The following is a 277,250-nucleotide window of genomic DNA, read 5'->3' as shown; positions in this document are numbered from 1 at the left end:
AAGAAAGCAATTTAGTGATCTTCACTACCAAATTTTTTCAAAAATTTTTTTTCTAGCTGCATGACCTGAGCCAAGTTATTTAGCCTCTTCCTGAGCTTCATTTGTTTATTTTTTAAAATCTGTAATTAGGATTAATTATAACTACCTTTAGAGTTGTTAAAAGATGAGATAATGCACACAAACTACCTGGCCTAGCACCTTGTATGTTAATAAGCATTCCATGAATGTCAGTTTTTGTTACTCTCCCACCTTTTCTGGCCTTCATTGGTCCTCACAGCATTCACGGTTCTGTGATGGCCCAGTCTCGGCTCTTTCCCCTCCACTTGAGTGATTTATTCAGTTAACTGAATTCCCACTAACTGATGGTTTAGGGCAGGGACTGAAGAAATCAGAAGTGGCAGGGATGTGAACACCTTTGACAGTGCCCCAGGATGTGTCACAGCATCAAATAAATAGGACAGAGATGGCTCACCTGTGACCTAACAGCCTGTCAGAGCCACAGACCGGAATGGGACAGACACAACAGGGCAGCCTTCCTCCTCTTCCAAACTGCCCCTCCTAGGCTGGTGCTTTATTCAGTTGCATTCTAGCTAGGGCAGCCAGCCTGTCCTGGTTTGCCCCCCCACTTTTCCGTGTGTAGCACTGAAAGTCCAGCAACCCGAAAACGCTCTCAGTCCCAAGCAAATCAGGATGGCTGGTCATGACACTTTCATGAGTCCCAGCTGTGCCCAAGGCCTCCAGCCACTGCTAGCAGGCTGTGTCAGAAGAATCACTGGCTTGGAAGCCAGGCATACTTGGGTGCAAGTCCTGGCTCGTTCCATTTCTAGCTACATATCCTGTAAATGTCATCTTTCTTGAACCGCAATTTATCTGTACACTTCATCCCAGTCTTTCCTGAATTTGTGATAAACTTCATATTATCGTTAAATTAAATGACAACACAGTGCTTTCAACGATATAGGCCCTCAATGCATGCCAGTTTTTTTCCCCTTCCTGACCTCCTTATACTTGGGAGAGTTTCATTATTTCCTGGGGTTCCAGATGTCTTAAAATATCCCCGCAACAAGTTTAGGGGAAGGGAGGTGGCCGTCAGGCAGTAGGGGGCGCTGTTGCCGCTATTCCTCTCTTCGCTCCCCCGACCAAAGCAATAAAGCTTTAGTAAACCACTGATCAAAGGTGGCTAAACTCTAAACCCACACTTGGTTTGAACTTATCTAAATGTGTCCCACATGCCTGCAATAACGTTTCGGGTGTATCGGGATGATTTTGAATCTTGTACATTCAGTTTGTAATCCTTCTCACTCCAGGAGGTTTACGCTGTGCCAGGAGGTCAGATGTTTGTTCATAGAATTATTTAACCCCAATCAGCTAATTATTCTGATGAGTTACATGTCTTTTTTCTTTTTGCTTGACCAGTCTGGAAACAATGACAGGCATTCAACTGAGATTTACTGTAAAACTTGAACAGACTGGGAATTACGGAGTTCCTTAAACTGCCTCTGAAAATAAATATTTCTGATTTATCTGGCAAGTTGCAGGGGGAAAAAGCAACAACCTCCAAACTCATTAAACTAAGTAAGTCTAACCATGTTTAAAGAAAATGTTGTGGGAGGTAATATTCCCTAGATGTTTAGATGAAAACTGTTCATAGCAAATCTTCATGCCTTTTTGTTTGTTTGTTTAAGGAATTATTTGTGCAAAGCAACATTAGTGCTCCCAGGGTTGCAATTGTTTATCCAGGGTGGGTTCTGGGGCAGAAGGGTGTAAATCAAACAACTTTTTATTAAATTTCCAAAGTTCTTAACAATATTAAATGTCCAAAGGACTTCATTTATCAAGCAGCATGTGTATGATTTATCCAAGCTCTCTGGTTGGGATCTTAGGAGACTCTAAAGGGCTACACAGGAATGGTGTAACCTTAGTATATAATGACATCCTTCTTTCTTTTCTAGTTCACAGAGTTTTTCCCTAGTAATTTATACCTAACAAGATAAATATGAAAATATGGAAAATAAATATGAAAAAAATAAATGTGAAAACATTCCTATAAAAATGACTTCAATGCATCTGAAGATTCAAAATGCAAACCAGAATTTTATTAGACTCTTCTAGCTGATATCTTCTAATAGGTTAATGTTTCTAATTCTAAAGCACGAGACAGAGTTTTGATTCCATTAGAAAGGCCCTCAGTGACAAAAAGTATATTCACGTTAGTGAACATAATCTAACCAGTGTGAGGAAGGGACTTGTTGAAGTGGCCTACTACACACAGCAGTGGTGTAACAGCTTGAATCAGAGCTATCGTTGAAAACCTGCTCTTTGGAAGTGGAAGAAGGCCTGCACAGACAAATCTCTCCTTCAGTGCTGTCCAGTAGAAATACCATGTGGGACATATATGTATTTTGAAATTTTCTGGTAGCCACATTGAAAAAAGTGAAAAACCATGTTAAAATACAGTATGTCATTTAACTCAAAATATCATGATTCCAATATATCATCCATACAAAATTATCAGATATTTTCCACTCTTTTTTATACTATGTCTCTGAATTCTGGCATGTATTTTATATTTTTAGCACATCTTAATTTGGACTGGCCACACTTCAAAGTGCTCAACAGCCACATGGTAGTAAAGCTATGGTGTCAGTCAGCTGGGGTTTAATCTATGCCTGGAGAGCCTGGAGCCACCCGGAAAGGTGGAGCAGCTGAATCTACTCTCCTGGCTGGAGGCGGGGACACCATTTCTTTCTCTTCTTTCCGCATTCCCTTGCTCTTCCTCCTCTTTGGTACCATGTAATGTATGCTAACCATGCGCCAGATACCAGACACTGTGCTGGGCATTGTAAATGCATTATAATCCTGCAAGAGTCAGAGATCTTACTTTATAAAAAAGTATAAAGTAAATGAAATAACTAAACAATGGCAATGAGAGCATAATGGTTGAGAGAACAGACTTGAGAGCTATTCAGACATGTTTCTGCCACTTTCTTAACTTCTCTAAGCCTTGGTTTTAATAGCTGTCAAATGGACATAACAAAAGCACCTCCCTTATAGACGGTTCTCTGATTTAAATGAAACCATGCCTGTGTTGGGGACCATGCCTGTATTTCAAAGTTTCTTCTGGCTGGTCTGAGAATTAAATTGACATGAGACAGATGAACAGAAGAGAAACAAATTTAATTTTGTATTATGGGAACCCTCACGTGTATGAGGAGTTTAAAAATGGAAAAGTTAAATGAGGTATATATACCTTCTTGAGCTAAGGAATGGGATAGTGGGCTGGGGCTTCAAAGGGGAGGAGGGCAATAAGAGCAGCTTAGTAATTAGGTGCCTGCCCTGCCATACAAACGAATCATTCAGATAAAAGTTATCTCTGATAATAATTCTTATTCTGGCAAAACCCCTCCGTTTAGATTCTTCTAGGTATTTAAGGCAGGGTAGAAAGTTTCTCTTAAACTGGCAGGGTTTTGATTACCTTCCGCTCAAAATAGTTCAGATGCCAAAGTAGCACATTTTGGGGAGACTCGTTCTGAACCCCTCGACCTGCAAAGCTGTATGCACTCATATATTAATATCATTAAATGGGGGTAAATGTGGGGTACTGTAGAATTTGTGGCACATTATACAAATATTACTAATGCTTGTACTAATGATGAGCAAAAAATTTAAGTGACCTAGCCAAGCAAGGTAACACAGCTAATGAGCGGTAAACACGTTCTCGTCCAGTTTGCCTATCTCTAAAGCAATTATTTCCTGCCGTTTGTTTATAGTTACAATACAGACTAAATTTGTCCTGAAGCTGTGACATAAAATGAAAAGGTTTCTTGAAAGAGAAATTCTTGATATCTGCGTGCTGTTCTCTTAGAAGCAGAAGTCGGGGAAATTCTGGGTGTTTTATTCTTTTTTTTTGCGTAAATAAGAATTTACTATTTTAAAAAACTAGACAAGTTACACATAGAAAATTAAATTTAATTTTCTTTGCTCCTTTCTTCTTTTTGACTCTCATTTTAATAGGGAATGGTACCTTGCATATATTGGCATTAAATTCATGCAGGTTGTATTAAACCAAATTTGCATTTTACTAAAGGAGAGAGATACTAAGGCTATTATTTCCTATTAACAATGTATTTATAGGGACATGTATTTCTCATCTTTTAAGACAAAAAATTTCTTGAAATTTGACAGTACTTGTAATAGTTTCTGTGTGTAAAAAAATTTCTTCCCATCAAGTTAGCAAGAAAGCAAAACAAAGATCAGTGCTATATTCAGTTAACTGTACCATTTTGAGTATGCCCTCTCTGCCCAGATTGTATACTTTCCATTTGTTCCAGAGGATTGTTTATTCTAGTCTTTACCTACAAAAGCTTTCATCTCGTTCTATTTTTCTGTCACTCTTTTGTCTTCCCTCGCTGCTGCTTTAGGACTCCTAGGAGATTCCCAGGAGAGGTCACTTGAACCAGTGAGCAGGGCTGCAGGCTTCGGAGAATCAAGTGGCTAAGCTAGCACAGTGTTAGTCCAGGTCCATGGCTAGCCTCGAGCGTATGCCCCACCCACAACAACCACCCCACTCCATTTTCAACTTGCAACACCTATGTGAGTCCTAGTTACTTATTGTTTTACTTTCTGAAAGAAAAGCCAAGGTCGGGACATGTCTGGATATGTGGGTTTCAGTTTGGTCTGCCTCTGCCATGTCATTTCTTCTCCTTAATCTTAGATAGTGGCCCCTGTAATTTCTCCCCAATGACCCCACCATCTGGCTACTGTTTAACTTCTATACCTTCTCTTGCTCCAATCCTGACTTCACTGAACTAGAACCACACTGCAGGCCTTCAGACGTGCTCTTCCCTCTGTCTGAGACACCTCTCTCCTGCTCCTGTCCCTGCCTATTTCCTGTTCAGCCTTAGCAGGGAAACCAACCCCTCAACAAGCTGGGTTTTCTCTTCTCTTCTCCCCTCCTCTTTCTTCCTTCCCTCCCACCTCTCCCTCCCTCCCTTTTCTTTTCTTTTTAAAGTAAGCTCCATACCCACCATAAAGCTCAACGTGGGGCTTGAAATCATGACCCTGAGGTCAAGACCTGAGCTGAGATCAAGAGTTGAACACTTAACCAACTGAATCATCAAGGCACCCTGGATCTCTTGATCCAGGCTAGGCCCTCATATGGCTTCCCACAGCATCCTGGTTTTCCCCATCACCCCGACTCCCCAGCTTTCATTTGGAATTACTTGTTTACTGTCTGGTTTGCAAACTAGAATGTTTGCCTAAAGGTAAGGATACTGATTTTTTTTTTTTAATTTACTTCTGTGTCTTATACTTGGCACATAGTTGGCACTCAGTAAATATTCCCTGTTGGGGGTGGAAAGCAACTGAGCAGGGCATCTTAGGAAGCCTCCCCAGGGTGCTACCACCTTCATAGCCTTTGCCCCAACTGTAATGGGGTATGTAATAAGACAAACATTTCTATTCATCATCCAAAGCGTTCTTGGGAAGAGCACTATATTTGTTTAGAAGAAATATTGAAATAGCTGATATATGGTTCAGAATATGGACTTTGAGGATAGATTTCCTGGTTTTGAGTCATGGTTCTGCCACTCAATGGCTGGAAAACCTTGGGCAAACTACTTCTCTAGGCCTCAGTTTCTTCATGTGTAAAATGGTGATGAAAATAACACACCCACTTCAAAAGGGCTGTTGTGAGGATTATATGAATGAATACACAAGGACTAAAGAACTACTGCATACAGAAACAGTAAGTGCTCGCTCTTATTATTACTATTAGTAAACCATTAGGGGCTGGGTGTGAACCAAGGTTGATCACCAAATTCTGCTTGTCGGGAGAGTGGTTCTTTTCACTGTGGGCTTTCTGTTTTGTATGTTTGGGGAGAGTTGCTGAAGCCAAGCTGATTTACTATGCCAATTAGAGATGAGATAATTTTGACATTGGCAGGAGAGGGAGGCAAGAGCCATTTCGTACATTCAACAAATATTTACCGAATGCCTATTTTGTGCTTAACATTCCAAAAAAATCAAGAAGGGAGAGAGAAGCTAAAGAGTCTGGGGGGACTCAGGGGGTGTGGGGGGCAGACGAGTTCCTCTCCAGTGGGTGCAACACAGCAAAGAAGAATGTTGAGAGAACAGAAGTGCTAAGGCAGGAAAATAAAGCGTCTGCTATAGGATGTATCATGTAAATCCTCCTTTCCATCCTCTACAAAATCTTCAATAAAGTTTTCATTGCTCACTGGAGAGAGCCTGAGGAAGGGGAAGATAGCAGATATCTGGGTTATAACTGTTAGGGGAAAGAAACTATAGACAAAAATCCCTTCCTTACTCTTGTGTACTCCCAGTAAGGAGGGATTACAGTGCATGCAATATTTAATGATTATAAACGACACCTCCGTGCATTGTATAATACAAGACTCTTTACAATGAATATAAATTAAACAGTACCAATAGCAACCATATAACTGAAAAGAAGAGGCATTATTCAAGACAGGAAACCTTGGACTTTGAGGGAAAAGGAGCCTCATATTTGGGAGTCACATTTGACCACCAACCAGCCCCTTTGTGGTTCATTAGTCGTTGCTGTGATTCCTCAGCAGCTATGACTTGTTATTTTATAAACCACTGGTTAAGAGGATGCAGGCTTTCTTAAACATAAATATCCTAAGGTTTAGGTATGGCAGAAAAAAAGGGGTCCACCATATACTTATGACTCCCATCCTTTTATGACTTCTAGTTTTTCACTTTTTCCATTTTTTTAAAGAATTTGAAAATTTGTATATAACAACATGAAGAAATAACAATTTAAAGAAACATATCTATTTCTTTAAAATAACAATTTAAAGAAATGTACATATTTCTTTAAAAAAAAAAAACAGCAGCCTAAGAAGTAATCAGTCAGCAAAGCAAATAAAACAAAACTATCAATTTGCCTGAATTTCCAAGAGTGAAGTAAATAAAGCTCTGTTGGAATTTACCTACACAAATTGAGACTTTCCAGGGAAGAAAGAAACAAACCAGTGTTTCTATCTTTTTTCTTAGATTTGTTTACTGTGTAAACCCTGGGGTTTTTTGCATCTTATAATGTGACTACTGATTAAAAAGATATACGGTTGTTTATTAATGTTCTCAAGGCATGATGCAAATTCACACCACCTTGGGTATATTTTGCCCCTAAAGCTATGAAGTAAATATGGACGCATTTTGTAGTTAACAAGGCCAAAATATGTTAATTCAAATAGTTGGCTTTGAATAGGATTTTCCTTTAAATCATTAATAGGAAAATGAAGAGAGCTTGGGTGGTCAAGCATGAAATGTAAATGAGAGTAGTTTTCTTTTTTGTCTCATCTGCCCATGTTATTTGATGTTAAAATTTAAATTTGATAATGTGGAATATGACCTTATCATGAAACAATGCAGCTTATGCCCCAGATTTTTTGACAGCAGTATTGTAACTATGATTTTTAAGTACCATTTTCAAATGAGAAGTTCAGTGAAAAAATTAGACATTTTGAATTGGTGGAGTCAGAAAATGATTTTCTCTCTCTTTTATCTACAGGACCTTATTTTTTAAATCAAAAACTAAGATAGAGGGTGTTAGAGCAAAGCAGAGACAAACCTAGATCTCTTTAAATGGATGTAAAATCACCAGTGAAATCCCTGAAGGGCCAAATAATACAGGAAGCGTATACTTTTGCCCTCTTATTAAAATGAGGAATACTTTTCTTTAAAGCAGAAAAGGGCTTTACAAACCTCTTTTCAGCTGTGGGTTTCTAATCAGCCTCAGAACAGCAACCGTTCCCCTATCGTCAGGCTGCTGGTGAGAAGTGCAAAGGAGCCACCCGTAACTAAGAGTTCCAGAAAATCAAGGTGGACACCAGGCCTCGCTTTTGCCATTCTGCTACCAGGAAGAAAATTTTAGAAAGAGGTCAGTTTAAAACACACACATTTTAGCCAGGTTTTAAGTATAACTACCTCCTTAAATATAACTGATCCTATGATTATAATCTTTTCAATGTAGGTGTCAGTGACCTATTTTCCCCCGTTTTTTGGACTGGAGAAAAATAAAAAAGACCTGAGTGTCACACATTTCTATCAAAAAAATGAATTAACTTGTAGCCTTGGAAAACTATGAACTTTGTGCCAGTTTCCAGATGACCCAAGATTTGGGCTGCTTTACGGAGGTAACTAAATATATGGCAAAGTTAAGAATGATAAAAGCTCATGCTAAAATATGCTGTGTAAAGTATGCTTTACTTTGGAAGGCATCGACAACAGCAATGCACCATTTGCCAGAAATGCATGACTATACCAACAAAATCCTTGCTATTAGGGCACACCCTTGAGCAACTATCACACTGCACTGAGCTCTTGAGAATATTCTGGAAGCATCACTGCAAGCTGCTTCTCAGCAGGGGAGGCAAATGAAATTCAGCAGAAGCAGCAACTTTTGGAAGGAGAAGCACAGTTTGCCTCTTAAGATGCTTCTCTCCTGGAATGGGTTTACTGAGAGCTCCGTGCCTCCGGAGCTTTAAATCTGTGGACCGTTGACTATCACTCCGCCTCTTTTGAAGTTACAAAAATACCTTCTGTGTGGCGGGAACAGCAAGTTTGGAAAATTAAATGGGTAAAACTTCAGATAATTCAGATGACATACATGCAATAGCATTCCATGAAGAATTTATTCAACCCAATCCCTTGCATGTAATTAACCAAGACACACAAAGTCTCCAAATTTTGCACTCCAAAAAAGGAGGGAAAATGCAAGGTCCTATGCAGCTACCAGGACCTACTGAGAGCCACTTTGTTACAAATGTATCCAAAGTCCCCAGCACCAGAGACTTGTGGGGCGCCGCTCGTCCTGGCTGCACTCGCTCGGCAGCTTCCAGAGGTGGCGGTTGTGCTATGAAGGCAGATCCTGCCAAGCTGGCCGACAAGATGCTGCGTACCCCCAAGTGCTCGCGGTGCCGGAACCACGGTTTCCTGGTGCCGGTCAAGGGCCACGCGGGCAAGTGTCGCTGGAAGCAGTGCACCTGCGAGAAGTGCTACCTGATCACTGAGCGCCAGAAGATTATGGCCGCGCAGAAGGTGCTCAAGAAGCAGGCCTCCGAGGAGGAGCAGGAGATGGCCCTTGGCGCACACGGGCCGGAGCTGTTGTCTGGGGCTGCGGCTGCCGTCCCGGGCCCAAGCCTCCGCCAGCTGCTTCCACTGGCCGTTTCGGGAGACCGGGAGCTTGGCCCAGAGTGCCGCGTGGCTGCGGGCTTCCCCGAGAGGCCTCCGCGGGGCCCGAGCCCGGGCCCGAGCGCCTTCCAGCCAGTTCTGGGCAGCCGCGGCCACGTGGGGCTGAGCGAACGAGCCACCGTCGCCATGCCCAGTTCCGTGGGGCCCCAGCTTGGGGCAGAGGCCGCAGGCAAGGGCTATCCCGGCCGCTTGGAGCTGCGCAGGCCGCTGCGGCCCATGCCCAGCCCGCCGTTCGCTGACTTCGGTAAGATTCCCTGGCCCCGCGTGGCCTCGCCCCACCCCCAGGGATGCCCTTCTGGGTTGCAGCCTCCCGGTGCCCCACGCCAGCGGCCCGGGCCACCCTGGATCGTGCCGGGTTGAGCCCTTGGGGTGTGGGTGGGGTAAATGCTTTCAGAGGTACTCTTGCTGTGGAAAGCCGTTCTCTATGTACAGAATTGGGTTGGGGCCATTTTGCAAAAAGATAAAAAAAAAAGCTAGAAAGTAATGGGTGGTTCTGGCAGCTTTTAACATATAGCTTCTTGCGTTTCCATCTTGGGAAAAAGAAAATGGCCCCCAATCCCTTAACTGTGGCTTCTCCTCCAGGAAGACGCCTTAGCTAGATGGGCCCTACTGCACTTGCGCACTTCTTCCCGCGCTTTTCTTGGGCTGGTGGCGCCTTTTTCAAGGCGCCCCCGGTGGGTGGGCCCGCGCAATGATGACTGCGCATGTGCAATTATGACTGCGCATGCGCACTCTTCCTGTTCCATTTGCTGGAGGCTCCGCCCAGCCAACTTCCTTTGAAAAGGCCTGGCCCAATGCGCCTGCGCACCCGTTCGCGCCCTTTTCCAGAAAGTGGAAAGGAGACGGTTCTCTGCACCCCACTGGAGAATAGTTGGTCTGTTAATATTGCCTCTTTTTCCTCCCTTCCCACCATATGCCTAAATTACATGGTTCCTTATGTCTTGGCGGTTTTCAATATTAAAGCACAGCTTCAAGTTACATTTAGATTTGAGGCTCTTTTGGGGGTGCAGACACGTGATTTCTTTTGGTTTTCTCTATGGCAGTGTGGTAGAAAGAGCATAGGAGACTGGGAGACTGCTCAGGCACCTTAGGCAAACTCCTTCCTCCTGTGGCAGTCTCTCCCCTCTATGTGAAGGGGATTGGCCTGGATGCTCTCTGAAGGCCAGTTCCTTGTGGGACATTCTAAGAATATTTAGGCCCCCAAGAAACTAGAGGGGGAAGACAGACCTGAAACAGCAATTCTAGAAGATAACTTTCCACAGACATAGTGTCTTTCTCTGTTCCATCTCAACAGGGGTTGAGCACTTAACCGTTCCACAGCACTAGTGATGAAGACGCAAAGAGGGAAAAGTCACATTTGTTGCCTTCAAGGATCTTGCCCTCATGGGAGGGACAGTGCCGATCAAGGAATCATGCAAATCAATGTATAGAGCTCGAATAATCGATGGTTTTGTTGCGGTCTGAGGGAAGAGTCAGCTGAGTACTGAGGACTTTCTGAGGCACAGTGAGGTTGGGGAGAAAGCCTTCTAAACTGAGGGAGCAGCATCTGCAAAGGCAGTGAGGTTGATGAGAAAGGAGAAGCTGCTGGGTTATAGTGCATGAGGAGGCCAGAGTGGAGGCAGGAACCAGCCCTCATGGAGCTTTATGACTGTGCCAAGGACTTTTTTTAAGAGCAGTGGGACATAGCTGAAGGGCTTAAAAAGCAGAGAGGATCAAAAGCATAATGGATGGGGGAGTTCTTTGTAAGTGGCTTTGAGTGTTGTGCTGCTACCTTTGTACAGTGATGTGATGCTCTTTTCTCTAGCTCTGTGTGTTTTTAACATTTCCTTCATTGCTTACCTTTCCAGGGTTCCCTCTGAGCATCGGCTCAGACTGTGTGGTGGGGTCTGAGTACCTGGAGAGAGACCCTTCTAAGCTGTACCCCAGCTGCTCCAACATGCATTCTTATTGCCCATTCCCACTGGGCTACCAAGAAGGCTCCCCAACCCCAGGGATCCCCCTGCAGCGGGGCTTCCGGCATGTGTCCTGCAGCCACTTCCATGGAGGAGCCTTGGTAAGTCCCGTCCCCATTCCTTTCCCAGTTCCTCCTTATCCCAGATGCCCCATTGCTCTTATGCCTGCTCAGTCCCAGAAAGCAAGCTGATGGGGCAGTCTGTGCCAGGCCCTGAGCACTGGCAGGACGGGTACAACACTGACCTTGTGCAGTGTACACCTCTCAGAGGGGACACATGTGGGCAAGTCCATTCATACATAAATAAGTTGGCCTGGCTGGGCTGTGGCATGTGCTTTTCAGAGCTGGGAGATCAGGCAAGAAGGAACACAGAGAAACCTCAGATAAACCTGGGGGGCAGCTGCACGGTACCCCCCACTGAGTGAGACTGCCAGTCTAGACTGACGGCATGTTGGGGCCAGAAGGGCTTTATTTCGCTGAGGTATCAGGAAGGAAGTCTCACTGTCCCGGCACCACACAGTTGAGGGCAGAGCTAGGAGCAGATATAGGTCTTTTGCCCAAAGATAGGGGCCCCTTGAGACTTTGGGCTGCTTTCGGGAAGAATTGAATGTTAGTCATGAAAAATAGGGAAACCTTCCACCAAACACCTGTCACCTCAGGAAATATTTGTTGAAAGAACGATGAGATTTAATCTTTTTGTAAGATTACTGGTCCTAAACTAACTGTGGTGCTCTTTAAGCCTCGAGTTTTGAATACGGAGTATGGAGGAGTCAGGCCATCCCTGCTGTGTGAGGTACAAGTTGGGGAGACCAGGTTTTGTGGCCTTGGTTACCAGCTCCTTCCAGACCAGAGTGGCTAAAAGCCCTTTCCCTTTTGGCAGCCCTGAAGTCAGTCAGGACTGTAGGATAGTCAGAGGCCTGGGTAACCAGTCCTGACTTGGCCGCATCGGGCTGGACCTGTGGGGCAGGTTGTCTCGAATGCAGCTCAAGTTCATGAAAACGTAGACCACCATTACCTTTCCCCCCTCCCTCAGAGCTAAATGCCTAATCTTGGGTGTTAGATGTTTCTCTTGGGTGGAGGGTAGAGAAGAGTGAAGACTGAGCAGCCTTCTTTGTTTAATGTGGAAAGTGATTGAGAAGAAAGAAGAGCACTTGATATTTTCTTAGCTGCAGAACAGAGCCAGTGGAATTCTGCCACTCCCTCCCAGATGTGTCCACACAGGTCAGGCAAGCAGGGCGCTGTGTCCCCACTCTGGCTGCCACCCCAACAGCATCTCTTCTATTTTAGACATTGTAAAGTTTTACATAAGTCATTTTCCATTGATTCATGGCAAAAGAGTTTGAAGACCCCTGGTCTTGATAATTTCCAAGATGCTACTGACCCTTGTGTGAGCCATCAGGGTACGCTGTATTACCCCACTGTAGAGTAGAAGACGATGACTTGGGGAAGCAAAGTATTTGTTTGTGGGCACAGAACTGGGGAGGGAGGGCCTGGGGTTCAGATTACATAGCTGGTCAGTAACAGAGCAGTCCCCAACCTGGAGCCCTGGCACTCACTGGGGACACCCTTCCCGAGGTATGTTTGTCATACAGAGACAGAGCAAACATGGACCTTGACTGTCACCACCACCCCTGCCACACCTGAACTCTCATGCTGGCCACCCCCATTACAGCCCCAAGGAGAGCACAGAGCCTCCAGCCTTCACACAAAGAGGGGGCTCTGGCCAAGTGAAGCACGCACCCACCGTCTGCTCACACAGAAGCTTGGATGGAGCCTGGCGTCCAGGGTAGAGCTCTGATTGACAGGCTTGCCAGACGGCCTTTGTTAAGAGTGTGATCTCAGTTGGTTTTTCTGGGCCTGAGCTGCCACCACGGGCCCCAGGCAGGAGCTGTGATCCAGGGAGAGACTTGGCTGAGCAGCTTGGAATTAAAGCACTAATAATCCCCCTTCCCACCCCCTTCACGTCTGGATAGAGGATCAGGCATTTATTTTTGATGCTGTTTCAAGACCCAAGAGCCTATGAACTGCTTTCATCCTTGTCCTGCTGCCCCCTGCCTGGGCTCGGAGATACTCCCCAGAGATGTCTTCAGCCTCCTATTCCTGTCCCTGCCCCATTTGCTGCTGCTTCACTTCCTCTGTTCTCTTCCCACAAAACTGCACAAGCTTGGAGTTGGACAGACCTGGGATCCAGTCCTGTCTCCGATGTTTACTAGCCATATGGCCTGGGGAAGCCATCTAACCTCCGAGGGTCTGACTCAGGTTCTCAGTCTGGCTGGTAGGGGAAAGAGGACCTATCTCATAGGGCCGTTGACAGATTGAAGAAGATGTAATGCATGGAAAGTGCTTGGCACGGGGTCTGGCACGTAGTAGATACTTGAAGGTGGGCTTTCTTCCTTTCCTTGTTAGGAAAGGCTGGAAGAATCTAAGATTTTTAACTGCCTCAAGGCTTTATTTAATGTGCTCATGTGTGACTCACCGATGTGGTGGCAGTGCGTGGGGTTTCTCAAACTCCTTTGTCAAAGGACACTTTTAAGAGCACATAAAATATCTTATAGGACACCAGCGTTCTCCAGAACACAGCTTGTAAAGTGCTCTGAAGTTTCTGAATGCAGAAGTAAATAAGAGGAACTACATCTGAAATTTATTATGACTTTTTATTGCATTCACATCTTTCTCTGTTCAGAGCTAAGCTGTGTAGTCCTCCCTCCAGACGCCCCCATTCCAGCCTTAGGGTCCTGCGGCACAAGCACGGCTTCCATGTCCGGAAGGAGGAGTAGCTGCACAGAGGGCGGCCCGCCTAAACCGCTTTGCTGAGGTCCCCCAGCTGCCCTTGCCTCAGGAACGGCTGCACCGCACTCAGCTCTTCTGTGGTGTTAGAATAGGGCCTCCAAGGCCCCCTGACTCTCAAGTCTAAGTTCTCAGCTGTACCAGGAAAAGGGACCACAAGGGGTTGGGATGCATTCAGACCCTTCCGCAGCACGAAGCAGTAGAGCCCGACAGATGGATCTGGTTCCGCCTCTACCGCTTACCAGTTCTGTGGCCCGGGGCCCAGAGCTTGCCCTCATGGACAGTCTGTCATCGTTATAGTGAGAAACGTCATGGGGTCCTGAGGGTGGAAGGAGGTTCTGCATCTATGCCTATACGAGAGGGCTCAGTGTGACTTTGTGCCTGAATTCCTTCTTCCCTTCAATCATTTGGTGGGTATTTGCCAAACACCATGTCTCAAGTGCCCTGTGCCCAGGTGTGGGGGGCACATGGTGAATCTGCCCCTTGGGGAGACCCCCCGCCCCCACCATTGAGGAGCGTGAGACCCATTTGAGAAGCCTGTCTGACTAACCCTCTCCCTCTCTGGCTTGCCTGCTGCAGGTGCCTGAGCCGGTGGGAGACTACCAGCCCAGCTACTACCCGCCGCCACCCCCGCCGCAGCCGCTGCAGCCGCCGCAGCCGCCGCAGCCTCCGCAGCCTCCGCAGCCTCAGTTTCTCCCGCCGGGCTTCCTGTCTGCGCTGCACTTCCTGCCGCCGCTGCCGCCACCGCCGCCCCCGGCATCCTTCTCTCTCACTGTCCTGTCTGATACGGACAAGGAAACCACTGGTAAGTGGGCTCCAGTCTGCCAATTTCTGGGGAGCCAGGAAGGTTTTCCAGAGGAAGGGGGCCTACTCTGAAGTGGATGAGGAAAGAAGGGAAATGGAGAGCAGAAATTAGAATGCACTGGGCCCAGGCTTGAGCTTTTTCCTTATACACCTCCCTTTATTCCATATGCAAGCATCCACAAGAGGGAGTCCCCAGTCCCAGGTGAGAAAACCAGTGGAACCCAGAGAGGCTCCAGGTGCAATGCTGATTCTCTCCCCATCCGCGCCTGAGGGCTAGGTGTGCAGGTTGCCATGCGTGCTGTGTGTTGAGAAGACCAGAGGCGCCTGGCCTCTCTGGCTTGGCTGGGGCCTCTCCAGCTAGGGAGAGATTAGATGCTGAGCCTGGAGCAGCGGCTGGGGCTGGGCTGGGGCTGCTAGGGGTAACCCTCTGCCCCCAGCTGCTTGGTGGAGAGAAACAGGCCAGGAGCTAGGCCTGTCTTTGCCTCTGTAAAATGGGTCCTGTCATGGGGTGACTGTGACAGTCAACTGACAATCTGGATGTAAAAATGCTTTAGGTTTTCTGTTGAGGGCTCTTGCAGCTTTGAAGGTTCTAGGATTTTTTTTCCCCTTTTAATCCTTCCCTGAGGCTCCTTAGGAAAGAAAAGGAAGTAAGAGACCTGTTGCACACTTGCTGTGTGTGAGACGCCCAGATCTGCGGGCTGAAGAGATGTCGTGTAGCTTGAAGCACGCCCAGCCGCGGAGCCAGACAGCGGGGGTGTGGGTCCTGACTTGGGCCCTTAGCAGCTGTGGGGCACGCAGCAAGTCCCTTCAGTCCTTGTGCCTCAGCTTCACCTTCTGCCAAGGCAGATGGGTGGTCCCCACCTCAGGAGGGGATTCTGAGGACTAAACAGAACATGAGCCCGAGGACGGCCTTAGTGTGCGTTCTTGTTACTGTTTCCCCTCATCCCCTAGCTGACGTGATCTATTGTGAGGCAGAAAGACGCTGAGGTTCAGAGCCGCGGGGTAGCTGGCTTCTCACTGCCTGGCTGGAGGGTCAGTTGGACTCTGTGTCGCGGGGCCCAGGCTCAGTTGCCAGTGTCCGAATACCCAGCAGAGGAAAGGCAAAGGCATCCTCCGCTGGGGCTGGGAGTGGGGAGAATGCCTTACAGAAAGTCTGCCTCTGAAAGTAGGTCATTCCCTCTTTGTAAATCCAGCCCTTCTTCTTTGTCCTTCCCAGACGACCAGGAGCAGGACGCCGAAGTGCCCGCAGCGCCGCCCTGTGAGCCCAGCCAGCCGCCCTCTCAGGAGCCGTCTGATTAGGCCCAGGCCCTCGGGCCAGCAGGGTGGGGGTGTGGGGTGTTCCAGCAACGATGTTCTCATCTGCTTTTGGCCGTGTGTAGGGAGGAAGGATAGTGGTGGGTGTAAGATGGCAGTTTATTTCCATTTCAAGACAGGAGGGAGGAGGGTGATTTCTAAAGTTCTCTCGATTCTGAGATGTGGGATTGACCAGGAGCGTGGAGGATGGTTGGTTAGCAGGGGAGGGCCAGGGCTCTGAGGATCACGGGGCTGGTGGAAGCTCACATTTAGGAATGAATTTAGCCGAGTCTGGGTTGTGTGGCTGTTAAACTCACTCCCAGTTGCGGTCTTTGATTTCCTCAGGCCCCGCTCCAGGACAGGAGGCAGGAGTCCAGCCTTCTGCTTCTGCCTCTATTTGGTCCCAACTGGGGGTAGCACAGACACCAAGCCCCCAGCACATCCAGGTGGCCGGTGTGGTCAGCAGGACCCTCAGCACTGACAGCCAGTTCCACAGCGTTCTTCTCTGCTGCTCTGGCCCGCGAGGGCTACTTGGCCACTGCCCCTCGCCCCATCTCCAAGGGGCTTCTCTAAGTATTCTGACCGCTGGGGCTGCTTCGTCTCCCCTCCATAAAGTTTAAGCCATTATAGGCATTATTTCTGGTTTGAAAAAAATCTATTACAGTTTGACTATTTGATATTTTTATAGTGATTGCCAACTTTAAAAAGTAGGCTGTTCCTAAGCACTGATGCAATTCTCAGAGAGTAGAATGTGCTTCTAAACCATCTCTGTATCCACTTCCTCTCTGGGATCAGTTGACTGTTGAAATAAAATAAGCAGTAGAAATTGTTGTGGAAGGTTTATTCTCTCTTTAAATCCTTGTGGGAGGTGGTGTTGGGTAGAGGGTTGGGTCAGGGCCTGGCCTGCCTCCCTTCTCCCTTTGCCTCTGTTAGCAAGCAAGAGGCTTGGGCCAGGCTATGAGACTTTTGACTATCATTGTTGGTATTATCACCATTTTGGTTTATTCTTTTTAAAGCAGCGGAGAGCTTTCGAGGAAATCTGACGCAGATCCCAAAATATAAAGATGTCTTTTCATTTCCCTTACCCAACTGTGGGGGGTGGTGAGAGAAAGCCTTCTGGAGAAGTTGGGGTCTCAACTCCATCTTGAAAGTGAAAGTAGGCACTCCCAGTAGGGGGATGTGGAGAGTAGGGGACCTGGAGTGAACGATTCTGGGTAAGAGACTGTGTCCTGTTCTCTGTCCAGGGAAGGACTGACATTCAAGAGAACAGGCTGACCTTCCTGCAACTTGCCTGCAGGCAGGGGTGTCCCAGCATGGTCACAGGACAAGTGGTAGGACGATCACTGAAAAGTGATACTCGGCTGTTCTCCCAACATAAGGGCAGTGGCTGGGCCTGGGGCTGCTCTGTTGGAAGGCCCTGGAACAGGATATAGTTTTAGAAATGTTTCATTTACTGCATTATAGAAAGTTCTTCCAGCGGGGCTGATCTAAGCGTGCCGACTCCCATAGGTCAGCATTGGCTTCAGTCTGGAACTGATGATGTGACTTCAGACTAGCTTGGCTTTGATGCTGAAGGTCCCCCCATGCCAGCCCTCCCCTCAACAGTGCTGGTTGTGCCCTGGGTTCACAGCACTGCAGGAGCCCTGCCTTCCCGTTGACCTCACTCTCCCTGCACTCACTGGGCCCTGGCATGTCAGTGTGGCCAAGTAAGCCTGGATCCGTGCCCCTATTTTTTCATTACACTTTGTTTTATCTTAGACTCCATGTTTTGAAAGCTTTTTCAGCCAAACTGCATTAAAGTATTTCTGATCAACACACACACAAGTTATAAAAGTTTGACTACATGGACTCCATAGCAATCCAGACCAGTGTAAGAAAGTGAGTATTTATTTAAGCCTGTGGGGTTTGAGATGGGAAGTGCTGGCCTGCTGAGAAGGGCAGTATCTGTTGCTGGAGTTTGTGTCCACAGGACTCCACAAAGGGAGGATTTCTCAGTTCTAGAGGCCTGTGATCTGTTGAACCTCTGGAGACCAGTTTGCATCTTTCCTGGAAACGTGAGGGTGCCGGCTGGTGTGAAAAGAACTGTGGGGCAGGATTGGAGACCTACCATCTTCCCTTGCCCCTGGTGTGAAGCTCAAGTTTTGATAGCCCCACCTTGCCCTTGTGTGTGTGTTCTCACCATGTTTACTTACCTCGTAGGGGTCAGTGGACACCTGCTCCTTTTCCCAGTAGCCTTCCCAGTCAATCCAGTCTGAGCCCCCTTTAATGCCCTGTTCCTCCAGGCTGTCTCTTCAGCAGCAACAGCATGAGCACTGAAACACCAGATCTTCTCATATTGCTGCTTTGCTCACACACCTTCTATGGCTCCCTGCTGCTCTGAGGCCAACATTTTCAACAGAGTCGGCCTGCCCACCTCTCCAGCCTCCATTCTTCAGAAGCTAACCCAGCCCAGGTCTTGCAGTAGAGTGCAGGAAAGGATGAGAAGAGAGAAACGCAGCCAGGAGCAGCACTGCTCTTCCCGAAAGACAGACTTGGCTATAAGCTTGGAGAATGTTCTGGAAGGCAGCTGGCTGGCATTGTGGGATGCCAGGTGTACTGTAAGGGCGCTGCCAGGAGGGGGCGCGCAGGCAACAACCGTGCTGTTGCCTAGCGACGGACCACAAAGAATAGCGCAGCTCCCACGCCAGAGGAGGGGAAGGAATAGTTTTTCTGCAGCGCGGGCTTGAAGCGCCCCCCAGAGACCTGGGGTCTCCCGGGAAATCAAAGCGATGAGCGTCCAGTCTGCGCCAGGTGATTGCTAGCCTCTGCGCAGTCCTCTTTGCGCTGCCCTGCCTAGGAAATAGGTGCCCTTTTATCTTCGTCTTCAGACACCAGCCCCAACCCTGTGCCCCCATAGAAGGTGAAGGGAAGAGGGGTTTTACCATTTGTATTTTATGAAGGAAAGTGAGGCAAAGAGAGGGATAGTGATTTGCCCAAAGTCACATAGCTTCTACGTGACCAGGAGGGTGCAGAGGAACACATACATCCCTGAGCACCAGTCACAGAGTTTTTAATATCCATTTCTCCCTGAGTTACTTCTTCAGATTTTTTCTTAAACCAGGTGAATGCACCCTAGTTTCTGAGCGGATTCTAACATAGCATAGGGAGAGCAGCCTAAGGACACTGGCCTCTTGAAACCACCACCCACTCTACTGACCACAGCACACATAGCCTCCTGAGAAAACACTGAAGTAGGCATTCTGGAGACTGGTGTGAGAAGGGTGCTCAGGATATCTGGGCCAGAAGGCAGGCAGCATTTGCTGGTGCCTGAGCTCTGACTGTGGCCTGGGGTTCGCCATAAACACCACTGTGTGAGCTGGGACTGACAGAACGTTTGGTCTTTTCTTTCCTTCTTTCTTCCTTTTTTCTTTTCTTTTCTTTCTTTCTCTCTCTTTTTTAAAAGATTTTATTTATTTATTTGACAGAGATCACAAGTAGGCAGAGAGGCAGGCAGAGAGAGAGAGGAGGAAGCAGGCTCCCCGCCGAGCAGAGAGCCTGATGGCGGGGCTCGATTCCAAGACCCTGGGATCATGACCTGAGCCAAAAGCCGAGGCTTTAACCCACTGAGGCACCCAGGCGCCCCAGAGTGCTTGTTCTTGAGGTTTGTGTGGAGCAAGGAGGTGTGTCTTCTAAGGCAGCACTAATAGGTTTGATCCCCAAAACCCTCTGGAGAGAATCTCTCCCACCCTGACACCACCCCCCCTGGCTTTTCTGGAGAGTGGGGGTGCTCTGCAACCTCTTGTAGACAAAACACATCCCTTGGACCCTGAGGTAGGGGAGGAGATCCTCTCTCTGCAGCTCTGGGGATCCTAGCAGCTCCTTCCACTCCTGGGTGTTATAGCCTTGGTGGACCTGGGCCTAGGTTCCTCTTACTTGGGGGCTGCTCAGAGACCTTGGTTGAGGCATGGCCTCTTCTCATTGGTCAAGGCTCAGGGTCTTCAGGCCCCACTCTTCCTCCTCGCCTTTCTATGGCTGTGTGTTTGGGGGCACATCACATACCCTCTCTGAGCCTCCCTTTGGTTCAGGGGCATGCTAAGAATGTAGGGAGCTCTTGCCTGAAATGTCACCTCTGATGCCGCCTCTCAGAGTACATAATATGTGGTACCTGCATTATCAGATGATCGACAGCAGCCTCTTCTTTAAGACTGTGTTGGGGGTGAAGACTTACAAAGCATATTAGCTGTGGCTCTTTACTTGCCAGCCCTCCCCATGTACCAGGCACTGTACTGCGCACTTTCCACAAATTGTCTCTGTGAATTCTCACAGTGACTCCCCCAGGCAGACACCACAATACCCCCATCTTACAGACCGCAAGACGGACACCTACAGAGGTTAAGTTCTCATGCTTGGCCATACCATCTCTAAGTGGCAGAGTTGGGGTTAAATCCGAGTTCCACTTGAGTCTAGAGCTAAGTTCCTAGCCACACTGTACTCTCCTCCTCCTCCACAAGGGAGAGGTATGAGTCCTGGAAAGGTTGTGTTGCCTCCTGGGACTCTGCCCAGCCCGCTGCCCTTCAAGACGCGGACAGGCTGCCTGCACACTGTAATTCAGCTCAGTTCTCACACAAGGAATGAAATCATTTTAAACATTTTTTCCCCCAAACCCTGTAATTTCATTTTGAAAATGAACAAAGAAGCATGAAGTCATTTTTCAAAGAAATGAGTATTAATAGCATATTCACATTTTGATCAAAATCCTTTCACAAGGTTGCTGGAAAATTTATCAATAATAATGCTTGTAATTCAAGTGTAACCCAGGAAGGAGTTTTGACTCTGACTGGAATAATTTCTTCTCACGCTCGTTTCTTCATCTCTCTCCAGGAGACGTTTGTTTGTTTCTCTTTAAAAATAATTGTGAATATGAAGAATGCATGGAAATCATACACAGTTTGTAAGGATAAGCCAGAAACAGATTTTTTCCCCCACCTCCATTTCCCCTTCTCGTTTTTCTCCTCACCGATGTCCCCCTTTTTGTGTGTGTCTCCCCACCCAGAGATAATTTGTACAAGCCTTATTTTGTTGACTAATTTTTAATTTTGAGATAATTATATATTCACATGCACTTGTCAGAAATAACACAGAGAAATCTCATGGACGCTTGACCTACTTTCCCCCAATGGTTACATGATGCAAAACTATAGTATAAGATCACAAGCAGAATACTGACATTGGTACAGCCCACCCAATTTATTTGGATTCACTTTCACCTGTTTCATTTGAGTTAAATTTTGTATAAGGTGTGATTTTTTTTTGCCCATGGATGTCCCAGTGCTCTAGCACCTTGTATTGAAAAGACCGTCCTTCCTCCATTGAATTGTTTTTACACTTTTGTCAAACATCAATTGAGTCTACTCGTGTGAGTCTATTTCTGAGGTTTTTAATCTGTTCCATTGATCTGCTTGAAAAAAAAAAAAAGCCATACAAATGGTAGCACATGATCCACGCTGTTCTCCACATTTCTCTTTTCATTAACACCGGATCAGGGCTTCTGAGCCTTTTTTTTAACCATGGACCCCTTTGTCAGTCTGGGAAAGCCTTTGACCCCTTCACAGAACAGTGCTTTAAATGGATAAAATAAAACACATAAGGTTACAGAGGAAACCAATTATGTTTAATATACTTGTCAAAATAGAGAAATACATTTGTGGTTTAGTAATACATGTATTTCTTTACTAATGCATTAAATAATAAGATTGAGCAGCGGGTGTAATCATTATTAATAGTTTCATAGTCGTGATGTAATTGATTTTTCTGAGATACCTGCAGCAACTCGAAGGCCCTATGAGAAAATCTGTGACTTCTCTCTCTGGTGACCAAGTCACCACTAATTCTTCCGGGGTTTGTGGCCTATATTCATAATTGAAGGAAACACTAAATTATAGTTAGAGGTTAGCAAACATCAAGATGTAATTCTTCCCCAGCCAAGTTCACAGAGCCCTTAATTCACTTCCGACCCCAGTCGTGAACTGCATTCAAGTTTGGAGAGCCTCCCAGCTGTCTCGTTCTTCTTAGCAGCTGTGTAGTATTTCGTCGAAGGGATGCGTTTTCCTTTATTTAAGCAGTGCACCGTTACCAGATGTTGAGGTGGTTTCCGGTTGTTTGCTCTGACTGTTGACTTAATTTTATATGTGTTTTTCTCTTGCTGGAATTTTCTTCTCAAGCGGGGGCCGTCCAGCTGACCCCTCAGGGCTCAGAGACCCTCGGCCGGTGACACAGACACTGCCATTCTGCTGAGGGCATCCTGGCCAGCAGGCCTCAGCCCGTGTCACCCTCCGGGGGGCTGTCCACTCCCCACAGCACGACATCCTTCGCCCCGGCCCCGCGAGCCCAGGCCAGGGATCCCATTGCAGCCGTGGTGAGCCAGCGGGCCAGCAGGCCGGGAAGTTTCCCCAAGCTGAGCAGCATCCTGTGAGCAGATGTACGGCTCCTCTGGGCCTTTGTGCTACATTTTATTAACAGCAGAGAGTAAGATGCTAACATTCTATCCTGTCAGCTCTTCCATTTGAGCTGGTACAGGCTTCGGCCTGTCAGTAATTAGCTGCTGGGTGGTGTCTTTGCTTCATCTTTTTTCTTTTTTTAATTGGAATCAGAACATCTTTTTTCTTTCTTTCTTTCTTTCTTCTTGGTAGTAGACGCAGGCCATGGAACATTCTGTGGGGACTTGGCTGTTTTTCCACATTCATGGGCAATTAATTCCCAGCTCTATGCCAGTTCCCCAGCAAACACCGAGTTGCCTTCTGACGTCGTCAGCCATTTGCCAAAACCATAGCTCTCCACACTCCCTCGCCCCACTTGGGAAAAACAAGCGATAACACCTCGGTCTGAAATGTGTGAAACATACCTGGTTTTGAAACCCTGGCCATTTCACGGTCAGTCTATAATTAAGCCAGTGCTTTTGAACATCTGGCTTTTAGATTTTTTCCCCCCCAATTTGGAGTAGATTTTTTACTACCGCGGCATATTAACATCAGTCATGGGTGATGTCAGCCACCATCTCCAACATTCAAAACAGCCTGTGCTCTGTTTTCGGAGTCAGCATTTATCAGGCACCTACAGTGGGCCCAGCCTGGTGTTGCCCCAAGACGAGGAGGGATTTTCCTTCCCATGAGCTAACCCGGGCATCCTAACACCCTGATCTGATGACTCCCTCACCTAAACCCTTCTCTGGCTCCTCACTGCTCTGGGACCAAGGCCCAGCTCCCCAGGCTGGCCTATAAGGCCTTTGAAACCCGCAACCCATTTGATTGCTCCAGAGTCTTCTACGTCTTTAGTCCTCTTTTGCACTGCAATTTCCCCAAATGCCTATAGGCCTTGCTGGTGCGGTGCCTTCTGCCTCGGCCAGCCCTCCCTTGGGCCTCATCAGCACCTCCGAGGAGCCTGCACAGAGTCTCATGAGGAAGTCTGGACTTGCCTGAGTTTGGGGCCAGCTGTGCCCTGCAAGTTTCCCTGCAAGACTTCATGGCACTCACTTGCCTCTTCTTTGGGTTCATCACAGGAAAGGATGACCTCTAACTCTCCCATTGAGGTCACTAGTGATGACCTTGGGGCCAAACCCAGAGGTCAGTTCTCTGTCTTTTGCTCTCTCAACCTCCTAACCCATTTTCATGCATTTCTCTAGACTTCTGGGACACTCCTCTCTCCTTCCTATCTCCTGGCAGCTCCTCCTCCATTTATTGCTGCTTCCTGTCCCCTTCTGGGCCTGCTTTCTGCGTGTCTGCACTCTCCTGGGGGCCTGGGCACTCCTTTCTGCATCTCAGGGCTGTTTCTCTCCAGTAGCTTATGCAGGTCCATCCCTTACCCTCCATCTAATACACAGTAAGGACTAGCCTGGGCTCTGGACATGTGTCACCTTTGTCCATGCGACCTCTCCAACTGCCTGTCCTGTAGGTTCAGGTTCAGGTTCAGGTTCAATACCGTATGGTTCTGGTAGGAAACAGAAGTCAACTTGGAAAGTTCTAGAGATTCACAAAAGGTGTTCCTCAAGCGGGCTGGATGCTGGGGGGAAGGTGGGTTAGAGGTGGGTCTGTACAGGGGCTGTGTCACTCCCTGTCTTTGCTCTTCTCTCAGAGCAAGAAACCTTCATCTTAAAAATGAAGGGAGGGCCACGAAGCCCACCAGCTGCTACATTCCCATGAGTGCCCTCAGGTAGTCACATTCCCACCTAATGCCTAAGCTAGAACGTGAGCTGGATGGCAGAAAAGGGGAAGGAAATTCATTAGTCAAGCTATAGTGTAGATGGCGGCTGTGGTCACCATGTCTGCAGCCCATTGAAAGGTGGAGGCCAATCATTCCTGCTGTTTCCTAGCACACATTCTATGTTCCGCTCATGCTCTGGAAGTGCCATGGCTGGGGGTTCCCTACCTGGTAGGGTGACCCAGTTCTTTACCCTCCTAGGGCCCGAGTCCTTGTCATCCTGGCTTGGGGTTTGCTGCAGCTTCCTGCCAACCGGAAGTGTCTGTCCCCAACCTCAGTGGGTCCCTGGGGGGTGTCCTCTTCCCCATGTGCTGCAGAGCTCCCTTGCCTATCGGTAATCAGTACCACCCACCCAGGCCAGCACAACCACTCTGCCTATCGGACCAGTAGCTCGAAGAGCTCAGAGTGGCTCAGTGGAAGCCCTAATCGGGGGGAATCATGGCTGTGTTTCCCGGTGGAAGCCCCTTGAGAAGGGCTAAGTGGAAAGAGCACCCCCCACAACTGCTGAGCCAAAGACTGCTGTCCTAGTGTGGATTTCTCAGAAGCAGACCCCCAACATAAGGTTTGGTGAAGAAGTGATTTATGAAAGAAGTTGTCTTGGGGGAGGCCAGGAAGGGGGAATGGGGATTAGGCCAGCTCTCAGCCTCAGTGTGACAGCTCTGGAGTGGACGTCATGACTCCAAGTTATCAGCACACAAGGCTGGAGAGTCAGGCTTCCGCTCCTCTCCACTCTCAGTCCCTGATTAAGGGCTGCTTGGTGGGAGACGTACGTGCCTGGGCACTACCAGCTGTCTGAGCCCGTGGGCCAAGCCGGTTCTGGGAATGCAAGGGATGTTCTTCGAGAAAGAGCCTCGATGCCCCCCATTGGATGCAAAAACACTCTGAACCCAGGAGGGGCCCAAATATAGAAAAAAGGAATCTGAGGGGATCTGGGCAGAGCTGAACATGATCTGCTGTGTTGCAGAGACGGGAACCGAAAGTTCTGTAAGAGAGTTATGGAGGGGGAAGCGTGAGCGGGCTCTGGTGACGCTTGCACATCTGTGAAGATGCTAAAACCCATTGAATTGTACACTTGGAATGGGTGAGCAGTATGACATGTGAATCCCATGCAAGCAAGCGGTTATTGAAATAAAAAAGTGGGTGGGGATACCCCTGGTGGGAGACAGCCCCACCCACTGGTCACTAATTAAGGCACACAGCCCACCCTACGTGACAGCTCTGCTGCTTCCCACGATGCTAGCCTCCCGCCAGCACAATCACTGAAACTTCCAAAGCCATCCGCCACCTCTGCAGGCTAGCTCCTAGGTGCGAGCCCATGACCACACTTCTCTCCCTGTTAATTGCATTCCTGGGTTGGAGGCAATACAGGGCGGCATCCCTGGTGATGGAGAAAGGATTCTGCATGGCCACAGATGGTGCTCCTGGCGGAAGCATCCATCAGAGAAGCCAGATCTATACCCAGATTCCAAGAGGATTAATTGATGGCGCTCCTCATAGTGGACGACACCCAGTGTGATTAACTTGCCATCATCATGGTTCCTGAGGAGTGGTGTCCAAACTGGGCAGCACTAGCCCATGTTGCACACAGACCGGGCCCTCACCAATGGCAGTAGCCAAACCAACTTTGGTAGGCAGAGACCCATGCTGTCGAGCCTGAGAGGACCCTCTACCCCAGCTGGTATGGATGGAATGTTCGTGTCCCCCAGTAATTCATATATGGAAGGTCCAACCCTCCCATGTGGCTGTAGAGGCCCCATCTACGGGGACTCTACAGAGGTAATGAGGGTTAAATGATATTCTAAAGGAAAGGCCCTGATCCCATAGGATTAGTGTCTTTCTAACAAGTGACACCCGAGAGTTCCCTCTCTTCCTTTCCATGCACACCAAGAAGAGGTCACAGAAGCCCAAAGTAAGACGGCACCACCTCTAAGCCAAGAAAAGAAGCTGCAGAATGAAACCCACCTTGCGGGCACCTTGACCTTGAACTTCCCAGCCTCCAAAACCACGAGCAGTAAAATTCTGTTGTTTAAGCCACCCGCTCTGTTATGGCGGCCCACGCAGACTAATACAATGCCTGCCATGGTCATTTTGTTCATGAGGACTGGCTGGAGAGAATCGGACTGATGTCCAACTCGTCCCCCCAGTTCGCGAAAGCCTCTTCTGCAGTGACTACTCTCTGGCGCTCATCTACTCAGGAGAGGAAGGTCTTCGCTCCTCGCCTATCTGGAGAGGCTGGGCTGCATACCTACTGACCTGCCCCCCAGCTTTCCCGTCTTGTTCAAGTTGCTGAGTAGCCAGCTGACCCTGGAACCTCTGCCCGTGAATCAGTGTAAGTGCACACCTCAGGCTGTCTCTCCTCCCACAGGGAGCGGGCACGCACCCCTGGAAGCATCTCCCTTTACAACTCTCTTTGGGGAGCCCCGAGTAGGCTGTAATGTGCCTCCATCCACTCCAGTGCACACTTATGTGTAAATCTGGGGCTTCTAGTGGTTTTTCTTTTGCTCACTGGTCACAGGGATTTCCCCAAAGGGATAGCAGAACACCAGCAGCAGGTCCAATGGCATCTAAGCCATATGTCCATTTGATGTACTTGTGCCTGCTGGACCTGTTCCCCCCAGTTTTGTGCACACGTCTACAGGGAATGAGGGAGAGTTGCTGCTCACACCCAGCTTTATGATTTGGAGGAATGGGTCCAATCCAGGGTGTTTGTTTTCTTTTGCTGCGTGACAAATCACTACAGACTTAGCGGCTTCAAACAACACTCACTTGTCATCTCACAGGGACTGGAGATCAGAAACTGGGTAACCGCACGCCTGCGTTCTGTGCTTAGCATCTCACCAGGCAGAAATCAGAGGGATGGCCCGGGCTGCAATGTTATCTGAGGCTTAAGGTCCTTGTTCAGACTCATTCTGCTTGTTGGCAGAATTTGGTTCCCGGCAGTTGCAGGACTGGCGTCCGCCTCTTCCACCTGGCTGTTGATTGGAAATCACTCAGTTCCTACCGGCCATCCTCTGGTCCTAATCACACGGGTCTCTCTCAGCATGCTAGTTTCTTCTTCAAGGCCAGCAGAAGAGTCTCCCTCCAGTGGGCCAGGATAGGGTCTTACGTTACATAACCCCAGGAGTGACTGTTACAGCAGAGGGAGACTCAAGCGAAGGGGATTATACAGGACACATACCCCAGGGGGCAGGACCCTTGCCATCATTTCAGAATTTTGCCTGCATGGGGTGCCATGGTGGCTCAATTGGTTAAGTGTCTGACTCTTGATTTTGGCTCAGGTCATGATCTCAGGGTCTTAGAGTCAAGCCCTCTGTCGGGGTTCAGCTCGAAGCTCGAAAGGGAGTTTGCTTGTGATTCTCTCTCTCCCTCTCCCTCGCTACTTAAAAAAAAAAAAATTAAGTAAAATTCTGCCTACACACCTATCATCTTATAGGGTCCCAGCAGGAAACAGCAGGCTGAAATTGGGATAAGTTAAGGAGGCGTGTGTCAGTAAGGGAACTCATAAGAAGATTTGGTAGGTAGTAGGAAATTACACTGGGTTAGTGCAGTGACTGGAGAGTTTGTTAGCATCCCTAGGGCTGAAGAAGTGAGGGGACAGAGCAGCTAGCCCACTAGCTAGCTGTGGAGAATCTGCTATGACAGAGCAATGATGTCCCTCCCAGGGATACCCTGGAAAAGGGAGCCAGGAGAATAATGACTGTGACCCCCCCTCGCCCGCCATCCAGTCTCCTGCCAGGGCTCCCTGATGCTGAGCTCAGCCAAAAGCCAGAGGGCAAAGGAGCCCCTTAATATAGTCCCACATGTTAGCCCCCTGGGGCCCAGAGCAGGGGAGAGGACAGGGGCCAGGGGAACAGAGGCACCAGGAGGATATCCAGCCAGCAGCTCAGGTCACACCGCCCTTGGGTGTCCCGTGACTGTGGGGTCCGGCCCCTCCCAGAGCCAGTGGCCAGACTGGGCTGCTTTCTAAGGAGGAGAGCTGCCAGCAGGGGAGAGCAAGCTGGGCTCCGGAAGCTCAGCAGCATGCACCGATTCTGTGGGGCACAACGGCGATTGCACCCCGCCTGCACCCCCATCTGCCCCAGAGCTTGCTCACCCCACTGGGGCTGCTGGGTCACATGGCCATGCAGCAGACCAGCAGCCTGGACAGAATGCAGAGCCCTCTCTTACTTCAGGTCCATCCCCGGCTAGCAGGCCTGCCAGGCCCCCAGGAGATGATGGTCCCCATGAGTGTTTGTAGACAACTTCCAAAATCCAAAGAGACCCTTCCAGTATGAGCTGCTTGTGCAGGCGTCATTGCTATAAGGTGTAACAGCACATCTTTCATGGTGGCAGCAGTATTCCAGATCCAGATCTGCCCTCTGATCTCCTCCGGGAAACCAGACACTCCGGGAGCCCAGGGCATTCTGTCTACGGGGGTCACGGCTCCTCTGGACACAACATGGGGTGGAGAAGAGAAGGGAGACACGAAGGGAGAGTAACTACTACACATCTCCAGCCTGAGGGGCAAACCAGAGCCCTCACTTTAACAGCCCCTGCTGGCCCCCTGCACTCCCATATTCCCTCCTGTACTCCCACACCGCTCCCTGCCTGGGCAATGGCAGTGGTCTTCTGACTGGCAGGCTTGCCTCCCTCTCCTCCCCACCCCTTGCTCTGATTTCCATAAATAGAGGGATCCTTATAAAATGGGAACCAAATGAAGTCACTCCCCGGCCCAAACCCTGCAGTGGCTCCCACTGCTCTTTGAGTAAAACCCCAATCTCCGGGCCCAGTCTCGGAGGTTCTGGATCAAATGGCTCCTACCCAGGCTGGTCCATGAGACAAATTCACCATGGGTGCGTGCATGAGCCGCTCGGGTTTGCTTGTTTGTTTTTAATAATGTGATAAGCACCCACGAATCCATCGCTCCAGACAAAAGTCCTCTGCCCAGCCATCTGGTCCCCAATCCTGCTCTCACCTCCCCCATCCACAGTCACCAGCATCCTGAATCCCAGTGCCTCATTTGCTTGCTTTCCTTTTTTTTTTTTTTTTTAATTTCATCACATCCATATGTATTCCTAAATGGCTGGTTTTTAAAAGTTATTTTAGGGTATTGTCTTTGGAGCAAACTTTTTTCACTGAATATTACATTGCTTACACTCACCCATGTTGCCTTGGGCTGCTGTAGCCCATTTGTTTTACCTGCATTCTCACACTCTCCCTCCAGTTGGTACTCAGGTGTGCAGATTCCACTGTGGGCCAGTGCTACTGAGGACATCACTGCCCAAGCCTCTACTGGCCCATCTCTCCCTTCGTCTTCTGCCACTCTTCCCCTCACCCGCCATATGCCAGCAGGCTGGCCTCTTTGGACACACTCTGAGTTCATCCCTGCCTCAGGGCCTTTGCACCTGCTGTTTGCTCTCCCTAGAATGCTTTTGCTGGTCTGGCTCTTGTCTCTGTCTTTCTAGTTTCAGGGCAATGTTACCTTTCAGATGCCTGCCCTGGCCCACCTGAGTCTACAACTCTCCCCTCCCAGGAACTCTCCCCATGGGCCTGAAGTCTTGGGCAGCTCAGGGAAGGATGGCTGGAGCACAGGGGGCCAAGGTTGGGGTAAGAGATGGGCCAGAGAAGCTGTTCAAGAGCAGATACAGGAAGCCTTTAATGCCATGGTAAAGAGGCCATGCACACTTTTGTCCTCTGTAGTATGTTAGGATCAGTGCCCCCAAAAGAAGTCTAGTGCAGTCAGGGTTCTCCTCTGGACCTTTCAGGACAAAGGGCCCACAGGTTCCACTGTGGGCCAGTGCTACTGAGGACATCACTGCCCAAGCCTCTACTGGCCCATCTCTCCTCACGAGGCAAATGGGTTTTCCCCCCAATTTATCCCTCAGAAGAGAAGGGGTTGCCTCATAGTGGAGTCTACGTAGTTTTACACTTATGGAGCTCTTGTTCAATTACTTTATTTTGAAAAACAAAGTGTTAGTTGGGAAATACCTGTTGGATTAAACAAACTCTGGTGTTCTGGACAGTTCTAAGGGTTATCGGAAACTTGGTAGAAAAGAGAACGGAGAACCTCCTCACTGGCAGGGTCACCATTCAGAGGGGTGTGACCTGACAATCATCAGAAGGGGAAACTGAGGCCCGGGGAGGTGCATAACTTCCCAGCATGCAGACCCAGGCCAAGAATACAAGGCCCCTGCTTATTAGGCCTTTGGGCTTTTCCAGGACAGTATGACTAGAGAACAGCAGGCCAGCCACAAGGTACACAAAAGCTCTCGGCTTTCTGGGCCTTGAAGGCAGGAGTGAAGTTGTGTGTTTTGTAACCAGGAGACCTGGGTTTGAATTCCCAGCTTCCTCTCCAACCAGCCTTGGGACTCTGGGCACCTTGCCTCTCCTCTGGGGACATCAGTTTCCTCCTTTGCTGAGCGGACATAATGGTAGTGCCCTGTCCTGGGATGTTGTGAGGGTTAAGCTGCTGCAGAGTGGGGAGGCCCTCATTCCTTGGAGGCCAAAGGGCGGGGTGAAAGCCTGCTGGAGGCTGCCGGTGGTGCACGGTGGAGCCCCACCAGGAGCGGGGCTGGGGGTGCAGCAGGTCCGAGAGCTCTCACCGTGGGAGCATGTGTTTGCCACCACAGGCCCTGAATGTCTTGTAAAACTCACAATTTGTTCCAAAGAATAAACAGCATGAAAGGGGGTGCAGAGGCTTCATCCAGGGCTGGTGGTGGGGCGGGGAGTGGCTTGGAGGCTGGTTTCCATTTAAACCAGATTTGGAGGCATCTGTTCCTACAGGGCCCTGGGTCTGGGAAGCCCTGCCCGATACAGACTGTGTGCTTGGCTCTGGCCCTGAATGAAGGACACAAGGCCTCACTTTCTCCATCTGTGCAGCAGAGGGAACAATGGGATTATTCTATACACTATAGGATTAATCTATGCAAAGTACTTAGAAAGTACCCAGGAAGGATGAGTTCTTACTCTTATAGGAGACACACTTGTCCGTGTTCTGTGATATCCAGAGGGATCAGCACTGGACAGAGGAAGCCTGGGACCTGTGGGACCTGTGGGACCTGGGAAGGCGCTTGGCCAGCTTGAAGAGACCGAGGTTTCCTGGAGGAGGGGACACTGGTTTTCCCCACATAAATTGGGGATAAGGTGGACAGAGATGTGTCCTGGAAGATAAACAGCATGTGTAAAATCTCTGAGGTTGGAGAGAGGTTTTCATGTTTGACAAACTGAAAGGAATTCTCTGGGGCTCAGAGATCCAGGGGCTGGGTCACATGGATCATGACCTGCCCTTAGAGGATGCCCAAACTAGCCCGGAGCATCCCAGAAGCCTTCCTAAAGGAAGTGACACTCAGGCTTCGTGTTGAAGAATGAGAAGGCATTAGTCTGTAAGGAAGGGAAGGAAGGGTGTTCTAGGCAGAAGGAACAGCAGGTGCAAAAGCCCAGAGAGCCAAGGGAGCAGGGCATGATGTGGGATGAGCCTGGCGAGCTCATTGGGTGAATGCGCTGAGAGTGGGATGACAAAGTGTCTGTTGGGTTCGGAAACAAGGTGATGGGGTGAATGTGGGGCAGGACGTGTTAGTGAGAGAACACTGGCGTTCTGAAGGGAGGACAGAAATAGGAAGTGGCTAGTGCGGGCAGGGGGCCCGGGCATGTGTGAAAATGAGCTGAGAGTGTCTCTAAGTGCTGCTGTGGAAAGGGCAGAAGAAAGGCTGCAGAAGGAGGGGGCAGGGGATGGGCTGTAGGAAGGCTGTAGGTACAAGAGGGCCCTCAGATAGTGGGTCTGGGGGAGTAGGAGAGGAAGCCTGTGGTGGAGGCCTGGGGGACAGGAGAGAAGGGAGATGGGAGAAGGGCTGCTGGGAGCTCCAGGGGGGTCTGTCGCCAACACCTGGACATGGCCAGCCTGTGGCGGTTTCCAGTGCGTGAGCACTGAATGAGTGGAGGGGTGTGGAGCGGGGAGAGGGGTTCCAGGCCCCGAGGCTGCGGCTGCCCTGAGGTTGGGATGGGAACTCCAACTTGCCCTCAGCTTCAGTGACCATCCTGGTAGTGCTGGGGGTTTGGGGCAGGAGGAGCTGGGAGTCAGCCTGTGGGGAGGGTAGGGGGAGAGGGGCGTGCCAGACCAGAGGATTCTGGGGCCTGGGCAGGGGTAAGGGGTTCGTGGGAGTGGCTCTGGCTTCTCATCTGGTTCCCCGGCTCTGGGAGCCCTCTCTCCAGGACCAGCCAGAGCAGGATGGTGTGTCCCCCTCCCCTCAGCACTCCTGCGCCTGCTCCCTGAGCACATGTCACCCCTGCCTGGCATCTCTAGGCTGTTCTCAGAGTCCTGAGTTGCAGGGAGATTAGTAATTTCCAAAGTCCCTTCTGATGAATTCGTTTGGTTGTGTTCAAGAGCTTGTCCAAGGTTTCACAGTGAGTGCAAGGTGGATCCAGGTCTCTGGCCCCTTCTCCCACTGGGAAGAGCTCCCTGCAGCCTCTGGGCCCGCCAGTCTCCTGCCACCAGCCCTTTAAGTAGAAGTGTCTGTGGGGAAAGTTGAAGGAATAGCCACTAGAGGGCGCCATGACCCAAGCCAAGCATCTACTCTAGCAGGCATGCTTGGGGTCTTTATTATATATTTCCAAGGGGCTGTTAGCTGCAGTGGGAATTCTTAAGTTTATCAGGGTGTAGGGTTTCTGCTGTCCTTGAGAGGAGGCAGGAGGCCCAGTTCAGTTCAGTTCAGTTCAGTTCTCAGATCTGCCAGAAGCTTCAAGCCAGTCCTGCTCTGGGCCTATTTCCCCTTGGTCTATGGTGGTGTCTTATTCTCTTGGGTGGGTGAGGGCAGGGGAGGGTGCAGAATGGCCTGCATGCCCTGCACACCTGCACTGTCTGTGGGGACCTCCGGTAGTCCTCCTGGTCCCCAGGCTGCCCCCAAGGCCCCAGAGGGCTCTGGAGTTTGCAGAAGATGTTTCCACACTGGCCCACAGCTCTCTGGGAAATCAGGGCAGGAGCCCTTGTCCCGCTGTCATGGAGACTGAGGCCCAGGGAAGCGAAGGCCTGAACATGCCCACAGCCCCGCACTCTGGGCCTGGAGGCCAGGGTGGGCTCTGTTTCTTCCATCCTTGCTCAGAGTGCCCAGGAGGCGGAAATCCCTAGAGACCAAGGTTAGCGGTCACGGAGATACTCATCAGCCCAGTAGAAGACTGCCTGGAGGAAGGGCACTGAGCCTATACACAGCCCCGGAGCATGGCTGCCAACTCTGCCTCTAGCACTTGCCCCACGTGGCTCTGAACCAGGGAACCAAGGACCATCAGCCAAGAAGGTGCTTGTCCTTCTGTGGAGGCCACCCCAGGCTGGGTGTGCCTCCAAGCTCGGCAGTCACATTTTGGCTACTTTCTTCTTTCATTCCAGAGTAGTAATTGACACCCCCACTTCCTGCTGGTGAGACCCTTCCCCCTCCTCGTCCCTCTCCCCGAACCAGCACAGAGAGTAACCGCTGCCCATCCAGCCTAGGGGGGAGCTGCCTGCCTACTGCAGACCATGCAGCCAATGTAACCTGGGAAGTTCAGGGAAGAGTGTTCCAGACAGAGGGAACAGCATGAACAAATGCCTGGAAGCCAGAGGCAGAACTGAAAGATTTGGAGGGGAGGGTATGATGGGAAGAGGGCCTAGGCTCTGATATGGGGGACCTGAGGCCTCACTGAGGCCTTTGAGCTTTCAGTTGTGGGTAGGGGAGCTCGGATGTCTCTCACACTGGTCTGCAAGTGTCCTTTCACTTGAAAGTCTCCCACCTGGGGGCTCCCATTGCTAACTGTGTGCACCTACCCCTGGTACGCCCCTGAATACTGCCCCCTAGCGTTGAACTGCCCCCATTGGAATGCAGGCTGGGAGGGGGCAGTGGAATGGGATGCAGAAGTGGGCCATGAGATGGGGTGGAGGGGGCAGTGAGGAGGTTGGGTGGGAAGCAGCTGATTTGTTTTAGAGCAAGAGGCTCTGGGCTGCTTTTCTAAACTGCAGCATCAAAGGCTGCTTGGAAACGTGTACAGAATAAGGTGGAATATTATGGAAATTGTCTCCTCTGCTTTGTGGCCTGGGAATTCACGGTCATTGAGAAGAATTTCCCCTGGTCCCATATTTTCCCGTTTTTGAAAGTAAAGCTTGTGGATCAAATAAATGCAAATACGTTTCTTCTGAACTCAACTGGCTTCACCAGCCATGACATAAATGGACTGAGCTTTGTTCCAGCCCTCCTTCCACCACTGGAGGGTCAACCAGACTCTTTTCCACGTATTCAACGTGGTGACGTTCCCGTTCTCATCTTCCCCGTGACCATCACTTGCAGTCATGGACCTCCGAGCGCTGCCTGGCAGCGGGGGACCCGGGCCCTGCCCTCACTCGGCCATGCGAATACTTACCCAAACCTCAGTGTCTTCTCAGCTTGTCTTCTCTTACCAAGAGGGATTAATTACACCAATTGCTCATTCGGTTTTATTTTTCTGAAAGTCATGCAAACACATTGTTTCAAAGAACCAAATAGTGTACCATGGGCTTTGAACAACAATCGCCAGTCCCCACATTATCCTTCTCACCCAGCTCCCTCCCAGCTACACTTTCCAGAGCGGCTCCATTCAAACCCTGAAGCCGTTTCTTCTTGTCCACTTTCCCAACTAGTACGACATGTTAACTGCTGTCCCTGACTCCTCCCTTGAAGATACTGCTATTGGCTTCCTGGGGAGGGCAGTGACGATCTTTCCTCCAGTGCGCCCACCTCTTGTCTCTTCCCCAGGCTCCCAGGAGTGGTGGCACACAATTTCAATGAGCAGAGGCCCTGCATTTCTGCTATCATGACTGCGTAACTGCTCTCAGTTCCTCCAAGCACTGGAATCTGATTACTTTCTTCTTGTATTTTTACGGTTTTCCAGAATTAAGAACGGCCTCATTTTCTCATGTGTCTGGTTTTCTATGTTCCTCATATTAATCCTTCCCAAACACCTTTTAAAAAAATTTTATTTATTTATTTATTTATTTATTTATTTATTTATTTAAGGAATCTCTGTACCCAACGTGCGGCTTGAACTCACAACCCTGAGATCAAGGGTCGCATGCAGTGACCACGCCAGGCAGGCACCCCTTTTCCTGCATCTGCTGATAACCACGCACACCTCCTCTCCGCATCACCGTCCATGCTGCCAAACGTGTCAGAGCCTGCGGCTGCCTCAACCCCTGCTGCACTGCCTCCGCTAGACCTTGACCTTGACGGTGTCTTGCTCTGATCTCCTCTTCGTAAGGTCCCATGTCTTCTTGTCCTTGCTTTATTCTTTCTGCGGAGTTTATTCCCCAGTAACTTTCTGAAAAAACTGGCATGTCTGAAAATACCTTTTTTCTACACTCACCCTCAGTCAGTCATTTAGTTGGGCATAGAGTTCTAGGTTGAGAACTGTCTTCATTCAGAATGTTTCCGATCTTCGCTCCACACGTTTCTCTCTATGTGCTCTGGGTATCCCTCTGAGAAATTTGATGGCATTCTGGTTCCCTCTCTTTGTATGGGCTTTCTGTTTCTTCTCTCCATCTCCTCTTTTAAGGATGCCCTCCTTTATCCCTGGTTTTCTGAAATTTTCAAATGATGTGCCTCGGTGAGGGGCTTGTTTTCATCCATTGTACTGGGCACCCAGAGAGCCCCTTGGAGCTGGAGGCTCACATCCTTCCATTCTGGAGATTTTTCTTATCATGCTCCTTTGATAACTTTCCTTCCTTCACTTTGTCTTTTCTTTCTGGAACATTTATTAGTCAGATACTGACTCTTTTGGTGGATCCTTAATCCTCCTTACTTATTTTTTTTTCCTATTCCTGATTTCTACACCTTTTTGCCCACTGTCTGAGCAATTTCCTTCATGTTACCCTTCACAATTTCTACCAAAGATTTCATCCCCATTATCTTGTTTGTTTTGGCTTTGCTCTGCTGCCTGTGTTGGCTCTGTTTCCTCCAGGATTTATCCCCAGTATGTTCCTGGTGGCCCTTGCTGGCATTAAAAACCCACAGGAAACTGGGCACCTGATTTCAGTTGGGGAGGAACAGGAATTGTTGACTGTGAGCTTCACTGGGGTCAATTGGTGGCAAGTCAGCTTTTTCGGGAGGGCTCCAAGTGCCCATTTCCAGAGGCTGACTACTACAGAGAAGACCCCCCCTTCTCCCATCCTGGGTGTGCATGGTGGGGGTGGGGCCGGGGGCAGCTTCTCGGGTATTTCAGGACCAGGATCCCCTCTCCTTCTGTCTCTGGAGCATGACCCCCATCTCCTAGTCTCCTGGGAGTGGCTGTGCAAGCTGGGAAAGGGGGTGCCAGGGAGTCAAACTGCTCCTACATTGGCTTGCCACCAGCCCCCTTCTTTTTAACCCGCTCCCTTCCCTCTTCCTTAAGGCGCCTTCTCTGGTGCCTCCAAGTCCCGAGTCTTTCTGAGGCTCTGTGTGGGCAATGCTGCTGGTGTCCGGCAGTGCTCCCTGTGCAGCCATGGAGCAGCTTCCGCCCCCGGTTCAGGCTCCCCTCCCCATCAGCCCATCTCCCACCTGCGGATCTCCTGCTCTCACGGTCTTTTTATTTCTACACTGTCGCCTTCACGGACTTGTAGAAGCAGATGAGATCTACACTTACGTCTCATTTCTCTCCTCTATTTCAGTTAGACTTTGCTCATGTCAGGCCATCAGAGGGGAAGCCTCACTGTCATTATAACCGCCAATATCTGTCCCGTGCTTGCTCCATTCCCAGAGCACTGCGAAGTGCGTTGCAACAGACCGTCTGGTGGGATTCCTTGTACAGCCTTGTAGCGAGGGAAATCATAGATACGGAACTGGGCCCAGGCAGGTGGGTCTCGCCCAAGGTCACCCAGTGAGGCCAATTCCTCAGCCAGAGTAAGGGCCCTGGGTGGTCCTGGTTGACCGACCCCTCCCGCCTCCCCCCTCCCTCTCCCCACTACTGCATTGGACTGAACTGTGCTCAGTGCTCTGCTCACCCCACGTTCTCTCTCACTGCCACACCTTGGCACAGGTTGTTCCCCTGAAGAAGGAATCAAAGACATCAGGCGAAAGCTTGCTTGTAAGAATAAAGATTACCCAGACTCCCAGGGTGGAGGTGAAAGCCCTCAACTCACCTCCCATGAGCTTTTGTGTCTGCAAGAGCCCCACCCCACCCCCAGTCTTTCCTTATGGTCTCTCTAGAAATAAAACTCTTTCCTTTATCAACTTTGGTTTGTATAAAATGTTTGCTGCCGTCTGTGCCTGGGATATATGCCCTTCCCAGCGATTCTTTTTTTACTTGGGGAGAGGTATTTTTGTTTTTGTTTTTTTTTTAATATTTGGTGCCTAACCTGTTAGTTTCCTGTCTCTGAGGTAAGACAGCTGACCAAGCAAGGGACAGGGTTTCATACTGATGAGAAACACAGTGCCAGTGGGAAAAATAATAATTAGTCATTTGTTGCTGTTGCCAAGATGGTCACTTAATAGAATGCATGGGTTTTGTCATCATTAAGAGATTTATAAGAAATTCAGCACACAGACTCTCTTTTTAAAAAAAAATAATTGCCTGGGGTGCCTGGGTGGCTCAATCCTTTAGCATCTGCCTTCAGCTCAGGTCCTGATCCCAGGGTCCTGGGATCGAGCCCTACATTGGGCTCCCTACTTGGCGGGCAGCCTGCTTCTCCCTCTCCCCCTGCTTGTGTTCCCTCTCTCACTGTGTCTCTCTGTCAAATAAATAAATAAAATCTTTTAAAAAAATAAATGCTTTATTGAGATACAATTTATATACCATAAAATTCGTGCATTTAAAGCGTACAACTCAGTGAGTTTTAGCATATTCACAGAGTTGGGCAACCATCATTACAATCAATTTTGCCTTTTCCTCACCCCTAGAAGAAACCCCATACTTATTAGCAGTTATTTCCCATTCCCTCTCAAGCCCCCAACCTGGACAAACAGGAGTCTATTTTCTATAGCTCTACGTTTGCCTACTCAGGACATTGTGTATAAATGGAATCATATAATATGTGATCTTTTGTTACTGGCTTTATGTCCCTTAGCTTAATGTCTTCAAGGTTTGCCCATCTTGCCACAGAATTAATACATCATTTTTCACTGCTCAATAACATTTCATTGTATGGACACACCACATTTTGTTTATGATGTACGTTTAAGTTGTTTCCCCTTTTTGGCTATCACGCATCATGCTGCTCTAAACCTGGTCTTTGCCTGACTTTTTTATGACAGCCATCCTAGTGGATGGAAGATGGTCTCCCGTTGTGGTTTGGATTTCCATTTCCCTGGTGATGTTGAGTATCTTTTCACGTGATTGTTGACCATTTGTAAATCTTCTCTGGAGCAATGTTAATTCAGATCTTTTGCCCATTTTTTAATCAGCTTGTCTCTTTATTATTGAGTTGTAAAATTTCTCTCTCTATTCTAGATACAAGTCCCTTACCAGATATGCGATGTGTAAGTACTTTCTCCCAACCCACAGGTTGACTTTTTACTTTCTTGTGTCCTCTGAAGCACAATTTTTTTTAACTTTAGTGTCTAATTTATCTTTGTTGTGTTAGTGCTGCTGTGCTTTTACTATTGTATTTAAGAAAATATTGCGTAATCCAAGGTCATGAAAATTTACTTCTATATTTTTTTCTTACACTTCTATAGTTTGAGCTGTACCATGGAGGTCTTTGGTTCCTTTTAAGTTAATTTTTGTATGTGACATGAGATAGGGGTCCAACTTCATTCTTTTGCATGTGGATAGCCAGTTGTCCCAGCACCATTGGTGGAAAAGACTGTTCCTTCCATCATTTAACTGTCTTGGCATCCTCGCCAAAACTCAACCAAAATGTGAAGCTCTATCTCTGAAACCTCAGTTTCATTCTATTGATCTATATATCTGTCATTACGCTGGTATCACACTGCTTCAATTACTGTATAGTTTTGGAGTGGATTGTGAAACTGGGAAGTGTGGGTCCTCTAACTTGTTCTTATTTTTCAAGAGTATTTTGACTGTTCTGGGTTCTTTGAATATAATACGAGTGTTATAAATATATTATCAATTTCTGCAAAGAATCCAGGTGGGATTTTGATAAGGACTGTGTTGAATCTGTAGATCAACTTGCAGAGTATTGCTATCTTAATATTAAGTCTTCTGATCCATGAAGATGGGATATCTTTTCATTTATTTAGGTCTTTTTTCATTTATTTCTAAAATGTTTTATAGTTTTCAGAATATGTGTTTTGGACTTCTGTTAAATCTGTTACTAAGTAGTTTACTCTTTTCAATGCTATCGTTAATGAACTTTTTCTTAATTTCATTTTTGGGTCACTTATTGCAAATGCATAGAAATTCAATTAACTTTTGAGTATTGATCTCAGATCCTGCATGCTTGTTGTAATCATTTATTAGGTCTAACAGTTTTATTGTGGATTCCTTAGGATTTTCTACATACAGAATCACATCACCTACAAACAAAGATGGTTTTACTTCTTTTCAAAACTTGATGCCTTTTATTTCTTTACCTAATAACCCTCGTTAGAACTTCTAGAATCCTATAGACATCAGTTAGGTTTACTGGTTTATAGTATTGTTCAGCTCTTCTATTTCCTTGCTGATCTTCTGCCTAGTTCTTTTTTTTTTTTTTTAAGATTTTATTTATTTGAGAGAGAGAGCGTGAGAGTGAGATCACAAGCAGGGGGGAGGGGCAGAGGAAGAAGCAGACTCCCTGTTGAGCAAGGGGCCTGACACAGAACTTGATCCCAGGACTCCAGGATCATGACCCAAGCTGAAGCCAGACACGTAACCTACCGAGCCACCCAGGTGTCCCTCTTCTGCCTGGTTCTATCTATAATTGAAAGTGAGGTATTAAAGCCTCCAACTATTACTAATTGTCTGTGTCTCTTTTCAATTCTGTCAGTTTTTGCTTCATGTATTTTGGGCTCTGCTCTTCAGTGCATTTATGTTCATAATTGTTATATTTTCTTGAGGGACTGACTCTTTTGACACATATACCCCTTTATCTCTAGTAACTTTTGGGGGCGGGGGTTATTTTAAAATTGGTTTTGGACAGACTTTAAAAAAAAATATTAGAATTGCAACCTCTCCCACAGGCTCCTGCTGGGTTCTAGGCGAGGAAAATCAGAGGCCTGTTTCAGGCTCTGTCAAATGGTCACTGCCCCCTTTTCCTTCTCCCCTAGGCAACAGTTCCATGCCTCAGTGTCCCTACCCAATGAGAGGATTGGGACTTATAGCTGCTAAGATTTTCTTTAGCCTTCTTTGGGTTCAGACATTCTGCAACTAATACTAATACCATGTTATTTATTAAATGCTTACTGCGTATCTAGCACTTTCAGATGGCTCATCCTATTTACATACCACCCAGTAAAGTAGAAATCATTTTTGTCCTTATTTTATAGCTTAGAAAACCAAGGCTGAAAAAAGCTGAAGTATATTTGGAAAGTAGAAATAGGCATGATGAAGTAACAAGTGTCAGCATCAACCCCATCTTCCCAAGACAAACCACTCTCAACCTTTGGAAGTACATTTGTCTAAACTTTCTTCTAGACGTGTATGTATTTTTAGAAAATTGTTTTCACACCACATATACTACCTTCTTTCACAATATCATGTACCAAAAATATTGAGGGAAGGATTTCTTCACAGTCAGAGCTAAAAAAAAGATAAAAGAGCCTGCCTTGTTGGCGGTAAGCACCTCATCAGCGAGAGTGCATGAGCAAAGCCCTTGGTTCGCACAGTGCGACAAGGGCTCTAATGGGGGCTGTTTACGAGCCTGTCTTCTCCTCCGGACTGCCCAGGGCTAGGACAAGACTGAGCAATCTCACTTTCCTGTGCCCAGCTCAGAGAAGACGTGGAGACAGTTTGATGAATTGATCAGCATGAGCCAAGGGACTCAAGAGAAAATGAGAAACAGCTGAGTCTAAAGACTTTCTGGGCTGGATCTCTTCAGGAAATGGATTTGTGACAGAAGTGTCCTGACCTGGGTTCTGCACTCAGGGGGAACTTCCTACCCTTCCCTATCTGTAAAATGGGGATTGGCCTTTCTGGGATGGCTTGGGTGAAACTCCAAGTCTTGTTGACAGATGGACCTTGGAGCCATGAGACTCGGGCGTTGAGGCCATCTCCTAGGGCGGGGGGTCCGGGGGCAACAGCTGTGTGGGAGTCGCCAGCCAACCTGTTGGCATCCACGCTGGGTGACGTACTGAGTGCTTTGTTGTATGGGAGCAAGTCTTGCGTAACTTGACCTGGAGCGACTCCTCAGTACACCTTACATGTGACTGTGGTTTTCCATTTCTCAGGTGAGGGCATGGAGGCCCAGAGAAAGCTTATCTAAGGACACATAGCCGGAATTTGAATCAAGGTTACAGGCCCTGAGTAGACAGGCTGGGGTTTTCTGACCAGTGAGCCTCTGCCCAAGACAGCCTGGGGTGATGTGAGCACTGCCCTGGGAATCCTGAGATCAGATCCACTGCCAAACTGCAACATGTCCCCAGTCAATCAGACCATCTTCCTGGGTCTCAGTTTCCCTACTTGCAATGTGAAGTTTGGTTTAGAGTTATGGGGAGACTACTTGGGGGCAATATGGTTGGAACAATATGGTTGTATTTCTTGAGCACCTACTATATGACAGTATTGTCCCATTTAATCTGAGGGCCGAGAGAGGGTCATTGTCCCATCTGACACAGTAGAACCCTGGACTCTGTGAGGTGACCTGCCTACAGCCCCAGTCAGAGCAATTCTGGAGACACAGTAACCACTTCTGTCAACACTCTGGGCCTCCCCATCTTTTCGAGAGCCGCAAGCTCCGAGCCTCAGTTTCTCCGTTAAGAAGAAGAGAATAGCGTGTGCCCATCACATTCCAGGTCTCTTGGGCATGGCGCCACCTAATAAAGCCAGGCTCCCAGGGTGCCTGGGTGGCTCAGAGGGTTAAAGCCTCTGACTTCTGCTCAGGTCATGATCCCAGGGTCCTGGGATCGAGCCCCGCATCGGGCTCTCTGCTCAGCAGGGAGGCTGCTTCCCCCTCTCTCTCTGCCTGCCTCTCTGCCTGCTTGTGTTCTCTCTCTCAAATCCAAAAATAAAATCTTAAAAATAAATAAATAAATAAATAAACAAACAAAGCGAGCCTCCCTGGAGACGCAGCCCAACGTGCAGCGCCTTGCTTGTCCTGGCAGACAGCCTCACGCAGGGCTCAGTGACCTCACCCTGGGGCCGTCCTCCACCTCCCCCTTTGCTTCCTGGCAGGAGAAGTCCCTGAGCTTCCTTTCTGAGGGATCAGGCTCTAGTCCCCTGCCAGGAGCCCCTCAGGTTGCTCCGTGTCTGATGGTGGAGGTGAGACCGATGTGGAGGAATCTTGGGTGAGGGCCAAGTGCCAAACATGGGTGAAAATACCAGCTCAATGGGGCGCCTGGATGGCTCAGTGGGTGAAGCCTCTGCCTTCGGCTCAGGTCATGGTCTCAGGATCCCGGGATCGAGCCCCATATCAGGCTCTCCGCTCAGCGGGGAGCCTGCTTCTCTCTCTCTCTGCCTGCCTCTCTGCCTACTTGTGATCTCTGTCAAATAAATATATAAAATCTTTAAAAAAACCCCAAAAACCAGCTCACCCACGCACAGCCCCCAATGCAGATCTCCTGTTCCAATAGAGCTCCCGATCCCCCACATGGTAACTGGGGTTGACTCCCAATCCCAGGAACGTGTCGCAACCTGACATCCCAACACCTTGTGGGAGTTGGGGAACACCAAAGTGCTGGGGTGCAGAGGCTGTCAGGGGGCAAGGGCTTTGCTCAGGAAGACGGGAGCCCGAAGCCTGGCTGGCCCGTGTGTGAGCCTGTGTGTGAGTCATTTCACCTTTCAGGTTGTCAGTCTTCTCATCTGTAAAATGGGGATGATAATAGGCCCTGCCCTGCAGGGTTGAGTGAAGGTTAAGTGACCCCCTGTGTAGAGCACTCACAATTCCTGGCCCAGGGGGAGTGGGAGTCATTCGTAGAACCCCTGGACCAAGAGTTCCTAGCCCTCCCTGCGTGCACCAGAGCCTCTAGGGAGCCTTTCCCACACAGAAGCCCTGCCCTCCCTCAGAGAGCTGATTCCATTGCTCAGAGGTGGGGTCCGGGTGGGGAGGTGTGGAAACTCCTGGATGATTCCAGTATGTTGTCAATGGGGGAGCAGATGGTTCTGCTTCAAGCCACGCATCCTGCACGTGGGTAAACTTTCCTTCCCTGGGACTTAATCTCTCATACATCCCAACCTTCCCTCACTGCCCTCACCCTCGGGGCCAGTCTGAACTCTTGAGCCTTGGTTTCCCCATCTGTGAGGCAAAATGTTGGCGAGATGCTGTCCCACCTGTGGCCTGGCCGCCTTCCAGACTCCAAAGGCCGACAGAAGCTCGTGTGCTCCAGCCTGCAGCTCTGGGGCGCACGACTCTCCCTGCAGCCTCCAGACAAGGTTTGGTTTCTCAACACAGAGGCTCCTAGTCAGGGAAACATGAGAACAGAGGCCCCCATCATGGCTGCCCCTTCCCGCTGTCCTGGGCTGCCCGGGTGTGAGGTCTGCCAGTCCCGAACCTCTGAGAAAATATTTAGGCAGTAACCCAAGCCTTGGCCACCTGCTTTCCCTGCGAATGTGCAATTAATCACCTGGACACACACTGCCCTGAGTCCAGCCTCAGGAATGATGCTGGGGTGGCAGGCCCCTCATTGCCTGGGTAGGCAGGAGACAGCTGTGTCTCAGGTTGGGCCTGAGAAGTGTGTGGAGGGTGTGCAGTCCAACTCTTCACCCAGGAACAGGACTGCTTCATAGCTTCCTGTCCGCTCTTGCTTGCACACCCCCAAGGATGGGGAGCTCAGTTCATCCTAAAATAGTCCATTCTGCTTTAAAGGGCTTTGCCTTTTAGGAATCTGAGATTTGCCCCCATCCCACCCTCTGGGGTCCCAGCCTGCTCAGGGGTCTCCCAGGATAGTCAGCTCCGTCTTTCTGGGCACTCTGCAGAGCTGTGGGGGTGTCTTCAGAGTCCCCCGCGTCTCTTGTATTCTGAGCCACACTTCCAGCACCCGTGGCCAGCTTCAGGTGTGAGGTGAGGGGACTTCTCCCTGTCCTGGCCCATGTTCTGCAGACACTCTAATTGGTCAGTGGCAAGTTAATCTAAAGAACCAACTGTGTGCCAGGCACTGTACTGGGCTCTGGGGACACAAAGCCTCCCAAATGGCCGCTGTTGTGACAAGACAGGCCTACAGTAGAGGTGAATTTGGGCTCCAGACCCTCCTCTAGGGCCCTAGTCTGAATTTGCCTTCTGTACCCATCTAGGCTGCCAGACAAGCAAGGAAATCCCAGCCTGGCTACACTGGGATTGGGTCTATTTTTTTTCTTCTGGAAAATGTCAAACATCCACAAAAGTGTAAAGATTATTATAACCAGCCCTGGAGAAGAGTATAATGGGCCCATTCTCCAGCTTCAACCTCTTCCACTTGAGGCAACGCCTGTTTCCATCCCCTTCATGCCCCCACCTCCTCCAAATGATCCTGAAGCCGGGCTGGCCCCGTTCCTTGCTCTGACCCAGCCCCACATCCCATGCTCCCCCAGTCCTGTGGGAGCTCAGGCAGTCCCCACCCTCCTGCAGACATCCGGCACGTCTTCTGGTGGAAAGGCCTGGCACGCGGCTTACTGGAGGCCCGCTGCCTCCCCGGCCCCTTGAGGAACCTTCTGCAGAGCCCGCTGCGCCATGGGCCTGGGGCCCCTGGGAGTAAACTGAAGAGTTTTGGCTCCGAGGCTGCAGTCTTGCCTTCCTGGTTCACGCCTCGTTTGCATTTCCCTCGAGAGACACGATCACTTAGAAACCTATAAATCCCTGGCAGGGCTGATGGCCCAGGCGAGTATATAAATCAGGACTTGGAAAAGCCGAATGGTTCCCGCGGGCTGGCGGAGAAGGGAGTGCGCCAAATCTCCACGGGCCGCTCCCCACGACCCAAGTCGGTAGGGCCCTGGGGCCCAGTGCTGGGGCCACAGACCAGTTCTGGAATGCCAGCTTTGCCCTCACTCTCTGGGACTCAGTTCTTAACTCTGCAAAATGGGCTAATGACCATCACCATGCGGAGACAACGTCGGTTCTGGCTGAGCAGTAAGGCAAAGGGATGTGGTGGGCATCCAGGTGGGCTGGCAGGATGGGCTGGGCAGAGGCCGTCTGGGGACCTGGAGGCCTGGGTTCTCCACTGCTGGCCACTCTCCTGCTCTGTAAACTGTGGACACGTCATACTCAGTCTTTTCATTCGGAAAATGAGGGGCTGGACGGGGCGGTGAGCTCACAAATATGTGTTGTGGTCCTGATCTGCATGAGGCTCTGCACAGACAGGGCCCAGGTCCCTCACTCCTGGCTCTCATGCCCCACGGATGTATTCGACAAACAAGTACTGAGCACCTGCTGTGTACTGCAGGGGCCGAGCAGCCCACCGTGAGGAGGGCAGAGCAGGACCTACCTCCTGGGCTTCCAGGGGGAGCCTTGCCCGCTCCCTTCACAGCAGGGGGCAGAGGCGCGTCCCAATGGCACATGCCACTCCTCCCCTTGCCCGGTGCCCTGTTCTGCATGTGTCCTGGGTTTCTCCATCCGTGGGGAAGGGGTGGAGCCGGTGGCCTCAGGGGACCTCTTAGTTCTAACGGTCTGGATCATGGGGACCCCAAAAGCCAGCAGCAACAGAGACTCTGGAGTCAGAGAGAGTCGAGGCAGATCCTGGGATGGGGAATCCCTGTGCCCACCACCAAGGGACCCTGGGCCTGACCATAAAGGGCAGAAGGGCAGTTCCTGAGTGCAGTGACCTGAGTCCCTTGCACCAAGGGCCTTTCCCACCAGCACTCTTCCTGGGACGCCCTTTTTGGGTCCTCTCCCCCGGGCACTAGGGCTCTATGTTGCCATAAGCCACAGACAGCGAGGCAAGAGTCATCGAGGAGGGGGCAAGGCAGGGAGAATGGGGCACAGAAGAAAGACCTGCAGTTTAAAGAAGGCAGGAGAAAGACAGAAGAAAAAGAGACACGCGGGGGGGAACTGGGAGGGGCAGAGGAAGCGGAAAGGAGAGAAGTGGGGACAAAAGGGCTCAGCAGAGATGGGGAGATGGAGGGTACAGGGGCAAGGAGCTGCCGGGGACGAGGGGGAGCAGTGAGGGAAAGCAGGGACGGGGGAAGGAAGACAGAGGGACAGGAAGAGACAGAAGACAGGGACAGGGGGACAGAGGACAGGGAGAGGAGGACAGAAAGCAGAGGGACAGGAAGAGACAGAAGACAGGGACAGGGGGACAGAGGACAGGGAGAGGAGGACAGAAAGCAGAGGGACAGGAGGAGATGGAAGACAGAGGGCCCCTGATGCAGACAGTGATGAGGCAGAGTGGGGGACAGATCAGTCTCAGCCTGGACTGGACAAAGAGCAAGGCAGCAGGGGCTGCCCCGAGTGGCTGGGCTGAAGGGCAGTGCGGTCATCACCTGGTTGACTAGGGCAGCTTGTACCCTGGGTCCCGCTTTGGGGGCCCTTGGGCAGACTCAGCTCCATTGCCCTACAGACCGCAGAGGGCCCCAGGGGTTGGTCCATCCCCCAGGGCCGCTCCACGGACGAGATACTCACCACTTCCACCTGACCCGAAACCCCTGTGTGTTGGGGGCGTGGGCACTAAGTACCCTGCCCTGTGACGGCAGCACAGTCCCGGCCGCAGGCCCTGGCACTTGGTCAGAGCTCAGGAGGGGCCGCGGTTCTCAGTGTTTCCTAAATAAGGGGCGAAGAAAGCGTGGCCGGGAAGGGAGATCAGGTCCAGTCTCTTGGCGGATCCTGCCCCAGGGGCCCAGCCGCTGCTGTGCTCCCTAGACTAGGATGGAGACCTGCCGGCGTCTGGGAGGCGGGAGGCCTCCGGGTGCCAAGAGGAGGAGCGGAGGCTCAGCGGAGACCCCAGCAGGGGAAGGGGGCAGTTACATCTAAATTCAGGGTCAGGATGAAAGCTGCTATGACCGAGTCCCTACTGTGTGCCGGGCCTTTGTCTCCAGCTCGCTCATCTGTCTTTTCTCTTTTCTCTTTTGTTTCTTTTTGCCTTTGTCCCCCTCTCTCCCTCTCTCTCAGAAACTAAATGGGATCCAACTGCCAGCTCCTTGTGTGTTCTCCTGCTCACGGCGCAGCCCTTTCATTATTAATAGAAATATGTCCTCATTGTACAGCTTAATTCTGCTTATCTGGAGTGGATTAAGTGCTTACAATGACATGCAGTATTGATTCTGGAGCATCTCTGTTAAAGGAATTTTGCCACGACCTAATTAGTTCCATAAAACCAGTGGAGGATGGGACCACGGGACCGGGGACGCCTGGGAGTCAGGAGCCCTGGGTCCTCATCCCAGATGCCCACGTGCTATGTGGCATTAGGTCAGAATCTCCCCACTGGAGGCCAGGACTGGGGCCTGTTCTGGGAGCAGGAGGTGGGAGCCAGGTTGCCCAGAGTCCTTAGGGCTGGAAGTGCCGTGGGTGAGAGTGTGTGTTCTGGAGCATCATCCCTGGGTATTGAATCCCTTGCTCTACCGCCCTCTGGCTGTTTCAGGTCCCTCAGTGTCTGCATCTTTAAAATGGGGTCATTGTCGGGCTCTGGAAGGAAACAGATGGGCCTCTGACTGGGGCAGGCGACGAGGGTTTAAGGAAAGGTCCAAGGTCCATGTACAACAGTGTGGATGGCAGACTGACGAGGGACAGTGCGGTGCCCTGACTTTCCTAAGAGTGGGAGCAGTTTCAAGCCTCCAGCCCAGGCCTGACGAGGGAGGACAGGGGGTCACTGCTGTGACCAGCACATTGGGGGGGGGGCGGTCACTTGGTTGGAGCTGGGGTCTTGAATGAGGACGGAGCCTGCCCAGGGACCCTTGCTCTCCCTCCTCCTTCCCAAGCTGGGCTCCTCACTTGCTAGAAACAGCTGGGAGGCAGAGGAAAGGGAGCCCCAGACACAGTCCCCACAGGTTGGCCTGGACACAGAGCAGGACGCATGGCCTCCGTAGGTTGCAGGGGGAGACCGGGCACGTATACAGGTGGCAGCCTTAGTCCTGTCACCACTTGTCTGGGTGGCTTCTCTGAACCTCAGCTTCCTTCTCTATAAAGAAGGGATTGGGGCGCTTGGGTGGTGTCGTTCGTTAAGCATCTGACTATTGGTTTCAGCTCAGGTTGTGATCTTGGGGTTGTGGAATCGAGTCCTACGTCGGGCTCCGTCCTCTGTGTGGAGTCTGCTTAAGACGCTCTTTGCCCCTCCCCTCCCCAGCACTCTATAAAATACATAAACCATTGAAAAAAAAAAAGAAGAAGAAGGGATTGACTAGATCTTTCCACCTTGCTTTGCCTCCCTGCCTCAGTCTTGGAACAGGGTTTGACTCCTGACTGCCCTGCCTCAGGATAGGCCGCTCCTCCGCAGAGCTGTCCGAGGAGAGCCCGGCACACAGTAGGTCTGCAACACCCGCGCCTTCCCTTATCTCATTTCACTTCGGCAATGCCGAGGTAGGAATTTTCCTGAAGGACTTCTTCTCTTTTTTTTTTTTTTTTTAACCAGGTGACCTTCAGGGTGACGTGGTGAGATGCAGGACGCTGTCCAGGCCATCTGTCCAGGTCTGGATGAAGGGGAGGGAGCCAGGCAGGGGAGGACAACAACCCCGAGTGAGCCTCGGTACCCTCAGAACTGGTTTCCTTCCCCCATCCCAGACAGCGTGGAGTAGGGTGGGGATCTGTGTCCAGGCGGGGATGCTGTCTGTAGCCTGACCCCCATCTTCGGGAGGCTGTTTGGACTCTGTCCTGCCGCCCCAGGCCTTCCCTGCTGACCTGAAGCCAGAGCCAGCATGAAAGCACGTTCCAGTGACTGAGAAGTCAGCTCAGAGAGCAAAGGTCTAGGCCAGCTGATCTGGGTCCCAGTTTGAGCCTTAGCCTTGGTCTTCTCACCTGCCTTGCAGCATGGTCCTGGGACCAGCAGGCCGTGCGGGCTGTGTGAGGCGGCCCCCCTTCCCCGGGCCTCCGAGCCCCTCACCCTGGCTCCCTTACACACCCCTCCACCCTGCTGCCCGCCTCAGCCTCGACGCCCCCTTGCGGGCACAACCAGGCCCCCACGTCTTGTTTCCAGTTTTTAATGTTTTTCTTGTAAAAACCCAAAATATAAAACTGGAAGGGGAATGGAAAACAAGTTCTGTACATTTTATATACACGAGGTCTGTGATTTCAAAACTGTGGGGGAAAGAAAAGGAAGACACAGGCAAGGGAATGTTGCAGCTCACGGATCCTGAAGGGCACCCCCGCGCCGCCAGCTCGGGCTCAGGCCGGCGCTCCTGGCCAGTGCTGGCAGCTGCCGCAGCCTGGCACCCTGAGTCTGTGGGGAGCTGCGGCCTGCTGGCTCAGGCTGGGTGCCCAGAGGGTGGGGACAGACGGCCAGTGGGCAAAGCAGTGTCTGCCATAGAGGGGGCAAGGGCAGGCAGGGCCTTCCTTCAGGTGTCCGTGTAGATGGACGGGATGTGACTCAGGCAGTGGTCAAAGGCCCCGTTGGGGAAGAAGCTGCAGTCCTCGGGGCCGCTGGATGCCATGTCTTCGGATGGCTGTGGTGGCAGGGCCTCGTAGCCTGTGGGTACAGTGGGGAACAGGGTCCTGGCTGGAGAATGCAGGGGCTCTCCCTCATCGTCTTTTCCCAGCCCCCCTCACCCCATCTTATTGCCCAGGGTCTCTCTCATAGTGTCTTCCGCAGGGCCTGCTCTGAGGCTTTACTCTCCCAGAAAAGAGAGCCGGTGGGTGGGAGGAGACGCTCTAGGCCTAGCACTCCCCCAAGGGGCCGGGGCAGCTGGACAGACAGAAGGCTGACTCGGGGGCAGTCTGTCACCCAGTGCTGGACTATAGGGCAGAATGCAGGGAAGAGAGGGAGGGCTATCACAGTTCTTGCCCTTGGGGGCTTGTCCCCTCCTGGCAGAGGGAACCCAGCCCATCCCCACTCTTTCAGGTTCCTTCACCTAACCAGACACGAGAAACCCAAAGAAGGAGATGAGCACTTACTGGGTTCTTACTGAGGGCTCTTGAAATCTTAACTCAAGTCTCTCAACAATCCTGTGAGGTAAGGAGTCACTATCCCATTTTACAGCTGAGAAGACAGGCTCAGAGAGGCCAAGACACTGGCCTAAGGCCAACTGCTGGTCAGTCGGGGAACTGGGATTTGAACCCAGAGCCATCTGGCCCCAAGACACCTGGTTCTTCCATTGGACGTGCTGTCTGAGTGGGGTCACTGCTCAAAGGCCCTCAACCTGGAGGGTCTTACCCAGTCCCTGCCCAAAGAGCCAGGTCCCTGAGCTGCTGTCACAGATTTCTATAGCCTAACATAGGCAGGCCTCAGTCTTTCCATCTGTGCAGTGGGATTAATCTGAGCTACTCCTGGGGCCCCACAGTGCCACCCTGTGAGTCTGGATCAATCCATGTCTATTCTCAGCTTGGTGGGAGGTGTAGGCAGCTTTGTGGGTCCTGGGATGGGCCCCGAATGCTGGGCTGCCACCCAGATAGCAGAGGAGAAAGGAGGCCACAAGAATCCACTACGTTGGTGTGGGGCATGAAAGCTGCCTCTTGCCTGTGCTCATTCTTTGTTCTGTTGCTAAGCCCAGAAACCCTGCCGCGGGCTGCATGGTGCAGGGAAGGATGAAGGGTGAGAGCCGGCAGTGCTGGGATTGGGGCCAGTGCCTATCACACCAACCCACACATGTGCAAAGAGGAGACATACATCCCCCACGCCCCGTGCACACCCTCGGAGAGGGTACACGTCTGCCTATGACGCACAGAGGTGACACGCCCCCATCCCCAGACACACTTACAGCATGCTTGAACGCAGTCTGTGTGCACAGATTGGAGTCCTGGGATGGGAACCGGGCAACGCCGTGTGTGTACAGATGGGAATAAAGGGTAGGGAGAGCGCGTGTACACAGTGCATGAACATCAGCATGAGTGTGACATCTGCACATGCAGGTAGACCTGAGCACCTGTGCCCTGGGAGCTCCTTAAACATGCAGGGGGGCTTGTAATGCTTGGAACCTGCTTGTACGGGCCCTATGATATCCATAGGCACCACGGACACTCACCACAAATGTGCGAAGAAAGAAGACACACACAGGAGAGCACGTGTGTGAATGGGAACATAGGGCCCCACGTGCAGATGGACCCACAGGCTTCTGGGCGCTTGTTTACGGCCTTCTTGTTGTCCCTCTGTCCTTAATCCTCTATCCCCAGCTGCACACACCCAGAGCTGTCCAAGGGGTCTCTGGCATGGGGCCTCAGGCTCCCCTCTGTCTGAGACCCCCATCCTGCCCACGCCTTGTAGCTTCCAGCTGACTGCGGGCCTGGAGGCTGACTTGGGGAGGCTGACTTGAGGAACTCCGGGAGGGTCGGCCCCAGCCCTCAGATGCCCCTGCTCGGATCGGCTCGGCCTTGCTGGTCTGAGCCCATCCACCCTGGCCCGTCACTGGCTTTCTCCACTGCAGTGGGACCCTTCCTTGCAGAAGGCCCAGGGCTCCATAGCGGGGGACATAGATGCCACACAAGGTACAAGCACAACCTCTAGGCTCTGTCCTTTCCTAGTAGTGTGGCCACTCCAGTCTCGTTTCATCTGTTCGACAGAGATCCGTCTTTGTCTCTTTCCCTGTTGTACCCCCACGGTCTACAACCGTGCCTGGCATGCAGTAGGTGCTCAGTAAATAGTTAAAGGGCAACATCAGCTGGACTGTAAGCTCCCTGATTCTTCTCTGTCTTCAGAAACCTGCCAGTGCGCAGACACGTAGCAGCTGTGACAACGTGGGAGGAACACTGATCTGGAGACAGGCAGGATGCCAATCCCAATTCTGTGGGGTTCTGGGACCTCTGGGAGCCTCGATGTCTCCTTCCACCAAGTGGGGATGCCTCTGCCTCTTCAGGCCGTCCCAGGGCTTCAGGACAATGTACATAAGCACCCAGCCCAGGGTTGGGCCATGGTAGGCAGTCAGGGAAGGGAGGCAGGCAGCTGGGGCTTACCGGTGGCAGATAAAGGTGCGTTGAGGCCGTGGTAGCTATTGGGCCGCAGGGGGTTGAAACCGTGGGCTTCCCCGGCCAGACCGTCCCCGCTGGCTGCTGGCTCAGCTGTCCGGTAGCAGTCGCCGTAGGGGAAGCAATTCTGGATGGAGTGGAAGGTGCCCTGGTACCCTGCAAAGAGAGGCAGCAGGGGCTGCGTCAGCGAAGGATGAGTGCCCGGGGGCGAGAGGGGCCGTCCCTGCTGCGCTGTGCCATCTCCCATATAGTCCTGTCCCTCCACACTGGGTGTGAAGGAGAGAACAGAGCTCCAGCGGGAGAAGGTGCCAGCGGTCCTGGGCCCCTTTCCCAGCTCTGCCGGCCGCTGGAAGGGGAGGGTAAGGTGGCCTCATGTAGCGGCCCCTGACTGGAGTCATTTGTAGGCTGACGCAGCACTCTGAGGGAAGGGACTGTCGGCCCCCCACCCCCACCTCCTGAGATGCCTGCTCCCTGCCCTTCCTCCAAGCAGCAGGCTGTTCCCAGCTGGTCAATGCTGTTCCCTTCAATGCCTTGTCAATGGAATAACTCTTCCCCACCCCTCCAATGGAATTTCCTCAAGAAGTGCCCCTGACTAGGTGTGTTGGGTCACTTGACTCCTGGCTTCTCCCACAGTGACCCTCAGCGCCCTCCCTCATTCTGATGCCCACTGTTTCCCCCATCAGTGCCCCATTCCCCTCAGGCACCCTGAGCAGAAGTCAGTGGGTATCTATGGAGAGGGGCCCCCAGCCAGAGCTTACCTTGTGGACTGGGCAGAGGTGGGGGTGGAGGGCTCTGGAAAGGTGGGTAGGGTGGCTTGCTGGAGAGTGTGGGGAAGGGCTGGACTCCTGGAGAATGGCTCTGAGAGGATGGTGGCAGCGGTGGTGGCCCGAGTCCCTTCAGTGGGCTGACCATTGGGGAGAGGAGGCCGGGTCCCAACCTGGAGAGAACAGAGGCAGTCATCAGTAGGATAGGCTTTGGGGGCCAGCGGGCCAAAGGCATGGCTGCTGCTGCTTGCTTCCCTCCAGCCATGGGGAGCTCGCTACCTGATCTGCTCTTACTTAAGACACCGCAGTTAGAAGAGGAAGCTTTTACTCTAGATTATGTTCAAACTGGAATTAAATTTGAAAGTCATCTAAGCTTGAAAGTCCAAAGGGATCAGTAAAGAAGAACTTCTATCTGGTATTTAGGACTGGCAATCAGCAAGAACACTGGTTATCAGAACGACCTTTGGAGTTGACAGAACTGTTTTAAAACCCCATCTGCTCTCACTGGCTGTGACTTCAGCAAGATGCTTAATGTCTCTGAGCCGCTCCCAGGGTTGCTGTGTGTCCAGCTGGGACACTGGGATTCTCATGAGCTGCAGGAAGTACCAGCCACCCCCACGGGACCACGCTGCTCTCATTCTGCACTTGCACTCTGGCCACCCGGAGGACAAGCCCCAGAAGAGCTGCCCTGACAGCCCCATGGCACTAAGAGTCACCACCCACTGAGTCCCCGCCTCACCTCAGGCCCTGGGAGAGAAGTTCTTGTGTCTGCCTCACACATCAAAACAGCAAGGTTCAGAGACGCAGCTCACCAGGTTAGTCCTGGCCACACTGACCTCACGGGTTAGGATGAGGGTAAAATTAAGTAAGTTAAAGTGGACATAGCACCCAATATGATGTTACATGTATTCTGAGCCACTCCATGAACCAGCATCATTATTATAAAGACATAGGGAAAGAAAACAGATAGTTCTGATGTCTAAGTTGGGCTTTCTTCCCCCACACAGTGAGCTTTCAGGGACCTTCTGTCTCCATCCTTGCACTCACATACCTACTGTGATGGGGGGCTCACCACCTCTATTCATACAGAGCCTGAGGTAAGGCAGGCCTGAGCCTGTGCTCTCTGGAAGTTCACTCTCTGGAATAAGGTCATGGTAGCTGAGAGCTGTTCTGTCACCCTGACCGCAGCAGAGCCCAGGCAGGTTATCTAACTGGATGGCATGTCCATACAGCGTGGGGTCTTTCCTCATGCTGCTCCCGCTGCCTCTGCTCACAGGAACCGACCTGGCCCTGGGGCCAGATGGACTTGGGGGCTCTGGGGACCAGCCTGTAAAGCCCTTACGTGCATTGCGGAAGAGGCAAGGGGAGCTCAGAGTGTCCACTCTCTGATTTGCCTTGTGGATCTGTTGGACCATCCACCTTAAAATATACTACAAATCCAATGTCTCAGCTAAGGTGACCGTTATAGGCCAGAAACACTACCTCTGCTTACCCTCTAAACATGACGTGTTAGGGGGACAGATCAGCACCGTTCTCTGAGGGAAGCAAGGCTATCCTGAAATGGAGAAAGATTTAAGGAGAGGCCAGTGGGCCCCAGGTCTGTAGCCCTGCTGGGTCCCCCCCACCTGCTCCCTTCAGCCTGGGCACCCTCTGCTCACTGCCGTCATTCGATGTCTGGAACCCCACCACTGTGAGTGTGCTGAAGGTGACACGGGGGGCCTCTGTGCTGGCCCCTGGTTCCCGGTCCCCCATCTCACACACTGCAGGTACCTCCTCAGCATCAAGTTGACAAACTAAATCCTCATCAAGGCCCCATGACCTTCTTATCATCCTCATGACTGTTTTTAGGCTCTTCTCACAGAGCCGTCAAGTGGGAGAGAGTCTACCCTGCGGTCTATATGCCGTGGCGGGCTGTGCATAAGCCGTGTGTCCTCACAGCAGGTTCTCAGGCTGAGACTGGGCTGAGGTGTGGCGCGGGGAGGCTGCGAGGTGGCCTGTAGGGCACCTACCCCCCTTCAGGCCTGCTGCGTGGTGACCACCTGCCTCACGCCCGGCCCAAGCTTACACAACTACGGCAGCCTTTCCCTGACTTCCCGTGGTCCCCTGCCCTGGGAGCTCCTGTGGGAGGGCTGGGCCTTGCCTCTCAGGGGCACTGTGCTCAGCCCTGGGCCGGGAACACCACAAACAGCTGATAAACACTAACCAACGGGTTTTTTAATCGTTCAACTACAAAACCCAGAGATTAACAGCGCTGCAGAATTAAGGAGAACCAGATCTGAAGGAGAAAAAAAAAAATGCATTCTCAAAGTTTGTTTTCCCTGTCTCAAACCTGCCATAAATTCACATTTGCCACCTTCACAGCCAGTGAAATTAAACAGAACACGACTCTCTCTGCTGAGGTTACGCTGCTCTACCTGAACTCTTTAAAAGGAAAAAAGATCATCTGGAGCTCCTCTTCTGAGTCATGCAAATGATTCCTAAATCAAATATTTTTGCTTCAATTGGAACCTATAAAAATTAATATAAAACCTCACTGGCTTGGCAGACTGAGGGCTTCATACCTCGTATGGGGCTGAAGGGGAAAAACCGCCCTTTCGGCGTCTTCCCTGAGCCAAGGTAAATAAATTTGGTCATGAAGTCAGGCCCTCTTAGCATATTTTTGAGTGAATCAGATAATTCTGTCAAACTCTTTAAATGTCCCAGCAAACCACCAGGGAGCCGCGAGTGGCCTTCCCTGTTGACTTTGGCAGGAAGGGGAGGCTGAAGGCCTTTTCCCTCTGCCTTGCCGCTCTTCTCAGGGGCTGAAAAAAGAAACCCATTCAAGCTGGGCCTGGGCCTGCTGTCAGGCTCGAGGGCCCTCCTCTCCCACAGCCCAGCGAGGGAGCCTGGGTGCCTGGCCCGTTGGGATGACTCAAGCAGGCACCGGCACTTGGATGGTGGGCTGGGCTGTCCTGGTCTTGTCATCACTCTGCCACTTGCCGCAGGAATCCCTGACGGGCACTTACACGCAGGCGGCAGGCAGGTGATGAATGAGGCAGAGCAGAGGGCCTGAGCAGGGAGAGGCCTGTGTGGTTTACTTTAGTTTGGTTGGAGACATTTTTGGGGCTGGCGTGTGGATGAGCAGGTCGCCTGAGCTGGTGGGTGGGTGGGTGGGTGGGGTAAAGGTGTCCGTGTCCGTGATGCCACGTACAAAACCAGCAGGTGTTGTGTCTGCTGTGGCTGCTCCTCACCATCTTCCTAAAGGAGATTTTAATACCCATTTTATAGAGGAGGAAACTGAGGCTCAGGGAGGCCTGGTTCTCTGGGTCCCCTTTGGCTCCCCCCTCAGGCTGCCTCTTTGTAGCTCTCCACGCATGCATCCCCCTCCCCCAAGTCTTCCCTGGTCCATGAATGGCACTTCTGCCTCCCCCAGGGCCCATCCCGGGTGCCTCCTCCTCTCCCCACCCAGCTGCATTTCCTCGAGGCCCGCTGATTCTCTGATGCCTCCTGGTGTTCCTCCTCTCCACCCAGCAGCCCTGGCTCAGGCCTCCACCCTCCCACATTCAGTGCTGCCTCTGGAAACCAGTCCTACACTGCGGGTCACGCTGTCCTCCCCAAACTGACCACATCCCTGCCCAGCTCCCTTTGGATATAGCCCCACCACAGGCCGTGTGATCTGGCCCTGGCGACCTCCCTCCTGAGCTTGTCACCCTACACAAAGGTGCATGTTTTCCAGAACACAGCAAGGCTTCAAGGCTTCACCGTGTCTGCACTCCCACTGCCCCTTCCTCCCAATCTCTCCTCTCGGTCAACTGCTACTTAACTGTGGAGGCCTGGTCTAGCACCACCTCCAGGAAGCCTTCCCTGCATTGTCCTCCACCGCACTGGGCTCTCCTCCAGGCTTCCACAGCCCCTTCTGCTTCTTCCCTCAGAGCCCTTGTCTTACGTGGTCAATCCCTGCGGGTCTATGTCCCTTCCTGATGGTGAGCTTCTCCAGGGCTGGGGTCATCAGTCGCTCGAACATGGGGTCCAGGGCCGGCCCCCCTCAGGGGCTCAGTAACTGGACGCTGACTGACTGGATAAGTGAGTGGCGAGGAGCCTAGTTCGGAGCTCTGGACAGCAAATTTGGTGATGAAGCCAGGCTGGCCCCAGGCACAGGCAGGCCAATGTCAAGGCCAAGGCTGTGGCCTTGGGGAGCAAGGGCAGAGAAGGAAGGTACCGAGGCCAGGCCTTGGGGGTCAAGTTTGATCAATTCCTGCTAGTGATAAGTGAAAGTGGCAGGGAGGGCAGGCTGTAGGGCTGTGTGAACTCCCTCCGCACATTTGCAAGGAAAACAGATTTGGCAGCACCAGGGGCCAGCAATTAGCACATTTACCATTTCCAGCCAATTAAGTGGCCACAATGGGAAACACATTGAATACAGAAAGAGACCGCTCGCTCTTCCTTGCAGTGATCCTGCATGACGGGCCCCTGGACAAACCCTGCGGGCAGGGCGGGGCAGTGACCACAGCTGCTGTGGCCAGAATGGTGGTGAGAGCCAGACGAGCACCTCTGGAGTGGGCAGCAGGCAGCCTGTTCGCCAAACGTGGCGTGAGCCAAAGAGAAGCAGGAGTGAGGCTCCCGAGGCGGCCCAGTCAGGCAGTCCAGGGTGCAGGGCAGGGCACGGTGTCTTCAGCAGTCGCCCTTACGGGGGTGGGGGGAGAGGAGGAGCACACGCGGTGAGGCGTCAGGAAGTCCATGTGCCAACACCCTCTGCCTGGTGTGTGGCCTCAAGGCGCCATTGAGACTGTGCACAGGTGTCTGTCCAGGATATGGTACACAGTAAGCGCCACATAAATGCTGACAGTTTGCATTATCAGTGATAACCACAGAGTGCGCAGGACGCCTCCCCTCACCTGCCCCTGTGCAGGTGTCTGCTTGTGGTCCCGGAGGACCGGCTTGCTGTACGTACCCGTCCCTGGTGCTCTCAGCCGTGGGGAGAGGGGACAGATGGTGGTGGGAACTGGTGCTGGCATCCAGTGGGTGGTGCCTGGAAGGGACCTCGTGCATGGGGGGCAGGATGCCCGATGAGAGCCCATTATGAGGGGTGACAGAGCCAGGATACATGCCTGCAGGGAAGCAAACAATTATCACTGGGCTTCGGCCGCTCCCTAGAGATGGTTGTGAACCACCCAGGAGCTGTGTGTCTGCTGTCAGAAAGAGACAGACACGAAGCGAAACCAGCACGGGCGTATTAACAGGAGGTCGGGGGTCCAAACAAGGAGGGGATGGCCCTGCTCCACTGTTCGTGCCCCGGCTACAGGGCTGTATATGGGGCTGAGGCTGTCCTGAAAGCAGCGGAGGACTGAGAAGGGGCTGTCAGAGGCATCAGCAGGCCGGGGGGGGGGGGGGGGGGGGGGGGGGTGTGTGTGTGTGTGTGTGTGTGTGTGTGCATGCTTGCATTTTTTTAGGGTGGTGGGTTGTATGGAATGTGCTGCCTCAAGTCTCTGGAGCTGTTCTGTGTAGCCCTGGAAGCAGACAGGGATCCTGGAATGGAGAGAAGTCTGAGAGAGACTCAGGGCTTGGCCATACTTCTCATAGGCAGACCTGATGTAGAGGTCTGCCTTTGGAGGAAATGAATTCCCTGTCTCCAGAGACATGCAAGCACAGACTGGATGTCCACCATGAGGGGTCCTAAAGACAGGGTAAGATTGTGCTCGCTGGATGTCAGGCTGACCTAGGAGACCTATGAGAAGGGACGCCACAGACGGTCGTACAGGCTGTACACAACACAAGGGTTCTGACAGAGGAGAGGTGGCAGCCATGCTCTCATCTACGATTCTAAACCTCTAAAAGATGCCTGCAAGGTGGTACCACCTTCTACCACCTGTTACTCCCAAGGGTCTTACTCTTGTTAAGACAGGTAGGGAATGAATCAATGGAGGACATTAGGTTATAGTTGTTGCTACAGGGGTCTAATGGAGGGTCTGGGAGTAGTTACTGAGGCTAGTGCTTCCCAAATGCCTTCACCAAGGAACCCCAATTAGAAGGGAGAAGGACCCCAACTCTGGGACTTGAGCCTGAGAGGGACCCAGCAGAGGTGGCAAATTTTCCCTCTATTTTATCTGAAGAAAATAGGACCAATTTTGTTCCCCTTTTAAAATCTGGCCACATTTATTTGACTTTTATGACACTGACATCATTTTCCTAGAAATTAAGTCATTATATTGATGGCCCGGGATAACTCCGCAGGCTCGCGGCCACACCCAGAGCTCTGATGCAGGGTTCACACTGATTAGTCCGAGCTCGCCTGGGTCAGCTGCTGCAGTTTGAACAGCACCCCGGTCATTGTGGGTCCAGACCCAATGCTCTTTACCATGAAGACCATCCGAGCACACAGCACACTCTTTTCGTGGATGGAGTCAAGAAGGAACTTTTACATTCTCCAGTGGCTGGGGGGTTCCAAGGCTAGCCCATCCCAGGTTGGCCCCTTTCTCCCAGACCTGCAGCTCAGGAAGCTACCACCAGGAACTGAACAGACCAGGGGAGGCTCCCTCCCTGAACTGCAGCGAATCAGGCCTCCAACTGATACCAAAGAAAGCCCGCTTAAAGCCAGGCCAAAGAACTGGCCTGGGGTTCTAGCTCAGGCTATGTCCAAGATGTCCACGTAGGGGCCTGTGGGCCAGGCTTCACTGTGGGCTGGCTGTGAGACCCCAGGGCTCTGAATGGGCTCTTGGGGGGCCCTCTGCCTCTCAGCTCCAGGCCTTATCCCTTCCCATCGTGGGGACCTCTGGTCCCAAGGGCAGCCCCACCATCCATCCACCACACGTCCCTCCCCAGCTGTCAGGAAGGCACTGGAGGGGATTTCTGGGGATAGAGCCTGGCTCGGCACTGCTCCTGGCTTGCTCCGCTCACCACTCTCCTGAGCATCTCACCTGCCATCTTGAACCAATTTGGAAGCCTGACAGCTAGGAAGGTCTAGAATCCCGATAAATCCTGCTCTCTCTCCCTCAGCCGTGCTGAACTCGTGCTTTTCATATCCTCGCTGCCCATCACATTATGCTGGGTCTGCTAAAGGAGCCTGCCAGATAAGCTCCGGAGGGTTTTCTCTGAAGAGAGCTGGGCCTTCCAGATGAGAGACAAGCTCTTGGGAGTTTACTATCATCAGACAACGAATATTTAATGTCCCCCTTGCAAGCTCCTCCCCTTCCCTCCCCACTCCGTTCTGGACTCCTCTCTGTCCTAATACTCCTTGAATCTGCCCTGTTTCCCCTTGCCTTTGCCCACCTTCCCCTGTCCAGCCCTGTGCAGAGAGTGGGGTAGGCATGCTGAGCATGTAGGCAGACAGCAATGGCAATGATGGTGGCACAGCATCACAAGGGCTGGCAGAAAGGGGATGCCATGGAGCCTGCTGGCCTCTCCCCAAAATGCACCATTTGAGCCTATAAATCACCATCCTCCATCATCAGCTATGAGTGCTTGACCTCTGGCCCTACCATCTTCCCAACTGCACCCCAAGCCTTTGCTGTGTGGCCTGCAGAAGCTAGTGGCTGACGTGCAGAGGGATCCAGAAGTTCTGCGCCTGCCTGGCTGGTCCTCGTCTCCCCATGGGGCTGGAAGCAGCCTGCAGACAGGGACCAGCTCAGGGCCTGGTACCCAGCAGGTGCCAGTACGGTGAGGAGAGCATCGGCGGCCGGGAGGCCTCAGACTATCTGATAATGGACAAGGCCTGTGGCTGGACAGACAGCCCAGGTTCAAGTCTGGTCTCTGCCATTGACTGGCTAAGGATCCTCAGCGTAACCTCTGGAGGACTTAACCTTAACTTCTGGAGGACTAAACCCTAACCTCTGCAGGACCCTGTTCCCTCATCTGGAAAAAAAAGAGCAGAGTAGCATGCACTTTTTGAGGCGCACGTGAGGGTTTTGCTAATATGGGCACGTACAGTCCCCAGAGTGGCTCCTGGCATGGATTCGGTAAACGGTGGGCCAAGCGTTATCATGAGATGGGGGAGAACACAGTTCCTCTTCTCACTCACCATGGGCGACAACAGCAATACTTGTGATAAAATTATCTGCCACTCTGCGTTTATAGATGTGATCATGTTGCAATCACATTTGTTGTCACAGCAGGTCTGGGGGAGAAAGTGAGGCTCGAGGCAGGGAAGATGCCACTTGCTCGCTGTCAGAGCAGGCGTGGGGTTACCCGGACGGTTCTCCCATGCTGCTGCTTCAGTGACACTGCTTCTCTGCAGCATGGGCTCATGGGGACCGAAGGAGAGTGTGTCCGTTTAGTGACCAGCCCGAGCAGGTCCTCAAGACATGGCTATTCCAAGTCTGTCCCTTTTCCCTGGGAGAGGCCCTGGCCCGGTATCCTGGAGAAAAGACTTCCAGCCTGGACCAGCTGCTGACTTTTCCACGTGACCTTGGGTCAGTCCCCCTCCTGCCCAATCCTGAGTCTCCCCAGAGTAAAAATGAAGGGGCTGCAGGGACCTCTGCCCCAGGCCAGCCACTGCTGATCAGTCACGGCCCTCCTTCCTGCTGGGGCCTCAGAATCCTTAACACATCCCTTATCCCTGTGTCTCTTCTCGTCTGCTATTTTACCAATTCTGACCTTGTGAGAAGAAGCCCGTGGAAGAGGGTACGATCCCTGCTCCATTCTCCTGGGGTGTCCTTAGAGACCTTTGTGAGCACAGATCCCTGTGAAGGGCAGCCCAGAGGAAGTGTAAAGACCTTCTCTTCCTGAGGCTGTCTGGTAAGGGCTCTGACAGAGTTTTAAATCTGCTGCTACTTCCACACTGAGGGGAAAGCATTAAAAATGAGAAAATAAAAAATGTTTAAGATGGTTAGAGTAATTCAAGAAATCCCAGAGGGTGGGAAGAGCTTTCCTCTCTGATCCTGCGGTTTCTGTGGGGGGCGCTGGGGGCACAGCACCAATCTTGTCAGTGGGAATCTCCCATCAGGCCACGCCGCCAGCCACGCCACCAGCCACGCAGCAGGGATTTCCTGCTGGGGCCTAGGGAGGACAGGCAGGCCACCTCGGCTGGACCAGAGGCTCTGAGTATCCGGCTGGATGAACCTGCAGGGTCCCAGGGGTCAAGGGGCTCCATGTCTGGGCTGCAGCGTTTAAGAAGCTGGAAGGGATGATGGCCACGTGGTCCATCTTCTCTGAGGCTCAGTTTTCTCTTCCGAAGCCTGCTGTGGTGATGTGGAGCTCTGGTGGGACACATGGGACTTTGGCTTGAGGCCTGGGCCTGAACCCTGATGTGGGGCCTGAAGGAAGTGCAGGAGCGGCCTCAGTGAAGGGCTGGGGGAGGAGGCCGGCCGCGTGAACACAGCGGCTTGGAGACAAGAGGGAGCATGAGGTGCTCAGGAACCGTGTTTGACATGCCAAGGTTGGGGTGGGCCTGGCCTTGTGAGGTCTCGAAGGCCAGGCTGAAAGGAGCCTGGACTTCCTCCTGTGGGCAAGAGAGCCACAGGAGAGGGTGAAGGAATGTATGTCAGGGGAGTGGGTGCCTGCGTGGCCCCTGGGAGCCCACAGAGCCTCACCATCTTCCTGCAGGGCTGTGCTGCCGGCCCTGCCTCCCTGCACACCTACCTGGGAGCAGCTCCTGGCCCAGGGGGCGGCCCCCCTTCCTGTCGTTGGCAGCCAGCTGTGTGGACCCATGGAGCTGCTGCAGGGCCAAACACTCAGTCAGGACGTCGGCCTCGATGTCAGGGCCCGTGTGCAGCTGAGGAGCAAGCAAAGGGAGAGAGGGTGTCAGTGTGAGACCACCCACCACCAGCAACACTGGGCTTAGGGGACCGGACAGGAAGGGCTCCAGAGGAAGACCCTTCACCTCACTGCTCCTCGGCTTCCCCGTCTGTGAAATGGAGCTAATTATACATGTTGGGTTAGTTCAGGGCTGAGAAGCAGATGCTAAGACAAGAGTGAACAGGCCAAGATTTTTGCCTGAGAGAAAACCAGAGAGCTGGGCAGGCTGGGAGAGCTGTGGGCTGAGCTACAAGTCTGACCCAGAATAAAGGAGGGAGTGAAGGAGACTGGTGGAAGCATTCTAGACGGAGTCCTCAGGGAGCAGCCGTGTGTTGGAAGTCAGGGGTCCTGTGTCTCCCAGGCAGAGGTTTTGCCTCAGTATCCCTGCAGGGCCTGCCACACTCAGTTCCTAGCTGGGAGTAGCCTGCCAGAGGCACAGCCTCACTCATGGGCCCAGACGTGTGTCCAAGGATGCAACTGGGCCCTCCCCCAAGCAGTCACTGTGTGGCCCATTCTCGTGGCTGCCACAGTGAGCTCGTGTGTGACACACAGCGGGCACAGCGGAAGTGCCTTTCCTTCCTTCCCCCCATCCCCTCATCTTTCTTTCTTCCTAACACGAGGCACAGTGGAAAGTCTAGGGCTAGAGACAGAAGACCCGGGTTCAAATCCCAACCCATCTCTTCTGACTCTCTGTGTGACACTGGACAAGTAACTTAACCTCTTTGGCTGTCCCCTGCCTGTAACAAGCAATGACAACTGCCCCCCCCCCCACCGGACCCCGGCTGCTGTGTGGAGTAAGGAGATGACACCTATGAACGAGCTTGTTGAAGGTACTGTGTGAAGGGCTGGCTGAGCCCCACATGGTCACGTGACAGTTGGCACACTGGATCCACATACGGACTGAAGTCGCTGGCTGAGAGCAGCCTGGGCCGACAAATATTTTGGCCAGCTCTCAATTGTCCTAAAGGCAGGCTTGAGCTCTGTACCCCAAAATCTTTACCTCCTCAGAGAGGCCAGATGGGGTCAGGGTGTGGCTGGTTGAGGCCCTTGGGACCTGGGGCAATGAGGCAGGTCTGCACCCTCCCAGGGAAATCCCAAAGCCTCACTATCAGAGCCCTGAAAATTGACTTGTCCAGACTCTTCATTTCACCTGGGACAAAACTGGCCCAGAGAGGGCAAGAGCCTGGTCCCACTTTGCACAGCAGCTGAGAGTCAGCCCGCAGGCTTTTCCCACCCTCCCAGGCCAGAGAGCTGGCACCCAGGCTGGGGGATGGCACGCCCAGCCTCCCGACAGGCTCTCAGCTCCTTGCCCCAGCAGCTGCTTTCCATGTAAATTCAGTTTCTGGCAAAAGAGGGCCAAGGCGTGTTCCTGCAGACCGCAATGTCGATTGGATTAGGAGCAGCAGGAGAGGAGCATTAAGGAAGAAAAGCATTTCTAATTCTCCCTGAAACGCAGCAGGGCTGCCAAGGAGCTGTCATAATACAAGGGTCGCTTTACCCAATAAGATACATCATTCCTGATGGCTCCTAATGGATGCCTATGGTTGGGAAGCTTGCAGATCTGCGGCCTCAGGTCCCTGGGGCTCAGTGCGAGCCAAGCGCAGGGCCTGGGAAAACCGGGGCAGGATTCTGGTCCTCGGGCACCAGTGGGCTCAGGCTAGAAGCTTCCTTGGCATAGAGCCCAGGCCATTCCGCATCCCTGCTCGGGCCCTTCAGCCTGAGAGCAGTGGACAGAGCTCAGGCCCTGGAGACGGGCGTGTCTGGGGTGAGACCCTGGTGGTCTCTCCTGCGGTTCACGACTCCATGCGGGGTTCAGTTTGGCTCTGCCTCGTCGCAGTGAGGACAGATGGGGTGTTCTCACCAGACGGCTCAGGTATAGGATAAAGACCGAAGCCTCAAGCTTGGCTGTTGCCTCCACCCTGCCATGTCTTTCCAGCAGAGCCCTGTGTGTCCCAGACCCATCTCTGTACACCCCCACCCCAAAGGACTGAAGCAGGCCTCTTTCTCCAGCCTCTCTGTCTCTCTCTGCTGGACTTACAGCCCTGTCCACAGTTCTTAAAACAGTGCTTAGAAAACGGTAGGTACTACATAAATGTTGCAGGTTGAATGAACAGGCTCTCCCTGCTCTGTCCTCCGCTGTCACGTGGATACCCCTGGACTGGCCCTGGTGTTTCTCTTCACCACCCCCTTCCCTTGCACTCAAGTACCTGCCTCCCATGGCCCTGGTGCTCTTCTGGAGACGTGGGTTGAGCCCAGAGGTGGGCTGAGCCCCAAGTGGCAGCTCCATCCCCCCACTGCCCTGGGTCCCTCCTGCTCCCACCCCAACAGGCTAAGGCCCCCTCTTATGCACACCTGACTATTCTCTGTGGACTTCTACTGTCATCTTTATTATATTCTACCAAATGAGCTCTTTATGTCTCCCTGCCAGGTCCTCATCAGAGGAGGGCACCATGGTTTCCCATTTTTATATCTTCGATGCCTATACAGGGCCTGCCATCAAATGTTAACTAAGCGAGCCAGGGCGAGGGGGCAGATGGATGATAGAGAAGCTGTATGTGGACGGTCTGTGGGTGGACAGATGTCTGGCCGGCTGGAGGTGAGCAAGTGAACTCAGGGGCCGGGGGAGGCTGGTCTCGGACGATGGAGAGCAGCATCCCCAGGTGTGTGGAAGGGTGAATGCAGGCAAGGAGTGCGGGTACCTGGCTTGTTGCCCAATAGGTGTCTGCGAGTCTGGGAGTCGGGGGGAGACCCTGGCAGAGGTGGGCCTGGAATGGAGACTCTTACCTTCTTACGCACCTGCTGCTCTTTGGCCGAATGGGCCTTCACGTGCTTGCGGAGGGAGCTGGGGTCCGTGTAGCGCTTGGAGCAGCCGGGGATCTGGCAGGCATAGGGCTTCTGTAACATCAGAGGGGCAGAGGTGGGGTGAGGGAGCAGCTGTCTGGCAGCCCAGCGTTGCACTCTGTGACCCGCAGCAGGAGGGGAGCCAGCTGCAGGCTCACACCCAGTCCCTCCCCGTGTCCCCAGCCAGGAGGGGTCTCACTCAGCCAGCCCTGCCCACACGCCTCAGAGTGAAGGAGGGGTTGGATCTCCCTGATACCCTCATGTTGGGACCTCAGAGAAGTCAACTCCCATCGTTGAGTCTCTCTGGCAAAATGGAGCCACCTGAATTCTAAGCATTCTCCCAGCTCGGACACTGGCTCTGAGGAAAGGGCACCCTGTGAGCCCACGGCTGCAGAGAACGCACAAGTGGGCAAGGAGTACAGTGAGGTGGCTGTCTTAGAGGAGGAGGAAGGGGAAGAAAAGGGGGGCCAAGCTGGAGTACTGCAGGGCCTCAGGGCTGGGAGTGACTAACCACACCTTGCAGTGGCTCCAGACACCCCAGATTGCTCTGGTCGGTGAGAAACCCAAATCCTCAGTCCAGGGATCATGGGAGCCAGGGAGGGAGCTGGATCTCAGACGAAGGCCTGGGGAAGCTGGGGGTCTGGGCCCTTTGTGCACTTTCCCCTGAGCCCCTATCTCATTGCTCATCTAGAGCCAATCCGTACTTTTTACTGCCTCCCCTGTTCCTGCCTCCCCTGTTCCTGCCTGGGGCTCATACTGTTCTCTGTGCCCCAGTCTCACCTCCCACCACTGCCAGAGGACCCTTGGCCATGCTCTCACCTTTGAAAACTCCTCCATGGCTCCCTTGTGCGCTCTGACACAGCCCCTCTCCCAGCACTGAAGGCCCTTTGGGACGTGGGCCTGCTGAAGTTCTCACCCCTCCTCCTGCCCCCATCCTTGTACACCCATCTGCCCAGCCCTTCTGGAACCTTCTTTCCACTTCTGCTCCCTGACCCTCCCCCAGGCAGCACTGAGCACCCAGCACTGCTGGCTTCGTTCATTGTCCTTCTCCTACTAGATCTTTCCTCGGGGGATGGTCCCTTCTGATTCATCTTAGGTCCCAGGGACTGACTCAAGGAGCAGCTCTAAACTGAATTCTGAGCTTTCCCCGTAGGGGGTTCCACAGGACCCTGCTTGGGGTTCCAGCTGCTACTGGGGCTTGAAACCTTCCATCCCAATATACTTCGTGGTTCTGATTTCTCCAGGCCCTCCAGCCTCCAGCAACTGCAGGGAACTGGAGGAGGTGTGGAGGAGGGGTACGTCTCAGATTAAGTACCGGGATGGCCGTGTCCCTGTGAGACACACCCAGCCGAACTGCCCCCGCCCAACCCCTCCCTAACCTCTAGGCAACTCTGTTCCCACTGGTGTGAGGAGAGACCAGTACAACCACAGACCCAGGGACCTCATGGGGAGGGGGAAGCAGAAAGAGATGACCATACCTTGGTGCTGCCACGGACAGTTGCCAGGTTAAAGAAATGGAGGAGAGCAAAAAGAAAGAGACAGAGAAGTGAGAGGCTTGCCTCCCTGAAAGGAAGGTGCTGGGCAGGAGGGCGGAGGGCACGCCTCAGACCTGCCCCTCTCTAGCTACGTGAGACACAGACGTGTACACACACACACACACACACTCACTCTCTCTCTCTCTCTCTCTCTCTCTCTCTCCTAGGGCCCTGCTCCCACCCCAACACACGGACATATGTACACATACATGTTCTCCCTCGTGGGCTCCAGCTTGTCAGGCCCCTGGCCCTGTCCCTCAGGGACACTGATACAAATCCACACGCTCTTGCCAGAAAGCAAACAAACAGAGCTCCGAGTGTGCAGGCGCACTCGCCTGGAAAGGGCACAAGGCCCATCTCCGTGTTTGTTTTTCCAGGGCCTGACGTGTGCAGAACATTCCTCCGGTTCTGCTCCCCCGTGAGCCCTCAGGAAACCCTGTGGCTATCCCAGGCAGCAGCCAAGCCCAGGCCTGGGGAGTCACCATCCCGGACCCAAAGCCTCATTAGTAACAAGGACACTGGTGCTGGTGCAGGAAGGATGGAGGGCCATGGCCCATATGGCCCTCCAGGTCTGTGTGCGGCTACTCTCCATTGGGCACCCGTTCAGCCTCATACCCACTGTGGGAGAAGCACAGAGGAGGAAACAGAAGCTGACGCATTGCCCAAGATCTCAAAGCAAGAGTGTGTCAGTGACATTCTGGGGTGGGGGGGGCTCTCCTTGCCTGGGTACAGGAGACCTGATCACCCCCTGCACAGTGGCAGTCAGGACTCTGAGCGCCAGGGGACATGGCCGGGTTTGGTCAGCTTCCAGTCAGCAAGTCGGAGCAGGGAAAGTTTGCCTGTTTGCCATGTAGACCGTGTGTCAGGCCTACACCTGTATTGTTCCAGTTAATTTCCCCACGTCTCCCCGGTGATGTAGGTGTTTGAGGAAAATGAGGCCCAGAGACGCTCGGTGGCATTCCTTAGAGCTCTGGGCCCAGGTGGAGGGCCAGACTTCAAACCTGGCTGGCTCTCTCTAGTCTGTTCTGCCACTTTCCTGCCCATGGCGAGAATCCCATGTTTCTCTGGCGCCAGAGGGGAGCTGGGAACATGACTGGGTCCCTTCTGGAAAACAAGGCCCAGCCCACATGGGCTGACCCACTGGCCTCTGTGTGCTGGGAAGGCAACCTCTCTGGGCAGGATAGCCAGAGCTGTTTTTGTGGGGAAGGGCACAAGTGGGGGCTGGGCTTGGCGGCTGTACCTCTAGGGCTTCACCAGGACCTGTGGGGAGATGAAGGTCTGCCATAACCCTCTGGGCTCACTGTGGGCCTGACCTGACCTAGTCCTCACAGCTCTGTTCACATACCAAGTGGGGGCCAGAGGCCTGTTGCTTTGGGGCTGGGTCCAGGAAATGCAGCAGGAAGGGAGGGAGGAAGGGGGCAAGTCAGAGTAGGTGACCCTGAGAGGCCCAGAGGGACACTGTTCAGGCTGGGGGTTGCGTGTGCAGAGGGCCTGGTGCTGTTGGTGCTGTCCTACGGTCTCTGGGAGACATAACCAGGGGGCTTGGGCACGGGCTATACCCCTCAGGGCCTGGGTGGGGACCAAGGACCCCAAGGCTGGGCTAGTGAGAATGTAATAAAAGCAGGGGTTGGTGAGAAGGCCTCACTTCATGTCCCCAGCACAGCCTGTGACAGCAAAGCCTGAGGGGGGTGGGGTGGAGAGAAGGGTTGGGTTCAGTTGGGGACAGGGCTCCTTCTTCCTACCCTGTCTCCTGTACTCCAATCCCTACTTTCCAGGGGGACTGCTACCCCGGCTTTTCCAGCCAAGGGTCACTGGACTCTGTCATGTACCAGCTGTGTGACAGTCAGTGACTTCACCAGAGTCTCAGTTTCTTTACAAAATGGGAATCGTGGCCTTTACCTTGTAGACTATTACCAACATTAAACTGGAAAGAGTGTATGGGACACTGGCTGTGAAGGAAACGTATAGAACATCCTGGCCAGGACCTAACCTGCACCCACCCCGTGATTTCTCTGTGTTTCTAACATTTTGGCTCTCGGCTTTCCCAGCTCACTCCCAGCTCTGACTGCTGTTGTTACTCACTCTTGTGGGCCTGTGTTTCCTCATCCGTGTATCTGTCTGTTAGACAGCCTGGGCCCATTGGCCACTTGGGTCTTCCAGTCCCCCACCAGCAGACGTCCGCCACCCAACGTTTGCCCAGAGAGCAGAGAGATACAGACATACACTCTGGATGCAGACCTGTCTCCTGCTGTACTTGGGGACGGGGTCCCCCCAGGCCATATGCACCCCTGGGACACGGGTGCAAGGCCCAGCTCCGAGTCAGCTCCGCCACCTCCCAGCTGGGCAGACACTGAGCCTCCTGAAGCCCCGCTTCCCTCAGCTGTCAAAAGGGTCAGCGGACCCCTGACAGGCAGGGTCAGTATGAGATTGTGGGAGACGACGTTTTTGAAAGTGTGCTGCTAACCGCTGAGGTCTGGATGACCAACAGAGGAGCTGTGACAAAGCTGAGGGTTAAGACCGTTTGACCCAAATGAGGGAAAGGGGATGGACTTACAGGGATCTGGGGCCCAGATCTAGAGTCCGAGGCCCTGTTCACCTCAACCCCACACCCACCATGCTTAGGAGCTAACGGACAGCCCTGGAGAGGCTCTGACCCGTCTCCATGGAGGGTGTGGGATGGGAAGAGCAGGGAAGGCCTGCTCTGTGGCTGGCTGATGGGTTGGGGGAAGGGCTGCACGGTGGTGAGCCAGCTCTCTCCATGGGGCATGTCTGGACACTGGTGCCCAGGCCAGGAGCCGCAGGCTGAAGCACTGGTTCTCAACTTGGAAGACTTTACTTCCTCTTCCCCGGGCTATTTGGCAATGTTGAGAGACACTGGCCACAACTGGGAGATGGAAAATTGCCCCTACCTATCGGACAAACGTCCCATAATAACAGGCCTCCCCTCTCCTGGCATAGTTATGCTGCCCAGAATGTCCAGGACTCAGGACAAAGGCAGGTTTCCTCACGGGCCCTGGCTACTGGCCTGCACCACACAAGGGAGGGAGCGTGCATTCCGCCCACCCCTTCCCCTCGGCCTCTGCCCTTGGCCTACCGTGTCCAGATGGGTGCGCTGGTGCTTGGCGCGGTCGCTGGAGTTGCTGAAGGCCTTCTGGCAGCCTGGGTGCTGGCACAGGTACGGCTTCTCACCTGTGTGGCTCCGCAGGTGGATCTTGAGGTTCTCCAGCCGCGAGAAGGCCTTGCTGCAGCCTTCAAACTGCAGGAAAGGCTGGTGAGGGGTGCTCTGCAGCCCCGGGGGGAGGGCCGCTACTCAGCCTGGGAGCGGCCCCAGCATCCCCTGTCCCCCAGTCCTGCCCAAGGCCTCCAGGTGCCCCACTTCAGCTCCCCATGTAGTGATCGGGACCCAGGCTCTATCCGGAAAACCTTGGTGGGTTCCTGTGCCTTAGAAATGGCCGTGAGGGTTAGAGAAGAAAGGGGTCTTTCCCTCTGTGGATCTGGAAGGATCCCCAGTGGCAGGTGGAAATGACATGCTGTTGTTGGCAGCACAGCCTTGAAGGGACAGGAGAGTGGGAAAGACGGCCCTGGATTTGGGATCTGAGGCCTGCATGTGAGTGAGACTTAGGGCAGTGCCCTTGACTGCCCTTATTTCTTTGTCTACAGACTTAAGACTATGTGACTACCACTCAGGGCTGACAGGGAGCTCCATGTGGAGGGGGACGCTGACTGTCAAAGGGCTCTGTCCATCTGGAGCGTGCATCAGTGCCGATCACTGTCAGAATAACAACCCATTTGTAAACTCAGGGTCTTCAACGCGTTGTTTGGGCATCCATCCAGTGCCCACATGGGCCAGGTCCCATGCTGGGCAGTGGGCAAGCAGCAGGTGTGGCCCAAACAAGGCGACGCCTCTGGTCGGGGTGGGTTGGACGGAGCAGAAGACGTGGGGCCTCCTCCTGCAGTCCAGGGTGCCCCATCCCCCCAGACTCTGCTGAGCTCCCCCCGCCCCAGAACCCTTGAACTTCTCACTCCTCCCACGCTCTCCCCTACACGACCCCCTGAGGAGGTCTCTGACGTAAAACAGGATGCCATGACTCTGCCTGAGGCCGGACGCCCTGTATACCTTCCTGCCCCTAACTCCTGCACGCCCCCAGCAACAGCAGGAGCCCACCAGGCCACTGCAAGCCCCAGTTCGCCAGTCGCTCAGCCAGGGACACCGTCTCTCTTATAATCATCCATCCAATCCCCCGTCAGCCTTCAAAGTCCAGCTCTAATGCTGCCCCCTGGCACATTCCTGGACCCCCCGTGTGGCTAGCCACTCCTCCCTGCTTGTCCTCACTGTCCAGGGTGTCCGGCCAGGCCAGCACTCCTGTGGGGCACACCGGGGGCTGGGAAGACGACCCCACTCAGACCCGGCCCCGCTCTATCCATGCAGACACGGAGCACGCTGTTGTACCACACCATAACTCTGAGGTGTGTGGCCTCCACATTCCTGCCTCAGAGACAGAGGCTTTGTGTGGTGACCGCAGGGCTGTGTCACGGCAAAGACAGGACGCAGGCCCCTTCTGACACCGAAGCGCAGATGGTTGTGCTCTGGCTGCTGCCTTCCCAGGGCAGGTGGGCAGGGCGAGGCAACCCTTGAGGAGGAAAAGACAGAGGAACCAGCTCCCGGACAGACATAAGGACGGGGACTCCGGGACAATGACTGGTCTGGGGTGAGCTGTCTCCACCCTCCGTCTCCTCCTTGAAGGCCCGGCCACAACCGCAGGCTATGCTCCGCCGGGGCTGAGCCAAGGCAGGCAGCCTGCTGCTGGGTTTTCGAGACTGTCCTCCCTCCTGCTCCCAGTCGATGGGCCTTTTCCACTCATGAAAACCGGGAGGAAATCCTGTTTGGGGAGTAAGTTGGCCACAAGCTACTCCTCTGCTCTCCTACAATGGCTCCGTGCCAAATTCACCCCAAAATGAGGTGGAGGAGCCACGGCTGGAAAGCGGGCTGCCTCTTGGCACCCAGCTGGTCCCTTTGTTCCTCCGTTGGCTGCTGCCTGAAGGATAGATATCTAAGGCTTAGAAGCAATAAGTCCTTAGGCCCCGCCTGCTTTTCTGGACTGTGCGAGAGCCCAGCAGACTCTGGAGGCCCATGCATCATCTTCTTCTCAGAGGGGCCTGTGTGCCTGTCTGGCCAGCCTCCGTCTCAGCAGTGTGGCTTTGTTCAGGCTGCACGCCCTACCCCCCCATGGGACACCTTCCCTTCCATCTCAACGACAATTTAATTCAAACATTTTTCAAAAGCCCAGGACCTGTGGCTTGGTGTTCGCGCTCTTCTGCAGCAACCCTGCAGCCTCTCTCATCTGCACACACCCATCATGTCGTCCTGCTGGAGCTGCTTGGGAGTGACGACTCAGAGTATCCTCGGGACTCTCATGCCCCCAGGCCTTTGCTTGAGCTGCTCCCTGGGCCTGGAATGCCTTTCCCTCCTTCACTAATTTTGCAGATGTCTTACTGGACTAGGTCTACTCAGTGGTGTTCAAGCACGGCCTCCTCCGAAAAGCCTTCCCAGCCTCCGCAGCCCCTCTCTGGACACACTCTGAGCCTGCAGATCAGAAGATTTTTGCTGCACACCCATTGCCTTCTCGCCAGACCTCCAAGCTGAGGGTGCCTTGAGGGGAGGGCTAGCATCTCCTTCATAGGACAAAGGCTGGATTAAAAACCTGATGGGGGGGGGGGTGAGAACAGAAATCCCCAGGCCTGGAGTGCCTGTGCCCTTGGGAGTGCACCCTCTTCCCTGCAGGGTTCATCCAAACACCCGATATCTATACCCGAGGTCTGTGCCACACCCATGTCCTACCCCGCCGTGGAGCAGAGTCACAGGCTAGGGTACAACAAACAGCGGTCAAGGGTGCCCTGATGGGATGCCCATCCCCCGAGGTGGAACTGGAGGTAGCAGCAGGTGGAGAAGGGGTGCCGCCTGATCCAAGACTGCTCTGGGGTGAAGACGCTGTGGGGCCCACTGCCGAGCCACACCCCCAGCAGGCCAGCCCCCGGACACGCCAGGGCACCTTGAGGGTATGGGCTCTGCTCACATCTGCTGCCATGGCTCACCCGGCTCTCTCTATCCAACCACTGCGCAGATGGCCAACAGGGGCAGAGTGAGGAGGATGGCATGCTCCCTGGTTCACAGCCATGTGCGCTCGCTCTGCTGGGCCTGTGCTATGCCTGGGGTTACCCCACTCAGGACTCTCCAGAGTTCCTCATGCCTTCCGACATCCAGCCAACCCCCTTAGCATTCAAGGCCTTTCCAAGGTCTGGTGTGGCACGACCTGAGGCCGGGGGTCCAGACTTAGGAAGCAGACTGCCCTGTGATCTTGGCAAGTCAGTGCCCCTCTCTGTGCCTCTCTTTCTTTCTCCATAAAATGAAGACAAACCAGCTCAGGCAGTTGGTGTAAGGGCAAGGCAAGGTGCATATCCACACGCGACACAGCACATATTCTGTGAATGTTCTGTTATCACGGTAGTGATGGTTCCTATCCTGCCCTCAGGAAAGATACCTGTGTAGGTCAGGTTTTACCGACCCCAGAAGTAAAGAACAGGGGGCCCTGGCTGACAGGCTTGCCATTGGTCTGGCCCTAAAACCCTTTCAAGGTCAGTGCCATGGGGGCACTGCTTGGGTGCCCAAACAGCCCCTGATTAGGGTGAGGCAACCTTTTGGGGTGGGAATGGCCTGACGGGGCCCAATCCATTGGCTATGTGGGGGCTGGGAGGGCAGCACGGAGAGGTACCCCCCACTATTGTGTTGGGGGGGTAGAGATGCTTCCAGAATGGAGACATAGGTCTCGTGGCAGAAAAAGAGCCAACAGGGGGCCTTGGTTTCCCTGAGGGGGGCTGGAGAATGGGCCCTATGGCAATGCCACTGTGACCCAAAGATGTAATGATCCTTCTATGGGGTTTGCAGCCCAGGGGGCGACACACAGGCCTTCCTATACTCCTCCCCCAACACAGTAGTTCCTTGAGGCTCTCGGGCAGATTTTGCCCTGGACAGACCCCTTCTTTCCTGCTGTGAATGTTCAGGTATATAACCCCGCTGAGCAGATCTCTTAGGATGTCCCCCACCCTGGTGCAAGGGGGGCAAAGCAGGAGTGGCTGCTACTGGCCCAGAAGGGCTAAGCCACAGTCAGAACTGCCACCTCTAGTGGGAAGAAGGGACCCCCTCAATCTTCAACACAAGCCAGCAGTGCCAGGTAAAGCCCATGACTCCATGCAACAGTCGCACGCCCCCAGCCTTACCGCACACCCTCGTCCCTGCTCGCAGGTGCCCTGTCACCTGACCTTCATCTGCCACCCTTCTACCTCCTCACTGTTGGGATTCAGGCTCATCCTCTCATCTCTGTGCACATGGATTCACATCTTGACTCACTCGGGTACCCCTGTGTGCCTGGCAGCGTGCTGGGAGCTGGAACTTTGGGGCAAAAAAGGCCACAAAACACCCGTAAGTCCAAACAAAAAAGAATGCATTCAGCCCCATGAAGGGGCTGATGTCAGGGAGCTTCCAGCTGGGGAAGGCAGGGGGCTCACCAAAGCCTTCTCGGAGGAGCCAGGACTTGATGCCTCAGCAGCGTTTGGACAAACAGCGTGGGAAGCACAGACAGACTGGGAGGGGTAGAGAATGTTCTGGAGACAGCCAAGGATTTGCTAAGCCAGAATGAAGGGACGCAGAGGAGAGGTGGAAGTAGAAATTGGAATGTGGGGGGTTCTCTTCTTTCTTTCTAATCCATGGAGTGCTGATTCATCCTGGAACAGGTGAGTTTGGGGGTATTTTTTCCCAGAAAACACCACAGAAACCGCCCCATGCACTCACTGATGGGGCCCAGCCAATGAGTTGGCTCTTCACCTGGAGGACCTTGGTGCTGCTTCTTCTGGCTGGACTCCCCAGCCCCTGATCTTTCACTTCCACCCAGATGCTTGTGCCAAAAACCCATTCCTTCCTCCCTGGGCCCTGTTTCCAATCAGCCACCAAGCCACGGAAATGCCACCTCTTAAACAACTTCCCTGGTGCACCCTCTTCTCTTCTTTGCCGCCCTGATTCCTGGCCCACACTCCCAGCTCCGCTCGCCCCAGTGACCGCACTAGCTGCCGTCCTGACTCCTGCCTCTCCTCTCCCACGAAATCTGGGATCTAGAAGGAAGACTTAAGCCTACAGGTCTGAGTCCTTCCCTGCCTAAATCCCACAGAGTATTCTAGTGCCTGGCAAGTATCAGTCTTCATCACGGCATCCTGGAGCCTGTGCCCTGGCCCCTGGTGATGGCTTGGTGGTGCCTGCTCCCTCCAGCTCCCACCTCCACACTTTTATGTTTCAGGATCAGAGCAGCCTGGGTGCATATCCATACTTCCCAGCTGGAGTCAGACCTCGGGCAAGTGCGTTGGTTGGAGTTCCACCAAAAATGGGGGCATCACTTGGGCACACCTGGGCACACAGCAGGGGGGTGCTGTCTGTAAGCCCAGGGTGCATGCAGCATTCGGTCTTATTTGGGGTGAATGTGAAACACACTCTGATAACCAACCACACAGCACATTTATGTGGCCAGGAACAAACGCTCACATGCCATGGGCAACAGGGCGTAGCTACTGTGAGTGGGTGGGTGGGGACACAGAGAGAGAGAAGAGACAGAAGGGACACCTGTCTAGAAAAAAATGTAAGAAGGGATGTCAGATACTTTTTACTTTAAAATGCATGAACATTAAAATATATCCTAAGACAACCCTGGGGTGATTCAGGATATACGTGGCCAGGTGACACCCTCTTGGATACCGACCAAGGGCTGGTGGCTGCTGTGTGTGTCTCACGTGGTTTGTCACCAATCATGACAACGTGTTCTGCCGCTAAGGCTCCCTTTTCGCTCCACTCTGCAGACGAGGAGTGTGAGGCTCATCAAGGGGACACGCCTGGCTCCAGCTCACACGGCTAGTGACTGGCAGAGCTGGGATCTGGTCTTGAGTCTGGCTGATAGGCCTGTCTGTCTCTCTGTACCCCTAACCACTCTGGTCACTGCTGCAGGTCCCCGATGGAAAGCACCAGAAACAGGGTCACTCTCAGCAGCTGTTACAATGACTTCCAACCAGGCCCACAGCCTGGTTTCCATTTCCAGCCAAAGGCCAGGCCTGGCCCAAGATGCAGAGCTGAGGCTGGGAGAGGAGGGTGCCCTTCCTCCTGGCCCCCCAAGAGAGGAGATGTCACTGCACAAAGAGGAAAAGCACGGCGTTGCCGCAGAAAGGAGTGAGCCGCGGCCGACGCTCAGAGCGCAGGGTCCTGAAAGGCCCAGTTTCCACATGTGGGGCGTGTTACAAAGGAAGATTAAAATAATGGGGTAAAATACCCCGGGAACCGTGAAGCCCCAGACCATCTGGAGTTTTATAGTAACAGGCAGGGGAAAATCAGAACCTAATTGAAAAAAGTCCACTGCAATCCATTACGGCTGCGTGCCGCTCACAGAACCAAGGGCAGGAGATGAAAGACCGAGGGGAGCCATCCCAGGAGCTGGGAAGGGCCCAGCATTTCCCTCTGCAGGCCAAGCCCAAGGACCCTTCAAGTTCTGGCTGGGGGAGGGGGAGGGTCCAGGGTCAGCTGTCAGAATCCGGCTGGGGCTGGGCTCACCCCACTCAGCATCCTGCCCTCTCTGAGCCCCGCTCTCGTCTGCAGAGTGGCTAAGCAAGACTGCCGAGGGAAGCATGCTGTCAGACACACCGTGTGCTGAGCAAGACTGTTCTCTCCCCGGGCCCCTGGGAAAGAGCAAGATTGCTGCTTCACAGGTGAGGCGTGGGGGGCAGTGTGATATGAGCCACAGAGCACGAGACCGTGCAGAGAGAGGTCTGCACCGGCCTCCACCAAGGGACAGTCACAAACTTGGGCAAATCATGTGCCCTTTCTGCCCTCACTTTTCCTCCTCTCTGAAATGGGGCCACTGCTACCGACAGTGAGAAGTAAATGCAAGATGTGCCCAGTGGAGGAACCGGCACGCAGCGGGTTCCAGGTGAATGTCAAGTCTCCTCCCCATGGCGGTCGTGGCCCACAGAGCAGAGAGGGCCCGGTTTCTCACGCTCTGGCTAAGAATCTGGACACAAAGGGCAAGGCGGGGGGGCGTGTTGGGGAAACAGGGCATGGGTGGGGGCAGGGGAGGAAATGCCTCCAGTTTTGGCATTTGCCAGTGACTTGCTTCTAAACAAACACATTTCTGGTTTAAGGGTAAAATATATTGGGTTACAACAGTCTGGCAAGCCATTCGGGGATCAACTTCTCATTTTTGTGCAAACTTTTAACTTACTTTATAACAATGATTGGGATGTGCGGTGCCAGAGACTTCTCCAAGATGTCAGATAATTCAGTGTTTGGCCAGCTCGAAAGGCCAGCCAGCCGGGAGCTGAGGTCCCCTCCCCACCCCCTTACCCCAGCAGGGGGACTCTGGCCTGGAGATCACTGTCCTCAGAGCCCCATGGGGTTTCCACCGGAGTCTCCGCAGAGCCTATGCTTTGCCAGTCCTCAGGGGGTCCAAGCAAGAAGGGGAGGGACAGATATGGAGAGAGTCCTGGGAGGCGAGGCCGGACGGCAGCAGCATGGACTCTGCTCTGGGAGCCCATGAGGGTCTGGTCTTACTTCAGGCCCACGGTACTACCTGAGTCAACGAAGGAGCCGGCAGACGTATGCAGGAGGGAGACTGTGACGTTAACAGCAGCTCTTACATTTACCCTGTACCCGGGACTGGGCCAGACTCTTCCTACACATGACCTCCTTTGTCCCATTAGGACAGGATAACAACCCCTCCCTCACGACACAGGCAGAAAGCAAGGCCCAGGGAGTCTAGGTGCCAGATTTCCAGAGCTCCCGCAGGATAGACCCTAGGTTTGCCTCCAGTGCCTGGATTCCCATGCCTTGGGCCACCCTAGTGTCTTGGGCAGCCAGGACCAAGGTCCCAGGCCAGTGTGGGGGTCCCTTCACACCTGCTCAGCTCTTTGTGCCTTCCTAACCATCCAGAGAGGATGGCGGGCTGGAGGGGGTTGGGGAGGTGCTGTGAAGCACAGAAGGCAAAGGGAGAATGCGCTAGAGGGACCACAGCCCCCCTTCCCCCCATCTCCCAGAGCCAGTCAGGTTGTACCTGCCCTTGGGTGGATTTCCAAGGCTGGATGAGGGCTGCAGACCCCCTGTCCCTTCTCACCTGGACTGCACAGAAGGCTCTTGGCTGGGATCTCTCCAGCACAAAGTCTCTGGGCAAGAAGTACGTTCTTATTCCTAGCGAGCAAGGGCCAAGAGGGCTAGGCCACCCCTCCAGAGGTTTGTGGAGCCCCCAAATGAGGAGGAGCAGAGGGGCACAGAGTCTGCTCCTCAAGCACACAGGTGGGCCCCGGGGGAGCTCCTGGTGCTGAGCAGAGGCTGAACATCATGGGGAGGCAAAGAGCGGCTCTGCCAGGGGCCAGGGCCTGGCAGCAGGTAGATGGCATGGGATGGCTGTCGCACACGTGCACCGAGCCCCAGGTGCAAATGCGGAGACTCAGACACATACATGCACTGACACCTCCTATCCCAACCATGCCCGGCGTCAAGGACCGAGAAACCCAGGACACCACCGCACAGCACCAATTCCAACACATGCTTACACCAACAGGGCTCAAGTCACAGACACAAGGCCAGCCCGTACACGCTCACACCTCTACACAAGGACCCCCAAGCCCTAGACTCCAGCACGGGCTCAAACACACAGACTCCCCGGGCCCCAGATGCACTGACTGACAGCACCCCAGCACCACAGCACCGCACGGGCAGACTGCCCCACGTGTGGCCTTGGAGCAGTCCGTGTGTGGTGGGGAGAAGACACTCACCCAGAGTGAAACAGCTTCTAGGAGGTGAGTGGATAAAAGACATGTCCTCACACTGTCACAACACCTGACCCAGCCAGACCTGGAGACAGTCACACTCCCACACACCTCTTTCCACGGCTCTAGGCAGCCCTCAGGGGCCCACAGTACCTCCCAACTTTCCCATGGCTGCTGGACGGGCTCGGCTTTGGCGAGGGCACATGTGGCCTTAGAGAACCCCAAGGCAAGGCCAAAAACAGCCTCTGGCCATGCCTACTTCTAGCTCAGTGCTCTTTCCTCCTCTCCTGCTCAGCCATAAGCCACAACTGCCAGCCTTCAGGCCTGTATCTGTGTCCTCTGCACACGAGGGCCCTCGATTTGCCTGTCTAGTCCTCCCTGTCTTCTAAGCCCCGGCTCAAGCCTCACATCCGCTCCTCTCCACAGTCCTCCCACCATCCTTCCTGATTCTGCCCCCTTCTGAGGGCCAGGGACCGAGTTCGGCCTGGCTGCCATCGTGGGGCTGACTCCAGGACTGCCCATCTCTGACTGCTCACACTTGGCATGGACACCGCACTCATCCTGGGACCGTGCCAGCTGCCCGGCTTGGCCTCTAGGAACTTGGGCCTGGGAGGCGGAGGCCAGTAGGCAGAGGCTGGAGAGCCACATGGCAGCCCACCCCACCTCCACAACCAACCACCAAGCATAAGCACCTGGTCCCCTTTGTTGGGGGCTGTGTCTGACTACAAGTTGCAGTGAGGTTGGCCAGTGCTATTTTGGGAGGAGGAGGGATAGGGACCACCATGAACAAAAGGGCCCTATCCAGCCCCCGACTTCAACATCCCCTCCCCTCAGGCTTGCCCCCTAGCCTGGGCACAATGTCTCCCCACCACCAGTAGAGTTGGGGCTTAGGTCTGGTTCCTCTTGGTCCTGGCCCCTATGGGGCTCTGTGTTCCCACTGTAAAATGTGGTGACACTCCTGGCCTCAGATGCCCGCTAGGGACATCAGGGCAGCATGCCCCTGCTACTGGGTACAGGACAGCGCTCAGTGAATGGCAGTCCCCCTTTTGGCTCCCCTCCCAAATTCCAAACAGAAACAGTGGGGTTGCGTCCATATGTGAAAACATTGAGGTTAAAGATCTGAGGCCAGATCTGGCTCTATCACTGGCTGCTATGCAACCTTAGACCAGTCACTTGCTTCCCCTGCGCTTAGTCACCCAAGGCTTGTCTGCCCAGGACAGTGGGACAATGGGGGTGAACGCATACCAGGTGCAGTTCATCCTGGTGGCAGCTGTGTGATGCTTAGTGTCCTAGGACTGCCTGGGGAAGAAAGAGCCCCCAGACATCACCCCCGTCTCTTGAAAGAAAACCTCACATCGGGTCACTCGGAATCCTTACAAATGTATAACGTGTGAAGATCCCGTCTAAGATCGTGGGTGGCTGTGAGCCCCCTGCCTGCCCAGTGTGCTCTGGGGTTTGGATCTCATAGGATGTCCTGTGAGGCCCTGGGCTCCCACCTTAAGGGGGCGGTGTTCAGAAACAGGCTTGTGAGTGGCTGGGGTAGGGCTGGGCCAGACCACTGGTATGGGCAGTAAGAACCAGGGATGTCGGTGGGAAATTCACAAAGGCTGAGCTTGGAGTTCGGAGGAGACCCACCAGGGAGGAGGGGAGTGACCTGTCCCCCATGTTCAGGAACCAAGCCAGGCAATTTTGTGTTCATCAAGGCTGCTTGGGGCCTGCAAGATGTCTCCCAAAGCTACCAGCTCTAAACTGGGGTGCACTTGCCACCCAATGCCCAGTGCTATCAACAGGATGACCAGCCTCAGCACCATCACCCCTCCCACCTGCCCCAGCTAGCCACCCGTTACTGACCGACAGAGGGGTGCCAAGGTGGGCTGACCCTGTGCAGGCAACTTAGGACCACACCCTGAATGGGGCCCGGGGGGGCCCTCTCACACCCTCCTACAGCTGTTCCAACCCAGCACCCGGATTCATGGCAGATGGAAGGAAAGGGGACAGTCTTGCACTCACATAGAAGCTGGTGAAGGAAAGTCAGTTACCATTAAGAACATAGACACAAACAAAAACCCAAATGAAATTCAAGTCCTGGAGGGGATAAGAAGTTAAGAAGAGACACAGCAAACCTTTCTGATGGCGAAGTGCCCCATTGTTTAGAACACTCTTTGCCCTGGTCCCACCAGCATCACGGCAACCCTGTGAGAGGCAGGCCTGGGACCCAGAGGCCTACGCTGGGGTCTCTCTGAAGGGGGGACTGCTGCCAGTGACCCTCCTTCCTGGCCCCAACTGCCCTACCATGCATGGTGACATCCAGCAATAAGCCGGGCACCCCGCTGGTCAGCCATGGGGCAGCTCCCTGGGCCAGGTATCCAGGGAAAGTCCTTTTCCCTGCCGGGCCTCTGTTCTCATCTGTCAAATGGGTATGTGTGGAAGAGCGTTACGGCCCTACTCAGGTGCCTCGGGGAGGAGATGACTTAACAGAAAGCAGAGCAGACAGGAATGAACTTCTGGCTTTTGGGTTTCGACATCCCAGGCCCCAGGGCCAAATGGAAAGATCTCTGAGGCAGAGCTGAGTCATGCACAGTTAAGATTTCAAACGATCTTTCTGCCACAAACCCATCTAAAAATGCCCAACACAGGGCCTGACACGGAGTGGGCTTTTGGAAATATCTGTTAATGAATGAAAAAAACCCCAAATAACAAACAACTGAGCCTTGAGGGAAGTGCGGGGTAGGGTGGGGAGACCCCAAATTACTAGGGGGCAGGACAGGTTCTGTCAGGAGAAAGAGCCAAGCTTCCCATGTCCCCACTCCTGAGACAGTACTCCCACTGGGATAGGGTCACTGGAGGGGAAGCAAGATATGCATGATGGCTGCGATCCCTAAAAGTGGGGAGGCTCTGAGCTTGGGGGCCATGCCCTGGGTGTGCCACAGCGTCCCCAGCTCAGCTTGTGGGACCTGAAGCAGGGCTCTTCGTAGGTGGGGCCCAGGTCCCCTACAGGCAGGGCTCGGGATGTCTCCGGAGGTACCAAGTGTAGCACCATGGCGGAGACTGAGTCCGAGCTGGGCCTGAGGCAATCTTTCAGAGGGATGGGACACATGCAGACTCTGGCCAAAGAGAAAGGACGCCAGTACTCTTGAACTGCCAGCATGCAAACGCTCGGCCTGGGAAGGGAGTTCATGGAAAACGTCCACGTTGCATTTCTTTTTCCCTCACTTGAGTCTGAAGACTGCATGTTGGAACCGGACATAAAGAAGTCAGCCGGTGCACTCTTTCTGTGCTCTGCGTTTTTTGACCTGCAGGCCGCCCTGGACACAAGGTGCCTCATGACTATCTCTCATAGAGAAGGAGACAGACGGTCCCAGAGAGCCTGAGCTCATGGTGCCCACAGAGTAAAGGGGTGGCATCGGGACTGAACCCAGGGATGGCTGATGCCAACTTGGCCCTGTTCTGACACTGCATTCAACCAAAAGCAGATTGGTTAAGAAACACTAGGCCGTGGGAAAGAAAAGACAAAAAGCAAAGAATTCAAAGTTTCACATCACTAGGACATAACAATTCTAGCAGTAACAGCTGCCACACTGTCTCTCAGCTTCCCCAAGAGTGTTTGTTTCCCCTAAGGCCCCAGTTCCCCCACTCTTTAGCCCCGCACAGGCTGGAAATCTCTGGAAGAGTCTGGGAGAGGTGTCCCACCCCTCACCTGTGGCTGGGATGCCCCAGGGGTCTGAAGGGGATGGGCAGCTTCTGCCAGACCAGGCAAGCTGTCCAGCAATCTGGAGAGCCTTCTTCTTCTTCTTCTTCTTCTTCTTCTTCTTCTTTTTTTTAAGATTTATTTATTTATTTATTTAACAGGGAGAGAGAGAGCGCAAGAGAAACAACACAAGCAGGGGGAGTGGGAGAGGGAGAAGCAGGCTTCCTGCCGAGCAGGGAGCCTGATCTGGGGCTCAATCCCAGGACCCCAAGATCAAGACCTGAGCAGAAGGCAGATGCCTAATGACTGAGCCACCCAGGTGCCTTCTGTCCCTTGGACAAGGGGAAGCCCTCTGCGGCCACCACATGAAAGAAGACCCAGGAAGCTGAAAAAAAAAAACAAACCAAAAACAAAAACAGAAAAAACCCAAACAACAACAACAACAAACAAACAAACAAACAAAAAAACTGTATGATAAAACAGGAAGGGATCCTGAAGGAGAAACTCGCCACAGGGCACTTGGCTGAGAACCAAGGGGGTGGCAGGAGGGGCGTTCCGGGGAGCAGGGCCCCTCCCGGAAGCCTGGCTCTGCAGAGTTGAGCCTGACTGGGGGCGGGGAGGGGGGAGGGATGCCTGGAACTCATTAGCATTATGTCAGGAATAATGTAAAATTAAAACATTTAGCTTTGGCTTCTAAAATGAAGGAGCACAAAAAGAGAAGGATGCCATTGTGCTGAGTTGCGTCGCTCTGACTGGGGCACCAATAATTTACTGAACATAAATCTCGGCCTTGCGCTTGGACCCAGCCCAACCACTGAGGGCTGATGAGTCTGCAGCTCTGTCTTGGGGCAAGCGAGCTGGGAGCCTGGGAGGGGCAGGGGGCCCAGGGCTCAGGTGAGGTCTTCCAACTGCTCGCTCCCCACAGAAGAGCCAGGTATGCAGCCTCTCTCCTCACCAGCCCTTCCCTGCCTCCACCATGGCCACTGCCTCCAAATCCATCAACCATCCTGTAGTCAGACAGATTGCAAGATGGCAAGCCTGTCCTTGCCGCTGCACAAAATCCAGTGGTGGCTCCCTGCTGCCTTCAACGTACTACCCACAGCCTTGAGGCCTGGTGTTTCTGACTCCCAGCATTTGAATCTGCAGGCCTTCCAGCTGCGACTGCCTCCCAGGCTCCCGTTTCCTTCCCAGGCTCCAGTTATACTGACTGCTTGGGTTTTCAGAACTTCCTGTACTTCCAGAGCTTTTGCATATGCTGTTCCCTTAGCCTGGAACTCTCTCAGGCATCAGGGCTAACTAAGCTCCAATAGTGGCTCCTCGGCAGAAGCTCTGGGCTTTCCTCTCTGGGTCCACTCTGGCCCTTGGGGAAAGGGAGGGGGGCTGGGCCAGGCTGTGTAGGAACTCAGGACTCAATGTTAGGACCGGCTGGCCTTTGGAGGTCCTTGTGTTACAGATCCAGACCTCGAGGCAGACCAGAAAGTGCAGGGCTGACAAGGCTTCCCTGGGCTCCTGCCCCAGCTCTGGTCCCCTTGGATTCTTAGGGCAGACTCTTTCTGCTCCTACATGCTCATTGGTCCCCCAGGCCTGAGTTCAAGTTGTAACTCTCCTCCAGCTCCATGATCGGCACAAACCACCCAAGCTCTCCGGGATTCAGTGTGTGTTGGCATTCCAAGTATGGAACGAGAGTACAGGGCTCCCCCCACCCCCGCTCCCAGGGCTGTGCAGAGTCAGCGTCAGAGGCTGCCGAACACCAACCATCGCCACCTGCAACCCCCCGTGCAGATGGAGAAACTGAGGTCCGAGGTGACGGAAAATAGGGAGACAGTGGCAGAACGGAGTCCGAGGCTTCCCACTCCGGAAGAGTCTGAGCACAGTTCACAAAGCCTGACCTGTCCGGTGACACAAGACAGATGCCCATTCAGTCACTGGCCATCCGCTCGTCCTCATTCACTCACTCGCTCAGCTAAGAGCCCATAACCAGATGTCCCAGACACAATGTAGTGACAAGAGCAAGTCACCAGATAGTAAATACAGGGGGATTCTATTCTAGCACAGAGGACAATTATCGTATGTACTGAGAAAAGTCTGGAAAAATACTCTAAAATGTTAAACAGTGGGTATTACTGAGTAGTCTCGTTAGAAATAACTTTTCTTTTTTCTCTGTACTGTTTTCCACTTCTTGATATGTCACACTTTTTACTATATATTTTATACCCCTGTGTTTTGTTGAAGTTTAAAAAGAAATCACAGTGGGCAGTGATCCTTTCTGGACAGACTGAGATTGCAGAACTAGATTCTGCTGAGTTCTACATGTGGCTTCAGGTGAGCTGTCCTGGGGAACAGGACTGGAGGACGCTCCCATCCTCGATGTGGAGCCAAAGATCTGAGTCAGGTCTGGATGTGACATTTGTTCCTGTCCTCTGTGAACTCAGTTTCCTTCCACATGATGATCTCTAGAGGGGATCTGAGGATCAGGGAAGGCATGGATGTGGCGATGAAGCCCATGACAATGACAGCTGTGTCCCTGCATCAGGAAAGCCAAGGCTCACCCTGTCGGATGCCCCGCCCTGGACAGGTACAGATGCCTCCTCATGGGGTGATATCACTGAGCTGTCACACACGTGGTAGTCAGTGATGACCGAAGAGACTCTGGAGATGCAGTGGCCAGTTTAGTCAAATAGTGGTGACAGACAGCCTCACTCCTAGATCAGAGGACACATTGGCAAATCCGAGCCACAAGCCTGGATGGGGGAGGGCAAGGCTGCTGCTCATCTCCCGGCAGCCGCCAAGAGCACCAGGAAGAGTGACCTTTCCCATACCCATCTCTGCAGTCTCAGCTGAACATCTGAGGACACACTTCTGGGCCAGCTGGATGGGGTGTAGAAGTTTTGGGTCAGCCCGACCAAGGTTCAAGTCCCAGCTCTGCTGTGTACTGCCTTGGGTCCTTAGGCATGTTACTTAGCCTCACTGGTCCAGAATTGTTTTCTGAAAAGAGTTAACACGCCTTCCTGGTGGGTTTATTGTAAGGGCCAAATGAGGTAAGAGATGGCAGGGCCCACCATCTCTGGGGTCAGGACAGGCTCCACCCAGCAATACAACATGTCAATGATGGGCGTCATGCTCCAGGAAGCCTGTGCCTCTGCTCCCTTAACTCTCTACCCAGAGTGCCCTCCTCCCGCCCCTTTACCTGGCAAAATCCTGCTCATCCTTCAAGCTTCAGCTCATAAGCCACCTCTTCCAGGGAGCCTTCCTTGATTCCCCCACTATTAAGGCCAGGCTCCTCTGGGGTCCCACCAAGCCCTGTCCTTCCCTCATCATAGCCCCTAGGACTCGGTATTTTAACTCTTGGCTTCCATGTCCTTTCCTCCTGCCAGCTGGGGGTGTGAGTCAGAGAGGGGATGAGGCTGGTCCCACTGATCGGCCTCTCACTACACAGCCCAGCAATGACCTGGACACACAGCATGGACTCAGGGCACGTTTGCTGAGTGGAACAATGTGCTTGGTTGGGGTTAGTCACCCTTGTCTCTTCCCATCCTTGGGTAAGAAGGAAGATTTTGGGTTTTTTATTTTTTTAAGATTTTATTTATTTATTTGACAAAGAGAGACACAGTGAGAGAGGGAACACAAGCAGGGGGAGTGGGAGAAGGGGAAGCAGGCTTCCCGCAGAGTAGGGAGCCCGATGCAGGGCTCGATCCCAGAACTCTGGGATCACAACCTGAACCAAAGGCATACACTTAGTGACTGAGCTAGCCAAGCACCCCAGGAAGGTTCTTTTAAGATCACAGGAAGTTTGAGTTAGAAAGGGTGTTAGGGGAAGTCTGTGGCTGGGGAAGGAGAGACTGGTTCAAGGCTCCCCGTTCAGTCAGTGGTGATACCAAGAGAGGGCGCCAGGTCCTCAGACTCCTAGCCCAGTGCTCCCTGACCTTTGGCCTCAAGGGGACTCTCCTCCCACCCACAGAAAGGCCAGCAGAGCCATCTCCTCCTGCACCCTCACAGAGCTAGCTCTTGATGGCTGGGGTCCCAAATTCTATTCCACTTTTCACCACCTGCTCCTGTCTCTGATGGATGGACGGTGTTATTTATCTCTGTAACGTTCCATGTCTCAGGCCCTGACCCAGGCCAAATCCGCCTGACATACCTAGCTCCCCAGTATGTCACCAAGAGCCCACTCAAGCCTGGACCCATCAAGGGCCCTGCTTTAAAATGTATTTGCTAAGTGCTTGCACCACAGTGGGTTTTCATCATCTCTGGAATGACTGTACGTTCTGGAACACAGACTTGGTGAACTTGGCTCAGACCAGGTCTGACAAAGTCTATTTCCCTGCCTCTCCCTTTGCGCTGAGCCAAGCCTGGTCTGCCAGGGATTACCAGAGCAGAATGGGGGTAATTTCTCATTAGAAATATGGTTCATAAAGTCCATTTCTATTTTACTCAAGGAGCCAGGAGCAGCCTAAAGAGATCCAACTTGAGAGTCTTTCTGTGTGAGGGGGCAGCAGTGAGGACTTTTATTTTCTTACAAATCTATGCTATTGTGTTTTCCACGTTTTCTGCAATAAGCATATAAAACATATACATTTATTTTTTTAAAACTCAAGGACAGAATCCTCTTGCTTCTCCAACTCCCCCCCTCCCACCCCACCCCACTCCCCTGGCCTGCCTCCCTTGTTGCTTCTTTGCACAGGAGAAGTTTCTGCTAAACTTGGGATGAACCTTTCCCCCATCGCCAGTCGCCAAGCTCTACCTAGACCCTGGGTCTGCTCGCTTTACCTTCTCAACAACTCTGCATTTTATTTTAAGTAGGCTCCATGCCCAGGATGGGACTTGAACTCACAACTCTGAGATCCAGAGTCCTACTGACTGAGCCAACCAGGTGTTCCAATGACTTCGTGTTTTAAAGAGGACTCTTGGCCAAAGCCCCCCCGGGAGTCCAGGCTTAAGACCTGAATGCAAGTCTGTCTGACTCGAAAGTACTTCCTCTTTCCTACAGTAACACCTCCCCTCTCTGGGCCTCAGTTTCCCCAGTTGTAAAAATAAAGAGGAGAGGGCTGAAGATGGTCCCCTCTGATGCTGGCATGTCCCATCTAGTGTGACTGGCTTCTTTCTCTTAGTGTAATGATTCTGAATTTTGTCTGTGCTGTGGCATGGATCAACACTTCATTCCTGTTTATGGCCAAATTAATGTTTCATCACATGGAGAGATCACGTTTTGTTTGTCCCTTCATCAGCCGGTGAACATTTCCTTTGTTTCCACCTTTTGTCTCTTATGAATCCTGCTGCTATGAACATTCCTGTACATTTTCTATAGACACATGTTTTCTTCTGCTTGGGGTGTATGCCTAGGAGCGGCATTGCCAGATCACATGGTAGCTCTATACTGAATTGTTTGGGGGAACTGCCAAATGACGCTCCAAAGCAGTTATACCATTTTACGTTCCTATCATCAGTGTGAAGGTTCCTATTTCTCCACATCCTTGCCAACACTTATTGTTCCCCATCTTTTTTATTGTAGCCCTCTTAGCAGGTGTGAAGTAGTAGCTCACTGTGGTTCTGATTTGCATTCCCCTGATGGCTAATGATGTTGAGCAATCTTTCCTGTGCTTTTGGCTATGTGTATGTTTTCTTTGGAGAAATGTCTACTCAAATACTTTGCCCACATTTATTGCTAATTGATTTTATTTTTTAATTTTTTTTAAAGATTTTATGTATTTGAGAGAGTGCATGAGCCAGGAGAAGGGGGAAAGAAGGGAGTGGCAGAAGCAGAGGGAGAACCAGGCTCCCTCCTGAGAGTAGAGCCTGATGCTTGGCTCGATCCCAGGACCCTGGGATCATGACCTGAGCCGAAGGCAGAGGCTTAGCCAACTGAGCCACACAGGTGCCCCCTTTGCCCACTTTATATTGGGTTATTTATCTTTTTTTATTATTGAAATGTCAGAGTTCTTATTATATTCTGGGGACAAGTCCCTTATCAGAGCTGTGATTGCAAAAGTCAAGTCATTTTCAAGCTAAAAGGATGCCAGCTAACAGGTACCGAGCGCTTACTCTGTGCTGGCCTTGGTGCAGGCACTCTCCATGTCAGCAGTGTTTTCAACCCCGCAACAACCCCATGAAGCAGGTATGATTATTGTTGTTCGCTCTGTCATCACCCCCACATTACAGATGGGTCAACAGAGTCACAGAGCCGTACCCTCCTCCGGCCACAGGCAGTGCACAGTGCACAGTGGAAGCTCTGGGGCATGAAGGTCGTGGTGCTTCCTGGGGCTGCCATGGGGCAGAGGTGACAAGGGACCCATCAGAGCCAACTCCTGACAGGAGCCCAGGCCACCAGGTGGAGTCCCACTCGTGAGATTTTCCATCTCCTTGGCCAACCTCAGGAGACTTGGGTTCCATTTTATTGAGGAAGGATTCTGTTTCCTGATAGCCGTGCAGGCTCAAATTAGGTGGAAAGGGGTTTTCTCCCTGGAGACTTCAGACTACTGCTCGGGAACCAACTCCCTGCAAATGAGGGATGATGAGGTTTTGGGCCGTCGATGCCAGAGGGAAGCTAGCCCATTTGCACATTAGCAAGTGAGCATCCGTGGCCTGGGCCCGAAGGAGGCGGGTGGTGGTTCCTGGAAAGCAGTGAGCCCAGATGGGACAAGGCCTTGCCCCCAGGGTTGGAGGCTTCAGGGACCCTGTGTAGGGTGAACCCAGACTGACACTTTTCCAGGTTCCAGCTGCCCCCCGACATCGGGGTTCTGGGCGCCCACCCAAGCTGGAGACCAGACAGGCTTTCTGCAAGAAGACAGTTAACAATATACTCTTGTTATAAAATCAGAGCAGTGGAAGGTCAGGGACAATGTAGATCCCACAGGGCCAGCAGACTGAGGTAGACCGCACCACCATCCACACGATGGACTGTCCTAGTGCTGTGAAACCCACAGGTGACCAGGCCACGTGACCAGGAAGCTCCTGAGCCGTAATGCTATTTCCAGGCTGATTCTCAAATCATCCTCACATAGGCACAGAGAGGTGACTACCTTACATGATGTGAGGGCTGCACTGGGAGTCAGACACTTCTCTAAGATCCCAGCAATGACTCTGAAGTTGCCCCTTGGTGAGTGCTTGCTGTGCGCCTGATGCTGTGCTAAGGGCTCTGCCAGGTACAGATGGGACCCGGCCCAGGGGAAACACAGCACTGAGGTGGTCTAGAGTCGCCCGCGCTCTCTTTTTGGTGTTGTAAAATCTCTAGCATCAGATGATGGTACATTTGTACAAAGAAACCCTACACACCCACCTCTTGGGGTCACGGTGAAGCCCGAGGATGTCATGAGATGGCACTCTGGACACTGGGGTGGCCCCTCTGCCCTCAGCACCCCAGGCTTAGGACGCAGGCCTCTCACAGGTGATGGGACACATACCAGCCTCAGGCCACATCCTCCCTCCTATCCTGGGTCCTCATCTGTCCAGAGGGGTGACTATTTCCACCCTCCTGCCTCCCCAGGTGCCGGGAGCGCCTCAGGTCAGTCACTCCAAGGCAGGCAGGGCAGAACCTGGGAGACCGACGGAAGCCTCGTGAAGGGGCTGCCTCTCTCAGGGGCCTCTGAGCCCTTCATGAAGAAAGCACTGTCGCGCGGGCAGTCCTGGCCCTCGAGGGCCTTGCCCATCTGGGACCTCTCTTCCTCCCTCTGCCCACAGAATCCTGTCTCGCTACGGGCCTGCCATTCAGAGTCCCCATGTTGTGGCCCAAGAGCCACCTCCTTCAGCTCTCCCTCACTGACACTCAGCTATCCACGCCCACGGCCTTCCCTGGGTGCGTGGCATGAGCTCCTTCCTCCTGGCCCCTCGGCCCAGAATGTCCGTGGGCACCAGTGCACTCTTCACCACTCTAGCCTCTGCCCGTCTCCACGAAACTTCCCCAGACGCCCCCTCCAATACCTCACACAGTCCTCGACTGAGGAGGAAGGAGTGAGGGCTCCAAGCTCCTGGGTTCAAATGCCAGCAAGGCCGGGCCAGCAGACTCACGTCTCCCAGCTCTCCTCCAGCACCCCTACACTGAAGCACGTGCACACACCAACCCCACGTCAAATACACTCCCACACCCCATACACATGTCCGTGCCCGAAACAGATTCTCAAACATGCTCCTCCAAATACACATGCGCCTTAACCACACAGGCACACCCAGCATAGAATCGACACCCAATCAACACACACAACACACATTTGAACCCTCAACCACACCCTCAAACTCCTCTCCCCCAATATAAGCACATGCCATGGCCGCACTATACTTCCCAAACTCAAGTTCAAACTCGTACTCATCCACCCCAACCACAGGCACATAGAGGCACAGTTACTGTAGGAATGCGCTTGAGAGCGTGTCCTGGGAGCATGTGCCGGCGTGCGGGTGTCCCCAGGTGCTGGATGTTTGTTTGGCCGTGCTACTGGGGGTGTCTGGGTATGCTCTGGGTGTTGACACGTAGGGGTCTGGGGGTTTGCAATGCACCTATGTCTATTTCCACTACATCCTCCTCCAGCCACATCCCCAATATATACATCCTTAATTGCATAAACACCCGTAGCCCACACCGAACTCCACAGCCCCCATCACCATCCCAAACATATACTCTGAAACCATCCACATTCCAATCCTACTGCAAACAGCCCCCGTCCACACACACAGCCCCCTCAGATCTAATCACACAAACACGCAGCCCCACTCTCTCCTAATTCCTACAACACTCAACACGCATCCAGGTATAGTTAGTCACACACACACTTTCCCAGACCACCGGCCCCCCCCACCTGTCCATCCAAAGAAGGACCCCAGGACTCTTCCCTTCTGGTTCCCCAAGCCTTACCGCACACCCCAATCTTAAACTCCCATGGGTAGAGACTGTGCCCACATGGGAATGGGACGGGCAGGTCCCTGCATGCATGGGCCAGATCTGTGTGGCAGAGCCCAGATGGCAGGGGATGGGGCAGCCCCCACCGGGCCTCCATCCTCAGATCCCCTGGCCACATTCCTGCCGACACCGGGGGCAGGCCCTTATTCTGCCCTTGTTCATTGATTAAAATACTTTCAACCCAACCACAAAGATTGTTGTCTTTTGTCTTTCGTTCTTTCTTTCTTTTTTTAATATAAAAACCAACAGATGCGTTTGGGGACCCTCTGATTTTCCTCCAGGGTGATTCACATGACCACAACCAGTTCTTGGAGACGAAAAGCAAACATTCCCGTGGCCTAATAGAAACATCCCCCCGCCCCCCCCCGCCATCCCTCCTCTCCTCTTCAGGCTCGGCTCCTTCCCAGGGATGGCTTCCCACTTGGAGGCTGAGGGCCCAGAGGAGGACGTGAGACCAAGTCTACAAGACTTTTTCTGTTTTTAGTTTTATCATCCACCCTGGAGGAGGGAGTTGGGCAGGCAGAGACGAACTACCTCAGTGACAGAAAAGAAGGAAGCTCCCATTTATTTAATCAGGCCTTTTGAACCAACAAAGCAGTACCCCCTGGAGGGTGGGTTACGAGTGTGATTCCCATTTCACATATGACAAAACTGACTCAGAGGTAATAAGTCACTCGTTCAGGGACTCAACTAGTGGCAGGACTCAGCCAATGCAATACAGAGCTGGTATGTGAGCTGACCCCACAGCCGTGAGCAAAGGGGACCGGCACCCTTCTCGGCCTTTGCGACACTCTGCCCTGCCGAGCTGGTCCACGGTGGCTGGTCAAGCACATGTGGTAGACCCCAGCCCTGGAAGCCTCGCAGCACATAGGTCATGCTTCAGAGCTAGAGGGCACGAGGAAAGCACAGCCAGGATAGGAATCCACTCCACGGCCTCCTTGCCAGGGACCATTCCCTTGGCTTACACACCTGTTGAGACGTTCCCCCCACCACCCAAGGCAGCCTTTTTCTATCTAGCTACCACCTCTTCATCCAACCATGACTCCTCCATCTACACCCTCACCCGTCCATCATCCTTCCAATGTTTAATGCCTACAAGATGCTGGGTACCCTTTCAGCTGCTGGTGACACAGTGGTGAACAAGACACTATATGGCGTCTGCCCTAGCGCCAATCAAAGCAGGATGGAGCCACTAATTAGATGGGGAGCTGGGCTCTGGATGCTGAGGGATGTGGGCAGTGCTTGTCAGCTCACATGCTAGTGGGTGGTACAGAGACCAGCCAAATAAGCAAATACGTAACACAATGTCAGACCCTGTAAGTGCTATGGGCAAAAGCACTTGGCCTTGTGGTATGATGGGAGTATTGTGATAGGGAAGAGATGATCAGCGAAACCCTCTCTGTAGAGGTGGCATCTGAGCTAGAACCTCAAGGATGAGAAGATGCCAGGCACACATGCAGCTCTAGGAATGAAGAATCCTAGCAGGGGGTGGGGATAGCCAATGCAAAGGCCCTGAGGCAGGAAAGGAGGTTGAGCAAGGAGGCCAATATGGTTAAAGCAGAGTAGGCAAGCAGGAAGACGGCCAGAGGAGTCCAGAGAGGTGAGGGACCTGTTTCGCTGGCCAGAGCAAGGGTCTGGCCAATGTTCTGGGAGATAGGACCCACAAGATAGTGAGTGTCCATCTCGACAGCTTCCCTGGGTGTCCCTAACCAGAAGAGAGGACACTGGACCTCTCCAAAGTCTGCCTCCAGGATCCCCTGCCAGGGCTACCTCTCAGTGCAGGAAATGCCCTCCCCTTTCTCCACAAGACCACAAGACTCCACCATGCGTTCCCAAACCCACACCTCACCTTATCACAGCCCTGTGGGACTTTTATAACTGGAATCCCGTCTGAGCACCCCCAAAACAAGGAAAGGAGGCAGTCATACAATGTCCTTTTGACAAATGGGTAAACTGAGGCAGTAAGCACTTGAACAATCACCCAGGGACTGGGACTTGCACCCAAGTCCTTTCTTTGGGGGTGTCCAGAGGAACCCATCAGTCCCACCACAACCCTGTGAAGTAATGTTTGGACAACTGAGGTAGTGGCGGGCAATGCCAGGTCATTTACATATGTTAGCTTGTAAAATCAGAGAACCAAAGCTCTGAGAGGTGAGAGGTGTGCCCAAGGTCACAGGGCAAATCTTGAGGACATGCCTCAAGGCTGGCACCAAAGGACTCATCAAGCAGCTTGTTAGTTCAGGCAGATATCCACTTCTGGTGCTGATTTGCACTCAGGTTTGAGCCCATGGGCAACAGGGCCGCTGGGGGAAGAGTTTGGGTATAGATGGGGAGGGGTCACACCAGGGAGGCAATAAGACAGGCCCCACCAATTCTGCCTGTCACCAGGCCCCAACAGCTACCTCTGAGAAGCTAAGGGACACTCCCCCAAGAGCCATTGCCTCAGGGGCTCAGGAGGGCTCCCCACCCTTAACATCCCTTCTGGTCCTTCTGAAGCCTCCAATGAAGAACACTCTGTCGTCTGCTCAGACTCCATCAGGGCCTGTGAGGCTTGAAAGAGATCTTCTGGAGTGCAGAATGGATAAGACCTCCCAAGAAGGGCAGAGGACCTGGGGATCTGAGCAGGATGGGCAGCTCCCAGGCCCCTGAAGCTGTCTCTCTGGGCAGACGGAAGTGCTGCCCACTGGGTGGGTTCTCTAGGCTCAGCAACCAGCAGAGCTGGCATGTCCCAGAAAGTTCCATGGGGACCCTCAGCTCCAAAGCCTGGCCGCCCCTCCTCTCCCTTCATGTAGCTAAGTCTGTCTCTTCCTACAGAGCAGTGTGTTGGGACAAGACCTCACTGTTAGGAAGCAAGGAAGCGTTCAGAAAGCCTCGTGGGGAGTTGTGAAGGAAAGAGGTGGGGGCGGCAGCGGGTGCCCTGATTCAGAGGAGCCACATACCCTGTGGCTGAGGCCATGCCTGGGGAAGAATGGAGCCTCCGAGCTCATCAGGTGTGCCTTGAAATGGAGCCAGCACGGATGGCACTGGTGCCTCGTAGGACAGGCAGCTACCATGAAATACCTCATCACTCCAACTGTGCTTCTGAGTGCCTCTCCTAATTCACTTTCTGTAAAATCAGACCGACTAAGCAAATATGTATCTTTTTCAAAGGAAGCACATTATAGTCCCTAAATGGTCTTTATCCAGTTCTTCCCAGTCTCTTGCAAATTTCTGATTTCTAAATAATCTCTTATCCGTTCCATATGCCCCTCTGGAGTCACTGTTAAACAGAACGGCAGAGAACATGTAAACGATCTGCCCTTCTGCACGGGCTTACGCCTGACTGCAGCCACTGCCAATCAGATGTCTTTCAGGGAGCGCCGATCAGAGCGGGATGGAACCACTAATCAGATGGGGAGCCAGGTTCCGGATGCTGAGGGACGGTGGGCAGTGCTTGTCAGACACGAGGGTGCGCTGTTGGAAGCACGTAATATGTAGGCAACACGCAGGGAGCCCCAGGCTCAGGACGTGCCACAGCACGTGGATGGGGCAGTGGGGCACGGGGCCACATGCAAAGGGTCCAGTGTAGCGAGGGCAGCCTAATGACCCATGCTGAGCGCATCGCCCGCGCTTAAGTCACTGCTGTCCCTATCAAAATGATCTTTTGGAAGCTGATGGTATCACCCCTCTGTGGAGCTCTAAGGTGATGTCACACCTGCTCTGTGTGTCTGAGGCACCATGTGACCCAGTCCTAGGGGACCTTTCTCATCTCCATCCTGGACCCTCTGCTTTGGCCCCTGCAGACTCCTAGTCAGTCTCAGAACAGGACAGTCCATGGCTTACACTGAAACCCCTTCTCAACTCCCAACCCTTGGGCCACTCCAAATGTCCTATCCCCTGGCTCCAGGGTCTGACCTTCCCACCAGACTCCAGGCAAGGTTGAGAAGGGTGTCCCATTCGTGCCATAGTCCCCAGCACCAGCCCAGAGCATGGCCCAGCACAGCTCTCAGCAAAGGCTGAGGGAGTTTGTGAACGAACACCCACCCTCCCCTGCGGTGAGCCAAGTACCTTGCTCCATTCAGGACCCCGTACATCTGGGGCATCATCAGTGTGTACTTCTTTGCGCTTCTGTGCCAGGTCACCCAGAACCTCACACAGTGCCATAAGGCCTGTAGGTAAACAGAGCACAAACCTGCACTTCTCTGTACAGTCCCAGAAACCAAAAGGTAGGAGAGACCCAAAGCCCAAATTGGTGAGTGCGTGCTGTAGCTGACAAAATAGTCAAACGCACAGCTAGAAGAGCCTAGAAAATATGTTCTAGAGCCTAGAATTTTGGACCCACTTAGAAATAGGAACTCATATAACACAGTGGGCTTCTCTGGCCATTGCCATTTTGTGTAAACCCCATCTTTTCAGACTCTGGTTTCTCTAGGAGCAGAGGCCTTTTTGGTTGTGCCAACCCCCTTAGAGCCCAACATAGTACAGACTGGACAGGACTGGGGCTGCTCACTGGAGAGACGACCTCTGGGCCTCAAAGACACAATCCTGCCTTGTCATGCATTCAGTACCAGAACTGGCCCAGAACTTGGGACTCTCTGTGATAGAAAGGCTCTGGGTCCTGCCCTCCCCAGCGTCTTCTCCTTTGACTGCTTGTCTCATCCCTCAGTCCTGGTGATTTTCTTTACTTCCTACCATCCACTTGGCCCTTGCCCTAATCCTGCCAAGCCACTTCTGGTTGGGATGATGACTGGCAGGCTCTAACTTGTATATCCAGCAGCCGGGCCTGCCCCTCCTGTCCATTCTCTCATGGTGTGGCTTCCCTTGTCTTCAGGATCAAGCCCGACTGCCTTAATGAGGCACGAGGCCCTAGTCCCGAGGCCCCAGTGACTCTCTCCACTGGCACAACCAGCTCTAGCCCGTCTCAGCCCCTGCAATGGCCACCCTGACAGGCTCATGGCTTCAGGCTCGTGAGGTCATGCTGCCTGAAGGACCACAGGAAGTACACGGTATTCTGTGTCCCTCTTGCCCCTGCTCCTGCCCCACCAGGCATCAGGTGGCTAGACAGAACACCAGAACCCCAATGTGCACCCCATCACTGAGTCCCTACTCTGCACTGGGACAATGATGGGTGCTCTACTGTCCTACCTCATTTGTTTGATCCCCACAAGGCAGAGGGACCTGCTCAACTTCTCCCAAGTCCCAGTCTGCCCCACTACTCAAGTTATAGATGAAGAAAGGCTCAGAGAGGCTAAACCACTTGCCCACGGTCACACAGCAAGCAGCAGAGAGCCAGGATTGAAACCAGGTCACTCTTTCTAATAATCTCCTCGGTCACTTTAACAAGCATCTAGGCCAAAGGGGCCTTGCAGGTAAGCAGAGCAGCAAGAACAGTTAAGAATATACTGCATTTATAGATGGTGTGCAGCTTTACAAGCCTCCAGCTATAATTTCATCATAGCACAGACCCTGGAAAGTCTGCATAATCCTGGAAGGCGCTGGATTTCAGCTGAAAGACGACTGTGACTGCTAATTGGATCCCCGGCCTATGCTGTAAATCAGACCAAAGTGTGGGCACCTACATGCAATCTTTTCTCAAACAAGGACTGTATGTCTTTACATTATTGTTGGCCAACCAGGACCTTAAATAGTTTCTGTGTGACCGAGTTCATAAATCTGCCCTCGCTCCACGGCTGGCCAATGCTGCCGGAGAAGCGATCGCGCTCCCAAGGTAAACAGTTGGCTGGCAGCTGCCTCCCAGCCAGTAAGAACTAGAGCGATGGGCCTGGAGTGGGGGATGGGCTCAGACCTGGGAAGCCTCAGAACACGCGGAGCTTGGTGGGGGCCGATGGACCAGTCATCCTAAGGAGTGGAACCAAAGGAACTTGGGCCCCTTGGGAGCCAGCAGAGTGTTCTAGTTAGGTGGAATATGAGGGCAAATAGCATGTCCAGAGGCAGGGAAGCTGGAGGGAACCCACCCTCATCATGAACCTACAGCATGCAAATCTCTTCACAGTCCTAGGAGACACTTCACTGTCCCCATTTTAGAGGTGGAGAGACAGGGGTTCACAGAGGTTATTCTAGCTGTCCGCAGAGCCAGCAAGTGGAGAAGCCACAGTTTGGATGCAAGACTGCCTAGTTCCAGAGCCTTTTTCCATGTCCCCCATGAAGAGAGGACCTGGGGGCAAATGGGTTACGGATACCTGCTAAACTGAAAACCTACCCGTGAAGAATGACAACTGTGAGGATGATGACGAGGGTGACATGACAGAGTGTTTGAACATACGGTGAAGTTAGAACACAATGCTGGGGGAAGGAGAGAGCTTCCCAGAGACAGACGAGCAGGGGCTCATGAAGATGCCGTCCATGTAGACGCAGCTCCTGTGCAATACGGTAGAGAAGACCCATTGTTTCCCCTGGAGTCAGCATCTGCCGAACACCAGCAGGGCACCAGGCCCTTGCCGGGTGACAAGGAACCAAGAGCAATTAGGGATTCCGAGGAACTCCACCATTCACAGAGCTAAGGAGTTAATAGAAAACAGGGCACCAAGACTTCCACTGCCCACAGAGATGAGACCCAGAAGGAACGTGGGGACATCTGAGAAGCGCGCCTCCACCAGGGAGGCCATTGGAGCTGCACCTCTCAGGGGTCTCACCACATCCAGAGACTCACTCCTGCACCCACAGCTTACGCCTCTGTTCCTCCTAAGGGAGGAGCCGGCACCCCAGGCCACGAGCTGAGCTGGCTCAAGATTAGGCAGCAGAAACCTGTTAGAGCCACAACCCTACCCTTTCTCTGGAGTCCTGCCCCGTCCTCCCCACTGCACCACACTGCCCCTCAACCAGCAGGCAGGCAGCTCACCCCACCCCCTGTCTCCCTAGGACAGCCACAGCTAGTCTCATTTTCTTCTCCAACAACAACACAATGATAGTAATAACGGCGATGCAAATGAACCTTAACCACTTAAAACATCAATTTCCTCCTTTGTAAAATGGAGGTGGTGACAGAACCTGATCTGCTGGAGGACTAAATGAAATAGTGCATGTAAAGCACTCAGCACCGTAAAAGATCAACAACATATGGTAGTTATACTTCAAATAACATTTTTATGGTGCTTTGCCGTGTATGATTTTCTATGATTCCTACAACAACTGTGGGGTAGCTGTTACTCTTACTATTGGTCAATGTCCTACAGATGAGGAAACTGAGGTTTTGCTTCTAGGTCCTTCTGCTGCAAAAGAACCAGATTACGCATAAAACAGTTTTTGTTGAGTTGCTTGTATCCTAGAAGGTGAGGAAACTCTCAAAAGCTTGGGGAGAAAGAAAAGGAACATGCTATGAGCTCAGACCAGACAAGTGAGGGGGTGGAGTTGCCCCATTAACACCAGGGTTGAAGCAAGGTTGGGGGACTGGACCTTTGACTCCTAGACTGAGCTTGGTTTGGGGTGACCTGATTCCGAGTGCTCCCTGGTTTCTGGCAAAAGCAAATGCTAATCCTCTATGGAGGAAATCACATCAACTCAGGCATCCAGTGTGCCCAGAGACAAAGACCAACACATGAGCTCAAGCTCCAACTCACACAGTAGCAGAGGGGACAAGCAGAAGGAGAACCTAAAGACCTAAAGAAGCACAAAATCTTATGCTTGCTCCAAGGGTTTCACAGTTTAAAACTATCAGACTTTGAAAACAAACTGTAATGGGTGAAATGTTTTAAAGAAATAAAGGATGGAACCACAAAATATGCACAAGTAATAAGAGACAGTCAAAAACAACCAGTGAGATTTGAAAAGGCTCAAATAGAACTTTGAGAAATTAAAAATATAATTGTTGAAATTAATGTTTAAAAACTGAAATGGGTAAAACAGCAGATCAGACAAGGCTGACCTGGAAGAGCTGAAGAAATTTTAGGAATTCAGGCCAGACAGATGCACAGTTTGGGAAATAAGAGGTGTGGGGGCCAGAATAAGAAGGCATAAGACACCTTTAATCAAAACCTCAAAAGCAAAGGAGAAAGAACATAAAAGAAGCAATATTTGAAGAGATAATGGCTGAGGATTTTCCAGAGCTAAGGAAAAAAATAAAACAAGTTCATACCTACTCACAGGGTAGTGAAAATCCAGAACACTGAAGCAGAAGAACTTAAAAGCAAGAAAAATACAGAAGTATTTTATTTTATATATTTTTATTTTTATTAAAAGTATTTTATTAAAAATATTTATTTATAAAATATATTTATAAAATTTATTTATAAAATTATATATTTATAAAATTTATTTATAAAATATAAAAATATTTATTAAAAATAAAAAGTATTTTATTAAAGTAAAAAAATACAGATAAACCCATAAAAGAAGGGCGATTCTATCAACAGGCATTTCTATGACAGAATGGGAGACAGAGGCAATTGAATCATATACTTCAGAAAATAACTGTCAACCCAGAATTGGGTACTGCAAAAACTATCTTTCAAAATGAAGGTGAAAGAAAAGACATTTTCAGATAAACAAATGAGAGGGAAAGGGAGACTTAGTCAAGGAACTTCTAAAGGATGAACTTTTGGAAGAAGGAAAATGATCACAGAAGGAGGGTCTAAAATGTGCAAGAATGGATCATAGGCAAATAAATGTGTAAAGATGTAGGTAGAGCTAAACAAACATCAATTTACACAATAATAATGCTCTCTAATTTGTGGCATGGAAACAAGAACAGAAATAGAATCCTGGATGACAGCAGGATATAAATTTGGTTGGAGTAATTCGAGGGAACGTTCTAAGGTCCTTGTGTTGCTGGGGAAGGAATTAAGGTATTAACTTTAGGCTCCCTTAGATGAAGAATGCATTAAGAAAAAAAGCCAACAAACCCTCTCTTAATCGATCAAAAAAGCAAAACAAAACAAACCAAAAAATTAAGCTAAAGTAAACAAAAAAGTTAGCATAGAAAAAGCAGAGGTAGAAGCAAAATGTAAGATACCAGCAACATATCTAAATACATTAATAATCACAATAATTGAGAGTGGACTAAACTCTAATTAAAAGAGAGCATGTTGGGGTGCCTGGGTGGCTCAGTGGGTTAAAGCCTATGCCTTCAGCTCAGGTCATGATCCTAGGCTCCTGGGATGGAGCCCGGCATCAGGCTCTCTGCTCAGCGGGGAGCCTGCTTCCCTTCCTCTCTCTCTGCCTGCCTCTTTGACTACTTATGATCTCTGTCTGCCAAATAAATAAATAAAATCTTAAAAAAATTTTTTTTAAAAGAGAGCATGTCAGAATGAACTGAAGAAACAGACCGTAGCTTCTACTATTTGCTAATTACAATAAACGTACCTAAAGCATAAACACATGAAAAAGTTAAAGGACAGAGAAAGATAGATCATGCAAATGTTATCGAACAAAGCTGGTATATCCATATAATATTAGATGAAGTAGAATTTAAACAAAAAATGACTAGGAATAGAATTATCTAAATGATAAAAGCTTTTAACTTCTAGGAACTTAATGATCTTGCAAATATTGATAGACATGCAGAGCTTACCGTTTTGGTGGGAGAGTTCAACTTCTTTCTCTCAATTATTAATAAGTCCAACAAAGAAAAAATGAGTAAGACTATAGAAATTTTGATTAATACAAGACTGTCGATCTACTGAGTGAAAAAAAAATGTACACATTCTTCTGAAGTCCCTATAAAACATTACAAAAAACTGCCTTATAAGTCACAATGGTTGACAGCATATAAAGAAATGTCCTTCAGCTACACTGAAATTAAACTGGAAGTCAATAACAAAAAGGGACAAATATTTCCCTATGTTTGGAAAATTAAAGACTCATTGAGTAAATCAAAGCATCATAATGGATATTAAAAATACTCACTCAGAGCTAAAGAATAATGCCAATGCTCCATAGAAAAAGTTCGAAGTTGCAGTAAAAGTAGCATTAAAAAGAAATTTATTTTGCAAATCATTATACTAGAAAAAGAGAAAGTCTGAAAAATTAGTGTGCTAGGCAATCCATTTCAAAAATTAGAGCAGGGACAGCAAAACAAACTAAAGAATATAAAAGGAAGAAGATAAATACAAAAGCAGTAATTAATAAAGTAGAAAACAAAGATACAATAGAAGGAATCAACAAAGCCAAGAATTAGTTCTTGGAAAGACTAATAACAGAGACAAACCTCTGGTGAAATGAATTAAGAAAAAAAGAGAGAAGGCACCAAAAAAGAATAGTGTTAGGGATAAAAAGGGAGACATAACCACTGATCCAGGAAAGATTTGAAAAATAAGAGAGAACTCTATGACCAATTTGGTGCCAATAAATTTGAAAACATACACAAAATGGGCAAATTCTGGGGGAGGGGGGCTGACTTCAAAAGAAATAGAAAGCTTTAATTGTTCTATGCCCACTAAGGTGAGAGGAGTAGTTCAAAACCTTCCCACGAACATAACTCTAGACTGAGAGAGTTTTATACTCAAGTTTTGTCAAATATTCAGAGAACATATCATTACAATCTTATACAAACTTTTCAAGGAATAGAAAAAAAGAGGAATACTCCCTAAGTCATTCTTTGAAGCCCCCCTCCCCACCAAAAAACAGAAAACAAACCCTATCCCTATTCCAAAATCAAATGAGGAAAGCACGTGGAAAGAGAACTATAGGCAAGTGTCACTCATGAATAAAGATCCTGATTTAGTAATATATTTAAAAAAACTACACCATAATCACATTGGTTGGAGAATATAAGAATGATTTGACATTAAAAAATGTATAAATTTTATTCACCATATTTATAAATTAATGTAGTTCAACTATATATATATATATATATATATATATATATATATATATATATATACACATATGTACGACAACCTTAATGGGTTCAGAAAGACCATCTGATACAATTCAATGCTCCTATTTTCTAAAATTCTTTGCAAATTAGAAATACAAAGAAAAGCCTTGAACGAGACAAGATGTCCTCTTTGACCACTCCTTTTCAACTTCACACTGAAAGTCCTAGCTAATGAGATAAGACAAGAAAAGAAAATGAACAGAGATTAGGAAGGAAGAAATAAGACTTGTCTTTTTTTTGCAGGTGACATGAATATCCATGTAGAAAATCCAAAATAATCAACCAAAAAACTATCGGAACTAATGAGCAGTTATAATAAGGTTGCAGGATACAGGGTTAATATACAAACGTCAATCACTTTCTTATGCACTGGCAATGAATGAACACAGGGAACTTAATGTTAAAAGCACAACAGTATTTATATTAGCACACACACATGCCCTGAGAATGAAATACTTAAATATAAATCTGACAAAATCTGTACAAGATCTATAGGAAGAAGACGACACAGTTTTTGTTTTGCGTGTGTGTGTGTGTGTGTGTAATGAAAGAAATCAAAGGACAAAATAAATGGAGAGATAGTCCATGTTCATGTACGGGAAGTTCGTTCAACATTGTCAGGAAGCCAATTCTTTCCAATAACCTACAGATTCAACAAAATCCCAATCCAAATTCCAGCAAGCTATTTCTTGGATATTGACAAGCTGATCTGAAAGCTTATACAGAGGCAAAACACCCAGAACAGCGAACGCAATGCAATAGAAGTACAAAGATGGAAGACTGACACCACCCGACTTCAAGAGTACTATAAACTACAGTAACCAAGACTGTGTAATATTGGTGAAAGAACAGACAAGTTGATTAATGAAACAGATCACAGAGTCCAGAAATAGACTCCTATAAATATAATGAACTGAACTTTGACAAAGGAAAAAGGGAAATGCAGTGGTAGAAAGGTAGTCGTCTAAAAAATAGTGTTGCAGCAACTAGACATCTACAAAAATAAACAAAGAATATAGACACACACTTTATGTCCTTCACACAAATTAACGATAAACGGATAACAGACATAAGTATAAAATGCAGAACTACACAATTCCTAGAATATATCATAAAAGAAAATCTGGACAAAAGACATGATCCATGAAAGAAATGATGGATAAACTGGACTTCATTAAAATTAAAAACTCCTGTTCTGCAAGACATTGTCAAGGAAGCAAGAAGACAAGCCAAGACTGAGAGAAATATTTGCAAAAGACAGATCTGATAAAGGACAATTACCCAAAATATACAAAGAACTCTTAAAACTAAACAAGAAGAAAACAAACAACCTGAATAAAAAATGGGGGGAAATCTGAACAGACACCTCACCAAGGAAGATATACAGGTGGGAAATAAGCATATGAAAAGGTGTTCCACATTATATGTCTTCAGGGAATTGCAAACTAAGACAATGGAATACCCCTACACTATTCCTCTTCCTCCTCCTACTACTGCAACACTACCATTCTATTAGAATGGCCAAAATCCCATACACTGACACCACCAAATGCTAGAGAGAATGTGGAGCAACAGGGACACTCATTCCTTTCTGATAGGAATGCAAAATGGTACAGTCACTCTGGAAGCCTTCTTGGCAGTTTCTTACAAAATTAAACATACTTTCGCCATATGATCCAGAAATTATACTCCTTAGTACTTACCCAAAGGAGTTGAAAACTTATGTCCACACAAAATGTTTATAGAAACTTTATTTGTAACTGACAAAATTTGGAAGTAACCAAGATGTCCTTTGGTAGGTAAATAAACTGGTATAACCAGACAGTGGAATATTATTGCGTTCTAAAAACAAACGAGCTATCAAGCCATGAAAAGACAGAAAGGAATCTTAAATGCATATTATTATGTGAAAGAAGCCAATCTTTAGTTCTAGTTGTGATTTCAACTATATGACATTCTGTCAAAGGGAAAGCTATGGAGATAGTGGTCTCCTGGGGATAAGGGATAGGGAGAAATAAATATGCAAAACACAGAAAATTTTTAGGGCAGTGAAACTATTCTGTATGATAGTATAATGGTGGATACATGTCCTTTTCCATTTGTCAAACTCATGGAAGTACCACATCACGAGTAAACCCCTAATATAAACTCTGAACTTTGAACTATATCTAATGTGTCAATGTAGGTTCAATGATTGTTAACAAATGTACATTGGAATCCAGGATGTTGATAGTTGGGGAGGCTGGGGAGGGCAAAGAATGTATGAGAACTCTCGACACCATCCATTCAATTTTTCTGTGAACCTAAAACTACCCCCCCAAAAAAAATCTATTTATTTATTTATTTATTTATTTATTTGACAGAGAGAGAGAAATCACAAGTAGGCAGAGAAGCAGACAAAGAGATGGGGAAGCAGGCCCCCTACTGAGCAGAAAGCACGATGATGCAGGGCTCAATCCCAGGACCCTGGGATCATAACCTGAGCTGAAGGCAGAGGCTTAACCCACTGAGCCACCCAGGTGGCCCCCAAAAATAAAATCTACTTTAAAAAAAGAAATGCCTTTCATCTGTTAGAAAGTATCTACAAAAATCCTAATTAATTATAAAATGTTAGAAGCATTTAAAATCAGCAGTAAAACAACGATGTCCACCATTATCTTTGTTTCTTTTTAAAGAAGTAGAAAGAAATATAAATACTGAGAAGGAAGAAATAAAATCATCAGTACCTACATATATGAAAGCCTATATAGAAATACCAAAAGAATCTACATTTAAAATTAATAGAAATAATAAAAGAATTTGTTAAGATGGCTGGCTATAAGGTAAATATACAAAAAGCAATTGTATTTCTATTCACCAGAAACAAAAGAGGTAATTTAAAAAGAGATCTAGGGACACCTGGGTGGCTCAGTTGGTTAAGCGGCTGCCTCGGCTCAGGTCATGATCCCAGCGTCCTGGGATCGAGTCCCACATTGGGCTCCTTGCTCGGCAGGGAGCCTGCTTCTCCCTCTGCCTCTGCCTGCCACTCTGTCTGCTTGTGCTCACTCTTGCTCCTCTCTCTCTCTGACAAATAAATAAATAAAATCTTTAAGAAAATAAAAATAAAAAAATTAAATAAAATTAAATAAAAAGAGATCTAACTAACATTAGCAACAAAAAACAAAAGAAACCTATGAATATATATTTAAAAGAAACATATGCAAAACATGTATGGAGAAACATATAAAACCTTGCAGAAAATCATTAACAAAGACCATGTTTATAAACAGAAAGAATTAATACTATAAGGAGGTTCATTTCCCCAAAGAGATCTATAGAATAAATGGAATTCCAATCAAAATCATGAAAGTTTCTTTCATGGAAATTTTAAAATTGGGGCGCCTGGGTGCTCAGTCAGTTGAGTATCTGCCTTCAGCTCAGGTCATGATCTTAGGGTCCTGGGATCAAGCCCCGCATTGGGCTCCCTGCTCAGCCAGAAGCCTGCTTCTCCCTCTCCTACTCCTCCTGGTTGTGTTTCCTCTCTCACTGTCTCTCTTTCGGTCAAATAAATAAAATCTTAAAAATTTTTTTTTAAATTGATTCTAAAATAGATATGGAAGTGTAAAGTCCCAAGAAGAGTAGAGGAACATTGAAGGAGACTGGAGGGGGAGTGGGGGATGGACTTTCCCATTAGATTAGCCAAGACTTCTTATAAAACTATTTTTAGGTAATTAAGATAGTTTGATACTGGGGCACCTGGGAGACTCAGTGGGTTAGGCGTCCAACTCTTGGTTTCGGCTCTGGTCACGATCTCAGGGTCACTGAGATTAAATAGTGCATCAGACTCCCCGATTAGTGGGGAGACTGCTTGAGGTTCTCTTTCTCCCTCTCTCCCTGCCCCTCCTCCCCACACTCTCTTTCTCTCACAAATCTTTATCTTTTCTTTTTTTCTTTTTATGATTTTATTTATTTATTTGACAGTGCGAGATCATAAGTAGGCAGAGAGGCAGGCAGAGAGAGAGAGGAGGAAGCAGGCTCCCTGCCAAGCAGAGAGCCCGACGCAGGACTCGATCCCAGGACCCTGAGATCATGACCTGAGCCGAAGGCAGAGGCTTAACCCACTGAGCCACCCAGGCACCCTCTCACAAATCTTTAAAACGAAAAGATAGTATGTTACTGGTATAAGACAGAAAAATTGACTAGCAGAACAAAAGCACCTAGAAACAGACTCAAATGTACAGAAACTGATGTATGACAGATGGCACTATGTATCAATGGAGAATAGATGGGCAATTTAATAAACAATTTTTCACATGGAAGAAAAACTAAACTGGGTCCCTACCTCACACCATACCCCCTAATTCCACTGGATTAAAACCTTAAATGAGAGTAAAATGTTAACACTTTAAAAACTTTAAAATAAATCCTCCCATTATGAGACAAGATCACTTATCTGTAACATCAAGGTAGAGAAGGATTTCTTATAAAAACACAAAAGATAAAAATAATTCAAAGAAAGATTAATAAATTCAAATCATTAAAATTAAGACTTGCTCAAGAAAAACACAAAGAAATTTTAAGTCACAAACTGGCAGAAAATACCAAGAATTTCTGCAAACCAATAAGAAAAGAGCAAACAGCCAGTAGAAAAATGGGCAAAGGACAAGGAAGCCATTTCACAGAGGAAGAAACATGAATGGTCCCAGAAATATGAAAAGGTACTGATAATCATTAGTAATCTGCTAAATAAAAATTGAGAACAACCCCAGATACCATTTCACAGCCACCAGACTGACAAAGTTCCATAACGTTTTTGAGGGTGTGGAACAACAGAGCTTCTATGCACAGCTTTCCTCCACTATTCAAAACCAGAGCATTTCTAAGAAAACTTTTGTAAACTGAAACACCTTAAAGCGAAGAAGCCATTGCCGTGAATTTACATAGATAAACTTTTGAGGGTTTCCAGACTCAGAAAATAACCTCTCTTAGGTTTTTCTGACACCTTAGGACACCATATGCTACGATGCACAGAATGCATGAACAGAAAGCACAGATGCGCACGGGCATCAAGTTCAAGACCCCACAGCTTGATGCTGATCTGAGATGGTTCCCAGGGTGGAGCCCAGCGGCGTCCCTCTTGGTGCTCCGGGTGCATGCTGCCTCTGTACTAGCTTGCTACAAAACAAACCGCTGTTGCAGCTTTTTTTCTTTTAAGATTTAATTAATTAATTAATTAGAGATAGAGGGAACCCAAGCAGGGGGTGGGGCAGAGGGAGAAGCAGCCTCCCCATAGAGCAGACAGCCTGATATGGGGCTTGATCCCAGGACCTTGAGATCATGACCTGAGCCGAACGCAGATGCTCAACTGACTGAGCCACTCAGGGGTCCCTCAGCTTTTCTTTCTTTTTTTTTTTTTTGGTTAGTGCTTTTGGAAAGAGCGTGGCACCACTTTCCGTCCCCTGACCAGCCGCTGCATTTCCAGGCTCATGTTCTCATGGAGCCCTTCCACCGGCCTAGGCAGACACGGGAGAATGGATGACTGTTCGCAGCAGCACGGTGAACTAGCAGAAAACTGGAACAACCTAAACGTCCATCAACAAGAAAACGACCCAAGTTTGGATTACTCACACGATGTAGGATTACACAGTAGTGAAAACGAACGAATGGCAGCTACATACAATAAAAAGGATAAAATCTTAAAAACATAATATTATGTGAAACAATTGCAAAGACCACATACAGCCCGATACTATTTTTATAAAGTTTTAAACCAAGCGAAACTAAACAATGCCTTGTTTATGCATAGATGTGTATGATGAAATGATGTCAAGAAAAGCAGAGAATGCTAAGCAGAAAAACAGTGGTTCCAGAAATTCATGGATGTTCATTTTGCTATGCCTTATTATGTGCATATATTTGCATGTATACTTTTGACTGTATCGAATATGATGTAATTTTTAAAAAATGTAAACATGAGTAAGGACTCTGGGGCTAATCAGTGTGGGTTTAAAGCCTGGGGCTTCTACCTCCTAGCGTGTGCCCTTGGCAATTCTCTTCTCTTTCCCAAGCTTCCGTTTCTTCATCTGTGAAACAGGGATAGGGACACCTCTCTCCTGGGGTGCTGGGAGCCAGTCCCAACTTAGCATCATCCCTGACCTGTACTAAGCAGTAAGGAAACGTTTGCTGTTTTTATTACTAGGTAACCCCTGCTTTCCGAAAGTTCACATTATGCCACTTGGCATTTCTGAAAGATCTACATTTTGGTTTATGAAACTTTTCATAGGAACAGTTTATTTTCCAAGAACAGGGGAAACCTGTATTGGTATTGTTAAATGATAAAGAGAGTGTCAGGTCAGAGACCCAGGCCCTCTGCACCTCCCAATCCAACGCTCCTTCTATGCTGCGCTTTCTGTCCCATGCTCCTGGGCTCCTGGAGGCTGCGGCAGGGTGCTGTTTTCAGGCCTTGTCAGAGCAGTAACTGCATCAGGCAGCACCCTGGCCAACAGCCCCCGTGCGGTCAGTGGCCCTTTACATTCCTGGTGGATTAAAATCCCCAGCCTGCACTGCAGAGGCCTCCCTGGGCCTTGGTGATTAATAAGCTGGCCCTCGCACTAAGAGCTCTCCGAGGATGGCTGGCGGGGGGCAGGGGGCGGGGGCGGTGCGGTCGGGGCACCTCTTGGATGCACATGAGCTCTGGGGACAGAAACGAGCCTCTTCCAAGCCCTGGGGGGCACCATCGCCTGGCACTGGGGCAAGGGAGACGGGCTGGCAGTTCAAGTCTCTCCACTCAGGGATGTGGGTTCCACTCCTAGCTATGCCTCTGCTTGCTGTGTGGACCCCAGGCAACCCACTTCATGAGCTGGGCTTCTGTCTCTCATTGTAAATTAGCACTTGGTTCAGTGCATTAGCGAGCTTAGAGCAATGCCTAGCACACTAAGGGCTCGATCTCATAGTATTATTGTTATCATTTATGTTACTATTACTATTCTCGGGGCCCAAAAGCAGGGCTGGTATAGAATAAGAAGTTGCGGGGGATGTGTGCTGAATGAAACCGCCAAATGGCACGCCAGCCTCTGCTCCCACACTTCGGGATGAGAACCCCACCTTTGCCCTCCACTGGGCAAGGTCCTGCCCATTAGAAAGTCATTCCTGGTACCAGGCTGCACTTGCTCCCTGACAGTTTCCTCCTGTGAGTTTTGAGAATGGAGGAAGGACAATGGGGAGGAGATGCTTCCTCATTCCCCATTCGTACCCACTTCCCAGGACCTGACTCCAACTGGCCCTTCTCAGTGGTATGCCCATGGCCACTCTGGCTGGGGAAAATATAGACACACACCCCTTAGAGCCACAGAGTCACAGACGAACTCATAGGAACATCCACGATGCCCCGGCCCCTGGAGACACACTCAGCCGTGCACACACACAACAAGCACATACATTAGAGACATGGGGATAAGCACCCAGAGACAGACGAACACATATAGTTGCGGGCCCTCAGAGGCACGTGAAAACTCCAGAAACCAGACAACCAGGGGTAGAGCTCCTTAGGGGAGGACGGCTCCATGCTTTCCTAGAGATGGACTTGACTGACCCTGAACACATTCCCTGGGGGCAGCTCAGGCTGATGCCAGAGACCACAGGTTTCCCTCTGGCCACTCGGGAAGCCTGGCATGGGAAGGGCTTTTTTAGAAATGGCAGAAACGGGCCCTCCACGCTATGCAAGCCGCTGAACAAATTACAAGACAATGACAATGAGAGCAGTTACTGTTACAGTCAGCCTGTGCAAACAGACCTCACGGCCCCCACCCCCCCGCACCCGGCGCTCCAACAGCACTGCGGCCTGGGATGGGGCCACCTGCACTTCTGACCTCCACTTCTGTGGTCCTGCTCCAAGTTCCTTCAAGGTCGCGCTCTATGAGGCCATGGTCAAGCACAGCTCTGAGCCTCACTTTCCCCAGATGTCTCAGGGCCATCGGTCAGCTTCCCCAGCAAGTTCTGCGCCTCCCCTGTCTTTCTCCCAGGTCCCATTCTGCGATTTGTCCCCAGCACCTCCCACATTGCTGGGTGCATTTCAAGGGCTCAGCAAACGTCTGCTTAAGAACAAGGCCCTCTCTAGCCTGAAAGGCCGGTATCACCACTACCACTTCCATGCACAGCATCCGTTGGGGTCTGCTTCTGGGAAACTCCCTTAAGCCCCACTTCACAGAAGAGGAAACAGAAGCTTCAGAAAGGCAAAGGAATCTTCCCAACGTCACACAGCACAGCCAACCCCTGGAGATTAGTTTTGGGGAGGCACCTCCCCACTCCTTATCTGGCTGGGGAGGCTGAGGAGGTCCTGATGTCCGGGGTCTCTAATAAAGAAAACGCCCCATGCTGCCCTCATGTCCAAGCCGTATTCACGGGTCCAGTCATACCATTAATGAGGGCCACGGCTATCCTCGCCTAGCCATGGGGGCTAGACATGAATGTGATTTAAAGGAGGGGGACTGAGGTCAGCCAGGATTTGACCACAGACCCACAGGAGGGGGCATGCCTACCTGACCCAAAGCTTGGTCTCCCTCAGAGGGTCCCTGTCAACCAACAATACAATCCCTCCAGGTCCAGAGCAGGCGGCCCCGTCTGGCCCTGACGTCTCACAAGGGGTCCTCAGTGGACACCCTGGCCCAGCACCGAGGGTTCTTGAGCCAAGTTGGAAAACCTCCGGCAAGCGCAGTGTTCTCCAGCAGCCTCTATAAATCTGGAGAAAGAGGTTATTAAACCCTGAGAAACTGCAAACCAAAGACACTACGTTCTTGGAAAAGCCTCTAGAATCAAGTCATTACCTGTTAATTACCAAGAGTGGGGCAGAGATTTCAGTCGGGGCCTGGCATGACTGCTTGTTTGCTGGCTCTTGCGAGGCACAGGAAACATAAGCACGGGTATGTTCACACATGCGCATGGCCCTCCGAATTTCAACAAGTCCAAGGTTCTCTCCCTCGAAACCAAACTCCTCACTCAACTCTTCAGCCCACTCCATCCATCCCTCTGCTCTAGCCGGCTGCCCAGACCCCTTACGTCTCTCCCCCTGGCCTTTGCCTCCCCTACCCCATAAAGTCTCTCTTCCCTATCACTGACCACCTCCAGGCTGATGACGCCCCCTCTTCTTGCATATCCCTAAATCCCCAACCCAGGGGTCCTCCGGCTGCCACCTCCCTACTCAGCAAGCCCCAAACCAGCTCACGCTTTCTTCCCCTGTGCTGCCAAGGCCGTACCGGGGTCCCCTCAATGCACCCAGGCCACAGTAGAGCACCAACCCCTCATTTAGCGGCCTCCCCATCCCCTTCTGTCCACCAGGTTCGACTGGTGGCCCAGTTTCCCCCCAGACTGAAGAATCCCTTGGTGTGGGAAGTGACCGTGTGAACAAGGAGGACCTTTATGCCCTCCACAAAGGAGGGAACCACACCCTGTCAGCCTGAGGGAGACCAGAGATGGGCCTGGCCCGTGGGCGCCCTGCCACAGCTTTGGCCCTGGAGCGAAAGCACGGAGGTGTCTGGACTTTGTGTCACCTCTTAGAGAAGCAGTTGTGAGCTCCCTGCTTCCAGGCCTCTGGGAAAATGGAGATCCCACCCGCCCTCAAAATCTGCTCCTCTGTCCTTAGACAGATGTGTCTGTGGGCACAAGGGCTGGCCAATAAATCCTAGGAGTAGGAGAGAGAGGCAGACACGGGGCCTATTATGGCCAGAGCTGGTTTCTTCTTCTTGTAGGTCAGAAACCCGGCAGGGAGCTCCTCTCTCCCTTCTGCCGTGGGTCTGACCAAGGTGTCAGCCTCTCATGTTCAGGCTTACGCTAGTGCTGCCTCCTGGGATGCCCTCTCTCACCTCTTCCATGATGCTATCCGGACTCCCCTTCCCTGAGGCCCAGGATGAGAGCTGCTCCTTCTCCTAGACCCCCCAAAGCCCCTGGAGCTCCCTCTGCTTTTTAAGAGCCTTTCCCTCTTCTTTTTAAGATCCATAGAGTCCCCTAGGCTATGAGCTCCTGGAAGATGGGACTGAATCTGCCCCAAGTAGTAAGTCTGAAGTCGGCAGAGAAAGGCCACTTGCCATAGAGGTCAGGCCCCACTGGATGATCAGGGTCAAGTTGCTCAGCTTCTCTCAGCCTTGGTGTCTTCATCTGTGAAAGGGGGATGGACAAACTAAGAGCACGACATAGCCTGGAGGACACAGGTAAGGTACATTCACTGGCTAGTATTTACTTGCCCTCTGACTCTTCTCAAAGAACATTTGCAAAATTATCACTGAAAATAAGGTCTACTGTTTCGTTCAGTGATTCAGTATTACCATCGATCCATTCAACTGCCCTCCTCCAGCCATCACCACGGGGGACCCTTACCACAGCCTCATAAGGGTTTGAGATCCAGACAAAACTGGCCCCAATGCACAAGAGAGCTGCTCTGCTTCCTTTTCCAGACAGCCAAAGTCTGCAGTTCAACAAGTTGCCTTCTTTGCCTTGGCTTCCAGGAAGCTCCAAGAAAATCTAAGCTTTAGTCATAATAACTAAATGAGCTTAGGGTTTTTGTGTATTTATGTCATTTTCTCCCACCTACATCAGTTCAACTACACACAGGTCTTTTTTTTTTTTTTTTTTTTTAATGCCCATGAATCCTTAATGGAAGCCAGGAATTCAGTAATAAGGGGGGACAGAGTGGACCAGTATAGGAAGGAACAGAACATCACAACAGGATTTTCTGGTGTTTCCTGTGCCCAATCCTCTTCACAGAGGATGAAACGGAAGCTCAGAGAAAGGAAGGGATGAGGTAAGGCATGGACTGTATTTCAAGCCCTTGCAGCCCCTGCAGGCTCGGCTTCTGGGCTGACTTACCCACCAGCCATGTAGGCACAATGGCTGGAGTCCACAGTATTTTCAGGGACTCATGAAAATGCTTTAATTTAAAATCGGAAGAAAAAAAAGGGGCTTCTAGGTCAAAGAAAATATTTTAATACATAATATGAATGTGTCCTCATGCCAGTGCTGTCATAAAATGTAATTTTTAGTATTTTTATGGAGGAAGAAGCTGAAGCCAAAAGTGCTAGCACTTTTGGTCAGCAAACGCCATGACAAGGCCCCTGTTCACTTCACCACCTCACCAGTGAGTACCGGAAGCTCCTACTTCTCACTTGTCCAGCTTCCTGGGGGCCCAGGCCTCATCCGTGCTTCTCTGACAGAATCCAGTGGGAGCGTTTTCAGGAATATTCCATGGGGAAGTGGGGCCTTGCCAGGTGAATCTAATTTATACCCTTCAGAACCACCTCAGACAGCTCTTGAAAGGCTGTGGGAGGGGGATCTCCTGGCTGATTTCACCAACCAGTTGTCAGGACAAACCTTCCTGGGTTCACAATGTGGAGACAATTAAAGACTGACGCTTTGAAGGCACGAGCCGAGAACTTCCTGACAGAGGTGTTGACTGCAGGCGGCAGACCCTCTGTTCCTCAGTCCTCAGGACCACACCTTGTCTTCCCCCAGCCCCTGGGCTGTGCTCACTGCGGGGGCAGCCGCAGCAGTGCTGGCCTGAGAAACACCAACATCACCCTGCACAACAGCTGACAGACTCAAAGGAGAGGGGTGGCGCAGAAACAGCATGCCCTGGGCACGGCTGCTGACTCACTGTGCGACCCTGGGCACAGCTGCTGACCCATTGTGCAACCCTGAGTACAGCTGCTGACCCACTGTGTGACCCTGGGCATGGCTGCTGACCTGTTGTATGACTCTGGGTAGAGCTGCCGACCCACTGTGTGACCCTGGGTATAACTGCCAAACCAATGTATGACTCTGGGTAGGGTTGCTGACCTACAGTGTGACTCTGGCAGGGCTGCTGACCTACTGTGTGATGCTGGGCAGGGCTGCTGACCCACTGTATGACTCTGGGTAGGACTGCTGACCTGCTATATGACCCTGGCCATGGCTGCTGACCCACTGCGTGACTCTGGGTATGGCTGTTGACCCACTATGTGACCCTAGGCAGGCCTGCTGTCCCACTGTGTGACTCTCTATGTGACCCTGGGTATGACGGTGGGCCTGCTGTGGGACACTCTGCTGGCCCCCCTGTCTGTCAAGGCCCGAGGGTCCTCACTGTGAAGATGGGACAATGCTCCCAAGACATCAAGTTGTGAGGATGATGTGGGGTGAAGAGCCATAAGCAATTCCACCCAGACAAGGCAGGATTATCATTCCCACCAAATGGATAAGGAAACTGAGACAAGAACAAGGAAATAACTTGCCCAGCCTAGGTCATGGCAAATAAGGGATTAGGCAAGATCATGGATATGAAACCTGGATTCCAGGAGCCTTGAGGGCAGGGTCTAGATCTTCCTAAGGAGCAGTTACACCTGCAGGCTTACTTGGACTCAAGTCTCAACTCCAACTCTTACTGGTTACAGGACTTCCCCATATTTTCTCTTCTGCCCCAGAGTATGCCATCATGAGCCACAGAGCGCTTCCGTCCTGACCCTTTCTCAGGGCTGGAGCTCCATTTGGACAGCTGCTCCCAAACCACTCCCTTCCTCTGACACCTGCATGTCTCACCTAAACTATGAGGTCAGCTATCTTCCTGCACACAGAAGACAGAAAAGTGGGACATGAGGACCTGGCTTATGGTGCTAATTCCTGATACACCAACCCTTTCCCACCACCCAGTACAGAGACCTGGAAGGATCAGCTCCAAATCCATGAAAAGCCCGGATTCCATTTTATTACTTTCAAGGAGGCACAGTAACCAATTAAGTTTCCTCTTCAGGGGTCTTCTGGGGCTAGCTCAATGAAAACAAGGAGTAATCAGCTCACCCTCAATTTCAGAAAATCATGTGGACACAGGGAGTATCCTGGAACAGTGGAAGGAGGCCAGGGTTTGGTATCCCAACACTTGTCTGAGCCTCGGTCTGCTCATCCCTAAAAGGGTCAATAATGCCAACATCAAAAATTCACCGAGAAAACATGAACAAAGGGCTTAATCCAGTATGTGGAGGAGAGCACACTCCTAACAAATACTACTTTGCTTCCTTCCTCACACTTTAAGGTAGCTGTTTTTGGGTAATTTAATGTTTACCCTTGTTGCCTTCATGGCTGTCATGCATCTTGGTCACCAATTAATTCAGAATTGTTCTCTTGCTCCAGTTCCGGGCCCATGGTCATAAAAACAGAACCCATGGAGACTGAATCCATGACCAGCCGCAGCAGCACATGGGAGCAGAGGCCCACGTGGACGGAAGTTGGCCTGGGACAAGAGCATGCGGGGCAGAGGGGAAGAGTCAAGCAACGAGCCAGAGGTGGGAATGAACTTGGCATGTTGGTGGGACCAGCCAAGAGCCAGGGGGCTGGAGTGGAGCAACAGAGAAGGAAGTGGAAGAAGTTGAGACCAAAGGGCTCATCAGAGGCCCCACACCTGCCCCCTCCTTGTCCTCCATCTCCTTCCTCCTCCCTGGGGCCCTGCCAGGAATGCAGAAAGATAAAGATGGCGGTCTCAAAGTCTTGCGTTCAAAGATTGTAGGATTCCTGGAGTCCAAACCTTCCATTTTTCAGGTCAGGAAACTGAGGGCCCAACAGGGTCTGGCGATTTCCCCAGAACCACAAGGCAGTTTGAATGCAGAGCTGGGGAGGGACCCGAGCTCTGAACCCCTGAGGCCACTCTGTCTCTCCGTTTACTGCCTCAATCAGGGTCCTGAGTCCTGAGAGCTTTGAACTGAGTCAAATCCTCATCATACAGATGAAAAAATTGAGATCCTGAGGCCAGGTGGCTCTGTGTGCATGAAGAAAACGAGGGCAGAGGCAGGCAGGGGAAGTGAATGCCTGTGGGCTTCTGCACAAGCCAGGCTTCTCAGGGCCTCAAGCCTACAGTGATCAATCATTGTGCTTTTCCAATGCACGCAGAGGTGTGAGGCTTGAAACACACTGCTGGTTACAGTCTCCCTGGAGCCAGCTGTGCAGCGCTTCCTGAACCAGACCCTGTCAGGAGGGACAGCCATGCGGAAACATGTGGGCTGCACAGGCCGCAATCCATCCCCTACCAGGTGACCTCTAGTGGGTCCTCAGGTCCCCATCTATCGAAGGGTGTTGCAAGGCTTGGGAGCTGCAGCAGAGGAGATTTTCTGGAAGATTCTTCCTCGGCGCAAACACCACACAGGCCTGTGTCCAAGCCCCCAGCATGGGGCCTAGCACCAAGTAGGTCCTCAACAGGTGGTGCCTCTGGATAGTGGGAAGGGCCTGGGCTGGGAGGCCGGGAAGTTGGGCTTCCCTTCCTTTGCTCTGTGATCTTCAGGGAGCTAAATCCTCTCTAGGGGCCTGCTTCCCCATAGGAAAACAGCAAAAGCACAAATAAGCATTCAGATTTATGGCCTCAAGGAACCCCTCTTCTTGTCCTGCATGTCTGGGGAGAAGGAATGGGGGCAGGAAGTAGGGGGTGGGAGGGGAGGAGGATCTGGAGGAACTATCCGAGGCCCGGCAGACTCTGTTTTCTTCCCGGAGCCAACTCTCTGGTCTCCTAATTGCTACCGTAGTCACTGGCGGCTAAACCTGGTCAGAAATGACCCCGTAGGTCAAAATGATTCCTAAAACTTGGGTTCAGTAGATTCTGGGAAGCAGAGACTCACGGTTAAACGGGGGTACAAAGGCAACCGCGTGCAGTGGGAAGATCAAGAAGCAGGGAGCCAAGGACATGAGGTGGAGTCCCAGAAGGGACACCTGCCCAGCCAGTACAAGCTCTGGATTTCAGGGACCTCACTGTAAAACAGGGGTCCTGCCACTGCCCTGTGCCCTCCCCCAGCACAGGCACCACCCATCAAAACTCTGCCTCCCAGGGCCCTGCCCAGGCTTCGGGGAGGTACAAATGTTACTTTCAGCTCCCAAACCCTACACGTTTCTGCTCCAGTAAAACAGAGAGGCCATGGATGGTTCATCAGTTGAATGGACGCTCCCTGGGTGCTGACCCTGCTCCAGGCCCAGCAAAGACTTCCGGGTATTGTCCCCTGAAAGGCAGTCCTGTGGAGACCCCAGTCCCACTGTCCCATCTGCAAGACACACACCGCCCAGTACTACCATGCTCACCTGCCCTCTCAGGCTTGTGCCCCTGGTGTGGCAGACTCATCCGGGGGGCCGGGGGGCGTGTGGAGGGCAGGTGCAGGCCTCGCTCTTCTGGGCGCCCACCTCCTGGCTATTTGGAAATGGCCACCTGCAAAGCCACAGAGTCCCCGTGATGGGCTCCCATTTTATCACTCCCCACGTCAGAAGAATGCATCGGGAGGAGGCAGCCAGGCACCAGTCCGTGCCCTAATCACTTGCAGACCACGGAGGCCCTGTCCTGGCAGTGGAGAAGATTTATTGTAGGGACGGACAGAAAACAAAGAACAGTTGTGCAAACTTTACAGAGCCACATTATGGGAAATGCCTTTCCCGTTTCCCACTGGTAAATGTGCTGGACGCCGTTTCCAAAGGGGGTTGAGCTTGGTTACCCAACCTTGCAGACACGGTAACCCAGTACGGCTTCCTGGGCTGGGCTGGGCTGGCCCGGCCCAGCCTGTGGTACCCAGGCCCTGGCTGGGGGGTGGTTCTGGTGGACCTGGGGATGAAGGCTCCTTCCTGGGCCTCTGTGTCCTCATCTGCCCGCTGTCACTCCCCCCAACCCCCACCCGCCCCTGACGACTACATATGCCACATACCCAGTGTTCTCCACGTTAACAGTCACTGCGTCCCTCTCCTGCTCAGAACCCTTCCACCACTCAGGGTAGAGTCCAAGCTCCTTATACTGAACTTGGAGGCCCTTTATGATCTAATTCCAAGCACCATTTCTGCTCCCGGCCACATGGAGGTAACACACTCATTCCAAATATAGAAAACAGCTCTGCTTCCCACAAGGGTCAAAACTGTCACATCTCGAAACTTTCCCAAGATTTATTCTTCTTCTGCAAAGAGCCTTTCCTCATGATCTCCACCTGGAAAGCTCTTCCTCACCCTTCAAAGCTCAGCTCTCCTGACACCCTGGGGGAAGCCTTCTCCCTCTTCTCTGTTAATTCCCTTGCTGCCAGACCATTCCTCACTTGGCACGGCATCTTGTGCTTCTAGCATCAAACCTGGCACAGCGTAGGTGCCAATAAAGCTGTTGAAAAGTTGGCAGGGGTGAGGGGAGAGGCAATTTGGATGAGCACCAGGCTCTCTCCCAAGGGAGTGGACTCAGGGCATCCTGGGTCTTCGAGTATCCAAGGTGACTGAGACCACAGGAGTCATGTGACCATCACCCACTGAACAGAGGGGGACAGGATGCTGAGCTCTGTTGCTGCAGCCATCCCAGGGAGGTACGCAAAGTCCGCTCAGCTAACCCTGCTGCCATCCAGTGGAGACAGGACCCTATTAATGCTCAGTCATGAAGGTTACCTCTTCCAGGATGCTCCTCTCAGAAAATATGGTCTGGACAATTTCTTAGAGTCACTTTTGATTTTATCTCACGTTCTCATTCTAAGAAGAGAATCATTTCAATTCCATTTACATTAAATTAAAAAGCTTTCCCCCCTTTTATTATTTTAAATTCAATTCAGACGGCTGTGCTTTTTTTATCCTTAATTTTTTTCATATTCCGTAAAGCAGGGCTGAGTTCACAGAATTCAGCCAGCGTGCCTCCCATACCCTCAAGTTTGGTGCTGCTAGGATGCTAGACCTTGGATTTGATGACTCACCAAAAAAAAAAAAAAAAAAAAAAAGAAGAAGAAGAAGAAGAAGAAGAAGAACAGGGACTCCTGTTTTCAAGTGCCAAGTATTTGCCAGGCATGAGGTAAGCGTTCCACATTCGTGATCTCATTTAATCTCACAACTGTCTCCCCTTTATACACATAGAAAACTGAGGCTTCCAGAGGCCGTGTGACTTGTTTGAGGTCTGAGGGCTGGTCAGGTGTCCCTCTTGGCTCCTGGATTCCTGACTCAGAATTTAAATAAGACAGAAGGGGGTACGCAGTGATGAAGATGAAATAGGGGTGGGGGTGGGGAAGGGGATGGGATGGTGGGGGGGGGGTAGGTGCCAATGGGGAGGGTGGGCTACGAAGGGGCAAGGGGGCCCGGGAGCACTGCAGGCTAGGGATTATGTTTGGGGAGCATGCGGCTTCTCCACTACATGCCTGATGGCAGGAGAATGGCTGTGAGGGTGTCCGTGTCCTCCAAGGCCCAGTTGTGAGCAGGCGCACTGGACTGAGAACCAGGAACAGAGCTGGCTTCCCCCCGCAGGCACTGTGAGGTTTGCAGAGCATGGCCCTTCCACCCAGCACAGAGACTCTTTTGGGGTGAGCATCACAGCCGTCATTTTACAGACTGAACCATGGAGCCTGGGAAGGGAAGTGACTGCCTGAGGTTGCAGAGCTAGTGGGCCTCCCCTCCTACTGCACCCAGGTCCTCTCCTTTTCCTCTAGGCCGGTTATTTCCATCTGGGGCCTCACTTCCTCCGAGTACAGGGAGTACAGGGCTCCGATCTCATTGTGAGGCCAGAGCTTCCAGGAAGTCTCTCCTTATGAAGTCCCTGAATCTGATTTTTTAAAAACCAAAGGAAAGAGAAAGGCATCCCAGTTTAAGCCAAGCTCTGTGAAGCCAAGCTCCATGGAGCTGGAACCTGGAGTTCAAGAGGGGAAAAGACAGTTGTATCTCTTGGGCCCCCACTGAACACAGAGTACTAGACATTCTCCCATTTCCCAACTCAGGAAACAGGCTCAGAACTGTGAGGTGACCTGTCCAAGGTCACAGAGCCAGTCCATAACCAAGCTGGGACTTACATCAGCCTTCTCTGTTCTTTTTGGGGATGTTCATGACTGCACAACTATCTATTTCAGATTCTCCTTTTTCTTTTTCCCTAATGCAAACTGCCCCAAACAGAACCATTTGCTGTGCATTTACTGTAAGCCAGCCACTGTGTAATCTCCTCTTACACGGCATGTCACGGAAGCTTCTCGACTGTCCTGTTGCCTCCACTACACAAGGTAAGAACCCGGGCCTTACAGAAGTCAAGTTACTCACACACGATCACAGGCTGACAGAGAGGTTTCAAGTTCAGGCTTTCCTGCAGAAAAACTTGAAGCACCAGATGAGAGGGTGGACACGCCCATCTTTAGGGCCCTGCCAATCTTGTGACTTCACAGGGAACTTACGCAGCCTTGGAGTGGGAAGGTCAGATCACCACTAGGCCAGAGCTTCTGCACCAGAGAACGGGCTTAGCTCCTCAGCCTCCAAGACTGGGCCAGACATCAAAGGGCATGCGGTCCCCAAGACACTTGGCCACACCAGGAAACACTATTACATATGGGGCAACATGTGTGGGGAGAGCAGGAGGCATGGAAACAGGGCGAGTGAGGGAGAGGACATTGGGTTGGGTTGTGAATGATGGGCGGGGAAAGGCATTCCAGACAGAGGGACCAGCAAAAGCCAAAGCCTAAATGAGTGAAAGGAACTGAAATATGCAGACTCTGTAGGAGTTTGGGAGCAGAGGAAGCCTCAGCGGGGGGAGAAATAACGCAGGCATCCCACGGCTTCCTTTAACTTGCTGGGTGACACTGGGCCACGGATGCACCCTCTCTGGGCTTCGGTTTCCTCATCTGATAGCAAGCAGACACAAGAACTGACTGATCCTAGGAGGGACCCCAGTTGGGATTGTTAGAAAGGACATATCTGCATGCCAACTTAAAAGCTGCCTTTGCCCAGGAGACTTCTCCTACGCAGACCCTTCCCATCTTAGAACCAGGAGGTGAGGCTCAGCTGAGCCCCATTTCCAAAGTGGGTGGACTCGGCACCCAAGCTGGTTGGACCGGTTTGACCTCTCTGGGCTCCTTCATAGCAGGAGCTTCAAGGGCAGTGGTTTGAAAACACGCTCCATTTTGTAACATTTTATCCCCCTGGAAACCCATCCTCCAGAAAGGAATCTCATTTTCAGGTGACTCATTTATTGTAAAGAAGGTGAAATATCTTGCCCCTCATCCCACAAGTGCCCTCTCCTCCTCCTCCTCCTCCAAGACAGCACAAGACATCCTATCTGCAGGGCAGGGGACTTGCCACAGGCTCTCAAGGTCATGGGCGGCTAGTATGGGAAAACCGTTAAATGCAAACGTCTATCAGTTTCTCTGCTTAATGAGGGCTCCTCCAGGCCAAAAGCTGGCTTTAATTCCCTTCTGTGACCCCATGGTCCACCAGGGCGGGCCTGGCACCTCGGAGGTGCTCAGTAACAGCTTACTGAAATGAGTTTCAAATCGGAATACTTTCTTGATATTATAAGCAGACTGATGGTTTTCTGCCTGGGAGGTGGCTTAGGGTCATGGTTAACATAGCATCTCTGGAGTCGGGCTGAGACCTGGTTTCAAATTTGACCCTATGATGCACTTAAGGACTGAACTTGGGCCTGAACTGGAGCACCCTTCCCCCATTGTAAAGTGAGGATAACGATTATGGTCTCCAGGAATTATTCTTCCACTCTGAGGAGCGCATGCGCAGAGCTCTGTGCAAGCTGAAAAAGACCCCAAAATGTTCTAATCTCCTTGCCTGACTTGGACAAGGTAATGCAGCCAGACCCCAAATCCTCAGCTCTTGGCTCCCCTCCCTCCCTCATCCAGCAATAACAACGTAAGACTCAAGGGTAGCTAGTGTCCTTCCTACGGAGCTCGAAGTCTCACATCACCTCATCTTTGTCTCAGGACCCCCAGCACAGTGTGAGGCCCAGTACACAGGGGCACCAGTCCTTCACATGAGGCAAGTGTTTCTGGGGAGGACTCTCCCTCGTCTGAGGTAAATTCCCCACAGTCTAACCTTTCCCAGCCTTGGGTTATCAGCCCCTTCTGGTGTCTCCCTGTCCACTGAAGCTGCCCCATTTGCTGTGGGATCCTGCACCCTTCCCCGTCCTCTCGGGGTCTGTCTTCCCTGTCTCTGCTCTGTACATGACGAAGACGGACAGGAAGCCCCACATGCACACACATTTGGGGCTCTAGAAAAATTCACAAGAATGAGTTGGAGATGCTGACATGAGTCAGGGGTGTCTGCTGCCCCAGAAACATGACCAACCTGCAAGGCTAGCCTCAGGACACGGAGTGGGGAAGGAGAAGATGTCCAGGGATGCCCCCCACCACCAACGTGGTTTGAGAAGCACCAAGGACTCGACTCTACTAAGGAAGATGCTGAGCAAAGGCAGGTGGGAGAAGGCCGTGTGGCTGAGGAATGGTCCAGGCAGCTGAGCCAGGAGACCCAGAGTAAAACATTTCATCTGTCAACATCAGTCTCTGCTAAAAAATGGGAATGGTGATTCATGGTGTACATCACATGCCTCAGACTAGATCTGGGCTCTTCTCCCTGAGGACTTTCCGTAAGATAGGATCTCAGAACCCCAATCAAGTATCTCTCTGACAGCCTGGCAGAACAGGTATGCAAATCTGATGGGTAGCTGTGCCCTGCTACTTGGCAGACTGCGTGACCTTGGGATCTGATCTGGCCTCTCTGGGCCTCAGAGTTTTGACCAGAGTGTTTTTGAAGATGGACTGGGACATGGCTGGCACTGGGCCAGGTATCAGACTCCTGAGTCTCAACAAAGAGGAGCACCTTCTGCCTCCCCCACCCTTCCCAGCACCCAGGCTATTTATTTCTCAAGAGTTGGGGGACCAAGATAAAGCATAAAGAGAGAGCCAGAAGCCCCAGGATTATAGGAGATGAGAGTAGATTTGGCCTGGGCTGGCCCTCTGGGAGCTGGGGAGGCCCAGCCAGGTGGCTGGTGTTCTGAGTTCCTTGGCTGATTATGGCCAATCAGTTATGGCACTGGGGACAGACTGGCAAACAGGGGAGAGGAACATAAAGGATGGGGTGGTCATTGCAAGTGAAGCTACCAGAGGAAGGCAGGCACGATGTAAGCCCTGCCTCGAGGTTCCCAGGCCTGTGAAGGCAAGGACCAGAGCCTCCCCCCTAGGCCTCTGCCCTAGTTCCCCCTTCTAGCGCCAGTCACCCTGAGCAGACACGGTTTGGCACAGAGCAGGGGGTCTGCATTGCTGACAGACAACTGACAAGGTCACTGGCAAGGTGAGTGACAACTGTGCCCCCCTCAACCACCAGCTGATGTGACAGAGCTGATGGGGGATGCACCACCCTAAGTTCTCTCTTTAAACCCTAATGTTGGGGACGCCTGGGTGGCTCAGTCATTAAGTGTTTGCCTTTGGCTCAGGTCATGATCCCAGGGTCCTGGGACGCAGCCCCACATCAGGCTCCCTGCTCAGCGGGAAGCCTGCTTCTCCCTCTCCCTCTGCCCCTGTTTGTGTTCTCTCTCTCGCCATCTCTCTCTCTGTCCAATAAATAAAATCTTAAAAAATAAAATAAAATAGAATACATAAGCCCTCATGACTGCAACCCTTAGAAGGTGGGTACTATCATCGTCCCACTTTACAACCGAGTGTGCTATGGTTCAGAAAGGCTAAGTCACCTGTCTGAGGTCATGCAGCTGCTAGATGGCAGGCCCAGGTGGAGACCAGGGTTGGTGTGACTCCAGGCCTGGGCTTTTCATCACCTGTCTACACACACACTTCCCACCCTGCGCTCCCAGTTTCAGGAAAGCTCTTCACAAAGGCAGGGACTGTTGCTGTTATTACTGTTGTTTTCCAAAACCCAAGGTTATGAAATGTTTTCCTTTTTCACCCTGCCTCTCTTTTTCTTGATGTACAGAAAAGCAAACTACCGAGCCTGCTAATTTCTGCAGTCTCAGACAATCAGAATTCCAACCGTCTGGGAGAGCCAACCTAAGAAAGCAAGAAATTAATCTTTTCAAAGTTAACGTCTTGGAGGCGTCGCGGCGGTATTTGGCTTGGACGTATCCTCGCTACCCTAATGCAGATGAAACCCCACATTTAATAAGGCTAAGACAACTCGGACAACATAAGAAACATAACAGGATATTGCAAAGAGATTAGGGAGCTTCCTCTGGATGGCGTGGACGGGCCGCGGCGAGGGCAGAGCGGGGGGACGGACCGCGCGGTCTAGCCCGGGGGCCCCCGCGAGCCGAGGCCGATCCTGGGCCGCCCCAAGCATGGAGAACCTGGGCAGGGGGCGGCCGGCTCCTCGCCATGCCTCCCCAGGCCGCCTGGTGCGTGAGCGGAGGCTCGGTGGGCTAAATGGAAACCAGCTGCCGGGCTGGAGTGTTACAGTTGGACGGGGCGGGGAAGGCTTACCTCATGAAAGAACCGTGCACACGGCTGCTGGAAAGATAATAAAAGGATTAACTGCTATTTTAGTGGGCCATTTACTCTTCAATCAAAGTGTCTCATCTATTTCCTGTTCTCCAGAGGATCCGGGTCCAAAATTCCTTTGTCTATTACAGCACATGGTAGCAGAGGCCTGTCATGAGAAATTAATAATTTTACAGGGAAAGGAGATTCTATTTATTTGGGTGCGGGCTGGGGCCTGCCCCTTCCCCGGGGTTACCCACTGAGCCAGCAGGGCAGGAAGGGGGTGCGCCCCCATGGGGGACGGGGAGGAGCTCAGAGGAGGTCTCTGCCCCTACTCCAGATGACGGCACCCTCGGGGCTGGGCCGAGGACCCAGAGAACGGTGTTAACGGGACCATCTATGCAAACAAAAGCATCACAGTTTAGGAAGACTCATATTTCACTCTAATGGTTCCTAGCTAGGCGACCTCGGGCAAGTTACTTCCATTGCTGTTCCTATTATTACTATGACGATAATTAGCCTCTATTACTGTTGTTATTATTATTTGCCCCTCGCTAGCTATGTGACCTGGGGAAAATTATGCAATCTGAGCCTCAGTTTCCTCATCTGTAAAATGGGGTTGATAGTATCGACCCCATAGAGTTGTTACAAGGACAACACGGAGTTACCGCTTAGAATGAATGGTTCCCGGAGCACCTGGGTTGGGTGGGGGGGCTCAGCCGGTTAAGCATCCAACTCTTGCTTTTGGTTCAGGTCATGATCTCCGGATGGTGAGATCAAGCCCCTCATCGGACTCCAGGCTGGGCACAGAACCTGCTTAATATTCTCTCTCCCCCACATCCCCATGAAAGAATGGCTCCTACACATAGTCAACACTGAGAAGCTGCTTGCTACTGTTATCACCATAAGCCTGAACCCCTTGGGAGGCAAGATAAAGTGTTCTCATAGTAGCACATAGAAGGTTGGCTGGACTCCACTGAACCCTTGTTTCTTCATCTGTAAAACCTTGGTTTTACAGGACTTCTATAAAGATTAAATGCAACTGTGGGTAAATACAGACATGGCTTGAACATCACCTCCTCTGTGAAGCCCTTCTGGGTCTCCTGTTCCTGGGCCTATACATACTCCACGCAGAACCTGCCCACACCCACCTCTCACCCCTCGCTGACCATGGGTGCCTGCCAGCGAAGACCTTGGAAAGTCCAGGTCTGTGTCCCCAGAGCCAGGCACAAACCAGGTGTAAGCCAATGTTCTGTGGAGTCCGCTGAATCAGGTGAGATCCTGGCAGGCCCAGAAGAAGGAACCATAGAGAGATATCCCCCAGACTTCACTGGTTAGACTGGGCCTCTCTGTTCTGCTCACCAGGCCTCTGTTTCCCAGAAAACAGGCAGAGAAGGCTAGCTTATCACCAAAGTCCCTGTGGTCCACATGGGCACTACTGCAAGCTGTAATTCCACACACAGGAGGCCCTGGAGATCGAAGACCACTGACCACACGGTACCAGAGCTTGGACCTCCACACCAGTCCCCTGCAGACACCAGTAGGATCCCCCATGGGAAAGGAGACATGAAGTACTACGGCTTGGCGGCTGTCTGCTCTGGAGTCTCAGGGGGAGAGGGGGCCCTCTGTCTTCTGGAAGTCTGTTGGGCATCTTCCAGGCAAGGGCATGTCTTTCAGCAAGCCACATGTCACAACACCCCAGACAAACGGGGCATCCCCAGGACCGGCCCGCTCACCACCTCTTTCCAGCACCCCCTCAACCCCAAGACACATGATAAAGTCAAATTCTCAGCCTTCCCAGTTCAGCCTCTCCCCACAAAATCAACACACAAACCACAGGCTCCCTCCTATTCCTGTCCTTTGGCAGAGGCTGTTGACAACCCCCCACTTGTCTAGAAGGTGACCTTCTCCTCCTCAAGATCCAGCCCGGTTGCCTGCCCAGACCACAGCTCCACAAGCAGATGGGACCACAAGGGTGACCACCTCGTTCTGGGAGGGTGGAGTTTATGCTGCCAGCCGCCGAAGCTTCCTGCCTCCCCCCTCGCTGCTACAGATACTGCCCTGGGCCTGGAGGAGGGACAGAAGTGCACCAGTTCCCAGAAGGAACACTTCAGGAAGCAGGGTCCAGCATCAGGGACAAGGTGTGAGTGTGTGAGAACTCAGCGTTGGCTGGACCCCAGCCTTGTAGACTAGACCAGACACACCAATTCCTCCTTTGCCTCCCCAGTGCCCCAGTGGCTGAGAAGCTGGAGCTGGGCCGTGGGAGCCTGGGCAGCTCCTCCGGCCCTTCCATTCATGGGCAGGTGCCTCTCTGAGGGGGAGAGCTGGGCCTTGGGGATGGGCGCAGCAGCTCGCCTGAGGATATCAGGGACAAAGACTCCGATATGGATTTCCACCACCCCAAAAGCACAATACAGAAATGACCAGTCAGAGGAGCTGGAGCCTAGGTGTCCACAGCATGTGTGTGTGTATGTCTGTGTGTGTGTCAGAGGGGCTGGAGCCTAGGTGTCCACTGTGTGTGTGTGTGTGTGTGTGTGTGTGTCTGTGTGTCTGTGTGTCAGAGGGGCTGGAGTCTAGGTGTCCACAGCATGTGTGTGTGTCTGTGTGTGTGTTCCTGGAAACCTCAGGCTCAAACCCAGCCTGGGCACTGCTGGATCCTTACAGGTTAACCTGGCCTTACCCCAAACCTGTCCAAGGGACCCACGGCTCCCAAGCTGAGTACCTGTGAGGATGGGGCACTCCTTGGAGTAAGCCATGCCTGGGGGCTGCTCCAAGATCCAGAGAGCACCCCAGGGAATGCTGCCTAACAAGGCCCCAGTGCTAAAGGAAAGCACGTGTCCCATGACTCACCTGACCACTGGTGGGTGAGACAGTGAGCACCTGCATGCAATAGGCAAGGGTGCCCGGGCCTGCTCTGACCTCAGAGCGCATGTTGTCGCCCCATGAACAAGTGTGTTTGATCACGTGGTATGCCACAGGGGCGGGGGAGGGGGTAGGACACATGGTGAGCAGAGGAACTGAAACAACCGGGAGGGCTATCTTGACCAGTGGTCCCATCACCAGCATCAGTCTTCCCCTTGACCACCACAGGGCATCGCAGCCAGACCCCACCCCGGCCTGAAGCCCCCCCCCCCCATAGGCCATCCCTAGGGCCAAGTGGAGGCTAATCTGCACAGCGGGGTCGGGGCTGGCCGGCAGCCATGGGAACTCACCATGCACTTGTTGGGCTTCTCCCCCGAGTGCACCCTCATGTGGATAAGTAGTTTGTAGCGGGCGTTGAAGGGCTTGTAGCGGCGCACACAGCCCGCCCAGAAGCAGGTGAAGTCCTCGCCCTTGCGCTGGTCAATGTGGCTCTTCTCGATGTGCCGCACCAGCTCCTCCTGCTGCTCGTAGGCTGCACAGCAGTCCACCCACCGGCACGCCTGCCGGCCGGCCACCCCCCTGCCCACCAGCCCCAGCCCCAGACCTCCGAGGCCCGAACCTGGCGGCAACTGAGATGCAGGGTACGGGGGAGGCAGGCCCTGCTGGGGAGGCAGCCCAAAGAGATCTGAGAACTCGTCCGCAGGCTCCTGCTTCAGGAAGGCCGCCTTCCGGCAGGCTTCAAGCTGCACACTGCCCTCCTGGCTCTCCACCGTCACCGGGCCAGGTCGGGCCCGTTTGGGAGGCCCCCCCAGGTCTCCCGGCAGTGGGGGGCTCCTGAGTCCATTGACGCAGGTGACCAGAGATGTCTGGGAAGAGCGGATGATGGAGGAGACCTCGGATGAGGCGCAGGGTGAGGAAGAGGCTGGGGAGGCGGGGGGCAGGCCCAGGAGGCAGCACCGCTTTACGCTACCCTCAGGGAGATGAGCCTCAGGTGGAGGGCCCAGGCCGGAGCAGGGTTCGCTGCCCAGAAGGTAGCTGGAAGGCACGGGGTTAGTGAGGCCCCGGCCCGGCAGGTCCAGGTCTGTGGCTGGTGGGGCCCGGCAGTGAGCGGACAGCGGTGCGCGAGCTTCTGTCATGGCCTGGTAGTCGGGCAAGGACTCCTGCTTGATGTGCTGTGGAAGACCACCATTCACATACGTGGCCTGAGGTCTGGGCGACCTGGAAAACAGGGAGCAGAGAGGCCATGGGGGGAGCCACTCCACAGTGGGGAGGCCCTAGGGTAGGGGGAATGACAGGGGACCAAGGGATGGGAAGCCCAGAGCAGGGGTGGAGACAGAGGGCTAGAAACAGAGGGAGGGAGAAGCCAGGGTGATCTGGTGAGATCTGGTGAGCAGGGAAGAATATGGGGGACAATGGGGACGGGGGGGAGAGAGAGAGAGAAAGAGAGAGAGAGAGGGGTAGGATAGGGCTGGGGAGAGGTTCAAGAAAGGCAGGGGGTCTGAAGAGGATGCCAGGAAAGAGGCCCGTGTCATCCTTTTACCAAATCCAGCCTTCCCTCTCCAGTCCCGGATGCCATCCTGCCCTGTTGCTGAGGCCTCCTTAGGGTCTGCCCTGACTTCTCCATGACCTTCTAGTGAGTTCTGGCATTTGGAGGGACATCCAGGGCCAGTTTGTTTTAAATTCTACCTACTTGTCCCTTTGATCTTAACTTTTATAGTCTTTCTTAATTTCTAGAAATGTGAATTCTATGACATTTTGCCCCAAGCAATGTGTCTTTTCCACAGTGAACGTCAGTGGACTGGGGTCTGAAACCCAAGTCATGGTGACGAGGGGCATCCCAAGAATGACTGAGGAAAAGCCTGGTGGGGGTGATTTCAAGCCCAGACACTGACTGCACGAAACACAACTCTGAGGGAGCCTGGGAGCTGGGAGGGCCACACCAGCGAGGCCAGGGACTGGGGTCTGAGGCCAGGTTCAGCCACTCCCTACTGCACCAAGCTGGGCAAGGCACTGTGGGTCTCACTTCTCATCCCGACACTGAATGATTCATTATCACTGGACAGTGACGATGGTGTGATACTGTCTTCATCACCCATGTGCTACATGTGTTCCGAGAGAAGGCCCTCCCCACATAAGGACATGTAAATGCGGGAAGACACATCAGGGCCTCCGGCCACAAGGCAGGTGACGCCAACAGAAGGACAAAGTAGTCCCTTGGTTGGCTGGGAAGAACAGGAAGACTGCTTACGTGTTCAAAGCCTGAAGAGGACACCCCTTGTGTCCTTGGGCCTGTCTGCACCTCAGTGTCCTCCCCTGTGAAACGAGGACTAGCCTTCACTGCCTCAGAGGGTGGCTGCCAGGATCAAGAGGGATGGCAGATGCTGTGACAACCCTCTGGAGAGATGATAGCATGGTGGATGCTGCTTTCATTACTGCCAGATCATTGCCAGTGTTTTGGAACTCTCTGCGAGGTGCTGTGGGATCATCACCTGTCCCTGCTTTCCATGCGGCCCTGCAGCCCAGCCTCCCTCTCTGGCCCCCTGGAGCTAGAGGGGGCAGAAGGGATGGAGAGAGGAAGGAAGGGTTAGGCAGAACCCAGTGGCCCTCAGAGAGCATGGGCTCCAACCCCATGACTGCAGAGACAGGAAAGGAGACAAGAGGGCACAAGGTTTGCCCACAGTTCCAAGCAGCAAGCTGGTGACGGGGCTTAGGCCGGAAGCCACACTCCCCTTCTCCTGGGGCTGTGTATTTCTCCAGGGGAGACAGGAAGTGCTCCCCAGATAAAGGCTTGTGAAAAGGGCCCTCCTGTTTCTCAGCTGCACTTGACCAGTTCTCGGTCTCAGCCAGCAAAGGCCTCTCTTCCCTTCCCAGAGCGCGGCCCCTGGGAGGAAGCAGAAGGAGCGTGGACTCCAGGGTGGACAGCTAAAGCACAGCCCCCTTCCCTGGGCCTGGGGATGCTGGACCATTGCTGCCACCAGAAAACTCTGAGAAGCTTAAGGACCTGATAAGAAGATCTGATAGGAAGGATCTGATAGGAAGCTTGACTTCGTGAAGCTTAAAAGATAAATAAATAAAAGCACAGCTGTTCCTGGCGTGGTCATCATCCTGGGCCTGGCAGAGGTAGCATTAGGCTGAACCACAGCAGCAGAGAACAGCCATTGCACTTGTGACTGAATTACCCGAATACAACAATGAAACCTCCTATGGCAGCAGGGGTTGGGGGGCGAAGGCAACTCAGGCTTCGGTATGCTGAGGGGGCCCCCTGCCTGCCCTCTCCATTCCTCTGTCCCTGGCAGGCCAGCAGCGGTTCCTGCCCTGCCCTGCGGCTGAGCCCTGGGCTCCCCAGGTGACTCCTGTCACATGTCTGGACACTGTGGGCGAGAGTCCCTGGACAGAGCAGTCTGGCACTGAGCAGCCCTGCACACTGGGCGCTTTCCCGAGGGCCATCCCATGCAGCACCACCGCAGCTCAGCGATGCATGCTATCTGCTGAATGCATAACCAAATTCTTCAGGGGAGAGCCCACCATCTGGTTTATACTTAGGAAAACTGAAGCCACTTGGCCAACTCCTCAGAGGCAGGGAGCGTTAGAGCAGGAATGTGAACCTCGATGGGCCTGAATCAGCAGTGTGCGATTTTCCCACAGCACTGTCCTGCCAGGGGCCCCAGCTTCCTCCCCTGCAAAATGATGGAACTTGATGACCGTTGGGTTTCCTGGCAGCCTCAACGTTCTGAGAATCAAGGACTCCGATGTTCTTCTGTCTGTCATCCCAGACCCTGAAGGGAGCTGCTGAACTTGGGAAAACTAGTGTTCCTCCAACAGAGGCTCAAGGGGATGGGAGGGTGATTTCAGATCTCACGGGGTCTGTGCACCCACTGGTTCAGGGGCTGTGGCCTGGGCCGAGGGCCAGAGAGGTCCCTCTGCAGGCTTTGCCCTCTGTGCTGGGTGATGCTGGGGACACGAGACGGTTCACAAGCCAGGTCCCTGCCCTTGAGAAACTTCCCTTCTCATGGGGAAAATGGAGAACAAGCTCTCATGGGAACACTTCAACTCTGCTGAGGGGTGGACAGAGTTCTGACAAACGTAAGAGACCAAAATTGGTGGGGGCGTTCTGTAGGCTAAGGCCCGAAGATGTGAATGTGTAAAGCCCACTGGGCCCAAAGTCAAGGAGGCCAGCCAGATCACAGACTGCCTTCCCATACTACTGGGGGCCTGTGCACTCTGTGTTTCTATCCTCATCTTACAGGTAAGGAGATAAGGCCTAGAAAGGGTCAGCATTTTGCCCAAGGTCACTCAGAAAGTCAGTAATGGAAGTAGGCCTCACACCGCATGTAATAATACATTCTACTGACCACAGTGGTGGTGGGTAGTCATTTTTAGCACAGAAATGACAAAATCAGGGTATTGCTGAAGTTCCTTGAAACTCTTGCCATTTGCTGGGTGATGTCGGGCTAGTTTTGTGGCCTCTCTGCCTCAGTCTCCCCACCCTCTGGCAGATGGGAGTTGAGTAAGGTAATTACATGAAGAGTGCTTGGCCTCCTGTGTGGCACAGAGCAAGCCCTCCAGGATTGTCACTTATTAGGGGTGATGATTAAATGAGAGATGGGCACAAGCAGCAAGTCCTTGCAAAGTGGGAGCAATTGTTATTTGTATTACAAAGCTGGGAAGGAAGCACAGAGGCCTCTAGGAACCCAGGCTGTGGATCAGGGGTCTAGACATCAGGAGGGGGGAGGCAGCAAGGAGATGAGAAGGGACAGGGTCTGACGGGTATGGGACAGGTGTGGAGCCTTGTTTTGCTTCAGGAAAATGACGGTGTGTGACAGTGCCTGATCAGCAGGAGAAATGGCCACAGATCAGAATGATCCTGGTGTGGGGTTCTAGATATGGGTTCTAGGTACAGGCTCTCTTAGGCTCTAAATTGTCAAAATGACACTCAAAATGACAAACATTTCTGATCATCTGTACAAAAAAAGAAAAACAGAGCTACCCTATGACCCAGCGACTGCACGATTTAGGTATTTATCCGAAGGATACAAATATAATGATCCGAAGGGCAAGTGCACCCCAATGTTTACAGCAGCAATGTCCACAATAGCCCAAGTGCGGAAAGCGCCCAGATATCCATCAATAGACAAATGCATAAAGAAGATGTGGTCTATATATACAATGGAATATTACTCAGCCATCCAAAAAATGAAATCTTGCCATTAGCAATGATGTGGATAGAACCAGAGGGTATTATGCTAAGTGAAATAAGTTAACCAGAGAAAGATAAATACCATATGATTTAACTCATACGTGGCATTTAAGAAACAAAAGAAATGGATGTAGGGGAAGAGAAGGGAAAATAAAATAAAAGATAAAAACAGAGAGGGAAGCAAACCATAAGAGACTCTTAACTCTAGGAAAAAAAAACTGAGGGTTGCTGGAGGGGAGGGGGGGATAGAGTACCTGGGTGATGGGGATTAAGGAGGGCACTTAAAATATGAGCACTGCATGTTGCTTGCAACTGATGAATCATTAAATTCTACCTCTGAAACTAACAATACAGAATATATTAACTAAACTGAATTTATATTAAAAAATTAAAATTAAGAAAAAATAAAATAAAAAATAAAAAAATAAAAGCAAGCCACCCACTTGCTTTAGCTTTCCCTAGGCTAACATAGCTTTTGCCCTGAGATAGAAAGAATGTCCCTTGGGGAACCAGAGGCTGCTCGGGGAGCCTCCGGGAATAATCAAGCAGACAAATGCATTGGACTGTCACTGAACAACGGACAGCTCGAAGTCTAAAAGACGTTTGCTCTTTGTTATGTACTGAATTGTCTCCCTCCAAAATTTGTATGTTGAAGTCCTAACCCAGAGTGTGATGGTCTTTTGGAGACGGGGACTTGTGGGAAGAAAGGAAGGTTAATCAAGGCTGTGAGGGGGAGGTCCTCATCCAGTACGACGGGTGTCTTTCTAAGGTGAAGAGTGTGCAAATAGCAGAAAGGCCACGCACACCACAGGAAGGCGGCCTCGTGTAGGCCAAGGAGGGAGGCCTAAGGAGAGACCAAACCTGGGGACACCATGCTCTCGGACTCCCAGCCTCTAGAACTGGGAGAAAAGACATTTCTGCTATTTGAGCCCCCTGGGCTGTGGTATTTTGTCAAGCCAGTGTGTGCAGACTAACACACTCCTGTATGTCAGAAGTCTCCCTGATATTCCTGAAGGCCACAGGGCGTCCACATTCTCAAAGGAAAATGGCTCTGTGTGGGAAGAATCAGCATCCTGCTCTGGAGTTGTCTCCCCTGAGACTCTCAGTGCAAAGTGAGCGCCACTGGGGAGCTCTCTGCTTGCTTTGCCAAGACATCTCCAGCACCCCGCAGTGCCTGGCACACAGCAGACACTTAATAAATGATCGATAAAGGAATGAACTGCGAACAGGCCACTAGGCCAGTTTTTAGAGTCTCTGATGTGTGAAGCAGGCCTCAGCCAGCATGTCTGGGCCCTGGGGTGGGGGCCTGGGCCAAGCTGGGGGCACAGAGGCCTACCCGTGGCTGACCTCTGCCTATCAGCAGACCAGAGGGCACAGAGGCACAGCGAGGACCCCGGGAGAGCCACAGGAGGCAGATGCTAGCCCGATACACGATGTGATCAAACATCCGCCCACAAGTGGACATGACCAGAAATGCACAGGCACTGGATGGTGGTCCCCTGGCAGGGCTCTGAGAGGCACAGCTTCCTAGGGCAGGAGATGGCCCCAGGTGGAGGAACCCCTCCCTCGCCATGCTCCAAGTTGTCCAGGGCTTGACACTACAATGTGCATGAACCCTGAGCTGGGTGCTCCTTCCCCATCCCACCCCTGAGTCTTCCAATTTCTGATTCTCTGTGAAATGCCACCTCAGCTTCTGCAAGGGGGAAATACACCTCAGTGAAACCATCTCTGTCTCTCATGAGGCACTGCAACGTGGGGGGTTCAAGGCTTAGACCAGGCCTCCTTCATTGTGCTACTGGCCTCTGGCTGGTCCCTGGCCCTCGTGTGCCTCAGTTTCCCCATGTGTCCCATAACCAGGCAGACTAGATCCCACAAGGGCAGACAAGGCCCTTGGTCCTTGGCCTTCAGGAAGTGTCCACAGAAGGCAGCTGATGGGTAAGGATGGAGCACTTACCTGCTGGGGTGGGGGAAATGCAGGAGCCTCTCGCAGGCTGGGGGCTGGCCCCGAGGTGGTGGGGTGCCTGCAGGGAGAAAAAGGCCCTGGCGGCAGGTGGGGCCGGGGCCTTCCACAAGGTCCAGGTCCAGCAGGCTCTTCTCCGAGCCTGGGGTGCAGTGGCCGTAGCTCCCGTTCACTATGCAAAGAAAGACAGGAAGAGGAAAGAAGGTGAGTGGGGACAGCCTGAAGAGGGGTACAGGGAGAGGGCAGTCCTAGGGCACAGCGTGGGACACAGCAGCCTTGAGCCCACGTTCACTGAACCCCTGCTGCATTCAGGGCACCAAGATCCCTTATTTAATTTCCACAATCACCAGTAGGATTGGGAGCAAAATCCCCAATACTCAGATGTGGATGCTGAGCTCCTGTGGCTGAATGACCGTTACACAAATACCAAGTCTTTACGATGTACCATCACACCGCTAGGGGCAGGAAACCCTGGCGAGCCAGGCGGACAAGCTCCTGCCTCTAGGATCCTATAGTCTATGACCATCACACTGGTCACCGAACACTCACTGGACAAGGGTCACAGATGCGTGCTGGGGCTGTGCTGCTCAGCAAGTCGGGTGAGCGGCACAGACGTCGTGGGTCATGGAGCAGGTGCTCACCAAACCCCATCTGCTCTTGTTATTACCAAAACTCAATCTGCTTTTTTTCCCCAAATTGCGTTACACCATGGAAATGTGGTACACAGCTATTCACGCCTCCATATTCTCCATGGTTCTTTGACAGCCTATCAGTTGCCCTGCCTTGCCCAGTGACAGGGTTTTTAGGAAGACTAGAGGTCATCCTCACTGTAGAGAGCAGGCAGAGGTTCAGGGACCTTGGGGTCTGAGATCACACCGCTAAGAATCTAGGCAGGAACTCAGGCTCAGGTCTGTCCAAACCCAAACCCCAATTCTGAATGGCTATGTAACAAGAAGTGGCCTCTTAAGACAAAAACCTGGCCCCATCCTCAAGGAATCCACTGCCCCCCAACCTTAATTCCAGCCCAGCCCAGAGGCAGGCCCTTCTTCCCAGGAAGCTGGACACTCAGTGCTAACTCGCTGTGTGCCCACAGCTCTGCCAGTCACCAGGCATCCACCTGCCAAGCACAGTCCAGTTTGCAGAGCAGAATGCAACCCTCCCAAGGTCTGGGGCAGGGAAGGGGCTCAGAGGAGCCTCTGTGTTCCCAGGCACGGGCCAGCCTCCTCCAGAGGGCACGGAGGAAGATTCGCTCAGAAGCCCCCTCACCTTCCCAGGCTGAGTCCTGGGCTCATTCCCGTTGCAAGGAATGCTCACTCCTGCTGGCTCAGGCTGCTGCTGGGCCAGCCCCTCACAAGCTTATTTTTAATAACTTGGTTGTTTTTTAATTAAAAAGAAATCCCTGGTAACAAATGTGAACAGCCTGAGTTAATGAGAGCAGGCTGCCGCTCGTTTAGCTCCGTCCCTGCTTGGCGGTCTTTCCCTGTTCCAAATCGTTTCTGCATGCGCTTTTATTGTCCCATTGAGGCAAACCCTGGGCCTGGGCCTCAGAAAACTGTGGATAATTTTATGAGCATTAATAGCATTTGGAGCAAAGAAAGCTTAATCATCACGTGGGGTTGTTCCGCCAGGGTCTTTCTCCCAGAATCTTTGGGTCGGGGAGCGAGTTCTGAGCATCCTTCAAAAACCCACCAGATGAACTGGGGGCCGCTGGGCTACTCAACGAGGATGTGTAGAGAGGCATGGGGGAGCCCAGCATTTATCAACCCTTCCTGGACAGCAGGCACATCGATCCATTTAAGTGTCCATCCCTGTGTGGTGGGCTCATTCTAGCCATTTTTCAGATGAGAAAAATTGAGTTTTGGAGAGATTGGGTGCCTCTGATCAGGCTCAGAGCTCTATAAGAGATGGGCCACAGTCCAAACCCAGATCTCTGAGGCTTCAAAGCCTAGGTCCTTCCTGCTGCCTCTCAGGCAACTGAGGAACAACTGGGGATTCCCTAGCAAACATCCCCACCTATGACTCCAATGAAGATCATGCTGGGGAGGCTTTGGGGAGGTCAAAAACCATTCCAGTGACTCCTAAACCTCAGTCTCCATGACATCTCTGCCAGATGGGTAAGACTACTCCGCCTACAGACAAGCACATGAAGACTCAGAGAGGTCTAGTGGTTTACCTAAGGTAACACAATAGTAAGGAACACACCTGAAAGGCAAACCCATCACCTCCATGGGGAGAACAAAACAAAACAAAACAAAAAACAGTTATTACCCAGCAAATAACTGAGGCCTGCTGGCTTCTTTTCCACTAGATATAGTAAAAAGTCTTCCTACAGCAAATAAACAAGCCAGCTCTTGGAGGGAGGAAAGAGGGAGCAGGTCACAGTTTGATGCTGCTTTGGGGCTCCCAGCCCATTCAGGCCCTTGTCTTCTGTGACCTTCACAGTGCCCTGGATAAATCCATGAGCTTCCCTAACTTGCAGAGGGATGTGCGCATCAGAGTTGGCCAGTGACCATACCAGGTTGCCCGGCAATTGCTCCCAAAGCCCGTGCCAGAGGCTTCCCTAGGCCATCTGCTTTCTCAAAGGCTGGATATAAAACCAGAGGCTATAATGTGTGCCCCAGAGATGCTGCCACCACTCCCCACCACAGGCCCAAGTCAGCCAGAAGACCTGCCACTGCCCTCGTGCCTATTGGCATCTTGCTTCTGTGACCCCAAAAGCATCACAGGACTCACCCCTGCTCACTCTCTGTCTCTGGGGAGTGAGGATGGAGTATTTCTCTACAGAGGCAGAGGAATGAGAGGGGCACACTGGCCCTGGGGCAGGCTGGGGGTGCCCCAGGAAGGGGCTACACCCAGCAGCCATATCTCCCCCACTGTACCACTGGATCCAAGAGCAGATCCTGAACCTGGCTTTCATGTAAGTGATGCTTCTTTGCAGAACTGGAGGGTGCGGGAGGCCTGTGTTCATTTTTATGAGTTAGTGAGCAGTTCAGGGCTGGGACTGACTGCCCATCCATTTAATTACTAGACGAAGAAACTGAGGCTCAAAGAAGGAAAGGACCTGCCTTGGTCGCACAGCAAACCCCTGGTGGAACGTGACTGGCCTCCCCGGGACTAGGTAAGAGTTTGGTTTACGTTCCTCTTGAAGTCTCTGTTTTCTCATCTATCAAATGGTGCTAATAACTACTCACAGGCTGTGAGGACAATCCCATGAGATTATGGACACAACACCTTTGGCATGGTGCCCAGCTCACAGTAAGCACTTGAAAAGGCAGGAGGATGGTAACCAGAATGATTTCTTCTATTTATTCTTGTGCAAAGCAAGACCCTGCCTTCTATTGCTGGAAGGTCAGGTCTGGATAACCCTGAGTCCAGACTCAGAAGACCAAGTCCCCAAGGCTCAGGGGTCACCAAATCCAAGACCAGGCAGCTTCAATGAGGTCACAGCCAGCAAATGTGAAGCAAATGACTCCAGTTACACACCAGAGAGTTTTGCAAATTACCGTAATGACTTGGCTATAAAGTGGTACCATATATAAGGTGACTCCCCACAAGAATTTTAATTTATGCTCAAACCTGCCAAGTCTGCACAAGAAGAACAATGATGCATTCAGCATCTCGGGTCCAGATGCCATCCCCTTGCCGTCCCTGGAGCGGCCAGCAGCCAGGTCTAGGAAGGCCTGCATGGTGACTATTCCTCATTTGCCCACAAGCAGACCTTTAGTGCCCTCCCGGTGCCAGGCTGGTGACACTTTGCAGTCCACAAAACGTCTTGCAGCCATCACCTATGAGCTTCATTACAACCCCCGAGAGTTGGCTAGGCAGACTCAGAGGGGGCAAGCAATTCTCCTAAGCTCACGCAGCAAGTGTAGGGCTCAGACTCACACTGAATCCTCTGACTCCGCTCTCTAGTCTAGCAGACATTTTTAATCTAGCCAACTTCTTTCTGTAAAGGGCAACCTACAGTAAATACTGTAGGTTTTGCAGCCACAGAGTCCCCTGGGTGTTACCTTGCACTCCCACAATGCTTTGCTGCTATGCTCCACACATCCTTGCCTGTCCAATGAGGGTAGCCTGACACCTCCCAAACTCCTCTGGGCCCCCAGAGCATGGTAGAAATGCATCTCCTTCCAGAACCTTTCTGCCCTTCCTGAGTTCCCCCACCTCAGCTCCCAGAAGTCCCTACGACCAGCTGCCCTTTCGGGTATACTTTATGCTCACTGGGCACAGCCAAATACTTGACATATTTTATTTCTAAATTTCCACAACATCCCCACAAAATCAAGACTGTCATACTCTGTACTACCACACCAGTGCTGTTAAGGGCATGTAAAACCCTGCCTCCCCCACAAGTCTATAAACTCCTTAAGGACAGGGGTTGTGGAGCCCAGAGCTGCTAAATGTCAGTGTATCCTGAGACATAATTTTGTTCAACCTACTTCACACACAGAAAACAGGGACCCAGATGAGGGACAGGCCTGTCCTGGTTGCCTAGGAAGCAGGCTCTGTAGACACCTGGGCCCACTCGGGGATTTCCCTATCCTGGCACACGGCTAGGCCCACAGTAGGTGCCTGGAAACCCTGGGGAAGAGGATGGCTGGAAGGACTGTCCCAAGTTAACCACCACATACCCCCATGCCAGACACTGTGACTTGCTTTTGTGACCCACACAGCTAGGTTGAAGGCCCGATTCTACTATTAACTTTCTGGCCATCTGACCCTAGATGGGCTACCTCACCCTTCTGATCCTCGGTTTCTTCATATATAAAATAGGACTAAGACTCCCGGCTCCCAAACATGGCTGTGAGGATTAAATGAGTTCCCGTACTTAGACGCACAGGGTCTGGTGCAGAGTCAGCATCTCCATAAAGGCCCCTCCGTTTTGCTCTCTTAACAGGCAGAGGAGACACAGGCATAGGCTCTCTGGTTGGTCTGTGCCTCCAGAAACAGAAGCATGTGCTCCTAGATAGGGAGTACTAATGGCCAAAGAAGGGCAACTTCAGACTCCCAGGGTCTCGAGTCTGAGCCTGGGCGCTGCAGGCTCTGCCAGTGCAGAGCAGGGCCTTGGCCCCCTCTCTGGGCCTCAGCTTCTCCCTCTGAGTCGTGGTAGAGTCGGGCCAGGAGGAGGAACGCCATGGGTCCCACAGGACAGGAGACAAGGGGCTCCCCGTCTCAGGCCCAGAAAGAGTGAATGGCTCCCTCAGGACACACAGCAGAGGCACAGACAGTGTGGCCACCCCCCTACAAGACCCTTTTTGCCTCCCGAAGCTGCACTGTCCCCTCTCCCTTCCTCACCAGGCCCAAAGGCCTGGTGAACAGCAGGAGGTGGGGGCTTATGAAGAGAAGCAGGAAGGCAGATAGCCAGGTTCTTTCTCATCTCCATAGCCTGGCTGGGATGGGCGGGCCAGGGTCCACTCCCCCATCTTAGAGCCGCCCGGGGGCACTCACAGCCATCAGGGGGCCTGTAACCCAGGCAGGCTTCTGGAGCTCCAGAGCCCAGCCCTCAAGGCCTCACACCAGGCTTCTGACAGCCCCTCGTCTCTTAGCCCACATCACAAAAACTCTATAAACTCCCCCTTTAAAGCTGAGCTGGATTTACGGGGACTCAGGCTAGTGAAACCTGAGCGAAACTAGGCTCTTTCCATGCCAGAATTATGAACGCCATTTTCTAGAGCAAGAGTAACTGACTTGTCCAAGGTCATGCAGCTGGGAAAGGGTGGAATCAAGATGCAAGCCCAAGTCTCTTGGACTTGGAAGGCAGTGTTGGCCTGATGCTGTTCCACATCATGAAGGGATTTAGACTGGATACAGTGAATACTTTCCCCAGTGTATTAGTCGGCTTGGGCTGCCATAACAAAATACCACAGGCTGGCGGGCTTAAACAACAGACATGTCCTTTCCTCACAGTTCTGGAGACAGGAAGTCCAAGATCAAGATTCCTGCTGATTTGGTTTCTGGTGAGAGCTCTCTCCCTGGCTTGTAGATGGTGGTCTTCTCACTATATCTCCCATATAGCTTTCCCTCAGTGCATGCAGAGACAGAGAGAGAGAGATTGAGAGAAGAAGAGAGGAAGGGAGAGAGGGAATGCATACAACCTCTTCTTATAAGGACTATAATTGTATTGGACCAAGGCACTACCCTTATGACCTCATTTAACCTTAATTACTTCCTTAGAGGCCCCATCTCCAATTACAGTCATGTGCAGGTTAGGACTTCAACATATGGATTGAGGAAGCACAAACATCCTGTCCATAACACCTAGTATTTGGTCCCTAAGAAGGTCCATATTTCCTATATCTTTCTACGGGGCTTGAGGAGACACAGCATAGACAGAAAGCAGGATTCTGGGGCCTGACTGGCTAGATTGGAATCCTGGTTTTGCCATTGACTAGCTGTGACCTGTCTAAGTTAAATGGTTTAACATCTCTGTGCCAGTTCATGAAAGTGAAATGGGTTCATATACCACATGTAAAGTGCTTACAACAGAACACCTGGAACCCAGGAGAGACTATGTGAGTGTGTGCTCTCACTGTTGTTCTGATTAACCCCATTCCACAGGGGGCTGTGGAAGCCTGAACCCACTAGTACGATCTCTTGTTACCAGCCATGGTGCCACAGTGACCGGCTCAGAGCTGGGCACACAACACAAGCTGGTTTAATAGGAGTCCTGGGACTTCAGTTTGAAACCTGGGGAAAGACCAACCTCTCCTCTACAGGCAACTGAAGAGGCATGAGGCCTCCCCAGCTAGTAGAGAGCATCTCATCATCCCAAGGGAAGCTAGTTGGAAGACAATGGCAAGAAACCAAGAGACACTGGAGCACTGGTGGCACCAAGAACCTTTTATGTGAAGAGCAGAGTTCCCCTAGTGTTTCAAGCCTATCTTGGATGGGCCTTCTGTTACATACAACCCAAAGCATCCTTATTAATGCAATATTCTTCTAGAAAATAATTTCTATCTACTCTGACAATCTTTGTTTTTGAGTATTTAGTCCATTTATACCATTTTCATTTAATATAACTAACTTACTTTATTAACTTACTAATTAACTTTAAATCTATAATCTTACTATCTGTGTTTTATTTGTCCCACCTACTCTATATTCTTTTCCTTTCCTTCCTTGCATTCTTTGAGATTAATCAAGTCTTTTTTTATCATACTATTTTCTATCTCTATTAGCTTGTTAAACACACATTCTTTTATTATTAGTGGTTATTCAGCAATTATAGCATCCTTCATTGACTTACTACCATCTAATACAGATTAGTATATTTACCACCTCCTGAAAAGTACAAGAACCTCAGGATTCTTTACACACATGCATTTTCTGTCTCTCTCTGGGTTATTTTTATTGTGTATTTTAATTATACATATATTTTTAAACCTCACCAGATATCATTGTTGTTTTATATAGTCTCTATCTATTCAAATGTTTTCTCTTCCCCCTGCTTCCATATGGGAGTTATTTTACTTCTGCATGAAGATATTTTAAAAATTGTAAGTCTGCTGGCAAGGAATGTTCTCAACTTTTGTTTGTCTGAAATCTTGTGCTTTCGCTTTGACTTCTGAGGGTATAGAATTCTAGGCTGGCAGTCACCTTATTTTAGTACATTACAGAATCATTCCATGGTCTTCTGAATTACAGCATTTCTATTAGAAAGTCATCTCTATGTCTTTCAAGATACTACCTTACCCCCGTAAGTCCTATTTTTAAGGTTTTCTCTTTATGTTTAGTTCTCAGCAGTCTGTGACTAAGATGTGCCTAGCTGGGAATTTCTTTGTATTTATTGTGCTTGAGGTTCGTAGGGCTATTTAAATATGTGACTTAACATTTTTCTGTCAGTTTTGGAAAATTGCTGGCCATTATCACTTCAGACATGACTTCTACCCATTATCTTCCCTGTATATTTCTGGGGAAACAATGTACTTTAGGCCTTTTCACCATGTTTTATGAATCTCTTATGCTCTTTTCTGTAATATCCATCCTTTTTGAATTCATACTTCAGTCTATTGTCCCCTAACTTATTTCCAATTCATTAATCTTCTCTTTAACTATATCTAATCTATTAAATCCATATTTTGAGTTCTTAAATTTAGTCTTTCAGTTTTAAATTTTCCATTTCTTTGATTTCTTATAGTTTTCAGATATCTGTTGAAATTTTCCCTTTGGTAATCTATTTTCTTGAATATATTCATCATAGGTATTTTAAATCTTGTGTCTGATAACTCCAAAATGTGGATCACCTACGAGTCTGTTTTTACCATGATTTCCCCCCCCACCCATGGTCCTGCCTCCTTTATCCCTCATAATTTTTTACTGAATTCCCAATGTTGTGTATGAAAAGAGGGATTTTCTTTTGCTTCTTAAAGGAAGTTAAAGGAGGGGAAGTTTAGTCTTTAGCTGTTTCAAAGTTGGGTTTAAGGCTTTGTAAAAGTTGCTCTATTTCTTGTTCATCCTTTCTCCAAGGATGCTGCCCTTCAGGGACCCCAGCTAGAAGCCTGGGATGCCAGGGCTCTTCCTCCTTGGTTAACAATAAGCTTCAGTTTTATCTTCCTAGAACTTGAGGCTGTTGAAATAAAGCTCTGCCTAGCTTCTCAACCTCTTAACTGCCATCCTTGGTCGCTCTCTCAGCCACTTAGCCTGTGCCACTTAAGAAGCAACAAATGTTTTGAAAGGCAAAGCAACATACTAAATGTTAGGCTTGCATTTTGCCACTGCCTGTCTCCATGGGATCTTGGCTCTTCCAGAACTGCCTATCTTGGTAATCTTAAACTCCAGATTTTGTCTAATAAAGTAAGGCTGTAGAGACACAGCTCTCTGACTCTGGGTCCTATACCATTTGAAAACTGGCTAATACTTGGAAGGAAGAAGTGCCACAGAGTGTCAGATTCACATCAGTGTACTTCTTTTCTCCTTACAATGTTGGTTTTTCAAGCCCTGGATGTCTTCATGGCCCTTTAATGTCTTCAAAGAGTTGGTTTCTATATTTATCTAGAAGAAAGGACTGATACAAGCTTATCTGGTATAGCCAACTGTAAAAAGCCCCTTCCAGCAAATAATTTTAATGACTGTACAGTATTCCATTATATGTTTATACATGCTTTATTTAACCTTTCCTCAAGAGTTGGGATTAAGATTGCTCAGAAAGTTTTAAAAGTAGAAACCATCATGTAATGAATGTCCTTACAGACCTGTCTTTATGTCCATCCATATTTATGGCCTTAAGATAAATTCCTAGACGTGGGGCTGCTGAGTCAAAGGACATGCAAAATTTTAAGAATTTTATTACCTGCAGTTCAAGCTGCTCTCCAAAACGAATATATCAATTTATACCATCAGCAGTATAGGAAAGCAACTCTTCTCTGAACTCTCACCACTCTGAACATTCTTGTTAAAATGAACAAACATCTCTTAATTTACCACTTCAGGGTCATTTATAACAGAAAAGAAGTGAAGACAACCTATATATATCCAGTAATAAAAGAATGATTAGGGGGCACCTGGTAGCTCAGCAGTTAAGCATCTACCTTTGGCTCCGGTCGTGATCCCAGGGTCCTAGGATCAAATGCTGCATCAGGTTCCTTCCTTGGTGGGAAGCCTGATTCTCCCTCTCCCACTCCCCCTGCTTGTGTTCCCTTTCTCGCTGTCTCTCTCTGTTGGAACTAGCCCATTATCGCAAAACACACAGCACACAGGAACTGAGAACCTCTCATATGGTTATGGGGCAATCAGTTCCTAAGGCCAGCATGCCCTGTAAGTCACAAACATGGGCTCTAAATGCCCCATTTGTGAAGGGACTGGACAGAGAGCAGAGGCCAGGGCCAGTGATGTTTTATATGAACTTGCCTCATCAGAAGGCATCTTATGAGGGGTTTTGCTGCATTTATTAAAGGTTCTGATTAGAAGAAAAAATATTTGTAAGAGTTATATAGAACAAAAAGAGCAAGATTCAAACTTCATAAACATTAAAATAACCCGAGTCACAAAAAATTGAAAAATTTTAAAATGTCAAATGTAAAATGTACATCAAATGTTATTTATTCATTTGTCTCCTTAGCATATGTATACTGAATGCCTACTATGTGTCAGGACCAGACACTCATCAGCAGAAATGCTGTGGTCTCGGTACCAGTCAGGTTAGGAAGGCAGGTAAGGGAGAAAACAATCTCAAAAGTAAACAGATAAATATACACTGTACTATCACTAGAGATGCGTGTTGTGAATTTACAATAAGGGTAAGAAGCTAGAAAATGCAGAGAGATGGGGACGGTCAGGACAGTCAGGGGGTCTATATAGTGACTTGAGGGAAGGGAAGGAGGAGCCAGGTGAAAGCAGGGGAAAGAGCACTCACACAGACAGAGCAGCAAGAACAAAAGCCCTGAGGTAGGAGCGTTCTCCAGGGTAGGATCACAGAAAGTCCAGGTGTCTCTGTTGTCCACTGAGCAGAGGTGAAAGAGGCAGGTCATGAAGAAGTTGGACCTGAGAGGCAGGGTTATGAGGTCCCGGTGAAGATCTGGGTTTAGAGCAGGAAGCCATCAGAGGGGGAGAGCAGGAGCAACCAGACCTGACTTACGGTGCGGGACCATGTCTGAGCATTGTGTTTAAAAAAAAAAAAAAAAAAAAAAGACCACAGAAGGAACAGAGTAGATGCAAGGAGAGCAGTGGCTTCATTAAAGGAATGTTTTCCAAACTCATCATTCTTTTGGAGGGGTGAGGGAACAGTCCTAATTGCTGATTATAACGGTGGCTGCACTTCTGACGTAATGGCTGTGCATTTGTCGAAATTCACCAAATTGTTCACGCTCACACGTAATGTGAATTTCACCTTATGTAAATTTTTCAATAGCTTAAAAAAAAATCTTTGTGTTGGGACGCCTGGGTGGCTCAGTCAGTTTAGGTGGCTGTCTTTGCTCAAGTCATGGTCCCAAGGTCCTGGGATTAAGTCCCACACCTGACTCCCTGCTCAGCAGGGAGCCTTCTTCTCCCTCTGTCTGCTGCTCCTCCTGCTTATACTTTCTCTCATTCTCTTTCTCTAGCAAATAAAGAAAATATTTTTTAAAATAATGAAAAAACACTCTGTATTACATATTTTGAAATATTCCCTACTATTTTAATAATTTAAAAACTGTGCTTAAAATCCATCCTTGAGCATAGACCAAAGACAGAGTAGGCTATTCTTCCATCCCTACCGTGGCCAGGATCCTCATCTAGTGCCCTGGTCCGTAAATAGGACCCCTTCCCTCCCAGCGCATCACCAGTACTTGCAGGACAAGGGGTGTGTGAGCATACCCACGGAACCTCTGGGTACCCTTCCTGTTAATAGCTTCCAGAAGGGACAGACCTACAGGGTACAGGCACATCCACATGAGATAAGGCAGCTGACAGAAGAGCTGTGATGCCCAGCACATCCTCTGGGGCTTCCTCTGGCCATGGTGAGTCCGTAGGAACCCCTGCCCTGCCCCTGTTGTTTCATGCAGCCTTCTGCCTGCCCTGCTGTTCCTCCTCCTCCCAGCTCCTTCCCTGGGCAAGGCTGAAAGGCTGTACCCACACCCAGTGTAAATGACTACTAATGCCCCTCTGGGAGTGAGAGAAGATTCCAGGTTGAATGAGGAGGGAGCGGCACAAAGCAGGGATCCAAGGGCTGGCAGAAGAAAACACTGTGGTTATTTAGCATATGTAAGTATGAGGGGGTCTAATAAACTCTGATATCTCTTAAAATTCTCAGTTTCTACATTTCCTCATGCTGAGCCACGAAGATTCCAAAATGATAAATTTCCATGCATCTGGGATTCTAAAATTTCCCAATTCTCTCCTTCCGTGATGATGCATTTTTCCACAGCTAGGGATTTCAATGACTACAGTTCCAAGATTTTGTGACATCACCGATGAGCCACAAGGAGAGTCGGTGGTTCTAAGACTATAAGGTTTCCCACATTTCCCGTCAGAAGTTTTGCCACTACCTGGAGTGCCCTGAGCCCACACAGGCCCCTGGCTGCCCCTAAATCATTAGGAAGGGAGCCACAGTGATGATCACTGAAACCCATTTGTTTTTATCCAAGCCCCAAACAGTCCGAGAGTGATGGGATGACAATCCAGAGGAAATGGCTGTTGAATCTATAAAAACTTCTCAAAGACAAACATATTCCATCTGTCTTTTTTTTTTTTCAGTAAATAGAGGACCATAAATGTTTATGTGAGGCATGTATTTATTATTTCATGTTCAGCTTTTTTTTTTAAACTCCTTCCCTTTATATCAAGCTAATTAACTACTATGCTCATGTGGGTTTTTCTTCCCTCACTCCTCAGAAGTATATGAAACAAGAAGGAAGACATAAGAATGGGGAGAAATGCTCAGCTCCAGGCAGCTGGGTGGGGGGTTGGGGTGGGATGAGAGAGGCCACGTCTTAAAATCCCCTTCCTCCAACACAGGACATCTCGGGTCTCTCTGGGAGGAATCAGTTGTTCTGACTGAGAAAATCTGTAGGAAGACACTTCCGCCTCCTGGAGAGGGTACATCCTGGGATACAGAATGGAGTGGTAGAGGGGACCTTTCCTCATCCCTCAGAGAAGCTCAGTTTTAGAGTCCATGGAAAAGATAATTTGCTCCACAGTAAGGCCAGAAAAGCTGGCAAAGCCTACTGAGGAAGTCACAGAAGTGCTCTGGCTTCTGAAAAATCCCCTGCTCTGGGACTCCAGATCTAAAACCACATGGCTCCCAGGGCCTCTCCTCCAGGAAGCCCTCCCTGACTAGCCTTATCCCACAGGGTTTCAGCTGTCCTCCTCTGCCCTCCCCAAGGAACTACAGCCAGCATTCCAGTCTGCCCCCTCACCCACCAGGCACAAGGGGCATCACTGCCCTAGAGATTCTCTAGGGCAATCCCTAGGGTGGGGGGTTCTACCCCAGAGGGCACAGTGAATGTCAGTGGGGGACTTTCTGCTGGTCACAGGGACTGGGAGCCACTGCCATTTAGTGGGGAGGAGTCAGGGATGGCCCACAGGGAGGGTCAGCCCTCCAGTAACTTTTGGGTATCTTTCCAGATATCCAAAATAACTGTACATGAGCATTCTGGTCGTCTATGCCTAGAAACTACCCCATTTTACATATACACAACTTCTTTCATGGTTTTAACATCCACTGTATTTTCCAGGAATGGAACGACCATGTCAATTGAGGGAAGATTGTACTGTGTTATGTTTGGAACATGACCAAGACTTGTTCACCATTTCAGAAAATCACGTCACCTCGGTCACTCTGCCTGTGGTGTTTGTACGTCTGTGGCTGGCAGGTTCGGGGAGGCCGCACACAGGTGCGGGTGACTGACGACCTCATCCCGCCTCTGGAGAGTCGTGCCTCGGCTCATACAGGGAATTACACATCACTCAGGAGTTACTTCCCTTTTGTTTCTTTTTTCTTTTTTTTTTTTTTTTTAAGATTTTGTTATTTATTAGACGGAAAGAGAGCATGAGCAGGGGGAGGGGTAGAGGAAGAGGCAGACTCCCTGCCGAGCAGGGAGCCCTGAGTGGGGCTCGATCCCAGGACTCTGGGATCATGACCTGAGCTGAAGGCAGACGCTCAACCGACTGAGCCACCCAGACGTCCCTTATTTCTTTTTTATAACACAACTAAAACATTATGTGGAATTTTTAAAAAATTGGGTACAGGCAGGTTACATTATCTATGAATTTCATTTGAGAAGAATAAAGGAGGCAGGACAAAATGGACCTTGTTAGAAAAAGGAAGCACTGATGTGAACCCCAGACCCCAGACAACTCAGATTTCGGACGGGGAAAGCGAGGTCTCCTCGACAGTCACACAGTGAGGCGAGTCCTGAAGAGCCATGCAGCCAAGTGTGTCCGACTCTATGGTGCTGAGACACACCTAGGGCCGGCCCCTGTCTTGATGTCTTTGAGACCCAGGGTCTGTTTCTGGATTCAGAGACACATAGCCCTGAGCCCAGAAGAAAGCCCACGAGAAGGCAGGCACATGGTTCCAGGCGGGTCCCCAGGGAAGGGGGCTGGGGGCACAAGGTGGAGTGTGCCAGGTTGACTCTGGGAAGCCCCAGGAGAGACAGGCCAGAGAGAGCAGGTACAGGCCCTGGTGATCAGCAGAGGTCGGGGGGGGGGGGGGGGAGACCTTGCGACCACGCTCACATCCCCACACCCTTCCCCATCCCAAACTTTCCTCTTCACCTGCAATGTTCCCCAACTCAGCTTTTTCCTCTCCCTCAGCCCCTAGTCCTCTACTTAACCACTCTTGGTCCTCCCATGCCTCCCCACCTTTGCCTCATTTCAAACTACCACCACCTTTCTCCTGAAGGACAGCTTCCCCTCCTTCCTGAATGCGATCCCTCCACTCCGGGTACTCTTTCCAAAGCACAGAAGTCCAACCAGCCTCCCCGTGTTCCTAACCCTGCTCAGCCCCTACTACCCACAAGATAGCCTCTGACTCTCCAAGCCAGGAAAACAAGACTGTGCACCTCCTGTTTGCTCCAGCCCCTCTCCTGCCGGCTCCCAACTCACTCCCTGCTGCGGTGGTGCCCAGCTGTTCAAGGACCTGCCCAATTCTTTATGCCCTTTCCTCTTGCTGTCCACCCCCCACACAGGCCCTCACTACTTCCCCTCTGCACCCCCCCCCCACACACACACAGCCTGTTCTCCTGGCAGAGTTCCCCTGTGCACTCTGTCGTGTGGCTCAGGTGGAAGTTTGAAGAACAAACCTAGACAAGAATACATCCATGAATGAGGCCAAGATAGATCTAGAAAGCCAAGGGAGACAAGAAGCTTTTTTTCTAAGATGTAACCCTTGGGGCAGACCTCACTCCAGCCATTCCAGCTTTACTGGCTGAACCCCATGGATTCCCCCGAGACGTGGTTGGAGACATCACGGACATTTCCACAAGCGTGTCTGGGGGACTGGGAAGCAGCACCTCATAGTGTTTTCATTCCAAATACGAGCCAGCCTGTGCGAGGGGGTAGAGGTGTGTGTGGACGGAGGGCTGGCCTAGCAGGGGCTCTGCTCTAGGCTGTGCGGAAGGTTCTCTAGGGAGTGCAGCTGATGAGGACAGCCCACTCAAGGATGCCCTTGGGTGCTGGGCCTGCAGAAGAGAAAGTCTGCCCACAAGGCTACATTTCACGAACTCCATGGGGAGGGACAGACAGGTTCACATTCAAAGTAAACGATCGATGCTGTGTATCTTGGTCCAGTGACCCCTGCATTCAGTGCTGACCCCCTTTCTCACACTTGAGGTCAAGAGTCCGAGGAAAGGCCCCCTGGGCAGGGAAGCAGAACCTGGCGTTCTAGGCTTTCCTGAAGATTCCCTGCATGTCTTGGGGCAGCTTCCAGCCCCTGGGCCTCAGTTTCCTTTCCTAAAAGATAAGGGAAGTACACTGGGGTACCTTTAAATGTTCGTGTTCTAGGCCCAGAGAGCCATACAGAATCTGCAATCAAAAGGCCTCATGACCCAGAGGAGGAGCTGGTGTTGGACAGGACCCAAGCCTCCCCCGCTCTCCCAGGTCCTAATACTTGGGGCTCCTCACTACCTGACAGGCCTGCCACTTCCCAAAGGAACCCAAATCTTTCTCTGGAATGCAATGAAAACAACACCTATCCGTCTCTTCCTTCCCACACCCTCTCCCCACATTCCTACTGTGTACCAGGCCTGGGCACTGGACACGGAGATGAGACAGACACTGGTACTCCCTCAGGAGCCCATAGTCTGGTGACCAACATGGACCTTTAAATAGAAAAAGACATCAGATGGATCAGTGCTGGGACCGAAGTGCTCCCCTACCCTCAAGAATGAAGGAGCATACCTTCCTTCCCTTATCCTCTCTCCAGCAGGGCCACTGCCTCCATGAAGCCTTCCCTGACTCTGCCACCCTCTCCTATGTGATCAGCTGCTCCCAGGAAGACCGGCAGTCCCCCTCCTGCAGCCTTTACTGTGTGACGTAAGCCATGTCCATACCTGGTAGGGCAGATCACAGTGCTAAATGTCTCGGCACCTCACGGTTACAGAGATGGTCTCCCTGAGCCTCCCTGAAGCCTCTCAACGTTCCTGCTAGATAGATCAATTAGCCCATTTTACAGGTAAGGAAACCAAGGCCCAGGAAGGTGAAATGACTTCTCCTGAATAACACACTTAGAAACAAGCTAGCCTGGGATTTGGGCCCAGGGCTGACGATTCCAGGCATGGAAGAATCCCCTGCCTGGGCTTACAGTGGCCATCTCATGGCCCACTCACAGGACTCCCCCAGGCCCAGGGAGGCCATTCCCATGGAGAACACATACACATCCTAAGAGGCATATACCTCAGTCATTCTGAGGTAAAGTGTCAGGGCTAAAACATGCTAAAACTTCTATTGGAAAGATAATCTAATCTCAGCCTTCTGTTTTACAGAAAAGGGAGACTGGGGCCCACAGAGAGCAAGGGGTTTGTCCAAGTTCACACAGCAATGGCCACATCAGGATCAGACGCAGTTCTCTGGAGTCCCCATGAGGCCCTCACTCCAGGCGCCTGCCTTCTACCTCTTAAAGGCAGCCGGAGGGGTACACTCTCCTTAGCAGCCTGGGAGAGAGGAGATGTTTATAGGAACAACTGAGTGTATCTCAAAGATTCTGCCTGGGTTCGAGCCCCGGCTCCCTCCAGGATGCCGGGCTGCCAGTAACTGCCTGCCTCGACCATTGGGCACCTCACGGTTATAGAGATGGTCTCCCTGGGCCTCCCTGAAGCCTAGCTAGCACAGACCTATGCTTCTGATGCCAGCTCAGTGCCCTGGCATCGTTTCTTTGGGCCAGCCCTGACGTCATCAGGTCCCATCCTAATGCACACATCTGGCTGGAGAACAGGGTGGACAGAAAACGGGCAGAGGGCCTGGGCTTAGGACATGAGTTCCCCAAAGCCCGCCTGCTTCCTCCTCAGCCTGCTTGCTGCCAGGTTTTGCCGGGTGAGTTGTGGCAGCTTGCTGCCAAGCATGGGGACCCTGTCAGCAGGCCTGCCGTGAATGAGTGCAGTGTTTGGGAGCAGTCAACAAGATGGATGTTGTTTCGTTTCGGCTCCACGCACCGTAAACATTCTGGGGCAGACGCAGCTCCAGGTGGCTCGCTGGCTCACCCCCGACAGCTGGACCAGCCTGCAAAGGCCCATTAACGTGGACATAAACAAGGAGAGCTGGAAGACGGAGAGGCCTCTGGGGTCTGTCCCACTTTCAGAGACACCACAAAGGACACAAAGGAGCCGAGAAATCCAGGAGCCAGACTGGAGGCAGAGGTTGCCCAGAGAGGGGGAATGAGGCCCCACCAGGCTCCAGTCCCAGCTCTGATGCTGCTCAGCGGGGTGACCTTCTGTAAATCCCACAACGTGTCCAGGCCTCAGTTTCCTCATCTGAAGAAACAGGAAAAGGCTTCCCTGGCAGGCCACAGTGAGGCCCACAGAAATTCATTTTGAATGAGCTGACTGACTGCACCGGCAACAGCTTGAAGACAAGGACTACACCTGATCCATCCAGACCAAATGGTTAATAGCATGGGCTTTAGAGACAGAGCTACCTGGTCTGGAATCCTCACTTTACCATTCATCTGCCAGCGTGCTCATGGTCAGATAAACCAAGCTCTCTGAGCCTCCCTTCCCTTATCTATAAAAACGCGAACAATCATGCTTGCTGCACATGCTGGTTAGGAGGGTCAAATGCCCACAGGCTAAGCTTAGCTCAGAGTCCAGCACACAGTCAATAAAAGGTCACTCTCATTCCATTATTATCCATAGCTCCCAAATGACTTGGAGCAGGGTCTCAGAATGAAGCAGTGGCCAAGGCTGGGGGACAGCCAGGTCTTCTGGGATTCTCCCCTCCCGATCTAAGATGATCTTTGAATCCTGGACCAGGCACTCAGCCTGCCAGGCGCCCACGGGGGCCTCACAGCCTGGCCCCACACATCAAGCCCCGGGCCCACGTGGGAGATGGTCCAACTTGACGAACATCAATTCTCCAAGAGCCAACTGGCCAAAAATCAACGTGTCAAATGACCAATTCATCATAAGCCAAATAGCCACAAATTACGCCGCCAAATGGCCGTATTCCCAAATTACCCAAACAGCTACACCAAACTTGTTTGTTTTAACCATGTATAATATAAAGATGACAATTTGGGTTGGAGGAGATGGTTTTAGGTTGAGTTAGTAAGTTCTCATTTTGTGTTCAGAGTAGGATTTTTTTAAAGTATTACATTGATCAAAATCAAGGATCATAGTTGATTTCATCTCCTTAGTGAGTATTCAGTTCATTTCATTATCAGGAATCAAATATCACTGTTTCATACAGGCAGCCTTCAAGTTTCACTGTACAGTAGGTTAAAGAGGAGCCCTGAAACATTAAGTCCACATCAAATCCCTGGAACGTGTGAATGTGACCTTATTGGGAACAGGGGTCTTTGCAGTTGAAATGAAGCTAAGATGGCGAGATCTTCCTGGCTTATGCCCATGGCCCTAAAGCCAATGAGAAGCATCCTTACGAGAGACAATAGACGGAAAGGAGACAAGACACCCAAAAAGGCAGAGACTGGAGCAGTGGAGCCACAAGCCACGGAATGCCAACAGCCCCAAGAAGCTGGAGGAGGCGAAGAACAGATTCTTCCCTTGAGCTTCCAAAGCCAGCCCTTTGGTGCCAGACCCTTCCAGAACTCTAAGGAAACAAATGTCCCTTGTTTTTAAGCTACCAAGTTTGTGGTAATTTGCTACAGCAGCCTCAGGAAACCAACACACATTTCTAAAATATCATTATTTTATACCATTTTCTGTTTTGCCAACTCTTACTTTTTAATTTTTTTGTAAGGGATTCTTTTGCTAATTTCTCAAGAAACCTATTGACTTGAGTTTGAGAGAACTTTGAGTTCTCTCTAGCTAAACACACAACTGTGACAGAGCTGTGGACACAACTTCTTAGGGTGTTCTTTACTTTAACCATCTTTTAGCGCTTTTTATGGTATCTAAATCACACCTCAGTCTTTTCTTTAAAATTTCCTATTTATGGTTAAAGTGTATCAAATTGATTATCTATTCTCTTAGCAAATTAATGAATCAGACCCAGTAATATATAAAAAGGATAATTCATCATGACCAAGTGAGGTCCTCAGAATGCAATGTTCCAGATCAATCAACCTAATTCACCAAATTGAAAGGATAAAGAAGAGCCACATAATGAGCTTAACAGGTGCAAAAAAAAAAAAAAAAAAAAGAAAAGAAAAGAAAAAAAAGCAATACTTATTCATGATAAAAACTCTCAGCACACCACCAATAGAAAAGAATTTCCTCAATGACACAAAATCAATGATAAACTATAATATCATGCTTTATAGCAAAGAACTGAATACTTTTCCTTAAGATTGGGAACAAAGTAAGGATGTCCATATTCATCACTTCTATTCAACATTTTATTAGAGGCCCTAGCTGGTGCAATTAGACAAGGCATGAAAATAAGAAGAGGAAAAGCATAACTCTTTATTCCCAGAGGACATGACTGTTTACACAGAAAATCCTAAGCAATCTCCAAAATCAAAAACTTAGAAAGAATAAATTAATTCAGCTATGTCACAGGATACAAGGTCAACATATAAAAATAAATTATAATCCTATATACTGAGGAAATACTGCAAAAATGGAATTTAAGGAATAATCCAATTACAACTAAAGTCATAAAACTTCTAGAAGAGAGCATGATTTGGGACAGGCAAAGGTTTCTTGGAACACAGTAACATAATCACATAAAAAAAAAACATAAAATGCTTAGGAACAAAGTTAGCAAAAGTTGTGTAAGACCCTTTACCCTGAAAATTATTAAATTCCACTGACAGAATGTTAAAAAGACCTGAAAAAAATGGGGAGAGATACCATGTTCAGAGATGGAAGAGTCAACATTTTTAAGATGTCAATTCTATCTAAATCAACTACAAATTTAATGCTACCTCAATAAAAATTTCAGCAGGTTTTTTTGGCAAAATTTGACAAGTTGACTCTAAAATACAGATGAAAACATTGAGAACCTAGAATAGTCCAAAATCATTAAAAATGAAGAACAAGTCAGAGGATTTAGACTATCTGATTTCAAGGTTTTTTCTAAATCGAAAGTCATCTTTAAGACAATGTGATGGTGGTGTAAGAAGAGACATATATATCTTTGGAACAAACAGAAAATCTACAGGGGTACCTGGGTGGCTCAATCATTAAGCATCTGCCTTTGGCTCACGTCATGAGACCAGGGTCCTCATTCACTGACGAGCCCTGCATCCAGCTTCCTGCTCGGCGGGAAGCCCACTTCTCCCTCTCCCACTCTCCCTGTTTGTGTCCCACCCCCCTTGCCCTCTCTCTCTCTCTGCCAAATAAATAAATAATTTTTTTTTAAATAGAGAGCCTATGGATAAACCCACACTACTATGAACAATTTATTTTTTTTTACCAAAGTGCCAAGACAAACTAATGAGAAAGAAGTCTTTTCAGCAAATGTTTCTGGAAAAACCAAGTAACTGTATAGGAAAGACAACCTTGACTCTTATCTTACCTCAAAGACAAGAATCAACTCACAGAGCATTATCAACCTAAACTTAGGGCTAAAGCCATAAAACTTCTAGAAGAGTACCCCACTTGGGACAAAGGTTTCCTAGAACACAAAAAGCAAGACACAGAAAAGAAAAAGTTGATAAACCGGACTGCTTCAAAGTTAAAGAATCTTCATTCTTGAAAAACATCATTGAGACACTGAAAAGGCAAGACAGGAAATGGGAGAAAATATTCCCAATCCTTATCTCTGATGAGACTTGTATCTGGAATATCTAAAGAACTCTTACAATTTGGTAATAGAAGGAAAGACAGTGCAAATGAAAAATGGACAAAGGGCTTGAAAAGACTGTGCTCAAAAAAAGACTGGCATAGGCCAACATGTACATAAGAAGAGGAGAAGAGGCTTGACACCTGTAGTCCTCAGGGAGATTAAGATAAAACGGGGGGAGCTGTGGTTCTAACAACACTGGCGTGTTGGTATGTTGGTACCTGGACACCAACTGAAGGACTGTCTTCCGGCTGGCCAGCTCTAAAGAGAAACCAAAATGAAAGCCCATCTTCCAGCAGCATCAGGTCTAGATACCCACCCTGTATTAAGTTCTTTTCTAGCTTGCAAGCAGGAAGGAGTCAGAAAAACTGATCCTGAAAGATCACTTTCCAAAAACACTGGGCAAGGAGAGCATCAAAATTGCGCAGACCACCATCCCAGCCAGAGACACGCAATAGCAACAGGCTGTTGGAAGGCTTTGAGTTTTCAGACCTAGGACCAAGAGGCCCAGGAAGTAAGATGAGCAGGGCTGGAGCAAGTAGTGCCTTGTGGGTCCTTCAGTAACCTTGAACTCTCTCCTCTATCAGGATAGAGCCACGGATTTATCACTCAGCCCAGGTCTGGACCAAATCCCAACATGCAAGCCATACTATCCCTTCATTCTTCATTCACTTGGATATTTATTCAAATATTAACTGTGCATCTACTATTACCATTCCTTTCTCCCTAGCCTAGAGAGGATTCCCCCAGTCCCAGTCCTTGCTCTTTGTCTGGGATATGCAACCACTACAGAGTAAGCTCTATTGTGTGCCAGGAGCTGGGCTATATGATGCTATATAAGCAAAATCTTACTTAATCAACAGGTTTTCTTCATTTTGTAGATGAGGAAATGAGAAGCCCAAAGAAGAAACTGATTTAAACCTAGGCCTATTTATTCACAAACCACTATTCCCATCAATCTATCTATTTGTGTAGACATGTGCAGGCTGTAGACCAGGCCCAGAGACCCACACAGTGGGACAGGTGGGGGCACAGGGGACCAAAGGCTGCCTTTGAAAGGCTCACACCTGCCTGCCTGTGACCGCCTCTCCCATCAGAAGTGGAGCCACCTTCCCTCAAAGAGATCTGGGTGGGCTCCCAGACGCTGGGCTGAATGATCTTAGAGGGGGAGCGAGAACTGACCCAGTCCCACTGGCATTCCCTTCTCCAGCTGCTCACAACAATGGATGCACTAACCCTTCGCCTCCTGGTGGAACCACTAGGTCGGGAGTAGGGACTGCTCTTGGGAATGGCAAAGGGGGCAGGGCATGGTGCCAAGGTCTAGCCCCCTCCACTCCAAGCCCACACCTCTGGTATGACCGGATCCTGGCCAAATACTGAAGTTTCCATTACTGTAGCTAGCGGGGTCATTGATCCAATCAGAGGTGGGTCAAATAAACAACAGACACAGCCAGTAATATCCCATAGGAGGCAGCCTCTCCACATCCTTCTCTGGAGCTCCAGCCAAGTCTGACCTTGACAGCCCAGTAGTTACAGGTTTTGCACACTGCCGCCTCACCCTACCTCTGCTCCAAACCTTCTTCAGTGGCCCCCATTCCCTAGGTCTGATGGTCTTCCACCTGAGTCCAGAGGACTCCTGAACTGGTCAGGTGAAGTTCCTTGCCTTCTTATTAGTCCCTCATTGCTCTGCTCCTGGTACACCCACCATTATGGGCAGAATTCTTGTGTCCCCCCCAAATTCACATGTTGAAACCCTACCCCCAATGTGATGGTATATTTGGAGAAGGAACCTCTGGGAGGTATTGAGGATTACATGAGGCCAAGAGTCTGGGGCCGCATGAATGAGATCAGTGCCCTTACATGAAGCAACAGCAGGCAGCTTGCTTCTCTTGCTCTCCTCTATGAGAGGACATGGTGCAAAGACAGCCATCCATGAACCAAGAAGCGGGCCCTCACCACACACTGCATGTGGGACTTCCAACCTCCAGGACTGTATGTAAATGTCCACCATATCTTCCTTCATTCCAGCAGCTTGAACCAACCAAAACACCTGCCTTGCCCTCAAACACACCTCAGAAGCTTTGCATTTTCTGGCCTCTCTTCTCCCAGGTCCATAGAACAGTTTCTTGTCACCATTCAAGTTTCAACATGAATGAAATGTTGCCTCCTCCAGGAAGCCTTCCCTGATGCCCTGGGAACCTCACAACCCCGTCCTGTTTAACCATCTTTATGGCACGCAGTGTTAACAGCGTCTTGTATTTTTGCTCACATCTTTGATTTTCTACGCTCTGAGGGCATGGACTTGGGTCTCTTTTGATCGCCTCCCATGTCAGAGAACACAGCCTGGCTCGCAATGGGAATTGGCAAATACCTGTCTCATGCACCAACTCCAAAGGGCCCAGCTTAAATGACGCCTCCCCAGTAAAACCCATCTGGACACCCTTGCTCGGCTCCCTCGAAACTGTAGACCTCTTCCCGCCAGAGCCTGAGGCCAGGGCTGTAGCTGATTCATCTCCAAAACCAGCACCATGCACGGGGCCTGGCCTGCATATCCAGGGGCTGAATACATCGCCACTGAATAAACAGATGAATGCAATTCAACCTCACCACCTAGGATATGCACAGAAGGGCAACTGTAAACTGCAAAGTGCTCTGTGCAAATGCATATGGGCATGCGTGTGCACACACACACAGGCACAGACACACACATGGACACACACATACCCTCCTTCCAGGGCCTGCTGATCACAGGGCCCTTCCCTACATCTGCTGAACTGAATTCTGGGCAGTTCCTGCCTGTGCCCAAACACCAGGTCCTGCGACCACAGCCACACGTTGGAACTGTGCAGCCACTCCCCCAGTTGGCATGAGTCTTGAACAATTACCTGAGCGGCCTGGGAGGCAGAGGTTAAGAAAACCCCAGCGCTGAGTGCTCTGCAGGCCTGGGAGGGGGGAGGCGCAGAGAGCTGCCGGCACATGTGAGCAACAGATGGTCAGCCTGGCCGATCGGGAGGGTTCTATTTCAGTGACAATTCATTTTCAGTAATTATCCCTCTCTCCTTTAAAGTCACCTAAGGCAGCCCTCGTGGGCACAGCGGATCTCTTCCCTGGGCGAACTTTCAAGTTATTTGCACTTTTGGAGATGCGTAGAATTAAAAGCAGATGTGCCAAATTGAGCCTCCTGCTTGCCGCTCCATCTCTGATTTTTTTTTTTTTTTTTCCCTTGCTGGCCCACTGTAAATGTTTTTAAAATGGGACCCCGGTACTAGACATGTCAAAAGCTGAATTCAAGGTAGAGGAGGCTGCCAGCAGGGAAGACGGATGAAATTTAAAATCCCTTTCGACAGATTAACTAGAGACACTTTGAAGCCATAAATCATGCAGACAGTCTAGAAGAAGCTAATAATGGATTTCGGTTTTGTTCGTATTTATTATCTTGAAGAGATAGCAGAATGTAGGGCCAATGCGCCTGGCTGGGAAACCCACTGGGGACTTCCCAAGGCTGACTGTCAACCAGAAAAGAGGTGGGATAGGAAGGGCAGAGGGACACAAAAACTGGTATTAATTATGTACTTGCTGTATGCCAGGCACTGGGCTTGGCATGACCTCTCTTATGTCAACCACAATGCACCATGTGAAGGACACCATATTGTTCCCTCGTTATGGAAAAGGAGGGATCTTAAGATGCTCCAAGAGATCTTGTTCCAAGCCGTACAACTTCTCCCCAAGTCTAAAGCTCTGTTCTTCCCATCCAACAGGATATAGGAAAAGAGATGACCCAAGGTGAGAGCAGAAGATCTCAGAGAGAAAGACAGACCACAAGGGCATAAGCTCCAACACACCAAGGGGCCTACTCCCCAAGTGACCTGTGTATTTGCCCACCGCTGGTCATTTCAGCCTTCCCGTACTCTCTACCTGGGGTGCCTTCAGTGGTCCTTTCCTGAGCTCACGATCATGCTGAGACTTGGCCTGGGTCCCTGCCTTTTTTTTTTTTTTTTTTTTTTTTTTTGACAGAGAGAGATCACAAGTAGTCAGAGAGGCAGACAGAGAGAAAGGGGGGAAGCAGACCCCCCGCCGAGCAGAGAGTTCAACGCAGGCTTAATCCCAGAACCCTGGGATCATGACCTGAGCCGAAGGCAGAGGCTTAACCCACTGAGCCACCCAGGCGCCCCAGGGTCCCTGCCTTCTAGAGCATACCATGCATTACAAGCATTTTGTGTTTGCCTTACTGATCCCCAGAGGGCTTGCCTCAAACAAATATGACCCTATTCATCCCACTACATCTGCCATGGCCATAAAGGAGAAGATCAATGCTGTTTTCACTGAATTCCCTGATGCCCTGGCACCTGAACACTAGGATTACATCCACCAAGGGCAGGGGAATGACAAGGGAAGGAAGCTAGTATTTTAGAGCGCCTCACTGATTCATTCAACACACAGTTCTGATGCTGCCCACTCTGTGCCAGCACCAGGGATGGAACCATGAACCAGACACAGCGCCCACAGAGAGCTTACTCAGAGCTTAAGGACCAGCCTCTTTGTATACTCATTTAACCTTATCGACCTAGGGGGGAGGAAGAGTTACCCCACCTACCAGACAAGGAACCTGAAGCTCAGAAGGTGAAGCCACCCAGGCCTGATCAAGTGGGGTGTGCAACCAGCCACCCCACTTCACACCATCAGAGCCCCACCCCAGTCGCCAACAAGGCCGGGCTAAGTGCAGTCTACTATGTGCTGAGCTTCAGATGTACAGAATGCAGCGACAGGCTGGACTTCATGACCAAGGGCTCGAATATAGGAACAAGAAATTACACCTCAAGAGGCCAGAGGGGGCCAGCACTGGGGAGGACTCCCAGGGCAGAGGACAGAGCCCTCAACTCTCCCTATTTACTCTCCTCGGGAACTCCTTATCCATGGCAGCGGGCTCCAAACTCTGGCATAGCAGAATCACCCCAGGGATTTGATAAATCCCTGTGGGTCCTGCCCTGGATAAATGAGATCAGAATCTCCGGGAATATGGGCTGGGAAGATGTATTTCTATGAAGGTTCCAGAGAATCCTGCTGCAGCCAGCCTGGTGCCAGCCCTACCTAGCATCTGGCCACCAATCCTCAAGGGCAGAGAGTCTCCCCTCTTTGGCCTGGCCCTGCAAACTACTTGGCTCCAAACCACTTCTCTGCTCTGGTCTGCCAGAACCACACGCGCATACACTCACAACCCCCAATACTCATCCAGTCCCAGCCTAACAGTGATTTGCCACATTCCCCTGTTATGCCCTGAATGGGCACCCCTACCCCACCCCCTGCTTTATGCTCTTCCCTCTCCTGAATGTCCTTCTACCTACTTCAACATGGCCGATTCATTCCTGCTTATCTTTCACGGCCCAAATGTTTCCTCCCTGAAGCCCTCCCAGATCTCCTCTCCCATGAATAAGATCCCATGAATGAGATCCCTCTGTGAGCCCCATGAATAAGTCACTCCAGACTCCAGCTGCCCCCTGAGTTTGGCACCTGAAGTCCTCTTTCTAGTTCTCCCTCTAGCCTCCCTTCCTGGCCCAGTGCCTGGCTCAGAATGGTGCTCTGGAAACAAAGGAGTCATGAGATGGTCTTGGAGAGCAGGTCTTCCCCCGAAGACAGGAGGAGAAGGAGAAGAATCCCCGGGCTCCCGATTGCACTCTCCCCACCGCTGTGCGGACACGCTGGCCCCATCCCACAGTGGCAGCTCATTCCTCCTCCTGGGCCTTTGCACTAGCTCTTTCTTCCACCTGATATGTGTGTGGACTCAGACAGGTAGGTCAGGGATGACTGCTTCTTGTCACGCAGCTCTCACTTCCCGTGAGAGGCCTTCCCCGCCCTCCCTCAGACCCCATCCCTCATTATCCCCTCACCTGCTTCCATTTTTCTTCCCAGCACATGCCACTACCTCCATATCATGTCTCTGCTCGCTGGCTGTCTGCCCCACCCAAATACAATCTCCATGAGGGGAGGGCGCTCCGGAAAGCCTGGAGAGCCTTCTTGTCCTTTCCTGCGTGCACACACACAGCCTTGAGAAAGCCATCACAGACTGTTCAATACGCAAGCCTTGAGATGTATTTGTGGCTAGCTGCACATGCTCCTCTATGGTGCATTTTTGGAGGAAAATCTTCAAAAATTAAAAATAATTCCATAATCTCATCTGTCAGACAGCTTAGATTTTGATAGGCTCATTTTTTTTCATTACACCTATGTGTGTGACCATGTCTGTTTATGGACATGTGTACACACACACAAATGCATATACAAATGTTTACCATCTTATTACAAACTGACATTTGTTTCGTATTTCTTACACGAATCACAAGCACTTTCCCCTTGTCACGAAGGCTTCTTTGAAAACCCCCTTCTGAATGGCTGCATAGTACTCTGTCACACGATTGCACTTTCATTTGCTTCATTTCTCCCCTGTGTTAGACATTTTAGGTTGTTTCCAATTTTTTACTGTTACAAACGATGCTATAATGAGCACTTCTAAACATAAATCACTGTCTGGACCTCTGAATGCTTCCTCAGGATGACTTCCAAAAGGAGGAATTCCTGAGTCAGAGAGACGGAATATTTTCCGGGATCGTGGAACATATTGTCAGACTGCCCTCCAGGAAGACCGTCCCATTTACACTCACACCAGTGCTGGGGGGGGGGCAGCCAATTTCACTGCACACTGCAACAAGGAGGAACAGATTTCCTCTGTGTTTGCTAATTTGCGAGACCGAAATGATATTTCATTTTTATTTGGAGTTTAACGCCAATGGGAACAAATAACTGAAAATATTTTTTTGGCTAACTGTATTTCTTCTTCTGTCAACAGCATATTTCTGTCCTTTCTCCATTTTTCTTATATTTTGGGGTGGCTTTATTATGCATTAAAGACATTAGGCTTGCTCTCTGTGGCAAATGCTCTTCTCACTTTGTTGACTGCCTTTTATTATTGTTTATACATTTTTACACATTAAAGTGTTCTACATTTTCACACGGTCCAATGTAACAGTCCTTGGTTGAGATCACTTTCGTGGGCTTTATGTAAAGCTAGTCGTTTTCCAACCAGACATAAGATAAATATCTCCCTATAATACCTTCTAATTTTTTGTGTGGATTCATTTTTCACACTTAACTCCTTAATCCATCTGGAATGTATTTTGCAGGATAATGTAGGTGAGGATTGAACTTTATTTTTTTCCCCAAATAGTTAACCAATTGTCCCCATCTGTGTTATTTTTTTCAAGACCTCATGGCAGAATTTCTACCATCTCCCTTAGTAGCGCCATAGCGTAATAATAATCACAAATATCACATGTATGTACTTAACGCTTTACCAAACATTATTCATTCATCATTCATTCATCACGTTGCTGCTGAGCGCCTGTTGTGCATTGGGGATTATTCTAAGTGCTAGGAATACAGCAGGGAGTAATACGGGCAACAACCTCTGCTCTTATGCAATACACCTTCCAAAGGGGGGTGTGAAATAAATAAAATAAACAACACAGAATGTTAGTGGTAAAGGAGAAAAATAAAACAGGAGGGGGTATTTGAGGGGAAAAGGCACTTCTACATAGGATTTTCAGGGAAGGCCTCACGGAGAATTGCCCTTTGCCTAAAGACCTGAAGCAAGTAAGAGACGGAGCAGCGGGATGTCGGGCCCTAGAGAAGAGGACATTCCAGGCAGAGTAAACAGACAGTGCCAAGGCCCTGAGGCAGCAAGTGACCGAACATGTTCTAGAATCAGCTGCAAACCAGTGTGGCTAGACATGAGTAAGCCTAAGGGCATGAAGGAGGACCCGGGATCAGAGTAATAAGAGAGGTGTGTGGAGGTGGTTGTATGTGTGTATGTGCGCGTTTATCATGTAGAGTCTCACAGGGCTTTATACAGATCTTGTTTTACCTCCACATCTGGATGAGATGATTTGTTTGGGTGGGTTTCCAACAGAAGAATGACATTATGGATGTTTCAACACAGGGTTTTTCAATCCCAGCCCTACTGACACTTGGGGCTGAAAAACTCATTGTCCTGAGGGGCTGTCTCTACAGGGCAGAATCCTCGGTAGCAAGTGTGCACACACACACATGCACCCGGCTGTGAAAACTAAGTACATCTTCGGACACTGCCAAGTGTTCTCTACAGGACAAAATGGCTCTGGTTGCAAAGCACTGCTTTAATGGATTGCTGTGGCCTCTGGGCTGAGGGGGCAAAGGCGGAGACAGAGAAACCAGTGACAGTGAGCTGGTGAAGGGGCTGGACTGGGGCTCTGTGGTGAGCGTGGAGGCATCAGGGTCTATCAACAAAGCACCTATATGGAAGGCAAGAAAAAGAGTCCATTTTGCAGCCTCAAGACCTAGGAGGATGGAGTTGCCACTTACGGGGATGGGAAACCCAAGAGAAGGACCTGGTGTCGGGGAGACTCTCAGGAGGTCAGTCTTGGTCTTTTTTGACCAGCAATAGAGATGCCGAAGAGCCGCAGGATTGCCAGGTCTGGAGTGTGGGGGGCCAGAGACAACGCTACAGATGAGACCACCAAGGGAGTAAGCATAACCAGCCAAGCAAGCCATCGAAGGACTTGGCGTGGGCACACTGGTGTTCAGAGGTCAGAGAGAGCAGGCAGTGGTGGCTGAGACGCAGAAGGAAAACCAGTCTGCATGGTGTCAGGATGCTGAGAGAAAGAACTGTTTCAGGGAGCAGAAAGTGACCCACCACATCCAAGGCTGCGGAGAGGACAACTGAAGTGATGACCAAGAGCTGTCCCCTTGATCTGGCCACATGGAAGCCTCTAGAAACCTGGACCAGGGCTGCTTGGGGGGCGGGAGGGGCTGGCTGGAGATCATTCGTGAAGGAACAGGAAGAGAGAAACTGAGAGGCTGAGCGCAGGCAGCTCTTCCAGTTTGTGACAATGCATCCTTGGGCTTGTCTCATGCTCCTTCCACACTCCTCCCCGCCCCGGCTGCCTCTGACTACGGTCACTGCTGTGGGGGCCAGATGCTGGTCAGGCGCTGGCCCGATGCAGGCCTCAGGCAGGGGCGGGCTGCCAGCACCACCTACAACACAAGCCTGCGCCATGCAACCTCACACACCCAATCCTCCCGCGGGAAGTGGGGGAGGTTCTGAAGCACCCTTGGGCAGTGGGCACAGGCGCCCATGAATAAACACTTCCTCCTTGACAGCCCTCCAGGATGCATGTGGAAGGCGCTCTTGACACCCCCCTCCCCCACTCCCCGCAGCCCTGTTTCACTCCTCCATCTCTCAGGCTCCCTGGAATCACCTCCCAAGGAAACTACCTGTACCAGAACATGCAAATCTTCACCTTCAGAGAGGAAGCCAAGCTAAGGAAGATGGGAAGGAAAGGAAAAGGAGACTGAAGGTAGATATACTGTCAGGAGAAGATTTTGCTTTGGTCTTTTGAAAGATGTCAGAAATAACAGCAGGCTTGTAGGCGGATGGCAAGGAGCTGGGAGGGAGGCAAAAATGGATACAGGGAAGAAGGGAGAATTGCCAAAGTGGTGGTATCCTTGAGAAAGTGAGAAGAGGGTCCACAGTCAAAACTGGGCCACAAAACCAACTCTCAATAAGTTTCAAAGGACTGAAATGAACAGAACATGTTCTCGGACCACACTGTAAGAGAGAACTAGAAATCTCATATGATTAGAAATTAAGAAACGACTCAAAGACACAATGGGAATGACAAAATATTTTGAACTGACTGATTATGAAACTTCTAAATATCAAAACTTATGCAATGTTGCTAAAGCAGTACTTAAGAAAAGATCATGGTTTTCAAAGCCCCCAGTGAGTTTGTTAGAAGTGTTGAGATTTTAATGAGTTAAATATCCATTTCAAGAACAAAATAAAGCAGAAAGAGAGAAATTATAAAGATATGGGCAGAAATCGTAATGTGGAAAATATACACACATGAGCCCACACATAAAAGAGAAATCAATAAATTAGTCTTAAAGTTGGTTGTTTGAAAAGATGAGTAAGATTGACAACGACATATCACAAGAGAGAAGGAGTAGGAATGAATAACTAATATCAAGGATAAAAAAAAATAGTCAACCCTTGATGTTACAGGCCATATAAAAAGTTTAGAGATTATTATAAATATCTTTATGCCAATAATTTTGAACTGTAGTCAAAATGAACACATTCCCAGGAAAATATAACTTACCAAAACTGATCAGCGAAGAAGTAGAAAATCTGAATTGTCTTACAGGCATTTAAGTAATTGAATAAATGCTCTAAAATCTTCCCACAAAGATGAGGTACCTGGGTGGCTCGATTGGGTAAAATTTTCCCACAAAGAAAATTTCAGATCCAGATGGATTTTCCAGTGATTTCTACTCAACACTTAAGGAAGAAATAATTCTAATCTAACTCTCACCCTTCCAGAAACTAGAAGAGAGGATAATCCAAAATTCATGGGCTGAAAAAACCCTGCTGTTGAACCTCAAAAAAGACAGTATGAGGAAGGAAATTTTCAAGTCAATTTCATTCATAAACATAAATGGGAAAACTTGAAATAAAATATTAACAAATTTAATCCAGCAGCATGTAAATGGAAAAAATAAATTAATTACCAGATTCGGTATACTCAAGGAAATCAAAATTGGTTTAACATGAAAAAGTCATTTATTCACCACATCAGTAGATTTAAAAACAAAAATAATATACGCATCTCAATAATTGCAGAAAAAACATTTGATAAATTCAATATCCATTCATGATTTAAAAAGAAGACTGCCAGCCAATCTGGAAAAGAAAGGAACTTTCTTTATACGATAAGGAGGATTTACAAAAAGCCAACAGGAAATTTCAGTTAGTGGTAAACAGTTCAAAGCTTTCCCTTTGATGCTGGAAGCAGACGAGGATATCCGTCATCCTTGTCTTCCACCTTCCACTCCTATCGTATTCTATATTATATTCTACATAGTAATGTTAAATGTTATATATTAAGGAGGCCCCTGCCAGAATGGGAGGGCAAGAAGAAGAAATGAAAAGAGGCAGAATGTAGGAATACAGTGGACATGCACACCCAGGCTTCTCTGATTCAAGCCCACACAGAATGCCTCCACCTCCGATTCCAACTCAAGTTTTACCTATTTTTTTCTTTGTTTTTGTTTTTGTTTTGTTTTGTTTTGCTTTGCTTTCCCAGCCTTTAATCCTTCCCTTACTCCCTCGCTGGGTCATTCAGTAAGGGTTCGCTGGGCTGTCCACTAACCCACTCATCACCGATACTTCCTACCTACCACTGCTCTGTACCTGCAGTGTTTTCCAGACTCCCCTTTCTCACAGTCTACATTATGGGGGCCGGGGCCACTCTCCTATTGCTCTACTGGGGCTTCACTGTCCTGACCTCGGCTTCTTTAGTTTCTTGTGGGCAACATAGATCTGCTTCCCTGGTGCCTCTAAGTCCTGCAGGACCCAGCCCGTTCTTGTTGCTAGATGAATGGCTAAGTGGACCGTGACAGCAGCTGCAGAATTCTGTTTCCCAGGAGGGGCCCTCCTGCTTCACCCACATCCATCAGCTTCTGCCTTTCTTGCTTAAGAGACCATTCCCTTTGCTGTGCACTGAGCAGCAGCTTTGTACTGCTGGTCCTAGGCTGGGTCCGTGGCCCACGCCGGAGGGCTGCTAGGGATTCACAGGGTCACACTGAGATGTAATCTCTCCCTGTCACTGGACTGACATGTGGGATGGTGGGAACAAGAAGGGGTCTGACCCAGCCTGCAAGGTCAGGAGAGGCTTCCAGGAGGAGGGGGCTTTTAAACTGAGCTACAGATGATGAGTCAGTGTTAGTGTTTGAAGGAGGGCTCAGGTGGAAGGCTGTCTGGGACCGGGGGGCTCCAAGTGGGTCCCTGAGGGTAAAATGCTGTGAGTGTCAATGAGGAATAAAGGGGACCCTGAGAACAGAGAGGGAAGCCCACCCTGTACCCCAGGGTTCTAAGAATCTAGACTATATCCCAAGGGTGGCAAAATCAAACCTTTCCAGATTCAGGGAAGAGAAGTACAACTGAGCTTCATTTGCTGTCCACTTTTGCCCATGATGTTGGCCAGGATCCAAAATAATCACCCCAAGACTAAGGCTGACCTCCCAGCTAGAATAGACACTCTATTTCCAGTCTGCAACGGTCCTACAAGCCTTGGCCCAGAGCACAGGGCAGAGCATGTCCAGCAGAGGCCTTGCAGTGACTATAGGGAGGGAAGCTATCTGCCTCGTGAGCACCACCACAACTACCAAAACTGCTGAGCACTTACCATATGCCAAGCAGTGATGGACAGGCATATGCTAACAGGTAGGGAAGAGAAGAATGTTCCAGAAACAGGACATGTGTGAGCAGAGGATGTGGGCACGTAAGAGCTTGATATCTCGGGGGGACTGGCCAGAGGATCCAAGGCCAGGATGCTGCCTGGACATGCATGGGAGAAGCTGGCCCCCATGGACCAGATCCCAGCTTGGATGCTATCCTGAGGGCAGGAGACAGCCAGAATCCATTCTGGGCTTAGAGCGATCACTCTGGTTGGGTGTGAAGAGGGGTCCCACACGATGGCGGTAACTCAGGGAGGCGGTGCTCATGGAGGGGGCAGGGGGAGACCAGGAAATGTATCTCTAGGAAAAGGGAGGTTTCCCTGTTTCTTTGCATTCTGACGGATAATAACTACAGGCCTGCCTGGTGCTGGACACCAAAAATCCAAAGGCAAGGGTGCCTGCTAGCTCATTACCATCACAGCAACTATGATGGGTGTCGGCTATAGGAAGGAAAGACTGAGCAAAACAGATACTGGCCCAAAAGGATAGGCTTCCTCTGGGTCGCTCAGGCCCAGCTGGTCAGGAGTCCTAGTCCCTCCCTCAGTTGACAGATGAGGCCAGGACTCTCAGAGGTCAACCGGAGGCCACTGCAGTGCTGTAGAGTATGGAAGTGGCCAAGCCAGTCCTAAACCTGGTCCGAGTTCCCCTCTCCCCAGCCTAGCTGCCTTCCAGCCCGAGCAGAGCCACTGAGGCAGCATGGAGTGATAGCAAGGCCCCAGGGGTCTGGGAGCAGGGAGTCCTTTATCCATGTCTTAGCTGCACACCCCTGCGTGTTCCTGGCCAGCTCCTCTCACTGCCACCTTGGGTCAGGTTGCTGTCCATAAGCCCCTTTCCAACCCCAAAAGTTCACTTGCCCAGAGGCCAAAGCAGCGATGTGCAGAAAGAGCCAATGGACATAAAATCAGCAGTGACCATAGAGGGGAGTGGTTAGGGAGGTCACTGGGAGAAGAAAGCAGGACCTGACCAGGTGACTGGAAAACAAAGGCAGCAGAACCAGCGGGAAGAGGGCCACTGGGGTCCCAGGCCTGGACTTCCTCATCCATGCACTGAGGGACAGGGAGTGGAGGGCAGAGGGAGCAACCTGGGCCAGACACTTCCAAGGCCCTTCGGCTTCCTACCTACAGCACAAGCTTCAGTATCAGGATCTGCCTCTGGAACTATGTGGCTTGCAACAAATCCTTCTGCTCTCTGAGCCTCAGTTGCCTCATCTGAAAACTGGGTATAACATCACCACCACACAGTGTTGTTCTGCAGATGGAACCACAGCAGTAGACACCGAATGGCCGTGTGACCATGACCACACTCTCCAGAACTACATCAAGCGAGCCTGGGGAGGCTGGGGCGGGCCAGCGGGCTCCACCAGGCCCCTGCTGCCTCTCCTCCCAGCTGCACCAAGTCGGCCACCCTGGTGCCAGGCTGCCGGGGAAATCTCTCAGGCCCATAGCCGGCCTCCTCGCTTTAGTCAGAGGAGTTTTCCCTGGCCTTCCCCTCTCCTTTTGTCCCACAGGGTGGCAGCTCTGAGAGGGCCTGTCCATCTCCTCAGGGCTGGCAGGAGGCGCCTTATAAATCAATCAATAAATTCCAAGCAGATGCGCACAAGTTGTTTGGGTTGGAACCCTGGCCCTTCTCCGCGGCTGCCGCGAAACCAGACTCTCTCAGGTGATTCAGAATTTGACAGGGCCGGGCCTGGATCCACCAGAGGGTGACGATAATATTTTCTTTCCTGTCTTACCTCAGAGACAGGGTGGAGTTTTTTTTTTCCAGGCCTCTCTCCTGGGCCAACTACGAAGGCAAACCCACAATCCGCATTTACTCAGTGCATATTTATAGACCCCCGGGCTGGGGGAAGCCAGGAAGGAGGACAGCCAACTCCCTGCGGGGCTTCCCAGCGAGCGAGCTCCTTCTCCTGCTGGACTCCATTTTCCTCACAGCCACCCATGAGGCTCTGCCTGAAGAAGCCAACCGCGCGTGGACAGGGCTGAAAGAAAGCTGTGGCTTTCCTGCCCACGGTCCTGGGTCCTAACCCCAGCTCTGACACTTGGCCAAGCCTCAGTTTATACTTCCGTTTTGTTTTGGAAACAGGAATAAGAACACATATGAATGGTAATGAGGCGAGATCTGAAGTAAAGTAACACACAGGAATGGCCGCCCCAGGGCCCAGAACATTTTAGGTATTTGATAAATTGTCACCAGTGGTATGAACGGTGTGATGAGTGCACAGACAAGGGACACAGCTAGCCCTGTGACAAGGTCACAGCACAGTCAGAGTTCAGCGCACTAGCTCCAGAATCCAGGCCGGTCTCCACTTCCTCCACAGCCAACTGGACTGACAGGGCCCTCCCTCCCTCAACACAGGGGGGCACCAAGGCTGCCAGTCAAGGAGCAGCAAAGGAAGGTAAGTCGGCCACAATGAGTGCGCCTGTGTGCCGGGCCGCCGCCCCGAGCAGCAGGGATGGGACACCGGAAGTCAGAGGCGTGCCCAGCGCCGCTTGGCCGGCTCCCGGGCAACACCAACTCACCCTCCCAAGGTCCCACAGACTCCCTTTATGGAGAATGACCAGAAAGAGGGAAAAATACCTGAGTCTGCATCCAGCAATGGTTAATGACTCAACTACTTTTTGTTGTAACAAAACAGAAGGAGTACACAATTTAGGCCATGAGTCTGGTTTAAAAACTGGCCAGTCACTCCACACCTTTTTTGGCAGAAATCCTGACCTGCCCCTCCCTGGGTGTCAGTTTTTCATCAGACAGCAGGGTTTCTGAGGTCTCCAGCACCCTACCCTCAGTAGGGCCTGGACCTGAAGCTGCCTGTCGGTGGGTGTGTGGGCTCTACCCAGCACAGCCATGTACCACGCAAGGACTATGGGCAGCCCCACACTGGGCACTGAGACTATCCCCCTCCTCCCCCAAGCCCTGTGAGGTCACGACCCCCAGCCCGGTGCTCACTTTACAGAGGAGGGAAATTATCATACAGAAAAGTTAAACAGCTGGCCCAAAGTCAACAAAGATGTGAAGGCAGGATTTGAAACCCAGGCAGCCTGAGTCCCTTCCCCTTCCTCGGTTCCCCTAAACACACACACACACAAACACACACACAGTCAGGTCTACGCTGTGGCAGCTCTCAGAGTCTAGGCTCAGCCGACACGCGTAGCAAGACTATGACCTCATCATCTCTGGACCTCAGTGTTCTCATCCGCAGGAAGGGAACAAAAGCACCTACTTCAGAGGGTCCTTCTAGAGACTAAACTACACCAGAGGACACACAGTTTCAGAAGTCAACCTGATACCACCTCCCTGCCCTTAGGAGTTAACGAGACAGCCAAGAACGGAGAATTAGGACAAGATGTAGACAGCACGGGTCTCAGCCAGGCCCCTGAGGCCCCCAAAGCCTGGCCTCTGCCAGCTCTCACGATGACCCGCTCCTAGGGCCCAGCTCTCCACAGCATCCTCCAGAGCAACCTGGCTCTTTGCTGCCTCTGGGCCTCTGCTCTCTGAATCACTCTGCCCATAAGGTCCTCCCTCACCCCTTTCCTTGGCAAACTCCTACTCATCTTTCAGGACTCCGTTCAGCAGCCGCCTCCTCCAGAAAGCCTTTTCCGACTACTACAAGCCAGGATGATGCCCTTTCTGGTTCGGCTGCTCCCCACTTCTCTGCCTCCTGCTCACTCTGGGTCGACAAGCTAGTACACACTCTCTTCCGCTAGACCCTGGGCACTTCCAGAGCTAATGCCATGTCTACTCATCTGGGGTCCCCAGCAAAGGGCCCAGCCCAGAGTGGGTGTTCAGTGGACCTCTGTGGCATAGATGAACCAGGAACTCAGTAGGTGGGTGAGGCAGGGATGGGAAGCCAGCACAGCACCCACCCCCCAAAACCAAGCTCTGTGCCTCTCACATTGAAAATCTTCTCTGTGCCCCAAAAACATCTTGTCCACCCACTCCCCTTACACCCTCTCCTTCAGGGCACCCGAATAGACACCCTCTCTGCGCTGGGCCCAGAAAACAGTGAGATGAACCAGAGGGGCTCAGGAGGGACTGGAAACACAGGTCCCCTCGGATTCCCCTCGGATTCCCCCACTAAGCACCGGTGCTGGAAAGGGAAGGGCTACGACGTCCCGATGGTCACCTGCTCAGCACTATGGCATGGCCAGGCCAGGCAGGCCAGGCTGTCAGAGCGGACTCTGCAAAGAGATAAAAGCCTGGGAAAGAAGAGTGCGCAAGGGAGGGAAGGGAAAAGGGGAGAAGGAAAAAAATAATAAAAAAGAGTTCTTTTGGTATTTGTTTTCAAAGCCACTGACGAAAACCAGATTTGAAGTTTAGGGGAAAAAAGGGATTTGGGCCTTTCAGATTCCACTCTCCACTAATTGACTGCAGTTTCCTTTGAAAGAGCCCCCAGCTCTTCTGAACAATCAGCAGCCCAGCTGGGACTCGACAACCAGCAGCTTCCAGGCCTCCCGGCTCCAGAGGGTCTCTTCGGCTGTGTGAGCTCTGGACGGACAAACAGATGGACAGACGATGGGGCTCTGGGACACTCAAAATGAATACTCAGAACCAGAGCCTGTACGAAATGCTTTCCATGGAAAGGGGTGAGGCCAGAGCTCAGACCCAGGTGTGTCTGATCCCAGTGCCTGTCATTGTGCCATTTTCCTGCCTGTCTCTCAAGGTGCTTAAGGCTTTTGGAGGCAGGAGGGAACCACAGCAGGTTCAAGCACAGAACTCCGGGTATGCATCCCACCACTGTGTGGTCCACACTCCCTGGGGCTCTGGATCCTTATGGGGTTAGGTGCCCACTCTTTCACACATACTCCCCAGGACCCCCTCCCCCCTCAGCCAGTGAAAGTGTTCACATTCCCCGTTTTCCTCCCAAGAAAGTCAGAAATGCCTCCTCATCAAGCCCCGTTAATCCTGCCTCTTCCCTTGCCTGACTTCAGAGCCTCTGGCCCATAGCTTCTCTCTGGGGCAACTCAGAAACACATACCCCTTCTCCCACTTTTCACTTAGGAGACATCTAACCCCAAAGGCCCAAGAATCCCAGCAACCCAGCTCTATCTGAGGACAGCTCAGATCATGAACCCCTCCTTCCGTACGAGGCTCTTATATCTCATGTTTCACACAGAGGTCCAAAGGGGCAGACACACTTGCCCAAAGACATACGGTCAGCCCTAGAGTTAGCAGGATCTAAACCCAAACCCGACTGTGAGCCCCACCTCCTTTTCCCTAGACCAGCCCATCCATCTGGACAAAAGCCTTACTCGCCTTCCTGAGCACTGCCCAAAAGAGATCCATGAGCAGGAAAACCAGAAAGTCCTGGAAATGTCAGCTCTCCTTCCGTGGATGAAAATGACCAGCATTCTTCAACAAAAGCTGGCCTCCTGGCTTTTGCACCCAGGCAGGTCCCTCAGCCTGGAAAGCCCTCCCCCTGGAGAAGTCTTACTCTAACAAGGTTTGGCCCAGTGTTCCCCTCCTCCAGGGCATGCTCCTTGACCCCCTCAGGGCTCCTGTGCTGTCCTCTCCTGTGCCCTGCTTGGCCCAGTGTAGAGCTGCTCTGCCCATCCGCGGACTCCCACAGATGAGCTGTTCTAGAGCACGAACAGCTTGCCTGGTGCGACACCCCAGGGCCCCGCAGGAGGAACTCTAGTAGTGTCTGGGGAGGGAGGAGTAGAGGGGAGCCAGAGGGGAGCCTGGGAAAAGCTCTGGGAAAAGCAGATCCTGACTCCATCACTTGTCAACCATGTGACCTTAGGGGAACTCACTTCCCCTCTCTGAGCCTTGGGCTCCTCACCCAAAAAACTGTGGGTGACTGACTCTGCTCGATGTAGCTGTTACACAGCTCAAGCCACACTGGGGTACGGAGGCACTTCGTGAAAGATGGAGCTTTAAGATGGTAAGGACAGCGGAGGGGTGGTGTCGGTAATGGGGTGCTGCAGACAGAGGGGGATCTCCCCAACACATCTTCCTAATGCGTGGCCACCTCTCCAAGGGTGTCTCGGGAAGGAAGGGCTGGTCTACCCATCTGTGCTGGGAAAAGGGGAGGACTCCATGATCACTGAGCACTCATTGCGGGCTGAGAACTGTCACAACCAGCCCCTCTGCGGAGGCCCCTGCCCTGAGGACTGCATAGTACCACTCTTTCACAAGGTAGTCGTGAAGGCCAAGGGCGAGGGACTTGGCCCAGGCCTCATGTTCAGGGCAGCCCTGCCCCAGAGCCTTTCCTTTCCACAGCTTCCCCCCCGGGTGAGCCCAGAGCTCTACTTCACAGAGTGTCCACCCCACCCTCAGGCGCTGCCAGGCTTTGGGCCTCACGGGCTGCTCTGGGGGCCAGCTGGCCAGGGCCAGGGCCCCTCAGTGGCCCAGCAGGCCCTGTGCTCCTCGGGCCAGGTCACGCCCACCCTGATGAATCCCCAGGCAGCATGCTGCCCTGTTTCTGTTCCCCATTATGCTCAAGGACCAGCGCCCATCGGAGAAGTCAAGCTCATGAAGTCTGATGAACGATGACTGTGACGGTGGGAGGCTGTAAGGATAAAAAGCAGCTGCTTGGCAACCCGGGATCACAGGAGCCGCCTTGCTGTGATGGGGGGACAAGGGGCAGAGCAACTGGATTTAGACTTTCAGGACACTGGAAGCAGGAGGAGCCAGGGTCCTCTGCCCAGACCCCCCAGCACACTGCTAGGGACTTTCCAGTTGCTGCACGACACACAAGGTCTTCCAGCATAGGGTCCCATCAAACTCTCCAGCCTGCATCTTGGTAACAGCCTGTTGGCACTGCTCACTGTGATGCCCTTTCCCACTTCCAGGCCTTTGCAAAGGTCATTCTAGCCATCCTGCCACAACCAGCTCCAACGCCACCTCCTTCAGGAAGCCTTCTGAGCATCCCACGCACTAAAGCACTCCTTCCTCCTACGGTCTCACAGAGCTAAGCTCCATCTTTGCTCATGTTTTAGCATAGGTCATTCCCTCTGCCTTCCCCCTGTAGCTCTAAGTCCAACTCACTTTTCTTTTCTCAGATTAGATTCTCCTCTGGGAGAACTGCTTGATTGCCCACTAGGCTGCCTTGGATTGCTGCCTCATCCCTCCCAGTGCCTTGCACTTGGTCCCTGTACTATAATTGTCAGTTTGCATGTTTGTGTCCTGTCCTAATTTAGAAATTCTCTGTCTCTGATGCCAGCACAGGCCTGGCATATAGCTAATTCTCTGTGCTGATGGAGATTCAATCACTATCAAACAGCCAAGGGGCAGGACGATCTGAGGCCCCCAGACTGTGTCTGAGTCCTTTCTATCCCCTCTAAGACTGACCAGAAGACCCAGCTTCTACTAACCGAACACATGAAACCACCAAGGGCAGCCATGACCCAAATGCAGAAAGCTTCATATGGAAGGAATCAAGGGGACTGAGGAATAAAGTATCCACTGGAATAGACACTTTATTATCCAGGTCATAAACCTGATTTATACTCGGGTTTCTTCTTTCCAGAAGCTCTATAAAGCTTTACCTTTGCCCCAGCAAGCCTTGGGAACAAACCTTCCGAGTAATAGGAAACTGCCCGTTTCAACTGGGGGACGGGAAAGGGTTCCCAGATGCCCCTGCCCTCAGGACAACCCTATGGGTCAAAGTCACCTGAATAAGGCACAAGGGATGGGGTCTGGAAAGAGCCACAGGCCAGAGGCCTAGACACCTGGGTTCAGTACAGGCACTACTGTGCCCATGGTGCAGCTTTACAAGCGACTCCCCTGTCTGGCCTCAGTCTCTCCTTCTACATGGTGCTGTGGGTAAGCAGGTGAGGCCAGATCTAGTGCTGAGGTTCAAGGACACAGCACAGCACAGCCGCTGTGGGTCTGAATCTCAGTTGCTGTGACTTGGGGAACTTATGGAAGCTCTGCCCCACTCTGGACTCAACTAGCATGGGGGAAATACATCAGGATGGCACCTGTCTCCCCGGGGGGCCAGTGTGAGCACTGAGGGGGTTAATACTGTAGATGGGTGTCAATGATCGCTTGGCACACAGCAGGCCCTGTCCACGCTGCTCCTGCAGCCACCCTTAGCCATCAGATGCTCACAAGGAGGAAAAATCCATTGTCCAAACTCATCCCTCAGACAAGCTGAGGGGTACATGTCACCTCCCCACTACAGATAAGAGAAATGAGGCTTGGAGAAGGGCTTTAACTTGCCTGTAATTCAGTCAGCTGGGAGCCTAGCCCTGGACTCCCAATGCCAAGGCCAGTTCTCTTTCCCTAACAAAGGATGTTCTAGGCCAACTTGTTTTGAAAAGAAGGGGCAAAATAGAGGGGGGCAGGGGGATCCATCTTAGGGTCAACTCATGTGAAGATGTGTCTAAAAGACACCACTTAGGGTAAGCCGTTTTGCCTCTGTCTCTATCTGTTCACCTCGTTCCCACTCACTAGCTCCCACTGTGGTCAGGAACCTGGATGTCCTTCCCGGCAGAGCACTGGGGCCCCTCCCTCACTCCACCAGGCCTCTGTCTGGATGTCACTGCTTCAGACAGTCCCTCCTCACCCACCTAAAATAGCAGCCCCACCCCACCAGCCTCTAGTCTCTTTTCCTTTCTTTCTTAAAATCACCATATGCCAGATACAATATCAGCTTTTTTCATTAAATATTAATTGAGCACCTATTATGTACCAGAAGCTATTGCAGACATTTAAGAAATGATCATGAACAAAACAGATGAAAGCCCGTGATTTCCTGGAACTTACATATACCAGAAGGAAGACAAATTACAAGTAATAAACACTGTATATTATATATATATATATGCATACACACACACACACATATAGAGAGAGAGACTATATGTTAGAATGTGAAAAGTTAGTTGAAAAAGATGCAGCAGGGTGATGGGATCAGGTATGCGAGGGTCAGGCAGGGGGCTGCATTTTTAATTACGGTGTTGAGGTAGGCACAAGAAAGAAAAGGGGAGTTAGCCCAGCAGACATCAGAGGGAAGGGCATTCAGACAGATGGAACGGACAGCTCAAGGGCCCTGAGGAGGGAGAAAGTAGGAAGGAGGAAAATTAATACTGCTGTGGTCAGAGGGACTGCAGGCCGCTGTAGTCCACTATGAAGACCCAGGTCTTCACTCTGGGTGAAATGGGTGTCACTTCACAACAGCCAATATTAATGGCAAAGGAGTGGCAGGTTAGAATCACAGCACAAAAGAAATCACTTGGGCTCCGATATTAAGAGCAGACTGTCTCAACTGTTAGTTGGTTTATTGTCTGTTTTCTCCACAAAACTGTGAGGTCCATGAGGGCAGCACTCGATCTGAGTTGATCCACATTATCTCCTCAGTGCCTAGAGCAAGGCTTGGCACATAGCTGCTCGGTAAATGTCTGTGAAATGACTGACTGAGTAAACAAACAAACACTACACTGTCCTCTTGGTTATTTCTCACACCTGCCAAACACTCTGGCCCCAAGGCCTTTGCACTTACTATGTGTCCTGCCCAGAATGCTCTTCCCGCTGATACCGTTATTGTTTATTCCCACACTTCAGATCTTTAGTCAAACATCACATGAACCCCAAGGCCTTTCCTAGACGCCCTATTGAAGAAGGGTATGTCAAATATCCCTCTCCAACATGTGCTACCTTCTCTTCCTGCTCTTTTTTTCCTCTGTTGCACTGTTACCAAATGACATACTCTATGGTTTCCTTTCTTACTATCTGTGTCCATCCCCTCTATTTTTCACAATGAAATCCCAGTGTCTAAGACAGTTACTGACATATACCAGGATCCCAGTAAACGCTTAAATGACCGAGTCACTCTTTCTGCCTGTTGATTTGTCCAACCCCACTGAGCAGTATGGTAATAGGAGGTTGCTGTGGACTCCATGCCAAACAGCAAGACCCCTTGCAAACCACAGCCTCAGATCCAGAGGTGAGAACAGAAGGAAGGGCTCCATCACCCGTTGCGAGGCTATTTCATGGCAAGTTATCTCATACTAACCATACAAACCATTATCATTTCCATTTTGCTCAAGAGGAAAATTTGAAGCTGAGAGAAGCTAAGTAACATTCCCAAGATCATAGAATTGAGGAGGCTGTAGCACTGGGATTGGAACCCAAGTCTATTTGGCTCTTTCTAAGTTTTTTGTTTTTGTTTTTGTTTTTTGTTTTTTTCCAATCAAAGGCTACTAACCTGCCAGACCAGGCCCGACCCTGTGCTTGCTCCTGGGGAATGCAGCAGTGAACAAAGGGCTGGAGGCTGAGGTGAGGAGAAACATTTCATGGAGGGAACAGCACATGCAAAGACCCAGAGATGAGTGCTGTGGTCTGGACAGAGAGGTGTAAGGAGGCTGAAATGAGAGCTCTAAGGAGGCAGGAGTCACGTCGCGGAGGCCTTCTTCATGAGATGCCTTAAGAAGTTGGCACCACCAAGTAAGTCAAGAGATGTGAGCCAAGACCACAGTTAGGTGCCATTTTACACCTTTGAGAGGCAAAAATTAGTGACTCTGACAGCACCAGGTGTAGGAGAAGCTATGATACAGCACGGTCTGCTCATGGTGTGCATGCTGGTCCATTATTCTGGAAACCAGCTGAGCATCATCTCCAGAAGTTGACTTCACATGCCCTTCAACCCAGGGATCCTACATCTCGGTGATACTTAACAACGGTGGTTATCAAGGTGGAGTCTGCAGACCAGCAAACATGGCAATCAGCATCTGCTTTCCTCGGAGAACCGGTTGTTACAAATCTACCAGCATGCTATTGGCTAGAACCCATGCATGCAAAAGGCCCTGGGGCGTCCTCAATAATTCTTACAAGTATAAAGGGATCCTCAGACCAAAAAGCTTAAGAACTACCACCCTAGAAAAACCCTTGCATATGTGCACCAGAAAATATGTACAGAGAGTCCGTGTAGCAGCCCCTTTCGTAACAGCGAAAAGAACAAAGAAACCTGGAAACAATCCAATTATCCACCAACTGGAGTGGATCACAAAACTGTTCTCTCTTCCTAGGCTGCGGTGTTGCACAGCAGTGGGAATAAACGAACCCGAGGCACCTGCGATGACCAGTAACATCACGATGAAGTTAAAAAGGGAGTCCCCGAGCTCACTAAATTAACTACAACTAAATAATAATTGTTTAGGTACACACACACACGATAAAGACTTTTTTTGGATAAAAAGTATTTTACAAAAATGGAATGGCAAAGAAGACATCCAGATGGCCAACAGACACATGAAAAGAGATTCATCATCACTCATCATCAGGGAAATGCAAATCAGAACTACACTGAGCTACCACCTCACACCTGTCAGAGTGGCTGAGATCAACAACACAAGAGGCAACGGGTGTTGGTAGGGATGTGGAGAAAAGAGAAGCCTCTTGCACCGCTGGTGGGAATGCAAACTGGTGTGCAGCACCGTGGAAAACAGCAGGGAGGTCCCTCACAAAGTTGAAAGTAGAACTGCCCTACAATCCAACACTTGCCCTACTGGGTTTTTACCCAAAAGATACAAGAACACTAATTCAAAGGGATACAGGAACCCTGAGAACAGCCAAGATGTGGAAGCAGCCCAAATGGCCACCAGTTGATGAATGGGTAAAGAACGTGTGAGATACACACACACACACCAACACACACAGGAATATTCAGCCATAAAAAAGAATGAAATCTTGCCATTTGCAACAACATGGATGGAGCCACAGAGTATAATGCTTATTAGCGAAACAAGTCAGTCAGAGAAAGACAAGTACCATATGATTTCACTCAGATGTGGAATTTAAGAAACAAAACAAACAAGTAAAGGGAAAAAAAAGAGAAAGAGAAAGGCAAACCAAGAAACAGACTCTTAACTATAGAGAACTGGTTACTAGAGAGGAGGTGGTGGGGAGGGGATAGGTTAAACAGGTGGTGGGGATCAAGGAGGGCACTTGTTCTGATGAGCATTGGGTGATGTATGGAAGTGCTGAATCACTATATTGTACACCTGAAACTAATATTACACTGTATGTAAAATGGATTAAAAACTTAAAAAAAGATAATTCTTTTAAAAAAGAAATAAAATAAAATTATCTTTTGTGCATAGGCAGAGATGAAAGAAATAAAATAAATAAGGGTTTAAAGAAAAAATGGTTATTATTCACTGATGACAATCAGAAATCAAAAAGAATCTAGAAACAAGTGACTACCATTAATAACCGAATTTGACAAAGATAGGCACACGGGGTGAATACTCAAAAATCAATTGCATGTTCATCTGTAATAAACAGAACAGGAAGTTTTTCAGGTATTTATGATAATATCAAAAAAACATCAAATACATAGGAAAAAGTCTAATAGAAGGCGTGCAAGACTTCCACATAGAAAGTCACAGAACATTAGGGGAGAAATTAAAGGAGATTTAAATGAATTGAGAAGTATACATAGTCATGGGTTAAAAAATTCCAGATGTGAATTTGGAAATTCCAAATTCATCTTCCCAAATTTACCCAGAGATTTGAAAGCAATCCAACTCAAAATCCCAGCAGGTTCTTTTGTGTGAGGAACTGACCGAGCTAATTCTAAAATTTATGTTAAAACGAGAACAGCCGACATGGGCCAGGGTAATCCTGAAGAACAAAATAGCAGACCCTCCACAACTGGACAGCAAGCCCGGCTGTATGACCACAGGTTGTGAAATCGGCACAAAGATAAACAAACCAATGGAACGGAATAGATAATTCAGAAATGAACCCTCTTGCCTCACTGATTTATGGCAAGGGAGCGTGGAGAAAGGACAGTGTGTTCAGTGGAAGCCGGTGGCTCAGTCAGATTTCTATATGACAAAAACGAAACCTGACCCCTACCACACGCCATACACAAAAATCAAACCCAGATGGATTCGAGAGCTAAAAGCTCCAAGAAGAAAATACAAGAGACTATGTTCACCGTTGGAGGTAGGCAATGGTTTCTTGACTAGGACATAAGTCGCACTAATCCTAAAAAAATAAAGATTAATAAAGTAGATGGTTTTTAAAAATTAAGAGCTTCTACTCATCAAAAGGCACCGTGAAGAGAGGGAAATAACAAGCCAGGGAGGGAGAAGACACCTTTGGCACACCTGATTAACAGGGAGCTTAGATCCAGAATAAAGACCTATGCATCAAAAGGCCAATAATTCCCCCCCAAAAAAATTTTGTTGAAGGACTTGAATAGGCACCTTACAAAAGAGAGTATTCAAATGGTCAAGAAAACCTATGAAACAGGGCTCAGTATAACTGATCCACAGGAAAATGCAAACAGAAACCACAGTAAATACCACCACAGCCACTCATCAGAAAGGCCAGAATCTTCTAAACAAGTGGCACCAGTCTTGGGAGGGTACTGAGCAGTGGGAATTCTGCTATCCTGCCGGTGGGCATCTTAAGACAGGGCAGTCCACTTGGGAAAACTGCATGGCATTACACATGAAGAATGAACACACCTATTCCTTCAGAGAACCCAGCCTATGTGCAAATATATGTGCATTGTAAGACACACACATTTGAATTCATAGCAACATTACTTCTCGTGGTCAAAAGCTAGAAACAACCCAAATGGTCACCAGCAGTGGAAAAGATCAAGGAACCTGTAATTCTACATATCAATTGAAATGAAAAAAACAAAACAAAAGATTACAGCTACAGAACAATATAACCAGCTTTCAGAAACATGATGGTGAGTGAAAGAAGCTAGATCCGGGGGTAGTGCATACTGTGCAACCCTGGCTGTATAAAGACCAAACCCAGCAAAACCAACCTGTGCTGGAAGGCAGGCCTGCAGGTCCCCCTGGAGAAGGAAGCCAGGAATAGAGCCTGGGAGGAAGTGTGAGCAGGGCTTGCTGGGGTGAAGATCATATTCTTTTTTTTTTTTTTTAAAGATTTTTAAAAATTTATTTGACAGAGAGAGAGAAATCACAAGTAGGCAGGGAGGCAGGCAGAGAGAGGGGGGAAAGCAGGCTCCCTGCTGAGCAGAGAGTCCAATGCGGGGCTCCATCCCAGAACCCTGAGATCATGACCTGAGCCGAAAGCAGAGGCTTAAACCACTGAGCCACCCAGGCACCCCCGTAATCTATTTCTTGACCTGAGTACTAATTTCACAGTTATGGTCCCATTCTGTGCACCGAACTGCACATTGAGAATTTACAAACTTTTCTAGATACAAAATTTACTTCGGTAAAAAGTGTCATTAAAATAGAACGATAGGAATGAAATTCAGTGAGATGGTAAGTCCAGACCGGAAGCGGAGAGACCAGAGTAGGGAGAACTCTCAGGTAAGTGTATTTTCTTCTTAGTGTTCAAATGGGGAGGGGAGGTAGAAAAAAGGGAGACAGAGAGAAGTGAGCCCAATAATGGGGTCCCAGAGAAGACAGGGACACCGAGAACAGGGCTTGATCCAACTCTAAGCATTTTGCATTAAAAACATAAATAACTAAAAACATAAAAAAGACCCACACTCCAGGAAGAAATCACCAGAACGAGACCACCACCACCTACCTACCTCATGGGGTCGTGAGATAAGTTACGGGATATAGTGCCCTGTCAACAGTAGATTTTCTTGATTTGTATTCAGCATCTAGAACAAGGCAGATCTCTGAGAAATCATTCCTGGGGGTAAAAGGTACAGCACAGTGACTAGAGTTAACAGCACTGTGTTGCGGATACACCAGTTGCTAAGCGAATAGATCTGAAAATCTCACCACAAGGGGAAAAACATAATCTTAAGAGATGATGTTAAGTACATTGATATATTTTACCATATACACGTATCAAGCCAAAATCTGGTACACTTCAGATTAAGACACTGTCACGTCAATCGTATCTCAATAAAATGGGGAAGAAGAGACAGAGGCACACATGAATAGTAAGCAGGACGTGCCCCCTCCCCAAGGTTCTTCTCACCCTGCCCATCCACCAGCATCCTCTCCCAGGGCTTCACATTTCTTTCTGGCTGGCCTAATTAACACAGCCCTGATTAAAACCCCTCACCACCCTCTCTCCGGCAACGCACCCTGGCCCCGGGAGCCCTGGTCACTGGGCCAAATAAGTTAACAATTTCCTTTCAGCCCTATGGCGTTTCTCAAATGTTAGTCCATTTTTTCACAGCCTGAAAGAGCCAGATTCTTTTTAACAGTCCGGTCCTGGGCTGGATCTGTCACCACGACAGTAAAAAATAAAAATTAAAAAAAAAAAAAAAAAGGTTTAAGTGCATCGTGTGCTTATAATAAATAGTTTGCACAAAATTATTCATTCCACATATGGGCAGAGCGATGCCTTTAATGTGCACATTGTTTGTGGAGAGCCCGTAACCGAGGCTGTTACCAGGCAGAATGTGGAAGTCGTTTTCTACTATTAAATAAGGGAAACAAGGTTCTCGTTTTAAAATTAATTCAATGAAAACTATTAAGCAGTTGGCCGTGAATGCCTCAGTATTTCTTCCAAACTGATACTAATAAGGGTTCCCATTCCCAGTTCTGCCTAAACAAAAAACACAGAATCAACCACAGAATTCCCAAGAAAGTTTTCCCAGTGTTGTTGTTTTGAGACATGGAACCAGAAGGAGCATGCAGTTCTGACCGAAACCAAGACCCCAGTCCCTGCGATGCTGTCTTTTGGTGGTTTCAGGTGAGGCGGCGGCCTTCTGGTACCACAGGGCTGGTGCCTGGAGTCCTGGCCTCCCTTTGTTCTGCCATCGGCTGACTGGGGGTGGGGGATGCTCCACTCCAGTTTTGAAGGGTGGAAGGGACTTGGGGTGCAGGAGACCAATTCAAGTCCCCAAACCTCTAAGGACAAACATGGTCAGCAATTGTCGATGGGGACTGCCATCGTGGGGCAGCTGGTAAAGGACAAACACCGCAGGACTGGGAGACAGACAGACATAGGGTCAAATCTCAGACACGCCACTTCCTGGTGGGATGGTCTCAGCGTCCTCATCTAGAATGTGGGGCTGTTCTCCGAATTCCAAGTGTTTTTGGACACAGAGAATCCAGACTATGCTGGCAAAAAGCAAGTGGTCATCTGAGGTCAGGCCCCTTTCCCCTGGGCTGTGCTAGCTTTGTGTGCAGGGTGTAGACACGAGTCAGCCGCTGTTTCCAGTGGACAACCAACTCATCAGAACAGGAGGCATGGGGGGCTGTGAGCTCAAGGGCAGAGGAGGCTGTGTGATCTGGGGCCGGGGGACGGGGGGGTCTCATCTGGGCTGTTCCTGAAGGGATGTGTTCAGCTGCTGGCCACTGAGGCCAGTGCTGAGCAGGAAAGGGCATGGCAGGGGTAGGTAAGGGGTAGGGGGTAGGGGTAGGCCAGCATGACATGGCCAAGGACTCTCTAGAAGCCCAGACTCTGTCCCCCAGTCCTGTGGCCATCAGTCCTCTGAGGGCAGGGGTGGTATCTGACTCATTTCTGAGTCCCCAACACCCAGTCTGGGTGGGAGCAGACCCAAACTCAGTGAAGGTTACTGACAAGAACATGAGTCCTCAACCACATCTTCCAGATGTTTTCTATGATTTAGGAGGAAGGTCATCCTGGCTGGAAGCCTGGATCCCTGTGTAACACAGCCTCCTGGGTCACGTCTCTTAAAAATGAGGTCCACAGTGTCACAGAGAGTAATGCAAGGACAGCCTAAGGCCACCAAAAAGGAGGAAGAGGTGGCCCCTCTGCTGCCCAGAGGATCAAACAACATTACAAAAGAACAAGAAGTGCTGGACACACGTGAGGTTCACCATTTCTCTCTCTCTCTGCTGTCTCTGTCGCCAGATTTGGACTGCAACCATGCCATGGGTCAGACTCTGCACCCTACAGGGAAGAGACCGGGCTAGAGGTCAGCCTAGAGGTTAGTGTGTATGGCCTGACTGTCAACAAGGCTGGAAGAAGCAGAGGGGAAAGAAAAAGCACCATTGGATGGAAGCTTAGTAAATGTTGGATTGACAGATAGACGGATGGACAGATGGACATATGGGGACAAAGGAATAATCAACAGAGCAGACAGGATTCAAACCTCCAGCTCCTGGTTCTTCCTTCTCCCACAGAGGCGGTTTGCTGCGCCCTGCCCATAAATACCTAACCCAGAACCACACTCTTGCCATGAGCCAACAGAGAGGTCTGTGAACAGCTCTGCCCTCCTACTCTGTGTCTGTTGTGTCTTCCCCGGTGTTCCATTTTTCAGGCTCTTTCTCCAGGTCTCTGACTTTCCCTGCCCCATTCTCCCGTTCTGATTTCCTCGGTAGATGGGTCTCCTTCTTGGTCTCTCTTGGTGGCTTTGCCTCTCTTTCTGGCCTCCCTTCCTCCTTCCTTCTCCTTGTCCTCGCCGCACCACCAGGCTGTCTTCCCAATACTCCTGTGAGGACCGTAGTTCCCCCAGCACAGGTGTGCCTACAGGTGTTTAAAGCAGGGAGACACCGCTTGCAAGCCACGAGAGAGGATCAGGGTGAGGCCGACGTCCCGCTGTGAGCTGTGCCATGGCCCATCCAGCTGGTACGTCACCCCTCCCGGCTGCCAGCAGTGGCAAGGAGGAAGGAGGGCACACAAGGGAAGTCTCCACCCAGATCAGACCCCAATGAACAGGTACCAAGAGACCTCTGGGCTTACTTTTCACTAAGGGTCTCCTGGCCGAAGTACTACGCCCCCACCCCACCCCCCGCCACAGGACGGAAGCAGGATTTCTCTGGAAGGGCAGCACCAAATTCCAACTGGCATGGTGAGACCAAGACAAGCACAACAGCAGTGTGGGTCACCCGCACACGCAGGTCCAGCACTTCACGGCTTCCAAGGTCCTGACACCCCATTCACCCATTCAACGGATACTAAGCAAGCACAGCTCAGGGTCAGGCGCGGGTCTAGCTTCTGAACCTAGATGGAGTGGGAGCAAGGGGGGAAATGGCGCTGACCTTCTGGTGTGTATCAGCCTGACGTGGAGGACAGTGCTCACAGCACTCCCATCCCTGGGACAGAGTATGGAGACCAGAGGAGCCCCGGCCTGGGGCTGGCCACATGAAATCTGGCGGGCTGCGCAGACATCCATGTGCACATGCAGGGAAGGCGGCTTTATGTACAAGTGTGAACTCCGGCGGAAGGTCTGGGCTGGGCCCGTACACCTGAGGGTCAGCAAATGCCCGTTCCTCAAAGCCACAGCCGTCACATGATCACAGAGAGAGAGGGAAAGCTCTGGGAGAGGTGGGGACAGGGAAGAGGGCTGGCAGGAGCAGAGGACCACGAGATCTGGGGACCGCAGAGTTGGCGAGGAGGCCAGCGAGCCCGGGGCTAACACTGCTGCTGGGCACAAGGACAGACCAAGAGATGACGGCGGCCTGGGTCACACAGAGGCCAAGGGGACCCCTCTGGGAGTCGCGTCAGTGCAGCTGTGGATGGAAGAGCCGAGCGTGCGCTCAGAAGAGAATGGAAGATAAACGGGACAAAAAATACAGCTTCCTTTTTCAAGGAGCTCTGTTTTAAGGGAAAGGAAAGATTCCAGGGAGGATCTGAGGGGGGAAGTGTGTTGGGAGGTTTGTTTTGTTTTGTACTATGGGAGAAAGAACAGCTTGCTTACGGGGACTTGGGAATGACTCAGCAGAAAGAACTGTTACCCAGACAGAAGCCAGCCTGCGGGGGCCTCATCCTGGAGCAGGTGAGAGGCATTGAGAGTGCTCGTCCCTCTGGGCGCAGGGGCGCCTGTCCCCATTTTCTGGATGAGGGCCCCAAGGCTGCAAACCACTAACCTATTCTCCAGAAGTCACCCGGTGGTTTCCTTCCTCCCCTGCCTCTTCCTTACAAACCTCCTAGGCCCCCAAGGTGGAGCAGGAGTCTTCATTCATTTCCACTCATTTTTTAGAGGTGGCGGAGGAAACAGAGGAAGAAGGAGAGACAGAATCTTAAGCAGTCTCCAGGTCCAGCATGCAGCCCAACAGGGGGCTCGATCCCACCACCTGACATCATGACTGGAGCCCAAATCAAGAGTCAGATGCTTAACCAACTGAGCCACCCAGGTGCCTGCTTTCTCTCCCTCTCTGTCTTCATTCATTCATTCATTCATTCATTCATTCATTTAAGGAGTCTGCATTCAGCCTGCTCCTTAAATATTTCTCAGGCACACTAAAGTCTGAAACTCCCTGCTCTAGACTAGGAATCTCCAAACATTTTTGATCTCATATCCCTATCAGTAGAAAATGTATTCATTTATAGATCATAGATGTGAACAATTATTCTACCACCTACTAGGTATGTGTGGTCTTGGCTGAACTGCCCAACTAATATTCTCTCTGTGCCTCACTTTCCCCATCCATAAAATGGGCGCTAATAAGAGACAACCTATCTCATATGGTTACTGTGAAGCCCACCACATTGTAAAGCATGAGTTAAAAACACATGCAGTGTTCAGATCAGTGCCTGCCACATGGGACCGCCATCATCTTCATTATTACCTCATTAAATATGCGATGCGTCAGAAATGTCAACTACATTCCAGTATCTCTTCCCCCCTCAAAGATGGTCTTGGTCCACACAATGAGGTCCTCAAGGACAGGGACCACGTGTTTCTTATTCATCCATTTTTGATGCCTAGTGGTGGGGTCGGGGGGGTTCATTTCTGATGCCTAGTGGTGGCAGTCGGGGGCAGGGGGAGATGCCCAGCCGCGGGTGGGGCAGGGTCCTGGCACAAAGCAGGTGACCAGCAAGCTGTTGCTGGAGTGAAGAACCAGCATTTCTTGAGGCCCACCTGTGAGCCCCATGCTACCTGATCCTCACAACCACCAATGAGATGGGGATCGGTATTTAATTTTTCAATGGGAGAAACGGAGGCTCTGAGGGGTTTCGTGATTTGCTCCAGGTCGTAGAGCAAGTTACAACAGACTGGGGTCTACGCCAGGGCATTTGCCTCCCCAGTCCCATGGCTAGTGACCTCACCCCTTCACCAGAGTGCCGTCAGAATATATTGCCAGGGTCTAGCTGCTTGTGGGACAGGGACTGGCCCTTAGACGGACTGTTCACCCTGCCCCCAGCAGAAGAGGAAGGATTAGCTGGGCGGGCGTGCACGCACACACACACACACACATACACACACACACTCACTCACTCACACTTCTCACAATGAGCAGAAGCACAGAGGAAAACAAGGCTGGGAGTAGGCAGGACAGGCAGGAGGGGCAGAGGCCCTAACCTGGCGGCCCCCCCATACCCCTCCCCCAGCCCCCACAGCCGAGGCTGGCCTGAGCCAGAGAGGCATTGCTTCCACTCGGGAATCTGCACCTTCCCTTCACCTCGCGCCTCCCTGCAGGCCAAGCTGCAGATCAGCGGGCGAGGCCGCATGAACGGATTTCTGAAATGTCACCAAGAACAAAGCTCCCCTTTCTGCCAGCCCCTAGTATTTACAAGCAAGCACAAATCTGTGAGAAAATTCAATTGAACGCAGATGGCAGGAAATTCCTCTAAAATGACAGTGGCCAAATTCAAACCACAAGACATGAAAATAACCCAACATACTAGACATGAAGAACACATCTTATAGACTTCTCCTCGTGCGATTTGCAATCTGTGATTGATTACCAGGAAGACAGACTGCAGATTTATTGGACTTCTGTAGAACACGGATTCCATTTGCAACAATTAAACCTTCCGTGGTTGAGAAAGGGCTTGGAGGGGCTAGAGGGAGATGGTGAAGTGAAGGAATGTGATGTGAGGCTGACAGAGGCTGGTGTTAGCACCCAGAGAGCTGGGCGTCTGCCTGGCTCAGGTACTGGCTGGCAGGGGATGGTCCGGCTGTGCTGGGGCTTCTGGAACCCCGGCCAGTGGGCTGGAGGGCCAGCGTGTGGCAAAGGGCTGGAAGCAGAGACAAGCTGACAGGGTTCTGAAGGGACAAGAACATGCAAATCTGGTGACCCCCTGGGTATACACAGCCAGACTAGAGCAGTGAAGGGACCCTCGTGGCGGCAGCCCCAGGGGTACTAAGGGGGAAAGAGAACAACCTGATCACTGAGCCAAGGGACAGTGACATTGCCCTGCCCCTTCCCATGCCTTGGACAAAGCAGATATCACAAATAGATCACAACATCTTTTTTCTGCTAAGCTCAGAATCCTTCACCATACAGCTCTCCACACAATACTAGCAAGTGGCCAAACCTGGACCAAAAGCAGAGACCCATCTATTAACCCTGGGTTCATGCCCCTGGTGGCCCTGTGGTGTGTGTTGGAAACTGGAGCGCCAGTGGTGCACTCTGGCATTGGAGGAAGCAGGTGTATGTTAAAGTCCTCGTGACGTCGATGCATGCTAGTAAGCTAGAGGCTGTGTGTGTGTGACAGGCCCACAGCTGAGGTGCGTGCTAATGGGTGAGAGACTCAAATCTGTGCTAACATCAAGGTTCTTACAAAGTGGCTGAGACCCCACATCTGTAAGATTCCACCACCCCGTCCTCAGAAGGGCTCAGATCTCTCCAAGGGAGATGGCGGGGGTTGCATGTGGGCTGATGGTCCCACCATTAGGAGGTGGCTCTGTGTCCCCTCTCTGAATCTGAGCTGGCCTGTGACCACCTTGCCAAGTGGAGCTTGGGTGAAGGGATGCCGTGCGTGATCACGAGCCTGCCTCTCTAAGGACTGGCCCCTTCCCTCTTGGTCTCCTGGAGCCCTGAGACACCACGCAGGAAGCTGGACTCTGCGACAGGAGATAGGAGGGAGATGGAGTGGGGTCCAGCTAAGTCCAGTCTCACAGCCATCCTCATCCCCCTGCCGGCATATGACCAATCAGACCCTCGGCCAATGAATACCACCAAAGTGACCCCAGCTGATGTCACACGGAGCGGAAGGATCATCCAGAAGAGCCTTGGCCCAAATTCCTGACCCACAAAATTTCAAGATACAGTGAAATACTTGGCAATTTGAGTCACTGAGTTTTGGGGTAACTGCTATGTAGGTTCTTCATCCTTGCCCTCTTACTCTCCATCCTCATTTTTTTAGCCTCCTTTTTTAGCCTCATCACCTCAGCCTGGAGGACTGCCCTGGCCTGTGTTCCCGGCAACCCAGCAGGTCCCCCACCAGACCTGGCCACCGGTGACCTTGTTAAATGGAGGCTCTGACCACACCCAATCTCAAAGCCCCGTGCGGTCCTGACCCCCTCTCCAGCCATGTGGCCCACTACTCCCTTCCCCCACCCCTTGCTCAGCACTCCCCAGATGGAGTAATCCTGAGAGGCCACACGCTGTTGTGCATGCTGTTCCCTCTGCCCAGTGCCTTTGGCAAACTCCTACTCATCCTTCAGTGCCCAGCTCAAATCCAGGGCATTTGTTGGCTTCTTCCTCTGGGCAGTTTTAGTCTCCACCACCCCACACGGTCATTATATACGATGCTGGGAAGCAGCAGGAGGAGAGCATAAAAGCTCTGGGTTTTCATCAGCGCTAACCTGGTAACTGGCATAGAGTCCAGCAGCGTTTCATTGAGTAAATTAAGAAAATAACAAATCCATGATGCACAAAGGCCAGCACACAGCCTGGCTCCAGGCTGTCAATAGGGAAGGAAAACATGAAAAGTTGAATTCCAACAAAGAGTTCGAACAAGCAACATAGCAGTGACTACTGGCTCATGGTCAGAAAAAGGGGAAGTCGCTGGGACCTGGGTCATCAGGAAGGACTCCCTGGAGGAGGAGGAGGAAGGCCATACTGGTGTTAGAGTTTCCTCCCCGAGATGGCCTCCAGGCTGCCACTCCTACTCCCACTAGCTGCTCTCACCTGACTGCTCATGGGTCCCCATTCCCTGGTGCATCCATGGTGCCCAGTCAGGGGGGCTCCAAGACAAGCGAACCTCTCCCATGCTTGTACTCTCCTTCCTCTGAGAGACCAGGACCAGCAGAAGCCCCACCCTGAGCACACACAGAGAAATGAGTGAGGGGGAGGTGAGGGCAGCACTGTGGTCAGGATGAACCTCAGAAAGGCCCAAAGAGTCACTAGGAGCTGCGGAGCACACACTCAGACCACTGTCCTGGCTGCGGGACCCCAGGGCCTGCCCTCGGTGAATGGGGATCATGGCAGGGTGAGCACCATGTGTTTCTGGCATGAAGCGTGTGTCCTGACAACGCCCAGTAAGCAGGAATCTGGGTGCCAGGGAGTTCTTGGGAGGTGACCCCAGGGCCTGAAGACCTTTTGGAGCTCTGACACCGGGGAAGGCCTCTGGAAGGGCCCAGGAAAGGAAAGGAAGCATTTCCAAAGCAGCAGTGAAGGGCCAGCCGCTGGGTGTGGCGGCTGCACTCACCGAGGGAGGGAGCACCAGACCAGGGGAACCAGGAGCACAGGCAGAGGAGAAACTCTTGGGCAGTCAGAGAGTTTGGCTCTTTGCAGAGGAGAGCTGTCTAGCACACAGATGGGCTGAGTAGACAGGTAGTGAGCTGCCCATCACGAGGTGATCAGTAACAGGGTAACCTCTTAGAACAGAGAATATCAGGGCTGGATGGTCTTGTCAAGCTTCTTCATTGCACACATAGGGAAACTGAGGCCCAGAGGAGCAAGAGAACTTCCTCAAGGTCACCTGGTGAGTTGATGAGAGAGCCAGATTTGCATCCTGACCTACCCAGTCAGGACACCACACTCCACAGGCCCTCCTCGGCTGACCCAGAGCCAGTGCCATCTATGGGAGATCCTACAGGCAAACCCCACCACAGACATCTCCCAACCCCTCCCACTGATGCTGAATCCTAACCCCGAGGCCCTGTAGCCCCCAGAAGGTTGTGTCACCCTGTGAAAGTTGTTCAGCTACTGTGGAGCCTCAGTTTGCTCATCTGTAAAATGTAAATAATAGGTCCCACCTCAGGATGCCTGGGTGGCTCAGTTAAGTGTCTCCCTTCAGCTCTAGTAATGATCCCAGCATCCTGGGATCAAGTCCCGCATCAGGCTCCCCGCTCAGCGGAGAGCCTATTTCTCCCTCTTCCTGCTGCTCTCCCTGCTTGTGCTTGCTCGCTCTTTCTCTGACAAATAAATAAATAAAATCTTTAAAAAATAAAAATAAAATAATGGGTCCTATGTCAGAGGGTTTAGGTGAGGATTAACAAGATTAAAGACGAAAAGCCCTCACAACAGGCCCGGTATGTTGTAAGGGCTCGGTAAATGTCGGTTGTTGACTTTTTTTTTTTAAGATTTTTTTTTTTTTTTTTTGACAGACAGATCACAAGTAGGCAGAGAGGCAGGCAGAGAGAGAGAGGAGGAGGAGGCAGGCTCCCTGCTGAGCAGAAAGCACGACACAGGACTCGATCCCAGGACCCTGAGATCATGACCTGAGCCGAAGGCAGAGGCTTTAACCACTGAGCCACCCAGGTGCCCCTGTTGACTTTTTTTTTTTTTTGTTTTACCATTTATTTGAGGCACTGAAACAGAAAAGGACCCTGCTCTGCTGCCTTCTGGCTGGGTGGCCTTGGGAAGGCCTCTACCACTCCCTGAGTCCCTCTGTCTCTAACATGAGCTATTTAGCTAAATAACTGCAAAGGTCCTGGGCAGCTCAAAAGTCCTTCCCATCTACTTCAGGTTTTCCCGGGCACCCCTGGTGTTGGGGGCCACCTCCTGAGCATACAGGAAGACCTGCCCCTGCCTTCTCCAGACACCTCTCGTTGTTGAGCACCCGAGAGGCACCAGGGCCTTCCTCAAGAGGCCAGGGATCCCCTGCCCCTCCCATCTACCTGATCTCTGGCAAGGTCTTTCTTGGCTCACTTGACCTCACCCCACAGCTGTCTCCCCCAATCATCCTCCCTTCCCAGCAAGGAAGGGGCCCGTTTCTCACAGAGGAAGTGAGGAAAACTGACATCTATTCAGTCCCTACTAGCCCACCAGGTAGGGCAACAGGTCCTCCACCTATGTAATTTCACCTAGTTGTCGCAACAACTCGAGGACAAGGACAGCAAATGCCATTTGTGCCTAGGAAGCTGGCTCAGAGAAGGGAAGTGAGTGGCCCCTGGTCACAGATGGGTATGACGGAAGAGACACCAGTGGTGTCAGGCACACACTCTACCCTCGGGTGCCTTCCCGGGACCCAAGGCAGAGGAAGGTGGGGAAGAGGGAGAGAGCCTGGACCAGAGTCTCGGAACTTGACTGCCAGCCGAGGATGGGGAAAAGGGAGAGCCTGGGCTGGCCTGGAGTAGACCACGGGGAGGTGAGGAAAGCAGCCTTAGGGAACCCCTACGCCCAGGCCAGCCCAGATAGTCATCGCACTCATCTTCTCATCCGGCTGAACAGAGGAGGCGGCTCTCCCTGCCTGCTTGGATTTATAGGAATGTGGCCCCACAGGGTTCCGTAGGGAGGGATGACTACAAAGAGAACAGTGGGTCACAGCAAATCAAAGCATGTCCACCAGTGAGTGGCTCTCCTGGCGAGCCAGTGTGGACCAGGTCCGACAGGCATGGCACTTTCACTGGGGGGGTGGCTGGGTGGGGTAGAGTATGTGCTGGCAGATCCACATGTGAAGGGTGGCCCTATGACTGAGTGGCCTTGGGCAGTGCCCACCTCACAGGGCTGTAGGACTGAGCATGGCAATATACATGTGCACCCATTTCAGTGCTGCCTGGCTCCTGGGACATGATCAGGAGACGAGCAAAGTGGGAAATGCAAACACTTCCTTGGAACCAGGGATAAGGCTGAGGTCCCTGCCTTTTAGGAAGACAGGAAAGCAAATCCTTGCTCAAAGAGAGATACTAGAAGCCAACTAAGGCCTCTTACCCAGTCAGTAAGTTCTGAGAAGGCTTCCTGGAGGAGAGGGTATTTGAGCTGGACAGCAGGATGGGAGCAGGGGCGGTAGAGGCTGAAGGCAGCACATCTGGGGCAGAGGGCCAATGGAAAAGGAGGCCCATCATGGATGGCCTGTGCGCTTGACTACACAGCTGAGCCTTGTCCTGGAAAAAAATTCCCCCCCAAAAAGCTTAATTTGCTTTCATCAAAAACAATCCCCCAACATCAACAACCCCCAAAAGGCCTAATCTTCTCATCCTCCCCCCAGACTACTGCACACAAGCCTACACAGTTAGAAGAAGAAGAGAAGGAGCTGGTAAAGGCATGACTGAGTTTCTGGGTTACCAAAGGACCTAAAGACTTTCTGGTTCAAGGAGGCCTAGAAGGTGCTAATTGTCAGGGTTAAGTAGAACCCAGACCTCCAGATACCCAGCCCTGGGCTCCTTCTCACCACCACTCCCCACGTGGTCTCTACTCTGCCCCGTCTCTGGGTAGCTTCAGGGTGTGCCCCAACGAGGGGCAAGGTAGCAGAGACTGTGGCATAAATACAACACAGAGCCAAGGACTAAGTTGGTACGGGGGCTGGATACTACCTGGTTGTTTGAAAGGTCACTGGAAAGGCCTTTTGAAGGGCTCATCCAAATGTCTCAGTCAAATTGTGTATCATCAGATCATACAGCTAGGAGCAGCAAAAGGGATAGAGAGCCATGGATTGGGGGACAGACCTCTGTTCAACTTAGGTAGTGAGATTCCTGTCCCTGGGGGTATGTAATCAAGTGGCTGAACTGTTATGACAGAGGGGAAGCCTGCCCTGTACGGAAGGCTAAACTGAAAAAGGAAGACCCCATTAGCACCCCCATTCTAGCACTCAAGTACCAGGCTCATAAGCCAGGACACCTCCAGCAATTCACCAGCTTTCTCAGGGCCTCAGATTTTCTTGTCCAACGGAATGCTCCTTCCTGGCTGATGTGCCTTGTGAGAAGCCACAGTGAGGGCCAAACCTGAGCACGCACGTGAGGGCACTTCGCAAAGTACAAAGCACTACAAAAACGCGCGGCCTTATTATCATTTGAAACAGACTTTTGGAGGAGTGGGCCCCATAGGACCCGTGAGAAATGCATCCTTTGCCTTCTATTGGAACCATGTGTTCCCAATGAGGTAATGGATGAGAAAACACTTTGTAAAATGTAAATCCCCACACAAATGGTAGTTATCATTGTCATTATCGTGATGATGATGATGGTGATGATGACCATCGCTGTTCTCCCATCTCCTGCCGCGGGGATCCCAAGCGGCCCAAAATAATCAAGCTATAGATCCTGAAGGCAGACCTGTCACCTGTGGGGCCATCAGTCTCCTGGTGTGGACGTGGCTGGGAAGCGGTTTCTGACAGGCCTGGCCAACTCCAGAAAGGCCTCCCCATCTCCAAGGGATGGCTCACAGGTACCCAGATTCAACCCACCCCATTACCCCTATACCTGCTCCTCCCTTCCCACCTCCAGAGTCCCCAGAGCATCAGCTTCCAGGCTTCTCTCCGTCCCAGTCTCCCATCGGACCAGTCACCAATAGTAACAATGACATCTGAGACCCCCATACACACTGAGATTGTTCTAAGCCCTTTTAAGGTTATCTCCCCTAGCCTGTGAAGAAAACACTGTTGGGGCGCCTGGACGGCCCAGTCGGTTGAGCATCCAACTGCTGATTTCAGCTCAGGTCATGATCTCATGGTCATGACTTGGAGCCATGCACTGGGCTCTGCACTGGGCGTGGAAACTCATTGAGAATCCATCTCTCCTTCTCCCTGTGCTCCTTCCCCTACTTGGAATGCACGTGTGTGCTCCCTTTCTCTAAAAAAAGAAAACACTGTTAAACACCCCCATTTCATAGATGAGGAAGCTGAGGCACAGAAAAGGTAAATAATCTGCCTGAAGTCAGACAGCTGGTAAATTCTGGGGCCAGAGTTTGAACTTGGACAGCCTACAGCCAATGAACTACCTCTCCCATCTGCTAGAGGTTTCACAGCTCTCCACTCTGCTCTGTGACATCTGCCATCACCCTAGTCAGGCCACCAGCATCTCCCTCGACTTGCATTACTGCCTGTCTGACACACCAAGCCTCACTCAAGGGCTTGGACCTGTCTTTTTTTTCTAGGCTTCTAAATTCCGGCACAAGGTTGGGCCCAAAGCAGGCAGGCATCATTGAGCACTGAATACATTGACCCAAGCCAAACCCACACAGGAGGCCTGGGGGCTGGTGCAGGGGATGCTGGGGGAACAGACAGCAGATGGGAGGCCCTGGGTGCCAGGCACAGGCTGAGCACGTCTCATGCATGATCCCCTTTCATCCACACCAGGACACCTCTAGGTACAATTGTGCCACTCCATGGATCAAGGTCCCTTCTGTTTTTCCAACTGGGGACTCTACTTCTAGACCGTAGAGGGGAGCAGTGGGTATGATTTAAGATGCGAGGTGAGGCTAACCTCTGGGCTCCACAAGGAGCCTCTTTATGGCTCCATGCCTCAGTTTCCTCATCTGTTCTGTGGGGGTGAGCCATCGCTTCCTGGCAGGGTGGTTGGGGCAGCCGGAGAAGTGAATATCACAGGATTGCTAGCCTAGCTCTGGTGTGTCACTGGAGTTCGAGAAATGCTGGCTGCCCGTGCTCCATGGAGGTCTCTCTCAGGGGACGGTGCCCGGAGCCAGGGGTCAGGAAGACAAAACGTTCCGAGGCTAAGCTGTGGCTCCCTCTGGGCCAATGGCTGGGTGGCCCTGGACCTTGGCCTTCACAAGGAGCCACAATTTATGGGCTTGTGTCCTCGGAAAAGCCTCCTCTGATGTGGCTCCAGACACCTCTTAAAGGAGCCGGGAGTGCAGCGCAGGACTGGCCCCAGGCAGCCCCATCCCAAGTCAGCCCTCCCTGCTCCCTCCACTCCCTTTTGCTTTCTCCTGCCTGACTGTCAATGTCGGGGAAGGCGGCAGGGAACCCAGTTCAACAAAGGAAGGGCAACCCAGAATATGCTCTTCATCAAGCTGAACCCACCCTGCTGGGGCTTGCCCAGCCCCCAGTCCTGCAGACAGGGATTCTGGGACGCAGCCCCTAGAGGTTTCCGAGCCGTGGGGTTACCTCACAGGGCTGATGTCAGAATGGGACGCTGGCTGCAGAGAGGCCAGGCTGGGAGCAGGGAGAGGCAACAACCCAGGGAGGAACCGGGGAGGAGTGGAGTGGGCGGGACTGCCAGCTGGGAAAGGATAGAAAGCCGTCAGATTCTGCCTCTGGGGCCAAGGCGCAACCAACAAGATTTGGAAATGGGTTTGCTGAAGGATGTCGGGGAGAGAAAAGTGAGAAGAGGACTCCAAGGCTTTGGACCTGAGCACCTAGAAGGAGAATGGGAGACCTGCGGTTACATGGCAGGGGTGTTTCCAGAAGTTGAGCTGAGGCTGCGCCAAGCTGGAGGCCTCCCTCAGACATCCCACAGCCAAGCGGGGCCGTCTGGAGTTCAGAGACCACGGCCAAGCTGAAAGCAGGAGTGGGGACTCGCCATGGTTATTCTAAGCTGCAAAGCAGAGGAGATCACTTGGAGAGTGAATGCAGGCAGAGATGAGACCCCCACCTAGGCTCACGGACATCTCGAGATTGAGAGGAGGACGAACCAACAGAGGAAGGGAGAAGAAGGGCGGAGTCCAGGAGGAGAACCAAGACATGTCCTCAAAGCAAATAAAAAATGTGTGTCGAGGAGGGAGTGAACCCCTTGGGTCAGACATCCCGAAAGGCCAGGGAGGATGAAGCCTAAGAAGCCAGTCCTGGTACCAGTAACCCAGAGGCCCTGGGAACCCCACGATGGAGTGAGAGTCAGCATGAGAGCAGATCCAGAACAGAACGGAAGACCAAAACTGAGTATTTGCTCAAGTAATACAACGATCCTATGGGGTCAGTAGGACTCTTCTCATAGCTTCAAATTTAAAACAATAAAACTAAAGAGACACAGAGAGGGCTAATCAGAGTGCCCGAGGTGGCAGAGCCAGCCAGCATGAAGCTAAGCTTTGACCCTGGTAGGCTGGCTCTGGGGCCCCGGGTCTGAAGCACTTGGCGCTGCTGTCGCTACTGCTGATGGACACAGAGCCACCTGTTTAGGGAGCACCTGCCCTGAGCCCCGGTCAGCACTTCACAAACTCTACCTGACGGCATCCCATCTCCCTTCTACCTGCCACAGCTCTGTCATTTCTCTACCCTGTGCATGTGGAAACCTGGGCTCGGAGTCAGCAAGAGGTGAGACCAGCGTTTAGGTCCAGGTCAGGATGACTCCAATGCCTGTGCCCTTCACTGGCAACTCCCGGGATGGTACCCCAGGTCCTGCTGGCTCACGCCCTCTGTTCAGGCAGGGACCAGGCCAACCACCTTGACATGGGACTCCCAAAACCCACCCACTGACAAAGAGCACAAGCACCGTGGACAGCTCTTGGGTCCTTGTGGGGTCTGGCCCGGCTCCCCTCCAGCCTCATCTTCTGTCCACCTCCCACCCCACTGCAGTCAGTCACTCCAGGGATCCAAACCCCAGCCCAGCAGACGTGAAGCCCAGCACAGAGAGGCATGCCTCTCTGGACGAAATAATCCTGTAACACACATATCCCCCGACAACATCTACAACACTTGGCCAAACCCCTTCCCCTCTGCTGACTTCGAGCCAGGCTGGGGAGCCACAGGGCAGGAGTGATGGAGTCAGACCCGGCCTCTCTCCCCATGCCTCCATTCTAGCAATGCCACCTCTCCCTGCAGGCTCATCCTGCCCCAAAGCCAGAGACTAGCCCTCTCCCAAGATGGGGCTCAGCCTGGCCTTCGTCCTCAAAGCATGTCGCCGCCTTTCATGATCCTTCCTGAGCTGCCCATCTCTGCACTGCTTTGTCCATCTGTTCTCTACTGGGGAACCCCCACGGCTCCATCTCTCACAGATAGTGAAGAAAGATAACGATAATGTAAGCTTCCTAGTGTTAGAATAAGGGTAAGGGCGAGTCAGAGGGCTAAAGCACTGTGGGAACTATGAAGTACTGGGTACACGTGCCGCGCTGAGCCTACCCCATGAGCCCAGGCCCAGCAGTACTTGATCCAGTCCCCACCTAATGCTTCCCCCAGCCCACACCCTCCTTCTCTGACACCAGCTCCATCCCATCCACCTCTCTATCCCTGACTTGGGTGCAGCCACAACAGTTTCCATGCTGCTTCCTCAGCCCCTGAGGTCAGCCTCATTACTCCCATGATATAGATGAAGAAAAGAGGCCTAGACCAAGGTGGTGCTTTCCCGGTGGTCCCCAGCCCCTGTGGGGCGGAGCTCTGCTGTGTTCAAGCCCTGGGCCAGCCCCGCGGTCCATTCTCAGCCCTGATATCCAAGCAAGGCTTCAAAACACCTTCTCACTGCTCTCTTCCGGAGACATGCCTTTAGGAGTTCTCTGCTGTCCTTGGGTAAAAACCCCACTCACCACCATGGCCCTGTGGCCCTGCCGAGCTCCACTCCCACGTCTCCCCTACCCACACCTGCTTCTCACCAGTGCTCTCTCCATGGTGTTGCACAGGGAAATCCAGTCTGAACTCTCCGCAGTCACAGCTGGGCTCTGTATGCTCAGAACTGCGCATAACTGGGGCCAGAGACTTTTGTCCTGAGGTCTGTCCCGTGTGTTGTAGGATGTTAGCAGCACCAAGGATGATAACAGACACCAAGCATCACCACAGACAGACAGACACACGAGCAGGCAGACAGAAGCCAGGACTGGGTCTGGGTCCCCTTGGCATCCCTTTCTTCTGAAAGACATACAACATCCTACAAGGTGCTTCTGACCTGCAGTCTCCTTGGACCCTCCTCACACCCCCTGGAGGCACCCCACATTCTAGAAGAGGAAATGGAGGCACAGATCAGGGAAATGAACTGTGCGAGGTCACATGGCAACTCAAGGTTTGGAAAAGCAGGACTCGGCCCAGATACACTCCCAGAGAGTGTTCAGCTAAAACTAGCCCTCGCTTGCCCCCAGATTCAGGAGCTGCTTCTCTGAGTATCTCATCTCTCCACAAAGGCCCTTCGAGAATGTCCTCTGGCCTGGCCCTATGCTCGAGTCCCTCCCCGTCCTGGTGGAGCTCTAGGTGAGAGGCACAGACACAGAGATGTGCACTGCAGATTCACTTGGGCTATGACGGATGGCCCACCAGCCTGGGGTGGGTGTGAAGAGAGCCCCCTCTGAACCCCCAGTTACCAGCCCAGGGCCTAGATCCCAGCAGGTGCTCAGTGGGGGGCAGATGGGAGAAAGGAAAGGTGAAGGGGGGGATTTTTTCTACCAGGTAAGACTGGGGGCTGACTGATCCTCCTGCCCCCACGTATCCAGGCTGGGTTAGGCACTGCCTAGTCATTCATTCCACAAATATTTACCAAGCATCTGTTCTGCCCGAGACAGCATGCTAGGTGCTGGAGGTAGTACAGAGAACAAGCCGGACATGACCCAGCCCACAGGTACCCTACAGGCTGGTGGGCTGTCCAGGCTCTGGAGCCCCCACACCTTCCTCGGTCCCAGCCCCTCCCACCACATGGGCACTGCCTGCTCTGTATCAGGCCTGCGAAGCCTGAGAGCACCCTGAAGGCAGAGACTGGGTCTAACTCCACCCCTGGGTCCCCACACCCAGCACTCAGCATGAGCCTGGCCCCAAAGAGACTGCTTACCGGCTGAACCAAACAAATGGTGCATCGAGAACTCCGGGTGAGGGGCTTCTGGGGAGGACTTCCTGAGCAGGCGGCCTGCCGCTCAGCACTGCTTGGCCAGGCTAGCAACAGACACTTGAAATCCAGCAGCCTTCGTGACAACAAATGGAGATTACTGGGCTGGCTTTTTATCTGCTTTTATCTAAGTGACCCAAAGCTTAAAACGCAAGTGGCCCAGCAGTCCCAGCCTGGACAGGAGTCCCGAGCTCTCTCTCTCTGGCCATGAAAGCTCAGCTGACAGGAACGGAGCATTCTCCCAGCCCAGACCTGCATCTCCACGAGCAGAGATGCCTTCCTGGGTCACACAGCCCTGCCCAGCAGAGACTGGGTGCCTCAGGAGGCATCAAGTTTTACAAGTGAGGCAACAACACTTTAGACTATAAATGCCCCAAAAGTGAGACTTGATCCTCAAACCTCAGCCGGATGCCTCCCCCTTCTAGGCCCTCTAACTTCTGCATATGTCCTCTGGGATGTCCACACGGCTTTACCAACAAAACTGTTACTGGTTCAAGGACAAGAACAAGCCCCACTCTTTTCTTCTCTGCCCCAGACCCTAGTACACAAAGGTGCTTAATAAAAATGTACGGTTTCCACATCTTAGCAATCCTCTAAAAGGAAGATTCTTTCCATTCAAACCGTCGGACACAGGCCCGTGAAATCCTAAAGCACAAGTCATCCCATGATGAGGTTCACATACCTGCTGGGTCCTCCGAGCAGAGCTCCAGCCCCTGTGTCAACTCCCAGCAGAGAGTTAATCAGACTCTGGCCCAGCCACCTGTTCACACTTCCGTCTCCCCAGCCGACCATCCTCCTCCAAGGGGCCTCGTTCATTTCTGCCCTCCAGCGCCCTGCACATTCCCGGGCACACAGGAGGAGCTGACTGGCTCTTTGATCAGTGAAGATGTCCCCTCCCATTATTATTTATGAGAGTAAGCAGGAAGCAGAAAACAACCTAAACATCCAGCAACGGAGGAACGATTCCAAGTGTCCAGGTAATCAAGCACTACATGGGCATTATTTTGAGCAGATATGGCTTATGAAGGAAAAGTTCAAAGTAGAATATACAAGCAGCATCCTTGCCATGATTCAAACTCTGTTTTGTATTTTTTTTTAATTGTGGAGGCTCAGCTGATAAATGATTCAAAGTATCTTTTTTTTTTTTTTTTTGACAGACAGAGATCACAAGTAGGTAGAGAGACAGGCAGAGAGAGAGGAGGAAGCAGGCTCCCCACTGAGCAGAGAGCCCGATGCAGAGCTCGATCCCAGGACCCTGGGATCATGACCTGGGCCAAAGGGAGAGGTTTTAACCCACTGAGCCATCCAGTCGCCCCGATTCAAAGTATTTTTAAATCATGCATGTGGACAGAAAGGATCAGTGAGCAGGAGAAATGTGATTTTTTCTTTCTGCTCCTCTCGTCCCATCTCTCCTTATAAGCCTGTTTCTCTCTGCTTCCTATGACCACAGTACCCCACTCAGGGCTAGACACAGAATAGGACCACGCCCTCCCAAATCAATCTGGGCAGGACCCAGAGAGTGGCCTGGAGCAGCTGCCACTGCCCCTTCCCTCTGCGGGGACTGGCCATATCACCTGGCCCTCAGCCACTCCTCACCCCGCCCGCCAGGATGAGGCCGTGCAGGGGCCGCCCCCAGGCCCCATCTGGCCAGACTGTCCCCAGGTCTCTGCGCAGCCAGGTCACTCCAGTGTTGGGTCCATTATTCCCTGAGCTGGCAAGCACACCACGTTCCCTGCAATCTCGTGCCTGTAAAGGCAAAGCGGCGCCAGTGGTCGTAGAAGCCTCTTTCCGGTCTGCATCCCTATGAGGCCCCCTCTACCTCCCGAGGCCACGCACAGTTTGGGACCACAAGTGTTACGTCTTTAACTTCCTGTCCACCCCATCCCCACACAACTTTTTTTTTTTTTTTTTTTTTTTTTTTTTTGTGGAATGCTGGAGAGGTTTACAGCGATAACACTGACAAAACGCCTCTGAAAGGGCCTGGATCAGCACTGGGGCCCTTTGCCCGGGGAAAACCCAACCTCAGATACACAGAGAGACAAAGTAAATCCGTACCTCTAGTTGGGCCATGCTGCAAAAATAAGCCAAAGGGTTTTAGAGAGAGGGAGCACAGTGCAGGGAGACCTGGCCTCAAGCCCTGCCTCCATGCTTATCGGCCATGTGGTTTTGGGCAACTCGCCTCCTCCAGGGAGCACTCCCTGATCCTCCCGCACTGGCTCCTATCCATGGGCACCCACCACTCCTGGGCTTCCCATGCATCTCTGGCTACACAGGGAATTCTTTCCAGTCCAGGACACCCAGCTCAGCCTGGGACAGAGGCACAGTGAGTAGCTGCCTAGATGGACAGATGGATAGGAAAGCAAAAGGACAAAGTTCCATTCTCAGGGTCTACTTTTCATACTTAGAACAAGAATCAAGCCTCCTTCCCTTTAACGGTAGTGCCAAGTGTGACGCCTGGTGTGAGGCAATGCTAACAGCTTAAATGAGGACAGGAATGACGGAAGCGGCTGTTGCCGGGCTCTTGGGGGCTGCGCTGAGCCACACTGGAAATGGAAGGGGAGGGTATCCACCCAAATCTCTGTGTGAGGGTGGTTTAGTTCAGGGCTACCCAAAGCGTGGGTCCCGGTGCAGCAGCACCAGCATCTCCTGGGAACATACTAGATGTGCACATTCCCAGGCCCCTACCCCTGACCTATTTAAGACAGATTCTCTGGGCACTGGGGCCCAGGCATGTGGATTTGCGCAAGCCCGTCAGATGATCTTTCTGCACAGGGATCTTTGAGAAACACTGATTCTGATCACAGGTCTGAGTTACCTATGTTCTTTGTGCCCCTGCTTCCACCTCTGCAAAATGGACACACATAAATGTCCTCCGGAGGGTCACAGGCTGTTGGTACTACCTAATGACAGCAGGAGCCCAGCAGACTTGAGGGACTTGGGGGGACCTGGACACAGCAGATACAGCCCCTTCCACTCTCCAGAGTCCTGTTCCCCACAGCTTAGGCTCGGGACAAATACACACTATATCTGTGCGGGCGTAATGACATGCGCAATGGTGCGGCTGGGGTCATACGAGCGAAATCTCATCGCCAACTCGTGCTCCTCGGGGGTTCTGGTCACTTCCCTGAATCAGAAACTCGGCTTTGTGCCCAGCTTACCCTCAAATTAGGTCCCAGATTAAGTAAGTCACAGCCCCACTCTGAGTGAACCCAGATTCCCCAAAACCAGCAGGGAAAATCTGCTCTATCTCCCAGGTCTGTCTGGAGAAGTCTAAAGAAGAAGAACCAGGTCTGTCTGGAGAAGTCTAAAGAGAAGAAATGAGGAGAAATGCAAACACGTGGGTGTCCTCATCTGTTGCCTCTCACTGTTGGCTGCAAGGCACAGACACTTACAAGGTTTATCTCCTCATGACCCTGCATATGACACTTGAAAGGTTCAGAGTCATGGGGCCACAGAGCACAGAGCAGCAAAACCTGAAGTCGAACCCAGGTCTTCTGACTCCTAGGCCAGGGCCCCTCCCATCAGGGTCCTCATGGTCCCACCACCACCTTCACCAAACCTCCTCCTCCAACACCCCTCCACCTTCTTTTACATCCTCTCTCTCTCTGGCCCAGAGTGTCCAACCTACAGCCAGCAGCCACCAGGATCCTGTCCAAGAATCCCCAGGGGAAGGCAGAAGGGGAAAAAGAGGCACTGCTACGATTTGAAACTTCTTGAACAGAACCTCTTTTTATTTGAAGGAAGAAATCATAGATTCGGTTCCCAGTTCAGGAAAGAAAAAATTAATCCTTGGGTTTGGTTTGGGATTCAAGCAAATTAGCATCATTTGCTCTGGTTTGGGGTTTGAGGTTCTGGTCAAGTCTATGGGAGACAAAAGTTGGGGACACGTCATTCTATAGGCCCCAAAGGCTTCAGCCTCAATAGCTCTGTTTGAAGAACAGAGAATGAGAAAAGATGTTCAGGCAGGAGTCAGTCCAGGCCTGGATTGCGAAGCATCCCTCCTTGCCCAGGGCCATCTCCTTTTCCAGCCTGGCTGAGTGCTAGACCAGCCCCCAGCCGGCTCGGAGGGAGCCCAGAGTCACCCCCCTGGCACAGCTACCCAATTTGGATCCTTTGAGCCCAAGTGTTCCAATCCCCTCCCACTCGCCCCGCCCTGGTCCTCCTGACGATCTTTCCACCTCCCCCACACTGGAACCCAGCAGCAGGTCATGCCAGATACAGGCTTGTCCACAGCAAGTCCTCAGTCTGAAATCACCCACCCACTGAACCTGTCACATAGTTCTTAAGGAAAATCAGGCTGAAACAAACAAGGTGCCCGTCCCTTCTCCAACCCCCGGCATGAGCCTTCCAGTTTTGGACGTTTGTGTCCTGGGGCCAAAAGCACCATCCATCCCAACCTCCCACAGGGTGCCCTGCAACCTAGGGCCGAGCCATGGCTGCAGCCCCCGTCCTCAGCCTCATCTGGGGGCCGGGAGCTTTAATAATTTGAAGTTATTAAAATTTCTCTCTCGGGGCACCTGAGTGGCTCAGTCAGTTGGGCGTGTGCCTTTGGCTCAGGTCATGATCCCAGGATCCTGGGACCAAGTCCTACATGGGGCTTCCTGCTCAGTAGGGAGCCTCCTTCTCCCTCTGCCTGCCATTTCCCCTGCTTGTGCTCTTTCTCTGTGAAATAAATAAATAAAATCTTCAAAAAAAAACTTCCTCATTCTTGCCTCATACTCAAAGGAGCATGGGATTTGGAAAAACAGGTCTTCAAAACACACCTCCCTCCCATGCAACCTTGAGAAGGCCTGAGACTTAGCCACAAAATGGGGGATATCAGTAGAACCTGCTGTGTAGGGTCTCAAGGACGAAGCCATATGCCACCGCTTAACATTGCACCTAGCAGAATGACAAGCACACAGCAGGTCCCCGGAAAACCCACATTGTCCTCCCCTCCCCTCCCCATTCTTAGGGCACCGTTCCTTGTCTTCTCCCCGTGCGGACTGTGCACCCCACTAGCCGCAGCTTGTGAATACAAATGCACGGTAGGGGCATTATAAGCTTCATGCTGAGGTTCACAGTTCCATCAACAGGAGGCCATTTGCAGTCTGTGATCATGGCCGTGAACAGTTGCTAAAACCGCTTTTCACCAGCGAGCAAGCTTGGTGACACTGATGGTCTCCTTCCACGCAGGACGTATAGCCACCCCCTCTTCCAGGTAAGAAAACGAAGGCACAAAGCAGCCACGCGACTTGCCAAAGTCGCGTAGCCAGCGGTGACTGAGCTGGGCTGGAATTCAGGTCTGCAAGCTCTGGAGCCCAACACCCTCTAAGTGACAGCCTTGCCTCACCAACACCTCAGCCTGTTCCCGAAAGTTCTGCTCCCCGGCCTGGCTGTTCAACGCACGCGGGCTGGCCGGAGGAAAAACAGCTCTGTTTGGAAGGCAATAAAAATGTGTTTTTTCTTGCTAAACAAATTAGTTTACATCTGGTGATGTACAAATAAATAGAAGGGCCTCAGCCAGGCCCAGACCAGACGTCTCCCAGGGCCTGGGCCCCGTTCCGATTGGATCTGGCCCCGGGCGCTGTGCAGAGTACCCTTGCTTCCCACTCGCTCTCACGCCATTTCTGGGGTCCACTGCGCCTCCTCACGTCCTCTCCCTCTTCTCTGTCATCACCTCATGAACTGCCCATCTTGATGAGGACCCCCCCCCCAGTCCTTCTTCCCCAGGCCAGGGGCGGAGCAAGGTCTCTGGCATTTGCCTCCCGCCTCCCTGCTGTGAGGGCCTCACATGTTACTCTCCTCCTAAGCCTCAGTCTCCCCATATATGAAGTGGAGATAAGGGGTGTCTTCTTGTCAGAACTGCTCTGAAAATAAAATACCCAAAACCCCCACCATAGTGCCTGACACCCAGGCAACAGCCCCAAAATGTGGGATTCCTTCACGGTTGCCTGGCAACGTCAAGCTCCTGGGGACACACTGGCTAAGCCCGGTCCTCCCACGCTCCAGAGGCAGTAAGCACCCCCAACATTCCCAACTCTGCTCCCTGGAGATGTGCAGACCCCCCTTCCTGGAGAGCCACACCGCATACCAGTACATTATACCCTCAGAGGGAGCCTGTCATCAGAGCCTGGCCGCAGAGCTCTCTTCAAAACACAAAGACCGACCGTCAGCCCTTAGCTCGGGAAATGCTGCCTCGTAAGGGGCTGTGGCTGTCTCATTCCACCCGGTGGATGAAGACACAAGGCCCAGAGAGATGAGACCATTTGCAGAAAACCAGGTCCCCAGACAGAAAACCACCACGCAGAAAACCAGGCCAGGTCCTCAGACTCCCAAAAGCCGGTACCAGCCACCCTAAGCCACAACGGGAAGGCCACTGCAGGGCCTTCTGTTGTTGGACAGGCCACTGTTGGGCCTGTCCAAGTACTAACATTCACTGCAAGTGCCTGATTCCCTTTAGACTTAAAGCCTTCTGACTTCCACAGCCGTGATTAAAATGGAGTATCACTGGAAGGGGTCGGGCCGGGGGGAAAGGGGCAGTTTCATACTTGGTACTGTCAGCGGGGACACAGACAGGATGAGTGGAGAGCAGAGTCAGGGTGAGACCTCTAACCCGGGGAGGTGAGGAGTGGAAGCAAGCAAGCCCATCCCTCACTGGACCTCAGTCCCCTTCCCTGTAAGAGGAACGCTCTGGACACGACCGCGCCCTGCCCCCCACTCCTCCCCACAAAGGGTCCCTCCCTAGCCAGAAAATCTGACTTATTTGGACCCAACTTTCAGCCCATTTCAGCTAGAAAGGGAGGTGTGTGCCATCCTGGTCGCCAGAGTGTGAACCTACACCCAGGCCTGGCTGCTCCCTCCCTAGGGAAGTCATCCCCTCACCTCCCCATTGTCCTCCCACCAGGCCTGGATCTGAAGCTGGCCTCAGACAGCGCGCAGGTGACCACAGAAGGGAGGGGGCCCCAGATCTCACTGCAGCTCCCTCCACCACGTCTGGGCGCCACTGGGCCTCTGCCGGTAAGGGACCGGGTCCCCGGGGCCGGCAGGGAGGTAGCAGCCGCGAACGCCCTTAGCAGCCGTTGGAGGACTGTGGGAGCCAGGCCCACAATTAAAATAAATCCCCAAACAGCCTTAAAATAACTACAAGGCATTTTAAGAAGATTGTATTGTTGAATTTACTGTTTGTTTACTGAGAATCCGAGTTGGGTCTCAGATGAAAGGAGGAGGGAGACCAGATGTGAGGCTGAACATCTGACCTGCAGCATCTGCTGCTCCAGGAGTCCTGGCCTGGGGGCGGGGGGGTGTCTAGCAGAGACCCAGAGCCCTGTCCCAAACCAGCGCTCAAGGTAGCCGGGGCCCAGAAAGCCGGCACTCCCCCGCCATCTGTTGACGTCTCCCTTTCACGTGGGAGCTGCTTGGAGGCAAGGTATCCCAGAAAGGACTCTCGGCGGCAGACACAGAGACGAACATCCAAATGCCAGCTGTGCAGGCCTGGCTGACGGCACCAATCTGAGCCTCTTCCTCTGCTATAGCAGCAGGGGTGTGCATGCCGGCCTCCCGCACTGCTGCAAGGACAGGACGGGAGGTGCCCGGAAAGCCCCTGGCATGGCGCTGGCCACAGGGGGCTCTGTGACGGCGATGCCAGCCCCACGGCGTCCCGTCCCCCTCCAGCTCGTGGGTCCTCTCCAGTCACGAGTGACACCCAGGCTTCCCTGGGCAGCTAGAAGAGGGCTTCAGTTCTGTGAACTCCTCAAGGTCAGGTACTGGGGCGGGTTCTCTAGGTCCTCCCGGGCTGGGCACCGAACAGCGGCTTCCAGCTACGTGTTGCATGACGGAAGGAGCAGGGGAGGCCTCCGGGAAGGGTCTGACAGGCACAGACTATCCATCACACTGCAGCTACTCTTGGCTTTAAAACCTTTTCATGTCAAATGTGGTGTTTGTCCTTGACGTCCTCATAAGGAAAGGCAAGGGGAGAGCTTTCCATCCTACCCATTTCATAGATGGGAACACTAAGACACCAAGTGATTCAGAAAACTGACTCTCCTGTCCACACATCCCTGCTCTGTCCCCTTCATGAGCATGGGGCCTGCCACACGCCAGACTGGGATACCACTGGGAGAGTGGATGGCCATGGGCCTGGGCTACTGACAGAGCTGCATCACCTTGGGGAAGATTCTCACCCTCTCTTATCCTTAGTTTCCTTCTCCTACAAAATGGGGATAATAAAACCCCCTCACCCTATGAGCGTCAAATGAAGTAATGGAAGGGAAAGTGGTCTGTGAACTGCAAACCACATGGAAATGCCAGGGACTACCGCCCTCCTCTGGGTGCTTTTCAGTCTAGGCCAGTGTATGTGTGTGTGCTGGGGGCGGGGGGGGGGGGGGGGGGGGGGGGGCGTGGTGCACAGCTCCTGACACCTGCTGAATGGGTGAGTGCATGAGTGAATGAAGGGCAAAGCAGCCCAGGCTGCCTGATGTATTCTAAGACAAATCCACCCTCCTAACTACCAGCAGGAATCAAACAGCCGACCCATTGCTGTCCCACGTCTAAAGACTTGGAACCGACTATGGGAAAGACCTATATACCCCTTCCAAACCCGAGAGGTACCCCACCCAAAATGGCCCACACACCCGCCACCGTTGGATTCTCCCGTCCTCCACAGACATTGGCCAGGTGACCTCAACCCTGGATGCGGCTAGGGCAAGGTTTCCTGGGCCTCGAGGTCAACCAGGCTGATACCATCTGCTGGTGTCAGGGGGAGGCATCTCAGGCCCCTCTTCCCAGCCTTGAGGCACGCAAGCCTCTGTCTCCTAAACCAAGTCCAGAAGGAAGACTACAGCACTTGCACAGCGGCCCGGAGACCTACCCCTGTGTCGGGAGCAGGGCTCTCTTCGGAGTCCGTGGCTGTGTGAAGATGTGTGCTCTGCTAGGAGTCACGGGACAGGGTGAAGGACACACGGCATGCTCCACACAAGAATGGGGAGTGCGGCCCATGGTGGCCAGAGACCATCGGGGCCGGGCTTCAGGGCCCCATCGCCTCTCGTCTGGGCTGCTGCAACAGCCCCTCACAGGCCTCACTGCTCGAGGGATGACGCCAAGTGGGGTTGGAATATGCTGGTCAGAGCCAGGAGAGGGGCCCGGATCCGAGAAGAGATTTAGGAGAAATCGTGTAAAACTGAGCAAAATGAGAGAAGTGGATGCTGCTGGTCAGGGCCAATGTCTCTAATCAAAGGCAGCCAAGGAGGAGAATGTGCCCATTCTCTCAGGGCTGGCGAAGGGAGAGCCTGGACTTCTTTCCACAGAGTCAGGAGGGGGACTGGCTTTCCAGGACTGCTAAGGAGGGGTGGGTGAAGGAGCCCCTTGGTGATCTCCATCCCACAGACAAGTGTGGGTGCCTGGGACAGAGCAGCCCCAGACCGGGTCCCTGCCCTGTTTGGGAGCTCTCCCCCAAACATCTCCAAGGCTTAGCGAGGTGCTCACGTTCACACAGCAGACAGGCAGTGCAGCAGGGACTCAAACCCCCGTTTTCTGACCTTCTACCATCTCCTTCCACAGAGCCCCACACACTCAGCCCCTCGCTCCTTGTCTCGGGCCTTCCCGAACTGTCTCTCCCCACCCCCAGTCCCGGACGCGCAGACACTCCTGTGCCGAGTTTACACCACACTCACTTAAACCACTTTGTCGGCTACTTTGCAAGTGTTCTTAATCTTTCAGCTAATTCATCGGCTCTTGGAGAATAAAGGAAATTCGAAATTGCTGTGTTGCATGCAATAAACTCTTGGCACCTGGCCCGCCGAGGCCATTCCGGGCAGATTCGGCACCAGCCCTGCACAGATGCTTCCTGTCGTAAAGGTGAGGAGCCTCCCTCCCTCCCTGCCACCCCTTTAACACACCCAACCCCACGGCCAGCCCGCTCTGCAACTGTTCCCTCTCCCCTCCAGCCATCCGGCAGTCACTGACGGAGCGGACACCTGGCGGCGGAGGGCGGCGGGCCAGGCCACGGGGTGAGGGGGCTCAGGCAGAATCCCAGCATCCCGGCTCGAGGAGTTCGCTGTCCAGGCAGGCCAAGGGCCTCTGGCTTCGCCCGCTGTGCACATGACTGAAATCATTGAATGGAATCAGAACGCAGCCTTCCTCTGGGGGTTGCCTCTTAACATGTGTCCCCCTAAGGAACACAGGGGGTGCACAGATGCCAAGGCCCCTGGCAGTGACCCTGTCTGCTGGGGCTGCAGGGTGGCAGCCTTCTCCCCAGTGGGTCTGGAAGCCCTCACCACAGTACTGCCGCACTCCTGTCGGGACGGATTTTTTGTGAGCCATCACCACACAGCCAGGGAGCTCAAACAAGGAGGTAAAGGATGAGGAGAGGCCCTTTCACCTCTAGTTCATCTATGCGAATCTGTCTTTTACTTAATGAATTACCGTTGCTTTTTTTTTTAAGTCACACAATCAGCAGAGAGGGACCTTGAAGGTCATCTCTGACAACTGGCCATTTTACAGATGAGGAGACTGAGGCTCAAAAATGGGAAGGAGCTGCCCCAGGCCTCCAGAAAAGCAGGTACAGGACCTGCCCAGGAAGGCGTGAGACCCAGCGTACAGGTGGATGCTGGTTTCATTAGCCCAGACTGCTCCTGCCTCTCAGACGGAGGTCTTGGTGGCTGAAGGAGGATGTTGGCCCAACCGCACTAAGTCCATCATTAGTGAGCTTCCCAGCCAAGTGTTCTAAAGTGTTGCAAGAGAAAGTCCCCAGAGATGCTGACCACCTGTGAGACCTGAACCAAATCCCACAGAGTCTTCCTGTCCTCCTGAAGGCCCATAGGCACCTTCCCTTTCTTTCCTTTGAACTTACAGGCAACAAGCATTTGCTGCAGGTCTACTATGGGCCACGCACTAGACAGAATGAGGAGCTGAGTCCACGTCCCTGACTTGAGCGTGGCACCTCGTGAGGCAGTCAGGAAGCAAAGGATCACACAAACGCACGCAAAACAAAGTCTGCACGTGGCGCGGTCGGCCGCACCAGGAGTTGTGAGAGACCAGGAGAGAAGTCAGGGAAGGCTTCCGAAATGCAGAAGCAGCGTTTGAGCTGAGACATGAAGATGAAAAAGGCTGCCGCAGAGGAAGGGGAACGCGTTCCGAGTCCAGGGAACCACGTGTGCACAGCCCCGAGGCAGGGAGAGGTAACAGCGCGCTGGAAGGGAAAGAAAGGAGGCTAGTGTGGTGAGAATATGGACAATGAGCGCATGGTCACTAAAGAATGACGCCGCAGAGGCAGACACATGCTGGACTGTCCAGACCCTGTGGACTAAGGTACAAAATGCATGCATTAGCCATCTAGCCATCTAGCAAAGTCTCAAGCAAGGTGAGGGTATGTGATAGGAACAGATCTGTGTGGGTAGAGGGTAGGAAAGAGCCTAGGCGGAGACACGGAGACCGGAGGGGCAGCCACTGCCCTTGGCCAGGCTCAGACTATGCTGGTGACAAGTGAGGAGGACAAAAGTAGACACACTCAAGAGACAACCAGGAGGGCAAAATGACAGGGCTCATGGAGGGACTGGACATAACCAGTGGTCAGGGAGCTGTTACCAAGAACAACCATGAGCCAGGGACCCCGGACAAGGATCAGACAAGCTCAGTCCTGGCCTGTGGAATCTGGGGGCTCACTTCCTCACTCCCCAACTGCACTGCTGGCAGATTCCATTTACACCTCTTCAGAATTTAGCAAGAACCAGGCCCTCTTCTAAGCACTCGAACCCAATGACTCTCTTGTCATAATAAGAGAAGTGGTAGCTGCAACTAGGAACCCGTGCAGGCCGTCTCCAGAGCCTGGAGCCCTCACACAGGCCCACTCTGAGGTGCATGGGGGGCTCAGTCAGGTGAATGTCTGCCTTCGGCTCAGGTCATGATCTCGGGGTCCTGGGATCCAGCCCCTCGCTGGGCTTCCTGCTCAGTGGGGAGTCTGCTTCTCCCTCTCCCTCTGCACACGCTCTCTCTTGTGCTCTCTTAAATAAATAAAATCTAAAAAAAGAGAAAGACAGACACAAAGGCCCCCTCTCAACGAGCCAAGGGGCAAGACTGTGGGCTGAGTCTTGGGTTCAAAGCCCCAGCTCTGCTTCTCATTTCCTGTGTGACCCTATGTGAGGGATACCACCTCTGTAGGCCCCATCTGTGAAGTGGGGATAGGGTGGTGTCACCTACTGTGGACAGTCCCTGCACGGACCCAATGAGAGCATCCCACAGACCAGCCCTCAATATTGCAGGATCCGGGTGAATAAGAACTAGAAGCAGCCTTAGCAGATCTGTGTTCCCAGCACTGGCAGGAGGCCCAGCACGGGGCAGGTCTGTGGAATGAAGGAACCAGCTGGGTGCCCGGTAAATGCTGAGCTGGTAGTGACTGTCACAGCCTGAAGGGAGTGCACAGCGAGGGAGGGTAGACAGGGGAGACGTTCAAGCACACATGGGGGGTCACTTACTGGGGATCCTGTAAGGGATCGGGGCACCGGGAGACCCTGCACTGGAAGGACGAGGGCTTTGTACAGTTCTTTCCAGGCCTGGAGTTCAGGGACTCCCTCAGCTCACCAGCCTGCTCTCAGAGCACAGGCAATGTTGTGGAGCTCAGTCTCTTAATCAACCTTACTCTGCCGGGGCTTAGAGCTGAATCCTTTCCCCAAATTGGACATTTATGGGGCTGGAGAAGGGACAGAAGAGCAGGATGGATGAAGTGTCCACATTCCGTCTGGGAGGTTACGGGCTTTTGTGTTCCTTCCTTCTAAACCCCCAGACATTCTCAGCCAGGCCTGGGAGCGTCCACATCTCCTCAGATGCTTGGGGGTGGGGGGCTCCCTCCTGGAACTCTGTATTCCAGCTCCTCCCTCCTGTCTCTGGGGACAGTCAAGGTGCTGGAACCTCAGAGGATCCCCAGGGCTCAGCCCAGAGCTGACACACAGTAGGTGTGTGTTTGTGGAGTGTGTAAGCCAAATTCAGCCTGACTTCAGGCTAACTGTGGTCCCTCTCACTCCTGGACTGATGTGGCCTCTCCATGGTCAAGACCAGCCCGGGGCACCTCAGGGCCCTATGTGGGGGCTAGTGCAGGTGCGCCTCACTTTCCCCTGCAAGGTGAAACAGCTACCAGATGTCCAACCCTTCAAGGAAGCTAGTTCAGAGGGATCCCACTGTCCCAGAAGTAGAAACTGAGGTCTCTCCAGAAGCACAGCTCTTTCCATCACTGCCCCCAGTCAAACCTTCAGAACACCCCCAAGCTCCAAGAGTCTAATCCAAGCTCCTCAGCCTGGCTCTCATTTCCATCTTTCCTTCCAGTGAACCTGCCTGCCCTCCAGCCTGGTGGAGCCCCCAGCCTCTCCTCAGCTGGGCAGCTGGCAAATCAGACACCTGGGGACTCGTCACCCTGGTGGGCAGGTCCCCAGCGCCCCACCCCACTCCATGAGCAGCACCTCCCAGCACACGCCCCGGAGCTACTCCCAAGGCAGGTAAGCAGCGTTTGACCCTGCTTTGCTCTTTCCCTGAGGTTTCAGGGACTTGGCTCTGCCCAGATCGGTGAACACACATCTGCTCTGTGTCTGGCACAGAGTATCTGAGTCGGACACACAGGTCACAGAGAAGCATGCTGCCATCAAGGGGCTCACAGTAAGCAGGGATTTGGAGACCCATACAGAAACAGATGACAACCAGGAATGACAGAAGCTATGGGGGCCAAGGGAAGACCCCTGACCCAGGCAAGCGGTCAGGGAAGTCTTCCTGGAGGAAGTCCTGGAGGGGAGGCTCTCGACACAGCAGGAAGGGCGTGAGCAAGCATGCCAAGGTAGAAACAGGAGTTTCCATGCTCTGGCCGACTTCTGCCAGAGCCCAGCTAGCAGGGGCGTTCCCCAACCACAGAGGCCACTGACAGGGGGACCAGACTTGCACACGCACCCCCTGCCACCTTCATTCCCACCGGAGCCCGCGGACATGCCATTCCTTGTGGCCACCCCGCCGCGGAGCAGCGTGTCCCCAGAGCGCCGTGGTGTCTGCGCGGCCGGGTGCGATCTGTTATTATCTCCCGTCAGCGCGGCCGGCCTGTGTACATTCCTCGGGAATGAGTCTGACCCTCCTCGGCAATGTTTAATCAGAGCCTAATCGACCCTGGCTTTGATCTGCTTCATTTTCTGCAAAAACCCCAGTACCTGATTTTTACAATCTGATTAGCCAGGCTAGCTCTCCGAAGCCAAAATTACCCCGAGTTGCAGAGATCCCTGCTGAGTTCTTTGTGTTTTTCCCTTCTCTTCCAACAAGGTATTTCCTGAGACAACTGTCACTTCCCTACTTGCCCACTCCTGCCTCCCCGACTCCCATGCAGTCAGTCGCCCAGTCTCAAACAGTGGCCCCAACCCATCACCTCCCCTCCCCGCCAGCCTCGGCCCTGGCCATCGGCCTCCTCTCTGCTCCAGTCCACATCTGATCAGAGTCAAGGCAGTCCCCGACCATCTGGCCTCAGGAACTCTTCCCTGACCGGTCTGGCCTGACCTGCAACCCCTCCCCCCACTTCCATCACCACCGTGGACACGCCAACTCCCATCCACAGCTTCTGGGAGAAACATGCCCTCCCTTCCACCGGACTCTTTAACCAGCCGCCATCTCTGTCAAGCTCACACCAGGCTGTAGGACTGGCCTCTCAGCTCCTACAGTCCTGAGGGCTCCCCTCCAGTGTCCCAGTCCTACCCATGGGCACCCTTTTCTCCATCTCTCCCACCAGACTGTGAGCCTCCTCAGACAGGGGGCACTTTGATTCCCCACTGCTTCCCTGGGGGACCCACAGGGCTTGGCATGCAGCTGGTGCTCACTAAATTTCCGCTGAGTGGACGGCTGGCTGGCTGACTGGCTGGCTGGAGATTCCCCGGCAGCCCAATATGGAGACAGCACACTGACGGGTCCCATAACGGCCCCTTCTTACCTTTCAGTTCCACAAGGCACAACTGTCCCCACCTTGCCTCAGCCCCATTCCAGTTCCCACTGGCTTCGATGACTCTCCGACAGAGGACACTGCGTTGTTCTCACCCGCAGCACTGTCTCTCCCTCCAAACAGGAAAAGAAGAGGAGCTGAGAAATGGGGCCAAAACCCCTCACGAGCAGAGGAAAACAGCCCTCGCTTGGTCTGTGCCAGGCGCTGAGCTGAGCACTGAAGGCACAGGCGAACCAGGCCTCCTCCTCCTCTTTACGAAGCTCAAAGCCTATTGAGGGAACCAGAGAACGAAGCCAAAAAAAAAACAAGAACGTAGGGTAAATGGTGCTTGCCTTTATTCAGGAGAACAGACTCTGCTTGCAAAAGATGGGAGAATTCGAAGCGGGAACGACTGAGCTGAGTTTTGAGAGATCAATGAGAGCTCTCCAGTCGAGGAAACAGCCACCGGGCAAATGCACAGAAGCATGAGAACCCAGGGTGTGCCCAAAGGATGAAAACAGTTCAGCATGTCCTAAAGGGAGCAAGGGTGGAACGGCAAGGTTATTAGGGCCTGATAGGGACGGGCCCGGTCCGCCATGCCCGGGAGGTCAGTCCGTGTCCTATAGCATCACTGCATCTGCTACCTGACTGAGCCTCCTGACGGGGCTGGGACCTTCCCTTGCCTTGATATATGCAGCGGACTCCAGAGCTGTGTGGAGGGAGCTCTGGAGAACTATTCCAAAGCCAGGATTTGCGCTGGGAGAACACAGGCTGAGAGAGACCAAGCGACTTCGAGGAGATTACACAGCCTAGTGGCGGCAGAGCCTGAGCTGGAAGCCAGCTTTACCAGAGGGAAGGGAAGACTTTCACAGGCTGGAGGGCTGATGAACAGGGGGAGGTGGGAGGTGGGAGCTGGACCCAGAACCAGGCTGGAGAGCCAGACTTAGAAGGGGGCGGCTCACCTCTGGTGCAGACCCTGGGAGGAAAACAGGCCCTGCTCACATCATCTTTCATGCCCTTCAAGGTGCTGCCTGCCTGGGTGTCTCAGACATGGTCTTGGGTGAGGGGTGACAGGAAGGAGGAAAAAAGTTAACGCTCTCCTGTGGGTTTCCCATCAGGCTCTTTTACAAATTATTTCTTCCCAGCCATTCCAGGAAAACTGTGAGGCCCCATCGGCCAACCATCTAACTCAGCTTTTACCCAGTTTTGAAGCACTAAGCTTAATCCCCATGATAAGGCCTCGTGGTAGATACTGTTGTATCCCTGTTACCCTTACCTGGATGAAAGGCCAAGGAACATCCTCAAGGTCACCCAGCTGGAGAGTAGGTTTGTTTTTCTCTTCCTCAGTCCACCAAATTCGCTCAACAAAAGATGTCTGCCCTGGGCCAGTGTCCCTGTCTCCTGCCTCCCAGCCCAGGGGTCTTTCCTATGCTTCTGGCCACCCTCCCCTCCATGGGGAGGATGGTGAGGCAGGAACTCTGGCTAATGGGGGATCCAGTGAACGGGGGCTTCACAGCCCCCAGGTCACCAGCTGATGGCGATAACTGCCCATGTCCAGAGCCCCAGATGCAGGCTCTGGACAACTGCTCTCTTCCCCTGAATCAAACTCTCCCTCTGACCTGGGGGAGGACAGGTAGCCTTCTCAGGTGAGGAAGCAGTCACAAAGGTAAATAAGACTGGGGCCACACCGTGATGTCAAGCCTATGGGACCCCAGCCTCACCACCCTCCCTGGGGGCCACCCCACTGGGAGCCAGATAAGCAGGGCTTCCTGTACCACCAGCTCAGCCCCGTGTGTGGCAGGCGAGGCCTGCTCAGTCCCTGGTTGGTGGCGAGTACCTCGTCAGACTCTCATTAGGCTCTGTTTTCTCTGCAAACATCTCCACGGGCCCGTGGCCCCTCCTGTGCCCAGGAATGCGACCGTGGGCTCATGGGGATAAATCTGTCTGAGTCTCTATTTTGACTAGTCCCTACAACATGTGCTCTGAGCACTGAGCAAGGGAAAGGTGGAGAAAAAGAAGAGGTGGGAGGGGAGAAGGATCTCCTTGCGTCTTCACGCACACGGGCAATCTCCCGCTGCCGCCAGTGAGCTGAGCACTAGGGACTGCTGTGCTATCCCTCCCAAGCCTCTCCCCGACACCGCTGTGCCTGCCTTGCCCACTGCCCTTTCTGCTCTCCCTCCCGACCCCAACTAAAACCCTCTCATTCATTAAGGCCCAGAGCAAAGGGCCTTCTTCCGGGAAGTTTTCCCTGGTTTATCCCTACCGGGGAGGATGCGATTCTTCCCTGTGCTGCCACAGCATACTCTTCCTCCCTTGAATGACATGTGCTTGTCCCACTAGACCATCAACTCCCCCAGGGGAGGCCCACAGCACCCATCAAGTGTCGTGAATCACAGTCGGTGCTGAAGAAAAATCTGTTCCTTGACTAAGTCAGCGCGATCACTTGGAAGGTCTTCAGTTTTTTACTAAACAGTGGAGAATTCATTTGGCAAGTACCTTGAGACCTCCAGGGGCACACGCACCCGTTGGCAGACACTTGAGGCCCAGGAGCTGGGAAGGCCCTGCACTAGCCAGATGCCCCTAGCTCAGAGGCCCACTCTATACCAGCCATCGATAGGGGCACAAAACACAGCCATCATCATTTTAGAAATGGTAACACCACTTTTGCTCTTAATAGTCCTTTGTGAAAACCGAAATACTTCCTCTTGGGTTATTTGGTTGTCTCCACAGGCATCACCCCTGTGAGATGGGGGGAGGCTGAGACCAGTCAAAGTCACAGACTGCATTCAACAGACAGGAGAACAACAAAACAGAGAAGAGGATGGGGACGCAGCCCCTGGGAGGGAAGGCAAGCTCAGGGAAGGCTTCACAGAGGCCACATCTGAGCCAAATTGGGCAAAGCTGGTAAGAAGTGGGCAAAAACATCAAGTCGGGCAGCCCAGGCAGAGGGAAAAGCGGAGGAAAGGCGTAGTGCCACGTGGAAGGAGCACGTGGTTCAGCGTGGCCCCAGTAAAGCGAGCAAGACAGACGTGGCAGAGTGCCGCAGGCAGGCACTGCGTGCCAGGCTGGGTCCTCACTTCCAGGGGAGGGGGCAGAGGCAGGCCCTGCCAGGGCACTACAGACATCAGCAGGAGGCAGGGAGGGAAGAAGGAAGGTTCTGGATCGTCAGGCAGCCCATCTACTCAGGAATGGAGCCCCTCTGAACTCTGTGCTCCTTCTGCGCTCCTGACCCTAAGTCAGTCTGTGTGGTCATTATCTCCTACCCAGCTGCCTGACAAGCCCCTTGAGACAGGCTTGGACCTGAAGGAGCAGAGCACAGAAACCAAACAGCGACAGGTCCCGCCAAGGCCTGAACCTCATGCTGTAATGAAGGTGCCCCTCAACACCATTGTGGAACATTCTAGGGCCACAGGCAGAGACTGGCTGTGTTTACCTTGTGCCACCCCACCCCAGGCTCCAGTCCCCCCACCAGGAGCACCATGAGGGGAAAGGGGTGATCTCCAAGGCCTTCAGAAGGTCTGGGCTGCAGGACACAGCTGGGACCACTTCAGCCAGCCTCACGAGGGACACAGCAGGATCTCCTCCCGGGACCAAGCAAAGTGCCTCCAGCCTGAACTGACCTGCCAAGCCCCCAGATGGAGGAAGGAGCCTTGAATGCAGGAAGCTGTCCCTTCTCCCTCTGTTGCCCAGTGAGGCAGGCGGCCCAGGAACGACTAACCCCTTTTCTCAGCTAAGAAAATAAGTGTCAGAATGTGGCACGTGTGATTGGGCCTCAGAAGGCAAAGATGGGAGGAAAGGGCATTTTGGCAGAGGGACTGGCATCAGCAGGAACATCTGCCAGCGACAGTGCATGGACCGCCCAGGGGTGTGGCCAGAGCGAGAAGAAAAGCCAGGGGCCCTCTCTAGCCACCCCGCATGTATTTAAACATGTAATCCTGGAGGTGGGGGGGACTTCCGTCCCTCTTTTTACAGATGAGGCATGTGAGACACAAAGATTAAGTACCGTTCCCCAAGTTGCCCAGATGGCGGGTGATGGAACAGGGAGGCTCCAGAGCCATGTTCCTTCCTAATCACCAGACACCGCTGCCTCTCAAAGAGGAAGGGAGCATGAGACAGGGCCCTATTCAGAGCCTGGCCCTTAATTCATATTTGATGAGCAAACGAGTGGATGAATGAATGGAGAGCCTCGGCATCTCTCCCCACTTGTAATATTAGCTCTCTGATCTGCAGTCCTCGCCCCTGGCTGGGACCACGCACCTCACAGCAGAGCACACTCGTGCCCAACCAGGCTGGGGGACCCAATCCAACCAGCTGCCTGCTGGAAGGTCTGGGAGGGTTTTAAAGAACCTAGAGTGAGGCACTCAGGGCAGCCATTGGTCCTGCCCTGATTTTGGCCTCATCTCTGTGAGCAAGGCCACCATGCCCTCACCACCCACACCATCATCACGTTTACTCTGGTCCTCCTCTGGCTCCCCAGTGGTGGATCCCCTCTGCTGACCTCCAGTCTGAGTCCCCACCCAGCTCATGAATACCCCTACACCTTCGGTTTTGCCCTCTCTTACAACCAGATTCTAACAAAAGCCTTCCAACAATTCACTCCCACCGCGCCCAGGCTAGGCCCACCGCTGTCTCAGTCCCTCCACTGGGAGTCCCTCACGCCCAGGTCCAGCCCTTATCGCCGCCTCCAGCTGTCACATCATTCCCCGCTACCCTCTGCAGGAACTGGAGGTGGACCAAAATCACTCCTCCTCAGAGCCTGTTCCTTTGCCTTTAAATCTGTTTAAAATGCAGATTTCTGGATTCCCCCAGGGGTCCATGAGCCAGAGTCACTAGGCCCTGGACCCTGGGTCCCAAGGGCACACACATTCAGAGGAGGTGGGTGCCTCACTCTCCCACATCCCTGTCTCCTCCCTGAACTCCCTTCTTCTCCAGTTCCCCCTTCCTCCCTGTCTCCCCTCCAGGGATTCCTCTGGCTGCCCACCCCCCACCCCCCGCAGCCACTCTGCCAGCACTGATTCCTACACAGGCTGAGCTCCGGATCTGCTAGGAAAGGGTCCTTCATCTCTGGACGGCTCACCTTATCGAACTCCAGTTTCTCTAAGCAGCCTCTATATCCCTTTCACAGTCCATTCCAACCTTCTTCCCCGCCCACCAGCATTACCAGCTCCACAGCAAACCAGACCCACCTGATGTCTGCATCCCTGAAGGCACAAAGATCATTTAAGTTATGATTATTTTCTCCAGTCCCACACATATGTGGCTGATGGGCTAAGGAGGATCTCTTTCCAAACTCAAGCCTGGCCTGGGGACATTGTCTGGCACCCCCAGGCCTGATCTGTAACCCACTCTGCACTTCCTCCTATCTCGGATAAGTCCCTTACCCCCTTGCAACTGCCTCATTTTTTCTTAACACAATCTTTCTTTTCCTTCACACCCAGCCTCTCTCTCCTGCCCCCCAACTAAAGAAGATTTGAGAAGTCCTTTTAAGAAATACCATAAAACAATGTCTGGGTGGCTCAGTCAGTTAAGCCGCTGTCTCTAGCTCAGGTCATGATCCCAGGCTCCTGGGATCAAGTCCCGCATCAGGCTCCTTGCTCAGCAGGGAGCTTCTCTCTCTGCCACTCTGCCTGCTTGTGTTTGCTCGCGCTCTGTCAAATAAATAAATCTTTAAAAAAAAAATTAAAAATACCATAAAACAAGAAAGCCCCTTTTTGAACTAACCAAACCTCACAATGAGGCTTAAACCCACTGCCAGATTAGTCATCTCAGAACTGAGCTCCAATGCCATACCCTTGCTTAAGAACCTTCTGTGGCTCCCTATCACCTAAACGATAAAAGCACTCTGCACAACCAGAAAACAGCAAGACATACCCAATGTACTTGGGATTTATGTGGAAAGAATGGTGTAATGATATGACGACTGTAACAGTAACAATATCTAACAATTATTGAGCACTTACTGTGTACTTCATACACATTAACACATACTTCTCACATCATCCTAGAGTTAAGTGAAGCCTCACAAGACGTTCAAGGCGGGTGCTACCCTTGTCCCTGATTTAGAGTCAGAGCTTGTAGTAAGGAAAGGGCTGGGAAGGGAAGCTGGGGAAACTCAGGCCACCCCAGCTCTGCTGTCCTTCTCCCCACTGAGCTGGAACCACACAGTTGCCTGAGGCTTCCTCTAGGTCTGGTTCTCTGAACTGGCGCTGCCACCCTCACAGACCCTGCAGTGTTTCCGGAGCCCACCGTCTGCCTGCCTGCTCTCTGGATGACGGTGCTCAGTCTTTGCCAGACTGGCCCACTAGTTAGCCTAGCCCTTGGGTGGCTCCCGGTGGCTTAGCCTCCCCAGAAAGGTGGCCCAGCCTTCCAAGCAAACAGCTAACCAGCCTGGCTCTCTCCTCCACCTCTGCCTCCCTTCTGAGAAAGCACAAGTGCACAGCGTTTTACCACATGCTTATAGTTTCATCCAGCCCTCACATCAACCAGCCCAAGGAGCTAAGCGGGGGAGCACCCATCTACACTGCACAGAGAAGGAAGTGATCGGTATGTTTCAGACCCTGCTTAAGGAAGCAACCCCCTGGGGGCACCTGGGTGGCTCAGTGGGTTAAAGCCTCTGCCTTCGGCTCAGGTCATGATCCTAGGACCCTGAGATCGAGCCCCGCATCGGGCTCTCTGCTCGGCAGGGAACCTGCTTCCTCCAATCGCTCTCTCTGCCTACTTGTGATTTCTGTCTGTCAAATAAATAAATAAAAATCTTAAAAAAAAAAAAAAAAGGAAGCAACCCCCTTGCAGCCCCTTCTTAGAATACTATGCTGCCCCTTTCACAGGGGAGAAAACTGAGGCACAAAGAAGTTATGTAACTATCATGGCCTCCTGTGTCAACTTAGCAGCATCCCTGACTAGGCAGAGCTTGAACCCAGTCAGTCTCCGGAAGCCACCATACTGGCCAGCTTAACTTCAAAAGGCCAGAGTAGGGTCTCCTGGGTGGCTCAGTCAGTTAAGCGGCTGCCTTCAGCTCAGGTCATATCCTGGGGTCCTGGGATCAAGCCCTGCATTGGGGGTCCTTGCTCAGCAGGGAGCCTGCTTCCCCTTCTCCTCTCCACTCATGCTCTCTTCAAAATAAATAATTTTTTTTTAAAAAAAGGTGCTCAGTCTTGAAATAAAATCTTTAAAAAAATAAAATCTTAAAAAAAAAAAAAAAGGCCAGAGAAGTCTGATCCATCTCCCTGCTGCTACTGACCATCCCAAACCTTCAGGACGCTCAGACGTGTGGGACAGGCATCTGGCCAGCCACATGGGATGGTTTTCAGCAGCCCCCAGGGCCTGAGGGCACAACCATTAAGTCTGGTCCTGGTGTGTTCATCCAGCCCCCTCCCAACCCCAGCCAGGTCTCCCAGCACCCCAGCCAGAGCCACCCCCCACCCCAGCCTCTCATCCCCACCCACTGATGCAAATTTCCATTCTCTCAGCAGCATGAGCTCAGTGGGGAGGAAGGCAATCTGATTACAAGCAGTCCTGGCCTTGGGGTCGCCAAGGGTGTGGGCATCACAAGCAGGCGCCATCTACGGCATTGGCGCGTGCAGTGGGAGGCAGACCAGCAAGCCTTGGACTTGGAGCTCAGTCACAAAGTGAATTCCTGAGCATCTGTCTCCTTACCTTACACCACCATGGCCTTACCGAACTCTGACAGTCAGGAGGCTCAAAGTAACAACGGATGTGAACATGCTTCGGAAAACGGACAATATAGGAGCCCTAATCAGATTGGACAAAATTTCCCTGAGCCAAGCCTGATGGGAGACATTGGGGACAGAGAAGAATAAACACAATCCCAGACCTCAAGGTCTGCTGCCTGGTGGGGGAGACAGACAGTGAAGAGGCAGCCATCACACAGGTGGTCAGGGCTATCGGGAGGGAGGCTCAGGGAACTATGGGGTCCCGAAAAGGAGCTCTAACCCAGCCTGAGGGTCAGGGCAGGCCTTCTAGGGTGGTCCTGAAATGAGTCTTCAAAGATCAGTCAGAGTCAGCTGAATAAAGAAGGTGAGGGCTCTGGGCAGAAAGAAGGACACAGGGAAAAGCATAGACAGAGGGGAGTGTGTGCTTTCGGGGTAAATGAAGTTGGGTGCTGGGGGAGAGGGACAATTAGGAAAGACAGCATAGCACATGGCCCACGGCAGGTGTGGGCATTGTCCTTCCATCCCCATGCACCCCCCCATGGATGCACGTCCAAGCTCAGAACTCTGGACTCCCTTTCTACAAGCTAGCTGACCCTGGTCTGGAGGGGCCCTTTCTCCCTTCCTTATCTGCCTTATGAGAGGTAAATTCTACCATAATAAATTGAGGCAGTTTTGAAACCTCCTAGGCCAAAGGGCCCCTTGGTAGGCAGGAAATGCGCAGGCATCAGCTCTGACGCAGAAGGCAGCCAAAGTCATGGGGTGGGGAGGGGGCGTGGGCAGCCTCAGGTCAAGACCGCTCAGGGCCATTCTGAAAACACTGAGGGTTCACTGCCTCTCCAGAGGGACTCGAGGGACTTGAGGGACATGAGGGACCAGAGCCAGGTGGCAAGTGATTCCTAGTAAGTCAGAGAAGGAAAGTCAGTGAAAATGTGACAGCACACGGTAGGCCTACCTCCATCAGTTGAAAAAGCCTTCTGTGTGGCCCTCCATGGCCTCTCTCCCCAGTGGTAGGGGACAGAATAGGACCGAATCTGCTATCAGAATGCTGCTCTCTGATTACAAAGGTGCCAGAAATCCAAGAACCACAGGCCGCTCAGATCCTAGCAGTAACCCCCTGCTTTACAAGGTGGGACCATTCTGCGCATTTTCCTTCCCTCGGGCGCCAGAGGGCTTGGAGCGGCTAATGCCGTGCTGGGCAGAGGGTTGAGTTTAATAAAACTAGAAGCAGCTAATGGCTAACAATAAAAAATAATATTTTTCCTTCAAGCAATTAAATTGTAATATAGAGCTCACTAATTCCTTCCTGTTCTTTCCCATGGGATTCTCAGATCAAGGACCAGGAGAAATAAATTATGTGTTGCTATTCCCCACTTAAAACCCAAGTTTTAAGAATCTATGGGAGAAAAACTGCCTCCTTCATGAAGGCAGAAACTTCTGAGGATTTTTATAATGGCTGCATAACAAGTTAGCTTTCTGAAAACACAGGATCCATATTATCTATCCCCATCTCAAAGAATGATCAATTCACTTCTTGCGTCTTCTCTGAAGAACCATGCTGTGTAAAAAACAAGGGAATCGGCACAGCTAAATGCTCTCCCTGGCTACCTGTGTCTACAGGAAAACAAAACTCTCCTCTACCTCTGTCCCCTGCCTCACTTGGCCTGGTACACAAGACCCTCAAAGCTACTGTATTTCTCTCTGTTCCTGCCAGAGACCCTTCACTCCAGCCAAGTAGAGCTCATGGCCGCTCCCCACACATGGCCTCTGCCTTCCCTGTCTGGTGCTTCTGCCCACGCGGACGGTGCTGCCTGGCATCCTGGGTCCACCAATGCTCCAAGGCCCACACCCCCAACCCTGCCCAACACCCCCAGCCAGAAGACGCCATCTGCTTGTAGAACTCCTGGGGCACCATCTTGTGAAGAGCTTCCCCTTTGGACCTTGGGCATGAGCCTTATGGGAGAGCCACCTTAGACTAGGAACAGAACACTTCCGACATGGCTATCGCCACACACGCATCTTTGTACACCATGTCTGCCCCCCCAAAACTGTGCCTAGCATGGTACCCACGATTTTACAGACGGGGCCTCCAGATTCGCTGGTTGAACTCATCCATGACCTTAGTAACTACTGAGCCTACCTCTGTCCACTGGGGAAGGGAGCTGGGAGAAGGCAGGGCAAGGACCCTCTGGGCACTAACTGTGCAGCAGGGGAGACAGTCACAAGCCATCAGGCCCCAAGAATGATGCAATGACTGCCTCTCTAAGGAAAGGGAGTGGAAAGACAACATCTGAAACCCTCCCGTGGCTTCTCTGCCTACCAGGGCAGAGTCTGAGCTTCCTTAGCCTGTGAGCTGATCAGCTCCCCGCCAAGGAACCCCTAGTCATCCTTCAAAACACAATCCACTAGTACATTCCTGATCCCTGCCTCTTCTGGGGTGGAGGGCCAGAGGAGGGCACTGTCTGTCCCTGAGCCTCCCCCTGCCCCAGCTGTGAGCACTCCTGGGACGCCAGGCTCAGAGAAGGGATTCCCCTCTCACTGAAGGCTTGTTGAGCATCCGTGGAGCTGAACTAAACAGGAACTCAGAAGGAGAGAGAGCTCTGCTGGGAGGACCTACCGGTCCTCAGACCTCTTGCACAGTCCGGCTCACTTACTTAGCACTAATTCTGTGCCAGACACTGTTCTGAAAGCTTTTGCATATATCACCTTTCTTCATCCTAACAACCACCTATGAGGCAGGTGCTATTATTACTTTGCAGACCAGAGAATGGGGGCACAGAGAGGTTAAGAAACTTGCTGAGGTCACAGAGCCTGTGAGAGGTAGAACTGGGCACAGAGCCAGTGGTTCTAAGCAGACAGCCAACAACTCTCTGAAACCCAAGGATCTACGGGGTGGGGCCAGCCCAGTTACTCCAACAACCTTACCCCTTACGTTTGAAAACCTCCCCGTCTCTGTTTTCTGACGTCTGACCTCCTCAGCCCCAGAGAGGCCTTCTGTGGTGCCCAGGCCGACATTCCGAGGATCCCCACCCCACCCACCACACCAGCCCAGACCAGACAGCAAACAAACAGGGCCTCCATTAAAGAACCAACCAGAAAATCCCATAAACGCTCCCAGGAACACACCCCTCCCCGTCACTCCAGTTTGGGATGTCTGAGCTGGGGGACAACTCAGCCCATGGCTCTGAAGTTAAATGGGAACAGCAACAGTCCCTTGGGATGCACTCCAGAGGGTGAGGTGGACGGAGCTCCAGACAGTGCTTTTCCATCTGAAGACTTCCACGTCCCTGATGTCACAGAGCACCAACAGGAGCCAAGCCGGCTAGTGCTTCTAGGTCTACTCATCTCCCTATAGGCAGCCTTTGGCTACAGCTTGTGAGGTTTCTCTGTAGCCCAAGGTTCTCTCTCACTGAGGGAGGCACGGTCATGGTCACGGTCACGAGCTGTGTGGGGGCTGTCCTCCCCCTCCCACATCCTGAGCAGGCACAGCTGCCTTTGGGAACGGGCCCCACTTCCCCTCCACCTGGCTCCCCACTCACCCACCTGTGGGGCTAGGCCCAGGGATCTCAATTCAGTGCTGTCACAAGGGTATGGGTGGACAGTTGCTGCAGCAGAACAGTCCCTTTCTCAAAGGTCCGTGTGGAGAGCTTCCCAGCCAGAAGTGTCCCTCAGACCTGCGGCCACAACGGTGCTACTCGCATTTCCTCCCACACTGCCCTGCCGGGCTTTCCCACCGTCTCTGCTCCATAAACACTGAGCCCCTTCCACAGGCATGCCATTTCACAATTTACAAGCCCCTCGACCTAGATTATCTGATCTGAACCTTGCCACAGCCCTGCGTGGGCGGCACCTTGACCTCATTCTGTGGAGGAGGAAACAGTTCAGAGAAGCAAGGGACTCGCCCAAGGTCCCACAGCTACCAATGACCATCACGGTCATAAGTGGAGCCGCATACTAAAAACAGCAGGGGTGCTTATACACGCCAGACACGGTGCTCTGCATTTTTAGATCATTGTTCTTGTTATTGGCTTGTCTCGGTCTGCCCAGACAGCCATAACTAAACACCACAGGCTGGCTGGCTCCGACAGCACACATATATGTCTCACAGTTATGGAGCCTGCAAGTCCCAGATCAGGGTGACACACGGTTGGCTTCTGGTAAGAACTCTCCTCCTGGCTGGTAGATGGCCACTTCTTGATGTGTCCTCATATGGTGGAGAGACAGAAAAAGGAGAGAGCTCTGAGGTATCTCTTCTTATAAGGGTGCTAATCCCATCATACGGACCCCTTGCCTCATGACCTCATCTAAACCTAATTTAGAGGAGGCTCCATCTCCGGATATGATCACACTTGGGGAATGAGGCATCGACAGATGACTTGGGAGACAGTGGCTGTGGGTGGGGGGACAATATGGCCTACCACAACTTGTGTCTACTAAAGAGGGCATTGAAGCCCAGAGAAGTTGGGCTTCCAGTGATCTGCAAAAGGTCACCCAGCTAGAAGAAGAGCTGGGACTCCAGTCCAGGCCTCCCTGACTCAGAGAAGGAACTCTGAGCTGGGCTGCCTCCACCAGGGGATAGCCAAGCCCAACCCCTGCTCCACCGAGGCCTTGGCCCCACCCTTGTCCTACATGACCCCAAGCCTTCTGGAATACTCAGAGTGCACGAAGTGCCTGGCCTTGTAGAAGTCATGAACAATGGAGGACTCAGATGCTCCTGCTCTTGATACCCATCCCAGGCTGCCGCCTGCCCTGATTTCCCCTCCCAGTGGTCCTATGCCATGTTTCCAGGTAGGGAAACGGAGACCCAGAGGAAGGTGCAAGAATGCAGGAATGCAAAGCTCAGTGGCTGCAGAGCTCCAGGTTTCCTCCCGCACTATCAGCTACAAAGTACTTACTTCTTGGCCCCGGACAGCCTGCCGAGGAGGAGCAGGACAGACAGGCACGTGAGCACAGATTTGGCTGCACCAGGTATTACTGGCTGGGGCGCAGAGTGAGACGGGGATCCCGGGGGAGGGGGAGTGGTAGGGGTCAGAGCAGTAGGGCTTTCGGTTTTCTGATTCCTTTTTCTTAAGTCAAGGCAGAACCGGTGTACCATAAGACTTGCCCTTTTAAAGTGTTGTTTAACGGATTTTAGTATATTCACAGAGTTGTACACCCATCACCGTGCCCGATATTTCCAGACATTTTCATCAGCCTCAAAACAAACTGTGTACCTGTTACCAGACACTCTTTATTTCCCCCCTCTCCCCTGCAGCCCCCAGCAACCACTAACCTGCTATCCAACCCCGTATGTTTGCCTACTCTGGGCGTTCCATATAAATGGAATCATGTGATATATGGCCTTTCGCTTCTAGCTTCTCCCTTAGCACAACAGTTCTCCAGGATCACATGTGGTAACACATTATCCATAGTTCACCCCATTATGGCTGAATGATATTCCACTGCATGGATTAATTCCATTTTGTTTATCCATTCATTGGCTGATGGACATCTGGGTTGATCCATTTTGGGTATGACAACGAATATTGTGTGTACAAGTTTTGTGAGGTGTATGTTTTCGATTCTCTTAGCTACATATGTAGGAGCCACATCACTGGTTCACATGGGAACTCCATGTTTAGCCTTCCGAGAAACTGACCCTGTTTTCTACAGCAGCGGCACCATCTCATCTGCTCACCAACAGCGTAGGAGGCTTTGGTTTTTCCACAGCCTCACCAACACTTGTTATTGTCTGTCTTTTTGGTTCTAGCCATCCCGGTGGGTGTGCCGCGGCATCTGTGGTTTGGGCCGGGTTTTAAACTCCTGACTCAGGGATAGTCATCTTCTCTCTTAAATAAGAACTCCGGGATTCGGAGCTCCCAGAATGTGCTCTGTCTCATCTCCCTCCTGCCCACACTCTCTTCTCCTGCCCCAAAGAACACGGACTGAGAGGGCTCATGGCGTGCAGGTACTATTCTAAAACCTATTGCTATCCCCATTTTACGGATCAGAAACTGAGGCATGGAAAGAACTGATCTCCGAAGCTGGTAAGTAGCAGGATAGGGATTCAAACCTAAGAGCCTGGCTCTTAAGGACCATGTTCTTCTGCTTCTCAACTTAAAAAAGACAATGCTGGGAACACACTTTGTTTGAAAATTAAGAGATTGTACCACTGTTAGCTATTATCGCTATCAGAAAGCTGAGGCTCCTCCACAGTCAGCCCAGTGCCCCAACCCCTGGAACAAGGCCCAGCAAACAGTAGGCATTTAATAAATGTTTACAGGCAGGCAGAAGGCCTTCATGTTACTTCTCCCTGCCTGCACTTGCTCACAGAGTCGACTTCTACTTCCAGCCCTTTTCCACTCTTCGTCACCGAGTGGACCCTTACGTTCACTACAGTGTCAAGATGGGGGCAGGGCAATGAAAATGACAGAAAGAGAAATTAAGAAAATAATCCCACTTACAATTGCACAGAAAATAATAAAATACCCAGAAATGAATTTAACCAAGGAGGTAAAAGACCCGTATTCTGAAAACTACAAGACACTGATGAAAAATATTGAAGATGACCCAAACAAATGGAAAGATACTCCATGCTCACGGATTAGAAAGCTTAATATTTTTAAATGCCCACACTACCCAAAGCAACCTATAGATTCAATGCAATCCTTATCAATACCAATGGCATTTTTCCCAGAACTAGAACAAATAACCCTAATATTTGTATGGAGTCACAAAAGACACCAAAGAACTAAAACAGTCTTGAGAAAGAGCAAAGCTGGAGGTATCACAGTTCCAGATTTCAAGATATACTACAAAGTTGTAGTAATCAAAACAGTATGGTATTAAGCACATTGATCAATGGAACAGAATACAGAGACCAGAAATAAACTCACGCTTATATGATCAATTAATCTTCAACCAAGGAGGCAAGAGTATGCAATGCAAAAAAGATGGTCTCTTCGATAAATGATGTTGGGGGTACTGCTGGTTGACTCAGTTGGTTAAGCCTCCGACTCTTGATTTTGGCTCAGGTCATGATTGCAGGGTTGTAAGACTAAGCCCCACATGGGGCTCTATGCTGGGCATGGAGCCTGTTTAAGATTCTCTCTCTCCCTCTGTACCCCCTCACTGCCCCTCCCCAGGCATATGCACACTCTAAGATTCTTGCTCTCTCTCTAAAAAAAATGGTGTGGGAAAACTGAACAGCTACATCCAAAAGAATGAAACTGGGTCATTTTCTTACACCATACACAAGAATCAACTCCAAATGGATTAAAGAGACCTAAATGTGAGACCTGAAACCATAAAACTCCTAAAAGAGAACAGAGGCAGTAATCTCTTGTACATCAGCCTTAGCAATACTTTTCTGGATCTGTCTCCTCAGGCAAGAGAAACAAACACAAAAATAAACTATTGGAACCACACCAAAATAAAAAGCTTTTGCACAGTGAAGGAAACCATCAACAAGACAAAAAGGTGGCCTACTAAGTGGGAGACGATACTCACACATGATATATACAACCAAGGATTAATATCCAAAGCATAAAAAGAATTCATACAACTCAACACCAAAAAACAAAACAAAACAAGTAATTGGATTAAAAATGGGCAAAGGACCTGAAAAGACATTTTTCCAAAGAAGACATACAGATGGTTCACAGACATGTGAGAAAAAGCTCAACATCACTAATCAACAGGGAAACGCAGATCAAAACCACAAGCTATCACCTTATACCTGTCAGAATGGCTAGTATCAAAAAGACAAGAAATAACTAGTACAGATGAGGATGTGGAAGAAAGGGACCGCTCACACACAGCTGGTGGGAGTGTAAATTGTACCGTCATTATGGAAAACAGTATGGAGGTTCCTCAAACAGTTAAAAGCAGAAACACCATATGATCCAGCAATTCCACTTTTGGACCTGAAGAAATGGAAACACTAACTTGAAAACATATATGCACGTCTATGTTCTTTGCAGCATGACAGATCACAGCCAAACTATGGAAGCAACCCAAGTGTCCACCCATAGATGAATGGATAGAGAATATGTGAGAATATGTGGTATATACATACACTGGAATATTACTCAGCCATAAAAAAGAATGGGACCCTGCCACTCCCAACAACATGGACAGAGCCACAGGATATTATCCTAAGTGACCAAGTCATGCTGAGAAAGACCATTACGGCATGATTTCACTCTTATGTGGAACCTAAACAACAAAGCAGACAGACACAGACTCATAAACACAGAGAACACACTGGGGGTTGCCAGAGGGGAGGCGAGTGGGGGGATGGGTGAAAGAGGCGAAGGGGATTAAAAGGTACAAACTTCCAGTTATAAAATAAGTAAGTCATGGGAATGAAAAGCACAGCATATGGAATATAGTCAATAATATCATAATAACTTTGATAGCAGACATGACTACAGAAAAAAGAAACAGGAGGAAGAGGAGGAGGAGAAGAAGGAGATGGAGATGATGATGATGATGATGATGATGCTGGGGCTAGAAGTCCAGTCCTGGCTCTAATATCAGTGCTCCTCCCCCTCCCCAGACTGCCTCTCCAGGAGGATATCAAGGTTCTCTCCTCGCCTATAAAATGGGGATCCTATTAGTACCCACTTCATAGGGTTAGGGTGAAGACTCAGTGGGTTAATATAAATAAAGCACTTAGAAGAGCCCAGGCACAGGATAATACTATAAAGGTCAGGTCCCACAGGGAGCCTTCCCCCTGCTTCCGCCCCCTTGCCAAAGTGCAGGGAGCATAGATCTATGGCCTGTGGGGTGGGAGGACAGGGCATCCTGACTGAAGGAGGACTGAGAAAGAGGTGGCCAACCCCAAGCCCCCGGCTGTGGGCCAGAGCTTCCTTCTCACCCTTCAGCCACACTCACTACCCAGGACCAGGGCACCCCTAAAGCACCCCCTAGTAGCAGGGGTGTGAGGCTGGGGATGCTCTCCAGAGCCGGGGTTACCACCGCTCTGCAGTCTGCTCTGAAACTTGACCCTGCCTAGTTAATGAGAAACAACTACGTCAGCAAGGGACCGTCTGTCTTCAGTCACAGATGATTCCAGCCACATTCTCCACATGATCATAAAACTCTAAGCAAAGACTTGGCACTACCTGGTCTACTAAAACCCTCCCACAAGCCTTGGGACCCTGTCCTCAGAAGCCTAACCTGCCCACAGGGCTTACAGGGGAAAGTGGCACTGGAGACCACCATGGTCTATCCCTTGCAGGGATGCTCCTGTCGCCTGGAGAGCATTGCGCCATCGAGGCTCTCCTCTTGTGAGAACTTCTCTGGCTTCAAAGCCAACTGGATACAAACTTGAAATCCTGCTCTGCCACTCACCAATATGGGCAAATGACTTTACCCCTGTGAGCCTCAGCCATGGTCAATGTAAAAAGCAATTCCATCCCTTCCTGGCAGGAAGCTACTATTTACCGTGCATTTACCCTGTGCCTGACAATGTCCTAAGCTCTTTCTATATATTAATTCACTTTACCTTCACCGTCCCCCTAGGAAACAAAAACCATTATTATCCAGATTTCACAGAGAAGGAAACAAGACAGAAATTGACAAAAGACCACATATACGGGGACTCCTGGTATGGACCCTGGGATCCAGAGATGTTCAAAAGCAGGAGTCGTCCTTCCCTTGAGTAGGTGCGAGCAGGGCGTGAGATTTCTGAGAACACGAGACAGCCTTTGTCCCAAAGAATCCATAGAGCAAGCTGGTCCCCACACAGCCCTCAGCACAAACCTCCCAGCCCAGGGCATTCGGATCCAGGGAGGCTTTCCAACTCCCTGCTGATAAAACGGGGTGCTGCATGGGCCAATCACCACCACAGGCCCTCTATGGCCTCATGACTCTATAACCACGGCCAGGGAGACACAGGGCAGAGCAAAGCACTCCAGATCCCTCCACAGCCCAAACCGCACACATTTAAGCCTCTTAGATTTTCCGATTTTAATCAAGCCTAGCCCCAAGCAACATTCTTCAATAAGGGGGGATTTGTTTAGCTTGTTCTGAGAATCAGTGTTACCCACTAAAGAAACAAAACTCTCTCCCTTGTCCCACTTGTGCATTTAAGACCAAACGTGGCCCTTAAAAACCCTTCTCAGTTGGAAGAAACATTTCACAGCAGAGGCTGCAGAACACGAGGTCCTCTCCTAGGATCCCCTTGTGCTCGTCACAGCACCTTGCCTAACAGCACTCTGAACCAGGTCCCACCTGCTCATTGTCAGGACTGCTTTTGCCCCACAGCAACAAATTTGTGGCAGGAATAAAGTAGGCACTCTCCATCCTGTCTTACTGATAGGAGAAATCAAGGCACAGAGATGAACCTTGCCCATGGACACACATAGTAATGGGGTTATTCGCTTGTTCACGCAGAGCTTTTAATTCAATGGGCTCCCCATCTTGCACCCCTGAGCCACATCACCCGAAGTCCAGGTGAGCAGATGAACGGTGGTAAAGAAGGGGGAAAAGGAGGGGAGAAGAGAAGAGAGTTCATTTAGGACAGAGGGAGCTAGAGCTGTTGCCTGCTTAATGAGCCATTCCAGCCCCTGGAGTCCAGGGTCTCTCTGAGAGCGGACATCAGGGCGGGGGGCAGAGCAGGCCTGATCTGCGGGGGGATGGACCTCAGGTTAGCTCCCAGCTCTGTGGGGTCTGCTAACCCCCCATATCTTGAGCAAGTCACCTCCACTCCCAGCACTGCCTCACACTGGAAGAGGACACCCGCTGCAGAGAACGCAGAGTTCCAGGGAGGCAAAGCTCTTCGTAACCTCCCATGTGACACATGGGGTGTCATCACTGTCTCTCAGATGGTCTGCAGTGTCTCAAGGGCTTCCCTAGGCCCTCCCTGCTCTGAGACAGAAAAGGGATTCACCTCCCCATTCTGCAGATGAGTAAAGAGAGACCGGAGGAGGGGAAATGCACAGAATGAGCTTGAACTCACACCTGTTCCCAACAGATGGAACAGGATACTGGGCAAGGAACCAAGGAGGCCTTTGGCTTGTTGGGGCTTCTCCTAGGCCCTATGGCACATCCTAGGAAGATCTGGCAGATTCTAATTTGGTGTCAGCCCTTGCCCAGACCTCCACATCTACTATGACAACTCTCTGTCATGAGGACACTGCACTCAGAGGGAGAAAGCAACAGGCCCATGGCACCCAGATGGCAAGCGGCAAAACCAGAGGGCAAATCCAAGCTAGCCAACTCCAAAGCCAGATTCCCCCAAACCCCTCAGATTATTCTCAAACCCCTATAGGTGGGTGGAAGACAGATGTCCCACTCCCCCGGGAAATGGCAGGTGATGATCAATAAAGGCTCTTCCAAAGAGAAGTCTGTGTTTCCAAAAGCAAGTTTTTCCATTATGCCAGGTGGAGGGGGTGCTGGCATCTTCCCCCCTCTTCTTTGTCAATCACTGCTCCTGTAACGCAGTTAGGCTATTCAGAGGTCCTAAAAAGAAATGGTACACATAAAAAAGGATTCAATCTGTTCTCATTAGTTCTCAGGTCGCCTGCTGCCATGTGACCAGCTAAGGAAAAAAAGTGAGTCTTCAGGCTGTGCTCAGTCCCACGGGTCAGCACCACACACACCCCCCCTCCCACCCAGACCCCTTCTGAGACAACATGGGACAGAAAAAGGGAAGGAGACGAGGAGGGTAAAGGAGGGAGAGAGAAGGCAGGAGGGAGGGGTGGGGAAAGCCTTCCCAAGCTGTTTCCACTTTCTGCATTTACCCAAATCCTTTAACTGCCTTCCATGGAAAGACTCCCGATTCGGCTAATCCTGCCTATGAAGCCATTAAAGTCTGGGGAAGGCTGAGGGAATACCCCACATCCCAGTGCAGGAGTCGGCAGGCAGGGGAGCTGCCCTCCCCGGCCACAGGCTGCCCCACCCAGCTTCTCCACCAGAGCCACCTGAGCAACAGGGAAAGGCTCTGGAACCTGAGGCCTGGGCTCCAGCCACACGCCCCTACTGGCAGTGACCTTAGCTAGTTACTCAGCCTCTCTGTGCCTCCACTTAATAGTGATGTTGGCTAATGTACTATGGAGCACAGACAATAATGGACACCATTACTGTCCCCATTTTACAGGTGAAGGGACCAAGGCTCAGTGAGATTAAATAATTTGCCCAGAGTCACGGAGAGTGGACGGCAGAGCCATCAGGACCTAAAAGCCATCCTGTGGGCTGAATCAACAGTCTTAACCCATGCCTTTTTGATGCCCCTTCAAGAAGGTAATAACCTCATAGTTGTCACAAGGTTCAGCTAGACTTTGCAGAAAAGCACTTATGTGATAGAGGCTGGCACACAGTAGGTGCCCTAAAAAGGAGTGCTCTTTTCCCTTCTCTCTTACCCAGACAGTTGAGAGAAAGAAGGGCTCCTCATGCCCATTTTTTTCAGACCTCTATGCAGCTCTGGTCTCTAGCTGGGAAGTAGCCACCAACAGGTCCCCTCCACATGAAGGGACTGCTGCCACCTTCCGCATTTCCTACAGCCACAGCTGAGGGGGCAATTCTACTGTCAAGGCTCCACCAGGGACTGCCTCCTTCTCTCTGAACCTGGCCTTTCAAAGGGGCTTTCATTTATCGGGCTTTAATGTCTCACATGATTTAATCGGAAACACGTGCCTTGTAAATATCGTCTGTCATGTTCCATTAGGTTCACAGGGAAAAGTACAAGTCAATAAACAAAGGTTGTAGCATAAATCTACCTTGAACACATAATACCTCAAATAAGAAAACCAAAACATGTGTGGCCTCTGACCTGTGGAGTTTCACAAGAGGGAACTCTGGGTATAGTCAGGAACATTTCTAAATGTTCCTAATTAATAGGGAGGAGGGAGCTAGGCCCGTTTGCATAGTGTGAGTGCACGCAGATCCCTTCAACAAAAGAATCTGCCTCTACAGCACCTGCTAAATCACAAAGCCTTGCTAGCTGGACCAAACCTTGCCATTTCCATGGCAAAACGACTCTTAGAGCCCAAGAACCTTCTTTTTAAAAAAAGGAGCACATCCCCCAATTTTCTCATATGGAGGATGGAGGAGAAGGTGGTGTGATAAAAGCCTTCCCTCTTCTCTTCTGACTTCCCTGGCACCCTTCCAGGCTGTTTCAAGAGCCCTGAAATGGAGACAGGGGAAAGAGGAAGAGGTGTGGAGAATCCAGTGGCCCTGGGTTCAAGTCCTAGTTCTGCCATTTAAGACCAAAGGTTGTTGCCAAGGTTTGTCTGATAAGAAAGCAGTTAATAATAATACCTTCTATTCCAGGGTTCCTGCTATTTAAGACACCAAAACCATTCACTGAATTTTTTTTTCCTTAAACAGAAATGAAAATAAGCATTTGCCATCTTAGATGAGGTACTAGACAAAGATCCGGTACCCCAAATACCTATCCTTTCAGACACACCCACCCACCCACCCTCACTGAAGCTTTTCCTAAATCTCTGAAAGGAAAGCAAAGATGGTAGGTGGCTTGACAGAGTGGGAAGACTCAGTTTTCTCATCTGCAAAATGGGGGTAGCATGTCCTCTCCTCACAAGAACGTAACAAGGATTATTACTCAAAATGGTATATTCAAGAATGCATACTAAAACGTGACATAAATAGGTCTACCCTTTTAATTAAATTCAAATATCTCAGAGTCATGGTCCAGGAGACTTTAGAGCATATCTAGTCCAACTCCATCATTTCGTGATTCCAGGACAGGGGCTCAGCATGGACAAGGGCCTGGCTTCACCCAGCAAGTTGGTACGGTGGCCAACTCTAGATCCAGGGCATCGAGATGGTACTCAGGGTCAGATGGTATTTGGTCTATGTGTATCAGCAGGTTCCCCCGTACTGTAACCTCCTAGGCTGCATTGTAGGCTCCCATTCCGGGGAAGTCCTCCTTGGTTGCTTCTCTGGCCTCCTGTGGTCCTTCAATACTTACATGCACTCCAGTTCAGAGCACAGCACACAGACCGTGTGAGCGTTCTCTTTCCCCAGACCTATCTCACCTCCAACTAGACTAGAAACTCCCTAAGGAGTTTCCTAGGCCATGCCCAGCACACAGAGGCATATACAGCAATCTTTATTTTTTTGTTTGCTTACTTAGTGTCTGTCTCCCTTACTAGAAGGTAAACTCCACAAGGTCAAGGATTGTCTGCCTTGTTCCCCACAGGATCCCAAGTGTCTAAAGAAGTGTCAGGTACACAGTAAGTACTCAGCAACTGTTGTGTATATGGATTTGTTGGATAAATGAGAGTAGGACCTCTGTCTTGGGTTTCCACATAATATAAAATATCAGAGCTTTAAAACAGGTCCCAGGAACACAGCTGATACAGGTCATACATCAGGCTAGTAGTCCAGAATCCCAGCGCCTCTTCCATTTTGGAGTCTTAAAAATACATTTGCTGATGGTGTGAAGGTGAATGAGCAACAAGGCAGTTGGGTAGATGAACAGGCAGTAGGGTAGCTGGGTGGTTCTGGCAGTTAGATGATTTCATGGTCGGTTATAAACATGGGTGGGGAAGTAGGTGGGAGGCTGCAGAGATGGTTAGATGGATGGACACATGAATGAAAAGTGGGTGAATGGATAAACAGACAAGTAAGCAAAAGGGGAAGGAGAACTGGCAAGCAAAGACTCCTTCAGACTCACTCTCTGATCTGCTTCATCTATGACGCAGAGTCCCGAAGTTAACAGCCTTCCTTGATGTCAAAGCCAGCCACACACCCCCTCCAACAGAGGTAGTTCTGACTCAGCAGAGGGTAATCTTTGCATATCATGAGCAGGGGACATGACCAACTTGGTGAATGTGGGCTGGTGGGCAACTGGGTAGAGGTATGAAAATGCTGATGGATGTTCGTACAAATGGGCATGAAGATGGCTGTAGGGATGAATGCCTTATCATTGGGGGCAGGAGCCAAGACACATGGGCTTATCCACAGACAGAGAAGAGTGGAAGTTAGGCGGGCAAAGTTCAAGGTACAAGAGATCGTTGCCGGTGTCGCCAGTTTCCTGAGGATAGCATGCTGCCCACACCCCCTCATCCCTGGAGGGGAAACACTGACAGTCCATTCCCCACAGACCCCTGCCGGGACTGCCCATGAAGCCAGGAAAGCAAGGCCTTCTTGATGCCCCAAGAGTCCTCCTGGGGACTGCCCCATGTTCAGCCATCCCTCTCCACCTCTAGGGGGCACCCCAAACCACACCCAACCAAGGTGTTTCCCCCACACAACTGTCAATGAAATAAATAGCCCCAGGGCCTTGTGCACGTCACCCCCAGAGTCATGTGTGCAACACAGAGCCTGGGGTTCCCCACAAGTGGAGCTGTGCCCCATGGTAGCCCTGGTCACACGTCAAGTCCTCTCCCGGGGCACTTAGCTCATTTCATCTTCACAATGAGCCTGCGAGACAGCCGGTCTTACTAGACGAGAGCTGAGGCTCAAAGAGACGACGGGACCTGCCCGAGGTTACACAGCGAGAGGACCAGTCTGGCCAACTCCAGATCCGAATCTGTGCTCTGTCGCTCTATGCACCTTTGAAATGCCGCCATATTCCCTGTGGGGACAGTGCCACCTACTTCACAGGGGAGGATGAGAGACTAAAGGAGCTCTCTGCCACAAGCAAGAGTCAGGGGAGTCACTCCTCCCCAACTGCCTGCCGGGCCCCTGGGAAGAACCCCCTGAGCTCGTCCAGCAGGAGCCCCGTCCCCGGGTGGCTGCGACGTTCCGACGCGGTGCCTGTCACGCTCGTGCAAATGCGGTCCTCCCCGCAGACCCCCAGCACATGTGGGAAGCCAGTGCCAGGCACCCTCCCACGCATGTGAATGTTCCTAAACAGAGTAATTAGAGTGGTGTTTAGGTAACTTTTACACAGGCCGCCTAATCAGAATCACATGTGGGACGGAGTCAGCCCTGGTGGCCGAGCTGGAGGGGCCGGTCAGCTCCTCCCTCAACACAGCTGCCCCCCATTCGGCCGTTCTGCAGCCTTGTTTCTCCACCTCCCACCCCAGGACTGAAACTCCCTGCACCCTATTACAGGCCAGCAGGAAAACACCCGTGGGCAGCAGGGTTAAGCCACCTCCAGCCGCTCTAACGTGACACATCACAGCATGACATACGCAAAGTCAGACTCAGAGCGGACCTTCAGGACTCTGCTAGAATTGCCGTGGAAACCCAGCAGGGGAGAAACCAAGACCCAGGAGCTTGCTCACCCAAGGCCACCCAAAGAGCTTAGTGCTCACCCCTGCCCCTGTGCGATCTTCCCCAAAACGGGGGTCTGACCAGGTCCTACCTGCAGCTTCCCACGGCCTCCAGGATCATGCTTGAGCTTCTCAGCCTGTCCTCCAGGGGGCAGATCACATGGGCCCTGGAGTCAGCCAAACAAATTCAGAGCCCAGCTCTGTTCTTCAGTCACTCGTCCGTAAGCAGGTGAATGTACCTCTCAGAGCCTTAGTGTCTCGTGTGGTAAATGTGGATCACAAAAGAGGAAAGACCTATTTCACTGGCCCAACGGGAAGCACCTGATTCCACACCTGGCCTACGGCACGACCTTACTAAGCAGCAATCACTCTTATCACAAACAAATACATCCCAAAATAGCACCAGCTGTCCATCCCCCCCACCCTGTATCTGCTGTGTGACCTTAAGCGAGTCACCTGGAGTCACTGGGCTTCAGTTTCCTCCATTCACCTGGTGCAAAGAGGATCTGATGATCCTGAAAGGTCTTTGTGGACATGGTGGCCTGTGGGTCTATGGATCTGGCAGGTCTGGGAAGCAGCAGGCATAGCCTCAGCTCCCTTCTCATCCTTAGTGGGTCATTGAAGGGCCAGTGCAGTTTGACTCCTACCTTTCTTTTTTTTTTTTTTTAAGATTTTATTTATTTATTTGACAGAGAGAAATCACAAGTAGGCAGAGAGGCAGTCAGAGAGAGAGGGGGAAGCAGGCTCCCTGCTGAGCAGAAAGCCCGATGCGGGACTCGATCCCAGGACTCTGAGATCATGACCTGAGCCGAAGACAGCGGCTTAACCCACTGAGCCACCCAGGCGCCCTCCTACCTTCCTTTCTTGCCTCATTCAGGCCACCTTCAGCCACATCTCTGCCCCTGCAACACCAAATTCCTCCCCACTACTCAACACATGGGCTCTCCCCGACAACCTGCCCTTTGCACAGCCTTGGCCTAGAGCGGTGCTTCTCCAGCTTCAGTGTGCCCATGAATCACCTGGAAATCTTGTTCAAAGGCAGATACTGAAACAGTAGGTCTGGGGTGGGGCGAGGATTCTGCATTTCTTTTTTTTTTTTTTTTTAAAGATTTTATTTATTTATTTGACAGAGAGAGATCACAAGTAGGCAGAGAGGCAGGCAGAGAGAGAGGAGGAAGCAGGCTCCCTGCTGAGCAGAGAGCCCGATGCGGGACTCGATCCCAGGACCCTGAGATCATGACCCGAGCCGAAGGCAGCGGCTTAACCCACTGAGCCACCCAGGCGCCCCGGATTCTGCATTTCTAAGAAGCTCCCAGGTGGCGCCCATGCCGTTGGTCTGCAAACCATACTTTGTTGTTGTTTTTTTTTAAAGATTTGTTTATTTAAGAAAGCTAGGAGGAGAGAGAGGAGGGACAGAGAAAGAGAGCAGGCAGTGGGGGGGGGGGCAAAGGGAGAGGGGGAGAGAGTCTCATACAGACTCCGAGCCTGATGTGGGGTTTGATCTCAGGACCCTGACATCATGACCTGAGCTGAAACCAAGACTTGGACGCCCAACCAAATGCACCACCCAGCTGCCCTGGAAACCATACTTTGAGTAAGACAGCCTACAGGCCATTATCTCTGGATTATGAGATCGAGCCCTGTGTAAGGCTCCACACTGGGTGAGGAGCCTACTTCAGATTCTCTCTCTTCCTCTGCCCTTCCCCACTCTTTTTTTCTAAAAAATAAAAAAAGAGAGAGAGAATAAGAGGGCCTAGAAGGCCTTGTCCTTGTGTTTTCACCCGCAGTGAAAGGCCTCCCCCTCCTTCAGAGCCTGGCCCACGCAAACTGTCTGCCGAGAAGCCTGCACCCGCAGCACGAGTCATAAAGCCCCTGCGGTGTCCTGTGTATACAGCTGATAATCACCCACCACAACAGGTGTTTTCTGACTCTGCATCCCTAACAAAAGCCCCTTTAGGGCACGGCAGTGTTTCAGTGCCCAGCCCAGCACCTGAACAGAGGGAGGGTCAGTGAGCACCCTCTAACTGATTAAAGTCACGGGCAATAGGGTCATCTTCAGACCTGCCTCCGGGGACCGGCAGCCAGAGTGACCCGCAGAGGCCCACCTTCCTCCCAGCCTGCCCCCAGGACTGTGTCCAGTTCTCCCAGGGCCCTATGTCTTTGTAGGCTTCTCCCAGGGTAGCTCAGGGGCCGGGAAGAGCCACCACGGGCTACCACAAAGATTCTTCGTTCTCACAACCACAAAAGGAGCACTTGCCAGAAACGGCAGGTAGAGGGAATGTAAACGGAAATAAGGACCCAGGAAGGCAGAAGCAGGGAGAAGGAAGGAAAAAAACACAGGCAATAAGGCAGAGAGAAGCTTAGACAGAAAGACATGGAAAGCTCCAGAAGGAAAAAAGAAAAAGAAGTAGAAATGGTAGAGAGACAACAAAAAGGAAGAAAAGGAAACAGCAAGAGAAAAGAAGGGACCAACTATAGAGGCGGGCAGATAGCGTACATGCCAGAGAGCAAGAGAGAAGGAGAGGAGAGAGAGGGAGGAGAAGAGATTTTTTTTAAAGCAGGGAGGGGAGAGCCCCTAAGCCTGCAGCTAGCTCATCTGCAAAGGCATGAATCCACAGGGTGCTGGAGAACCTCTTCTTGCTGAGCCTGCTACCCACACCCGTGGCTTCGGGGATCACACAGGGCTGCAGGGGGGAGTCCTAAGACCTTGTCCCCACTTCCTCTACCTTCCCCAATCCTTCCCTCCCCCAAAAAGTTACTAAAGAAGGATAAGTAACAAAGAAAAAAATCCAGCAATTTGGAGTTTGGGTTTTTTTGTTTTTTGGTTTTTGAAGACAAACAAGATCCAAACGTAGTAGGAGACAGAGGTGAGCCTAAGAAAACAGAGGCAGTCACAACAAGCTCCACGAGGTGCCAGCAAGTCACGCATCTCCTCCGAGCCTCTGCTTCTTCAGGAGCAAAACTGCCAGGAGCTTCACAAGGCTGTCGGAAAGATTCACTGAGTTATGGAAACATGAGCACGGCAGCTTATTCTAGCCCCAGTGAGTGCCTCAGAAATGGTCCCTGCGTTAGAACTGCAGAACGGGTTATACAAATCCCCTCTTTGTTAGTTGTTTTAGGTCCTTTCCAACCCCGGATCTCCCCTGAACTTCACAGGGCCCCAGGTATGGACTACCATCCCATTCTACAGAGGAGAAAATGGAAACATTTTACACAGCAGCCCTAGAGCTCCAGGCTGTGTGGAAATTCAGGTCCACCATGGCCCCCCGACTTTTTTTTTTTTAATATGTATTTATGTATTTTTGAGAGAGGTTGGGGTGGAAGTGCCCAGGGAGAGAACCCGCTGATGAGGGATTTGATCTCACAACCCATGAGATCATGATCTGAGCTGAAACCAAGAGTCAGACACTCAACCAAATGAACCACCCAGGGGCCCCAACCCCCCATCTTTTCTATTATACTAGCTGCAGTCTGCATCAAAACTATGGCCCACACAAAAATTGCAAGAAATGCTATTTTTCCCCCAACAAAGAGGGACCTGGCCTCCACGGATGCTGCTCCAGGCCCTGTGCAGAGATGGGCATGGAGAAGAATGAAGAGCGGCTTGATTCCCAGGGACACTGACGATGTCCAGAGATGCACAGTGGCAATGGGACTGCGCTCCACCCACCCGGGGTCAGGAGCCTACTCTTTGCAAGCACCATCCTCGGCCCTAGCTTCTTGTAGGGCCTGCTTCTCGCAGGTACCTGCTTCTTGCAAGTGCAGGGTGACCCAGCAGGAACAAGAAGATCAGGAGAGTGACAAGCTCCCTGATGAAAATGTAACAGAGTCAACATCACAGAGAGGAACCGGGCAGGGCTCCAGGAGCACCCAGTGAGGAGGGGGACTCTGGAGGGACACTCCAGAGCTCTGGGATGATGAGGCAGGCAGACCCTCAGGCACGTGGGGGGCTCCTCCAGCACCATCCAACAGGCAGGCGTGGGGGTGCAGCCTCAGCCAGGGCTGGGGGCTGGGGGTGAGAAGGATGATTTTTTTGGAAACGGTGCTTGTGCTGACCACTTCTGAACACACAAGCTGGGCAGGGAGGACACTAGGGCCACAGTGAAGAGCAGGAGGGTTAGTATAAGGGGATGTCTTTCTAAGGTCAGACAATTGTCACAGCACGTAACCTGGAAGGATGAGCCCAGTCAATCAAATGGAAAACAGGAACCCAGGGCACAGGAGAGAAGTGGTTTAAAATCCCAATAATCAAAATAGTAATAACTATAAATTAAAAATTTTAAAAAATAAAATCCATGGGGCTCCCGGGTGGCTCAGTCAGTTAAGCATCTGCCTTTGGCTCAGTTCAGGATCTCAGGGTCCTGGGATGGAGACCCGTCGGGCTGCCTACTCAGCAGGGGGTCTGCTTCTCCCTCTCCCTCTACTGCTCTCCCACCCCCGTCCCCACTTGTGCATGCGTGCGCACTCTCACTCTCTCTCTAAAATAAATAAGTGTTTTAAAAGAATAAATATAGAATCTGGGGTGCCTGGGTGGTTCAGTGGGTTAAAGCCTCTGCCTTCAGCTCAGATCATGATCTCAGTGTCCTGGGATGGAGCCCTGCATTGAGCTCTCTGCTCGGCGGGGAGCCTGCTTCCTCCTCTCTCTCTGCCTGCCTCTCTGTTTATTTGTGATCTCTGTCAAATAAATAAATAAAATCTTTAAAAATAAATAAATAAATAAATATAGGATCTTAACAATTTCCTCAGAGAGATATGCTAAGATATTGCATTCATAAACCGAAATGGAATGTATGGAAAGGAATCATTAGAGATCGGGTGCTTTTACAAACTGAAAAAATAACTGGGAGATAAAGTCAAAGAAATTCTCAAGAAACAGATCAAAGACACAAAAGCAAGAAAATTAGAGGATCGATACAGAACAACTAGGAGGATTTCCAGAAAAGGACAAGAAAGACGTGGTATGGAAAAAAAAAAAAAGTTGAATCTCCAGATTCATGATGCAAAGGTCCCACCAAGCACCCAGCCTAATTAATGGGGAAAAAATCCACATCGAGGCACATTACTGCAAAGTTTTACAGCACCAGGGATGGAGAGAGTATCTAGAAATCTTCTAGAAACCAGATGATGAGTGGGGAAGAAACCTAGGCAAAGCCTCTGGAATCATGGCACGAGAACTGTCCACAGCCAAGGAGGGAAGCCAGAAGACCATGGGACAATGTTGTCACAATTCTTAACAGGATCAGCTCTGAAGCTGAACGTCTGAGTTCTGATCCTGGCCCTGCCACTCACTGGCTGTGTGACCATGGCCAAGTTACTTAACTTCACTGGATCTTGGTTTCCTCGTCTGTAGAACAAGCACAGTAATCATCTCTACTACCTACTTTAATGGCTTGGTATAAGAATGAATGAATTCAAGTCAACTATGCCTAACACATAGTCATAAGCACTGGAATTATAGTTCTTATTATCAAAATTCTCCAGCCAAACAGTCAAGAATGAGCCGCTTTTCAGACAATCATCTTTACTGACCTCTTACAACTTCATTGGAGGATGCCCTCCAGCAAATGACAGGGTTACACCAAGAAAACAAGAAAATACAATGCAAAGGGCATTTGCATTTCTTTCTGGGTGCCAGCATCTGAATCCCTTTCTTCTACTGGGAAAATTACTCACCTTATAAGGCATCCCCCCCCAGTCCACTTCAACCCCCCCCAACACAAACACAATGAAAATACACACAGAAGCTGAAAATATCTGATCCCTTGCATCCTTTGGCTTGTCCACCCATGTTCCCTACCATGAGCACCCTGTGAAGCAGTAGTCCCCCGCAACATCCTCTGTTTTTTTCTCCATAGTATTATTATCACTTGGTCAACTTTATATTTAACTTGTTCCCTTCGTAACTGTGTCTCCCCACTCTAGAATGTAAGTTTCATGAGTGTAGAAATTTTTTTGACTGTTGGCTTACTTTCTCAGCATCTAGAAGAGTACCTAGCTCATAGGAGGTGCTCAACACAAATTTGTTGAATGAAGAAAGGACATGTTTCCCAGCCTCCTTTTGCAGCCTCCAATGGCATGTGTAAAAACAAGCAGTCAGCAATAACCAATGACCAAGGACCGTGGCTCTGCTGCCAATGTCTGTCACACACTGTTTTCACCGCACAGCCCTGTTGCAGGATTTGGAGTAAGATTCTTGGCTATGTAGCTTCCAAGCCTGGGTCTCTAGCCTTAGTAGGCAATTATGAGAGCCACCCAGCATCCTTTCATAAAAAAATCTCTTTTCTGCTTAAACCAGTTGCAGTGCATGATACAGGCATGAACCAAGAAATGGGAAAGTCCTGCAAAGGAGAGCTTCAAAGAAGGGCCCCAGGAGGTCAACCGTGCCGTAGACTAGCTCTTACTTCATTGAGGTGTAGGAGACACGGAACGAAGCTAACCTGATGTGTTCGTGCATTTAGGGAAGTATGATTGACAGGTGCCACAAAACTGATGGAATGTTTAGGGAGAAATAATAACATACATAAATTTGAGACTAGCAAATGAAGAAAGAGGGGATATATATCCAGGAAAACAATGTATTGCACCCCAAAGGAGAAGTTCCCATAGTACAGGACTTGATTCCACCACCTGTACCAAACCTAACACTATGCTGAGAAAGTGGACCCAGAGAGGGCTATAGAAACAATTTATCATTACCTGTCCCTTCCCAAGTCTCCCCTCTCCAAAACTTGTCCCATTTAAAACCCAACCTGCTGACTTGCTCCCAATCCCCATCCCCATCCCCATCCCCACCCCCGAGAAGTCTCTGGAAGTCCCATAACTCATTGGCTCATTTGTAGATCATAAAACATCTTCCAGACACTTCAGTCCCCTGACAGTCTCAGTTTAGTAATTAAGATGTCCCATCCAGATTAATAATCTCAACACTGAGCTTCATTTATAGGGAAGCTCCTCCCTTCCCACACCTTGGACGTGCCTCAGGCTGGGAACTCTGTGCAGGACGAGGGGCAATGTCTCCAGCCTCCTTACTCTTTCCATTGCAGTGGCACGAAGGGACTCCCTTGCCGCTCTGTGGACCCAGCTGTTCAGTGGGAGAGCTCCCCTGGTTGGCACCCCCACCCCCACCCCACTGTATCCTGTGAGACACCTCCAGTCTCTCTCACCCCTGCCTGGCAAGATGCCATCTTGGGCAAAGAAGGTAGGTCTGAGAACCACCACCAGGCAGGTCGCCCGGAACACAACCTCCTACCCCGTCACAGGTGGCAATGGTGCAGCCACCCTCTTCAACACCATCAGGCCAGGAGAGACACAACCATTCCTCAGCTTCAGGGGCTGTGCAGGGCTCTCTGGGTGGACCTCTGAGAACCCCCTCACTTGAGTTGTGGAGAGGAAAAAACAATCCTTTCCCCCTCTTCAGCGCCACCAGCCATGGGGGAACGAAACGTCACAACTTTTCAACAACTGCCTCCAAAGAAATCACCTCTTTGGAGAATTTGGAGGAATCCAAGCCAACCCAAGGGCACGCCAGGTAAGGATCCCCAAATCCCAGTTTAGTTTGGGCACCTACAGCCCGGCTTTAGAACGCAGTTAAGTCCCACTTTAGAAGATGGCCACCAGTGCCTCTGGTCAATCCCTAGTGTCGGGGCTCAGCCAGAACCCTGAGGACAAAATCCCCAGAGTGGATTATACCCAGTCCCCACTATGCACAGGCATAAGGAGAGAATGTGCGGCAGCCTGGGCTGCACGGAGTGCCCCGCGCAGGCTGGGAAAGCACCGGGCTGGAGGCGGGGCTTTCGAGATCGGAATCCTCATTGGCCATAACAGGTGCCAGTCAACAATGGGCATTCGGGACCCAGAGATAGCCCCACAAATCTTAGAGGCCGGGGAGCACAGCGATTAGGGCTTCACCACTCACCAGCTGTGTAGCCCGGGACAAATTACTCTCCTCCTCTGGCTATGTCTCCTCGCCTGCAAATCCGGGAAGATAAGAGTAAACGCCTTCAGAGCGTTGTTGGGAGAATTATGGGAATTATGTTTGTAACATGCTTAGAGCATGACTGGACTACAGTCGGTACCATGTTTAGCTCTTGTTTTTGTTTTTGTAACCTAGACACGTGGAAGAAAATATTAGAAAAAGACAACTAAGTAAGTTGAAGGTGGGGCCACCGTGTTGCCCAAGTCTAGGGAGCTTCGTTCATATAGATGGGGTTACGTGGCGCCCCCTGGAGGTGCACACCCCAGGAGCTCGGGCTGAAGGCAACTGCCCCCAGGAGTGGGCCCACGAAGGATCGGGGACCCGCTCTCTTTATTAGGTGATTTTAAAAAACTGGTTAGCATTATTTCACTAAAAATATGAATTTATTTTTAGAATGTTAATAAAACATGCTCCCAAAAATAGTAACAAGAGCAAACAACAGTACTTGGCCAATGACAAAAAGAAGAGCAAGGAAGGAAATGACAAAGGAAAGTCTTGGGAGATATGACTATATATAAAATTTCAAATTTCTGTTTTAAAATTATCATTAGAAACTTTAAACAGCAGACTCCTAAAAATATTAGCAACAGATACAGTGAACAAAGCATTAACATTCTCAGCTTACAGTCTACCTATATGGAATAGTAAATGTTTAAATTTTTTAAGTAAGATATTCAGACCCCAATGTAAATACCAACTTGCCAAAGAGGAGCTATGAATGTGAACTGACACAAAACAGACGTGAGGTTACACTAACGTTCAAATAAATGTTAAAAAAAAAAAAAAAAAAAAAAAAAAAGATAACCGGATGTCACCTCCACCTTCAAATTAGGAAATTATTTTGGAAACTCTGGTGAAGGTGCAGGGAAGTAAGTTCTCTAAAACGTGGCATGCAGTTGTGTAAATGGGTGTAACCCTCTAAAGACCTATTTGATAATTTGTGTCAAATGTTACTACCCTCTCACCCAGTCATTTTCATCTCTGGGGATCCAGCCTAAGAAAATAATCAGAGATGCAAACAGGGATTACTGCACGAAATTTACTGCAGCATTATCTGTACGAAGGGAAGAGGTAAAAAATTCTAAGCACTATGCCCTGTGCAAGTAATATATACACAGATTTGTTTGTATGGGCATAAACTCCCTCTGAGAGGCCAAGCATCACCAGCTGTCACCAGCAAAGGGAATGGGGCAGGGGCAAAAAAGACAAAAGGAAGGCTTTCCTAAGAACCCTTTTTGGGTCTTCTGAATTTTAAACTATTTTAAGGGGCTGCCTATTTAAAAAGATTTGACAAATTTAATAAAATGCATGTATTTTTGTATGTTTACAAGGAATTTTAATAACATGGAAGAGGTTTATTACAATAGAATGTAGAGTTTAAAAATAAGTACGTAAGACTATATTCAGAATGATCTCAAGGATATAAAAAATATAATTAATATAAAGTATTTTTAAAAAGAAGATAAATGAAATATACCAAAATGTAAATGGCAGCCTTTGTGTGGGGGCCAAGGGGGGAGTAAAATTATAAGCAAATATTATTTCCATCTGCATATGCTTCTATAGTTTCCAATTCTTCTATGATAAGTATATACTACCAACACAAGTTAAAAAAAAAAAGAAAGAAATTAAAAATAAAGAATAAAAACAAGCCAAATTATTTTTCAAAAGGTAATCCACCTCCCAAAGCAGAATTATAAGTAACAGAAAACAATTTGTCACAAGTCAAGAAGGCACTCTTATCTGAGAGGCTATAGCTGGGAGCCAGGAGGAAGCCTTGACCATGATTCCTGCTTCAGAGATGTCCTTCCATGAACCATCTGCCTTGTCTGGGCTGCTTCTGGGGGGAACCAGCAGAAACCAGTCATGCAAATGCTGCTTCTTGAGAAAGTCTACTCTGATAACACTTTGTCAGTGCTGACCTGTGAGCTCTCCTGAGATCAGGACAGACCCTAGGACTCAAGTCCCATCCACAACAGGAGCCAGCCCTGGTAACCAGCATGCGGGCCCTACCTCCAAGTTACTATGTCCACCTGCTGCCCGCCCCAAGGCAGAGGCTGAGCCTGGGCTATACCCACTTATCCAGGGCCGGATATAAAGCCTAGCATATGATAGGGTTCCAGGAAGCATTTGCTGAACAAATGAATAAATTAAAGAATGATATTCTAGACTGGTGCTGTCCAACTGAACTTTCTGTGGTGATGGAAATGTTCCACCTCTGTTCCATCCATTATGGGTGGCCACCAGCCACAGGGGTCTACTGAGCACTTGAAATGCGGCTCGTATGACTAAGGGACTGGATTTTCAATTTTATTTAATTGTAATTTATTTTAATTTTAAAAGTGTTCCATAAAAACACTGACATCACAGGGTAGTTTAAGATTACACAAGACAATCCTTTAAAAAAAAAGAAAGAAAGAAAAGAAAAAGAAGGGGTGCCTGGCTGGTTCAGTTGGTAGAACATGGGATTCTTAATCTTGGGGTTGTGAGTTTGAGCCCCACATTGAGTGAAGAGATTACTTAGAAAAAAAAATCCTTAATTAAAAAAGAAGAAGAAGACAAGGAAGAAGGGGAAAGGAAACTTCAAAGACCAAAATGGAAAGGCAAATCCCAGGCTGGGGAAAATATTCACAAAACATGTAACTGACAGAGGTTTTCTCTCCAGAACATATAAGAGAATACTTAAAACTTACTAAAAAGTAAGTTTTAGTTACTTAAGACAAGACTACTCAATAAAGGGGCACCAGGGTGGCTCAGTGGATTAAGCCTCTGCCTTTGGCTCAGGTCATGATCTCAGGATCTTGGGATCGAGCCCTGCATCAGGCTCTCTGCTCAGCAGGGAGCCTGCTTCCTCCTCTCCCTCCTACTGCCTTTCTGCCTACTTATGATCTCTCTCACTCTCTCTCTCTCTGTCAAATAAATAAAATCTTAAAAAAAAAAAAAAAATGGAAAGAAAAGAAAAACAAGCACCAGAGAGAGGGGATAGAGTACTGTGCCATAGAAGAGCATCAGAAGAAGTGAGGCCTGCGGACCTGTCCTGGCTCTCTCTCAGTAAGACCAGCAGCAACAGCAGCTCATTTCTGTTAACACGCCTACTGGGTGCTAGCCCCTGAGCTAGGTGCTCCCCACATCAGTCCTAAGAGACAGGAATTACCTCCATTTTACAAATGAGGAAGACCGAGGCTCACCATTAATGACTTTGGCCAAGGTTCAGCAAGTGGTGTAGTAAGTAGTCCGTAGTAAGGGTCTGAACCCAGTTCTGACTCCAAATGCCAAGTGGCCACATTTGCACAAGTAACAACATGGCCTCTCTGAACCTTAGTCTTCCCATCTATTCAAGTGGGGGATTGAACGAACTTTAATGATTTGGGCAGAGCTTATAGTTTACAGTCCTGAAGCCATAACAGGCTTGTAGAGAAGCCAGCAGGCCGACATGATGCCCCCAGGGAGCTCTGTCGAAACCTGACCTGGAGTGGGGATCCAGGGTCTGTACACCAATTTCCACCCCTCGGCAGGACCTCGGAGACCCACGGTGTGGCTCCCAGTCCTCAGTTCCAACACCTGGTCCAAGGTTTTTCATCTTAGAGGAGTTTGGGTCAGATGTAGTATAACCACCAATATCTGCTCTTTAAATCACAAGATGACACACATTTTTAAATGCCTGAAATTTTGCCTTGGAGGGAGGGAGGGTGTGTGGCAGGGAGTACCTACAATCCTGGGCCAGTCCCTCTGGGACAGCCATCATGCCCCTAGCTCCTCTACAAGCCCCTGGCTTGTCCCTGCATCCCAGAAAGACCTGTGATCACTGAGGCCAACTCTTCCCAGAAACGAGAGGATAGGGAGGCCCAGACAGGTGAGAGGACATGTCCATGGTCCCCTAGCAAGCTAGGGGCAGCCGTCATTATGCAGAGCCCCACATAGGTGCTGGAAAGGGAATATGAGTGCGTGCACATGTGGGAACTCCTTGCATATTTGTCAGTCTCACATACACCGAGAGCTTACTGTGTGTTCAACCATGTGGGAAAAACAAGAGCACACAAACTGGACAGACACTGGGTTGGATCCCATCTCCAGCCTTCCCAGACATCCACTCTGAGCCAGACCCTGTGACATGCAGGGATCAGGAAACTCTACCCCTGTCCTCAAGACCACAGAAGTCAACAGAAAATCACCACAGGGTGAACAGTGCTATGGCAAAAGCAAGGATAAGGGCTGTGTGTGTGCTAGAGCTCCACCAAAACCCAGCCTAGGGAGAAAAGGAAGGCTTCTGGGAGGAGATGGTGCTGGAGCTGGGTCTTAAAGAAGAATTAGGAGTCAGTCTGGTGGCAAGGGAAGGGAGGAAAGCCCTTCCAAGAGGTTCTGTTTACCAAACATTTACATGACAGCAGTAACAACAATAATAATAATCCTAAAATTTACTGAGCATTATACCATGGGCCAGTCCCTGTACCAAAGCACTTGTACATGTATTAACTCATTTCATCCTCTTGTGAGATCATTGCTATTATTATCCCCATTCTGAAGATGAGAACACCGAGGAGCAGAGAGCTCAACGACATGCCCCAAGTTCCCCATGTTAGTCCCCAGAGCTAGGATTCAACCCTGGTGGCCTAGTTCTATGCCCACAGCTTCAGCCAGCACCCTCGGATACGTACTTCATGCCAGACTTGGTACTGGACACAGGGGTACAGAGATGAATCAGAAGCAGCTCCTCGTTTATAAAGACAGAAGGACAAGGAAAGAGAAAAACCCCAGGTCTGGAGCCACGTAAGGAAAAGTCCAACACTGCTGGAGAACGAGCAGAGCAGGCATCAGGAAGAGATGAGCTGGACTACTGGGAAAGCCTTGGACATCACACCAAAGGGCTCAGATTTTCCCACTGGCCAACCGGTTGCCAGTCTATGAACCAAGCTGTAGTATCAGACGTGACCTTTAAAGCATGCACCAAAGACCAGAAAATAAATGGATGTCTCTACAGATGGGTAAGTGGATGATAAAATACCAATCTATTTAAGAGAGGGCTTAAAACTAATAACCTCATTAGGCATCTTGTCCATAAACACACACTAAAAATATAACTGCTGTCCTGTGGACTGAGGAAAGACTCTTGTCCTTGTATTCAGAAAACTTGGATACCCCTGCTGTCAAGGATGGGAAGTAACAAAAAGTTTCTAAGCAAGGAATTCTTGGGATAGTAAGGTCTGGGATTTCTCTTCTCTGCCCACCCCTGGACCCCCGCCTCTCCGAGCCCCTCAGCCTGCTGGAAGTCAACCATCTAAAAGCCCCAAGAAGAGCTAACCCGGGCGAGAAGCTCCAATACAGAGATATTCTCACAAAAAGTGCTACGTAAGTACAAATGACTGTTTGATCAATCATTTGGCCTCGGCGTGGGATTTGGTTAGAATTAAAGCCATCTGGCTGCTGGGGGTGGGGGAGGAGGGTGATGGGGGAGGAGACAAGCGGGCGGGAAAATGACCCACCCCCTCCCCCAGAAAGCATTGTTAAAATATAAGGGGGAAAAACAGTCAAGTCCCTGCTGTTATTTCAGCCTAAGCCACTTAATCCTTCAGCACATAAAGCAACTTATTTTACGACCTTTTCCCTTTAAAAAGTAAATCTGAAGACGCTGCCTTGAATTCAGATATCTCTGAAACACACAACTCATCCCTCCCAGTGAAATATCCTGTTTCATAAACCTTCTTCGAGATACTTGAAACTGCAGATCACTAAATGCCTAGCTTTAGGCATCTGACATTCCAGAGAATTAATATTTAAACTTATTATAGGAAAAAAAGAATTGAGTTTGGTTGAAGCATGAAATATTTAATAGCGTCTCCAAATTAGAAACCCTATTTTGTTTCGCACTGGAAATGCCAACGTTATTACCTGGGCTTTGCACTCAAATAAGATAAAATGCACAGGCGGTCTTGAGATTAAACACATAATTACGGCCGTGTTCTCCAGAGAGAAGGGGAGTGAGGCAGGTTTGGGGAGTGGAAGCGATCGAGTTTCATTTTTACGATACACTTAAAATTATACTATCATCCTCTGCCTGGAGGGTTGGGCTTGAGACCGTTGAAGCTACTTAATCACCAAAAAACCGTGTCAAGATCCGTGGACCCACGGAGGCCTACTCACAGTCTCACGAAGCCGTCTCTGTCTTGGAATGGGCCCGCTGCTGGACAAGACCCGGTAACTTTCTCTACTCACTAGGACAAAAGTATTAAGTGGTTTGGGATAAAAATTAAGCTTCAATTGACACAGTGGATCCTGGCAACCTCGGCCAGCACATGTAATTTATTTACAGGGTTGGAAAGTCGGCAAAATACATCATCAGCTCTTACACAAACTTCTACTAGGTATTAAATACCCAAGCCTCAGAGAAGTAATTCATATAGTCCAGCAACGTTCCAAAACAAACCCACTCTCCAGCCCTCCGGAGAGCTTAAAACAGCAAATGGGATCTGTATTTTTAAAAGTAAGGTTTATAATTCTCCCTGGTTTCTTGCTAAAGCTTTATTTTCCATCAAACCTGTTATTTAAAAAAAAAAAAAAAAAAAAAAGGAGGCAACAACATCTAAAAGAGTAATCTAGTTGTTAAAAAGACACAAGTAGGAAGAGGCTGGGCCACATGGCAACCAGCGCCCTCCTGATTCTTCTTCCTATTCTTCCTTTCAGACTCAGGGTCATCATCCAAAGGCAAAGAAGGCTGGGGCCATAAAGACTTCTGCACGAAGTGTGATTCTCTGAGAATGTCCACCGTCTCATGACGTGTGCCCCCTCGTGCAAGGCCACAGACACAAACCAGCAGCGGGACTTTTCCTTCCCCTAGGGGTCATTTGATTCATTCTTCATCTGACATAAAAGACCCATTTCCCACAAACAAATGCTCACGTTTACTCTGATTCCTGGGATGTTCTCCCTCCCAAGCCCTTCTTCGTCCCGTGATCGAACAGGAAATGACTGTTCAGCAGATCTTACGCCACATGCCCAATGAAGCATGCATTCTACCATAGGTGTGGTGGGGCTTAAGAGAAATTCTCTTCAAACATCAAAAGGTGTCTTCAGAAGCAGTGAAAGGGAGATCGCAACCAGCGTCTGGGCAAGGAATCGCCCTGAACTGTGGGAAAGGCTCAAAAAGGGACTAGAACTCACAATAACCACTAGGACATGTAAGTGTTCTGCTGCTTCGGAGAAGGAGCTGTTTCTAGAGGGTCCCTCCACAGCCTCAGAGAATCCTTGCCTGAGGACCCCATGTCACGACTGGGAAATGCTGTCTTTCCCCCATTTCTACAGTAGGGAGGTGGACAGATGCACACAGTCTGCCCATAAAGTCACACCTCGGCCTGTTAGCAGAGACTCAGAATGGGCTCCTCCAGAGAACAGCTGTCTGGACCAGCCTGCAGCCTTCTACCATCTTCCCCCAGGATGGGGGGCCCACTCTCTAGGCACGGCAACTCCTCACCACTGCCTAGGGTTTAAAGCCCATCCCGGCTAAATGCTGTGCTTTAGCCGGGAAAGTACAGGCTTTGCTGTCAGAGCTGAGTTCAAACTCCAGGCTTTAAGACTTACTAGCTAGTGAGCTTATTACTGGGGTCAATACTTAAACTCTCCAAGCCTCAGTCGCCCCATCTGGAAAACTAGAATAATGCCTCCTTTTCTCACAGGGTAATTGGGCATCATTAAATGCAGTCAAAGATACAGTGCCCAGCCTGGCACACAGTAGGTGCTCAGTAAAGATTAGCTAACTGGCCCCCTCACACTTATGTTTTCTCCGGCAGTCAGCCTCAGGGCTCAAGAGTTCAAAAGAGAAGTCAAGTCTGAGACAAAGATGACTTCTTCCCACAGCCTCGATCCTCCCTGACTTCCCCAGTCCAGTTCATGTGGAATCCCCGAGCTTCAGAGCAGGAAGGGACAACGGACCATCCCGTCCAACTGTTTCCCATTTTACAGATGGGGAAACAGAGACTCAAAGCCAAGAGCGTGGCCCGCATGCATCGAGGCTGCACAATGGTGCATGTGTTCGCTCCAGACAGGCCCAACCATAACCACCAAATAAATTCAGGCCATACAGGAAATGCATTATTCAGTTAGCGGACTGAAGGTCTCCTCAGTGCATCTGACTCAAATGCTGACTTTAAAAACACAGCTCGTAATGCTCACACAATCTGCCCCGATCCACCGGAAACCCTCTGAAGGAATAACCCTTTGGAGTTTAGAGGAAGATGGGGGAAAGAAGAAAACAGATGCTTTCGGGGACTTTAAACTGTAAGACCACTGGGTTAGGGTTGTATTCTCCCCACCCCCACCCCATCCCAGGTCTGTTTCCTTTCAGTTTCTTATAAATAAGGCCTAGGGAGACCAAAACAGCTACAACCACCCCCCCGCCCCTTTTCAGCTATCAGTCCCGGACTTTGCTTCTAATGCTGAGAGCTTTTTTTTATTATTATTCATTGTAAACTATTAATTCGCGCAGCCACTGTTGATAAACAAGAAGTCCGTTTTTAAACTGCTAGAATCATTAGCACAGTGAAGGCGAGCAGCACGAATATTTCAGGAGTTTGCTCTTTTTTTCCTGGCCCTGGTATTACAGCTGGGCTTTCTGCATAAGGCAGTTGAAGTTTTCAAAGCCCACTGCAGAAGTTTGTTTCATTTCTTCTCCCCCTTTGAATCGAAATGTCTTTGTTTCTTTAAGCACAAAAATAAACTACCCCCTACCAAAAGAAACAACACAACTCTCCAGGTCCAAACTCATTGCAACTAAAATCTGTATTAGCAAAATAAATGAACAAACCACATAATCTAACGTCACATATAATCATATTCTATAAGGTGAGGTTGTTGAAATACCACCGTATCAGTTTCAAAAAAGGGGATTCTGGTCCAAGAAAATTGAGGGAAGGAAGAGCCATTACCCTCTCTATGCAAAAGCCATAATTAGCAATAGTCACTGGTCAATTTACAAATAAAGTTGGTATTTATTTGTTTGTTGTTTCTTTTTTTCCTAATCCTATCCAAAAAAGGATTGAAAACTTTAGTTTCTCTCCTTTTCTAGGATGCTGGCCAAACTCCACAAAATAAAACCAAAGAAAATGATGATAATTATGCAACATTCAAAACAAAGAACATAAGAATATATTTTTTTAAATGATTCATTGTGCACTTATGCCTGTAATGAGATTTTAACGCACTGTAAAACTAAGTGTGCTGGCTCATTTAGCTTCTCACGCAAATATAACGCAGAGAGATGAATAAGTCAAAGACGGGGTGGGCTTTTTTTTTTTTCTCAGAAGTGTGAAGGAAAACCATAGCATATAAAGAAACTTACGCTTTTAAATCACAGATGGAACAACACAGCCTATCTATATGACGCCACGGCTAAAGGGGTCCTCAGACCTCAGCCCAGCAAAGCACGACAGGTAAAATGACCAAAAACGACCAGGCCGAAATTAAGTCACGATCTCCTGTGATGGTCTCCTTTTCATTTGTATACCAAGTCCCAGCAGCTTCTGGAGACCTTGGGAGGTAGGAAGGGAAGAGAAATTCTAGCCGCCCAGGATTCTTAGGGAATCTTTGGGAATTCTATTTCTGCTACACGTCTATAAAAGATTTGTCGGATACATAACTCTCAAGACTGTAGACGCAACATGTTCCTATCGCGTTTGTGTACCCACACACATACATGTCTCTCTTTGTCTCACAGAGCCTGACATTTGGCCAGCAGGTTTTTCTCCCCCTTTTTTGAAACCTCAAGCACCGAAAAAATTTGGATCTGATTATTTCCGGATCGCAGGACCAGCACTTTAAAATGGATGAAATGCAAGCAAATTGCCCACCAGAGCCGGAGGGGGTAAATGCTTTCAAAATAACTCATACCTTTCTATTAGGGGTGCACTAGCCCCTCCAAAGACTCCCCAGGACATACAAGGGCTTCTGATTTGGATGAAGAAATTCTACCAGGTAACACCACCAAAACCGTCATGTTTACTCTCCACCATTCCTGGTCTGTAATGCCCGACAAACAAACTACAACTGCATTTTGTTTTCCTTTTTTTGAGAAAAAAAAAATCTATATACTAGCTATTTTTTTAAGTTACAAGATTGACTACTTCTTGGCATTTACGGCCATGTTACAATGGCTGTTTACTAATGGCAGTGACACACATGTGTCACGATCCTCGGTCCCTTTTTTTGTTTTTGCTAGGACTTGCCCCGTCTCAGCACACTGTGAAAGGATCCCAGAGAGTCGCTGTGAATTAAATAGCGAGCTCATTATCTGGCGTAGTCTGGGAAGAGCAACTCTGGACAAATGGTAAACTAAGAAGTTTTCTAACTATGGCATAGATATTACTTCCAAAAAGGACAGAAAAAACACCAAAAGCAAAAATATTTTAAATTCTCTGGGAATATTCAGGTGGCCATCCACTATGCTAGCTCTCAGCGAAGGTACAAGCTGGGGAACCAGAATCGAATATTTGGAAGAGAGAGGCTTAGAAACCACCACTCTCTCAGGGGCGCCTGGGTGGCTCAGTGGGTTAAGGCTCTGCCTTCGGCTCAGGTCATGGTCTCAGGGTCCTGGGATTGAGCCCCACATCGGGCTCTCTGCTCAGCAGGGAGCCTGCTTGCCCCTCTCTCTGTCTGCATCTCTGCCTACTTGTGATCTCTCTCTGTCAAATAAATAAATAAAATCTTAAAAAAGAAAGAAAGAAAGAAAAGAAAAAAGAAACTGCCACTCTCTGTCGGTAGCTTTGAGCACATCCTTGAGCCTCAGTGTCTTCATCTATAAAATGGGAGTCAGAGTCATGATGTGCCCAGCACTCTAAAGACCACAAAGCACTCTACATCTGTCCCCTTAGAGCAGCCCACAAGGTAGGCAGAGCACAGTTGGCGTGAGGGCAGATGGGAGAATGTGTGGGAACACACGGTGGAAACCGGAAAGCACTGTGCACAGGGAACAAGCGTCATCGGGCCATCACCACAAAGCCGTCTGCCTCCATAAAGCCCAGATGTTTACCTTCTTTCCTTGTCAGGACTTCCAAAGGCACAGTGTTGGGTGTTTAATAATAAGAAAGAAAAATGCAGCATCTGGTAATCTGGCCTTTGCAGCTGCCTGGAATCTGGATAAACGGGACTCTGCCATAAACAGATCGTGATTCTTATTGTAAATGATGACAATGTTAGTCCATGACGTCGCACCATCCCCAGCGCCTCCTGACTCCAGATCTGGAAACGCCGAGAAGCCCAGCATATATGGATGAGTTGCTGGATTCAAGGGCTCGCTCCCTTCCTCGGCTTAGGGTCTATCTGAAGCAGAAGACAGCTCATCTGAAACCTGACCCCAGGCGGAGCAGTACCGTCTTCTCTCTGGGCAGACGTGGACACAAAAGACCCGAAGCTTGGCTCCTCTCGGCTTCCCCCGGCCAGCACACCCGAGAGTGAGCTTCACATTCAATATTTTAAAAATCAAACCGGTCTCCCTCCTTTCCCTGCCTCCTTCACCACAAGTATCACTTACCCTAGCATGGTAGCCTGGCATGAATTAATAAAAGTGACCCCTTCTAGCTTCTTAGTTTATAAAGCATTCTTACAACCATCGTTAGATTTACCCTGGGAGGAGACATTATTACCTCTCATGCAAATGAAAAACCAGAGGCTGAGCACATTAAACACACCCCCAGAGGAATCCCCACAATAACCAGACACTGAAGAGACCCTTTCACTAAAGCTCTCCTTAGTCTTTCCAAATCGGTCTCGCACTAAATTGATAAGTGGGGAAACTAAGGCTCAGAGAGAGAACAGCTTCCCCCCAAGCTCCCACAGATCATAGGTGGCGGGGCATAGTCCGTGGATATTTTTTGATTGGTATTTGCATCTGTTTCAAATAAACCTATGATTTGGAGCTAGACACCGAACATTCAAAGGGTTACGTGGTCTGGGGAATATTTGAGCAGGAGCAGGGGCAGTAAGGTTCCTTGTGACATTTTTAAGAGAACTGCTGAAGCCCTGCGGGGAAGTTCATTTTGTCTCTGATCACTGAGGGACTGGACTGTGAGAAAGAACTCGCTTAGAAGGACAGAGGTCACAGTGGAAATTTCTTCAAGCCCAGGTCAGTGAGCAAAGGTTGGTCAGAGAACTCCCACCCAGACCCCGGGGTGGCCTTTTACACAGGAGACGTTTTCCCCACTCTCAGGCCTCAATTTCCTCATCTTTCAAATGGGTATGATAAATTCTACGCCACCAGCCTCACTGGAGACAGTGAAGAAAAAAGTTTAGAAGCCTCTTAAAAAGCTTAACCAGAACGACCATCTAAGGATACAAAGAAAGAAGCTGTTCCTCCCATCCCTTTATTCTCCTCTGCCCATTCCCAATACAATCCTGACTTAAATATCTCATATATCAGACATTGGTGGGGGAAGGGGAGTGTAAATAAAAATAACTGGGGTTTGGAAGAATCGAAGTAGAAAGTTCATGTGCAAAGCCTGATGAGGTCTCTAACCACGGCTCTGAGCAGAGACTACATTTAGGAGAGACATTCGCCAGGTCCTAAGAGAACTCCGTCTTCAGGGACAGCTACGATTTTTTTAAAACCTAAAACACTGCAGGAGGTACCTGTTTAAGGGAGGATTATGTGTGGAACGGTGCAAGCTAAAGAGCTCAGCACAGCAAATATTACTTGTGTCTTGCTTGCTACCTACCACTCCTCTCTCCCCAGTAAAAGAACACTTCCTATGCATACCCCAGTAATAATACTCTGAAGCCATTGTTTGCTGTGTCCACCCTTTCAAACAGGATCCCACTCTGTTGGAGAAGAGACTAACATTGGAAATGAGGCAAGAAATTGCACTCTTCAACAAAGTCAGGTGTTTTCATCAAGAAGAAAAACACTGTTTACATTCATTTCATTTTACCACTGCCTGAATTTGGAGGTTGGTTATTTTCTCCCCAGAAGAAGCTCTCATCTCTAAAACCAACTTTTCTAAGTTGCTGGGGCTGATGCTAAAGGATTTATGTCTACAGGGCCAAAAGAAATCTTTGTCTTCCTTGAGAATCACCTGAAAATAGAAACAAGAAGCCCGAAAAGCTAAAATAATGAAATCCCAAGCCTTGGTTTCTCTCAGGAAGAAAATAAGCTGGGAGGAGGGGGTACCAATCTGTACCTTAACAATCTCCCCAATTTCTGGTTAATTATCTGTCAGCATGAAACTTATAAATAATGACTCAATAATAATTAACTGTGATGAGAATGGGTTCATGAGAATGCCTGCATCATCGCCGACTTTGAGCCCATGAACCCTACTGGGGCCTGCACCTTACACCCACCAGCCTCACTGGGTAGAGGAAGGATATTGCAAAGGAACTTCTGACCAAAGATTATGCTTCTGAAGCTTCAAATTCAGAAAGGCCTTCTTTTAAGCCAGAAATTAACTCAGGCTGAATCACAAATTCATAAAATTTTCCATCAGGAATCCAGAAATCATCCGATATAATTAATTCCTTAATTGGCAGAAGGGGAAACTGAGGTTCCAAGAGGGGAGAGGTCTTGCTGAAAGCCTCTGGTTTTTGTTATTTAGCATCAGAATATGTCCAAATATGCCTGTAGGCAGTTCAGAGATAGTCGAGTTGCTAGTCACCCTAATTTATAAGATTTTTTGTAAGTTTCACACAACTTTTATCAGAAATACAGAGATGCAAAATCATGTAATCTGGACTTTCTATACACACCCTTCTCCAGAATAGGTTTATTGAGTTTAAATTAGATGCCTCTTAAACGGCCATCATTTTATAATGACGACCAAGTCCCAAACCACTAAAAAGAAACTCATGAACACTAGAGAAAGTACCACCAAGTTCCCACAAAGGTGTACAGTGTCCGGGCCAGGCGGCCCGAACTTCTCCACACCTTCTGCCAGGCATGCTGGTGGGGCGAGACTTACCCTTCCCGGCGGCAGCGGCTTTGGACTGCCCAAACTCTCTGGGGCTCCGTGGCCGGAGGAGGTCGTGGGCGCACGGCGGCGGCACAGGCGGCCGGGGCAGCAGGTCACGCGGGCCCCCATCCACGCAGCCACCGCCGCTCACGGTGACCCTGAAGGCCATGTGCGTACCGCCAAGGCCAGTGGGCCCGCGGCCTGGACCCGGAGCGCCGAGGGCCTCCTTCGGCCTCTTGTCTGAGCGCGCCTCCGCCACCTCGCAGTGCATGGCGGCAGGGCGGGCCACCGGGGGTCGCGCCGGGCTCCTGGAGAAGGGAGACAGCACCCGCGCGTTAGAATGAACGGAACAGCCCCCTTTCTTGTCCCAGGGTAGGTTTGGGCAGGTCACCACCACTCCTCGGTTTATTCCCCGTCTCTAAAATGGGTTAGCCCCACCACACTTACCTTAACCTGACAAACACACCTGATCCCGCAAAAGCCCCTTCCCGGCACAGAGTGGCTCGCACTTCTTCTCTGGTGTGTCGAGGGCCCTGGCCACCCGCCGCCACAGCGCATTCCGAGAAGCCCGTGCACCCTCCCGCTCAAATCTGCCTCCACCAACACCGGCCTTCTTCAAAGGAAGAATGGGGAAACTGAGGCCTGGAGCGGTGAGAGCGCCTGTACGGTGTCACCCAGTGAGACAGGAGCGGGCGGCAACCAGGATTTCCAGGGCAGGACTCTGGCGACGCTGCGGAGGCTACTCCAGGTAGGGCAGGGGCTGCGCGCCTCCTGGGCGCTTCGGAGACCCGGCTGCGCGCAGGGATGATGAACTGCGCACCCACCGGTCTGGGGCGCGGACCCTCCGAGACTTACCCACGACCACCCCAGCCCGAGAGTGGGCGTCCGATGATGGGCGCTCACTCCTGCGGCACGAACCCATCACGAGCACACGGAGACACGCACACTCCCACGCGCAGCAGAGAAAATGAACCCATCGCACCGGCAAACCCGCACAAAGTCGGTAACGCCCATGGACGCTGGCTCCCACGCATACCACACACCCCCGCAAATGCACACTGGAGACACGGCGTGCCACACGAATTGCTCTCTCATTCACCCGCTCAGACACTCAGCAACACCAGCAGCCTCACCGGCTCACACAACACAAACACGCGCGCTCGGTTCCTCTCCACAGGGTCTCGGCCCTTCCAACATCCCTCCTGGAACAAGGGCCCGGGGCCCCCAAACTCTCCTCTCCTCGCTGCGCTCCCGCGCCATTCCAAAGGTCCCGGGATTCCGGCTCGCTGGGACCCTACCCTCGGACCTCGGCCCTGGCGCCCACCCACTCCCCGGGTCATGAGCCGCGCCCCCTCTCACCTTGCCGCCGCGGCTGCAGCTCGCGGGGCGCACGGCTCGGCGCGCCTCCACTGGCGCCGCAGCCCCCGCAGCCGCCGCTGCCGCCGCGTCCTGCGGGGCGGCATCCCGGGGCGGGGGCGGGGCCCAGACCTGCCGGACAGCCGCTCCAGCCACTGGCTCGATGAGGCTGCCGCGTAGAGGCCAATCGCGGCGCGAGGGCGGGGCCTCCTTGCCTGGGGGCCTGGGCAGGGCCCGGCGCGGGGCTGGGCGGAGGGTTTGACAGGCGGCGGCTGTCGGAGCCCAGCGCTGCCCGCTGCCCTTCGGCCGCCTAGCCGGGCAGGGCGGCGCCGCGGGCGAGAGAGGCAGGGCCCTGTCGTCCGAGCTGGGCTGGCTGGGCGGCGGAGCGCACTGGGCGTCTGGAGAGCCAGGCTGTGTCCCCGCCTGGCCCAGCGGCTGAGACCGGACCCTTCCCTTCTCCGAGGTCAGTTTTCTCATCAGATGGATCCGCGAAACCTGCGCGCTGAGGTAACAGATGTGAAAGTGCTTTGAAAGTTTGGTTGCAGAATCCAGGCGACTCACTCAAGAACTTGCACCGCATTTCACAGCCAGTCCGCGGCAGCGTTGGGACGAGAACCGGGCATCTCCGACCACTTTTCTTACGTTTTTGTTTTTGTGGTGTTTTTCACCGTAGAGTCCAGCCTAGAGGGTCTCAAACTCTGGAGCTGAAAGACAAACAAAAACAGGGGCACCTAGAGAAGACCATGCACCCATGATCTCAGGGTCGTGAGTCTGAGTCCCACCTTGGGCATAGAGCTTACTTTTTAGAAAAATAAAAAAGTTTATTAAAAAAAAAAAAAAAAAAAGACAAACAAAACCAGATGCCCGGTCCCAAGTAGAAAATATTCTAATTGTATCTGTGCATCTGTCTGGGGGAAGGGCCCCAGCGCCTAGATTGTTAGCAAGCTCCCAGGAGATCTTAGAGTCCTGGGGATTGAGACCCACTCCTTTAAGTTTCTTCCAGGCCTGGATTTGGGACTTCCCTCACAGACAGCACTGTCTCAGGGAGCCCTGTCCAATGTATGGGAAGAACAGCACCTAAAGAAGAGGACTTCTCACGTTGGAAGCAGTGGCTCAGTTCCCTTCTCTGAGCTTCAGTTCCCTCCTGTACAAAACAGGGCTGTTCAGGTGTGGCAGAGCTGGCAGCAGCATCCAGGCTTCCTGACTCCCAGTCTAGTGCTCTCCCTTCTATACCAGCCAGTTGCCTCTAATAGGTATAGGATGTCAACCAACCTGGCCATTACAAACAGGTCAAGGGCCAAGGGCTCCATAGAGCACCTCAAAGTCTTGTGTGTGTCTGGAGACTAGGAGTTGAGAATTGTTGCTACTTTTATGGTACAAGGAGAAGAGGTAGAAAGGTTGAAGGGTAGCTCACCAACCCCTTCAACTAGGTACCCCCCTCAGAAGTTCTGTGCTGGCTGTGCGGTCAACAGGCCATGTGGCTTTAGCAAATCATAATCTCACTCTGGACCTCAGTTTCCATTTCAAAAAGCAAGACAGTTGGAAGAAGGTGACTGGCATTTCTGGTTCTACCTTTCAGTGGGTCCAGGAGCTGAGCCCTCTGTGCTCCCTCCCTCACCACACACACACACACACACACACACACACACAGCACTGCACACTTAGGACTCTGAAAACACTTGCCGAATATGTCATTTAATCAGCTATAACTGCAGGCAAATCTATCCCAATTTCCAAGATGTAGCAACAGCTCATTCACTTAGTCTTTACTGGGCACCTACCCTGAGCCAGCCCCTATAGCCTCAGCTAGAGTAATAGACATCCTGCCCTTCCCCCAGTGAGCTCACAGCTCCACTCCACCAGGACAGATGGCTTTGTAAAGCCTAAAAAAGCAATGAGAAGGTTAATCTGCTCAGTAAAATAGACCTCTTAAACACTTGTATACTGCAGGACCCCTTTGGGGATATACAGAACCTAATGGGTGCATGCATTTTTTTTCCTAGAAGGAATTACAAGGAATTATTAACATTGGTTAAGGGAATGGAGTGCTGGAGGGGTACTTTTTCATTTTTTGTTTTTTTACTTTTTCTATCAATATATATTGTCCTCCCTCTCTTTAAATAGGGATTATTTGAGTAGTAGGTCTATGAGCTGTATTTTTTCTTTATAGTTTTGTTATAAAAATAAAATCATTAATATTTTAATTATCATGAAAAAAACACAGCAAAACAAATAAAACCCACTTCTCCCTTCAGCAGGCCAAATAATAATGTATATTTTTTATACTAACCAGTGTTCCTACTCAAACTGGTTTTTGCCCTTCTAGTCCCACACAGCCTGTCTACTGGATATGTCCATTTGGCTTCATCTCCAAAAGCAAACATGATGTTTCCTTTCCAATTTAGCTCCCCATTCTTGTGTCTACCTAGTGAATGGCCCATGGCTAAGTTCCCCCATGTCAGAAGTCTGATTCATCCAAGGCCCCCCCTCTCCCACATTCCCATATTCGATTCACCATCAATCCACCTAACACATGCCCCCACACACATTTCTTCCCAATTTTTCTACTTGCCTCTAGCCTCATCCTCTTCCTTACCACCCATTTTCCATACAGGTCTCTCTCTCAGTCTCTAAAACATAGATTAGACCATGTCACTTCCCTGATGAAGACAATGATCATTAATAGATCTCAACAGTCATCTCAATGAAGTCAAACAATTTTCTCACTCCACTACTGAGCCCTATCCTGTGTTCCTTAAAATATTTTCATTACCTAGAACCCAGAACATATATTCATGTCTTCATAGTTTTGTATATCATATTTCCTATACTAACCTTTTTTCCTCTTGTTCTTCATACTCCTTCCCATGAATTGTTTGATACCCAGTTCAAGGGTCACTTTTCCCCAGAAGCCTTCCTGAAATCCTCTGGCTACAATTGTTTTCTTCTTGCACACTCTTACAGCGACCTCTACTTCATTCTATCTCAGAACTTATATTATACCATTTTATAACTACCAGTTCAACAGTCTGTCTCTTCCTCTAGACTGAGAGCTTTCTGGGAGCAGGGGCAGCCTTTTGTCTTTGTAACTCCAGAACCTAGAACAGATTCTGGCACGGAGTCAGGACTAGGTAAATGTTTATGGAATGCTGATTGAATTACTTGATACTAACCACTGCTTCATTTGCTTGACTGCATTTCCAGCTAAGCACTTCTTCAACCTATCCAGACCTCTCTACTTACCATCTTTGTCCAGGATCGTAAACATATACTCAACAAATGGTTGAGGCAAAAATAGACATGTCAGTGTATCAAGCATCTCCCATGTCCTGGAAATATGAAAAAGAGAAGGAATAGAGGTGATGGATGTTACACTGCTTACCCTACCTCTTTCTTGCAGCAAGAGAAGAATTAACGTTCACTGGGGAACCTACTATATCCCAGGTAGTATGACTGACACTCTCCATATGTGATCTCATTTTATCCTGAAAACTCTGAGAGAAAGAGATTATCTTCTCCATCTTATAGGTGAGAGAAAAAAAGTTCCAAATTAAGTGGTTTGCCAAAGTTCTCAGTTAAGAGTGTCTTCCCCCCATACATCCGTGGTCAACTGATTTTCAGTAAGAATGCCAAGACTCGGGTACCTGAGTGGCTCAGTCAGTTAAGCGTCTGCCTTCAGCTCAGTCATGATCCCAGGGTCCTAGGATGGAGCCCTGCATTGGGCTCCCTACTCATCGGGGAGTCTGCTTCTCCCTCCCTCTCTGTCCCCACCCCACCCCCTGCTCGTGCTTTCTCTTTCTTAAGTAAATTTAAAAAAATCTTTAAAAATAAATAAACAAATAAAAATAAGAATGCCAAGACCACTCATTGAGGAAAGAATATCTCTTCAACAAACAGTGCTAGGACAACTGACCATCTGCATGTGAAAGAATGAAGTTGAATCCCCATCTCATTCCCTCTACAAAAAGTAACTCCAAATGGATCAACTTTCTGAATGCAAGAGCCAAAAAACATAGAATACGTAAGAGAAAACATAGGGGTGATCTTTGTGACCTTGGATTTGGCAATGGATTCTTAGATGTAAAACCAAAAACACAAGCAACAAAATTTTAAAAATCGGACTTCTTCAAAATTAAAGACTTTTCTGCACCAAAGGACATTATGAAGGCAGTGAAAAGAAAACCTACAGAATAGGAGAAAATATTTGCAAATCATACATTTGATAAGAGTTTGGTATCCAGAATATATAAATAACTCACATAACCCAACAGCAAAATGACAACATAGTCAAAAAATGGGCAAAGGACACTTCTCCAAAGAAGATATACAGTGGCTAGCACGTATCTGAAAAGATGCTCAAACTTATTAGTCATTAAGGAAACACAAATCAAAATTACCATGAGGTATCATTTCATACCCACTAGGGTATCTATAATTTTTTTTTAATGAAAAACAAAATAGAAAAGAATAAATGTTGGTGAAGATGTAGAGAAATTGGAACACTCACACATTGCTGGTAAGAATATAAAATGGTTCAGCCACTGTAGAAAACAGTTTGATGATTCCTCATTACATTTAACATAGGATTACCGTATGACCAGCAATTCCACTCCTAGGCATATACCCAAAAGAACATTGTTGTGGAAACAATCCAAATGTTCATCAATGGATGAATGGATAAGCAAACTATGCTTGTAAACACATCTGCATTCACACAATGGAATACCCATTCAGCCATAAAAAGGAATGAAGTTCTGATACACGTTACAAGCTGGATGAACTCAAGAACACTACGCTAAGTGACAGAAGTACATAAAAGGTCACGCATTGTATGATTCCACTTATATGATCTATCCTTGATAGGTAAATCCATAGAGACAGAAAGCAGATTGGTGGTAACCAGGGCCTAAGGGGAGAGGCCAATGGGGATTATCTGCTTAATGGCTATAGGTTTTCTTTTAGTGAAAAGTTTTTGGAATTAGATAAAAGTGATGGTTGTACAATATCATGGATGTACTAAATGCCACTGAATTACTCATTTTAAGTGGTTTATTTTATGTTACACGAGTTTTATTGCAATAAATTTTTTTTAATTTAATTAAAATTAAAGATTATCCTCTGAGTCCAAAGCCTGGGTTTACTTCACTGCACTTTGTAACTTTCATTGAGAACAATCCATAAAATGGCTTTAGTCATTTATGGAGCCTTTAAAGGTTGTAGCTCTGGTGTTATCAAGCTAAGGGACACCAGCAGGTCACCATCCCAGGATCCTCAATACTGTGCCTGCCAACTAAAGATGACAGCTTCTGTGGAGGCTTCTGTGGAGACTCAGTGAGAAGAGGGAAGAAGATAGAATGAACCAAAAAAGAAGTGATGATGATGATGAATGAAACACCCAACATACTTCTCCCACCACTTCCAGACTTCATTTTATTAAGTTGAAGGTGCCCTTTTTAAAAGAAAATAAGGAAAAACTCCTGAAGAATCCCAATATGGAACACAGTCATAAAGGGACAATAAAGCTGTTCTAGATAAAAATCTCATATACTGGGGGTGCCTGGGTGGCTCAGTGGGTTAAAGCCTCTGCCTTCAGCTCAGGTCATGATCCCAGGGTCCTGGGATCGGGCCCCACATCGGGCTCTCTGCTCAGCAGGGAGCCTGCTTCCTCCTCTCTGCCTGCCTCTCTGCCTACTTGTGATCTCTGTCAAATAAATAAATAAAATCTTTTTTAAAAAAAGAAAGAAAAGACACACCACAAACAGGGAGAAAATATTTGCAAATCATATATCCAATTAATGAACTGTATTCAGAATATATGAAGAACCCTTACAACTTAACAAAAAGAAAACAACCAAAGATTTTAAACGGACAAGCAATCTGAAGAGATACTTCACCAAAGAAAATATGCAGATGGAAAACAAGCATGTAAAAAGATGTTCATTATCATTTGTCATCAAGATGCAAATTATAAGCACACTGAGATAGCAGTACCACCCATTAGAATGGTTAAAATTTAAAAATAGAAAAATATCAAATGTTGGCAATGATGTGAAGCAACTGGAACTCCCATAAATAGTTGGTAGAAATGCAAAAAGGGGGGCACCTGGGTGGCTCAGTCAATTAAGGGACCGACTCTTGATTTTGGCTCAGGTCACGATCTCAGGGTCATGAGACCAAGCCCCCTGTGGAGTCCTGCATTAGGCTCCGGGTGCCATGGAGTTTGCTTCTCCCTCTTCCTCTGCTCCTCCCCTCCCCTACTCTCACTTGCTCTTGCTCTCTCTCTCTCAAATAAATAAAACAAAATGAAACCAGAGAGGGAGACAAACCATAAGAGACTCTTAATCATAGGAAACAAACTGAGGGTTGTTGGAGGGGAGGGGGCTGGGGGGCTGAGGTAACTGGGAGATGGACATTAAGGAGGGCACGTGATATAATGATGTAATGAGCACTGGGTATTATGTACGACTGATGAACCACAGACCTGTACCTCTGAAACTAATAATACATTATATGTTAATTAAAAAATAAAACTATTCCAAAATAAAAAATATAATTAAAAAGAAATGCAGAATGTTACAACCACTTTGGAAAACAATTTGCTATTTTCTTACAAAGTTAAAGATAACACTTATAGTACAACCCATACAAGCCAGTAATCCATTCCCAGCATGAGATGAAAATCTATGTTTACACAAAAACCTATACATGAAAATTTTTAGGAAACTTATTTGTGATCCTCGAAAATATAAAACCAGATATTTCTGAGCTGCAGAACAATAAACTGTGGTAAATCCACAGAACGGAATACTACTGGGCAATAACACAAAATTGATCCTTGATATACCTAACAACATGGGTAAGTCACATTGTATCATCTAAGTAATTGAAGCCAGACTCAAAAGACCACCTACTGTATGACCCCATGGATGTAACATTCTGGAAAAGACAAAATTATGGAGAACAGATCCGTGATCTCCAGGAGTTATGCATTGGAAAAGATTTGCCTGGAGTGAGGCCATTTTGGGGAGGAAGGGGCCATGATAGAGCTGTTCTGTATCTTGACTGTGGAAGTGTTTGCATGACTCTATGCATTTATCAAAACTCATAGATCTGTGCACTGTGAATTTTGCTGTATGCAAATTAAAAACAAAGAGTCAAATTGGTTATTCCTAAAAGTAGAGTCTCTTCTAAATGAAGCCTCAGGTTAATCAGACTCTCTCTAGAAATAGAAACCGATAAATTGTTGGGGAAGCCAAGTTCTACTACACTCATTTCCTCTCCCTCTCCTCTCCTCATCCTGTGTTTTCTCTCACTGTGAATGATGACACCACCGAGCTGGGATCCTAGGGGTTCTCCTAGGCTCCCTGTCTCCTCCACCCACACCCAGGCTCCGAGGCCTGTGGTTCCTATCTTCCAGGTGCTTCTCTCCATCTCCACACTGTGGCCCTCATCAGGCCTCATCATCTCTAGTCAGAATCACTGAGCCAGCCTCCCACCTGGGTCTCCTCCCTACAGCCACAGCGGTCTTTCTAAATCACTGATCCAACCATGTCGCTTTTCTTGCTGAAAGCCTTCTGAGTGCCTGTAGCTCTTTGGGGGCAAGAATTGTTTTAGGTGCCAGCCTAGCCCTAGTACTGAGCACAGACAGTGCCTGTTGTCCATGCACACTCAGTGAATTATGGCTGAATCCAGGCATAAGTTAATAGAGTGAGTGAATGAGTCACTAAAGGATGTGCAGGCCTTCCAGAAAGTCATTCAGAAAAGTAGTGTATCCAGAGGACCCGCTGTCTTGGTCCAACAATATTGATTGAGAACCTACCAGGCCCAGGAGCTGTCCTTAGGAGCCAAAGATTCATGGAGCTCCCCGACTTGTAGTGGACTCAAAGTCTTCAGCCAAGTCATACAAAGGAGTGCACATCTGGGAATCAGAGGAACTACCAAAGATAAGGTCCCGAAGGAGAAATGCTCCTCATGATGAGAGGCTGTGAAGTGGGAGGAGGAGGCTTGATGAAGTCACGGAAGGCTTCCCTGAGGAGGTGATGATTCGGTTGAAATCTCAGAGGACACAAAGTCCCTGTTTGAGGAGCCAAGGAAGAGCTTTCCAGCAGATGGTCAAGTGTGCGCCGAAGCACTGAGATGAGAGGAACAGAGATCCCTTCCAGGCAGTGAAGGACGGGGGCTGAGATTGGAAGCCACAGAGTGAGGCAGAAGGCACCAGATGAGACTGGGGAAGGGAAAGGAATGGGTCCAAAATGAATGAAGAATTTTAGGCTGAAGATTAACATGATCCAATCTGTTCTGAAAATACCATTCTACGTGTTGCGTGGAAAGTGGATGGAGAAAGAGGCGAGTGTGGATGCTGTTAGAATCGTCACGAGGAGCCCCAGAGAGCAAGGCTGGGGAGGCTGGACTCAGGCGGCTGGGTCAGTGGGGATGGACAGAAAGAGCTAAATGCAGATTTACTTAGGAAGGAAACCTGACAAGCCTGGGACCTGCGAGTGACAAGGAGGGAAGGGAAGGGAGAGGCCCAGTGTCTGGAAGTAGCAGTTTTCAAGTTTGGAACTTCCCTGGGTGGCCCAAGGCATTCCTCATCCTTAATGGTGGTTTCTGGAAGCAAGGTGCAGCAACGGTCAGTCCACTAAGTTACACCCCTGCCTCACTCCCATTTCTAGGCAAGTGCTCTTACAGAAAAAAGAAAAAGAAAGAAAGAAAGAAAGAAAGAAAGAAAGAAAGAAAGAAAGAAAGAAAGAGAAAGAAAGAAGAAAAAAAACTTGCTTTGGGTTTTTTGTTTTTGGGTTTTTTGAAAATAATTTTATTTTTTAAAAAATCAAACTTCGGGGGCACCTCGGTGGCGCAGTGGGTTGGGCCTCTGCCTTCGACTCAGGTCATGGTCTCAGGGTCCTGGGATGGAGCCCCACATCGGGCTCTCTGCTCAACGGGGAGCCTGTTTTCCTCTCTCTCTGCCTGCCTCTCTGCCTACTTGTGATCCCTCTATCTGTCAAATAAATAAAATCTTTTTAAAAAATCAAACTTTTTTCCTTTTTATTAATTTTTAAATTATGTTCAGTTAGCCACTGTTTAGTATATAATTAGTCCTCGATGCAGTGCTCAGTGATTCATTAGTTAAGTGTAACAACCAGTGCTCATCACAGTGTCCTCCTCAATACCCATCATCCTGTTACCCCTCCTCCCCTCTGAAATCCCCAGATTGTTTCTTGTGGCTCATTGTTTCTCATGGTTCGTCTCCCTCTCTGATTTCTCCCCCTTCAGATTCCCCTCCCTTCCCCTATGGCCCTCCGTGCTATTGCTTATGTTCCACACATGAGTGAAACCATATGATAATTGTTTGTCTCTGTTTGACTTACTTCACTTAACATAATCTCCTCCAGTTCCATCCATGTTGATGCAAATGGCGGGGATTCATCCTTTCTGATGGTTGAGTAATATTCCACTGTATATATGGATCACATCTTCTTTATCCATTCATCTGTTGAGGGGCATCTCGGCTCCTTCCATAATTTAGCTAGTGTGGACGTTGCTGCTATGAACATTGGACTGCATATGCCCCTTCTTTTCACTACATCTGTATCTTTGGGGTAAATACCCAGTAGAGCAGTTACTGGTCATAGAGTATCTCTGTTCTTAACATCTTGAGGAACCCCCATACTGTTTTCCAGAATGGCTGTATGAGCTTGCATTCCCACCAACAATGGAAGAGGGTTCCCCTTTCTCCACATTCTCACCAACATTTGTTGTTTCCTGTTTTGTTAATTTTTGCCATTCTAACTGGTGTGAGGTGGAATCTCATTGTGGTTTTGATTTGTATTTCCCTGATGGCTAATGACATTTTTTCATGTGTCTGTTAGCCATTTGTGTATCTTTTTTAGAGAAGTGTTTGTTCATGTCTTATGCCCATTTTTTAACTGGGTTATTTGGGTTTTTTGAGTGTTGAGTTTAAGAAGTTCTTTATAGCTCTTGGATACCAGCTCTTTATCTGTAATGTCATTTGCAAATATCTTCTTCCATTCCATGGCTTGTTTCTTAGTTTCATTGACTGTTTCCTCTGCTGTGCAGAAGCTTTTTATCTTGATGAAGTCCCAAAAGTTCCTTTTTGCTTTTATTTCACTTGCCTTTGGAGACCTGTTTTGAAAGAAGTTATTGTGGCTGAGGTCAAAGAGGTTACTGCCTATGTTCTCCTCTAGGATTTTGATGGATTCCTGTCTTACATTGAGGTCTTTCATCCAGTTTGAGTTTATCTTTGTGTATGGTGTAAGGGAATGGTCCAGTTTCATTCTTCTATATGTAGCTGTCCAATTTTCCCAGCCCCACTTATTGAAGAGACTGTTCCCCCCCCTTTGGATATTTTTTCCTGATTTGTCAAAGATTATTTGACCACAGAGTTGAGGACCCATATCTGAGCTCTCTACTCTGTTCCACTGGTCTATGTGTCTGTTTTTGTGCCAGTGCCATGCTGTCTTGGTGATCACAGGTTTGTAATATAGCTTAAAGTCAGGCAACATGATGCCCCCAGCTTTGTTTTTCTTTTTCATCCTTCCCTGGGCAATTCAGGTTCTTTTCTGGTTCCATACAAATTTTGGGAATATTTTTTCCAGCTCTTTGAAAAATGCCAATGGTATTTTAATAGGGATGACATTGAAAATGTAAATATCTCTGGGGAGGATAGACATTTTAACAGTTTTTATTCTTCCAATCCATGAGCATGGAATGTTTTTCCATCTTTTTGTGTCTTCCCCCATTTCTTCCATGAGTGTTCTGTAGTTTCTTGAGTATGGATCCTTCATTTTTTTAGTTAGGGTTATTCCTAGGCATCTTATGGGTTTTGTTGCTATTGTAAATGGAATTGATCCCTTAATTTCTTTTTCTCCAGTTACATTGTTAATGTATAGAAAAGCAACTGATTTCTGCGCATTGATTTTATATCCTACCACATTGCTGAATTTACTGTATGAGTTCTAGTAATTTGGGGGCTTTGATTTTCAGCACATCATGGTATTTGCAGAGAAATGGAATCAGACGATATAGTAGCCTCCTAACTGGTAGTCTTCCTGCTTTCACTCTTACTGGGTACCCACTCTCCCCAGTCTACTTTCTACGGAAAAGCCAGATTGAATTTTTTAAAAAATTAAGTGGCCCCATGTTACTCCTTTGCTCAGAACTTTCCAATGACTGCCTTTGACTCAGAGTAAGAGCAAAGTCCTGATTGTAGCCCACCAGGCCTGACATGGAGGTCCCCTCTTGTGTCTCTGACCTCCCCTCCCCACTTTGCTATCTCTTGAACTTACCAAGCATGCTCTAGTACTGGGGTCCTGCTGTTTGGGACTTTCCCCCCAGGTATCCACATATTCTGTCTCTTACCTCATTCAGGTCTCTGGCCCAACACTGCTTTACCAGGAAGGCCTTCCCTGACCACAGCATCCCACTGTGCTATCTACTATCTACTTGTTTTTCAGAGTACTCACCACCACATGGCATTTGTTTATATTCCTCGCCTTTCTCCCCCAACTAGAGCCTTAGTTTGGCTACTCTGAGCTACTTGCTATCCCTGTGAAAACTGGTTAAATATTTGCTGACAAAGAAAATAAGCCAGCTCCATCTTATTATTTAATTAAGAAGATCTAAAAGGGTAATATGGTCTTCTGATCTAATAAGAATAGTAATTGTGATTATTTATTATTATAGTTAATAGCAACCACAAAAACATTAACATTTTTGAAATAAGAATGATGGACTGCAGTATGCCAGGCCAATTTGGAAGACTGACTCCAAAATGCAATGTCCTTTTATAGCAGCCCAAAAGATACAAAGCCTTTTCTTGCTGTTCTCACATGACCTCTTCAGTGAGAACAGGGGGGTCAAACTGACCACTCATTATCTGGTGATGAACACAGCTGTCCTCTCCTAACTCTAGCTTTGTGGAAAATCCTGGTGACTTATTCATGTCTTAAAACATGAATAAATAAAAGTCCACTGAAACAGATTTATTTTTTCATTCACAAGCAGTATTTCCAAAGTTCGGAAGTTTTCCATTGGACTTATAAATTGAAATATGAAATCTTTTTAGTAAACTTGACTCACTAAATAAGTCTTAAGCTTGAAACATTTTTGGAGACAATGTATTATAATGTTCTGTTTTCCCAGAGGCAAAGGAGCAAAGCCTGACAGAATCATCAGGGGTTCCCAGTTTCAAAGAAGACAAAAGAAGTCTAGCTTCTTCAGGAGAGTCACAGGCTGAAATTAGCCAAGGAAAACCAGCAAGCTATTTCTAAGGTTTTGCTTCAAAAATACACACTCCTCTCACACATTCTGGGATTGTTGGCTTCAAACTGATAAAATATTCCTTCTTTGGGGCGGGGGGGGGGGGGGGGGGGGGTGAGGGGAGGAGAAAAAGAAAACTCCCAAGAAAACTAAGAGCCTGACTTTGAAGACAGATCTCCCTGCATCTGAATCCCTTCTCTATTAGCTGAGTGTCCTCGAGCAAATCATCTCACTTCTAACCTCAGGCTCCTCTTCCGGAAAACTGAGGTAAACGTCATGATAACCCTGGCAGATCAATGGCTATTAAAGAGACTTCGCATAGAGTCCAGGATCCAGCACCTAGCAGGTGCTTTAAAAAAAAAAAATGGTGGAAGTGATCGCTCTTTAAGCATCTCTCTATGGAAGCCCACTCAAGCCATCAGCACTTTTAAACGCAATGTATATAAAAGCAATCAATTTCTAAGAACATTTAGAAAATACAGAAAAATATGAAAAAATAAATCCTCCATCAATACTACGAAGAAAACCTCCCCCCAAAATGAGAAGTGGTGTGGACCACAGACATCTCCTCTAACAATTTCGAAATAGTGACCTCTGCTGGCCAGAGGGAAACGTGAGCTTTCCAGCCAACTCTTTCACAATTGAGCAAGGGTTGAGTCAGCCAGGCTTGGTCCCTGTCCCTGGAACAAAAACCAGGTGTTGCATTACAAGGACAGAAATCGTCACAAGGGTTACCACGATGTAATTGGGATGTTAACAAAATTAAAGGCCGGCCTTTCCATTTGCTCATCCGCCCAGAAGATTCTTTTTTCTTTTTTTTTTTTTCAAACCCGTGGTCTCCTATTTTTAAAATGTCATAATTGCATGCAAATGTTACAGCTGAAAAACAACGCAAGGGGCATTAAAAATCAATCTTCCATGTAAGCCTCAGATTTTCCAGCATGAAGATCCAAAAGCAGAAGTGGTGACAAATGTGTAGAAAACAGAGTGAAAAAGTCAGAATGCATCATTAAGAATATTACAACAAAAGGAGGGAAAAAAATCTTGGGGAATTCATGTCTGATTCAGCGGGAGTAAACAGCCAACTACAAAGGAGGCTTTAAAGAGCCCTGCAGACTTCTTATACATAGGACCCAGAAATCCAACTAGGAAGCCGCCACGATCCTTCTCTTCAAGCAGAAGTGTACTTGATGGAAGAGGCTACTTAAGAGTGTGCTGGCGGGGCCACTGAGACATGAAACACATTCCCACCACGTCAGGTGTGAAATAAAACAGAGCTTACAAACTGGCAGCCATAGGGCTGTGTAGTTTGCTTTGGCACGGGCTCTATTTTTTTTTTTTTAATTAATTAGTTTCCAACACTTCAGAAATGGAGATTTCACATCAAAATCTGAATTTGTGCCTCCTTATAAACAGATGGGGAGATCTAGTCCTCTCTGGCCAACACACTCCCATAGCGACAAGCAGGGGCAAGCAGTGGTGGGTCCTCCTCCAGCACACCCTCTGGTTTGCTGTTTCCCCATCCAGTCCTCCTCGCTTGTCACGTTACCTGTCTGCAAGCCCTTGGGTCTGAGACCCTGGGTTTCAAAAGCCCCAAGGCACTGGGGATGAACTCAATTCCATTCAAGCAAGTATCAACCACATTCAAGGCACTTAATATAGGCACAGGGGTTATAAGGAGTAAGACATGATCCCCGAACCCCAGGAACTCCAAGGTCACAGTTTCCAAGGAGAGCTAGTAAACTTGAAGTTATAATACATTACCACATATGCACTGAAAAGGCATAGAAGTGGTAAAGACTAATGATTAAATTCCCTATCTAGCTTTCTGAGATGGTACTTTGCTCACTTATTTCAGTCTTTCTTCTTTTCTCTATGCACTTAAGGGTATAAATTTCCCTCTAAGCACGGCATTAGCTAGATCTTCTAAGTGTCAACCTGTATTTTCATGATCACCCAATTAAAATCATTTTTCCCAGGGTGCCTGGGTGGCTCAATGTTAAGCCTCTGCCTTCAGCTCAGGTCATGATCTCAGGGTCCTGGGATCAAGCCCCGCATCGGGCTCTCTGCTCAGCAGGGAGCCTGCTTCCCCCTCTGTCTCTGCCTGCTTCTCTGCCTACTTGTGATCTCTGTCTGTCAAATAAATAAATAAATAAAAATTGCTCCTGTTTATAAATAAATAAATAAATAAATAAATAAATAAAATCATTTTCCCACACATGTGGTTTCTTCTTTGACCTGGGGGCTATTTAAAGGTGTATTTCTTCATTTCCCAACGTGCAGAATATTCTAACACTCTTAACTGATCTCTACCTTGACTATCTTGTGGTCAGACATACTCTAAATGATTTTAATCCTTTGAGATCTGTTGAGACTTGCTTTATGGACCCACATCTGGCCAGATGTTCCATAGGTGCCTACTGGGTCAAGGTTGCTGATCGTGTCACTCAAATATTCTACAGCCTTCCTGACTTCTAAAATCCACTTATTCTACCAGTGGCTAAGAGAGGTACATAGAAGACCTTACAATATGGCGGACTCATTTATTCCTCCTTGTAAGTGGCTCTGTCCTTTTTTGTGGATTTTTGAAAATTGAGGTATAAAATACAGAAACCTTACATATACAGTTCAATGAATGCTCATATGTATACACCCACAGTCCAAATCAAGCTACAGAACATTTCCAGCACCTCAGATTTCCAAGTCAATATGCTACCCCTCTCCGTTACCACTATTCTGACTTAGGGTGAAAACATTTCCCCTGTTCTTTAAACACATACAAATGCAATCACAGTATATATCCCTTTGTGCCTGGCTTCTTTTGCTAAATATTATGTCTAAGAACTATGTCTACATTCAC

At 50.6% G+C, this 277,250-nt stretch overlaps 2 protein-coding genes across 3 annotated transcripts; one reads left to right on the top strand and one right to left on the bottom strand.

Moving 5' to 3' along the window:
• The first annotated feature begins 8,856 nt into the window (after window positions 1-8,856).
• On the top strand, window positions 8,857-16,898 carry DMRTB1 (DMRT like family B with proline rich C-terminal 1). The gene is made up of 4 exons (XM_032302860.1): window positions 8,857-9,481; window positions 11,085-11,290; window positions 14,555-14,780; window positions 15,996-16,898. The coding sequence occupies exons 1-4, from the start codon at window positions 8,902-8,904 to the stop codon at window positions 16,076-16,078; spliced, it is 1,095 nt and encodes a 364-aa protein (XP_032158751.1). The 5' UTR covers window positions 8,857-8,901; the 3' UTR covers window positions 16,079-16,898.
• A 32,494-nt stretch (window positions 16,899-49,392) lies between these two features.
• GLIS1 (GLIS family zinc finger 1) lies at window positions 49,393-262,204 on the bottom strand. 2 transcript variants are annotated; one of them, XM_032302592.1, is made up of 11 exons: window positions 262,118-262,204; window positions 260,768-261,066; window positions 134,555-134,732; window positions 127,754-128,621; window positions 70,238-70,399; window positions 65,552-65,662; window positions 62,612-62,744; window positions 57,990-58,146; window positions 53,054-53,232; window positions 52,284-52,451; window positions 49,393-49,866 (listed from the first exon to the last, which is right to left on the bottom strand). In XM_032302592.1, exons 2-11 carry the CDS (start codon window positions 261,027-261,029, stop codon window positions 49,736-49,738), a joined length of 2,349 nt encoding a protein of 782 aa, XP_032158483.1. In that variant the 5' UTR covers window positions 261,030-261,066; window positions 262,118-262,204; the 3' UTR covers window positions 49,393-49,735. The 2 variants fall into 2 exon arrangements, with proteins under 2 accessions (XP_032158483.1, XP_032158485.1); XM_032302594.1 differs by lacking the exon at window positions 262,118-262,204 and adding an exon at window positions 261,206-261,477.
• Window positions 262,205-277,250: the final 15,046 nt, after the last annotated feature.

This window comes from Mustela erminea, chromosome 10, assembly GCF_009829155.1.
Source record: "Mustela erminea isolate mMusErm1 chromosome 10, mMusErm1.Pri, whole genome shotgun sequence".
Taxonomy (NCBI): Eukaryota; Metazoa; Chordata; class Mammalia; order Carnivora; family Mustelidae; genus Mustela; species Mustela erminea.
Note: the sequence above shows the minus strand (reverse complement) of the source record. Positions and strands in the feature narration are given on the sequence as shown.

Excerpts from the sequence above, each read along its gene's own strand:
- DMRTB1 (XM_032302860.1), top strand. The coding sequence starts at position 8,902 with ATGAAGGCAGATCCTGCCAAGCTGGCCGACAAGATGCTGCGTACCCCC. Across the intron at positions 9,482-11,084 it reads CCCGCCGTTCGCTGACTTCG|GGTTCCCTCTGAGCATCGGC; the intron begins GTAAGATTCCCT and ends TTACCTTTCCAG. Across the intron at positions 14,781-15,995 it reads TACGGACAAGGAAACCACTG|ACGACCAGGAGCAGGACGCC; the intron begins GTAAGTGGGCTC and ends TGTCCTTCCCAG.
- GLIS1 (XM_032302592.1), bottom strand. The coding sequence starts at position 261,029 with ATGCACTGCGAGGTGGCGGAGGCGCGCTCAGACAAGAGGCCGAAGGAG. Across the intron at positions 65,663-70,237 it reads AGCGCACCCATCTGGACACG|AAGCCCTATGCCTGCCAGAT; the intron begins GTAGGCCAAGGG and ends CTGATGTTACAG. Across the intron at positions 62,745-65,551 it reads AGCAGCAGGTGCGTAAGAAG|CTGCACACGGGCCCTGACAT; the intron begins GTAAGAGTCTCC and ends CTTGCTCCTCAG.